Here is a 204,120-nt window from a genome sequence, read left to right on the forward strand (position 1 = left end):
GCTCTGATCCTGCTAAATAAATACCAACATAGTTATCAATACCCGAAGAGCTCCTGCTAGTTAGTATTACAGCAAACTCTGAAGTAACCCTTTTTACCACCACTTACTGTGTTGGACAATTCTCTGACCCAAGGAGTAGATTCTTACTGGACTGTAGGGCTCTTACGCAAAGAAAGGCGTGAAATTCAGATGCAACAACATAAAATTCACCTGAGGAGAGGTTGGTAAAAGAAAATACACTGTGCTAGACAATATTAAAAATATGTGTTCTTTTTTTTTTTTTAATGGCAGCACTGAGTTGAGCACTATTCAACAGCCTGGAGTAAAATCTATCTTGTGCCTTCCGTTGGGTCATCTTCCACCAGGAACGAAAAGAAAAAGTTAAGATTTCTTAATGGGCCAGACCCAATTGCCCTCGAGCAAACCCAGTTCTTGATTACACTCCTCAGTAGGAGCCATTCCCGTGAATGGTTGAAGATGTCCCGCACACACAAAAAGGAAAAAAAGAAGAAGAGAAAAAGCAGGAAGTTCTTTCACTGATCGCCCAGCCGGAAACCCTGGCCCCAGTTGTGTCTCCCTTCGCCCTGGCGGTTCTCTGCAGGCCTGCGCATGCTGGCGGGGGGCACCCCAAATCCAGAGACTCCTCCTCTCCTGTTCGGCAGCCAGTGGTACCTGGGGGCCAAGCAAAAGAGCCGTTCAAATATGCCTGGTCTTTCTGAAATCAGGACTAGTTCCAGCTTTGTGGCATTCTGCGTGTAGAATCTACACAGTAAGAGCTATAAGCTGGCCAAACAGCAAAATGATTGGATGACATATGGCTAAGATACTGTTCAATCCCACCCTGCCCCTTTGAGCGCAGTTTTAACCTAATTGGGACTGTTTTGGCAGACCCCCTAACAAGTCTGAAGTTCTTTTGTCAGTTTTCATTCTTTCACTCAGATCTCAAAAGCATTGCCCTTCCTAGCTTAGTGGGAGGGAAAGCATTGCATATTAATACATTAAAAGTAAAGAAACACCATTTACCCTCCCGCCGGAGCAGTACCTATTTATCTACTTGCACTTTGACGTGCTTTTGAACTGCTAGGTTGGCAGGAGCAAGGACCAAGCAACAGGAGCGCACCCCGTCGCAGGGATTCGAACCACCAACCTTCTGATCAGCAAGTCCTAGGCTCTGTGGTTTAACCCACAGCGCCACTTGCGTCCCTTATTGATACATTAAGAAGTGTTAAATGCCCGAGTTTAAAAATGGACGATCTGTCACATTTGGCAGCAACTGCAAATGTGTGACCTATGGGTTCCAGGAAGTGCTAGGCAGCTCTCTTAAGAGATACAGCAATTATTTCTCTCCTCGAAACAGTGTGGATGTATCCCACTCTTTGGCTTTGAACTGGGATAGAACCAATATGTTTTCTGAGAGAGAGAGAGATTGTGAGTATGTGTGCTTGCATCAAGGACTGGACAATATCTGGTTTTCAGCATTGTGATATATCAACAGCTAAATATTGGTATATGCTGATATATCGCGATGTCTGAAATGTATCTCTGCTGCTGCTTCCTCCCCACGTTAATTCAGAAAGACATTTTTGAGTAAGCATGTGTAAGCCAGTTTAAGTTGAATTGCTTGTTTTCAAACTTCATTTTACAAGTCTATTGTCATCTTCCCCCTTCCTCCTCTTCGATTCATGGCTTCTAAAAGTTTCAGTTGAAAAGCTTTCCTTATTCGTTTCGCTGTCAGAGATGCATGCTCTGATAAATGTGGAAGACCCCATCATAGATCCAGCAAACTGGAAAAGCTTGCTTGGGTCACCTAAATTCTCTAGTTATCACTGTTATAAACCCTTTTTTTCAAATAAGATAACTCAAATGTTTCCTAATAAGCAACCTGATTTTCCTTTTAAAAACAGAGAAAACCTTTTAAAACAACTTACAGGAACTGAGGCGTTGATAGGAAATTTCTTCCTCCCAAGTCTATTGGATATTTAAACATTAAGAAAAAGTAGAGGTGGCCAACCAGGTTGCCAATCAGCTCATTGATGATACTGCAGGGAGAAGAGAATGGGATCAACGTTTAACAATTCTGTAGTAAAGCATTTTCTGCTGCCGACTAAGCTGGGGCTAGAGGAAAGGGCAGCTTTGGGCTCCTATCCCTAAGAGGAGGAGGAGGAGGAGTTTGGATTTGATATCCCGCTTTATCACTACCCGAAGGAGTCTCAAAGCGGCTAACAATGTCCTTTCCCTTTCTCCCCTACAACAAACACTCTGTGAGGTGAGTTGGGCTGAAAGACTTCAGAGAAGTGTGTCTAGCCCAAGGTCACTCAGCAGCAGCATGTGGAGGAGCGGGGAAGCGAACCCGGTTCACCAGATTACGAGTCCACCGCTCTTAACCACTGAACCACGCTGACTCTCCTGTATAGCAGCAAAATACTCCTACATTGCTATACTCCTGTATAGCAGCAAAAAATGTACCATACAAAGCCACAACTCCTAGCAATTGCCATGCTCAAAGGACAGGCTAAAAAATAAGGCAGATGGAAGAGTCAATCGGGCACAGGAAGTTCTTTTCCTTCCCGCATTCACCTTTTCTTTCAGAGAGGGAAGGACACAGGAGCCTGCTGCTCATGCAGGAGCAACTGCAGCTTGAGCAGGGCTGGTACTATGGCTGGGACCTTTCGCCATGGAAATTGCTCACTGAGAAACCCGCCAGTGAAGATCTGGAGGTTAGGTCAGTGGAAGAGCTAGGCAATGCAAGGGAAAGGGTGTCTCCTTGCCACTGCAAAAAAAGGCTACTGCATTCACACACATTCCTCTTAATTATCCAGATGTTTCAGATGTCCTTAGGGGTATGGAAGTAAGCCACATGTTACTGTAAGGACTGTATTTACTGTAATACAAAACGGGTATTTGGGAATACTTACGAGCCTCCAATGATATAGTTGAATCCCAGGATAACCCACGGTAGATAGCATGCCTAGGACAACAAGAGCACATGCAAACTTGCTGTGAGCAAGGAAACTGAAGAGCGCAATTTAGTCTCCACCTCCTTCAGAATTCTCCAAATACAAGTCCCTGACAGAAATATAGCTAGCTAAATACATTATTGAGCATTTAATGTACAGGGGTTGCATCCAATGTTGATGTTCTACTTGGGCAAGACTTCCACTTGCACAACAGAGCTCATCTCTGAAGCCCACTGCAAACCCTGAAAATCTGCTCCAGAGGGTCGGGGTCCATTTTGCAGCATATTTGTACCCCGCCCATCTGGCTGGGTTTCCCCAGCCACTCTGGGTGGCTTCCAACAAAGATTAAAAATACATTAAAACATCACACATTAAAAACTTCCCTGAACAGGGCTGCCTTCAGATGTCTTCTGAATGTTAGGTAGTTGTTTATCTCTTTGACATCTGATGGGAGGGCGTTCCACAGGGTGGGTGCCACTACCAAGAAGGCCCTCTGCCTGGTTCCCTGTAACTTGGCTTCTCGCAATGAGGGAACCGCCAGAAGGCCCTCAGCGCTGGACCTCAGCGTCTGGGCAGAACAATGGGAGTGAAGACGCTCCTTCAGGTATACTGGGCCGAGGTCATTTAGGGATTTAAAGGTCAAGACCGGTGTTATGTGGTCTCGGCGGCCGCTCCCAGTCTAGCTGATATAGACGTTCCCCCCCCCAAAAAAAAATATGGAGGTTTTGCTCTACCTAGTCGGTGACATGTAATTCACATTTTAGAAGTACAGTACCTCTCCCTGGGTTGCAACATGCTATCAGGACACCCAAGTTGCAGTTAAATCCCCTTCAGCTTTTTTGCTCCATCCCTTGCCTCTGCTGGCATAAAATCTCTCTCCCGACTCTGCCTTTCCCTCCCATCCTGCACTGCCTTTGCCAATATCTTCCTTGTCTGTACACCTCCTCATTGCATACCAGACAAGGATGACAAATCCCCTTCTCCAATCCTAACATTCCATGATAGCATAGCCCCCACAACTACGTATCTGGCAGCCAAGAGAAAGCATGGTGATCTGACATGAGGTGGCTAGTAGCATCAGGGAGGTGGGTAGAGGTCAAGGAGCTCTGCTACAAGCCCCTGCCTGGCTGCAGCATCACAAGGTGTTTCTAGAGCATACAATGTGGTATAAAGACATTGCCATCTCACACATGGGTCTACGTCTCTTGTGGCCAAGGCACATGATATCAACTCCGAGGCTACCCTGCAGAAAGGCTTGGAAGTGAAACACCTTTAGCAGCAAAAGAGCTCCTCTGATGCCAGTATCCCTTTAAGAATCTGGAAGGGACAAGTAGTCACAGGGGGGAACTGTCTCCCTTCCTCAATGAGCGAGCAGTTCCTTTGATATGGGCAGAAGGCTTGAGGAAAGGGGAAAGCCCTTTGGCCTTACCTTAAACCGTGTCCCAAACCAAAATGTCACTATCATGTCTCTGTTCAGCTGGGCCCAAACGTAAAGTACAGACATGATCAAGGGAATCATCAGCAGCTACAAGGGAAGCAAGAGAATGAAGAGACAAAAAGATTGAGATTTGGTACAGGAGACCTAAGCAACTGCAGAATGCTCAGAATAAAAAGAAACGCAGAGGCCTGTTTAGTGTTCTCTCCAATTTGCACGTAACTTCAAACCTGGATTTAGTATTATGGAAACAAGACTCTGGCGCGTGTCTCCTCCCCACTCCTGACATGGTTGCACAGGGGAGATTGAAATCTCTGCCTTCTGTTTTTGATTAACTGCAGCATGTCACTTGAATTTGAGAAGTGGTTATAACCTTGAGTTGTTATCACTAACTATAGTTACAATTATCCATAGCTTAGAGTTCATCCAACACACTAAGCTGTGGTTCATATAAAACAGATGAAGAAGTTTCTGATATTCTAACAGCTGTGCCAGAGCAAGCAGGAGAGAGAGCACAGAAACCCAAAGCTTGCTGTGGCTCTTTCATGGATGCTTGCCACAGAGAGGTCTCTCCACACCTGACAGCACGTCGTCATTAAGAAAATGTTTTGGAAAGGCATTTTTCCTCTTTGCCCCAGGCTCCCTAATTTAAGATCCGCCAAGCAGAAAGCAGCCTATCACCAGACAGGACAGCATGCCGGGGCGTGAGAAATCTGGTTTTGCTGCCTGTCCCAGATAGCAAATACAAAGGCCTGTTGTCAAGATCAGTCAAACCACAATACGTGGCTTGTGGGCTGCCTTCAGCTTAGTGGGTCACAAATGATGAAGGTTTGGTGCACAAAGACTTGCTTCCTAGCCTTGTTTATTCCTAGAATTAAGTCCCACGGATTTGCCGCCATCTCACCAAGTGTATTTTCCATGGAAATATACCTCGGATCGCAGCCCTCGAGATTACAGGAGTCTGCTCAAATTATAGAAATAAAAATAGACTTTAAAATTAAGTCCAGCTATCCCCTCCTTATTCTGCACTGACAGAACTGAGCACTAACAGGAGGCTTGCAGGTTTTTAGGCCTCCTTATTCATAACATCCATATTGGTTCTTGCGTAATGAGTTCCATCGCAAGAAAAAAGATGTTGATTTACTTTCAACAAGATCTTTTTAAAAAGCTAATGTGACTGAGAGATGTGATTGTGCAATTGGCAAGGACAGTTTGACAGAGGTGTCAGCACCAGGCTTGCTTAATTACCTGAAAGTTATATTACACACACACACACACACACACACACACACACACGTCTTAGACAATGAAGGCTGACTGGCTATTTTAGATGCAAAGTTAAATACGGTTCTTCTCTGCAGTGCAAAATGATGCATGCATTTGGGAGAACTGGGCACGAGTGGCTTAGAAGGACCTGAAATGGAAACCCTCAGAGAGCGCGGGGAGAGGTTGGGCCCCATGCAGCTGGCGAGGAGTTCATGGATACGCTCCCAAGAAGTGCTCTTATGAAACTCCCAGGAAATGTTTCAGCCTCAAAGTCTCACAGTGGAAACGTAATCAAAAGCAGGAATGCACACCTCTCCCTCTTTCTGGAAATCAAAAGGTCTTATAGCTCCTAGAGCCCAAATATGGGATTCTGAGTTTGAGAAGAACAGGGTGCAGTTGGAAACTCTGCCTGAAGCTCCAGGCGCGTCTCGGAAGTTCTCCTTCCTACAAAGGGCAAAGGCTTTATGGCAGCTTCAGCTGAAAAGGAATGCACCTACGGCACACTTACTGTTGACATTGGTAAGACTGCTTATCACCTGCATAGAATGCATTCAAGGGGTATGATGTGGTTTAGCATCATTACACCAGCGATGGAAAACTGGCAGTTTCCACATATTGCTGGACTCCCCAACTCCCATCAGTCACAGTCAGCACAGGCAATGATCAGGGACAATGCGGGTTGTAGTCATCTGGGTGGTCAGAGGTTCCCAACCCTACCTTACATGAATAAGCCTTAAGCCTGTGTAATTTCTCCTTCCAAAGCATGCCTGTGAGAAGATCAGAAGCCCTGGCCCCTATTTTCAACGTCCAATGCCTAATCTGCGGTCAGCTTCCTAAACCTGCTTCTTTCGGCCACACCACAGAGAAAGCACAATACAGTGGTGCCTCGCAAGACGAAATTAATTCGTTCCGCAAGTTTTTTCTTCTTGCAAGTTTTTCGTCTTGCGAAGCATGGTTTCCCATAGGAATGCATTGAAAATCAATCAATGCGTTCCTATGGAGACCGTCCGGGGACAGAGGGGAAGCGCCGCTCTGTCCCCTCTTTTGAAGCAAGGGGCTGCGGGGAGAAGATCGCTTCTCCCCGCCGCCCCTTGCTTCAAAAGAGGTCCGGGGACAGCGGGGAAGACGCGCTGCGCTTCCCGCTGTCCCCGGAGCTTGCGGGGCAAGCTTCGTTTTGCGAAGCAAGCCCATAGGGAAATTCGTCTTGCGAGGCAACTCGAAAACGAAAAAACCTTTCGTTTTGCAAGTTTTTCGTCTCGCGAGGCGTTCGTCTTGCGGGGCACCACTGTACACCCTGTGTGGACACGATGCAAAATTGCAGTTAGATAAGAACAGAAGGGAAAGCTTCCAATCTCTCCTCCTTGCAGCTGCGTGAGAGGAGCAGGGGAGCCGAAGAGACACATCCACAAAACAGTATCGACTAATGTAAAATTTACCTTTGCACAGTAGACAAAACACCCACCCACACCCCTTTCTCTGTCCTCCAGGCAAACATGAAACATTATCCGTGTTCAAGGGCACCTTTCAATGCAAAGCAAGACCAATCGTGTGACAGACAGACAGACAGACAGACAGACAGACAGACTTGGGGAAGGTGTGGTTGGGGAATGTTCTGAGAGAGATGGAGGGTCGCAGCAAGGTATTGTTAAAACCTGAATGCAGCCATTTTCTCTTAGGGTTATTTCTCCTACAGTTTTGCACTTGGGTATCAGCAGAAAATTCACACCAAACTTGCTGAACAGGAACGATGAGTGTTTTGCTCAGTGCTCTTTCAGGTGTTCAGAAACACAAACTGACCCTTTTTCTCCCTGCCAGCACACTGGTTTAGACGGGAGAGTATTGAATACACAGTACACATAATCCACTCTGATCTGATCTGGCCCACATGAATTCTGTACAAGTAGATGAAAGACCTGGCACTTTAGAAGCCAGGTCGCTTTGAAAACAGACATGCTTACCTGCATATTCATTGCCAAACCAGTAATCTTTCATTGTTTCACTAAGGAAAACCAAACTAAAACAGAAGACAAGAAGTGCAACCTTGTGATGAGGCACATTTAACTCAAGGGACTAAAAGAGCTGGACAGAATCTGTCTGGAAACCTGCAGCATGGCTTTGAAACAGCCTGTGGAAATATTGCTGGTGAGAGAGCAAGTGAATCAGATTCAACACAGTACAGTGCAGAAGAAAAGGTTCTGTTAGCCGGACATACTAGACACTGCCATTACTGTTCTGCAGGCAAGCTTCAATGGACTCAAGTGCAACCAAGGATGTGCCCTCTCACCTCTCCTCCGGCAGGACCAGGAGGAAGACTTCTGCAAAGTTTAGTTCTGCTTTCAAAGAATCTCATCTTAGCATTAGGTACAAATGAGATATCCTGGTGTAACACAGTTGCCAAATCTGAAGCTGCCACTGTTAAACCATTAGTCATTTTAAGCCAGGAGTCCTGTTCTTTTACAGAATGCGAAGCCAAGATTCCTCGAAAGCTAAACTCAACTTGGCAGAAGTCCTTCCCCTAGCTACACAAGAAGCGGACAGGCACAGGCCCAACACTTCACTCTGAGCTCGTTAAGGCTCAGCCACTCAATCAGGGTTTAGTACAGGGCCAGTGATGCCATATTATAAAACTATTTATACGGCATCTTTCTGAGGTTTTTTTTTACTTGCAATCCTTACGACTATTCCTACACGTACAGACAAACCCAAAGCCACCAGATATCAAGGAGATAAAGAACTACACAACATTGTATCTGAAGAAGTGTGCATGCACACGAAAGCTCATACCAAGAACTAACTTAGTTGGTCTTTAAGGTGCTACTGGAAGGAATTTTTTTATTACAACATTTAGAAGACATCTGAAGGCAGCCCTGTATCAGGAGGTTTTTAATGCTTGACGTTTTACTATGCTTTTATATGTGATGGAAACTGCCCAGAGTGGCCAGGGAAACCCAGCCAGGTGGACAGGGTATAAATAATAAAATTATTAATAATAATTAACAACACATCATAGTAAAAAGGGGGCAGAAAGGAGTGAAGCAGATTAACTTGACTAAATACTGGCTTTGACCTGTAAAGCCTTAAATGGTTCAGGACCACAATAGCTCAAGAACCGCCTCTCTCCATATGAACCAACCCAGACCCTGTGATCATCACCTGAGGCCCTTCTTTGTGTGCTCCCTCCACAAGAGGACCACTACACGAGAACGGGCCTTTTCTGCGGTGACTCCCCCAGGGGAGGCTCATTTGGCGCTGCCAGGCGAAAATATTACCCTTCGGCTGATTAAACAATCTATGGCCTTTTGAATGTGTTTGTGGGAGGGTTCTGTTTTTTATTATATATTTTGTGTTCTTGTTTTGTATTTTTACGTTATGAACCGCCCTGTGATAATAATAATAATAATTTATTATTTATACCCCGCCCATCTGGCTGAGTTTCCCCAGCCACTCTGGGTGGCTCCCAATCAGTGTTAAAAACAGTACAGCGTTACATATTAAAAACTTCCCTAAACAGGGCTGCCTTAAGATGTCTTCTGAATGACAGGTAATTATTTATCTCTTTGACATCTGATGGGATGTCCCACAGGGCGGGCGCCACTACCGAGAAGGTCCTCTGTCTGGTTCCCTGTAACCTCACTTCTCACAATGAGGGAACCGCCAGAAGGCCCTCAGCGCTGGATCTCAGTGTCCAGGCTGAACGATGGGGGTGGAGACTCTCCTTCAGGTATACTGGGCTGAGGCCGTTTAGGGCTTTAAAGGTCAGCACCAACACTTTGAATCGTGCTCGGAAACGTACTGGGAGCCAATGCAGATCTCTCAGAACCGGTGTTATGTGGTCCCGGCGGCCACTCCCAGTCACCAGTCTAGCTGCCGCATTCTGGATTAATTGCAGTTTCCGGGTCACCTTCAAAGGTAGCCCCACGTAGAGCGCATTGCAGTAGTCCAAGCGGGAGATAACCAGAGCATGCACCACTCTGGCGAGACAGTTCGCGGGCAGGTGGGGTCTTAGCCTGCGTACCAGGTGGAGCTGGTAGACAGCTGCCCTGGACACAGAGTTAACCTGCGCCTCCATGGACAGCTGTGAGTCCAAAATGACTCCCAGGCTGTGCACACCAACCCGCTCCCTGTCCCCCAAAAACAGTACTTCTGTCTTGTCAGGATTCAACCTCAATCTTCAGAGGTTGATCTTCAGATGAAGGGCGTTATACAAATTTAATAAATACTACTACAACTACTAAGGCCATGCAGTGGATGTGTGACTGAACACAGGTGAGGACCACACACCAGACTCCCACCCCTCTGCAGAACTCAAACATGCCAAAATGTTGCTGTAGCAAATAAAAAAAGGATACAACTATGCAGATCCAATTAAAGAGAAGCATGAACATATAGTCGGCAGGTCTTCCATCGAAAGCGCCTGTGAACAAAAGAGTGGCGTTAGAGCGAGCTGAAACCTTGGCAGTTGTTTTTTTTAATAAAATATTTATTAAATATTTTTTTTGAAATATAACAGTAAAAATGAAAAAGAAAAAAGAAAAATACAAAATAAAAACAGTTAAAAACATACATTTTTCCTTTTACTTATTTTCTTTTAACTTATTTCCCGGACCTTCTCATACCTCCCTTTTTTGCATTCCACTTAATTTATTGGTTCAGCAAATCCTTACCATTAGATTTTAACCCATTTATAACCCTTTTTTCATATTCCCTTAAATCATTACAGCTGGAAACCCCTTAGTTGCTATCCAACATCATTCTATCATTCATTAATTTTACAATATTTCTGTAGATAGTCTTTAAATTTCTTCCAGTCTTCTTCCTTGGCAGTTGTTTTGCATTGTTCCCCCCAGAGACACTGGGTGGATCTTAAGGGCTATGATTATATTGCATGACACAATTGCGGCTTTCGTTCAGAGGAAGAAACGAGAGGCTGATCCGTTTCAGGAGCCCGCAGGAAGAGTCAGGGGAGGTTTTTCTTCCACTTAAGAAATACTTGGGGGGGAACTGGCTGTTTTAATAGACACGAAATATCTCATCTCCACATTTAGGAAGAGGAAAGCCTCTTTATTCAATATGGGTACCAGCTTTGTATCTAGCACTATTTTTCTGCAAAAAATACAGGAAACAAAGCTGCAGTGCATCCTTGAGGTACAGTCATACCTTGGAAGTCAAACGGAATCCATTCGACTTCCAAAACGTTCAAAAACCAAATCGAGGCTTCCGGTTGGCTGCAGGAAGCTCCTGCAGCCAATTGGAAGCCATGGAAGCCCCGTCATGACATTTCGCTTCCAAAAGAACGCTAAAAAGCAATCACTTCCGGGTTTGCGGCGTTCGGGAGCCAAAGCTCCAGGGCGTTCGGAATCCAAGGTATGACTGTACCAGTGAATTCAAACCACATAGGAATAGGACAGCAGCCTCAAAACAGGACCTTGATTCAAAATAACCAGCCTCCATTTTCCTCTCATTCCCAAAACCCTCACAGGACAAGTGTCTGAGCATGCCCCCAAGACTAGCATTGCGCACACACACACACACACTTGAATTTTCATTAACCTCCCATGGGTCCAGACTATCATGGGTACTCTGCCCAGGAACCTCTCCCACTAGAGGGGAGAGGCTGTTTTCACAAATTCTGCCTGCAGCCTCGTGCCCCTCAGAAAGCTGCTCCAGAAGGTGACAGCTAGGAGGCAGTGCTAAGGGCTACACAAAGAATGGGTGGAAGTTTGGATGCAACCCTGCGAGTTCTGCATCTTAGCAAGATTAGATTCTCACAGCTCCATTGACAGAGCCCCTGCCTTGTATGCATAGGGTCACAGATTCAATGTCTGGCATCTCCGGGTAGGGCTGGGAGAGTCCCTCTGTTTTAAATCCTGGACAGCCACTGCCAGTCAGTGCAGACAGCTTGATGGACCAAGGCCTTGTCTCAGTATAGGGCAGCTTCTTATGTTCTTCTATATGCATCCGAATTAGCATCTATCTCCACAAGATGGGCCCAGAAGGTTATAAAAGAAAATGGAAAGTAACTAGTGCCACTGAATGTGAAAACTAAATAGTATGTTATATATTCGATGTTACATTACCTGTTTCTAATCGTGATGAATACTGATACAAAAAATATAAGTTCACCAGGTAAAGAAACCCCGTTCCTGGGCCGACCGGAAAATAGAAGGTTGCTGTGATTGGCCTCCAGATCTGTTCAAACGTTTTAAAGAGAGAGTATGAATTCAGAGGTTTATTACAGTGAAACAACCGAGAGTCTTGTGGCACCTTAACTACTGACAAATTTATTATGGCATAAGCTTAGCAACTCCACATGATGCATGGTATGTAAGCCTCACTTGACTAGCAGATGGGAGAGAAATGTAGCGGGGTGAAGTCAGAGTAACAATCATTTAAGACAAGAGCTTTCCAAACTGTGTGCTGCAACATGTTAGTATGTCGGCTGCAGTTTGTACATGTGTTGTGCCAATGCTCCCCATGCTCCTCCTGGGGCTGGAAAGGGGTTAGTTAAACCTCCAGCTTGCTTGTAAAACTGAATTACTGTGTTGCAAAATGATGCACATCGAAAAAGTATGTCAGCGAGATGAAAAGTTTGGAAAGCTCTGATCCAAGAGCATGACAGTACACAAGTAACTTCCCCTTGGAGGAGCCAAATTTATACATGCTATAGAAATGAAGTACAGTGGTACCTCGGGTTACATACGCTTCAGGTTACAGACTCCGCTAACCCAGAAATATTACCTCGGGTTAAGAACTTTGCTTCAGGATGAGAACAGAAATCGTGCAGTGGCAGCACAGCGGCAGCAGGAGGCCCCATTAGCTAAAGTGGTGCTTCAGGTTAAGAACAGTTTCAGGTTAAGAACAGACCTCCAGAACGAATTAAGTTCTTAACCCGAGGCACCACTGTAATGTATTTCTATAAGGGTGGTTTATTTCATATATATAACAGCATTTAAATAACACTTAATATTTCAAAAATCTCCAAGCAGTAGGTGGCTACGTCCCCAGTGCTATATTGTAGGACTTGCACAAGCATCGCCTGTCTTTACACAAAAAATAGAGCACATTCCACCTGTTCTAGCAAACTCCCTGCCTATGTCATTTCCAGCCCTGCTAACTCTGAGTAGCAGCAGCCACAAAAAATAGCCTTGCCACAAGGGGCTGATCATGCTTGCATTTCTGACACAGAAAGAAGTCATCCACTTACAGTGAGGGGGGAAAGTATTTGATCTCCTGCTAAATTTGCCCGTTTGCCCTCTGACGAAGAAATGACCAGTCCATAATTTTAATGGTAGGTTTATTGTAGCTGTGGGAGACCGAATAACAACAGGAAAACCCCCAGAAACCCAGAAGACAAAAGTCAGAGATTGATGTGCATTATAATGAGTGAAAAAAGTATTTGATCCCTTTGCAAAAGATGACTTAGTACTTGGTGGCAAAGCCCTTGTTGGCAATTACAGAGGTCAGACGTTTCTTGTAGGTCGCCACCAGGTTTCCACACGTCTCAGGAGGTATTTTGTCCCACTCCTCTTTGCAGATCCTCTCCAAGTGAGTAAGATTTTGAGGCTGATGTGTAGCTACTCGAACATTCAGCTCCCTCTACAGATTTTCGATGGGATTAAGATCTGGAGACTGGCTAGGCCACTCCAGGAGCTTAATGTGCTTCTTCTTCCCATCCTCGACCCATTTTCAATGCTCTGGCTGAGGGAAGGAGGTGCTCACCCAAAATTTGACGATACATGGTCCCGTCCATTGTCCCTTCGATGCGGTGAAGGTGTCCTGTCCCCTTAGCAGAAAAACACCCCCAAAACATAATATGTGCCCCTCCATGTTTGACGGTGGGGGTGGTGTTCTTGGTGTCGTAGGTAGCATTCCTCCTCCTCCAAACACAGCGAGTTGAGTTGACGCCAAAGAGCTCGATTTTGGTCTCATCTGACCATAACACTTTCACCCAGTTCTCCTCTGGGTGATTCAGATGTGCATTGGCAAACTGCAGACGGGCCTGTACATGCGCTGTCTTGAGCAAGGGGACCTTGCGGGCTCTGCAAAATCTCAGTCCTTCACAGCTTAGAGTGTTACCAACTGTTTTCATGGTGAGTATGGTCCCAGCTGCCCTGAGATCATTGACAAGTTCCCCCTTGGACAGCTCTTGGTCATGGTGGCTACTTTGGAATCTGCTGGATTGATTGCTTCTGTCGACAGGTGTCTTTTGTACAGGTACTGTAACGAGCTGGGATTACAGGTAAGATCTCTCGCTTATAGCAGGTGCTTCTAATCTCAGCTCGTTACATACAGTGAAGATGCCAGGTAGCCTGACATCTGGCTGGTTGATAAGGGATCAAATACGTATTTCACTCATTATAATGCACATCAATCTCTGACTTTTGTCCTCTGGGTGTTTTCCTGTTGTTATCCTGTCTATGACATTCCTTCTTTTGGATGCCTCTTTGAGCTCCTTCTCTTCTCAAGATCTTCCTGAGCATTTTGATCAGGGAGATGATAGCAGGTCCCCAGTACTAAATTATTCTTGGGGTCCAATATCACCACGTAACAATTCTGTGGTGGAGTCTGCCCCTTTTGGGATTTCAATCTCACGCGACTCTGTGTCCTCTTTGACATGCAGAGGGACACCACCTCCAGAACACCCTTCTCTGTCCTTCCTATAGAGTCCAGATGCGGAGACAACGGTGTGCTACCATTGCCCACTATGCCCAATACATCTATTCTCTCTTTTAAAACCAAGCATTCCAGCGCATCCATTCTGGCTTGGAGGCTTCTATAATTAACAAATGAACGTCTATTCATGATCTTTGTTTCCAAACGTATCTGGCACATGCATTTTATCCTACTTTACTTTGGCCTCTTTGAATTCCTATAATGTCCCCCTTGCACGATACAACATGTTCATCCTCGCATATTCCAAACCAGATGTTCCTCCGGTGACCAACTTAAAAGCTGCTCTGTTACTATGCTAATTTTAAGAACCAAGTTCTTCCCTGGTTCAATGAAGCCTGTCCCTTTCATAGAAGCCTAGAGAGTTCTATAATGTTTCCTCAGTGCCTAACAAATCCAGATTCTTGTCTCACAAACACATTGAGAATGTTTAGCTGGCCATGTATGTAGGGTGGGTAACATTTCAGAGAACACCACCTTGAAGGTGTTCTGTTTATGGCTGCTTTAAGATGGCGATCCTGTAAGCCTAGCAAGGGCCAGATGGAAACCTATTCTGCCCTGGCCTCCTCACCCTATTAATGGAACTGTTACCTTGACATTTCAATACTAGGGCAAAGGGACTTTGTTAGCCCAGGCTCCCCCTCACTTGTAGAGCAAGCGCTACGCCCATGAACAAGCATCACATGCCTGCTTTACTCCTACCATCTTGGAAGCAAAAAACAATAACCTAACAAACAAACCAACAAACCAACAAACAAACAAACCAGAAAGCCTTCCGTCATAGTTCCTTATTATATCCAAACTAGAAAATGATTAAGCATAATGGTTTCTGATCAAACCAAGATGCTGACACTAAACTCTTGGCTTCATATACTGTATTGTTCACTCATCTGCACAAAAAAGGGGGTAAAGTGGCTGCACACAAAGTACAGTGGTACCTCGGGTTAAGTACTTAATTTGTTCCGGAGGTCCGTTCTTAAACTGAAACTGTTCTTAACGTGAAGCACCACTTTAGCTAATGGGCCCTCCTGCTGCCGCCGCACTGCCACTGCACAATTTCTGTTCTCATCCTGAATCAAATTCTTAACCCAAGGTACTATTTCTGAGTTAGCGGAGTCTGTAACCTGAAGCGTATGTAACCCGATGTACCACTGTAACAATGTTTGATTTTGAGTTATTGATGATGTTCAAGCTTCCAGATGCGGCGAATGAGTTTCAGGACTTACTGTGGGAATTTGAACCCATGATGGTAAAGACCTAAACATTCCCCACTAAACCGTGGTAGTGTGCTTTGCTTTCAGAAAAGAGGCAGGAACTCCTGGGCTCAAAACAATGCACCTTTTCACAGCTCCTCACCCATTCCCGTTTAAGAAGGGAGGAAGCAAACGAATGAAGAAACCCCTTACAAGTGGTGTCCCATCCCCGCAACAAGTGGCCATGACAAAGCACTGACACTTCCCGCGTGGCTCCCTCGGGTGGCACAAGGGGTCAGTGCGCCTGACTGTCAACCAGAAAGTCGCTGGTTCGAGGCCACCCAGGGACGGCGGTAGGCAGCTGTCCTGCATCGCTGGGAGGGGGCTGGGCTTGATGAGCCCTGGGGATCCCCTTCCAACTCCCTGCGATCCATTGACAACCAGCGCTGCCGAGCCCCACGCCGTCTCCCAACAACTACAACTCCCGGCATGCACAGCGCCGCGCCGCGGGTGATTCTTAAGCGCCAGGCTCGCGCCGAGCATGCCGGGAGTTGCAGTCCGCCCACTCGCTTACCTGGAAGCGGTTGATGAAGGCCTCGGGCCACAGGAAGAGGTAGAAGGGGCTGATGAGGCCTAGCTTGCCGACGAGGGGGACCGCGATGGCGCCGGCGAACCAGTAACGGGTGATGAGCGGGATGCTCCGGAACCATTCCCCGAGGTCCGACATCTCCCCTCCGCCGCCGGTCTAGCCGCTGCGAGGCCTGGGCGTCTGGGGCCTTCCGCTGCCCGACGCGCTCGCCGGAGCTGCTCCTATGACAGCCAAGCCGCGGGAGGTGGGGCGGTGGGAGGGGCCCGCCTTCCTCCGACGTGGCCGCGCCGAATTCGGCCGAGCAACGGCCGCTTCCGGTTTCCGCCTTTTCCTCTCTCTGAGGAGGGGCGGGGCGGAAGGAGCGTCGCCGGAAGTTCCGGCTCTTAAAGGGACAGCGGGCGCCGTTTCTCACCCCTGTTTACCAATACACGTGGGAGCGTGTTGGGAAATATAGAAACGCGGAAGTAAACATACAGAGGCTTGAATTTGCTTTTTTAACTGTTTATCCTGATCCCAAGTCATCCCTGTTTGCTGCAAGCCGCGGCACGAATGTTCAATAAGTGCGCTTTATTTAAATGCCAATTTCAAGCATATACTATCCCAGACTGGCTTACTAGTATCGGAGGGAACAAAATAAAATAATTAAAATAAAATAAAATAATTCCTTCCAGTAGCACCTTAGAGACCAACTAAGATAGTTATTAGTATGAACTTTCGTGTGCATGCTACTGAAAGGAATTTTTTATTTTATTATTTTATTTTTATTTTGTTTGGACTACGGCAGACCAACAGGGCTATCTACCTGTAACTATTATCAGTGTGACACTTTAGTTGTAGTGCATTAGTTTTTCTCTCTTCTCTAAACCGATCTGGGTGAATATAAATATTTAAAACATTGGCGTGTGTATATACACACACACTTTTTGAAATATGGCAACCCTAGATTTGCGGTTAAGTGTCATATATATATTTCAGAGCTTACATGACACTTAACCACAAATCTAGGGTTGCCATATTTCAAAAAGTGTAATTACTGACTCCCGCAGAGTTGAGCTTTTTTTTAAGGAAACCACCAACGTTGTTGAGCTTTTTGGGGGAAACCTCAGCTACAAATACAGTACTGTAGTTTGGAGCTGTTTCCGCTGCTTTTTCCACCACATTGTAATACATCTGGGTTTTCCCTGACATTTTTCCGATTCTGCAACATTTCCCAAACCCCATTTTTACATCCGAAAGCCATGATACCGGAAAAATCCGAGGGCTCCCTTGGACAAAAACAAAGACACCAACCAGGATAACTTGGAGCAAAACAGCAGCCTGTAGGCTTGGCCTTTATTGAACTGTTGCAACAGGGTGTTCCCCTCACTTGCAGGAGAGAGGAAAGACCCAGAAAGATGGTGTGCAAGACCTTATAAAAACTTTTGAAATTCCCATCCTCTAGGTCAAGCCCACCCCCAGAAACATCATGCATACATTACAGAAGGGGTTGACATCATGCATACATTACAGAAAGGAGGGGTTGAGGGAGGAGTTGTGGTGGTAACCTGAGTGTCCTGTCACCTGGCTTTCCCCCTCCCCATGAGTCACTTCCAGGAGACAAAGGGGAGTTTGCAGTTTCCTGCCCCCAGAGGGAAGATCTGATCATTGTCCTTTGTTTCAGTCCATGCTGAATCCACTCCCATATGCAAGTTCTTTGTGATCTTGATTGTCTTCTGTCTGGGATCATCAGGGTTGGCATAGCAGCTGGGCAGGGCTCCTGTGGATGTGCTGGGATGGTGAAGGGATTATGGCTGACTAGAACCAAGCCACCCCCCTTTGATAGTCCTTGCCATATGGAGTAAAATAAAAATGGAACAGTGCAAATCCGATGTATGGTTGATTTTTCTGGGGGTGGGCTTGACCTAGAGGATGGGAGTTTCAAAAGTTTATTATCATAGCTGTCAGCCTTCCCTTTTTTGCGGGAAATTCCCTTATTCCAGCGCCATTTCCCGCTGCGATCCCGGATTGTTAGATATCCCGTAGACTGTCCCCGGGACAGGTGAGGCTGTTGATCCCTTATTTTCAAATCTGAAAGTTGACAGCTATGTTTGTTTGTTTGTTTGTTTGTTTGTTTATGTTGCAATACATATGTGAAATCTTTACATAATGATACATATACATTATATTCGTAAATTCACATTTTCACATTTCATTATGTACTAACATTTATCCATTTCTTATTTCTTGCCCTGTGTCTTCCTTCCACCCATGCGTGACTTCCTTATTATTATTTTATAACTTTATTACTGAGATTGTATTCTTGTATCTCAATAATGAAACATTCAGCCTTATATATCTGCTTAGCTTAACTTAACTTTGTGAAATCGTTCTATACATACTAGCAAGTGATATTATTATTATTATCATTTAAAAAAATTATACACCGCCATACACCTGCAACTCTCCAGGCGGTTCACAGGATAAAATCAGAATATATAAACGAAGAATGCATACATTTAAATCGGTTTCGACCACAAAGAGGAGGAAGAATGAGAACCCAAGACAACCTTGCAGCTAAACAATAAAAGCAAACTTTAAAGCCTCCTGAATCTAACCCCACAGCCTTGGCCGTTAACACCTGAACCGGCCCACCTGCTCCCAACGCCTCCCAAGCCCAGTTTCTGCCTGTGAGGGTGGAAAAGAAACCACAACTCCCGGCATGCAACGGGGATGGATTGGCCCGTCCTGAGAAGGAAGCGGAGGGGGGTCGAGAGATAGAAGCCTCACCTGCCTTTTGGCATTCGGGAACCCTCAAAGAAGGGGAGGGAGGCCTAAACCCCCCCGCGGCGGGATTTTGGTGCCTTCCGAAGTAGGCGGGGCCACGGAAGGCGAGCGGCGGTTGGCGCGGGGCGGGGCCAGGGCGGTTGGAACCTTTTCGAGCGGGAGGCGGCGGCGGCGGCTTCGCCTCAGTTCCTCGTCAGGATGCAGAGCTCGGACCTGGGGAGCCGGGAGGACGGGAAGATTTGGCACCGCAAGCCCTCCCCGGCCACGCAGCAGGGGTAAACCGTGCGGGGAAACTGGCTTTAGGGGGGTTGGGGGGGGACTCTGTCCTTGGGTGTCATCAGTGGAGCTCCCATGTCCAAGAGCAGGCTACCCTTTCGGTTCCAATGCAGTCCCTACTGAATTGGCCTTTCCTTCTTCTTTAAAATAATTTTTAATTAATTTTCAGCATATCATTTTCCACAGTGATAAAACATATACAGTGGTACCTCGGGTTACATACGCTTCAGGTTACAGACGCTTCAGGTTACTGACTCCGCTAACCCAGAAATAGTACCTCGGGTTAAGAACTTTGCTTCAGGATGAGAACAGAAATTGGCCTCTGGTGGCGCAGCGGCAGCAGGAGGCTCCATTAGCTAAAGTGGTGCTTCAGGTTAAGAACAGTTTCAGGTTAAGAACGGACCTCCAGAACGAATTAAGTACTTAACCCGAGGTACCACTGTATTGACATCTTATACACATTTTTTTTATTTCCAAAAAACGAACATCACGGCCACTGGTCCCATCACCTCCTGGCAAATAGAAGGGGAAGAAATGGAGGCAGTGAGAGATTTTACTTTCTTGGGCTCCATGATCACTGCAGATGGTGACAGCAGTCACAAAATTAAAAGACGCCTGCTTCTTGGGAGAAAAGCGATGACAAACCTAGACAGCATCTTAAAAAGCAGGGTAGGGGAAGGTGCTCTCACCACTTCTTAACACCATTCTGTTGACATCTTCTTGTTTTCAGAGTCATCGTAAATATTATTCACAGTGCCACAGGCTATCATTCCAAGACCATTCGCTTTTTGAATGTGGCTTTTGACAGTTCCGGAGATGCACTGCTTTCTGGAGATCATCAAGGGAATATCTATGTTTTTGACTTGGTGGGCAACAGGCAAGTGCCGCTTCTTTGTCTCTGATCTTTTGATGTGCTCTGATTAAAACTATATAAACCGTGGGTCAGTAGAGGGATACATACACTAGCACAGTTTTAAGCATGAAGTAGAGAGGTGAGCTCTTTCTAGATTACCCCTCCTGGCCCTAGTAAGTTCCTATCCAGTTGTATACCCACAAAACTGGGCTGATTTCTCCGTAACTCTAAAACATAGTTTAGTATTGCAAAAACAAGCTTAATGAAGCCTTATCTCAAACACTGCCCACCCTGTTGCCAAGAACAGACGCAAATAGCAGTTTGGAAGCTTTTGCTTCTGGTTTTTGCTAACCATGGTTTATTGTGTCGTTTCAACCTCACAAACTTTGGTTGATTTTAACAACTGTTATTTTGGCTACTATATAGCCTGTGATATAATCACAAAGGCTGTATTGAGGCATGTGTCTTACCAACAATCACTCTTTGATTTATGGCTGCAATGCGTTTTCCTTGTCTTCTGAAGTAATAATTTTGATTTGTACAAATAGGTTCAAACTGGTGCAACGAACAATGCAAGCTTGTACTGCTCTGGCGTTTAATCTCCGCAGGAAAACAGAATTCCTTGTGGCTTTGGCTGATTATTCCATTAAATGCTTCGACACAGGTACTGAGCACGGTTAACAAAACCTGTGTTCCTTCTATATGACTGCTTCTCAGTGTCTATTTCATCTCGTGTGTGATGATAAAACTAGAGCTGCGGTTTTCAACTTCTTTTTCTCTCCGAAAATTCAAAACACTTGTAAATTGTTGAGGATCTTGGTGGACCACTTAATGGCTTTTCTGCCTGTTGTAGCAGTTGTAATGTGGTGATCTAGATGCTGTGTGGTTTTTAGTTGTTTTATTTTAAAAACAACAATCATACAGCAGTTAAAAAGCAATATTAATGTTTAATGCAAGAGGTGTCCCATCTCTTGTCTTCAGTCACAAATCCTCTAATACACCATGGACTACCAGAATGACCCTCGTAGACCACTGGAGGTCCATGGACTAGTTTAGAAACCTCAGAACTGGAGTATTATTATCTTTGATCAAACCAGGAGTACGGAACCCTTTTCATCCTGAGGGCAGGATCCAGAACTGACCCAACCCCCACTGCTCTCCTTTTTAAAACAACAACACATTTTTATTAATAAGCCGAAGATAAAGAACATAACAAAATATGTGCTATGATAGTATTTCCACTGGTCGTTTTTGACACCGGGGGGGGCACCCGCTTATCATCTGACAGGTGATTTAACTTTCAGGCTGGAAGTGAATCTGGGTGGAAACGCTGTCTTTGAACCATCTCTGCCAGAGTCAACTCTCATATGGCTTCCCCTGTTTGCACCGGACACCGCTGAGACTTCCCCCAGAAGCTTGAATTAGACTGTGTGCTAGAAGGTCCCACCACGGTCTTATCTCTTTGCTCTTCTTCTTTCCTTAGATACCAAAGAACTTGTTAGTTGGATGAGAGGACATGAATCTTCGGTGTCCTCCATCTCCGTTCATGGTTCCGGTAGATATGCCATCACGTCATCTACTGACACAGCCCAGCTTTGGGATCTCGACACTTTTCAGAGGAAAAGAAAGCTGCAAGTCCGGCAGTCTGTGGGCATTCAGAAGGTCAGTCCAAAGAAACATTTCCTTTGCCCAGGTTGCCAACCTTTTTGACACTTTCAGGGAGGCTTAGACAGTACCACATGGCCCGCTCCAGCCATTGTTGCGAAGTATTTGCTTTCAGTGATCACTTCCTGCATTTACTCCTTTTGCCAGAGCTTGGTTGTGCCGCACAAACTCAAGCCTGACTTCCCCCATTTCCCAGGTTCTCCTGGAGTCCTAGTGCTCTGGTACCTCAAAGCTCATGTGGTCCTATCCCATTACAGAAGTGTAAGAGATTAAACAGTTGAAATCTGGAAGCGCATATTTTAGAATTCTGTACCTTGGAGGTATTTCCTGCTCAATGCAAGGACTCTTTCCAAGTCTTCCTCCCTGTGATTTCAGGTTTTCTTTCTTCCACTAAGTAACACCATCCTCAGCTGCTTTAAAGATAACTCTATCTTTGCTTGGGAGTTTGATACCCTTCGCTGCAAGTTTCAGCTGCCTTCGCCCGTTGAAGGATCTTCGTTGAGCTACAAAGTTTTTGCTGTTGCAAGGTAATTCACACTCTGCAACCATGCAGAGGTCCTTCTAGGTAATGCTGAGTTATGGTTAGATTTTCTGGCATCCATGTGTCTTGAGAGACAATAGATTGCACCTTTGGTGGTGAAGTCAAATTGTTGGAAGGTTACAGTTCATACTATGGCTGTAGAGACTGATATGGGAAAGACCTGTTTTACTGCAGCTGGGGCAGATGAAGGCATCTAGTTTTTCTGCTACAGGTGTACCATGGGGTTTCTTCTCTCTGCACTCCTCCCAGCAGTCATTTCTCCTCTGGTCAATGTCTCATCCCTTTTGACTTATTTTTCCTTTGCTGTTGGGCAGAGGTGCTTTCCTCCAATCAGCTAGCAGAGCCAGGTTTTTTTTACTGAGTCAGACTGTTGGTCCACTTGGCTTGGTATCAGCTGCCCAGACTAGCAGTGGTTATCCAGACAGTCAAGTGGGAGACATGCACACCTTCTGGATGCAAAGCAGATGTTCTACCACTGCACTTCAGATGTTCTACCCTTCCCCTCCATTCACGTCAACTATGTCTTGTTTTGGGGTGCAGAGACGGCCGTGTCCTTGCAGCGGGGGGCAAATCAAACCACCTTCACTTGTGGTGCTTGGAGTCCAAGCAGCTGCTTCGGATCATCCAGATGCCCACCAAAGTGCGAGCCGTTCGCCACCTCGAATTCCTCCCAGACAGCTTTGACGGTGGTTCTAATCAGGTGGGTGGCAGAGTTCGAAACAGAATGGTGTTCACTAAGCTCCTGATAGCTGGCACATACTGTATTTTTCCGTGTATAAGACGCCCCCATGTATAAGACAACCCCATATTTTTTAAACCCTGCTTGCTGCTGCCATTAATTGAACGTCTCCACTCTGTATTCACTATATGTGTATAAGACGACACCCAATTTTTGACTAATTTTTTGTTTAGCAAAGGGTTACAGACGCTTCAGGTTACACGTTTTCGGGTTGCGCACCCAAGCTTCAAAGCCAGGGCACACTATATCAGCAGAGTGAACTGCACACACAGAATAGGCGTGAGGCTTGTGGAAGCATACAACAACTATGGATTTATTAATCATAAATCAGGACAAAGAAACATGTTCTCTCTCTCTTTGTCTTCTCAGAGAGATGGGGAAAAGCAAAGGCTATACACACAACTGTGCTGGAATGTAAACAAACATGAGACACGCAACAGTTCCATGTCTGCATATTTTTTTTAAAAAAAACCTGTTGCATTAGAGTCTGCATATGTAAATGAAAACCATTTTCCTGCCTGCAGAATATTACTGCATAATCTTACACATGCCTGCCCAGGTAGAAGTCCTACTTAGGATCACAGCGTTGTTATGTCTGTTTGCTTAATAAAGCAAATTAAGCTCTTTGTCCGTTCCACATTAGCTCTCTTACACCCTCTTCTTTGCCCTCTAGGTTCTTGGAGTGCTGAGTCAAGATAACATCATGAGAGTCATCAACATAAGGACATGCAAGCTACTCTTTGATGTCGGCAGCCATGAGGAGGGAATCAGCCTTGTTGCAGTGAGCCCTAATGGGAGGTACATTGCAGCAGTCATGGAGAACGGCAGCCTTAACATATATAGTGTCCAGGCACTGACAAAAGAAGTAAACAAGGTACATCAGAAGAATCCTTTTGAATCAGACCAAAGGCCCATGCAGTGCATCATTCTGTTCTGACGGATTTCTTTAGGAAGTCCCTGCCGGCTGTTGCTTTGGGCCTGCAACTGAATGTGTTTTCCTCTGGTCCGAGTTGCTTCCAGTTCCAATGCTCTGCTGTGGAAGAGCTATGGCTTCAGTGCGGGAGGAGGGGATTGCAATGGAAAATCAATGCGCAGGTGACCCTTCCTCCCAACCAGTCCCCCCCGCCCCCTGCAAGCAACACCTCATGTGTGTTACTTTAGCAAATATACATCTCAGAGTTCTGATTTCAAACCAGGTGAATTCACCCTGGAGGATAATGGCTTTGACTTGATTTATAATTTAAGGTGGGTTGGAAACTACTTGATTTAGTCTGCACATCGATATAACCTTGGGTTACATTCGCTTCAGGTTACAGACACTTCAGGTTACAGACTCCACTAACCCAGAAATGATACCTCAGGTTAAAAACTTTGCTTCAGGGTGAGAACAGAAATCGTGCTCCGGTGGTGCGGCAGCAGCAGGAGGCCCCATTAGCTAAAGTGGTGCTTCAGGTTAAGAACGGACCTCCGAAATGAATTAAGTACTTAACCCGAGTTACTACTGTATGCCATTCTAATGAATCGAGGGGGGAAATATCTACCTTAAAAGCTTAAAAATGATCAACCCAGATTTGAGTCTTTGGAAAACTGCCTTATCCACTAATGCCTCTTGTGAGTTATAGGGCAGAATTTAGACAGGCTTCTAGAATTACATTTCTTACTCTACATTTCTTACTTAGCAGCATATTGGTTTGTATTTAGGCAGTGATCAGGATTATTTAGATTTTTAGCTGGGTTTTACAGAATACATTCTATATTCTGGCATTGAAAGGTTTTTAATGGATCTCCTTCCTGAATTTTCAGCCTCCCCCACCTCTGTTTAAAGTGATTGAAGAGTCGTCCAAAAGCAAATTTGACACTGCCAAGCTGACAGTGAGAGTAACACCCGGCATCTCAGAGAGACCCTGGCAATCGAAAAGGGGAAAGATCCAAACCAAAATGTTAAAAGCACAGCCAGATGTGTCACATGAGGATAAAGAGGTAAGAACCTTTGACAGGGCCAAGATCTGATTCCTGAAGTAGAAAATCCACACACACTACCGTGAGTTTCTTAGGGTGGAATTAATAAATAAAATAATAAGAAATAGAAGGTTGCCACTACTGCGACTGACTGTATGGAACAGCCTTCCCTACCATTGATGCCCTCTAGATGTGCTGTTGTTTTCCTAAACTACGACTCACATCTTCCCTGACTATTGGCCATGCTGGTTGGGGCCAATGTGAGTTGGAGTCCAACATCTGGAGGCCACCAGGGTTGAGGAGCCTAGTATAAATCTTCCTCCTTGGAAATAGCGCACCCAGGGTTCAAATTTCTGCTACGACCACTAAGGGATGCAGGTGGCACTGTGGGTTAAACCACAGAGCCTAGGACTTGCCGATCAGAAGGTTGGTGGTTCGAATCCCCGCGACGGGGTGAGCTCCCATTGCTCAGTCCCCGCTCCTGTCAACCTAGCAGTTCGAAAGCACGTCAAAGTGCAAGTAGATAAATAGGTACCGCTCCGGCAGGAAGGTAAACGGTGTTTCCGTGTGCTGCTCTGGTTCGCCAGAAGTGGCTTAGTCATGCTGGCCACATGACCCGGAAGCTGTACGCCGGCTCCCTCAGCCAATAAAGCAAGATGAGCGTCACAACCCCAGAGTTGGCCACAACTGGACCTAATGGTCAGGGGTCCCTTTACCTTTACTTTACGACCACTAAAGCCAAGGCAGGATCTCCTCCCCAATATGTTTCTGAGCTAAAAAAAATTGGAAGATACATGTTTCATTCCACATTTTATTCCTTCCCAGTTCCCAGCTCTTTCTCCCTTACAACTTGGCCAAGATGAGTTTTGCCAGAGAGATGCAAACATCCCAGTCTGGGAATACCCCTCTTGCCAAACATCTGGTGATTTTGCACGGTTGACTCAAAAGTTGTGCCTCACAGGGTGGCCGCTCTACGGCAGCACCCAGCTGGTTTTGAAAAGCAATAGATGGCATTTCAAGGTGCAAAGGACAGAAAAGAAGGGCAGCTTGGTCATAATGAGGACCCACAGTAGAGACTGCAAGGTGCAGAATTCAAAACAGAGGAAAGAGGTTAGAGAGGAGAGACAGGAAGGACGGGAAAAGGCCATCTCGGTGCAAGAAGTAATTTGTGGCTCCTGTTCCAGAATGAGCTGCCCGATGGATTGAACAAGAAGCGGCTGCGAACCTTGCTGAAAGGATTTGGGGAGTATCCTGCAAAATACAGGTGCGTGGGGTGCAAACCTGGTGTCTTTCCTTCTACCAGAAGCAGAGCCACTACACCAGCCCCATAGCAGGGGGGTTGCTGCTGCTTACTGCAAGTGCGAGGCAGCGGGGAAGCCTGTGTGGTGCATATGTTCTGGTGGAGACACTCCTGCCATTGCATTTGCACCCTGCTGACCTCTCCGCTGCCTCATCCTTTGCAGTAAGCAACTGTGACTACACCTGTTGGGAAGCTAGCATTGTGGCTCTGCCACTTCTGCACAAACTGGCCTGTGTCTGCAAATCTCCCTTGTCGTTACAGAATGTTTGTTTGGCGGTCCTTACTTCATCTCCCAGAAAACCACTTGGCCTTTAGCAGCCTGTTGGATAAAGGGACCCATTCAGCCTTTGTGCACCTTCAGAATGAATACCCTATTAAAAGCAGGAAACTCTTGAGAGTCCTACAAAGGTAAATATGGACATGTTTTCAGGTGGGAAGGAAGGGAAGATGAGCCCCAGCTAGCTCAGCCACACTGACTAGAGCTGATGGGAGTTACACTCCAAACCATCCGAAGGGCGCCAGCTTAGTTAAGGCTGATTTTAACTCTTCACTAAATGAGATTCTTCTTGGCCAACTTTTCTCTGAGCACCTGTTTCTTCTGTCCATTCACAGGACCTTATCTGCTCTAGCTCACTGGTCCGCCATCTTTGGCGAGATGCCCTACGTCCCTCTATTGGCCTTCCCTTTTGTCAAACTCTTCCAGAACAATCAGCTCATCTGCTTTGAAGTGGTTGCTACTGTAATAGGTAAGGCAGGAGTGCTCTTGAATGATGACACACTTCCTATACTGTGGGCTGTCTTTGAATAATTATATGTTGGTTCCGTTAAGCCAGGGTTTCCCAGACTTGAGTCTCCAGCTGTTTTTAGACTACAACTCCCATCATCCATGACCAGCAGGTCTAGTGGTCAGGGATGATGGGTATTGTAGTCCAAAAACAGCCGGAGACACAAGTTTGGGAAACGCTGCAATTAAGCCAAGCTACGATTGTCCAAGCACAGGCACTCCCTTCCAAGAGACCGCTTGCAAATAGCAGAGAGCTGTGAATTGCTGGCGCAGCTATGGAGTCCAGCATCCACTCGATTTCCACAGTAAAGAATGTGAGTCCATTAAAGGGGGAAATTGTTTACCAGCTAGCAAAATGCCCCTTGTTGTGATGGCTGGTGTGCTGAGGACTTCTGTGGGATGTGCAGCATACCTCTGTGTGCCCCGAACACAGGCACATTCAACCCCCAAGAGCCCCTCTGTCAATAAGGGTTGGGCTACCGAATATTAGGAATGGGTGGGAAAGGTTTTGCACTGCTCAGAAGTGTCCCCAATCACAGCATGCAGCTTTTCCCAATAAGATTGAATGACGTCTATTCACATGCTAGCAGGAGCTGCATCAAAATGTCACAGCATGTAATGCTGTCATTGAAAAATGTCAAATGGGAGGCACATTTGGGAGAAAGATTCAATATCACTGCCCCCTTGTTGCACCCACCAACTTTTCAAACATGAGTTAGTCATTCGTGGGACCAAAACTGCAGGCGAATTTGCATTTGTGTGCTGCTGTTAGTGCAATGAGCTGTTTCTGTTTCTTTTCTTTTTAGTTAATTGGTGTCAGCACTGGTTCGAGTTTTTCCCCAACCCTCCAGTCAACATCCTCGGCATGGTGGAAAACATATTGGCACACCATGACAAAGAGCTGCTTCAGCATTTCATGAGCTACAATATAACATCACAGGTTAAAAATAAATACATATTCAACCTTCGCATGGAACAATATTAGCATGAGATTGTTCAATGTGTTGTGCTTAGGTGACCATTAATTGTCTTTGCCACCTGACACCAGGTTTACGCCTGGCCTCTTCTGGAAACCATGTTCTCGGAGGTTCTGACAAGGGAGGAATGGCTGAAAATGTTCGATAACATCTTCTCCAACCACCCTTCCTACTTTCTGATGGTGGTTGCTGCTTACATCATCTCTTCCAGAGCTCCTTTGCTTCACTGCAATCAGAAGGAAGACTTTGAGGTGAGCATCTTGCTGCTGGGCCGGCGTGTCTATTCATGGGGCCTAACTATTCGCTTGGGAGCCTAGATCTTACTGCACGACCCAGTCCACACTAGTAGATAACTAAGCTCTATATCAGGTTGACTAACCTGTGACCCTCAAGATGTTGTTGAACTACAGTTACTATAATCTCTAGCCAATGGTCATGCTGGTTGGAGTTGATTGGAGGCATAGTGGAGCAACATCTGGAGTAGGGAATGTGGGAGGAATCCACCAAATTGGTACTCAAAAGCATACTTGCCTGACTCGATCTGGGTGGATCACAACCTGTATCAGATCGTGGATCCACTTCACAATCTGCAGTCTTGCCATAGTCTTTACAAGGTAGGCTGACGGCTGCAGCACTGCCTCTGTTCTGATAAAAGGTATTTCTCACATTTTTCAAAAATGAGGTCGCCCAGCCACTCCCAGACTGTAGATAGGCAGATAAACTGTTTTTATAACCTCCTAAAAGGCAAGAAGGGACGCGGGTGGCGCTGTGGTCTAAACCACTGAGCCTAGGGCTTGCCGGTTGGAAGGTCAGTGGTTCGAATCCCCACAACGGGGTGAGCTCCCGTTGCTCTGTCCCAGCTCCTGCCCACCTAGCAGTTCGAAAGCACGTCAGAGTACAAATAGATAAATAGGTACCACTCCAGCGGGAAGATAAACGGTGTTTCCGTGCACTGCTCTGGTTTCACCAGAAGCGGCTTAGTCATGGTGGCCACATGACCTGGAAAAACTGTCTGCGGACAAATGTCGGCTCCCTTGGCCAGTAAAGCGAGATGAGCGCCGCAACCCCAGAGTCGTTTGCGACTGGACTTAACTGGCTGGGGTCCTTTACCTCTTAAAAGGCAATAAATAGCTCTGCAGCCCTCAGACCATTATATAAGCCCTATTTGTTCTTTCTTAGTTGCCTTTATGTTTCTGTGCAGATTTCTTAAGGATTTTCCTTTCAGAATCTGCTCAGCATTGGTGTGGAACAGGCTCGGTCCCCTCACCAGGCAGAACTGGGACAGACCAGATCCTAATTTGTCTACCCATCCCTTATCTGGAGAGACCCAGGTTAACCACCCTGGCTCTCAACCGGCATTCTTCAGCCTTGGGTCCCCAGATGTTGTAGGGCTAAAACTCCCATCATCCCCAGCCAGCTTAGTCCAGCGGTCAGGGATAATGGGAGTTGTAGTCTAACAATATCTGAGTACCGAGGGCTGAAGATCACTGCTCTAGGTGAAAGTCAGTGCCCCTTGGCATGAAGGGGGACCCAACTGACAGCAAATCCCGAGCAGAGGAGGTGTCACCTCTTACCCTGTTATTCGCGTCATTGACAGAAGATGGTAGCCCTGGAGGAAGGATTGAAATCTGCTAGCTAAATGTAAATGAGAAGAACAGGACCCCACGTGGTGACTCTTTTGAGAGGGAAAGATGTTGCAGTTTCCCCCTCCCCCTCTTCTGTTGATTTGCACCCTCATGCATCACTTAAAGGCATGGGACAGGGCCTTTGTGAGGGAAAACAGGAAATTTATTGGGACAGTGTGACTTTTGCAGCTGCAAAACAGTGAACCAGGGACGGAGTAATGGAGAACTTCTGAAACAACAATGGGACACAAACGCCACCCAGGGCATGCTGGAGAACAGCAACAACTGACAGAAGATAGATATATTACAAGGACAGGAAGAAACACTACGGACAAAATAATTGTCACACACAGGAAAGAGAGAGTTTGAATGCTTCATCTGTAGGCGTAGAAATCCTTTAACGTGTCAATACGAATGGAAGTCGTTGAAACGGCAGTTGCGATATAAGGGATTGGTATTTTGACTGCAGCGTAATTGAAATTTGTAAGATTTTGGAACGCAGAAACAAAATAAATCATCAAACCATCAATTCTAGCACGCACGGGGGGGGGGCAACAAAATTGTATAATTTCTTAATGCCTTTGGTGCAGGTTCTGTCAGGTTCAAGGCAGGGAGACCTTTGGCCCTCCAGATGTTGTTGGACTCCATCTCCCATCAGCCTTGTTGACAGTTGGGGATGATGGGAGTTGTAGTTCAGCAGCGCCTGGAGGACTGAGGTCCAGTTGCCATAACCTCAGGAAAGTTGAGCCAGCTCTGAATAGGATCCTCCCCATATTTATTTCTGTCCTAAACCAAAGGCCACCTTCGTTGCAGTATTTCTTCCACCATCGGAACAACCTCGACGTCGGCGCCGTGCTGAAAGAGGCCTACCACCTCATGGAATGCACCCCGGCCGACATCCACCCGCGCCGCATGCTGGAGGACTTTGTGCCGCTGACCAAGGGCCAGTACCCCGTCTTTAACAAGTACCCCAAATTCATTGTGGATTACCAGGCTCAGGAGCGAGAGCGAATCCGACAGGATGAGATTGAGTACCTGAGAGAGAGGTATGGAACGGGTGGCAGCGGGGAATTAGTTGGGCGGCCTGTTTCGCAGATCTGATGGAAGGATGACTGGCAGCTTAGGGGGAATGCGAAACTGGACTGCCCTTCAAGAGGGCAGTCTAGCCCAATCTTGTAAAGCAGGACTTGGACCATCTTGGTTGGAGATCAGTTGCATTAGAAGATGCTGCGGTCCTACAGTGGTACCTCCGGTTACGAACTTACTGTATTTTTCCGTGTATAAGACTAGGTTTCTTCCCTTTAAAATGTGGGGGCGTCTTATACACGGAGGCCATCTCCCCCCATTTTCTTAAACTGAAGTCCCCCAAAATAGGGGGCGTCTTATACCGGGGGGGGGGGAGCTCTTATAGATGGAAAAATACAGTAATTCATTCCGGAGCTCCGTTCTTAAGCCGAAACCGTTCTTAACATGAGACGCGCTTTCGCTAATGGCGCCTCCTGCCGCCAGCGTGCGACTTCCGCTCGCGTCCCAGGGCAAAGTTCGCAACTGGGAGCATCTACTTCCGGTTTAGCGGAGCTCATAATTCGAAGCGTTCGCAAGGAGGACGGTACGTTACACGAGGTTCCACTGTATTTATCTGTGGCTCCAGACTAGAAGCAGTGGGTGGAAATTGCAGGGAAAGCAGATTTTGGCTAAACATTTGGGTGACCCTTCCTACTGGCAAGAGCAGTTTGACCATGGAACAGCCTGCCCATTGGAAATAGTGAGGTCTGCTTTGCAAAGGTCTGGTGGCTTTTTGGCTGAAAGGGCAGGAGATGCAGGCACCATTAATGAGTGACACTTGCAAATCACTGTTCCTTAGCCCGTGTGGTTTGATTTCTAACTATGTGGGCAATGACATCCTTGTGTCATTTTGACAGGCAGGTGCCCCTGTGAAAGGGAAGAACTGAACATTTGAAGAGAAAAATATATTGGGTTTTTGGACTTGCCCATCTATTGCCAGTACAGTTGTACCTCAGACGTCGAACGCCTTGCGAGTCGAACATTTTGGCTCCCAAACGCTGCCAACCCGGAAGTGAGTGTTTGCAAACGTTTTTTTGGAACCCAAATGTCTGGCTCGGATTCTGATTGGCTGCAGGAGCTTCCTGCAGCCATTCGGAAGCCACACCTTGGTTTCCAAACATTTTGGAAGTCGGGTGGACTTCCGGAATGGATTCCGTTCGATTTCCAAGGTACAACTGTAGATAAAATGTATAACCTTTGGAACAATGGGGTTGTTTTTTAATGTACAACAAACTTTTTTTTCCTTTCAGCCTGCATTGCTTTATAATCTAGGCCAGTCTATAGTGATCTATACGGCCTACGTATAGTATTTGAGATTAAAAACTATTTTGTACTTGGAACTGAAAGCATGATGGACTTGCTTGAACTCTTGCTTCATTAAACTGTCAAGTTTGAAATTAATAATAATAATAATAATAATAATAATAATAATAATAATAATAATAATAATAATAATAGTTTTGTTTTATTTTTTGGATCCTGTCCACTTCACTGTGTTACCCCACGCATTGTGGGTGGCTTCCAACAAATGTAACATCAAAATAAAACATCAAACATTTGAAAACTTCCCTGTGATTGTTCTCTGCAGACAATTGGTCCAGGAGATAGAAGCCAAAGCAGCTGAGCGCAGAGTGGAAGATGAAACTTGGTATCGGAAGCAAGAACTGCTTCAGGAGGCTGAGGAGCAAAGGAGGAAGATTCTGCTTAAGGAAGAGGAGAAACTAGCAGAGCAAAGGCGGAGGTATTTTCCATTTTAGCATCCCTGGTACTGACCACAGGAATATTACTGGAAGAACTGCTCTTCCGCAGATGGACTTGCTTTGCAAAAAAAGTAATGTTTCATCTTGCAAAATATCATTTCCCTGTTTAGATTACATCTGTAAAAAGCTCTACGTTATTGGGTCACAGAGCAGGGTGGATTTGATTAAAATCAAATCAATTTAAATCACAACTCAGTAAGACTTGGTTTAAATCATTTTTTTAACAGACAGACTCACTCTTGCTGGTATAATAATATTTACAACCAGATGAAGGTTTCATTTTTGGAATAAATTTTCAGAGTAGTTTTTACAGTTACATCAAAAATTACTGCTTTGGCTATACTATTAGAAATACACAGATAATTATGAAATTATTGTGAGGTTTAATAAGTTAACTTTATATTTGGACAACTTTTCTGCCATAATTTATTGGAAGGATGAAAATAATCATTTCCTTAATAACAATTTAAACAATTTTTGTAACTAAAACAACAACATTATAGCATATGTATCCATGTTTGTTAACTGATGTGGTTAAACAATTAAAAAAAAAAACCTTAGAGTTTTAGCACACATGAAAAACTTAAAACAAATCCTTATTTACTGATGCATAGTCTTTGGACTACAGTGGTACCTTGGTTCTTGAACAGCCTAGTTCACAGACAACTTAGAACCCGAACGTCGCAAACTCAGAAGTGAGCATTCTGGTTCTCGATATATTTTTTTGGAAGTCGGACGTGTCCTGAGCTCCTGGTTTTAATGTTTCACTTCTGTTTTAGACAGATCGCACTGATTGGGCTGGTGAGGAGAAGTGTCCTGGCAGCGCTCTGAAGCCCAGCTGCTTTGACGAGAGAGAGATTGAAAGATCATGCTGATTAGGGCATTGGGGAAAAGTGTCCCGGCAGCATTCTGCAGCTCAGCTGCTTTGACAAGGGGGCTGGCTGGCTTGGGGGGCAAAGAGAACTTTTGCCTCCCTTTCCTCCCCACCCCACTGAAACTCTCCTCTCCTGCATCCAGTAAGCCACCTCCTTCCCCACACACACCCATGTGTGCACTTCGTCCCTCCAGTTTGAGTGTTTCCACACACACACACACTCCTTAAACTCCCCCTTCCCTTCTCATCCCTCCAATGGCAATGGGTAGATCACTACCAGTTTTTGATACTGGGTAGTAGATTGCAGCCTGGTTTATTGCTTTCATTTTCTGGATCAGTGGTCTCATTAGATAGTAAAATTCATGTTGAATTGCTGTTTTAGGGGTTGTTTTTAATTGTCTGGAACGGATTAAACCATTTTGCATTGCTTTCTATGGCAAAGTGCGCCTTGGTTTAAGAACGCTTTGTTTTTGTTGTTTTTTAAATCATTTTTATTGATTTTCCAATAAAAAACATCCAATTAAAATATAAAACTAAAATAAAAAAGACCAAATTATAGTCCAAATTATATTTATTAAATTTTCGGAGCTCCCCACGGTCTGGATCTCTGAAGCATATCTCCACATCTTAGTTTCTCAATCATGTCAAACATCATGTACTTTCATAACTATATTTGTTAATATATAAGAACGCTTTGGTTTTGGAACAGACTTCCAGGACGGGTTAAGTGTGAAAACCAAGGTACCACTGTGCAATGTAACTTAAATAGAAAACTATCTTTAGAAAGATTTTTCCTCCAGAAGCGTTTTATTTTTAAAATCCGATTTAAATTTTAGAAATCTGTTGTATTTTTTAAAAAATCTTTGATTTTTATCCCTGTCATAGAGTGAGAATTGCTACAATAGGCAGCTGGAAGCTGCTTCCAGAATTTCACACTGCATCAGTTTTTGGGCTACACTTCCCATTATCCCTGGCAATGGTAGCTGGGGCTGATGGCCAGCTGCTTAGAAAAGGCTACTAATGCCCAGTGTCACTTTTGTATCACAAGAGGGTCACTTGTTCCTGCCCTCCTTGATTCCTGTCTCTTTGTTTGCATTTTGAAGACTAGCAGCTGTGAAGCGAGAGCTGAAAGTGAAGGAGCTGCAGTTACTGGAAGCCGCCAGGAGGCGTTTCCTGAAGTACCAGCAAGATCAGCGGGAAATGGAGCTCAAACGGCTTGATGACGAAATTGCAAGAAAGGTAAAGCTCTGTCCAGCAGCAACACTGGGAAGGGCCAAAGGCTCCCCATCTCAGCTTTACTCTTCTGCCTTTAAATGCCTCTCCTGCATCTTTCTCCTGCTTGGGTGTGGACCAAGCCAAAAGTGGATTGCAGAAACCAGCAGGTGTCACTACTTTGAGGGTTTTTGGAGCACTCTCTCATTTCCCAGGGCCAACTAACAGCTTTCTTGAGTTGGGTGAGCTGGTCTCTCTATGGCCAAGTAGCCATCGTTTGAGTGTGTGGATCCAGCCCCAAACAACTTCACTATGGGGTTGGGTTCACCGAGACCTGAAAAGTTAGACCCTGCTGGTCTAGATCCAAGTAGGAAATCTGTAAGGCAGCGGTTCTCAACCTGTGGGTCCCCAGTTGTTGTTGGACTACAACTCCCATCATCCCTGAGCTCTGGCCTTGCTCGCTAGGGGTGATGGGAGTTGTAGTTCAACAACAACTGGGGACCCATAGGGTGAGAAAGGCTGCTGTAAGGGGAGGCTGAGAGGTGGACGATGCCTTTTTACAAGAAGTTGTATTGGTTAATGATACCACTTCCCTCCACCCTGGTGTGTGTGTGGGTGTATTGTTGTTATTTATTTATATATACAGTTGTACCTTGGTACTCGACCGTTTTGGCTCCCAAACGCCACAAATGGTCTGGTTTGCAAACATTTTTTGGAAGCCGAACGTCCGACGCAGCTTCCGATTGAGTGCAGGAAGCTCCTGCAGCCAATTGGAAGCCGCACCTTGGTTTGTGAACCGTTTTGGAAGTCGAATGGGCTCCTGGAACAGATTAAGTTTGAGGACCAAGGTACCACTGTATATGGAGATGCTGGCAACAAAAGAAGGGACATCGTTGCTCTTCTGGGCTAACAATCTCTTTCTGTCCTAGGCGTCTATGAGAGAGCAAGAAACTGCTGCTACAGTTCAGGATGTAGAAGTGCGGCAGATGGAGCTCACGGCACAAAGGCGGCTTTTTGAGCAGGTTTGTGCGCTTCGCTTGCTGGGACCCTGCAGTCGTATCTCATCTGAAGGCAGCCCTGTTTAGGGAGGTTTTTAATGTCTGAGGTTTTATTGTGCTTTTAATTCTGTTGGGAGCTGCCCAGAGTGGCTTGGAAAACCCAGCCAGATGGGCGAGGTATAAATAATAATAATAAATGATGATGGTGATGTGATGATGATGATGGACTATGCCTTGCCCTAGTTATTTCACTGTAGTTCAGTGGGTATTTGATGCATCTCTGCAATGAGTTAGACCTTTATCGTCTTCACTGTCAAAGTTGAGTTTGGATGCAGATGGAAAGCTGAGTGGCTTGGAAAGTTTACTGTGTTGGAGAGGGACTGAAGAGGTTGGATGGCCATCTGTTATGTATGATTTAGTTGAGATTCCTGGATTTCAGGGGGCCAGACTCAATGGACCCTCAGGGATCGCTTCCAACTCTGATTCTGTGCTGCCCGATCTGAGCTTCAAATTGGCAACAGGCTAGAAATCCAGCTGTTCTAACCTGCAGAATCACTCCGGCTCCTCTTGTTCGGCATGGCAGTTCAGTCCTTTCTGTACCTTTTGAAGTTGCATCCCTGTTAGTCCTTCTGATACAAAACAAACTCCAGCTGATAAAAAACACTCTTCCATGCCATCCTTGTTTCTAACCAAAGTTTCTACCTTGGCAGAAACTACTCAAAGAGCAGGAAAGTGTGGCTCAGGAAGTGAAAGGGGAGCTGGACGTGAGCCGGGCAAAAGCTGATCACGAAGACCTTTTCCTTCAGAGGCTGATTGAAATTGAGCAGGACGGAGAATCGAACGCAAAGCAAGTAAGAGCAGAAATAATTGTAGCTCCTGATTTTTAACCTTGTTTTGAAACACACAACATTTCCCATAATTCATAATCAATATTGTGACCCCCATCTTGTGCCCATCCTGCCCCACACTGTCTCAGTGAATGGTAGTGGCGCCTACTGTTGGGGAGTGTGACTCTGTGCCCCCAAACCAGGCCAGTCTCTCCTGGCTTCACATGCCTATTCATCTCTAGATGTCTTTTAAACAAAGCAAGCTACTGTACTTTCAGGGTTACACAGAAAGTTCACAAAAGGTCTCCACTTACCCAAATATATATATTTATATATACTTGAATATATATATATACCTGTATACCTGAAGGAGCGTCTCCACCCCCATCATTCAGCCCGGACACTGAGTTCCAGCGCCAAGGGCCTTCTGGCGGTTCCCTCACTGCAAGAAGTGAGGTTACAGGGAACCAGGCAGAGGGCCTTCTCAGTAGTGGCGCCCTCCCTGTGGAACACCCTACCGTCAGATGTGAATGAAATAAGCAGCTATCCTATCTTTAAAAGACATCTGAAGGCAGCCCTGTTCAGGGAAGTTTTTGATATTTAACGCTGTACTGTTTTTAACACTTGATTGGAAGCCGCCCAGAGTGGCTGGGGAAACTCAGCCAGATGGGCGGGGTATAAATAATAAATTGTTGTTGTTGTTGTTAATATACCCATTTATTAGTGATTTGTGGATAATGGGGGGGGAGATTCCTTTTTGCAAAGCCTCCTTTTTTGATCACCTGCTGAGAATTTTCACCCTTCATAGGCAAGCAATGAGGTGGTAGCTCTTCTTACAAGCCTGGCTCATTCCTCGAGGGAACAGACTCAAAGCCTGTTTTTCTCTGATGCAAATAGTATCTTTCTTTTCTTTTCTTTTCTTTTTTTTGAGGTGGTTGAAGAATGCCTGGCCAAAGCCGATCAAGAGCACATCAACACGGACTGGCGGACTCAGGTCCTGCGCAAGCAACGAAGCGGCGACCTGGATCGCGACCTGCGATATCGAGAGCTGGCCAGGCACCTCCGTAACAACAGAATGGCAGAGTCAGAGCTGTTTGGGGCAATGAAAGAGGAGGAAGCCAGAAAAGTGAGTGCTGTGAGGTTGGCCAGAGTTGTTTGCGCCTCTGCTGGTGGACGCGGTTGGGTCACAGGGCACGGAGAGGGACCACTTCTGTGGCTGATGAAGCACACATTCAGTTCACCTCTTGCGTGGCTCTGGTTGGGCGGCTTATGGTGTGTTGCTTCCTGTTCCTTCAAAATGTAGCAGCCCGTTTGCTTCCTCACCGCAGTCCCAACTGTTGCCTTCCAAAGGCTAGGAAGCATTGGACCCTGATTAATAAAATACACACGAGGCTTGGCCAGCAAGATTCTGGGAGGAAGTGTGTCCCTTTTATTAACAAAAGAACTTATAACCCAGTGCTGTAAGAACCAATCGGATGTTCTCTGAGCATTTCAAAAACATGTGGGGCAAAGTTAGATTAGAGAAATCCTTTTAACTACAAAGAAACTATTTCCTACTTGAGCATGCAGAGTAAATAAAATAGGAATCAAGGAAGAATGCTTTTAGCAGGATAGAAAAAGGAACACGACAGGGGTGCCCAATTTCCCCATTGCTTTTTATTTCAGTTCTGGAGGTGTTGCTGAATATGATTAGGAATGACCAGCAGGTTAAAGGAGTGCAGGTCGGAGATAAACATTATAAGTTAAGAGCATTTGCAGATGATCTAGTATTGACTTTGCAAGAGCCAAACACTAGTACGAAAAAGGTCCTGGAAATAATACAACAGTTTGGCCAGGTAGCTGGATTTAAGTTGAACAAACAAAAAACTAAAGTTCTAGGAAAAAATTTAACAGATACGGAAAAGGAGAAATTCCAAGAGGAGACAGGGTTGACGGTGGTTAAGAAGGTGAAATATTTAGGGGTTTATTTGACATCTAAAAATGTGAATTTGTATAAGGATAACTATGAAAAATGTTGGTCAGAAATCAAAAAAGATCTAGAAATATGGTCAAATTTGAAATTGTCAATGGTAGGCCGAATTGCAGTGATTAAAATGAATGTATTGCCTAGAATGTTATTTTTGTTTCAGACCTTGCAGATTCTCGACAAGATGGAATGTTTTAAGAGGTGGCAGAAAGATATCTCGAAATTTGTCTGGCAGGGCAAAAAGCCCAGAATTAAATTTAAAATATTGACAGATGCTAAAGAAAGAGGGGGGTTTGCCCTGCCGGACTTAAAATTGTACTATGAGGCAGCAGCTTTTTGCTGGCTGAAAGAGTGGATGCTCCTCGAGAACACAGACATTTTGGATCTGGAAGGTTTCAATAATGCATTTGGTTGGCATGCATATCTATGGTATGATAAAATTAAGCTGCATAGTGCCTTTAAAAACCATATTGTCAGAAAAGCATTGTTTAATGTTTGGATAAGATATAAAGATCTGTTGGAACCCAAAACCCCCAGATGGGTGTCTCCAGTGGAAGCTAAAGCAGTGAAGAAACTCAATATGGAGGTCGGATGGCCGAAGTATTGGGAAATTTTGGAACAGGAGGGAGATAAATTGAAATTACAAAGTCATGAGAAAATGAAACATAAAGTACAAAATTGGTTTCAATATCATCAAATAATGGAGTTTTTCAAACAGGATAGGAAAATTGGCTTTCAGGTGGAAAAATCAAAATTAGAGACTGAATTGTTAGAACCCAATACTAAGAATTTATCAAGAATGTATAACTTGCTGCTGAAATGGAATACACATGACGAAATAGTTAAATCAGCTATGATTAAGTGGGCACAGGACATTGGTCATAACATCATGTCTGCTGACTGGGAATGGTTATGGAACACCGGTATCAAATTCACGGCATGTAATGCCTTAAAGGAAAACATTATGAAAATGGATTACAGGTGGTACATGACCCCAGTCAAGCTGGCAAAAATTTACCATTTGCCTGATAATAAGTGTTGGAAATGTAAAGAGACGGAAGGTACCTTCTATCACCTTTGGTGGACATGCCCGAAGATTAAGGCTTTCTGGGAAATGATTTATAATGAAATGAAAAAGGTACTTAAATGTACTTTCCCTAAAAAACCAGAGGCCTTTCTCTTGGGCATTGTCGGCCAATTGGTGCTGAAGAAGGACAGAACTTTCTTTATGTATGCTACAACAGCAGCAAGAATACTCATCGCAAAGTACTGGAAGACACAAGACCTACCCACTCTGGAAGAATGGCAGATGAAAGTGATGGACTATATGATGAGATGACAGGCAGAATCCGTGATCAAGGAAAAGAGACGGCGGAAGAAGAATGGAGAAAATTTAAGAGATACCTTAAGGACTATTATAAACTTGATGAATATTAGAATGTTGAGGTTTGCAGGGGGGGAAAAAGGGATACAGCGACATAAGAATAGACTATAGAAAAGATTAAGATGACAGAAGTTTGAAAGGAATATTCAGAAGTTGCTAAAAAAAAAAAAATTATGGATATTGGAATGCAGAAAGGGGGGGTATGGGGGAGTCCCGGAAAAGAGGTTTATGAAAAAAGGTTATGAAATTATACGTGTTTGTATGTCTTTTTATGTGTTTGTTTGTCTTTTAAAAATTTTTGTAAAACTAATAAACAGCAGTAAACGGGAGAGGAAGGACAGGTAGTATTTACCATCTCCTTGTGAACTCTCTTCCTGGCCCTAAGATTAACAAAAGCTATATCAAAAGCTACCTTCTATATTTATGACCCAGGATGCCTGGTGAAGCAACTGGCCTGTGTAATATGCTATACATGACTGTCAGGCAGAGAGAATGGGCAGAGATGCAGAGGCTTGTGTGATTTGATCAGAAATTATTGTCAATGAATCAAGCCCAGTCAAAGCAATGCTTTCATCGCTGACACAACGGCATGTTCCATTTTTCATAATTCCTCATAGCAATCCCACCTGACCCCCCACACCAACTGGGATCCCTGCACTTATGCCTCTTTCCATCGCCTTCGTAGAAAGCTCTGGAGGAATTCGAGGCCGGGGCAAGGGACGTGGGTGGCACTGTGGGTTAAACCACAGAGCCTAGGACTTGCCGATCAGAAGGTCGGCGGTTCGAATCCCCACAACGGGGGTGAGCTCCCGTTGCTCGGTCCCTGCTCCTGCCAACCTAGCAGTTCAAAAGCACGCCAGTGCAAGTAGATAAATAGGTACCACTCCAGCGGGAAGGTAAATGGCGTTTCTGTGCGCTGCTCTGGTTCGCCAGAAGTGGCTTAGTCATGCTGGCCACATGACCCGGAAGCTGTATGCCGGCTCCCTCGGCCAATAAAGCGAGATGAGCATCGCAACCCCATAGTCGGTCACGACTGGACCTAATGGTCAGGGGTCCCTTTACCTTTAAGAGTGCTGGTCCCTGATGATGCTGCTGCCTCCTTCTTCAACTGCTCTCTCTCCCTTTTTCAATACAACATCTTCTCTGTGCCTGTTTTCTTTCAGTGGGAGGAACTTCTGGAAAAGCAAGAGCAGCTAGCAGCAGAGCAGGCTGTGACCGCTGCTTTGGATGCCAACAGGAAGCGCTTTCTTGAACGGGAAATGAATGATGCTGTAGAATTGGCTGAGAAGCTCCAAGACGAAGACAGCTATTTTGGTGAGTGCCTAAGCCTCCTGCATGCAGTCCACGTGTTTTGTTCATTTATTCAGGCATTTCTGTTAAAAAGAAAACCTTTAATACTACCTCAGTTGAAACACATGGTAACGTTTGTGGTCCATTTGAAAGCTAGTGTGCTTATATTGTGGATACGATATGTGTGAGCATCCTGTGGCCGTCCAGATCTCCTTGGGCAACAGATCGCATAATCCCTGACCTTTGACAGTGCTGGCTGAGGCTGATGGGAGCCGATCTTTAACATTTATATGGCACCTTTATCTTCCAAAGATCTCAAGGTGGCGTTTCTGGTTCCCCTCCTCCCCCTTTCATCCTCGCAAACAACCCTGCGAGGTAGATCAGACTAACAGATGGTGACCGGCCCAACGACACCCAGGGAGCTTCATGGCTGAGTGGGGGTTCGAACCCTGAACTCCCAGGTCATAGTCCAACTGTCTTAACTACAGAGGTACCTTGGTTTAAGAACAGTCCTGTTTATGAACGATTCAGTTTATGAACTCCACAAAACTGGAAGTAGTGTCCCGGTTTGTGAACTTAACCTCAGTCTAAGAACAGAATCCGAACGGTGGAAGGGCACCGGCGGCGGGAGGCCTCATGGAAAGCGCACCTCGGTTTAAGAACGGACTTCTGGAATGGATTAAGTACGTAAACCGAGGTACCACTTTATTACACAACATCAGGATAGTCACATCCCTCCAAGTTTTGACCTTGGTCCAGGCACTTGCGATCCCCCTTGTCCTAAGTTACCTTGAGCCCAGATTCAAACTTCCTAAATGATTGTGTCATTGTTAGAATGAAAATAAAATGGGATAACTCCCATTCAGACCACCTTGAGCTCCTTGGAGAAAGAAGGGGATTTGATAACAGTAGTACACTGGAATCATGCTGATAATATGTTCAATGTGTTCAGTTTGTCAATCTCTCCATCATTACTTCATTGTGACGGACTACGGGCTGGATAATCCTTGTGGACTGTCCTTCCCTGGAGGATTTTAAGCAGAGGTTGGGTGGCCATCTACCATGGATGCTTTAGTTGAGATTCCCGCATTGCAGAAGGTTGGACGAGATGACCCTTCATGTCCCTTTCAGTTCGTATGATTTGATGGTTCCTGGGTCATCCTGCTTCACAGATAACCTAGACTAGCTCTGTATTTCTGTGGGCCTTGAGGCTAGACTGACATGATGGAGTTGCTCTTGAAGATTGTTCTAAGGTCTTGGCTAGTGTAGGAATGAACCAAGGCGGCATATGAAGGACATGGGCAGGGTATAAAATTATTATTATTGTTCAGATAATATGTTCCATGAATCAATGAAGTAGTTTTGTATGACAGCTCCAAGAATGGCATCATTTTCATCATGATTCAGGGTATAACGTTGAGGTGGCTTTGGTGTAAAACTGATAAAATATATTGGCTCAAAGTGTGCCTTTAACTTAGCAAGAACTTCCTGGATCCCGCCTGTCCCCTTTCTGCAGAGAGACTGCGCGACTTGAGAGCCTCCCAGACCCGAAAGAGTTCAGAATCCCTCTTGTCACCCAGCAAGACTCAATCACAGCCTGGCAACGTCTGCTTAAACGATTCGCCGGCAGAAGAAGCATCAAAACACTGTAAGTGGCTAAGCAAAGTCTTTTGGGCTCCTTCCGAACTGACTCTTTATCTGACTCTGAATCTCAGTTGTGGGTTCGATTCCACTGTTGCAGGGAGATGGACTAGATGACTGTCATGGTCCCTTCCAACTCTAAAATTGTATGAACCCCAGCCCCAACACCATTGGCCATAGTGGTTGGGGCAGATGAGGACTACAGGTTCCCATGCCTCCGTTAAAATACAGTGGTACCTCGGGTTACAGACGCTTCAGGTTACAGACGCTTCAAGTTACAGACTCTGCTAACCCAGAAATAGTACCTCGGGTTAAGACCTTTGCTTCAGGATGAGAACAGAAATTGCGCAGTGGTGGCACTGCTGCAGCAGGAGGCCCCATTAGCTAAAGTGGTGCTTCAGGTTAAGAACAGTTTCAGGTTAAGAACGGACCTCCGGAACGAATTAAGTACTTAACCCAAGGTACCACTGTATAATCTTCCACCTCCACTGTTGCAGGAATTATGCCTCTGAATGCCAGTTACCAGGAATCACCAGTGGGGAAAGTTCTGTGGGTACTCAAATTCTGCTTGCAGGCTTCCCCAAGGCATCTGGCTGGCCACTGAGAGAGGTAGAAAGGTAAAGGACCCCTGGACGGTCCAGTCAAAGGCGACTATGGGGTTGCAGCGGTCATCTCGCTTGCAGGCTGAGGGAGCCGGCGTTTGTCCACAGGCAGCTTTCCAGGTCATGTGGCCAGCAGGACTAAACCGCTTCTGGCACAATGAAATACCATGACAGAAGCCAGAGCGCACAGAAATGCCGTTTACCCTCCCACCACAGTGGTACCTATTTATCTACAGTGGTACGTCGGGTTAAGTACTTAATTCGTTCTGGAGGTCCGTTCTTAACCTGAAACTGTGCTTAACCTGAAGCATCACTTTAGCTAATGGGGCCTCCTACTGCTGCTGCGTTATTTCTGTTCTCATCCTGAAGCAAAGTTCTTAACCCGAGGTACTATTTCTGGGTTAGCGGAGTCTATAACCTGAAGCGTCTGTAACCCAAGGTACCACTGTACTTGCACTGGTGTGCTTTCAGACTGCTAGTTTGGCAGGAGCTGGGACAGAGCAACAGCAATCTATCTCGGGGATTTGAACCGCCGACCTTCTGATTGGCAAGCCCAAGAGGCTCAGTGATTTAGACCACAGCGCCACCCGCATTCTGTCCACTGAGAGAGCACGATGCTGGACTAGGTGCCCAATCCCGCACACTCATCTTATGTTCTTTTCACATGTGCAATTACACTTTCCAAATAAAACATAACTTCGTGCCGCTTTGATCTCCAAAAAGTTGCTGTTCCACGCTTGTAATCCCCAGGGGGCTTTTAATTCTTACCTTTCCTTTTTTTGTTAGTTTCTTTAGACAGAGGACGGCAAGAGCTGGAATCCAGAGAGCAGGAGTTGCTGGTGGAAGTTAGACAGCTCAGGCGAAAGGTCATGTCGCAGGCGCGCGGAAAGCAAGCCCCACCGACAGATGCGCAGTGGAGCAGCTGAAGGGACAACATCTGCCTGCAGATGGACTTTTTCCACTTAGGAGCTGCATTTAAGAGATCAAAGGGACTGATTTTTTTAGACCATTTTTATTCTAAATGCCTTTAGAAATATTTTTGTACATAAAAATAAAATACCAAACGAAAGGTGTAGCTGTTTTCTAAAGCAAATCTCTAAAGTAAAGACACAAGTATTTTCAAATAAAACATCAGCAATACATGGTGCATAAAAGCATGCCGCTCGGTGTCCCTATCAGAAATAGGTCTGGTGACATATTTTGACCAAATCGTCAATGCTGTAGTGCTTAGATACAAGCTTATTTGGCCCCGCTGATTGTATAAAGAGGACTAAATCTGCACAAATTCCAGTAACCCACCTTAATGGAGTCTATGTGCAATCTCTTATATTACTGACAAAAATGATGTTCACTGATTCCAAACAGAAGCATGTCACATAATGAGAAAACACATTGTTTCAGCCCCATAACACGTGGGGCGGGGTGTGGGTGGGTGTGGTTTGAATGTTCTCAAGTTCTCTCTTCCTCTAGAAACTTGCATGCCATGGAAGATAAAACCAGATTGGAAAATACAATACCCACTTGCTAACAAACAATAAATATAGACTGCACCGCCCCCATACAAAGCCATTTATAAATTTATTTGCTGCCCAGCTTTTAAGGCACAGCCTACCTAAGAGGGGCAGATTTAGGGCTGCCATTTTTCAAACAGTGAAAATACGGACAGAAAAGTTGTTGAGCTGCTTTTTTTTCTTTTTAAAAAACGGAACTGCCAACATGGGCTGCCATGTATCCGGATTGTCCTGATTTCCGCCCGGACACTGCTGCCAATTGCAGTTTTCCAAATCTATGGCAACCCTAGGCAGCTTGCATCTCATAAAAGCAAACTGATTTTGAAAACTAACCATTTAAAACCCAGCAATGCTACAGGTGTATTAAAACAGAAAAGCCAGCTTAAAAATGACTAGGAACTACAAATAGATGGGTTCAAAGAACAGGTTAACAGAGGTGGCTCAAACTCAAAAAGTTCTGGGTGCTTTTTTTAACCTCACTTAAAAAATAGAAGTTTGGGCCACCCACACCTCCATTCCTTAATCTTGAAGAAGGGAGGGGACACAGCAGAAAAGGCCCTGTTTCTCCTGCCCATCAACATGCAGTGGCGGGGGGGGGGGGAGAGAAGGAAATTCCTAAATGCATGGCTTGGTTTTGTGTTTTGAGAAGGTAAGTGCAAGGACGTATGGGAGGCGAATGAAAAAAGTTTAGGAGCTGCTTGTTTGAAGGATTGAGGAGCACTGGGTGCTTAAACAGTGAGCAGTGTGGCATTTTAAATTATGCTGATTTCTCTCCAAAGCAAAAGAAGTCAGTATCCAATACACCTAGGAGGCAGCAATCTTCTTACTCATCAGATGCATGGGGCTTAAATTTTTTAAAATTTAATTTGGATTTTTAAAAATTTAAATTGGATTTTTAAAAATTAAAATTGGATTTTTAAAATAAAATGTTTTTGGAGGGAAAATCCTTCTAAAGATAGTTTTCTATTTGTTACATTATAGTCCAAAGGTATTCATCAGTAAATAAGGATTTGTTTTAAGTTTTTCATGTTTTGCTAAAACTCAGTCTAAGGGTTTTTTTAAAAAAAAATTGTTTAACTACATCAGCTAACAAACATGGATACATATGCTATAATGTACAGTGGTGCCCCGCAAGACGAAATTAATTCGTTCTGCAAGTTTTGTCGTCTAGCGAATTTTTCGTCTAGCGAATCACGAAATCCCATAGGAATGCATTGAAAATCAATTAATGCGTTCCTATGGTCAAAAAAAGTCCAAACAAAGCCAAATTTGGTACAACAACAGTTTATTAACTGCTCTTTAAAGTCACACATACTGTAAAGAGCAGTTCAAAAATTGAAGGGAAAATAAATTAACTTTATAAACAAAACATGTCTTTGTTTTTAGACAAAGGAAACAAAGTCGCGAGACGTTTTCGTCTTGCGAAGCAAGCCCATAGGGAAATTCGTCTTGCGAGGCAAATCGAAAACGGAAAGACCTTTCGTCTAGCGAGTTTTTTGTCTTGCGAGGCATTCGTCTTGCGAGGTACCACTGTAATTGTTTTAGTTAAATAAATTGTTCAAATTGTTATTAATAAAATTATTTTTATCCTTCCAATAAAGTACAGCAGAAAAGTTGTCCAAATATAAGCAGTTAACTTATTAAACCTCACCATAATTTCATAATTATCTGTATGTATTTCTAATAGTATAACCAAATCAATAATTTTTGGCATAACTGTAAAAACTACTCTGAAAATTTACTATTCCAAAAATGAACCCTTCATCTGGTTGTAAATATTAAGATCATACCAGCAAGGAGCAGTATTTCTGTAGGGGAAAAAAATGATTTAAATCAAGCCTTACTGACTAGTGATTTAAATCAATTTGATTTAAATCAAATCCACCCTGCTTTTGAGTGAGCATGCATAAAGCGGCTGACATATTGCAAGAGAGGATCCTGCACATGTCTACTCGGAAGTAAGCCGCATTGGGTGCAATGGCGCTCGCTCCCAGGCAAAAGGGGTGCAGAGATGCTGCAAACTTCAATTTTAAATGCATCCTCCCTGCATCCTACATAATGAATACTTTCTGCGGATTCCCGTTGAACTCAGTGGGATTTACTTCTTCCGTGCACGTGCCCAGGATCCGGCCTGCAGGGATCCAACCAAATGCGAGTTGATTAAATAAACGATTGGGGGAAAAGACATTCTCTCGCCTAAAACCGTCCAAGCAGTTTGCTTGAATTTCCGCTCCTGTCGTTTGCATACGGTGCAATCTAGATCAGTTTTGGTGCAGGCGAGGAGCTTCGCGGGCGACCCTAGAAAAGGAAATTTTGTGTGTGTTTTTTTTGAGGGTTCAGAAAAAAGTGCTGCCATTGCCCCGTGTGAGGCTCGAACTCACGACCTTCAGATTATGAGACTGACGCGCTGCCTACTGCGCTAACGAGGCGGTCGGAGCGGTGTTGCTGCAAAGCTCCATGTGAAACGGGGAAACCCTAGACGTCAGCTGATCTTTCCTGCCCTGTAAGCTGGGGAGGGGGCGGAGACAGTGAGGTTTGCAGCTACTGGTCTTTGCAAGCTACAAACAGTAGGGCTCTCTCCCTTCCCAGCCCAACACCCTTTCTCTCCCCCACTGGTTTCAGATAAAATAAAATGCAAAACTAAAAGGATGGCCCTGAAATAAACAAATGCATTATGTTGCAAAAGAGCTGCCAATTCCTTGCTGCTCCAAATCGTTGCTTAGCAAAAATAGTTCTAGATCAGGCAAATCTGCAAAGGAGCATGTTGTTGTTATTTAGTCGTTTAGTCGTGTCCGACTCTTCGTGACCCCATGGACCAGAGCACGCCAGGCATTCCTGTCTTCCACTGCCTCCCACAGTTTGGTCAGACTCATGCTGGTAGCTTCAAGAACACTGTCCAACCATCTCATCCTCTGCCGTCCCCTTCTCCTTGTGCCCTCCATCTTTCCCAACATCAGGGTCTTTTCCAGGGAGTCTTCTCTTCTCATGAGGTGGCCAAAGTATTGGAGTCTCAGCTTCACGATCTGTCCTTCCAGTGAGCACTCAGGACTGATTTCCTTCAGAATGGATCTGTTTGATCGTCTTGCAGTCCATGGGACTCTCAAGAGTCTCCTCCAGCACCATAATTCAAAAGCATCAATTCTTCGGCGATCAGCCTTCTTTATGGTCCAGCTCTCACTTCCATACATCACTACTGGGAAAACCATAGCTTTAACTATACGGACCTTTGTCGGCAAGGTTATGTCTCTGATTTATTAATTATTCTGTATTACACTTGATGTTGTACTGAAACTAAGTTAGCATTGTACTATTTCTGACCATTTCCACACATGGAACTTTTCATTCTTCTTCAGTACAAAATTCCCTTTTCTATGCAGCTGGGGGGGGGGGAGCATTTGCTAACAAAGCAGCTTTCTAGTCTCATGTCTTTTTTCCAATAGGTGTGCAACCTTCGAAGCATTTTTATGTATTTATCACAGACAGAGCCTCTAGGCTTTCCTTCAAGTGCTGCATTACAAGACAGCAATTGAACAGGCAAAGCATTTCCACCCCTGCCTTTCCATGCTGGGAAAATATTTAGCACTTGAATATTTGCCTTTCAGGCTCCTCTTAGGTGTAGGAAATGGGGGCAGCACACCTAGAAATTCATATCTACTTACGGCTTTTCATTGCTGATCAATGCATGATAATACAGCCTGCATAATACAAAAGCATTTTAAAAGACCAAACAAGAAAAGGCCCCAGTAATTTAGGCATATGTCATACATTTTCACATTTCAGCTGGTCTGATACAAGCTGACAGGCCGCTATTTACCCGTCCAGTTAATGATGCCAAATGACTCTCTCCCATGTAATTGCCTTTAGCAGGTTGCTGGCTAATTGCTTTTTTTGTTGTTCCTGGTGCTGCTGCTGCAAGCAGATGTTGAGGGCAAAACTGTGGTTCGTTAATGTCAAGTTAACTAACTGGACCTTAAAGGCTGGTGCATGATTGAAAATGGCAGGGAAAGGATCTTCGTATATTGCTCCTCACATACACGTCTGCTCTGGGACTTTCTGCTCAACGGTTTACAGCAGGCTGTAATAATTAGAATTCCTAAATGCCTTTCCTTTTTGAAACTGGCCTGCTCAAGTTGTGACCCAACAAGCCCAGCCCAGTCCACCCCCGTGTTGCTATTAATTACAATAACAATAAACTACTGACATATGTCAAACATAAATGCGCTTCATTAGAGAATAGACACATTTTCCTATAGTTTTACCCCTCCATGTGGTATAAAGGTAAAGGTAAAGGGATCCCTGACCATTAGGTCCAGTCGTGCCCAATTCTGGGGTTGCGGTGCTCATCTCGCTATATTGGCTGAGGGAGCCGTTTACCTTCCTACCGGAGCGGTACCTATTTATCTACTTCCACTTTGATGTGCTTTCGAACTGCTAGGTTGGCAGAAGCAGGGACCGAGCAACGGAAGCTCACACTGTCACAGGGATTCAAACCGCCGACCTTCTGATCAGCAAGTCCTAGGCTCTGTGGTGTAACGCACAGCGCCACCCATGTCCCTTCCATGTGGTATAACCTTGTTTAAAAAATAAAATCAAACCAGATCCCCTGTAACCTTAATACCAAGCTTTTATGCAGACATGGGTATGTGTGGAATAAACTTGCAACCTTCGGTGATTTAGTCTGGCCATCCCCAAACTGGTGCCCTCCAGATATTTTGGATGATGTTGCTGTTGGATCCCTGGCAATTGGCTATGCTGACAGAGCAAGCTGTTGTGGTCCAACACATCTGAAGAGCACCTGTTTGGCAAACACTGGATGAATCGAGAAGGCAGTGAGTGGTCTTCAAACTTTTTCTTTTCAGGAAACAAGTTTCCACATCCCTTGGTGATTCTCTAGCTGTGAACATCTTGCAGGGGAGCTGGACTAAACATGACCTGCACCACACCTCTTTAAATCTGTAGCCGTCTGTCAAGCCTGAGCTATCCCAATGTTATTCAGAATTGCTGCTTCTGCTTTCGCCTGAGCTCTGCCTTGCTTTGCCTGACTGAATGACAGGAGAAAAGGAAATCAGTTGATGAAATCATAATTGGATAATGAGCATCTGGTGGGTTGTTTCTTTCCCCCCTTCCTTTCTTTCTTGGTCCACCCACCACCCACTTTCTTGGGCCCCGAGGAGAAGGTGTAGCTTTCTCAGATGAGCAAACTCATCACTTGGGACACCTGGAGCATAATTGTTACTGAAGTGCCTCTGCTAAGCTTGCCCGACTTCTTCTCTTTAGAGAAACACCCGCACTGTGGAATCGAGGAGAGAGGCGGTTAGGACAATTCGCCTTAGGCGCTGAGGGTTTGTGGGTTTCTTCGCTAAGAAATTATGCTCTTGACAAAAGAGAGTTTGCAACCCGGCACCTCCAGGTGTTGGATGTGGGACCCTACGCAGCTTGCAAGCGGTGTGTTGTTGTTTGCCTAAGCCAGTGCCACGCCAGGCCAGACCGGATCCAGCCCTCTGTTCGAGCGCATGGCCCTGGTGAAGAACCATGAATCGATCAAGACACATGGGCAAGATCCGGAGGCGGCTGGAGGACGTCAAAAACTGGTCCTTCCGGCTGGCGAAACTTGATTTCAGTCACAACGAAAGTGTCCGGCTGGCCACGGACGCCCTCTTAGATGGCGGTCTCCAGTCTTATCTCAAGGCCTTGGACGAAGAAGGAGAAGTGGACTTCTTGTCCACAGTGGAAGCTCAGTACATCAAGAGGAACATGAGGGAGCCTTACTACGCCAGCGACACGCACCCTGATGGTGAAGCCGGGTCGAGGCAGAATAATGACACCAGGTCCCTCCAGTCAGGGACGTACTTCCCTCTCGTCTCAGAGAGCAGCGAACCAGCTCTTCTCCACACGTGGAGTGCGTCCGAGAAGCCCTACCTGAAGGAGAAGTCCAGCGCCACGGTGTATTTCCAGACGGATAAGAACAGCAATATCCGGGACCTCATACGCCGCTGTATCAACAAGACCAGTCAGGTATAGCGGGTGGGATTTGGGTGGGCAAATGGGCAAGCTTCAATATGCAGGCAGGCTAGGCCTGGAGAGGCAAGGATCAAGGGCTGTGGTGGGTCAGGCAAGGAGACCCGGGTTCAAAGGTGCACTCAAGCTGTGAAGCTCACTAGGTGGCCTTGGGCCAGCCACAAACTCTAAGCCCAAGCTGGTTGTTGGGAAGGTGATATGGAGAAAGGGAGAGCCATGCACGCCATCTCGGAGGAAAGGTGGGATAGGAATGCAATAATAAAACATTAAATGAGCCAAACGAAATAATAATAATAAACCAGAAGCTGTGTCAGAGTCCAGAGCTATTGTATGGTTTCTGATGTGGTGAGAAGGACAGCAGATAGCTCAGTCGGTAGAGCACGAGACTCTTAATCTCAGGGCTGTGGGTTTGAGCCCCATGTTGGGCGAAAGATTCCTGCATTGCAGGGGGTTGGACTAGATGACCCTCAGGGTCCCTTCCAACTCTTCAATTTTTATGAGCACAACATGTCAGCAGCACAGTGGACACTGTACCCTCTGCAATGCCACAGGTCATTTGGGATATTAACTTATGGTCCGTGTATGTGGTTTGGGAGCTGCATGGTCAGGGAAAAACAATGCTGTCCAGGGTTTTAAAGACTGCGGAGAGAATAATTGGGTGCACTCTTCCCACCTTGGATCAAATCTATGCTTCCAGGTGTCATAAGAAAGCTGCAGAGATAGTGCGCACCCTGGAAATGATCTCTCTCAGCTTCTGCCTTCTGGAAGAAGGTACAGGGTTATAAAGACTAGAACTAGCCACCTGAGAAACAGTTTCTATCCAAATGCAATTTTGGTTTTAAACGCAGTGTAAGGTAGTCTCTATGGCATAGCTGTCAATTTTTCCCTTTTCTTGCGAGGAATCCTATTTGGAATAAGGGAATTTCCCTTAAAAAAAGGGAAATGTTGACAGCTATGCTCTATGGGAGTACAGTGGTACCTCAAGTTACGGACTTAATTCATTCCGGAGGTCCATACTTAACCTGAAACTGTTCTTAACCTGAAGCACCACTTTAGCTAATGGGGCCTTCTGCTGCTGCTGCGCCGCCGGAGCACGATTCCTGTTCTCATCCTGAAGCAAAGTGCTTAACCTGAAGCACTATTTCTGGGTTAGCAGAGTCTGTAACCTGAAGCGTATGTAACCCGAAGCGTATGTAACCCGAGGTACCACTGTATATTGTATTTAATTATGGGGTATCAGAGTTTTTAGGGGGTTAACCAGGCTGAGATAGCAGGCGTGTTGGTTTTTGAATGTCTGGTGTAGATTTTTCAATTTCGTTGTTCTCTATGGGACAGTGACAATAAAGATTATCGTATTGTATATAGGAAGAACCTTTAAATGAATCATTGTCTTCTCTGATGGGCAGCAGCTCTCCAGGGTTTAAGGCAGGGGAAGGTCCCAGCTGCACCTAGAGATGTTGGGGGTTGAATTTGGGACCTTCAGCTGCAAGGCAGATGTCCTACCTCTGAACTACAGTGTGCTCCGTTTGCATGGAAGCAGCGAAGTCCCCATCCTTCCTTGCTTAATATGTGGCTGGAGGGGACGGATGGCGATAATCTTTGAGAAAATCTTGCTTTCAGATTTATGGTTGTCTCCTCTTACATTTTAACCTGAATGAATACAGAGCTTCCTTTTGGCAGGGAAGGACCTGGTATTTGCCTTTTCAGGAGCTAGCTAGAAAGGCGGTGGGGAGAGCATTCTGTACTACAGCATTTTGCAAGGATTCCCGGGAGATGGTTGTTTGCAGAGAATACACATGATACCTTTGAAGCACATCCAGAGCACGTTATTTCCGTCCAATAATTATGGGAGCTGTAGATCACATCACAGAGTTACAGCTCCCAGAAGACCCTACAGTGCCCAGAATGTGCTTTATGATACCCATTCAAACCATGGGTCTTGGTTTTGTGTGCTTCTTTGAGTTTACAGATGGAAAAAGAGGGGGCGATCCTTTGCCATCTCTGGCCTCTGTGGTTTAAGCGGGACGCTATCCGCAGGCGCTTGGACTTACAATATTGACCTACTTTGCAGGGCTGCTGGGAGGATGGCTGAGTTAAAGCTTGCTCAGGAAGTTCTGAATAAATACACTGGTACCTTGGTTCTCAAATGCCTTGGTACTCAAACAACTTGGAACCCAAACACTGCAAACCCGGAAATAAGTGTTCCGGTTTGCGAACTTTTTCCGAAAGCTGAGCGTGCTCTGTTTTCAGTGTTACGCTTCCGATCTGAGTGCCAAGCTTCCATTCTGTGTGCCACACTTCCATTTTGAGTGTTACCCTGAGGTCTGTCTGTTTTTGCTATTTATTTAATTTACGTTTTGGTTTTCGCGGCTCTTCTTTTGTGTGAATGTGCGGAACCCAGTTCAGCTACTGATTGATTGCTTGTGTGACTGCAGTACATTGCTTATTGCTTTCATTTTCTGTATCAATGGTCTTGTTAGATAGTAAAATTCATTTTGCATTACTTTCTATGGGAAAGCGCACCTTGGCTTTGGAACGCTTTGGTTTTGGAACGGACTTCCAGAACCAAGATACCACTGTACTGCCACCGGTCTGCTTGGCAGGTACGATGTTCCCAGGTCCTCAGAGTATATTTTGGCTTGGCCTTCATCTGCCTCCCTCCCTTCCTCCTTCTGGACCCCATCCCAGGTACTGGCTATCCTGATGGATGTGTTCACTGACGCCGAGATATTCTGCGACGTCTTGGAAGCCGCAAACAAACGGAGGGTGTTTGTCTACCTGCTGCTCGACCACAGTAACCTAAAGCTCTTCACCGAAATGTGCGACAAGCTCCATGTGGCTGAGGGTCACTTCAAGGTACTATTGCAGTCTCTTGTCCATCCTCCTCCCCAAGCCCCAACCAGCTTGAATCAAAACACAGCAATAGAAAGGCTGTTTTGGTGTACGTGTGTTATCTTGGCTTAGCTTGTTTTAAGTACAGGAGTGGGGGGGGGGACCTCGTCCTCGTTATTTTCTGACGGCCACCAGCTTAGATGTCTTTAAAAGAGGACTTTTTTTCTCCAATTCATGGAGAATCAGTGCGGATCCACATCATGCTTTTAAAAACACATGTTTCAAGCCAAATAATCCTGAAAACCACAGTTTCCCCCTCGCGGAACTACAATTCCCAGCACCCTTAACAAACTGCAGTTCCCAGGATTCTCTGGGGGTTGCCATGTGCTGGCAAACATTTCTGACAGTAAGAGCTGTTTGACAGTCGATCGGACTCCTCAGTAGGTTGTGGACTTCATTGGAGGTTTTTTGACGGAGGTTGGATGTCTACCTGTTGGGGATGCTTTGGTTGAGATTCCTGCATTGCAGGGGGCTGGACTAGATGACCCCTGAGGTTCCTTCCAATTCTACAATTCTATGTGCTTTAAAAGGGACACGGGTGGCACTGTGGTTTAAACCACAGAGCCTAGGACTTGCCGATCAGGTCGGTGGTTCGAATCCCCGCGACAGGGTGAGCTCCCGTTGCTTGGTCCCTGCTCCTGCCAACCTAGCAGTTCGAAAGCACCTCAAAGTGCAAGTAGATAAATAGGTACCACTCCGGTGGGAAGGTAAACGGCGTTTCCGTGCGCTGCTCTGGTTCGCCAGAAGCGGCTTAGTCATGCTGGCCACACGACCCAGAAGCTGTACGCCAGCTCCTTCAGCCAATAAAGTGAGATGACCGCCGCAACCCCACAGTCAGCCACAACTGGACCTAATGGTCAGGGGTCCCTTTACCTTTACCTTATATTCCAAACCCATCATATGTGTGCTGAAAGCCTGGGATGACCCAGAGTTTTGTTGCAGATCCCACTTCAAGGATAAAGCGTCAGGAGCTGGAATTTCACCTTCATACACCTGAAGGAATGTCAGATTTGTCGGGGAGATGGACTGTAGTGAGGTAGCAGAGGCAACTTGGAAAATATCTGAGGGGCTCCACATACTTTCATAATCCTCTGGCTGGAATGGGGCAGGTTTCTAGGGCAACTCAGTGCATCAGAGTACAAGTGGTATTATTTACAAGTATCTATACAAGAGCACAAATAAATAATGGAAAACAATTAATAACAGCTTCCAGAGAAAGAGACACACTAGTCCTTTCGTAGCAAAACCAACCAAGAATCTTGTGGTGCCTTAACATTTTTTTTAAAAAAATGCATAAGTTTTTGTGGACTTTAGTCTGATTTGTGAGATGCACAATAACCATCAATATTTATGTGTCGATATTTTCCTCCAAGGAGCTGGTGGCTTTGCATCATTTTAACCACACAACAACCCTGTGTAGTAGATCAGGCCAAGAGATTGTGACTAACTTGTAGCATTCTTTGATAACTTCCCAGAATATTTCTGTGCGGAGCGTCACAGGGGAGGTGTACTGTGCCAAATCGGGCCGAAAATTCTCTGGGCAAATCCAAGAAAAATTCATCATCTCAGACTGGAGATACGTTCTGTCTGGATCGTACAGGTAAGCTCACCTGCTACATCCATTCACCCCGCTGCAAGAGGGTTGTGCTCACAGCTGCCTTCTGCGCTGAAGCTTGTAGGAAAAATAACTTGACAGTTCATTTGCGCCGCTTGACTGGTGAGAGGAACAATTCAAGCAGATGAGCAACAGCAACTGCTGCCAGGCTACTACACCTCCCTTGCTGCTATATACATTAAAAAAAAAAAAAAAAATCTTCTATGTGACTATATCACAAGCATAAATATCTCTAATAAACATTAACTTACTAGGCTGCCAAATGCACAAGTTGGCCCGAGTGCTTCTGTGTATTTGGGTTGCCAACTTACTAAAATAATGTTTGAAGTTACAAGATGCATTTTAATCATGACGGGAACAACAACAGTTTTCAGTCCACTTCGTGGGCAACCTTTCGGGAGAGCCCCCACCAAAAAGCATATGCTGTATCAAACACGTAGCCCCATCATATTCCTAAATGCATACTTGAAGCAACAGCACAAAGACAGTTTAACATCATGTGTTGTTGTTTAGTCGTGTCCGACTCTTTGTGACCCCATGGACCAGAGCACGCCAGGCACTCCTGTCTTCCACTGCCTCCTGCAGTTTGGTCAGACTCATGTTGGTAGCTTCAAGAACATTGTCAAACCATCTCGTCCTCTGTCGCCCCCTTCTCCTTGTGCCCTCCATCTTTCCCAACATCAGAAGAAGAGTTTGGATTTGATAGCCCACTTTATCACTACCCTAAGGAGTCTCAAAGCGGCTTTCTTTTCTCTTCTTTTCCTTTCTCTTCTTCCCCCACAACACTCTGTGAGGTGAGTGGGGCTGAGAGACTTCAAAGAAGTGTGACTAGCCCAAGGTCACCCAGCAGCTGCATGTGGAGGAGCAGGGAATCAAACCCAGTTCACCAGATTACGAGTCTACCGCTCTTAACCACTACACCACACTGGCTCCCACTCAGGGTCTCCTCCAGAGAGTCTTCTCTTCTCATGAGGTGGCCAAAGTATTGGAGCCTCAGCTTCAGAATCTGTCCTTCCAGTGAGCACTCAGGGCTGATTTCCTTCAGAATAGATAGGTTTGATCTTCTTGCAGTCCATGGGACTCTCAAGAGTCTCCTCCAGCACCATAATTCAAAAGCATCAATTCTTCGGCGATCAGCCTTCTTTATGGTCCAGCTCTTCTTTATAGTCCATACATCACTACTGGGAAAACCATACCTTTAACTATACGGACCTTTGTCGGCAAGGTAATGTCTCTGCTTTTTAAGATGCTGTTTAACAGTATTAAATTTGAACAGTTAACCTGGTGTTCCGACAGCCTTCATACAGGTGTCATTGTTTGTGCCTGAACTTTTGCAGTCACTGCTCTTTTTGGGTAAAGTAATAATAATGCAGTGCCAGTACTCATATATTGATGAAAATGAAAGAGGTACTGGTACTCTGTACCAGTGAGCAATAATAATAATAATAATAATAATAATAATAATAATAATAATAATAATAATCACTGCTTGCAATCATAGGGGATTGAGGAGCGTGATTTAGAGGTGTACTCTCCAAAACCAAGTCCCGCCTTGTGCTGGTTCTTCTTTTCCCCAGAAACCAACTATAAACAGAACTATTCTAGCTTTGGGCTAGAAGAGATCTTCACACCCAATTAATTTTCTTACAAACACACACAAATGCATGTGCCTCGTCATGACATTGATATGCGGCATTAAGCAATATCTGGCACACCTGCCTGTGTTTTAGCTATGCAAAGCTAAATTATGCAGAAACCTAAAATCTCCCCTCAAGCCCCCAAACAATGCATGTTGAAAAACAGCTGGTGACAGTAAGAAAACAAGCTGAAATCGGGATTTTCCTTCTTTGGTTAAGAATGGGCAGAGCCGGTTAGGGGATGGGAAGCAGGCGGGGGGAAACCCCTCAAGCTCTTGGGGATATTCCAGATCCCTTACAATTCTAGCCAGTTTTACTTGCAGAGGGGGTAAAGAAAACATATTTATAAACCCATGCAAGCCATTTTCCACCCAGTTGCCTAGCAAGAAGAAAAACTGGACACTTGGAACTTCTTTAGTCTAGTAAAATTGCAAGTCAAAACACTTTTTCTTATATAGCCTGGGCTAGCTCAACCGGTAGAGCACGAGACTCTGGATCTCAGGGCTGTGGGTTTGAGCCCCGCTTCCGGCAAAAGAATCCTGCATTTCAGGGACTTGGACAAGATGAATCTCGTGGTCCCTCCCAAATCTACGAGTCTATGACTTGACTGGTTTCCTACAGCATCTGGTTGGCGACGGTGAGAGTAGAATGCTGAACTAGATGGGCTTACGTTCTTAAGTCCACATCAGTCCCTTGAGTTATGTGTAGAAGAGGCTATGTGTTGGTGCTGACCGTTAAATTAAAGTGTTGGTAAGGTAAAGGTAAAGGGACCCCTGACTATTAGGTCCAGTCGTGGCCGACTCTGGGGTTGCGGCGCTCATCTCGCTTTATTGGCTGAGGGAGCCGGCGTACAGCTTCTGGGTCATGTGGCCAGCATGACTAAGCCGCTTCTGGCGAACCAGAGCATCACACGGAAATGCCGTTTACCTTCCTGCCAGAGCCGTACCTCTTTATCTACTTGCACTGGTGTGCTTTCGAACTGCTAGGTTTGCAGGAGCAGGGACCAAGCAACGGGAGCTCACCCCGTCGTGGGGATTCGAACCGCCGACCTTCTGATTGGCAAGCCCTAGGCTCTGTGGTTTAACCCATAGCGCCACCCGCGTCCCTAAAGTGTTGGTATTGACCTGTAAAACCATAAATGGCCTTAGCCCAGTATACCTGAAGGAGCTTCTCCACCCTCACCATTCAGCCCAGACCATTCAGCTCCGAGGGCCTTCTGGCTGTTCCCTCACTGCGAGGTTACAGGGAACCAGATAGAGGGCCTTCTCGGTAGTGGCGCCCGCCCTGTGGAATGCCCTCCCATCAAATGTCAAGGAATAAACAACTACAGTGGTACCTCTGGTTGCGAACGGGACCCATTCCGGAGGCCCGTTCGCAACATGAAAAGAACGCAAGCCGCAGCAACACATATGTGCATGTGCGGGTTGCCATTCGCCACTTCTGTGCATTCGCATGATGTCATTTTGCGCTTCTGCACATGTGTGAGCGGCGAAACCCAGAAGTAACCCTTTCCGGTACTTCCGGGTCACTGCGGGACATAACCTGAAAGAACGTAACATGAAGCGGACGTAATATGAGGTATGACTGTATCTGACTTTTAGAAGACATCTGAAGGCAGCCCTGTTTAGGGAAGTTTTTAATGTTTTTAATATTCTGTTTGGAGCTCCCCAGAGTGGCTGGGGAAACCCAGCCAGATGAGCGGGGTATAAATAATAATAATTATTATTACTATTCCTTTCCAAGTTGTTAACCTGGATATTTTCCCCATCTTTCCCCCGCTTTGCACCCAACCACCCGCCTCCTCTTGCCTCCCAGCTTCACGTGGTTGTGCGGCCAAGTCCACCGCAACTTCCTCTCCAAGTTCACGGGCCAAGTGGTGGAGCTGTTCGACGAGGAGTTCCGGCACCTCTACGCCCTATCCAAGCCTGTGGCCGGGTTGAGACCTCCATCACACACGTCCCTCTTCCTGCTCAACAAGAGCACGGCGGCCACCCAAGGCAGCCTCACCAACAGCAGCAACCAGGGCAGCCTCCGCACCCCGTCTGACCCCTTCAGCTGCCCGTCGAACCACAGCGGCTCGCGAAGCAGGCAACCGCCCAAGGCTCCTGTCCGCAGCAGCCACCCAGCGTCGCCATCGCCTCTCAGCAGGGTCCATTCTTTCCACGGTTACACCACCTACATGAACCCGCAGCCAAACGGCATCCAGGTCAACTACTACCACCGGCAATACATCAGCGACTCGCCGGCGGTCCTTTACAACAAAGTCAACATCTACAGGCCTATGAGGATGAGGCAAGAGGATGTCAAAAGGGCACAGATGAACCCAGTCTGGAGGTGCCTTCACAACGCTAACCTGCTTGGATGACTTGACTGGGGCCAGGGGTTTGCTGTCTTTGTGGGAATGTTTAGGGATGCAGGGGAGGGTATATTGTCCAAGATATCCTATCCCAACTTGTCTTTACAAGTTCAGCAAAATCAGCAGAGTTAACATTCCCCCTTTTTAAAAACACAGCAGATAGCTTGCTCAGACTCGTTAGAGTCTCTGTAAATATTTCCTGGTATTTCTCCCGTTTAATCCCTCCTAAAATAAGACGCTACAGAGTCTTCGGTAAAGTATAAAACGTTTACTCAAAAGTAATCATCTGTTCACACAAAGGTTCCCAGAAGGCAGACTCAAATGTGTTTAAATGTGGTGACTATATCGTTATGGGAGAAAGCTCCCCTTCTCTTTTCTTGGACTGGAACCAAGGGTGCATCTTAGTAGTGCTGTTGTTAAGATGGCATCGAGAGAGACAAGAGAGACAAGATGGCCGCCAGCCTGTGGTTCTAGTTCTTTCTACTTCTTGAGAGGCCATGCCCATCTCAAGTTACACATAGGAAGTTTCGTGTCAGTCCTGGAAAGCAGGAAGTTCCAGCTGGAGGACTGAGACAACCTTCATGTCTACTCTAGCAATGTTGTGTTTGACTGCACCTGATTTTTACATCCCACAGTCTTTTCATTGCGAGACAGTAGCCCGAAAGTGTGACCCGGTTGCTCTTTCCGCAGGTTGAGAATCTCGGTTGTCTTTTTTTCCTTTAAGGTGAAAAGTGACAATCTCCAGGGTGGCTAAGCACCATGAGAAAACATCACAGCATTGCATTAGATGCCTTAGAAATGGAAATCCGGGGTGTGGGGGGTTGTGGATAAAAATAACCCTAAAACTATACAGTGGTACCTCGGTTCTCAAACGTCTCCGTTGACGAATGTTTCGGAACCCGAATGCTGAAAGCCCGGAAGTAAATGCTTCTGTTTTTGAACGCGCCTCAGATGTCGAACGGCTTCCGCTGTGTGTTTTTCAGTTTTCTCAATTGAATTTGTAGACAGCCCTTTGCACCTCAGTTTCCGAACATTTCAGAACTCGAATGGTCTTCCAAAATGGATTACGTTTGAGAACCGAGGTACCACTTTAGTAGAAAGCTGATCAGGAAGAGTATGCAGTTCATGATTTTGAGGAGTCTGTAAAACCAAACGCTGAGTTCAGTTAGATGTAAACAGACTCCATATTCGTCAGTGGAGAATGAAACGCACCCTAAGAAAAAACCCAGAGTAGACCTTGTTCTTGCCAAACCCCGAAGATCAGTGTACAGGTCTAATTCGTGCACGCACAAACAACTCCGTGCATGTGTGTGTGAGAAAGAAAACAAGACCTTAAGATTGCATTTGAAAATAATCTTGAAGTCTAAAGTTTGTATCCAACTAAGTTATACTCAGAGCGGAGCTATTTAAAATTAACGGATCCAAGTTTGTTGTGCCCACCACTTTCAATGGGTCTACTCTGAGTAGGACTAACACTGGATGCAAATCACGGAGAACACATGAAATCTTAGAACTGCTCACGGACTGCACCACTTCAGATCAATGATGAGAGAATCAAATGAACGAATGCTCCTCAGTTTCATTTTTTTTTTTAATCCGTCTTTATAAACCAGTTGCCAGGGAGGAGTTCTAAACCTAGTCCTCTCCTGAATGTGTTAGCTTTGTAAAGGCCCCAGACACCCCCAGAGAAACATTTCAGCACCTCTTTAGACATCTGTGTGAACCAAGCCAGATCACTGTAAATACAATCCTATGCCTTTTTATTCAGAAATCCTACACCTGGGTAAATACGCTTAGGGTTGCAGGATTAAGACTTGTTTACACAAAACCTTGGGACGCGGGTGGCGCTGTGGGTTAAACCACAGTGCCTAGGACTTGCCGATTGTATGGTCGGCGGTTCGAATCCCCGCGGTGGGGTGAGCTCCCGTCCTTCAGTCCCTGCTCCTGCCCACCTAGCAGTTCGAAAGCACCCTTAAGTGCAAGTAGATAAATAGGTACCGCTTTATAGCGGGAAGGTAAATGGCGTTCCGTGTGCTGCTCTGGTGCAGGCTCGCCAGAGCAGTGATGTCACACTGGCCATGTGACCCAGAAGTGTCTGCGGACGGCGCCGGCTCCTGGCCTCTAGAGTGAGATGAGCGCACAACCCTAGAGTCTGTCAAGACTGGCCCGTACGGGCAGGGGTACCTTTACCTTTACCTTACACAAAACCTAGGCTGAAGACGGTGCATTTTCTGCCCCTATGTATTCATCTATTCTGGGGGCTAGAGAGGAAAAAAGAATTGGGGAGGGGAAGCGGAGAGAACCTTGTTGCATTTCTAAGTGATGCTAATTTAGGCAAAACACCCACTCGCAGGATCTTTTTTTACCCACTAAAATACCTGCCACTGTGGGTTAAACCACAGAGTCTAGGACTTGCTGATCAGAAGGTCGGCGGTTCGAAGCCCCGCAACGGGGTGAGCTCCCATTGCTTGGTCCCTTCTCCTGCCAACCTAGCATTTCGAGAGCACACCAAAAGAGCAAGTAGCTAAATAGGTACCGCTCCAGCGGGAACGTAAACGGCGTTTCCGTGCGCTGCTCTGGTTCGCCAGAAGCGGCTTAGTCATGCTGGCCACATGACCCGGAAGCTGTCTGCGGACAAACGCCGGCTTCCTCAGCCAATAAAGCAAGATGAGCGCCGCAACCCCAGAGTCGGTCACGACTGGACCTAATGGTCAGGGGTCCCTTTACCTTTACAAAACCTGCAATCCCTGGTGCCGTATCCTTTTGGGTCGCTGAGGCTACGTATCCACGGCATCTTCCTCATGTATATTGCTTTCATGTATATCTGCTCTTCATTTGTACTTCGTGTTTCAGCATATGCGAAATTAAAAAACCTTGCCGGAAACATTTCCGCCCAGCAAGCTGGAATTTTTTTGCTCAGATGGAACCTTCGGCATTAAATTCCACCCTATATATGTTGTCGGCAGCTGTCTGTCTTGAGAGACAATGGAGTGCACCTCCGGGGGTGAGGTCAAACTGCTGTATTAGCAGCCCTGAAGTGACCTCCTGGAGCGCAAGTCTGGGCATGTGTGTGTATAGAGGTCCTGGGCTGCCCAGACGACAAGACCCCCCTCTCCTTCTTGCTGATGTGGTCCAAAGATGTCTGGCACCAGCTTGGCTGCAGGAGCTGGAAGGCATACACGGTGCCATCCAACCATCTTAAGCAGGGGTCAGCAACTTAAGGGCCATGGGAGGTTGTTTGACTGGCCCACAAGCCGCCCCCAAACCGAGCCGCCCGCTCGTGCGCTGTGCTAAACCGGTGCAGCGCAGCGACTTGCTTCCGCGACACCGGAAATCACGTCTCCGTAGATGCAGGTGCCAGAAATCGTGCCTGCGCATGCACAGACGCCAGAAATCGCAGGAGCACACACAATCCGGCCCATGGAGGGATCTCTGCAGGACCGATCCGGCTCAGGAAAGATAAACCTTGCTGACCCCTGATCTTAAAGAGACTCCACTCTGGATTTGTGTAGGGTTTAATTCTTAGCCGTTTCTTCTCCAAAGATATCCCACAAAGGCAGCGGAGGTTTAGGATCAGAGTTTTCTTTCTCCTAAATGGGCTCCTTTTCCAGGTTGACAAGCCCCAGCTGCCCCACACTTCCCTCTGCATTTATGTAATAACAATAGAAAATCATTAAAAGCAGTGTCCACTAGCTGATAGGGAAACATTTTGGAAGGCAGCCTATTGAGCCGCAGCCCTCAACCCGCCTGTTTTTACACTTCAGCTACACCCATGTTGGCACATGGCCCCGCACCTACCCTGAAAAAAAAGTGAGCCGCCCCTATTATTTTATTAGTATTATTTATTAAATTTGTATACCGCCCCTATACCTGTTGATCTCAGGGTGGTTACGACATAAAATCACAATATAAAAACACAAAATACATAATAAAAACAAAAACAACCCAATAATCCCCTTTTCCACAACACATTTAAAAGGGCATTAGATGTCAATCAGCCAAAAGCCTGGTTAAAGAGGAACGTTTTTGCCCGATGCCTAATATATGAAAAGTTGTGATGTAGAATGTCAAGGTAACTGGATCTCCCCGTCACCTGACTGTTTAGCTGGAAAATAGGAGGGACTGAACTATTAACTATCTGGAATGTGGACTATTTTGAGGTGGGAAGCATAATACAGTATTGGCCCAGATATAAGCTGCACCTGAATATAAGCCACACCTTTAAAATTGGGGAGAGAGAAATTAACAGAATATAAGCCACTCGCTTTCCTTGCTCTCTCCCTTCCCAGCCTTGGGGGAGAGGACAGGGGACTACGGAAGGGGGGGGCACCACTTTGCTGTGCTCTTGGCTACTTACCGTAAGGTTGCAAATATAAACCGCACCTTAATTTTTCATGATCAGAATTTGGGGAGAAAGTGAGGCTTATATTCAGGCCAATACGGTAGATGTTGTTTTTCCCCTGCTCTGATCTGGGGAATGACATGAAGCTGCTCACAAGAAGTTATACTTACAGAGAACCAACCTCTAAGAAGAGGATCGTAGCACATGCAAGAGACAAATGGGAGACATGCCCCTGTTCAAGATCCCCCAGGGTTACTTTCCCACATGGACATCCCTTTTGCAAATGGACAGGGAAGTTTGTCAAACCTTATTTGAGGCCCGTGCTGCTCTGCTATCATTTCACAAAGCAGATCCATGCACTGGGAGACACAAAAGTGAATGGGTCATGAACCAGCAGCATGGGAAATGGCTTGCTATGTTAGAATTCCTGCTCCATGATTGCAGTCATGGGATTGTTGTCTATCACATGACGGTGTATGTTTTGACTCCACAAAGTGGGAAGTGACGGAGACAGGATGTTTGTGTTACTGTGTTCCATGAAGTGGGACTATTGTCCTTTGTTCTTTTCTCTCTTTGCTGTCTGATGCTAGAGAGAGAGGGAGCCATGTTGCAGTGCTCCATGTGTGTTTATATGTAAATAAAGTAGATTAGCCAAAATGCTGAGTTGCTGAGGTCTGTCACGCAAGTTGTGCAAACTCTGCGGATCCCTAAGTGTGCTGATGTCTGTTGGCATCACTCGCTGTGGTGTTCGGGCTGAAGAAAGCTTATGAAGCTCCCGAACGAAAGACCAGGAGGGAGAGAACATGCCAGTCGGGCAAGTGTAGGCTGAACTCCTGACATGCCATTCATCAATCGCCTTGCCAAAAACAAATTCATAACCTTCCCCATGCTGGCCAAGCCACTCTCATGTAACATTGAAGAGGGCAACCATCCCAGATGGAATCAGTTTCAGAAGTGGAATTCTTCTCTGGCCAGCACAATCCTCTAGGCCAGGGGTCTGCAACCTTTAAGACAAAAAGAGCCACTTGGACCCGTTTCCGAAGAAAAAAAAACTGGGAGCCGCAAAACCATTGCAACATTTAAAACAAATATATCTCCGGAGCGGGCGGGAAGGTGACGTCAGGACGGTGTGTGACTAACGCACGCACCGCCCCCATGCGACGTCACAGCCAGTACAGCGCCCGCCACAGTGGGGAGTGTCGGGGCGCACAATGCACCTCCTCCCCTCGCTAGTATCCGCCCCGGAGCCGTGGCAAAGGTGTAAAAGAGCCACATGCGGCTCCGGAGCCGCGGGTTGCAGACCCCTGCTCTAGGCACTTACCGTATTTTTTGCTCTATAAGACTCACTTTTCCCCTCCTAAAAAGTAAGGGGAATGTGTGTGCATCTTATGGAGCGAATGCAGGCTGCGCAGCTATCCCAGAAGCCAGAACAGCAAGAGGGATTGCTGCTTTCACTGCGCAGCGATCCCTCTTGCTGTTCTGGCTTCTGAGATTCAGAATATTTTTTTTCTTGTTTTCCTCCTCCAAAAACTAGGTGCGTCTTGTAGTCTGGTGCATCTTGTAGAGCGAAATATACAGTACATACAAATCATCTTGATAACCAGGAAAAACCAAAAATGCATCCAAGAGTCTCCGTGCAGGCACGCTGCGCTATGTGTGACAGTCCAAGTGTGGCAACTGGTCTCTGAGCTTCTGAAACCACTTCCTTTCAAATTCCACGGCAGTCACAGTCATCATGGATGCCAAGGTTGAAGCACCTAAGCATTTCACCTCTCCCTGAGCATCCTCCTTGAGCTTTTCTGGGACAAGGTCCTCTCCCATGACCTGCAGGGAAGGGGGGAAAAGGCGGGCTACATTAGCATGTAAGAAGAACCTGCTAGATCAGGCCAATGGTCCATCTAGTCCAGAATCTTGTCTTCACAGTGGACAACTAGGTGTCCGTCAGAAACCTGCAAGCAGGACCTGAACCCAAGAGCGCCCTCCTGTGGTTTCCAGCAACTGGTATTCAGAAGGAAATGTGGCCCTCAGGCTGAAAAGGGGAAACCCAGCCAGATGGGTGGGTTATAAATAATAAATTATTATTATTATTATTATTCTATACATTCAGAGTGGCTTCTCTGAATTTTTAGATTGTGTGACTATTTTACTGTTTGATTATTTGATTGTTGTTAGCCGCCCTGAGCCCGGCTTCAGCTGGGGAGGGCGGGATATAAATATTATTATTATTATTATTATTATTATTATTATTATTATTATTATTATTCTGACATTTTCTGGCAGGGGTGGGGAACCTGTGGCTCTCCAGATCTTGTTAGATCTTGAAGTCCTGTCCGTTCCAGCTACCATGGCCAATGATCGGGGGTTATAGAGGCTGCAGTCTAGCCATAGCTGGAGGGCCACAGGTTGCCTAACCTGGCACAGAACTTCCACTCACCTCAGTCATCAAAAACAAGGCGTCGCCTTTCACGCCGAAGGATGTGATTTTGTCTTCAATTTCCTGCTGGGCCTTCAAGTTACGCTCTAACGCAAAGGAAGACTGATTCGACTGCATGAGCTGCAGCAAGAGCCTGGAGGAAAAAAGTAAAGCTGAGTGAACACAGCCGAGTCGTAAGAGTTTTGGCAGCCAAAATGAATACATGACAACGTTGTTGAATTTAAAGATTTCACAGGATGAGTTCCCAATATGGGAAGTTTGAGTGTTTTGCAGCGGAGCTATTTCTTTACAAATGTCCAAGTTGAAAAGAGTGTTAAAGAAAAGGTTCAAATGTAACACCCAAGCACGGTTTAACACAATATCAAAACCATAAAAGAAAGATAAAAGATTTCCAGGGTCAGGTCTCTTTCACCCCTAAGATAGCAATATGGATGATTTCTCCTGTGAACAATGTAGAAACCTGGACCAAAATTTATCAGCCAGGGTCATATGTATCCCAGTATCATAAGTTGCTCTTCCTAATACTACATGATTTTGAGCCAGTTGAGGCTTTGATTTATTTATTTTTAACTAATCACGTAAACCTTGTGTCTGTCGCAGAAGTAGTCAAGAGATGGCTTCACTCAACATCAACTGTTTTTAAAAGTAGGTAACCTTTAGAAACCTTTCAGCTGATTGCAGTGCCCCTCTTGGTTTCAAGCGTAGCTTGTTTCTAGGGTGTGCGATTTCCAGTGTGTATTTTAATAGGTTTTAGTTTCTAGTCTGACGTGTTTTCCTTTTATTGTGAGCCACCCTGAGCAATCTTCTGTTGGGAAGGTGGGATATAAATATTATTAATAAATATATGTCAAGAGGAGAACTGTATGTATTCTGCTAGAATGGGAAACAAAAGACGAGGAGGTCAAATCAGTCATGATCAAATGGGCACAAGATATAGGACATAATATACAATTTGAGGACTGGGAAAAACTGTGGAAGGTAGGTCTGAAATTTACAGAATGTTCTTTTTTGAAAGAAAATTACATGAAAATGATGTACAGATGGTATACTACACCAGTACAAATAGCAAAAATGTACAAAACCGGGTCAAACGCATGTTGGAAATGTAAAGAAAAAGAAGGTACTTTTTATCATATGTGATGGGAATGTAGAGAAGTTAACAATTTTTGGGAAATGATACATAACAAACTGGAAAAATGTTTAAAATGACTTTTGTAAAAAAAACCAGAAGTATTTCTATTAGGGATTGTAAGACAAGACCTGCCAAAAAAACCAAAGAACTTACTTATAACATGCAGATAATATGTGCAAAGAAACCAGAGAGGGGAGCTGAGGGAAGTCCTGGGTGGGGCAGAGAGGGAGGGGGGAAAGGGGGGGAAATAATGTAACTGATTATTTGGATTGATAATTTGCTATGTTGAAATTGTCTAATTTTATTTTATTTTTTTAAAAAAGAGGAGAACTGTATGGAATATTTTGTACACACACAGTGATAATTTTATAGACAGTGTTGCACATTACCTTGCTCTAATGAAGGAAGCACATGCATATATCCAAAGATCTTTAGACCCTTCTTGTCCCGAGGAATCAGGTACAGCCGCCTTGGTCGCATGCAAAGGTGCCTTCGTCCTTCCCAAGGCACCAAAATGCCCCTTTTCTGTTTGGCGTTCCTCACAAGATCCAAAGCTGTTGTTTGTCCAGGGAGAAAACTGCAAAGAGGAACCCTTCCTCGAGCTGTCTTTTTTGCAGCACTGGGATCTGCATTCCTCTGCCGAAGCTTTGAGACAGTTGCCTGCAGTCAAGCGATCGGGTTGCGAGAGATCCGCCTCCGACAGAGACAATGGGGCTGGAAACTCCAAGAGTTTCGCATAAGCTTCAGCAAGCAGCTTCCAGTTCCCTGGGTGAAAGGGGTGCAACAAAATCAGCGGCTGTAAGCACCCAATTATTTCCTCGACACGCTCCAGAGTCTGGTAAATGGCCAGCTGCAGCCCTAGTACTGTTGTTATGTGGTCAGTGTTTGTTGCTCCTAGTCTCTGGCAAGAAAGAAAAGAAATTCGAGGATTAAAAGGATGCAGTATGGACTTTTTTTATTAGAATCTGGAAAGGTGGGGGGACACATTTTCTTGAATAAAGAAGTACGCACTCAGACGGCTTAAAAATATTATCCAAATTTAACAGGGCAAGAAGAAGCAATAGAGCTAACACCATGGCCATGATAGCACATAACGAAAAGCCAAAATTACTGCCTGAACAAGCTATTAGCTCACAGTGCCTCCTATTTCACTTGTTGCCTGGCAGAAGCATGGAAAGTGGAGACCTTAGGGTTATGTCCAAACCCAGCAAAGGCAAGATTTTGGCTTTTCTTTGCCTGAACAAACCATACCTGCGAACCAGCCTGAAACAATGGTTTGTAGTTGGCTTACCAATTGTGATTTGTTAGGGAGAAACGAACCGCAACCCAAGCTTTGGGCACTGATTCTCAGCTATCCCTTTTCAGGCTTGTTTACCCATCTCCGCCAGGGGAGAGCGAAGTGGGATTGATCAAGGTAGAGATACCAGCACACAGCATACTGTTACATACAGATGTGGCCTTAAAGGTAAAGGTAAAGGGACCCCTGACCATTAGGTCCAGTCGTGACCGACTCTGGGGTTGCAGCGCTCATCTCGCTTTATTGGCCAAGGGAGCCGGCATACAGCTTCCGGATCATGTGGCCAGCATGACTAAGCCGCTTCTGGCGAACCAGAGCAGCGCACAGAAACGCCATTTACCTTCCCACCGGAGCGGTACCTATTTATCTTTTGAACTGCTAGGTTGGCAGGAGCAGGGACCGAGGAGTGGGAGCTCACCCTGTCGCGGGGATTCGAACCGCCGACCTTCTGATCGGCAAGTCCTAGGCTCTGCGGTTTAACCCACAGCGCCACCCGCGTCCCGATGTGGCCTTAGAAACCAGCTTAAAACTGTTCCAGAGGACAGATGCTATGCCCCATGTGTTAGGCACATGGAGCATGTGGTTTCCTCTACATGTCCGCAAACATATACGGCATAGCACCAGTGGAAACACTTCTGGAGAAACAATGGGTGGGGAATAATGGCATTCTTCTGCAAACTAAGTGACAGTCATGAAACTCAGTAAGGGGCCTTGGTCTACAGGAACTTAAGAGCCGGCAGGATCAGGCCAGTGACCCACCCAGTCCAGTATCCTGCTCTCACAGTGGTCAAGCAGATGCCGGTGGGAAACCAGCAAGCAGGATTCGAGCCCAAGAGAACTCATCATCATCATCACCACTTTTAATCTGTATACCGTCTTTCTATCTTACAATACCCAAGGCGGTTTACAAGCTAAAGAAACAAAGAATGTACACCTTATAACAATCTAATGCAATACAAAAATGTGATAAGACATAGCTTTAAAATAAGCAACCCGTCAGTACGCCTTTCAACCGATGTCAGCGACTGGGCTCAATAACTGGTTCTGCCCCGACTGGGCTAGGCGACTGGAGCACTTTCAGAGACCTTCCAATCCTGGAAAACAGGTCCCAGTGCACTGGACCCACAACTGTGCATTGTGAGCACCAGACTCATGCAGAAGCTAGCTGTGAAGCCTAACTCCTTTTATTTCTACAAGCTAATGAACTACTGGCTTGCATGAGTGTTGCAGCCCATTCAACAATCATTAGAATAATATAGAATAATATTAAATATCAGCATATAAAAATTAAACAGAAATCTACTCTTAACAATTACAATAAATAATTTCTAAACGACAATCAATAAAACAACAGCAAGCCACGGTGCATAAAATATTACAATACAAATTGAGAAGCAGAGACTGGAGGGTGGGGCAAGGCAGATGGAAGGAGGCCTTGCCTGCTGGAGTCTCTCCCCTCACTCTCCCCTTCCCGTGGTTTCAGCAGCAATGCTGCCTCCAACTGTGGAGGCAAGAACACAGTCATCATGGCTAATAACCACTGATAGCTTTTACCTCCATGAATGTGTCCAATCCTCTTTTTTAAAGCCACCCAGGTTAGTGGCCATAACTGTTAGAATTCCTGCTCCATGACTGCAGTCATGGGATTTTTGTCTTTCACATGACGGTGTATGTTTTGACTCTACAGAGTGGGAAGTGACGAGGGATGTTTGTGTTACTGTGTTCCGTGAAGTGGGACTATTGTCCTTTGTTCTTTTTCTCTTTGCTGTCTGATACTAGAGAGAGAGGGAGCCTTGTTGCTGTGCTCTGTGTGGGTTTATATGTAAATAAAGTAGATTAGCCAAAATGCTGAGTTGCTGGGGTCTGTTACGCATGATGTGCAAACTCTGCAGATCCCTAAGTGTGCCGGTGTCGGTTGGCATCAGTCGCTGTGATGTTCGGGCTGAAGAAAGCTTTTGAAGCTCCCGATCAACCATGAGGGAGAGAACATGCCAGTCAGGCATGTGCCTCTGCTAGGGTCCTACTCGCGTGTAGGCTGAACACCTGACAACTGCCTCTTGTGGGAGTGAGTTCCAGAGTTTAATTATGCCCTGCATGAAGAAGTACTTTCTTCAGTTTGCCCTGCACCTTCCAATATTCAGCTTCATTGGGCATCCACAAGTTGTGGTGTTATGAGAGAGGGAGAGAGGCTGTTATCTATCCACTTTTCTGCATGCTATGCATAAATGTCTATCTTCCTCACCTTTTCTCTAGACTAAAAAGTTCCAAATGTTGCAACCTTTCCTCGCAGTGGAGTCGCTCCTTTTTGAGGTAAGATGACCAGCACTGGACACAGTATTCCAAATGCTGTCACATCACAGATTTGTATAATGGCATTACAATATCAATAATAATATTTTCAGTTCCTTTCCTAATGATCCCACAACAAGGATTTTGCCTCTTTCACACACTGGGCCAATGTCTTCATTGAACTGGCACTCCCCTAATGAGTACATGCCATAAATCTGAAGCAGATTACTACCCCCAAAGAATACCAGGAAGTGTAGTTTACCCCTCAGAGAGCTACAACCTCCAAGCTACACTTCCCACAATTCTTTCAGGGAAGTCATGAGCTTTAAATATATTGTGTGTAGCCTCAGTCTCCCTCGCAGCCTAACCTACCTCACAGGGTCGCTGTGATGATGAAAGCAGGGAGAGGGATAACAAGGTAGACCGCCTTGAGCTCATTGGAGGAAAGATGGAATAGAATATATAATAATTCATACCCCGCCCATCTGGCTGGGTTTCCCCAGCCACTCTGGGTGGCTTTCAACAAAATATTAAAATACAGTAATCCATCAAACATTAAAAGCTTCCCTAAACAGGGCTGCCTTCAGATGTCTTCTAAAAGTCTAGTAGTTGTTGTTCTCTTTGACATCTGGTGGGAGGGCGTTCCACAGGGCGGGCGCCACTACCGAGAAGGCCCTCTGCCTGGTTCCCTGTAACTTGGCTTCTCGTAGTGAGGGAACCGCCAGAAGGCCCTCGGTGCTGGACCTCAGTGTCCGGGTAGAACGATGGAGGTGGAGACGCTCCTTCAGGTATACTGGACCGAGGCCGTTTAGGGCTTTAAAGGTCAGCACCAACACTTTGAATTGTGCTCGGAAACGTACTGGGAGCCAGTGTAGGTCTTTCAAGACTGGTGTTATGTGCAACAATTAAAAAAAGAGGGGGGAAATGGGGAAACTACCAACCAGCGTTTCTGCGATATCCAAGGCTTCCTTGTGTCTCCCCAGGTGAGCAAAGCAACGAGCCTGGCTCTCCTGCACATCTCTCCGCATGGCAGCGTTGCTGGGAGGCAGCAGCGCGAGGCAGCCGGAATATTCGCACAGAGCCTTCTGAAACGAGATTTTGCAAATACCGAGCTTGAACTTAGTGCGACTCAGGAAGACTGGGTGGCCTGAGATCTGTGCGCAATCATTAGGCATAAAGCAAGATCAAGGCCCAAGTTCTAGAGTAAGAAATAATATTAATGCTGAAAAGCGGGACGGGGAACCTTTTCCCTTCAGCCTGAGAGCCACATTCAATTCTAGGTAACCTTCTGGGGGCCACATGGCAGCGGTGGATATGGCCAGACGCACTCCACTTTCCCGCCTTCCATCAAGGCAAACAAGAGGTGTTGTCACAGTTCAAGGAAGAAGAAGAAGAAGAAGAGTTTGGATTTGATATCCCGCTTTATCACTACCCGAAGGAGTCTCAAAGCGGCTAACAATCTCCTTTCCCTTCCTCCCCCACAACAAACACTCTGTGAGGTGAGTGAGGCTGAGAGACTTCAGAGAAGTGTGACTGGCCCAAGGTCACCCAGCAGCTGCATGTGGAAGAGCGGAGACGTGAACCCGGCTCCCCAGATTATGAGTCTACCGCTCTTAACCACTACACCACACTGGCTCTCAGGAAGCGTTCCAGCCAGGTAGGATCACTAGGGGGCGGGGGGCAGACATTTTTTAAGGGCCATTAAGACTTGAGGGTTAGACAGAAAAGTGTGGAGTGTGGCATTTGGCCTCTGTGGTTCCTTGTTTAAATACTAAAGTGTGCAGTCCTAAACGCCCTTACCTAGGTGCAAGTCCCATTGATGTGCACAGGATGTTGCTGTTACGCCAGGCTAGCACCCAGCTGACATTCTGCCATCTCCCTGTCACCTTGCCCTCTACCAAATTCCTGGGTGCAATTGCAACACCAAAATATGAAAAGGAAAGTGGGCAAGATGCAAAATTTAAACGTACAATTAAAAAAAATTCAAAGAAAAAACAGTGAGGGGAACCCTCTGATTTGAGTCAGTATTTGTCCGTTCAAAAAATGTCATGGGGAAAGATACACATTCAAATAATAGTATCCAAAATACCTTAAATTCTTGCTGCTTATATGCCAAATCTCCTCTGAATTTTTTTATGTTGACACATTCGGCATCATCGTCCCAGTCTGTTTCTTCACAAAACCACTGAAGGGAGGAAAAGGGGAGAAAAATCAGTTGTGTGGCTTGGGTTACCAATCGATTCCATAAATATCATTTGACTCTTCATGCTGGATACACCCATCCATCAGACTGACAAAGCAGGCTCTTAGTTATGAAAACTCATGCCAAAAGAATAAACTGCCTACATTTTCAAAGTGGGGATTGGGAGACCGTGGCCTTCATTCCCATCAGCTCCAGCCAGCAATAATCTGGTGAGCCACAGGTTCCACCATTCCTGCTGCAAAGAATTACAAGACTCTGATTTTACTCCCCCGCCCCCCACAACAGGCATACAAGGCTCTTTAAACAATTAGGAAGAGTCGAACGTTTTGCAAGAACTTTCTGAAGGTAAGAGCCATTTAATGGACTGTTAGACTCTCCTTCATTGGAGTTTTTTAAACAGAGTCATCTCTTGTGGATTCTTTGGCTACGATTCCTGCATTGCAGGGGGTTGGACTAGATAACTCTTGGGGGTCCCTTTACAATTTTATGATACTGAATTCCCCTCTACCTCATAAATCAGCCTTCCCCAACCTGGTCCTCTCCAGATAGGGTTGCCACCTGTCCTGTCTAATACAGGATTGTCCCGTATTTCAATGTAAAATGCTATGTCTTGTATTGATAGTTCTGTCCTGTATTTCAGGTCTTCTTTTTCTCTCTCATTCTCTCTCTCTCTTCCTACGCCCCCCTCAAAAAAGTTAGGGATCCTCTACACACGCATATGTTTGAAAGGGTGTGTGAAAGATCCCGTACTTAAGTGTGTATTTAAGTTCTGGGTAGCCACGGGCAGGTTTATAAATTTGTGTGTTTGTGTGACAAATTTCAGAGGGGTGCATCCTGTTAGGCCTCAGTAAGTTGTAATGGATTGCTTTTAAGTCCCTGTGTTTTTAATATTTTGTTGGGAGCTGCCCAGAGTGGCTGGGGCAACCAATCAGATGGGCAGCATAATAATAATTACAATAATGATAATAATAATATAATTTCAATAATAATAATAATAATTGCAATAATGATAATAATGTAATATTAATAATAAAATAAATTTTTAAAAACACCAAATGGGGGGAGAAATCACCCCCCAACCGCCTTGCCCCACATTTTGCCAGAACAAAGGCTGCAATCTCCAGATGTTTTGGATGACAATTCCAGCCAGCTTCAGTCTGTTGGGAGTTTCAGTCCAAAGCATGTGGGGGGCACCAGGTCAGGGGAGGCAGAAGCATGGACAAAACCTGCCCTGGGAGCCGCGTGGTTGGACCAACACCCATTTAAAGCCCATTTATAGCTTCCCCCAATGAATCCTGGGAAATGTATCTCTGTGGGGGGAGGGGTTAACAACTACACTTCCCAGGAGTCTATGGGGCCTCCTCTCATCCCACCCCCAGCCTTTGCTCTCTCTCTCTCCCTCACCTCGGGCTCACAGCACCGGGGGCTGTAGCCGAGGGAAGGAGAGGCGGAGCCGCGTCCCTTCCCCTCCCGGCAGCGCCCCTCGAAGACCGACTCCTCGAAGTCGAAAGGCAGCGCCATGCCGCCTTGGGAAGAGAGACAAGCGAGCGCGCCGGAAGCTCACTCTCCTAGAGAGGGACCCATTTCCGGATCACAGAGGACGGCGCTGCGCCGCAAGCTAGACAGGCCTGGGCGGGCTTACGAAGACAACTCATAGACTTGTAAATGCAGTAGAGGCGTACGCAAGGTGCGAGCTTCCGGGTCGGCTTGGGAAGGCATTCCTCGTCGAACCTGGCGCTTGGAACGCGGCGCGGGCAAACGGAGGCGGGGCTTGCGCAGCACTGATTGCACAGCATCTGTGTCGCCCTCGCCGCGCTTACTCCATAGCCTTATACCCCACTCTCTTTTCTGCGTTTCAGCAGTTGAAACGTCAAGTATGTCTGCCAATGGAGCAAGCCGGCTTGCATGCGAAACCGAGCTCTGCATTTTAGTCCTCGCTGCCATCTGGAGGTGTTTTGCATCTCCTCCTCCATTCTCTTGGGGTAGCCTCGACTTTCCTTGACACGGCCGGGCTGTTGTGAACCGTGGTCCGCCCTAATCTGGAATATAGGGAGAAGAGCATTAGGATAGCATTGTTTACCAGTGGCCCATTTAGTCCGGCATCCTGTTTTCACAGTGGCTACCAGATGTTTGTAGGAAGCACGCAGCAAGCAGCGCATGAATGGCAAATCACTCTGCTGTGGTTTTTTTATGATGTTTCATACACTGCCCTTACCTTTTATGACACGAGGGTACAGAAATAGTTTTACAACTTATATATATTAAGTTGAAATATTGAAATTGAAATACTTTATTCTCACTTGTACAACTTGTATACAGTGAGATTACACGAGCACCCCTCACTCAGCTCTCTTAGTCTTAATTCCCCTCGTTTACTGACGCACACCCACCAAACCCGAAAGCCAGTTGCCCTGTTGTTATCTTTTCATTCAGCAGCCTAACAGCCCACGGATAGAAGCTGTTCTTTACCCTGTTGGTGCAACTAATCATGCTTCTATATCTTCGGCCTGAGGGCAGGAGATCAAGAAATTGCTGGCCAGGGTATGAATCATCCCTGAGAATTTTCCTCACTCTCCTAAGGCAACGTTCTTCTGCAATATCATCCAGTGGATTCACGGGACAGCCCATAATATCTTGTGCTGTATTCACCACCCTCTGTAGGCACTTCCTATCCGTTGATGTCAAACCAGTGTACCACACCATGATGCAGTATGAAAGGACACTTTCTATTGTGGACTGGTAGAAGGAGATCATCAGATGTTGATTGACATCGTTCTTCCGCAATACTCTGAGAAGATTATATATTAGCTGCAGTTATCATTATACCTGACTATTGGGCAAGCTGACATGTGGGGGACATCCAGTGAAGCTGAACATGGGAAGTTTCAGGGCACACAAGTCAGACTATGGAACTCACTGCCACAGGAAGCAGTGATGGTCACCAGCGCAGATGGCTTTAAGAGAGGATTCAATAAATTCCTGGAGGAGAGGGCTGTCAATGGTGGCTATGCTCTGCCTACACAGCAATGCTTCTAAATACCAGTTGCTAGAAAACCACAGGTGACAGCAGCCATGAAATTAAAAGACGCCTGCTTCTTGGGAGAAAAGCAATGACAAACCTAGACAGCATCTTTAAAAGTAGAGACATCACCTTGCCAACAAAGGTCCGTATAGTGAAAGCTATGGTTTTCCCAGTAGTGATGTATGGAAGTGAGAGCTGAACCATAAAGAAGGCTGATCGCCGAAGAATTGATGCTTTTGATTTATGGTGCTGGAGGAGACTCTTGAGAGTCCCATGGACTGCAAGAAGATCAAACCTATCCATTCTGAAGGAAATCAGCCCTGAGTGCTCACTGGAAGGACAGATCCTGAAGCTAAGGCTCCAATACTTTGGCCACCTCATGAGAAGAGAAGACTCCCTGGAAAAGACCCTGATGTTGGGAAAGACGGAGGGCACAAGGAGAAGGGGACAACAAAAGATGAGATGGTTGGATAGTGTTCTCGAAGCTACCAACGTGAGTTTGACCAAACTGCGGGAGGCAGTGGAAGACAGGAGTGCCTGGCGTGCTCTGGTCCATGGGGTCACAAAGAGTCGGACACGACAAAATGACTAAACAACAACAAGAAAACCACAGGAAGGAGACTCCTCTTCTGCTTGAATCCTGCTTTCTGCTTTCCCACAGGCAGCTGGTTGGCCACTGTGAGAACAGGATTGCTAGATGAGATGGGTCATTGGCCTCATCCAGCAGGGCTGTTCTTATCTTCTTGGTGGTGGTTCTGTGCATCGCAGCTGCGGCTCTTCAGCTTGGCGGCTACCAAGCATAGCAGTTACCAGCCACTAAGGACTTCCTGTGAACTAGTTTGCCAAGTGCTGGGGCCACTTTCTCAAGTGGCTTCAAGAGTGGCTTTGCTGTTGTGACTTTCTAACTCCCACTGGCACTCAGTAAAGGATAACAGCTGCTCAACAGCACCGCGGATATTTGAAGCATATGCACTCTTCAGTTTCCATGTGACACCCCCCCCCGTCCATTATCTTCTCTCCCTGTTCCTCTCCCAGCAGAGTACAGTGGTACCTCGGGTTGAGTACTTAACTCGTTCCTGAGGTCTGTTCTTAACCTGAAACTCTTCTTAACCTGAAGCACAATTTTAGCTAATGGGGCCTCCTGCTGCCGCCGTGCCGCCGGAGCACGATTTCTGTTCTCATCCTGAAGCAAGGTTCTTAACCTGAAGCACTATTTCTGGGTTAGCAGAGTCTGTAACCTGAAGCGTATGTAACCTGAGGTACCACTGTAGTGGAAGTCAGAATGATGATTGTAGAAATGAGGAAGTGGGGGAAGAAGAAGAGTTTGGATTTGATCTCCCGCTTTATCACTACCCAAAGGAGTCTCAAAGCGGCTAACATTCTCCTTTCCCTTCCTCCCCCACAACAAGCACTCTGTGAGGTGAGTGGGGCTGAGAGACTTCAAAGAAGTGTGACTAGCCCAAGGTCACCCAGCAGCTGCATGTGGAGGAGCAGGAAAGCAAACCTGGTTCACCAGATTACTACCGCTCTTAACCACTACACCAGGTAACAAAAACTAAGTGCCTGCTGTGAGTTCTCTTATGCCAGGCTTCCTCAACCTCGCCCCTCCAGATGTTTTTGGCCTACAACTCCCATGATCCCTAACTAGCAGGACCAGTGGTAGGGGATGATGGGAATTGTAGTCTCGAAACATCTGGAGGACCAAGGTTGAGGAAGCTTGTCTTATACAGTGAGACACACAAACGAGAAGCCTGGCCTTCAAAAAGATAATACCAACCTATCACCCATATAGCTGTCGCAGGAACATCACAGGTACTGACTCCATACTGTGATGTGCGTCAAAAGTGTAAAGGCAGTTCCTGATAGTGAAAACGCCAGCAGGGATCCATAGCTAAGGAATGTCCAAGGCAACAGATTTGGATGGTAGTGATGTTATATTCTGAGGACTGGCCCCTTTAGATTTCATTTGCATGGGAAATGAGGAGCAGATGGGGCTCGTCCACCTGAGAAGGTAGCCCATCTAGGAGAAGGTAAATTCTGATCCCCTAAATGTTATGTACTGAGTTGAATAGGATCCAGAATGCAGCAGTCTGGTCCTAGGACAATAGGCTCCAGAATGCAGCAGTCTGATTGGTCCACAGGAGCCACCCAATCCAGCTCCAGGTGGAAGTGAATCCGCAACCTGATTGGCCTACAGGAGAATCCCAGAATTAGCCAATCACGTGGGGCCCATTGTGTAAATAATGTATATAAAGCAGACATTCTGGGGAACTTCCATTCCTCCTGAACACTATGAGCTGAATAAAGAGCATGAAATCCACTCTCGACTCCCAGTATATTTCACTAAACCTCCACAGCCTTGAGGGATAACTTCGGGAGATGAAAAGGCGAAGGATTAAACCCTACACAAACCCAGAGTGGAGTCCCTTAGATGGTTGGATGGTGCCTTGTACCAGCCTCCTTCTGGCAACTCCTACAGCCCAGCTGGTGCCAAACGTATTGCTCTGCTTTCCTTTGGACCACATTAGCAAGGCCGTAAGGGAGTCTTCTCAGGTGGGCACCCCAGGACCTCCATACACACTACCCAGGCTTGCACCCCAAGGAGGTCACTTTGGGGCTAACAGGTTTTTGACTTCACCCCTGGAGGTGCACTCCATTGTCTCTGGAAACAGACAGATGCCTACAAAGTTTTGCATCAACCGAATTGCCGCCTGAAGTCTTTAGTACAATGTGTTCCCTTCTGGATAGGCAATGTGATTTTGCTGGTCTAGGAAGGCATTCGTTGCCGCAATTAAGTGTGATTTTTCACTTAGAAATCAGTGGAAAATCAGCGGAAGAGAATTGCTACGGGATTCTCACCTTCATTATGAAAAGGCGCAAATCAAATATGGACTGATTCCCCTCCCCAATTATCTCATAGCTAGCAAACGTCAGCTCAGCACCCTGTAGAAAGAAATGCAGATGCAAAACTCTTTACAATGGCAGGTGGTTATTACAGCAGTGGAAATGGGTAATAATATATAAATGTGTTAAAGGGCCTCATTTTGCAGTATATGAAAACATGTCAAACAAACTTTTGAAGCACTGAAAATGTTGAGAATTGCAGACTGATTGAAGATCACAATTGGCCAAAAGAAAATAAGAAAATCCAAACGCGTTAAGATTATAAGAGGAACCATCATAGCTCATGGTGGAGTTTTTGTTTTAATTACAAGTATTCAATAGAACCTACCTGCCGCCCTATTGTAAACCTACACAAAGAACAACTCAACCACCAAATAACAATTCAGTAGATAGCCTGATCCTTAAAACATGTTGCTGAAACATATTCCCATTGTCGGAACAATGGGGCCAGCACTAAACATATGAACAGTTTAGGGGGTGCAGCTTAACTCGGGAGGTGCTGGACTTTAGCTCCCAACAAGACTTGGTGCAATGCTGGATGAGGCTGATGGGCAGTTGAAGTCTAACAACATCTGGGCAGTTCCAGGTCTTTCCCCCCGATTTAGTGGCAGAATTTTGAGAAAACGCTGGTTAATGTTACAATGATAGAAGGTACAGTGGTACCTCGAGTTAAGTACTTAATTCCTTCTGGAGGTCTGTACTTAACCTGAAACTGTTCTTAACCTGAAGCACCACTTTAGCTAATGGGGTCTCCTGCTGCTGCCGCGCTGCCGGAGCACAATTTCTGTTCACACCCTGAAGCAAAGTTCTTAACCTGAAGCACTATTTCTGGGTTAGCGGAGTCTGTAACCTTAAGCGTATGTAACCTGAAGCGTCTGTAACCCAGGGTACCACTGTATTCAGTGTGCCTTGCTAGGAAGATCATTCAATGGGCGGTCCATTTCACCAGCCCTTAGGAAAGGGCTCCATTAAGAAACACATACCCCCAGTTAAAAATCAGTTGGCTGCAAGGCATGTACAAGTTTGTACATCCCAAGAACATGCTGGGAGGAACGTAAGGCTATCTGTTTGTATGAACATGCTTTCTGGCTCCATCCTGCTTCCATCTTGGAGGGGGACACACCAGCAGCAAGCAGATATTATTTGTTGACATATTTGGTGCAGACTTTTTATTATTCCTGCAGTGGCCTTTGAGCACTTCTTTCTGCGTTCCGAGCTGCCAGCCCTGTTGTCTTTTCTTCATCTGTGTGGATCAACAGAGGGTCCGGGTCTTTTCCGAAATAATACAAATCTCTTAAAGCGACAGACATCCGCTCTAGAAGACAAACCGCACCTACATAACTCATCATACTGCACATGCTTGTGTATGGAAGTCCACTGCAACTTCCACCATTTCTTAAAAAAAACCTGTATGTATGTACCTCTGTGCACATCCTGATAAATAAGACACAGAAAATAGCCATTAAGTTTACTTGTTTCTAAGAACTTTTACTCTGTAAAATGTTTGGTCACTCAAAGCTATAAGCTTAAATCACATTATCAAAGAACACAGGCAGTTAAAGCCCATCTTTATATACCAAGAACATAGTTATCGGTACAAGCCAGATGAAAAATGGGTCACCAATTCTCCTCTCAATTAAATGTCTTCAAAACATTAAACTTCCCCTCCGCGTAGCAGAATAAAAACGGTCTGTATTAAAACCAGATTTTCCCCACCCTCCTTTGTACAAGTTGTCATTGAACCAGTCATATTACAGTGCAGAACTTTTGCTGGCTGAAGAAGTGTTTATTTTTTAAAAACTTTGGCACATCGTGGACAATCCAATCCTTGTGGCGTATTCCAGTCCTGGGGTTAGGTCTGTCCAGTTCTTTTCTTGCTTTCACAAAAGGACCACCATCATTCACAGTAAACCATAGATGAGCAAGCCTGCCTCTCCCACCTCCCACCCCAAAAAAACTTGTTTCCCCCTTCATCACTTTGGGAAGCAAGGAAGGGTGGAAACTGTGCACCAGTCAAGTAAAAATCCCAAAACTTTTGTAACAGCAGTGGGTCACCTGCTATTACGATAAACCAGGAAAAAACAGATTTAGCAACTTGCTCAAATCTTTACTGGCAATTACCAAAGCACCATTCTCGTATCCCGAATAAATCGCAACACAGTAATTGCAAACTGCAGATCAGCATAAATAATATGCTTAAGTGTACGTACAGGAAAAGCGGCAGCAGTTTCACGGAAGGAAAATCTGGGGACCCTTGAGGGGCTCAGTGCAATTCTCTCACCCTGTATTACACCCCAAAACACTTCCTAGGAAAAATAGCAAATTGCTGAGCAGAGTTTTTCCAGAAATTAGGAAGGAAGCCACTTTGAAAAAAAAGCAACATAACAGGCAGCCCCACGCTTCATCTCGTCACAGTGCTGGTCGTCACCTCGCAACCTTGTGCTTGCAACGCTATCATTTTTCAATATTTTCCTTTTTAAGCGGAGTTGGGGAAAGCTGTGCTGTAAACAAATGCAAGCTGAAACAACATCCTACGGGTATCGTCAGGCCAAAGAAGCTTTGCAAAACAAAACAAAACAAAACGCCACCCCCATTTAAAAAACAGGAATGCAATCAGAAACATCACTACATTGGAGGGCTTATTTAATCAGTGCTAAAATGCTTTTGCTGCTGGAAAGGGAAGTTGCTTGGGTCCCACAACACACTTGAACAAAAATAGCAAACAAAAGAGATCTAGTATGAGCAGCCCCAGGCAACAGAACTCAAATATGGAGTTGATCTCTCTAGTGCAGAGTGGACAGTTCTTTGCGAGTTCCCCGTTGACTTCCAAACCCTCTCCAGTTTTGGTTGATGAAAGAAGCGAAGACATGGACCTCTCTACGTGGCAGTTTTAAATCCATGTGCCCCTCTGCTAAACTTGCTCTTAAATTGGTGGTGATGCTTGAGGGACGGACATACATTGTCTCCTAATTTTCAAAAGCACCCAAAATGTCTTAATAGGTGGCCTGTAGTCTGTCTTGCCAACCAAGAGAGAGATTTTGACTCAACCTGCTTTCTGAACCGACTGACTACATTTTAAATACATAGGCCTATTCCAAACAGCTCAACACAGGTCCCTCCCTCTCTCTCTCGAGATGGCGAAGTGTGAAACAGCCCACAATTTAACAAACAAAAATTGCCGCTCATAAAGAAATGCCACCCCCGAAAGGATTTATTTCCTATGGCATGCTGCCAGAACCAAAATAGCTTCAAAAACAAGAGCCAGTATCGATGTTCGCTTCTACTGAACTGGAATCATAGTTGGAAGGGACCCAAAGTCTCTTAAGTCCCACCCCCTTAAAAGATGGCAAAATCCTCGTGATGGTTTGGTATTAACTGCATCATTTTCACAATGCTCTTTTTGCAGATGTGTCCTAACGTGGAGACAGCAGGGTTTTTTTAACCATACTGGGGGGGGGGGGAGACCGAAGATCAAACCACCTGCTTCTGCTGTGAAGAGGGGAAATGTTTGTCACATGAAAGACTATGGGGAAAATAGTTTTGTGATTACTTTCCCACATTAAAAGCACAAAACACAGGAATCATGCCCACTTGTGCCCTCTCCACAAAAACTGCCTAAGTTAGCACCCTGAACGGTGTCAAAACCACAACCACCAGCCCCTGCGCATAAAGCATTGAGAGAAGGGATTGGATGTTGGAAACAAGTGAAAATGAAACACTGGCTCCCTGTAAACCATGGTTTACACACCAGCAGTCAGTCTTTCTGAAGCAACTCTCCATGTCCCTTCCCTGACTGGCTTTAACCATGACTTAGCATTTCATATGTGCAGATACAAAACAACAGTCCTCTCATAAACCAGTTTGAAACGATAGTTTGGAATAAGTCTGTCCTAAGGAAACCTGGTTAACTGTGTTTAACTATGGTCAGTGCACATGGAAGGTGCGGGGACACATATATTCAAGGCTGGTTTTGAAGTTGTAAACCATGGTTTGCAGGATGTTAGCACTGCCTCTGCATTGGACCATGCCCATTTGAAAGCTGGCTATTTTTGACAAATAATTCCAGCGCATGGTTTTTAAGCTGGCCTGTCAAACGTTTGGGAAAAGGCAGCTTTCTGGAGGCTAATACTGAACGCCACAAAGGATTCCCCCCCCCCCGGCAAGTTAAAGGAAATAAATAAGGTAAAGAACTGAACTGGAAAGAAGAATGCTTGGCTGCGCTGCAAAGCTGCAGAAGTAATTGGCTGCCTGAATTAGTTACCATGAAGTCTGGTTCAACTAGCTGTGCAAATTCGTCTGCTCGAGCTACAACTGCAAAGGAAGACAAATGAGGCAACGCAGAACCACACAGGAGATTTAGCCACACACCCAGTGCTGGAAAGGCAGGAAATGTCACAATTTTAAACCGTATATGAATTCAAACACTGGCAAAGCAAAAGGGGTGTAAAAATAAACCCGAAGTGTTCTTGTCTGGATCTCAGGCTGCGCTCTCTCTCCAGCTTGCAAACCTGTTTCAAAGTCCCTAAAGGTCCCGGGAAACTGTAAGCTCCCCTGTTAACTCATCTCCACAGAATTTGCAGGGCAATGTTGCTGGACCACAAGAAGGGTCAAGGAGACAGGCCGCTGGTTCCTTTGTTGTGTTCTTTTTGCTCTATGCCGCTTAAAGCACAGCACACAAGCCAAGACACCTTGTCTGCTCAGTTTGCCCGGTTGCAGGATTACAGACCCAGAGCAAGTTCCGCTAGCTGAGCTGCTTTACTTGGTCTTATATTATACTGGGTGGGGGACTTCAAATCCACGAGTTCCTTGATAGAGGGAATTTGGGAACCACTGTTCTTCTCAACCAAGAACTGGCAGTTCCCATCCAGCTCTTGTCATTATTCCCATTCAACTCCTTACACCCGTTTTGTGCCTGGCAGAAAGCAAATGGTGCCCCTTCTAAGCTGGCAAATGGCCTTCCGCCGGGGAAGTTAACCTGAAAATGGTGGCATATCTGGAATTATTGGAGTTGGAAGAAACTCGGAGGACCATCTAGTTCAGCCTTTCTCAACCTGTGGGTCCCCAGATGTTGTTGAACTACAACTCCCATCACTCCTAGCTAGCAAGGCCAGAGCTCAGGGATGATGGGAGTTGTAGTCCAACAACATCTGGGACCCACAGGTTGAGAAAGGCCAAACCCCCTGCAATGCAGGCATTCCTTACAAGGATCAGACCTGCAAACTTGGTGTTATCAGCACCATGTTCTAACCACTGAGCTACCATGACCCAGAGGATGCTTTTTGGTGTATTTCCCACGATAGACGGGATGCCAGCTGCGGCTTTCCAGTTGTTGCTGAACTACAACTCCCATCATCCCTGACCATTGGCCATGCTGCCTGGGGCTGATGGGAGCTGGAGTCCCAACAATATGTGTTCTACAGGTTGTGCAGGCAGATTCTCCCCAGTCCAAGTTACTTGATGGTGTGATGGGTGGGAAGAGTCACAATGGAGAAGAGAAGTAGAGGAGATGATGTCTAGGTTGGGAACTGTCAGGTTCCTCCAGGCTAAAGTATTTGGCCATTGCTCTTTAAAAACCAAGACGACTGTTGTGTTGTTGTTTTTTAAGCTTTGCTCTTTTCCTTAAAAAAGCCTGCTATACATATTTTTAGGGAACCTTTCTGTACGGAGGCAAGCCATTATTGTTAGCGATTTCAAAAGAACTGCACGGTCAAAGACAAGTTTTGGTATTGGCTGCATTAATCGTATCTAGTATTTAAATATGACATACACTGATTAGTTTTAATATAAAAGCATACTTCCAACCCAAGCTCCCTGAACACAGCTAGAGAGACACATTCAATAGGACTTCTGTAAACCTAGCACACAGGCTTCGGATGTAACAAAGGTACTCCTTTTCCTCTATTGTCCTAAGAAAATACACAAAAACTGCAAGCCATCCTCACACGCATTTGCTGCTATTTGCCCTTTGGTATCCTTTACCCCCAACCCATCTTGTTTTTCTCTGGAAAATAAAATAAAATTGTCCTTCTGCTCAGAGGAAGGAAAATAGACATGCAGTTTTGCAACACGAAGCACGTTTTTCAAACATCGTTTTGCAGTTAATTTTCTTACTGTGGTTAAGAGGATTCTTTATTTTATTTTATTTTTTAAAAAAATCATCTGCACCCTTAAAGGATTTTTGGAATCAAACATAAGGCCATTAAACCAACAGTCCCTTATGTGGTGCAGCCTCGCCAGCAGAGATGTGGAGGAGAGCCAAATTTGTAAATTCCAAATCCCGGAACTGCTTGTTCACTTCGGCCAACCAAGGAGCAAATATGCGATTGCTACAGGAGTCAATGACTCATTTCCCCCCTTCCAAAAGTGGAGGGAATCTATAGGGGCCACCAGGACTGGAGGGACAGCGTCAATCATTTGGCACCGCACAGCCACGTCCCACGACCAAAGAACTGGAACCTCAGTCTGATTTTGAGAGCTTACGTCGAACGTGTCGAGGAGGCTCCCAGTTGTCGCTGTCGTCTGTTTCTTCGTCCTCCTCAGCCTCACCTTCGTCTTCGTCATCCTGCTCTTCCAATGTCTCCTCCTCATCGTCTTCCTCCTCAAACAACTCAAGGCCTAAGTCGGCTCTCCTCTGCTTTTCCGCAAACCACTCCCTGACCTGCTCGTATCCCATGTGCGATTTGGCCACCAGCTCGTCAAGGTCCTGCTCGTTAAGGAATTTGTGTTTCAGGTAATAATCCTTCAGGATGGCTTTTCCAGTTTTAAATTTGATGATCGGCGTCCTGTCCCAAGGCCTGGTCCGTTTGTTGGCCCTCGGCCGCCCCCGGGGCCTTCCCCTCCCTCTGCCTTTTGGCCGTCCTCTCCCCCTCCGCCTCGAATAGCCTTGGCCATTCATACCGCTTGCATTGGCCCCTTGGTAGTAGTAGTACCATTTCAAGCCGCCATTTTTCCAGGCGTAACGCGTGTCTCCAAACCAGCTAACAATTTCTGTCCGGGGGAGCTTGGTCTCTTCTGCCAACTTGTCGTATTCTTCCGCGGATGGCCACTGCGTCCGGACGAAGGACATTTTGAGCATGTGCAGTTGTTCCGGTGACTTCTTAGACAGCTTCCCCGACTTCTGGGCTCCAGCTCCTTCCCCACCGCATGCCTCAGCAGATGCTTCCTTCAAGCTTCCTGAATTACTTTCGGCCAATTCCTCGCTTTCGTCCTGCGGAACGTTAGGTTTCTTCTGTTCCGAAAACCAAGCGTCAATCTCCCGCCTGGTCAGCTTGGTCTCCGACCGTATCCTGTTCAGTTCATCGTCTGTAAGAGCAGGGTTGTTGTGGAAACTGTCTTGGAGGACCTGCAGTTGCTCGGCAGTCTTCTCCTTAAATTTCTGGGGGTTGAGGTCAGAGGCATTCCACGACTGTTTCTGCTGCGGCTGCACCAGTGCTGAGGGCTCGTTCGTCTCGTCGCTCGAGTCAATCACGATGGTGCAGGAGTCGTTGTTGAGATGGTTATAGTGGTTGTGCTTCGAGTTCCTCTGGTTGTACCGGGTGTCGCTGAACCACTTCTTGATCTCCCCTTTAGTCAGGCCCGTCGCTTTCATGAGCCGAATGATCTCGGAATCGAGAGGGAAGTGGCTTTTCAGGTAGCTGATCTTCAGCGCCGTCAGCTGTTCCTTGGTCTTCTTCGTACGTCCCCCGACCACATCCATGTTTGCTGCCGCCACCACCTCCGATTTGGTAAGCTGAGGGGCCGGGACGGCAGCTACCTGCTTGGTTTCGGTAACGGGCTGAGTCGCTTGCACCTGCGCTTTCTGCAACTGGGCCGGGTTCGGGACTCCGGCCACCGTCAACGCGATCGGGGCAGTCACCGGAAGCGTGCCGGCGCCCGTGACTTGCGTGAGCACCAGGCCCGGCTGGCCAACTATTTGGCAGGTCTGCAGAATGGACGGCAGGCCGTTGCCGGCTGCCGAAATGTGTGCCGGGATGACCGTAATGGTCTGAGGGACAGTGTGCACGGTGCCGTTGAACTGCTTCCTCCTTGCTTCCTCCACCTCTTCCGGCGTCCAGCTGACGCCGTGCTTCAGGCGCTGGGCAGAGAACCAGATTTTGATCTGCTCCTCGGTGTATTTCGCTTGCGTGGCTAGAAGTGCGATTTCAGACACGGTTGGGTACGGGAACTTGTTGTAGGTGTTGAGCAAGAGGGGGTTGTTATCTAAAGCAGTGTTATAGGTCGGAATGCTATTGATAGGGATCAAGACTTTAGAAATCAAGTTTGAGTTCTGCGGAGACGTGATAGTAGTAATCACCTGTGCAGGCTGGATCACTGTGGTGGGGTTCACAACCGTGCTAATGGTTTCTGCTGCCAGTGAATTACTTGGGTTGGGGTCCAAAATGACAGGAGCCGGTTTCTCTACGATTTCCTCACACTCCGGGTCCGAATCGGCGTCTTTCTCCTCCGCGGCACCATCCTCCGCCGCGTTGTGAAACACGGCGATCCGCTTCGATTCGTTCTTATTCTTCATCCTTTTCATAATTGGGGTTTTGCTGATCGAGATGCCCGACAGATGGCCCTCGGAAGCTTCCGACTCCTCCGCTTTCTCCTCCTGGACGAAACTCCCATCGAAAGTGAGATCGTTCACTGTCTGCTCAAAGATGGTCTGGTTGTTACGCTTCACCATGGTGAGCTTAAAGTTCTCCTCTCCGGGGTGGTATTTCATATTGTGTTCCGAAAGGGCGTCATACCTCTTGGTGACGAATTTGCACTCAAGACAGACATAGGAGGAGCTCAGTACGATGGTCGGGTGCTCAGAATCCACGTGGAAAGTAAACATATTGAGATCTGGAGTCTGGAACGTACAGTACTTGCATTCATAACCCCCTTCGACTTTTTTTTTTTGCTGATTGTCCGAGTCCGCATATTCTTGAGAGTCTTCGTCACTCGAGACACTCCCCACTGGCGTGATCGCAGCCGGTCCTTCCTCCACGTCAGAGACCACCTCCAAGTCTGGGTCTGTCACACTCGCTAAGACCATGCAGGGTGTAGTGGATTTCCGTTTACTTGCCATTCTGCTGCGGCAGAGACTTGGCAGGTTTGAGTTGACGCGGCTCCCGCTCCGAGTCAAGCTTCCTGGAGGATTGTGTTACGATAATGGCTTTTGGTTCTCCGTCATCGCATGGCAGGTTCTCAACATTATTCAGCCCGTTAGCAGCATCTCTGTAGTGCAACAAGGCAAGACGGCGACTTGCAGTGCAAAGGATAAAAGGACAAGCAGCAGCTTCTTAACTTCGGCGTCTACCACCTGCATTCAGAAAGAAAGAAAGAAAGAAAGAAGATTTTAAAATGCATTGCTTCCGTTGTGTGAAACCAAATGCCCTTGCACCTCTGGAATTATATCTTCCTGCTGACCCTTTCAATCCATTTCGGTTCATCCCTAACATTACAATTTGTTGTATTTGTTTTATGGATTTTGCATTGGAGCCCAACGTGGCCATACTTAGAGCAGACCCACTGAAATGAATGGGGTTTCAGGGATGACTCAACGGGACTAACATAAGGTTACCAGATGTCCCTGTTTCCCAGGGACAGTCCCTGGATTTACAGATCAGCCCCCGTGCAAAATCTATTGAAGTTGAAAAGTGTCCCTGGATTCATTGAAAAAAATCTGGTAACCATAGACTAACGCCCCCTTGATTTCAACAGACCTACCTCCAAGTATGCCTAATGTATTTTTATTTAATTTTTTTATTACATTTGTACAGTCGTACCTCGGAATCCATTCCGGAAGCCCATTCAACTTCCAAAATGTTTGGAAACCAAAGTACGGCTTCTGATTGGCTGCAGGAAGCTCCTGCAGCTAATTGGAAGCCCTGTCGGATGTTCAGCTTCCAGAAAAACGTTTGGAAACCGGAACACTCACTTCTGGGCTTTGATCATTTGGGAGCTGAGGCATTCGAGATCCAAGGTACAACTGTATACCGAACTTAGTCCAAAGATCTCAGGCCGGTTTGTAGTATAAAAATACAAAACAAAAACCAACCAAACCAATAACCCCTCTTCACACAAACACATTTAAAAGGACATAGAATATGAACTCATTGAAATAAAAATCCAGGCATAGATTATGCTTCAGATACCACCCCACCCCTTTCGACCATTTGTTTAGCATAATTTTCAGCTAGATTATTTCTCTCTCATCAGTACTCATAAGTCCAGATCCAACTCTTTAGCTACTGTTTTATTACTATTAGCAGCACAGAAAGCTGCCTTATACAGAGTCAGATCAATGAGCCTTTTAGGCTAGTATTGTCTGCACTGAATGGCAGCAGCCCTGCAAGATTTCAGACACATAGTCCTTCCCGGCCCTACCTAGAGACGCTGCAGATTGAACCCAGTGCAAATGATGTGTTCTACCATTAAGCAACGGCTCTGTTATGCTCTGCATCCTCCTTGAATACTTTGTCCGGCTGGAATCTGTCCTTGACACAATGATAAGACCTCTTAGGTTGCCAGAACAGCCGATAGTGAGCAGTGTGCGAGTGGGTGTAGAAACCAGCCTTGTGCACAAGGATAAATCTTACATTAATTACTTCCCCCCACTTTTGCTCTGGCCCAAGCCCCCGCTGGCAAGTTTGCATAGAGAGTAACGCAGTCCTTGGACTAAATAAATAATTTAGGGCCATGTTTCCCAAACTTGGGTCTTCTTCTCCTTTTGGACTACAATTCCCATCATCCCTGACCACTGCTCTTGCTAGCTAGGGGTGATGGGAGTTGTAGTCCAAAAACAGCTGGAGACCCAAATTTGGGAAACACTGATTTAGGGCATTTCCCCCAAACCACACTGTTGTACCGCTCAACATCCTGCAAACGCCTTCTTCACATATGCTCCAGGCCAAGTACATATAGGAATCAGAACAGTAAAGTAAAAAAAATACCCTGTGGGTTCATAACATTTGCAGGTTTGGTTGCAAGAACCAGTCACCAATTTTTATTCTAAAGCCTTACTCCTCTACCGCCACCAAATGGTTAATACACAAGATAAAGTGACCAAACTCCTAATTGTCACAATTTCTACTTATGCAGAAAATGATGCTTAGTACTTTTCAATATGAATCTGTATCGACTAGACGCTGTTTGCAGGTCAGTTTTTGGACCGATGTATGCATGAAACCGGGGACGCGGGTGGCGCTGTGGGTTAAACCACAGAGCCTAGGACTTGCCAATCAGGTCGGCGGTTCGAATCCCCGCAATGGGATGAGCTCCCGTTGCTCGGTCCCTGCTCCTGCCAACCTAGCAGTTCGAAAGCACGTCAAAGTCCAAGTAGATAAATAGGTACTGCTCTGGCAGGAAGGTAAACGGCATTTCCATGTGCTGCTCTGGTTCACCAGAAGCGGCTTAGTCATGCTGGCCACATGACCCGGAAGCTGTACGCTGGCTCCCTCGGCCAATAAAGCGAGAAGAGCACCGCAACCCCAGAGTTGGTCACGACTGGACCTAAAGGTCAGGGGTCCCTTTACCTTTACCTATGCATGAAACCAAGGCTCTGATTTTAGAAATCTGGAATCTGTGTATCTGAAGAAGTGTGCATGCACACAAAAGCTCATACCAACAACAAACTTAGTTGGTCTCTAAGGTGCTACTGGAAGAAATTTGGAAGTTGGGGGTGGGAGGACTAGGAAGAGGGGAAACTGTTTCAAGAAACTCACTATATAAGCTAGGAGCCAAATGGCTCCTTAAACTAAGGTTACGGTCACCAAAACTGGTTGTCTAGTTGCCATTTTGGGGCTAGATGGCTCTAAAGTCTTATTTTTCAAATGGTGGACTGACTGTGATGGATTCTCAGCTAAACATCTGGCCAGTTCAGACGACAACCTTGAGCTAAGTTAAGAACTTTGAGAACTTAAGGAAGAAAAGTCACTTGATCCAGGGACAGTTCTCATAGATACCGGCCTATTCCGACCTCTTTTTCTTAATGGTGACACAGATCATTCATAACCTAAGAATATTCTTCACAACCGTGAGCAGGGCAGTAGGATGGGGTAAGTGAAGACAAGAAACAACAATTAACTATAATGTTGTTCACTGCTCCTGCTTAGGCTGCACAGAAAAAGCTTATTGGTTCCTGAAATTCATTCTGACTGTGCAGATAAAACATAACTTCTACAGGATGATGTAAGGTAAAGGTAAAAGAACCCCTGACCGTTAGGTCCAGTCGTGACAAACAGATGCAAAATGAGTGCTCTAACGCCAAGTTATTGTTCCTTCCCTAACAGGAGGAAGGGCATAAATTTGGGCAACTGGTGATGGCTCTGAACCCACCATCCATCTCTCTCTTCCAACCTTCCACCAAAAGAAGTGGTTCAGGATAATTCCACAAACAGATGAGCAAAGCATTCTCATTAGATTTCTGTTGTGGGGCAGCAGACAGATGTCACAGAACAGTGGTTCCCAATGAGTTTCGTACTGCGAACCCCGTTTTCCAAAAGCCAAGCCACAGATCCCCCCTGCTTTTGAAAATGTTGGTAGTTTTTGTTATGTGAATGGTGCCACCATTGCCGCTAACCTGTCCCAGCACAATACTGGGCTGTGCGTTTTCCAGACCACATGCCTGCATTAGTCACATAACACATGTGTTTTTTTTGGGCACCGCGATCTCGCACAAGATGCATGTCTGGCTGCGATTTTGCACGTTTGGGGGAGCTGTGCTTGCCGCCCAAAAGAGGATGTCCCAGACGGTTGACAGGTATGTGCCATGGGGATCCCCTGGGTGGGTTACACGCCGTGTTAGAAACTCAGATATATAGGCTCATCCTATAAACTCAGATATATAGGCTCATCAAATGGCAGCTGAAAAACCTAGGTTGTGGTTGCCACACACAATGGTATGACTAGGTGCCATTCCTGCCCTCCGCCCACCAAAGTGTTTCTTATTATTTTTATTAATTTCATTTCTAGACCACTTTATATTTTAAAGACTAAAATAAAAATAAAAAAATCCTTAGGGTCCGCACCATCAATTGGGAACCATTGTCATAAGTTCATCTAATCAGATAAGTTTAGATTAGATTAGATTAGATTAGATAAATTTATCTAATCAGATAATTTCACTGTACCACTTTAGAGATATCAAACTGCAAAGCTCACACTCTGTTTTATATATTAAAAAATAATAAAACAATTGTCCAGTAGCACCTTAGAGACCAACTAAGTTTGTTCTTGGTATAAGCTTTTGTGTGCGTGCACACTTCTTCAGATTCACACTTCTTCAGATGCGCACGAAAGCTTATACCAAGAACAAACTTAGTTGGTCTCTAAGGTGCTACTGGACAATTTTTTATATATATTTTGACTGCGTCAGACCAACACGGCTACCTACCTCTGTTTTATTGCACTGGATGCATCTGACAACACAATGGTTGGTTGAAATCTGAGAGACCCATTAGGGGAGGTGGGGTGAGTGGGTGCTTTTCCCATCAAGTTCCATGGCAAATGTCCAGAGTAGCCCCAGAGGTCAAGCAAAGCCCAATATTCAATCTGTGTTCCTTCCTCTATACAGGGGAAACCTGTGGCCCTTCAGATGTCATTGAACCACAACACCCAGCTGCTCCAGCAAGTATAGCCAATCGTCAGGGATGCTGGGAGAGATAGTCCACCAACACCTGCAAGGCCAAAGGTTCTCCATCCCTGATCTAGAGCCTACCCACTTATATCAAAGCAAAATAGAGCATTTCATTCAAACAGTGATTAAGGATGCCCAGTGATTTGAGGCTATTGGGTACACTGAATGCACTCATTTTTAACACCTCCCTTTAGAAGCAACCACAATTCCAAAGATTCCCTGTGGAGACTCTTGCACTCTTGGACCTGTAGCTTTGTGGTGGTGGGGGAACAGGGGTCTCCTAACAATTGTCAGCACCCATAACAAACTACAGCTCCCAGAATTCTTGGGGGGAAGCCATGACTATTTAAAATGATACCATAGTGCTTTGAATTGTATGGCGTCAATGTAGCCTTGGAGTAAACAATAGTCAGATGGACCAATGGGTCTGACTCCTATGTTGTTGTGTTTTTTTAAGGGAGTTCCTGTGTTAGGGTTAGGCAAGAGAATCTGACAGCAGAGTTCTGGGAAGAAGTGGCAAATGCACAACAAGGGAAGAGGAAAAAAATCAAGGCGAGAGATGATAAAAGGTTTTAGCTGACTGGGCAGGCAGCTAAGGAACCCCAAAAGCTAAACCAGACCTAGCAGCAAAGCGCTTATTGCTGAGTTCAGGTGTTCTTACGGAAGCCTAGGGGATTGTCTGCAATTATAAACTTATTTTAATTCTCCTTAGAGACTCCAGCGCTACATTCATCTGTTCTTGGGGGCAGAAGGAGGAGCGTCATCCAGCGCAACGACAAGGGCAGAGATATTAGGCAGCCTGAAAAATAAAAATTCTCATGTGCTCGCCGTACAAATGGTGCTGTAGCGTAGATTTAATTCAAGTCAAAAGGAAAGAGAACTCTGCAGGCTCGCACACAATTCCACAAACCTCCAAGTAGTTAACCAAAGAGGGTAACTTGTTCGCACAAATTGGGCCTCTAAATCCTACGGTTCCTGTACGCTTTCGTACAGTGGCTAGATGCTGGGAGGTCAGATTTAGAGGTTCAAATCCTTGCTTACTTACCCATAAAGCTGAATACGCTTGAGCAAGCCAGGCTTACCTCACCCTCAAGGGGGTTGTTGCAAGATCGCCCCAGATTCCACCCCGGAGGAATGGTGCAGAACAAATGTGACACATTTAATTTGGCTGGTTTAATTTCCCCCGTAGCCTGTTGGTGAACACACACATACAGCTATGCTCCCCCCTCCATGAGCCACTCCCTCCTCAATGTATGTTGTAAGGGGCAAGTAAAAAACACAAAAAGCTCCCTTACTCCCAACCTAAAATATACACACGCACACGGTTATCTGTACAATCTGTGCTAGATAAAATAATTGCACCCTGTGTTTTTTCAGGGCAAATGCAGAGAGAAATGGAACTGTCAAGGATCATTACAGGATATGGGGGTCTTGTTTTGTTTTTTTAAGTTAAGAAGCTCTCTCTTTTTCACCACAGGGCCCAAATTTTGACTACCACCTTCACCTCTCCTCTACCCAGTTTCCTAACTCCTTCACAGAAGCACCATAAAGCCAAAACACAACATGCACCCCTCAAACAATAGAGGCCAGGAGTATTGACCAGAAAGCCACAACAAATATCGAAAGATTGCCACCTTTCTTTCCCAACAATAATATTTATTTTCCATTTGCGATGAGAGCCTACACTTCAATGTGGTTTTATTATTATTTCTAGTTACATTTCCCCAAATGATTTATCCTCCTAATTAGAGCAACCTTCGTTTTCTCACAGTGCCACACACAAAAATTAAAATAACATAGAGGGCCACCAAGCAGAAAACAGGGTTTCTCATTTCCTCGCCCCACGACTCCAAGAGAGTGTTTTTTTTAAGATCTGAGGGACAATTAGAGGCCAGCTTGCATCTCCTAAATGCTAGCTCCGAAGGCGATGACTGTGGGACTGCTGCATGGAAGAAGAAAACGCTTTTGTAACTTAGCCCATCATTTATTTCTTTTTAAAGTCTGCTGGCCATTTCACGCCTGTAGGGGCAGCCACCCCCACCCTCACCCCTCTCGCCATCCCGCAACACTCACCCGGAAGATTATTAAAGAGCGAACAAATCCCTACCTTGCAATATTTTGCAAGCAGCTTTTAGAGACCTCTGCATTTCTGCTTCTTCAGTGCAAGTCCGCCATCTTGCATTTTAAAAAAAGAGAAAAACCTACTGCACTTTTAAGGGGGAGGAGGGGTAAGCGATGCTTTGTGAACTTTGAACTGGAAGCCAGCACTTTAAAGAATAAGACTTTAAAAATAAAATAAAAACAGAGAAGAGAAGCCCACCGCCCTCGTTCACTTTCCCCCCATGAAGCATGAAAATTAGAGGTTCGTTCCTCTCCCTCCCTCTACACCCGATGACATCAATGAATATTTTCTATTTAAAAAAAACAATAAAAGTGGAGGGGGGGAAGCGCCGCAGCAAATTGCGAATGTGTGCAAAAAGTCTCGCAATCGCCCATAGGCAACCCAGAGAAAGGAGCCGGAAGGAACGGCGGAGAAAGGGCGGAGCCAATGGAAACCCTGCAAGAGGGTTTTTCTCTCCCCCCACGCCTTCAACTCCGCCCCCCCGGACTGTGGGAAACGAGGGAGTGGGTGGGGTCACAGTCCCAAGTTGCAAGCAGCGGACCCAACAGAAAGCAACCCTCTGATTGGCCCCGGAGAGACTAGGCGCTGGCCATAGGGAATCGCGCCGCGAGGGCAGGGGAGGGTGAAAAGCGGAACAGCACATGACATTATTTTTTGCTTAACGCACCTGCGTTATTTGCGCCACCCTCTTACGCACATGCACGAGGACCTGCCTTTTAAGCTTCTGAAAAGGAGGAGTGCAGCGGCTCAAGCTTTTCTGGGAACTCGTGAGCTGCTGTCTAGGGTGGTTAAAAAACAACAAACTGGTGGTAGGAAAGCGCTCTGCTTCCGCTGGCTGGCGATGAGCGCCTTGCTTTTTCTATATTCCATAGAATTGCAGTTGGAAAGGATAACTGAGTCCCTTTAGTCCAGCCCCTTGCAATGCAGGACGCTGTTGGTTGTCAGCCGCCGCAAAAATCAGGTCGGTTTGCAAAAGGGTGGAGGGAGCGGCGTTTGACATAACAAACAGCCATGCTGGGTTGGATCTAAGGTTAATTAGTTCAGTTCCTTGCCGGTGTTCTCCCGCTATTCAATGGTTTAACTGCACATTGTGTGAAGCACTTTCCTTTTGTTCTAGGTTCTATTGTTACTCAAGAGGAAAACACTACTGGCTTTCCTCACACCATGCATGTTATATACCTTCATGGCTCCTTTTTTCTCTGCTAAAAAGTCCCGTGTAGCCTTTCTCCAGCTGCTTTTTTGTGTTTCATTCTGTTGAAATCCCTCCCTGCTGTGCCCCACACCCCTTCTAAATCTGCCCCCCACAGGATGGATTGCTAAAAATCACCTCTCCCCATTCCACTGATAGGATTGTTTTCCATCAGCTCATAGGCATCACATCTAAAGTTTAAAGCTTAACTGTTAGGCCTACATCTGATTTCTTTTTCAAGGAAGTGTAAGAGCTGAACTTGTAAGACAGGAAACAATGCCTTAAGATATGCCCGTCTTCCTATGCTTTCTACGCATTTTCTCAAACTAGGGCTGATTTTTCATGTGGTGCTCAGACACAGCACAAGTACAGCATATACAGAGAACGTTTTATATACGAGTGGCACAAAACTGCCATTTATCCCTTTGGCTAATGTGTTACCATAAACCAATCAGGCAAGGACATATACGCAAGTGGGATGAGTTTAAATTTCATGCCACTCCTCCAAAAAGCCTTCTTCATTCAAAAACAAACTCCAGCTTCCACCAGACTCATGGGGAAAGCTGGGGGGGGGGGATGACAAGCATCTGTCTAGCAGGGGGGGGGTTGTGTGTGTGGCTACTATTAAGCTCCATCACTGCTGCTTGAGCTGTCCCTGCCAAAACCCAAAGCTCCCTCAAACAGGTGCTCTGGAGAGAATTGTCTCATCCAGCCTGCCAAGCAGATGTTGTTGGGACAATGTCCCCCACCCAAATTCAAAGGTACTTCTGTCGTAACATAGCCATGGAGAGAAAAGAGCAAGTGACTGGGTGCTGTTTGTCACTGAGGCAACTAGCTTGCCTAGAAGCAGGAGCTTTAAAGCACGTGGGACTTGAGGTCTTTCCCAGAAGAAAAAGACTTAAACGATCCTGACTAAGGCAATTCACAACAGTAAAAGCAAGGTGGGGGAGGGAAGGGGGGAAGCTAATAAGAACTGGGATTTATGAAAAAAGAGAAACTACAAACAGGAGAAAACAAAGACGGGATTAATCCATGTCTTAAGCTGTAATAGTGACTTTAAAAAGGTATGCCAGCCAACTTTTTTTAAAGAGTACAGAAATTTATTTTGTCCATTAAGATTTAACATATTCATATATTATACAACAAAGAGATTACAGATTGTATTAACACGAGAATTAGTGCAGTGATAGAAATATAGATTGTGTTAAAAACTTGAGGAAATAAGAATACTAGAATGTCCCATCACTCGTTTAAAACCCATGTGAGATTTTAGAACACCAACTATATATTTTTTTAATAGCGGTTCAACATATATACATGATTTAATTGAAAAACATTTTGACATAAATTAGCATGTATTCATTTTACAGAGAAAAGTGGTGTAATGTGTGTATATATTTTCAAAACTTTAATGAAAACTTCCACCAAACTTCTTTCTTTAAAGAACACACATTAGCACCACAAAGTTACAAACTTATTTTCAAAGAGAAGAAAAAAACCCCAAGCATATTGTATGAAGACTGTTAGAGTGGACAAATCACTTGCATTCTTTAGTTCTTTCATCCAGCTTGTTCAATGTCTATGGCTTTTACATCCATATTGAGTTGAATCAAGAACATTTAGGCTTGTTATATGCAGGTATTTGATCCCAAATTAATAGGGGATAACATTTCAAACAAGAAGATTTCATTAGCAGATTTAAGTAAAGGCTGCAATTTCTCTTGTCATTTCCTGAAAATGAATAATAGCATCAGTGACAAAACTGAACAGAATTTTATTAGGTACTTTTCTCCAAAATTAATTTGTAACCTAATTATATTCTCCAGATGTGATGTTTGCAGATTTACATTGTAAGCTTTCAATGGAAAGAGCAGCCTCATCTATTGTATTTCAATTTAAGATGAGGAACAATAATCGTTGGGAAAGTGTATTTTGGGCTTCATACATGTATCAAAATAAAACATTGTTAATAGCTTACTGTGAATGCACAGATTTGAGTCACTTTCCCCCCACATGCTAGGGGTGGGGGGAGCAACAAATACCAGGAACCCTGTTTCATTTATCACACAAGCTAGCAGGCAGGAGCAAAGTAGGCTACATCACTGGACTTTAGTAGTTATGTTGTGCTTTACATTATGTTTGAACTAATTGCTATTTTATAATACATTAAGGCCTAACACTTTTCACCAAGAGAAGAAACGCCATGGTGCATCTGTAGCAGCACAACTGGACGCCTTCACCTGCCCCACCTATGACAAAAGATGTCTCTCTCACATTGGTCTCTATAGCCACAACAGGTGCTTCAACCTTCCAACACCTTGACCTCACCCCCAAAGGCACACTCCTTCACTGTCACAAGACACAGATGAATGCCAATGCCAATTTTATACCCCCGCATTCAAAATCTTTGGTCCATATTGTCTAGAACAGGATATTTAACAGGGGCAGAGTGGTGTGTCTGTGCATATGAAATACAAAATGCTTATTTAAAAAGCAGTCGTATCTCCAGTTCTCAGTGATGCTTTAAAACTGAGGAGAATCTGTGGTAATGGAAAAAGCATCCACAGGGAAAACCCAACTGCCATGGAATAACCCATCACATAAGGACATGATATATGCTAATCTGAAAGGTACTATAGAAGCTAACAGTTTGACATATGTAGACTGTAAGTAACACAAACATCTTAAGACAAAACTGGCATGAATGACTATAACCTCAACTGAAAATTGCAACATGGAGTCAAATGCTTCAGTATATTTGTGAAGTTTGACTTAAGTCTGCATACAAAAAGGACATTAAAACAGACTAATAGAATAGTCACAAACTTAATGTAAAACACAACAAATTGAAGTGTCTTGGTATCTATAAAGCAATGCAATTGGATCACAAGAAAACACCCGTTAACATATCATACCTGCAACAATTTGGTTTTGTCATAGTCCTTGCGATGTCGATAAATACACTGGCTGAGCAAGGCATAAAGTTTTTCCAACTGAAGTATAGTGTAGTTCCTACTTTTCTCAGTAACAGTTTTCAGCAATTCCTGGAAAAGATGAGTTTAAAACAACAATCCTTTTTCTTTATTCCCTTAACCACTGATTGTACAGCGTTGTAAAGAACACATTGAGACATGAGGTACAATGCAGAAGTCAAAGTGGCTGGTGAGTATAAGCATGATGTATCTGAATTTCTCTATTCCCATCCACACGGCTACAAGCTCTTTAAAATTTAAATTCCAATTTGGGTCCAAGAAATACTAAGCATGCATGAATTTCAGTTCACTAGACTAACAACAATGTCTTAACAAACAGCATTTATTTTCCAGCTGGGAATTGGAGCTCATTAGCAACAAAATACTACTTGAAGATAAGTTAAAATAAGTTAATTGCTCAATTCATAGAAAAGAATTTTCTGCCAGTTTTTGCCGTATTACCTGCCCCAAAGCATGCACCCACGACATCAGAAGCCACACATTAACCTAATTTTTAGATGCATTCAATCTCTTATTTAGTATTCAGTAGGAAGAGAATGTGTACATACATTAAGTTTTCCATGGTCAACAATGAGTGGTGGTGTCTGCTCTGAAAGAATCTCCATAGCTTTCTCAACACTAATGAGATGTTGCTGTTCCACTTGAGAACGCCTTGCACGAGTCATGCGAAGCATACATACATCTAGAATAACAAAAATGAAGCTAGAATAAGAACAACCAAATAATCGAAGGAAAATGAAAAACATGCAGTGGAAGCTGTTCGACAACGGAAGCAATTACTTCTGAGTTTTTGCCGTTCAAAAACTGAAATGTCCGGCTTCCGAGACACTCAAAACCGAGCCCAAGTTCTTTCTCGCTAAAGAATATCATTTCCACGGAGTAGCAGAAACAGATTCAAACCAGAAGATTTTTTTAAATACAACGGTTTCATTTTGTAATTTGATCTATCTATATAATATGTTGGCCTTGCTCTAAGTTCTCTATTGGGTCACAATAGCTAAGATTTTGCCAGGTATTTATGAAACCCATTAGTTCTATAACAGGGTCAACCCTGTGCCCATTTACTTGAATGCAATTCCCACTGAGTACAATAGGATTTACGCTCAGCCAAATGAGAAAACGTGACTTGCAAATCTAAGGCTAGGGAGTCTGTATCTGCAAAGACGCAAGAAAGGTAACTTAAAAAACACAAGAATTCAAACATAAGTTTTTGAACAAAAGTCAAATTTGATACATTTGAAATGTCTGCTCCAATTAGCCTGGCATGATCAAAATTTCACTCAAAATTTCACCTTGCTTAACTGTTTTGCAAATATTTCCAGAGTTGTTGGTGTGGTCATCTCACAGAATTGCATGTATGTGGGGATGGGAGAATAATTAAGTAAAAAAAGGAAATTATGTATTCAGATAATGCCAACAGATGACTCTCCACTTACCATTGATATCCTTATTTAAAGAATTCTCTGTTAGATCTCCATTACATCCTCTGTTTTGCTCTGAACAGTTAGTATCCTTGTTGTTCTCCTCAGACCTACACTTAGCACCATTACTGGCAGACTGGTCACTCCCATTCTCTGTATCAGATTTGTTTTCAGAGCTATTTGTGTGCTGGTCTGGAAGCACAGCTTCAGATTCTTCCACTTCAGTTTGTTCCATGCTGGAGTCATGATTTCCAATGCATTCTTCTCCTTCACTCTCTACTTCATCTTGCTCTTCTCCCGGAGCTTTGTTCTCTTTATTGAAATGAGAAGTCTTCTTCCGCTTTGCTAGGTTACCCTGGCACCATCGGCTCTTTCGTCTGAGTTTTTTCTTTGATAAGGCTACAGCAAAGGTATAAATCAAAATTTTAAAACATATTCAAGATATTAAAAATAGTTTCATGTTTCCTAAATTAACACAACAATGCTGTTTATGAGGACCAAAGTCTTCCTGTGGAGAAGTGGGAGAGAGGGACAAGAGGTGGGCAAGTATGGGGGATACCCTGTGTCCTGAATGGGGTAACTGTGCCCCTAAAGGACCAGTTGCGCAGCCTGGGAGTCATTTGGGGCTCACAGCTGTCCATGGAGGCACAGATTAATTCTGTGTCCAGGGTGGCTGTCTACCAGCTCTATCTGGTACGCTGGTTGAGACCTGCCTGTGCAGTGTCTCGCCATAGTGGTACATGCTCTGGTTATCTTCTGCTTGGACTACAGCAATGTGTTCTACATGGGGCTACCATTGAAGGTGACTTGGAAACTAAAATAATCTAGAATGCAGCAGCTAGACTCATGAATGGCAGCAGATGCCGAGACTACGTAACACCAGTCCTAAAGGATCTGGCTCCCAGTGTGTTTCTGAGCACAATTCAAAGTGTTGGCGTTGACCTCCAAAGCCACAAACAGCCTCGGCCTTGTATACCTGAAGGAGCATCTCCACGGACGGACCAGCCTGGACACTGAGGTCCAGCTTCAAGAGCCTTCTGGCAGTTCCCTCATTGTGAGACATGAAGCTACAGGGAACCAGGCAGAGGGCCTTCTCAGCAGTGACATTCACCCTGTGGAATGCCCTCCCATCAGATGTCAGATAGATAAACAACTATTTGACTTTTAGAAGGCATCTGAAAGCAGCCTTGTTCAGGGAAGTTTTTAATGGTTGATGTTTTATTGTGCATTTAATACTTTGTTGGGAGCTGCTCAGAGTGGCTGGAGCACCCCAGTCAGATGGGTGGAATAATAATAATAATAGGAGATGGCACTTGATACAGTGGCATAAAATAAAGATATTCTGAGATCAGCATTGCTTTACACAATTAAAATTCCAGATTATGTGTGTTGTCCTTGCATTGGGCTACTATCCAGTTAAATTCTACTCAGAGTAAATCCACTGAAATTTATGGATCTAAGTCATGTCTATTAATCCCAATGGGTCTACTCTGACTCATATTGGATACACTCCATTATGTCTCGTTTAAAGACAAGACTGACAACTTGAAATCAGTTCACAAATTGTTCGTTAAGTAAGAATAATGTAAGTAACACTTACCATTAGAAGGGCAAGGAGAGCTAGAATCCAGAGGCACTGGTTGGATTTTCAGTTTCTCACCAAATTCAGAATCCAGTTTCTTGTATTCCAAGGTGGTATTCTGCTTTGGCATTACATAATAGTAAGAAGGAGCATATTTTGAGGAGCTGCAACCTTTAAAAAGAAATTAATTTTTGTAGGCATCTTTTATTAAACGTTACTGAACTATAATGATCTTTTATGTTCGAAGATGAGGGGGTGTCATGGGACTTCCAGAGAATGCCGGGGAGGAGCAGGAACAGTCAGAGGGAGGTGGACAGGAAGTGACGGATGGGGAGGGGGGGAAAGAGAGCCAGGAGGCGCAAAGGCTCTCCAATGGTGAAGCAGAGCCCCAGCACCGCACAGGAAGTTCCAGCACTGATGGTGAGGTGGTGCCTGTTCCATCTGCCAAGGAGAGGAGAGAGTTAAAGAGGAGGGGGGAGAGGTGTCACATGAAACTTCCCCGCTTTTCTGTTGGAGGAAAAGCCTGCAAAGGCCACTCCCAGAATCTGAACCGGAGGATTCAGACACATGATTGTAATGTGCTGCCTGTACGTATGTAAAATAAAGAACTGTAAATATCTCTGAGTCAGCAGAGGTGCTTATTGCAAAGAGCATACACAAGCCATCACGGGGGGGGGGGGATGGAGAATGTGTAATCCAAAGGGGTGCATTTAGACTTTTTAGATCTCCCCCAGCCCTTTGTGTGTACATTGCACACACAGCACTGGCTCTTAAAGAATATGGGGTCCTGGAAAGGGGAATTTGAAACAGTCTAAGGGGCTGCAGCAGGAAATGGAAATTTGGCATATTCTTCTTAGATAAACTATAATGTAGTTGCTTTTTGAGTAAATATTGTAACACACCTCTTTTTTTGCGAGATTCTTGAATTTCTTCACAAAGTTGTTCGAAGTCTTCATCCATTTCATCCTTAATTATTGCATATGCTGTATCTCTGAGAGAACAGGCTCTGTGTCTGATAAGGCGATCTATCAACGCACACACAAGAAAAATACTTTGTAGCAGCTTCACCAGTAATTTCCATTATACTGTAACATTTATACTCCTTGCTGAACTACTGTGATTTATTGAAATAAAAGTATGTTACAACGAAAGAGTTCTGTAAAAAGAAAATACAGCTTCTAAAACATTAACTGTAATTTAACATTTCTGATTTGGATATCACAGTAAGTTTATAACATTTTTTTCTGTAACAAATACAGTAGTATTTTTGTACTCACCTCCAGGGTCTCTGTCTGGATTATACTCTAATGCATTGCTACAGATCAAATCAATATCTTTTAGATAGTCTTTGGCAGAGAGATATTGGTGAAGGTCAATTTTTGAAATAACTGTTGAAAGATCCATTGGTTGTTTGATAACAGTAACATAGTCTGGTACCTACAAATGTAACATAAAAAACTTAGAAATGTCTCACTTAAGCTAGAAAACAGAAATCTTGTTTTTAAGAATGTTTGACATCTCATTATGTTGGTCTTAATGTTACTAAATTTGCTTTAAAACTGTAACTGAAGTATCAGGATACCGGCAGGAAGCAGCAGCAAATAATTTGTCAATCAACTGGACTGCCTGTGACAGGTTAAAATTCTCTCAATAAGATCAGATGAGGTTTAGTTCCTGTTACTGCCAGCTATAGGAACCTGGGTGCCTCCTACATGCCACTCAAGGAAAATGCTTTCCCTGTGCTCCTTTCCCTTTTGAGAATTGAAAATACAGACAAACACACACACACACACACACAAACACACACAACCAGTATTATAAGCTGTGCATACAAACAACTCCTTTTCTCTCACACATACACTTTTAAAGTCAAGAGACACTTTAAACGCAATAGGAGTGAACCATGGGCTAAATGTTATTTTTACACTGGAAGTGTTAAACCAAGTCCTCAGGGGCCAGTGAGAGAGAAGTAGGCACGCGAAGGAAGGTAAATGGAGGAGCTAGATGGGACAATGAAGGGGTGGTAACAAAGGAGATTCACAATGCAGGTAAATAAGAGCTTGGACAGCATTTGTAAGTCATTTATGGCACCTTCCTGTCACTGAACATAAGAGATTTCTAAATTTGAAGTTTTTCAAACAGGCTTTGCCTTCCATTGCAATTTTATTTAATTCCTAGAAAAGGCAGTATCAGCTTTGGATAGCATTCAGGATGCCATTTTGTGTCAGTTTTTGATTGCACTTGTACAGCCTGTTAGATCCACATTAGACAAAATGATAACTACCTTACTACATCACAGAACATGTTAATTATTGCAGCATAAAACATGTATGTTCCAAATAAAGTGGCAGGAACATACACAGGGGCCACGTCATTGTTTATTTATTTGATGAGCAGAGATAAAATCCTAAGCATTACCTCATGTAAGTCAACTGGTTTTGTAAAGGCTCTGAAACGTTTGTCAACAGCAAGCCTGTGAGTAACGTTTCTTAAGAAAATTCTGAGTTCACGTAAAGTATCTTCTTCTTGCCCCTCAAGTTGTTTGACCTCCTCTTCTGTTAGTTGTCGTGGTTCAGGTGCTGCTGCTACTGGTAGCACTTCTAGAGCCTGCAAAACTGTGGGGGACGGACGACGGGGACGGGGCGGGGTGAAAGAAACCATTTTGATGAGTTAAAGCGCAGATATTTTGACTGCAGTTATTTTCAACATCCCATCACCTTTACAGGGCTTTCTAGTTTTATCTGTTGCACATACAAACCTGCTTTCTTTTTTGATGCAGGTTGTTTAGCAGCTTGGTGAAGAATTAAATTCTCAAAAAACTTTCTTCTCTCATCAGCACTAGGCAAGCAGACATCAAAAACTTCTCCATACGCTTTGTCAAACAATTCTTGTACCTTAAATAAATGAATAATATTGAAATGTACAAGTTCTTGTGAGAAGGAAATAAGAGTGTCGAAAGTGACAGAAAAGATCTGAGTTCCAGGGCTATTAAACTACTAATACTTAATTACTGAGGATCTGAACAAAAAAACTTTAGCTCAAAACTTGGCGGATATAAATAAATCTAATTTCAATTTATTTTACCTGGAAATTTACTAGAGTTGTGTTGGAATGCTTCTGTTCTGTAAGCAGTAATGGAGCACTGCAATTTTTGTGATAGACTAAGTTTTCCCTAATTGCTTTCATGTTTAGAAATATTTGGCAAACATTAAATACTCATTCATCTTTATTTATTATTTATAAAAGAAATTAAATGCTTAAGTTAGAAAAAGAAAACTCTGGATCAAAGAGATACCCTATGAATTCAATGACATAAAGTACCTCATCTGGCAAAGATGCATGATGTACATCTGATGTTGCAAGGAGCAAAATTGGAGCAAAAGATGGAATGTTCTGTAGCAGCGCAGTAAATGTAGCTTGCAGTGTTTGCCCAATTGTCTCCCACCACAAACGAATATTTGGAATGTATATTATACTTGGAGCTGTTCTCTTGGCTTCACATATTAACTAGTAAAATACAAGAAAAATGATCAGCTGACAGGTCATTAGCACATTTGTCCTTTAATCATGACTTTTTTGCCTGAAAGACACCAAAATCAAAATCATTAACCACTCCCATTCCCCAAATGTTTTAATTTTGGGACCAGCCCCCACCAGATTTTCTCAGATTCCCAAAATCAAAAAGGTACTTTTAGTTTGTGTAGTTACTGCCTGCCTATCTGCACTAAGTCCCAAAAATGGCTGATAGGACAAAAAAAGAAAAGAAAAAAAGCTAAAACAAAAATCTATAAAAACAGGAAGGAACAATCAGCATAATGCCAAATGTTAACAAATTTGCTTTAGCAATACACATTTTCTCAGGGGTATTTCTGAAAGTGAGGCATTGTCTGAAGGAATATGTAGCAACCCTGAAGTACTGTAAGTTTTTCTGGGTCTGCTGGGATGGAAATACTGCCTTGAATTCCATCATGTTAGAAGCATGATATGAATGAGCTAAAAAAAACCCCAATGAAGCATGACTGAAGAAAAGCAGCATTCATATTGTCAACCATAATTATAATTCTCAAACCTTAGCCAAACTTAAAAAAAAAAAAAATCCTCTGGGGCAAAAAGCCTCCCACCCACACGTGGAAGATGATCTGACATTCCAGTTCTCTAGAACTGTCTTCCACCAGAAAGTGGTAATGTTTTCAGCATTTGCTGAAAAATTCTGTTCTGTTAGCCTCACTTAAGTAGCACTACTACAAAGCTGAAATACCTGCGCACATGTTTCTTCAGGTGTTTTGGCACTGATTCCAAAGAGAATGGAAAGGTCTAGTGTATACACAGTGAACTTTTCCAAAGCATGTATCACTGCCGGAGCCAAGTGAGAGGCTTGTCCAAATCCTGGTTCTCCTGCTATTAAAAGTCTTGGTCGGCAAGAGGTTGGCTGGTGATAAGCATTTCTGTAAGAAGTGAGAAATTTTCCTATAATGAGATTTTCTTCCTTTGGGTTTCCTGGAAGGCACTATATTGTGCTACTATAAGTGCTACTATATTGGAACCCACAGCCAGAGCCAACAAATTTTTATTTCCCTAGATTTTGGGGCGGGGGAGCTGCTCCAAACCCCCTGAACCAACAACCCCCAACTACAATACAAAAACACACTAAGCCACAGCTTAATATAAATTAGCACAAGTAAAATAAATCAAGTGATATACAGCATGGAAGGAAATAGGCAGGGATTTAGGGAGCTACCTCCCCCACATGTATGCCACTGGCAGAAGCTACAAAGCTATGGCAAAACAGAATCACCAGAGCTGATGCCAGAAATGGCACATGGAATGACTTGTGTAACAGAAATTCATAGTAAGGAACTTCCCTTTTCTCCAGAACTTTCAGGAGGGCATTCAACATTCCCCTTGGCACCTGCCAAGCCCCCCCCCCCATGGCAGGCAGAAGGCGAGACACCCCACTTTAAGGTAGGCACTGAAGGGAGGTCATTACTGAATGACGGCCCACCTTACAAGCCTCAGTACTGCTCATCAGGGAGAATGAGGGAGCAAGCATACGACATCAACCACCTCAATGTGAAAATAATGAAGCTTCCTTTAAAGACCAACCAACCAACAACTTCAACCTTTTATCACTTACCTGCTAAAAATCAGGAACATTTCTTTTCGTTTATCATATATTTCCTGAGAAGGTCCAGTTTCAGAAATTGGTAGTTCCTCTTCATCACTGTACAGCAAGTCACTGTCAAATACCTGACCAGCAAAATCTTAAAAATAAAACAAAACTCTGCATTATTTCCTTTGGAATATTGTGCCTGATTTCTAAGGCCTGGTACTAATTTAAACATTCCTGTTCTTGATAACATTTTATGTGCACTGAAGCCAAGTGATTCAACTCTGCATAAATGCCGTAACCTAAAATGCTTAAGCAACTTTAATAATGTCAAGAAGCCAAGTGATACTAAACAAACAGAATAACTCTGTGAATGAAGAGCAAATACAAAGGAACTTCCTGACTGATAGCTCAGTCAGTAGACAATTAGACTCTTAATCATAGGGTCAAGGGTTCGAGCCCCATGTTGTGCAAATAATAATAATAATAATAATAATAATAATAATAATAATAATAATAATAATGCATTACTCTGATCCTATGAAACGCTGGCAGTGCCCAAATTCTGGAATGCCCTCCCCAACGAGGAAGTACAACACCAATACAACAACTATTTCAGCACCTTCCCATTTGCCCAGGAATTTTGGATTATATTTTAGTTGGAATTTTGGTTTACTGTGCTTAAGTTTATGGGTTTTTATCTATTTTTATTTTGCTGTATATTGTTGCACTGAATTGTTTAGTCTTATTTTGTAGTTGTATATTGTATGAACAAGTTTTTTCATACTATTGAACCTATTATTGATGAAGAAATGTTTTAAATAAAATTTGCTATCATTCATGACAAAATGAAGCTCAATCCAGATAAGACTGAGGCACTGTTAGTGGGTGGTTCCCTAGACTGGATGGATGAGAGACTGCCTGCTCCTGATGAGGTTACACTGCCTCTGAAGGCGCAGGTGGTACTCCTGGATCCTTTACTGTTGTTTGAGGTTCAATGGCCCTGCTGGAACAGAGTGCCTTCCACCAGCTTTGGTTGTTGGCCCAGCTGTGCCCCTATCTGGACAGAGATAATATATTTTCTGTCTTCTGGGGAGTGGCAGAAATTGTTCTGTACCTTCCAAAGCCACCTCTATGTGTTCTGAGGTACACAACTGCTGTTCTGGCTCTTCTGGCCCAGAATCAGAAAATTTCTTGCAGGATAGGAGTTTTGCGCCTCTAACCTGGGCATATTTCTTCCAGTCTCCACATTTGGGCCAGTTATCATGAATCTTCACTTGTTATCAGTTGGCGCTTATATGAATATTATTAGGATAGGTTACATAAGCAGGAGTCTTAGACTGCAGTTCCATTTCTAAGAGATCATTTTCTCGAAAGGTAGCATATTAGAGAAAATGTATTTGGCACAGAAAGCAAATTTATGTATGGGTGAATTTATTTGCTAAATAATCAATCTGAAGCTTCAGTTCCTCACAAGTTTTAGTAGTTTTCTGTTTTTGGCTTGCAAAATAGAGTAATTCTTAAAGGAGAGGATAATTTCAAGTTTCAGTTCTGTACTGTATACCACATCAGATTAATTAGATATGATATTCACTCATCCCCCTCCCAATGTAAATAAATGTGCACATACCTGACTTCCCTTTCTGTGCCAGTTCTGCATGTGGAAAGACATTCTGTAAGACTTCCAGGATTCTTTGAAGTGTATTTTCAAGGAGTGGTTTGGAAATGTTGGAGAGCGCTTGGCCAGGTGAGGTCACTGCCCTCTGAGAAGCAGGTATGGACTTTTGCATAGCCACCACAAAATCCTTAGCTGTTATGTTAATAGAAGAGATATCCAACTGCAACTTGACACTGCTGGTGTAAATCTGAGGATAACGTCGTCGCAAGGCACACAAAGCTGCTTCAGCACATATGGACTTAATGTCAGCTCCACAGTACCCTACAAAAGGAAAAGCACATCTGTATGAAATTATAGGGCCTGCAAATAGTCTTATAAGCCACACAAAGATCTAATCATGATTTATACAAAAGATTAAATAATCCTTCCTGTCTCAAAACTAGAGGTTATTTAGGCCAATTCCATGCAATATAAGAAACACAGATCACAAGTTGACTATTTTAAGCCGTATTTTAATTAACTGGGTTCCCCCCCCCCTATTATGTTTTATTGTAAGTTATATTCGGTGTTAGCTGCCCTGAGCCCAGCCCTGGCCGGGGAGGGCAGGGTATAAATAAAAAATTGTTTTTATTATATTATTATTAGCTATACCTTATATACGTTTCATAATAGTGCTGATGTAAAGAATGAACAGCTGATGCCTACCATGCATTTGTAACATTAGCCTAGTAGGTGTGCTACAATATAAAAGCAATCCCCAAATAATGGATGTGTTACTTTGCATGGCAGACATTGTTATATGTAGCAGTTGTATTGATTAAATAGTATTCAACAGCATTCTGTACACAACTTATTCCATGGCCACCGAGCACGCTCAGTCCTCACTGGACTGTTTCCAGGTTGTTGTTGTTCCGGCGGGGGCGTGTCCTAAAGACTGACTGTACTCTACTGAGACCTATTTGTGCAGTGGGAGTAAAACGCTGTTATACATCATCAGAAATAGAGGGAACGATGGCATAAATTGCAAATTTCAATGTGTTTTTTTTAAAAAAATGCTCAAACCAGTGTTTTGGCTAATAAGCATGTAAAGAAAAAATATTGTTAGGAGGGTTCTGCAGAGATGGCAGATGTCTATTTTCAAACTGTCAAAAGTTTTATCAACATCATCATCTTACCAACACTTTTTTCAGCTAACTCTTCAAGGAACATCTCTGATGGCTTAGGCGACCATTCTCGGGTGTGAATCTTAAGGATCTCTCTCCTTGCCTAGAAACACAAACATGTATTTCAAATACATCTAGTTTCAAAAGACTACCCATATTATTTCCCTTTCAAATACTGTATCTTCCTTTCTAGTTACAGTAACCAACATTTTCAACATTACACTATTTACAAATGTTCTGAAGTGGGGAGTTTTTAAATTTGGTTTAAAAAAGGAAAACACAGGGGGGGGAATTAAAAGTAGTAAGGAATTTGGAGATGGCAAGGAAAAAATGAACAACTATGAAGGAGTAAGGAGGAATCAGAAATGCTCAGTCGCAAGACAAAGCAAGGAGGGAACTAGAGGCAGACTGAGGAGCTGGCTGATGCAATCATTTTGCATCTTCTGACCCCAACCTGCCTGTCCTAAGCAGTGGGGTGTTATCCCACTATTTACTGCATGCTCCCACATATAATTCCAGAAAAAAAAGGTTAGTGTTCAAGCTTTTCAGGTTTGAGAAAGTTATTAAGGGGAAGTACTGACGAGAGGTTTATAAAACCATGCATGGTGTAAATAGTGGATGGAGCAGAGATAGAGAACCTGTGGCCCTCCAGATGTTGAATTCATTTTTACTATCATAAGATTCATTCATTCATTCTTGTTATGGAAAACCAAATTCCCAGTTGCTACAGCAGAACCTATATCATCTGGATGCATTTGGGATTTGTGAAGTGGCATCAGCTGTCTATGCCCAACACTTTTCACATGTTAGTGTTCTCCACTCCTCTTATGTTAGCCTACCAGAACAATTTTCAGTAGAAATCAACTTCCACCCCCTGCCATAGACTCTGGGTAGGTTAAAGCCAAATATGCATGAACAAAATTGAGTCTTACATCTTTATCTGGCAAGGTGAAAAGGAACTCTCTATCGAAACGTCCAGGCCTTCGCAAAGCAGGATCTATAGAATCCAATCTATTGGTAGCTCCAATCACCACAATCTCACCTCTGTTGTCTAAGCCATCCATCAGTGCAAGCAATGTAGACACGATTGAACTTTCAAAAAGAAAACAAAAATATTTTATCCACTGTGGCTCGGGCAAGATTCTGCTGGCACAACCAAAAGGAAGAAACCATGGCCCTTAGCTCTACCTGCAATCCCTGTTGCTCTAGAAAACTAACTCTTGCGCCAGGGGACACTCAACTTTTTCATGTCTATGGGGCAGCATACAGATGAGGACTGAGTGTTTGTGAGAAATAAGCAACCCTCATATTTAATCTGCAAGTGGAAGGCATTTTGACTTTGGGGTCCAAGCCTGTATCATTTTCTACCCACTGAAGAGATCCAATTAAAAGGAAACATAACTTTACTTTGTAATAGAAAGCTGTTCCCAACCTATAAACACTCACTGAAATTTCAAATGAAGTTTTGACTCATCAAAGATAAAATAACTTATGTGAGAGTCAATTAGTTACACGGGACAAATATTTCAAATGGGACAAAATCATGCCAGAGCTGCACTTCCTCAAGACCTGGCAACACTGTCAAAATGTTCCACATTAGGAGATCTTATATTCCTGTCATAATGCCACATAGGTAACACATAAACCAGTTCTGAGAACTGGTATGAGAAACAGGATGGTGTTGCTGAACCTCAAATTTGTGCTCTAACACAACTCACAGAGTGTGTATGTGTGTACTAAACCAATGTTGCAGTACACACGCAAAAGTTTGCCTGCATACCTGGAGGCTTAGGTATAATTTGCCAGGAAGAACTGTTACTAACTTTAGGCAATTGGTTAAATACAAAGGTGCTTTAAGCACACCACAAATTTAAAGCTTACAAATCTACAATGGAAACAGTGACTTGTCATAAGAGTATCTGTACAAGAAGTAATGTATTCTGCGAAAAGGTTCAGGAGATTTGAAGACAAACATAGAAAACAAACAAAGTTGTACCTGTGAATTTGATCTTGCCTACTGGATCGTACAGGAGCAAGACCATCTATTTCATCGAAGAATATAATTGAAGGACGCATCTGAAAGGCCTAAAACAAAAGCTCAAATGTAGAAATTCTGAAGGCGCTATACAGAATACACTATAGAGTAAGATAAAAGTATAATTACCTGATCAAATAATAAACGAAGCTGTCGCTCAGATTCTCCCACCCATTTACTGAGGCAGTCAGCACCTTTTCTCATGAAAAATGCTACTCTTCTATCACCTTTACTACACTCATTAGCAAGTGCCCTGGCAACAAGAGTTTTTCCAGTACCCGGCGGACCATAGAAGAGGCAGCCCCTATTAAAAGTATGAAATTGCAGTATTTTGGTTAGTAGAATGTTTCATAATTTTCAAAAGTATATCATACTTTACCTAATCATAATATAATTTAAGCTAACCTCATTAAATATGCTTATGAGTTTCTGCCTGCCTAAGAGAGATTTCATCCCCTCCCCTCTTCTGGGTCCCACCAACAATTCATTTCAATATTCCTCTCTCCCCATTTCAAAAAGCAACTTGCATTCTGCTGGCATTGTGTTGAAAAAAATGTATGAACATGCTGCATCTATGCAAAAGTCATTAACTATGCAAAAAGTAATCTTGTGTGGAGGGCAGGCTAAAAAACCCCCTAGCAATCATGAAGAGAAGATCAAAGTTTACAATTGGGGTAAGTTCACTGTCATCCTGCAAACAAAATGTTTGTTTCCTACCTTGGAGGCTGAATTTTGAATCTCTCAAACACTTCTGGATAAAGTAGTGGGAAAACCACCATCTCCTTTAAAGCTGAAATATGGCTAGATAGTCCACCCACACTATCAAACTGGATCTAAGGAGAAGCAGAATTAACAAATGAAGGTCAACAAAACACAGAAGTGAATAATTAAACCTTATTACTTAAGTCTTAAAAAAAATTAATGGGTACTTAAATGAACAAAACAGCTACACAGCTCTCATTCAGGTTAATCAGCAAAACTTGAAAAGCTGTGCTTATTTTAAGAGAGTGGTCAATAACAAAATGTACTTAAGAAACTAGGAAATTAAACACTCACTGAAGAATCTATTTGCATTGGATCAACATCAGCCAGGCTTGCTCCAATTTTCATTCGATCCTTGTGGATTCCCTTCAACTCATCTTTCCTAAAGTTTAGTGGAAGGCACCTAATTTGAGAATGAAGAGTTGTTTTAAGTAATAGAGAAGGAACAAGTTCATATTGAAACATGGAAATGGGGTTGCCTTTAATTTAGCAAAAGTACCACGAGATGTAATTTCAAATTAGAAATCTACTCCATACTATCTGTAAAATACTACAGTGCTCCCCAACCTTTTTATCGCCACGGACCGGTAAATGTTTGATAATTTTTCCGTGGCCAGCTTGTTTTGATTTAATAATTTTAATTTAATTGTATCTAAACATGCCTTCAAAATAAAATACAGCTACACCAAAAAATGAATATAAATGCCAAATCGGAAAAACTATCCCGGCGCTTTGCAAATGGCCATCCTGAACTGCACGCTGCAGCCCTTTCCCCACTTGCCCGGGAGCAAAAACCGGTAAGCTTCCCTTAGACTAACACGCATGCTGTGAGGATCGTGCCACCTGCGCACACGTGACACGAAAAGGAGCCTCATTCGCGAGCTTGGAATTGCCAGCGGCGGCGGGTGTGTGTGCGAACGTGAGAGACACTTGACGTAGACGAAGCAGATCTCACACCTTGCCAAAGTATCCAAACTGCGGGCATTTGGTGTTTGCCTTCTGCTTCGGTGTCTGCACTCCCTTGGCATGCATTGGCACGTTGCTTCCGCCCTCCACGTGCTCCTGCCCAGCCACGAAAGGCGTGTTCCGAGCCTTGCCAACCTTGCCAGGGCCGATTCCGCCGCGGCTGCATCCGCACGCTTTCTCTCCCCCACCCGCCCCGCCATGGCGGCTCCCTTCGCCAGCTTCAACGCGCTTCCTTATACGGCTGGCGATCTGGCGCTCGCCTCTTTCTAGACCCTTGACATCAGCGCCTGTAGCCAAAGCCCGACGCGGCTTGCGAGAAACCCCCCTGTGTTGGTCTCCTCCTCTTGACCTGTTTAATCCCAGGTGAAATACCAGTGCCTAAAAAGGCTTTCAAGGGTTTATTTGGTTTCTTTCTGCAGATACGATTATAATATATACACCCACTCCTCGAAGGGAAGCGGGTGGGGGAAGTCTGGGTATATGGCTGCCACTTTTACAGGCCAGCCCTAACCGCATTTGCTCGGAAGCATCTCCTTTTCCCCCATAGTTTTACTTCCAAGGAAGTGTGCGCAGGATAGCAGCCCCCGTGCTTTCGATGTTTCACACGCCCTAGTTGAATCGTGGGATTTACTCCCACCCATCCCATTAAAAAAAGAAAAATAATCGGATTGGGGTGAAACCCCTTCTTCCTCGCCGCACCCCTATGAGGTAGGACACCACTTCTACTCATGATTCACAGACAAGAGCCAACTGAGTGAGGCTAAGAGGCGGCGACTTCCCCAAAGCTAGGATTTCTTCGAAGCCAGCTCCCAGCCCTGAAGACTTGCTCTTCCTTGTGTTTTAAATGGTTTTTGTTTTGTTAGTTGTATGTGTTAGTGTTCTGTAGTTTTTTGTATTGTATTGTTTTTTGTTGGTTTTCTGTAGTGTTGTGTTTAAACTGTTGAAAAATTAATAAATATTATTTTTTTAAAAAGAAGACTTGCTCCGAAATGGCACTACTCCCAGCTTGGTTTTGCGGTTTTGACAGCGGATTCGGATTCCGATATTATACCTGCGTTTCGACAGGTTGAGAACGCAGGAACCGAAGTTTCGTTGCCTTTTCGCTGGTGGCAATCCAAGGTGTCCCCCCCCCCGTGCACTTAACTCACGGCAGCTTCTCTTCAGTCCCCGCGTCTCCAACCTCGAGTCCTCAGTCCTCCCGTGGCGCCTCCTCCTCGGCCAATGGCGTGAGGTTTGCCTTTTGGCCAATCAGGAAGCGGGAGTACCCGCTCCCTGATTCGCCAGGAGGAGCATCAGTGTGACAATAGCGAGTTTTCATTCGCTATTGTCACACAATGGGCGGGCTTGGGAGGGCGCAATGCTCTGCGCCTCGGCCGCCCGCCACAGTGAAATGATTTGAAGTTCCTCGGGCGGCCCGGTGCCGATTGATCCACGGACCAGCACCGGTCCGCGGCCCGGGGTTTGGGGAACACTGCTGTAGAATCTACATTAGCTAAACATAAAACAGTTCTTATGAATATTGTGGGTGAAATTCAATGCTGTACAATCATTCTGTCCGTGGAAGCATTTCTGCTTGCCAGACAAAACAATGTCTCTTCTCCTTCCCACACTTTATTCTGCCCCCCCCAACACTGATTTCAAAGGGTGCAGGGGAAGCCCAGCTGCACTAGCATGATTCATTGTCCTCACAACACATTATAACTGCCACAATAGGCAGAAAAAGTTGTCTGCCAAGACCCTCAGCAATTTTTAGGTGGTCTATTGGGAAAATGTTTGGGAACCACTGAGCTAGGTAAGAATGTATAATATGTACATTGTTATTCTGAGTCCAAAAGTTGCAGGATACCTGCTTAATGCTTTGCTCCGACTTCGTTTCCTACGCCTTTCAAAGCGTTGCTCGTCATCATCATCAGAAGAAGATGTAGAATCACTATTGTGAATTGCATGCTTTCGTCTGTTTTAATTAAAAGACAAAACCTGTTAAGTAGTCACTGTGAAAAAATGCACAATTAATTTACATGCCAGTTAAGGCATCCAAATTATTCCATGTATCAGCAAAGTGGGTAAGCTGCATGCAGATGTGTTTGGTGGTAGATCACAGGCTCCCCCCCCCCAAAGAAGCTCAACAACTTTGACCTGAACCCCCAAAAGGGGGTAGATCACTGCCAGTTTTTAACTCTGTGAGTAGATCGCAGTCTCTTGGGAGTTGGCCACCCTTGCTCTACACAATTTGCTATAGATGAAGAAGTCATAACAGCAAGTACAACTGAAGGAAAGTGCAGCTGATTTGAAACTATATAGCCTAGTTGTTGAGCAAGTCAGGAGGAGAGAAAACATTCGTGCACTGATAATACTGGAGCACTAATACACAACAAATCAACAAACCTGTTAATCTTCTTACAATAAGGACTCCTTGATCCCGCAGGGCTGAAGGAAAATCTTCGTCTCACTGGAGAAGCAGCATCAGGATAAAACAATTTGGGCTTCCTCTGGTGCCTTGGTTCTATTAACAAACATCAAAGTAAGAACAGTTACATGTTTCCCCTTACATATTAATTGATGAGAATATAAAATGTCAAAATTTTGGAATATCACACACTTTTATGTTAAGTTTAGTTCTAACATGAACTAAATTTGTGTTTTCATTTCTGGGACAAGACTTCTCAATCATTCAAACTGGAAGATTTTCTGGTAGTCACGTAGTGAAAACATGTATAATTGTGTGGCAAAACGTAAAGACAACCAAAACAAAGCAAAAACAAAACAGGGGTTGATATACCAAAATAGCGAAGCTTTCCAAATATAATATGCAAGGGTAAATAAACTCCACGGAAAGATGGTATAGTGGACACCTACTTTCTGGTGAGGCCTGATAATGCACAACTGTTTTCCGCTGTCTAAGGTCGTAACGCTTTTGATTATCTTCTCCATCTTCATGGTCTTCACCTTCTTCTGAAGATTCTAAATAACAGAATTCTCTTTAGCTTAAAGAAACTTACTTGACTTACAACAGATTCTAGGGCTGTAAGTGCAGTTAGACACTATCAATCTTGGATTAGGAATAACAGCTTCACTACAGGAAAAGCTATTACGATTTGTTATTTTAAGAGACTGTAATACAGGCATCCCCAACCTTCGGCTCTCCAGATGTTTTGGCCTACAACTCCCATGATCCCTTGCTAACAGGACCAGTGGTCAGGGATTATGGGAATTGTAGTCCAAAACATCTGGAGGGCTGAAGGCTGGGGATGCCTGCTGTAATAGCATCTCCTCAGAAATCCCAATAAATTTTGTGAGTTTAGGACTACAAATTAAATGGATTTTTGGAGTAATTAACTACCATCTCCACATGTCATTTTCTAAATGTCTAAGGTGAAGGATGTTTCTATAAACAAAAAGGTTCCCCATTGTGTATACAAGTTATGTTGATCTAATTTGTATTTTGTTTTACTGAAAAACAATAAAAACATTTGGGGGGGGGGAGATTCCAAAATGAAGAATAATTTTTTATCCTATTGGAGTATACTAATTCACCCACTCAAAACCTAAAAGTATGGTGAAATTGTACTGCATTGTATTAAAATAATAAAACTGAATATAGCTCTAAAAAGTTAAAAGTAGAACAATAACCTGCACTTCCATCTTGGTTATCAGTGGTTTCTTCATCAATCCTTTGGATTGCTCTTTTTGGTTTTCCTCTTGAGTACACATTAAGGTTTTCCTAATAATAACAAGTGAAAACATGTAATTCAAGTCATCCCATGACACGTATCATACATGCAATGAAACTATCAGCTTTAAGGCCAGCTCCAATAAAAGTAGCAAAACACTATGGAATAAATGTTTAAGCTTTCCATCTCCATCCCTCTTGCTCAGGGTATAAGCAAAGATGAAGTTAAAATTGCAAAATACATATTTAACAAGAAAAACAGCAAGAAATTATTCTTTTACACAATCTGTATATACATGTACCTCTTCTCCATCATTAAACACTCCAAGATCTTCCAAATCCAACATTCGTCGCCGACGCATCTTCTTCATATCATCCATTTTTTGTAGTACAGCTTCTGCAGTGCTTGACAAAGTGCAAGATGTAATCAAACAGAACATGAAAAATATTTTAAAACAAAAATCAGTTAAACAGAGCAAGCTGCGGTGCTGCACTAACAGGTTATGGGAATATGAAACTAGCTTAATATATGTGTGTGTGTGTGTGTGTGTGCAAGGTTTGAAATGAATGGCAGCAAGATAAAAGAATTTTACTACAGTCCCACCTGAAAGTGAAATAGCAGAACTTTCTATTATTCAAGCACAAATCACAAAGATAACACCCTATCTTACAACAAAACTAAGAAACCATTGAAGCAGTTGCTGGTTGAGTGGGAAATCAGAGCATGAATCCATAGGTGTTAATGAATGTTTATTTTTATTTAGCGTTAAGGTTGAACTAAAAGATTTACTCATATTTTGAGTGCTTCTATACTATTTTTCATCATATTTGGCATCAGGACATTTCACATCAATAAAAATATATGGTAATAATGGAAGACGACAACATCAAAATAGTAAAATTCAATAAAAATTCCCACCCAGTTTCGTCCGCCATGTTTATATTGTAAGCTTAACGATAACAATAGTAATATTGAACTTACAATATAAACCTGGTTGGTTGACAGAGGGCAGGATCTTTTAAACTGAATTTTAGCAACAAGTTCTATGACTATAGTAACAATATAAACACTCCAATAAATAACATAAACAGGCTACTATGCAGAGCCGCATGTATACTCAACATAACTATTAAGTCCCCTCTTTCCACTACAGAACATTTTAATCCCTGAAGTTACTCCTGTAGCTATAGAGCTATCCAGTATAATACAAGAAGCTGCAATCAGAAATTAAAAGTGGGGAAATACCATGTCTTTCACAAAATTTTCATTTCCACCACAGTTGTTCAAGAAAATGCTTTCTCAAGACATTTTGACACTATAAAAAGTCCTTACTTTGTAATAAGCTTGTCAAACAAAACGGACTGGTTCATAGTACTAAAGCGGCTTCGCCTAATTCTGCAACTGCGGCGGACTTCAACATCCCCATTTTCTTCTGCAACATGTTCACCAGACTTCGAATTTATTCCTGTTTTCAAAGACCTAGTGACACGAACTACAGTTCCTATGTTTTAAAACAAACAAACATTCTTTTCATTAGTCTGCTGCCTTACATAAAGAACAGATTTTTAGGCATTATTCTTTGGCGTTGAGAATTGTTTCAAAAATAAGTTTAGTATTTATGCAGTAGTCCTAGGTACTTCTTATGATGTTAATCATGTATTTCTGTGAGGTTTTTCAAAACTGATGTTTGGATGCAGTATTTCTGGGAGCAAAGTAAAATCAAATCCAGGAGCAATTGGCTCTCATTACCAAAAGAAAACATTAAAATTTAGTGTCAACCCTAAAAAAATCTGAAACTCCCCTTGTTCAAAAGTGCTATTCTGACCCATTCACCTTCTGTTACCGCTGCCCTGTCCCCTCTGTAAGCCACCAAGGGTAGAGGGGCCCTCTGAAATGGTGCCTAAAGGGACACATTCATTTACCCTATCTCTAAAAATACAAAAGGAGCAATAGGTATTGATAAGTGGCATAGTTTTAGGTCAGATCATTCTTACTACAGCAGAACATAGTGCCTATGAAAGCTATGGAATGTCCTTCCACTGCAAAGGTACACAAATGTCAACCTTCCCCAGGCTAGGAGGTTGAATGGTATCAGTGGTGCACTGGATCATTTTACAACTCTACATTTCTATAATTCACAAGATTTGTATTTTACTAGATTTACCGTATTCACAATCTTCATTCTTTTTATCTGCTTGTTGTCTAGCCAGCTGCCTGCACAGAAACAAACAGATTCAAAGTTAAGATTTCACCAATTTTTATTTGGCTCAGTACTGGAACTGAGTTGAACTCTGGGACCTGCAACTCTTCTTTAGGGTTCCAAACATGTTCTTTTTCCAGAATACTCCCATTTTCACCCATCCACTGGCCAATATGCTTTTCCCAATGAGCATGCTCAGTTCTCACTAGGCTATTTTTGTTCTCTCCCACCACCAAAAGGAAGATTTGTACTTATGCAAGGCTTGAGGGAATGCTTTAGCTTCATAAGGACTGGCGCTCTTGAGAATTTGAATAGTTTATGAAATCCTGTTTATTTGTTCAATTTTCAGTTATAAAAAGATCAATTCTAAAAGCTCAAATTAACAAAAGGTAGTGCCAAAATCATTTTAAAATGTAATGTTGCTTGGACACTAAGCCTTTCTTTCTTTAAAAGAAAGAAGTTTTTTTTTAATTGCTTATAACCATAGATCTCTACATGATTAGTAGAAAAGCAAACATTAAAAACGAAACACAGAATGTTAAAATTAATCAGATAAAATTAGCACCCCAGAAATGCTTCAAATAAAAATGTTTTTATGGTATGCCAAAACCCAGTGTCAGAATCTTCTCACCTCCACCAATGGGTCTTGCCTCTGCTAGAATGGTAGCATAATGCAGGGGCTACTATGCTAAATGCTATCTTCTGAGTAAAAATAAATCTGATATCTAGAGTGGGATCCACCACCAAAATGTCAGCCCTGAAGCCCTATGACCTAGGCAGCCTATAGGGAGTGAGGTGCTCTTTAAGATACCCTGGTCCTAAGCTGTTTAGGGCTTTGCACGCTAGTACCCAAATTATTTGTATTTCCCCAGTCTTACAACATTTCTGTGTTAACTGTGGAGATTGCCCTCCACAGGCTACAGTATAATTCTGGGGTATTTAGTACATAAATAATACATTTTAAATGTAAAATATTTTAATAGTTTTCAATGATATAATAGCTACACTGCAATTTATTTTCAATGAAGTTCTATTCTGCCACAGTGTAGGAACTATTGGTGGCTGGTTCATATGTTCAGAGAGACTGTGTTCATTCAGTTCTAGAGTGGGTTGTCCTATTCCACAAGAATCAGGTGTGTAGTTTGAGGATGATTATAAATCCATTACTGCCATCCAGTGCTCCAGGGGCATGTAAAGTACAGTATTCTGGACAGCACCAGTTACAGACTCTCCAGAGTAGATACATCTTGGCCTCAGTTATTAATTCTCCAGTAAATTCCAGATACGATTTACTGCAACATGCTCTTTTATGGGGCTGCCTTTGAAGACACCTAAAAGTTCCAGTTAGTTGAGGACACAGCTGTTAAGACTGCTAAAAGGAACCAGGAGGTGGGATAATAATCAAAGTTTGAATTTGCTCCCTATCACATACAACTTCAGTTCAAAGTGCAAGGTACTTATTTAAAAGCTCTACCCAACTAACAAAACAGTATCTACTAAGCAGTCTATTCCTGGATCTATCCGCCTGTGTGTCAAGAACTAGACCTGAGACCTTTCTCCAGATACCCTCACCACTGGAAGCAAGATGAGTGGCAAACAGGAAGTGAGTGGCAAACAGGTGATAACCTGAAGCTAAACAGTTGATAACCTGAAGCTAAACTGGAACACATTCTGTAGCAAAGAATTATTCTTGGGCTTACTGAATGTGGTTTGTTGCAGTGAAACAAACTGCAATCCTAATTCAGACTTGACCATGGATTGTGGTTACTTTTCAGTGTTAGCTGGGAGGAGCAAAAAGGGGCACAATTCACTGGTGCATCGTAAGCCAAGGCCCACTATATGTCAATGCAGTGGCTGCCTGTCCGGATATGTATGTCATATACACAATACTTAGTTAACAAGAAACCCTACAAGAGATAATCTTTTCACATGATGGTAGTAGAAACGTATGCTCATTCAAAAAGTCTAAGATGTGAATTTTTAAATCTTAAAGTATATAAGCCAGTGCCATCATCCTCAAGCAATCCAGCCAAGAACTTTAGTTGAAATCCACCTCAGAAAAGCTGTAGTTTCTACACCACAATTTTCTCTAACAATGACCAAAGGACAAATTCACTCAAGCAGACAATTTCCAAGGCATGGCATACAAATAGCAATCAGCATAACTGGGCCCACTTAAGTTCTGGCAATGTGAGGAAGGATTATTAATTGGAAGGATTATTAAGGCAACTAACAACTGACATGCAGTCAGATTTGTAAGCACTAATTTACTCTGCATGGAGCACAGCATGTGTATAAAACTCTGGTACAGTGGTACCTCGCAAGACGAATGCCTCGCAAGACGGAAAACCCGCAAGACGAAAGGGTTTTCTGTTTTGGAGGCGCTTCGCAAGACGAATTTCCCTATGGGCTTGCTTCGCAAGAAGAAAGCCCATAGGGAAATCTCCGGGGACCTCTTTTAAATGCTGGTGGTGGGGAGCAAAGCCTTCCCCCCCCTCCGGCCTTCAGAAGAGGTCCAGGAAGGCCGGTGGGGGCCGAAAGGCTTTGCTCCCCACCGCCAGCATTTTAAAAGCAGTCCGGGATAGCAGGGAAGCGCTTCCCGCTATCGCGGACGGCTTTTGAAGGCAGGCGGGGGGGAGCAAAGACTTTCGCCCCCGCCCGCCTTCAGAAGAGGTCCAGGACCTCTTCTGAAGGCGGGCGGGGGGCGAAAGTCTTTGCTCCCCCCTGCCTGCCTTCCCGGGAGAGCGGAGAAAGGCAGCGCGTTTCTCCGCTGTCCCGGACGGCTTTTGAAGGCAGGCGGGGGGGAGCAAAGACTTTTGCCCCCCGCCCGCCTTCATAAGAGGTCCAGGACCTCTTCTGAAGGCGGGCAGGGGGCGAAAGTCTTTGCTCCCCCCTGCCTGCCTTCCCGGGAGAGCGGAGAAAGGCAGCACGTTTCTCCGCTGTCCCGGACGGCTTTGGAAGGCAGGCGGTGGGGAGCAAAGACTTTTGCCCCCCGCCCGCCTTCAGAAGAGGTCCAGGACCTCTTCTGAAGGCGGGCGGGGGGCGAAAGTCTTTGCTCCCCCCTGCCTGCCTTCCCGGGAGAGCGGAGAAAGGCAGCGCGTTTCTCCGCTGTCCCGGACGGCTTTTGAAGGCAGGCGGGGGGGAGCAAAGACTTTTGCCCCCCGCCCGCCTTCATAAGAGGTCCAGGACCTCTTCTGAAGGCGGGCGGGGGGCGAAAGTCTTTGCTCCCCCCTGCCTGCCTTCCCGGGAGAGCGGAGAAAGGCAGCACGTTTCTCCGCTGTCCCGGACGGCTTTGGAAGGCAGGCGGTGGGGAGCAAAGACTTTTGCCCCCCGCCCGCCTTCAGAAGAGGTCCAGGACCTCTTCTGAAGGCGGGCGGGGGGCAAAAGTCTTTGTCCCCCCTGCCTGCCTTCCCAGGGGCTTTTACATCGCCCCGGACAGCGGAGAAGTCCTCCGCTGTCCCGGGCGATTTTAAAATGCCGCCCGCCAGCATTTTAAGATCGCCCCGGGGTTTTTTAAAATGCTGGGGGTGGGAAGAAAAGCCCTTGTCCCCCCCCCCAGCCTTCAGAAGAGGTTGGGGGACAGACTGTCCCCGGACCTGGTCTGAAGGCGGTTTCCATAGGAACGCATTAATTGATTTTCAATGCATTCCTATGGGAAACCGTGCATCGCAAGACGAAAAACTCGCAAGAAGAAAAAACTTGCGGAACGAATTAATTTCGTCTTGCGAGGCACCACTGTACTTAGAGTGTAGGACTTAATAAACTAGGCTACAAGTAATACAGGTAGAACATAAAATGATCTTACAAACTTATCTGCAAGAAGTAGAAAAAGTTATTACCTTGTAAAATGTTTCCTGTTAATACCATTCTCACTCAGCATTGTCACGCTTTTGTCAAAACTAGAGTCTGAATAATGTTGATTATTTTTCCTCATAGATCTTAAGGAACGTAAATGCTCACATTCTTTATCTGAAGAAAACTCCTGAAGAAGTAAAAACCAATTAGGAACATGCACATTGTACTATTTGCTTTTAATTTTTTGTGTTATAATATATTTTAATTAAGGATGCTTTAATATTATTGTGTATTTTAAATAATTATGGATGTTTGAATAGTTGTAAACCATTTAAAAGCCAATTTGACATGTAAGTGGTATATAAATTAACAACTGCCAAAAACCTCTCCATATTTTGTGATTAGTAGTTGCATATCACCTCCTCTATTACATTTACATTAACTGAAAAGGATGTGACTGGCACTCCAGCAAAGATCACACATTATATGTTTTAAATGTACTGCCTAAATTAAACTAGCTTGTTTACAATAGAAAAACTGAATTGAAAGGATACTTTTGGATCACCCATGGTGTATGTAAAATTGGAAGGATTATTAAGGCAACTAACAAGAGAATGAAACACCAATTGAAAATTAAGAGATGAAAGCATTAAACAAACGCTCTTCAACTGTACGCAAATAGTAAAAAGACGTATTTACAAGTAGATAGATATATGGTTAGATACACACATACACCCTGAAGTTCCAGTGAAAAATTGGGTCTGTTCTCCACTATAGTCATGGCGTGACCCACACAGTTCTATTCTGTCCCCTATGATATCTACATTAAAATACAAGTGTGTGATAGTTTGAAGGTTTAAAGTCAATAACTATTTCTCTATTACATCTGAGCCAAGACACCCAGAAAATGCAAAACCACAAGGCAGGATGAAGTCAAATAAACAGATTCAATTCAGACAAGGCAGGTTGTTGGTAGATAGGTATTCACTGGTACTCAAGACCCCTCCTGAATGCTAGGTCATGGGCTGTATTAATTTCTACTCAGAATAAGGTTACCAGATTTTTTTCAATGAATCTGGGGACACTTTTCAACTTCAGTAGGAATGATAAGATTTTGTCAGGGGACTGATTTGTAAATCCGGGAAACGGGGACATCTGGTAACCTTAACTCACAATAGACCCACTAAAAGTAATAGGCATTACCAACTTACATTCATTGATTTCAGGTAGGTCTGCTCACAGTGGAACTGACTTGGCTACACTCCCAACCAACAGCCACATTAGCATCACCAAGAAAAAAGCTATTGCCATCTCCCCCCTCCCCCCTCTGTAGTTTGATCAATGCTGGATTTGGGGGGGGGGGGGTTGCACGTTTGAAAGACTCTAAAGGAGCAATTGAGTTCCAAGGTGAGTACAGGCAATGAAAGATAGCTAGAATCTGAGAAAGGGAGGGACAGGGCCACTGCCCAACTTGCAAGAGTGCCTTTCTAAACATCTCTCCATGACATAGGAAACGAATAAGGCAATGATATACCCTCTGGGCAAGTCAAGCCCACAGCCTGCTGTTACAGAAACTGCTTCCAAGACAAGCTCGAAGGGGCGGATTGCTCAATTTGCTGGAAGGCATTGTCATGCAACGGAGCTGAATCGTAAGGGGAGTTTCGGGACACATGGTTCAAAACTCATGGCACTCGCTACCATGCAATATGGGTGACTGAGGCGGGCAAAAGGGGAATTATTAAGCTTGCCCCCCACAAACCCCGTCTAACTAATGGCTTCGCGCTTTGGGTTCCCTGTGCTTATCAACAGCAGGCTGAGTGGGGAAAAGGATGGACTTAGATGGGCAACTTCGGTTTCTAATCCAGAGCCGTTCTCCCAACTTTTAAGACTTCGTAGCTTCTGGTGTGTGGAAAAAGCAATAAATAGTATTTACAAAACAACGACTTCCCAGGTTCTGGGTCACCCTACGGGGTCCCCCCCCAACCCCCCCATACAAAATGGTTGTTTTGTTTTTTTGGCCCAAACTTTTCATGTAGCGTTTCGCCGCTTGTTATGAAACTTTTGCTGCCCAGCTGCGTTGTTTTGGAGTTGGTTTTATCGCGCGCTGCGGTTTTTCTGGGCAGCTGCTTCCAAAGCCTCTAGTGGCAAGCAGCAGCTGCCAGCAACTTTAAAAAAATAGTAATAATAATGAATTCATTACACATAAAACAGTCTCTGCCGCCTGGGGGAGGAGCCTGAATCTCCCTAAGGGACTTAATAAAAGTAAAAGGTGAGCCTTCCCCCCCCCCCCGCCGCCGGTTTTCTCCTCACCGCGACGGCTCTCCGGGCCTTGTCTCCGCCGGCCACTGCCGAGGAAGCCGACGGGAGCTCCAATGAGAGAAACTCGGAGCTCGTCTCCATCGCGTCGTAAGGCGACGCCGGCGTTGCGCCCCGTCGGCCGCCGCTTGAGTTGCTGCTGCCGGCGGGAGCGCCGCCCGGGCCTGGACGGCTAGGGCCGCCCGAGCCGCTTCGGAGCATCACCATGGCCCTCCCGTCGCGTCGCCCTGACAGCTGGACGAGGCCTTGGCCGCCACAGACGAGGCTCCTTCGCCGCCGACGAATTCTGGCGCCACACACCGGGAGGAGCCGCTTCACCCAACCGCCATTCGAAACCCTCCGCACCTCAGCGCTTGCTTCTCAACCACACGGCAGGAAAGGAAAATACAAGACCCCTGCCAAACCTCATAGGCTCTGAACTACTTTCCCTTCCTTCCCTATTTTTCCTACAGAACACTTTTTAAGAAAAAGCCTAAGGGTTAGTGAGTTCGCCGCTGGACAAGTAGTCCCAAACCGGCGGAGGGACACAGCTGTGTTTTTCCTCCGCAGTTTTGGCGCGCGCGAAGTTGTTTTGAAGGCCCGCTTGTCCTGCTGCTGCTTCTGCGCAGCGATTGGCTGGCGGGGCCCGGCGCGCGCGGCTCTGCCTCACAGGCTCCTCCCACCCCCACCCCCGCTTCAAATCCCGCGCCTTCCCGAGGCCAGTTTGCAGAGGCGGCGCAGTGTGTGGGTTTGGAGGGGCCAAACTTGAAAAAATATTAACAAAATAAACATTGTGCAATAACTAGGAGGGCGCGCAGCCCTTGTTGCAAATGCAACGCGTTGCCCGATTTTTTATTTTTATTTTTTTATATTGCATGTTATATCTGTACTCGCCACTAAACAGTTTTTGCTGGAAGGGTATCTATCCTGCAGCAACGCAAACACCGGCCCAAAGTATTGCATATCCTAATTAAGTGCATTGCGACGTAAAGCCTTAAAGCGGTCACCTCGGTGGGCAGGAACGGCACATTGGAGAGACAGAGCAGAGCAAAGACGGGTGATATTTTTTCACAGCCAGCAGGCTCCTTTTTAAAAGATCCCGTCCGTGTGGGAGCGATCCGCCGCCAACTACTACGAAGTAAGCTACTGGCAAACGAGAGAGTGCAAGAAAACAAACGCTTTTCTGTAAATAAGAGGCGGTTGCTTTTCTGCAGAGAAAACCCTGCCTAGCAGCACAACTAGCACCCTTTCCCCCCCTATTCCGCTTACCCGCGAGTAAGCTCCTTGGAGCAAAGCGGGACTTGCTTCCAAGCCAACAACATGCACGCACATAGGAAAAAAGCATGTGCAATGCATGCTCGCCGTCATAAAACATGCAGGCCTATAAGAGGGGCACCAACTTAGGTGGCTTTTAAAAGGTGAGACAAATTCTTGGAGAACAAGTTGCCCTAACGCTCATTACCAGTGGCTGGAAACCGCAGGAGAGGCTCATGGGCTCAGGCCTTGTTTTGGGTTTCTCATGGGCATCGGATTGTGATGGGCCATTGGCCTGATCCTGCAGGCTCTTCCAAACGTGGCTTTTACCAGGAATCTTGCATTTCCTTCATCCCTGTTGCCCTAGACTTTAACACGAAGGACGCTCTGCCCAAAAGCGTATTAAAAGACTTTTCTCACCGGTAAGATCCCAGGTAACTTTCGGAGCAGATCCCAAATGGAGAGGATCGCCTCTCCTGGATGAAAAACCAGCCTCTTCTCTCCAACCCCGAGTCAGGTCTCAGGTCACGTCCCCAGACAAGACCTGCAAGATTTTCGCTCCCTTAAGGAAGAGGGCGGGGTTTTCCTCACCTCTTTATCGACTAAGAATTTGACCTCTTATCTATTAAAGCACTTAAGGGTACTGACATGCTGTGCATATTCCTCCCTTCCAGAATGGGCCACATCCGCGCTGATTGGATCTTATGCATTTAACTGGATTAATTTGTGCTGTTCATTCCTGCGGTTTTTGGCCCCCGCTTCCTAAAAATACTAGCACACAACACACCTCCCTTTACTCATGATAAAAAGTTTGCTCTCCATTAATAGTCTAGTGCCTATTTGATAAAGTGGGTCTTTACCCCTCCCCCACGAAACTGGGCTCCACAATACAAATGTATGTGTTGTTATTTATTAAAATATTGCAGCACAAGTTTTCTCATAAGGCAGCGTACAAAACAGCAGTAGGAAATCATGTCCTCAGTTGAATATGTACAACTCCATCCCTCTAAAATTAGCAGTAAAAGCACCAATAAAACTCAGTGATTAATGAGAAGGTGGAAATGCAAGTGTACTGAACGCCCTTTTAGCCAGGCGTACTTAAACGAAGGATCATGCATTGTGAATAAACACTGGGTGCACATCTGAAAATGGCAAAAACGAGAACAGCCCAGTTGAATCTTAAAAGCTGGCAAATTCACGACGGAATCGGGTTTCCTGGATTGGACTACAGTACATTCAGAATCACAGCATTGTAGAGGAGGAAGGAATCCCTTGGGTCCAACCCCCTGCAATGTAGAGGCAAGAGCCACATAAGGCTTTTCTGTTGTTTCTGCAGCTGCTGACCCGCACACAGCCTTGAGTTCCCATGGTGCGTCGTTGCGCTTCTCAACAGGTCCGTGGAGGACCTTAAGGTCCACAAATGACAACATTTTGGAGGTCCCAAGTCACAAGGTGGTTAGGTTGGTCTCAACTAGGGCCAGGGCCTTTTCAGTACTGGCCCCGACTTGGTGGAACGCTCTGTCACAAGGGACTAGGGCCCTGCAGGACTTGACCATCTTTTTGCAGGGCCTGCAAGACAGAGCTGTTCCCCCTGGCCTTTGGTTTGGACTCAGTCTGACCCTGATGTTGCCCTCCCCTTATGGTTTTGACTTTTAAAATGAGGCTGCATTTTAAATTGCATATTAACCTGTATTTTAAATTGTGTGTCGTCATCCCCCCATTATGTTTTTACTGTAATTTTATTGGTGTTAGCCGCCCTGAGCAGGAGAGAGCGGGGTATAAATAAATAAATATATTTTTTTAAAAAAAAAATTGCATCGGAAGCGAGACTTGCTTTGTGCAATTGTGCAGGATTGCATCCCTGCATCCAGGGCAGGTGTTCTCACTAGACTGGCTAGGCAGCAGCCTGGGGCGCAGTACTGTATCTTTGAGAGGCAGTTTCATACAGATTACGGTAGTTTTGGTGACGAATTTATTTGGGGCGGGCCCCCAAGCAACAGCATGCAAAGCATGGCTCGGGGTTAGCAAGGCCAAGGTGGGTTTTGCTGAAACCTCCCACCAGCTTTTGCTTGAGGCTCCCCCCTTCCGTGCACAGCTTCGCTTCCCTGGGATTTCCAATCTTTGCAACGCTGCCGCGTTTCCCGGGGAAGGACTTGCTTGCAACACAAGCCGCGCGGTGCTTCCCGGGTCTAAGCAGCTGCAGCGGCGTCGAAATGCACCAAGCCTTTCTCCGGGAAATGAGCCCCGCACAACCTTCCCCCTTGCTAGCTGAGTGAGGGGCCGAATGGATCAGGCAAAGCCAGGTCTTGCAGATGCGGCAGCTGCAGCGCCGGCTGGCTATGAGCCTGCGGTGCCTCCTCGGCCCGGTTGCGTCTACACCGGCTGCTACTGGTAAGAAATCGTGCAACACAGGGGGAGAGGAGGCGATTGCTGCAATGCTCCTAATAGAATAGGACATAAGGACCACTTAATTCTAGAGCATCGCAGCTCTGGAGAGGATCGCAGCCGCTGCTGCAACCTTTTCCAGAATATCGGGAGCTCTCCAAAATATTAGAAGCCCCTCCGAAGTTGATTCCTGGAGAATTGCTTCCGCAGAAATCTTCCCCTTAACGCCACTGCAGGAAGTTGAGACAGCTAGTGGCCGGAGGTTGTGGAAATTGTAGTTGATTGATGCTGGCATCTGTCTGTCTTGAGAGACAAAGGAGCGCGCCTCTGGGGGTGAAGTCAAATTGCTGCATTAATAGCACCGAAATGACCTCCCCAGATGACAAGACCTGCCTTGCTGACATAGGTTCACTCTCCTTGACGTTACCTGATCACTGCACACACACACACACCACGCTTCATAGGGAATTTATGAACTTCCATCAGCATAAATGTAAAGGTAGAGGGACCCCTGACCATTAGGTCCAGTCGTGGCTGACTCTGGGGTTGCGGCGCTCATCTCGCTTTATTGGCCGAGGGAGCCGGCGTACAGCTTCCAGGTCATGTGGCCAGCATGACTAAGCCGCTTCTGGCGAACCAGAGCAGCGCACAGAAACGCCTTTTACCTTCCCGCCGGAGTGGTACCTATTTATCTACTTGCACTTCGACGTGCTTTCAACTGCTAGGTTGGCAGGAGCAGGGACTGAGCAATGGGAGCTCACCCTGTCGCGGGAATTCGAACCGCCGACCTTCTGATCGGCAAGCCCCCGCCTCTGTGGTTTAGACCACAGCGCCACCTGCTTCCCTATGTGGAAGCTAGCCTACTGTATAAAATAAAATCTTATATTCATTGCTTAGACCAATTTTGTCTCTGAACCCAAACACCCACTAGCAAGTGGACCTCAGAATCTTGTCCGGAAGCGAGTGTGGGTCTCTCAGGCTGGGAAAGGTTCCCTATTTAAAAAACAAGATAAAGTCCTAATCAATATCACTGAATGCATGCAATGTTGAAATTTTATTACTGGGGAGAATGTGGAATGGAAATGTAGTAGGTTGTGTTTCTGTTTTCTCTGTTACAGTGAGGAAAATGTGTGGAAGCTTTGTGAATACATCCGAAACCAGAATCTATACCCTTTAGAAGAATTTTTTGCGGTTTTCATTTCCAATGACAGGAGGATGGTGAGTTGCGGCATTTTGAACCGATTCTGAAATGCGAAATGACATTTGCCACAGCAGTATCAGAAGCTGGGTTCTATAGAATATATGTGATAGCTTAAGTGGCTTATTTGCTATTGCATACGTAATAGGATCCTGGTGGTTGTTTTAGGTTGTAATCCTATACCTACTTCTCTTGGGGGTAAGCCTAACTGAAATCAAGGGGACTTTCTTCTGAGTAAACAGGCCAAATGGAAATAGGGTTTGAAAGACAACGAAGATCAGGCCCATGACCATTACTCCTGCCTCCTGCTTTCTTAGTGGCCAACCAGATAGAATTGTAGACTTGGATGGGACTCCAAGCTCTATGCGGCCTAGGACCCACGTACCTACGGGACCGCCTCTCCTGGTATGCCCCGCGGAGGACCTTAAGGTCCACAAATGACAACATTTTGGAGGTCCCAAGTCACAAGGTGGTTAGGTTGGTGTCAACTAGGGCCAGGGCCTTTTCAGTACTGGCCCCAACTTGATGGAACGTTCTGTCACAAGAGACTAGGGCCCTGCGGGACTTGACAGGGCCTGCAAGACAGAGCTGTTCCGCCTGGCCTTTGGTTTGGACTCAGTCTGACGCTTATGTTTCCCTCCCCTTACGGTTTTGATTTTTAAAATGAGGCTGCATTTTAAATTGCATTTTAACCTGTATTTTGAATTGGTTTTTTTCTTTTTCTTTTCCCCCTCTTATTAGGTTTTTACTGAAATTTTATTGGTGTGTTAGCCGCCCTGAGCCCGGCTCTGGCCGGGGAGGGCGGGGTATAAATATTATTATTGTTGTTATTATTATTATTATTATTATTATTATTATTATTATTATTATTATTATTATTTAGTCCAACCCCCTGGAATGCATGTATCTCAGCTAAAGCACCTATGACAGATGCAAACAGGATCTGAACGGAATAGCATTCTCCAGACCTGTGGGTGTCCCAGCAATTGGTTTTCTGGAGCATTTATGCCTCCAGCCATGGAAACAGAATATATCCATCAGGATTAGTAGTCATGGATAGCCTTATCCTTCATGAATTTGTCCAGTTCTCTTTTTAAAGCCACCCAAGTTGGTGTCAATTGCTCCCATCTTGTGGGAGCAATAGTTCACCTATGTGCTGTGTGTGTTCTGTTCAAACCAATTCAGTGTTTTAGTTGATATTGACTATGATTTGTTCAGCCAGTTTCAGAGCACGGATGATGAAACCAGCTTGCTTGAGCGTACGAACCGCAGTTTAGGGTTTGGACAACATGCTAAGATGAGCTCGATCTAAGTGGGAACAGAAGCTTTCGATCGGCTCATCACAGCCACCCTGGAAGGTGGAGAGGGGAGGGCGTGAGTCTGAGGTTCGCTGCAAAATGCCAAACTAGAAATGGCTTAACTACATTAATGTTAGGAGCAAATCTTCCCTGGGTCTTCAAGAGCTTTTCAGGCACTCGACATGGGGATATTTGGGTCTCATCCTGTATTCCAATGAAAAAAAATCTTAGCTGCATCAGGTAATATTTTTTTAAAGGCTAACTCAATGGCAATCTGAACTCTTTTATGTTGGTTTACCGTACTGAAATGCACTCACCTGTTCTCTGTAACCCACAGGTGCCTCTTTGGGAGCAGCAAGCAGGCATGGTTGGTCAACCTGTGATTTGGGTGAGGAAATTCAGAGCTTCCTTTCTTTGTTTAATATTACAATTGCCCCTTCCACTGCTGCTGGAAATGGAGTTTTGAAGGCGTTTCCCCCCTGTGTAGGCCTGACCTAAGAAGGACAAATGCCTCTGTTCTTTTCTTCTCATATGCTGTTTTTGTACTGTTTACCTCGGTAAAGTATTACCTGTTTCTTCTCTCTCTCTGGACTCCGTCTGCTTTATCCTGGTCCCTCTGCTAACAACTGTTACTGCTACTTTTATTTTCTTTTTAAATGCACCCATTGCGTTAAAAAAAGGTGTCGCTCTAGAGAAAGTGAGTTCTGTGACCCCATTTCAACCTCCCTGCATAACCCACAGTTAAAAAGCTGTAGATGTGTCTAGATTTTACCCAGTATTAGGATAGAGGCCTGTTTTAAAGCACTTAATTCTAATGCAATTCACCCATTGCCTGTGCAACTATAGTAACAACCAAGATTTGGGCCTACTCAAAACTGGCATGGCGCCTCATTCAAATATGTGACAGGCACTAGGCCAGTCAATGAAATATGGCCTTGCCAGGAATTTAAATATATGTCTTGTGTGTCCATGTCCAACTCACTAGGCAATGTAGTATGATATGAATCCTAATTTGTGCTCCTTGAGCCAGAGGTGGGAAACTTGTGGACCTTCATGTTGGGATACTGCCAGGGAGATAAAGTCCATCATGGCCCCAAGCCGTCTGCCGGACAATCCATCGATCTCCCGTAGGCATGCAGTATCAGCAATTAGCGACATGAGTTTCTAGAAAAAAGCTTGCCACATTCTAGAGCTCATGCACACTCTATCAGCAGATAATTAACAGCAGAAGTTGCACGCAGGAGAGCATTATTTACAAGTTTTATTCTGTGTTGATCAGAACAAAGAAAGACATGACTGCCTGCGTCAGTGTCTCCAGACAGAGAGAGAAACGAAAGCAATAGCTAACATAAACATCCTGTGAACAGGAAATACGCAGGCTGTGACACAAACATCCTGCTCCCTTTTAAGGTGGAACGGAAATATCCTAACACTTCAGATGTTGCTAAAACTACAACTCCCATCATGCCTGGCCATAGCTGGGACTGATGGGAGCTGGAGTTCAACTGCGTCCAGTGATATTTCCAGGTAAATGTATATTCTGACACAACTGGGTGGTATTCAGTAGCTGAGATTCCTGCATTGCAGGGGCTTGGAATAGATGACCCTTGGAGTCCCTTCTGACTACTGCCTTTCATCCTAACCTACCTGTCAGGGTTGTTGTGATGATAAAATGAAGAGGGGGACAAGGTAAAGGACTCCTGGACGGTTAAGTCCAGTCAAAGGTGACTATGGGGTTGCGGCACTCATCTCGCTTTTCAGGCCAAGGGAGCCGGCGTTTGTCCACATACTGGGTCATGTGGCCAGCATGACTAAAAACTGCTGACCAGGACGGGGGCCAGAGCGCATGGAAACGCGGTTTACCTTCCTGCCGCAGTGGTACCTATTTATCTACTTGTGCTGGTATGCTTTCGAACTGCTAGGTTGGCAGAAGCTCACCCCGTCATGCGGATTCGAACCGCCGACTTTCCAATCGGCGAACCCAAGAGGCTCGGTGGTTTAGACCACAGGGCTCAAAGTGTGTACTACACCAACTCGATTTCTTGGAAGGAAAAAAATGCAAGGTTTGTTTTTTTTAAAAAAAAAAAAACTTTTAAAAATTTGATTGTATATGTTTTTGAATTGTTTTATTCCTAGATGGAGACTTCTCTCAGCCATTTGTCACAGATTCTTACAGTTAAGAAGTTGTAATACTGTCTACTTACAGGACTATCATGTTGTTCTGCTTCATGTGGCCAGCGGAGACCAGAATTTCATTTACGACCTTGATACTTTGCTGCCTTTCCCTTGCCCCATCGACACCTATATTGAAAAGGCTTTTAAATCAGACAGCGTTATTCATCCAGAATTTCAAAGGTGAGGGCAGACATTGCCTGTGCAACTCTAGTAACAACCAAGATTTGGGCCTACTCAAAACTGGCATGGCGCATTACAGGTTTAGTTGGCCTCTGCTGAACGTCTGCACTTTGCATTTCAGGCAGTATCATACCACTCTAAATCATCATGGCTTCCCCCCAAAGAACCCTGGGAACTAGTCTGTTAAGGTGCCCATGGTTGTTAGGCACCCCCTATTCTCCTCCCGATCCTACAGTTCCCAGGTTTTTAACAGCCAATCTCTCTTCCCGGGGAACTCTGGGAATTACAGCTCTGCGAAGAGAACAGGGGGTCTCCTAACAACTCTCAGCACCCTTAGCAAACTACAGTTTGCATATATGCTATACAGGTAAGTGGAATTGTCATAAAATGCTTTTGTTTTTCCTCTTTTCATATTTCTGCTCATCATTTTTGTAGATCGTGGATGTAAACGATTTGGGGGCAAAGGGAGGATGGGATACCTTCCATAATCATAAAGCAGGCATAGACAAACTCCGGCCCTCCAGATGTTTGGGACTACAGTTCCCATCATCCCTGACCACTGGTCCTGTTAGCTAGGGATACAGTGGTACCCCGCAAGACGAACGCCTCGCGAGACGAAAAACTCGCAAAACGAAAGGTTTTTTCGTTTTCGAGTTGCCTCGCAAGACGAATTTCCCTATGGGCTTGCTTCGCAAAACGAAGCTTGCCCCGGGGACAGCGGGTCTTCTCTTTTGAAGCAAGGGGCGGCCGGGAGATCGCTTCTCCCCACCGCCCCTTGCTTCAAAAGAGGTCCGGGGGCAGCGGGAAGCGCTCCCGCTGCCCCCGGACCTCTTTTGAAGCAAGGGGCGGTGGGGAGAAGCGATCTCCCCGTGCTCCGAAGCCGGGTGGGGGGGTGGGAACACCTGCCCCAGCCACCCCGCTTCGGAACGCTGCTCCGAAGCGGGGTGGGGGGGCGGGAGCACCTGCCCCAGCCGCCGGGCTTCGTAGCGCTGCTGCGAAGCCGGGCGGGGGGTGGGAACACCTGCCCCAGCCACCCCGCTTCGGAACGCTGCTCCGAAGCGGGGTGGGGGGGCGGGAGCACCTGCCCCAGCCACCGGGCTTCGTAGCGCTGCTGCGAAGCCGGGCGGGGGGGTGGGAACACCTGCCCCAGCCACCCCGCTTCGGAACGCTGCTCCGAAGCGGGGTGGGGGGGCGGGAGCACCTGCCCCAGCCGCCGGGCTTCGTAGCGCTGCTGCGAAGCCGGGCGGGGGGTGGGAACACCTGCCCCAGCCACCCCGCTTCGGAACGCTGCTCCGAAGCGGGGTGGGGGGGCGGGAGCACCTGCCCCAGCCACCGGGCTTCGTAGCGCTGCTGCGAAGCCGGGCGGGGGGGGGTGGGAACACCTGCCCCAGCCACCCCGCTTCGGAACGCTGCTCCGAAGCGGGGTGGGGGGGCGGGAGCACCTGCCCCAGCCGCCGGGCTTCGTAGCGCTGCTGCGAAGCCGGGCGGGGGGTGGGAACACCTGCCCCAGCCACCCCGCTTCGGAACGCTGCTCCGAAGCGGGGTGGGGGGGCGGGAGCACCTGCCCCAGCCACCGGGCTTCGTAGCGCTGCTGCGAAGCCGGGCGGGGGGGTGGGAACACCTGCCCCAGCCACCCCGCTTCGGAACGCTGCTCCGAAGCGGGGTGGGGGGGCGGGAGCACCTGCCCCAGCTGCTGGGCTTCGTAGCGCTGCTGCGAAGCCGGGCGGGGGGTGGGAACACCTGCCCCAGCCACCCCGCTTTGGAACGCTGCTCCAAAGCGGGGTGGGGGGGCGGGAGCACCTGCCCCAGCCACCGGGCTTCGTAGCGCTGCTGCGAAGCCGGGCGGGGGGGTGGGAACACCTGCCCCAGCCACCCCGCTTCGGAACGCTGCTCCGAAGCGGGGTGGGGGGGCGGGAGCACCTGCCCCAGCTGCTGGGCTTCGTAGCGCTGCTGCGAAGCCGGGCGGGGGGTGGGAGCACCTGCCCCAGCCACCCCGCTTCGGAACGCTGCTCCAAAGCGGGGTGGGGGGGGCGGGAGCACCTGCCCCAGCTGCTGGGCTTCGTAGCGCTGCTGCGAAGCCGGGCGGGGGGTGGGAACACCTGCCCCAGCCACCCCGCTTCGGAACACTGCTCCAAAGCGGGGTGGGGGGGGCGGGAGCACCTGCCCCAGCCGCTGGGCTTCGTAACGCTGCTGCGAAGCCGGGCGGGGTGTGGGAACACCTGCCCCAGCCACCCCGCTTCGGAACGCTGCTCCGAAGCGGGGTGGGGGGGCGGGAGCACCTGCCCCAGCCGCCGGGCTTCGTAGCACTGCTGCCAAGCCGGGTGGGGGCTGGGAACACCTTCTGAAGGCGGGCAGGGGGCGAAAGTCTTTGTCCCCCCTGCCTGCCTTCCCAGGGGCTTTTAAATCGCCCCGGACAGCGGAGAAGTCCTCCGCTGTCCGGGGCGATTTTAAAATGCCGCCCGCCAGCATTTTAAGATCGCCCGGACAGCGGAGAAGTCCTCCGCTGTCCCAGGGTTTTTTAAAATGCTGGGGGTGAGAAGAAAAGCCCTTGTCCCCCCCCCCCCAGCCTTCAGAAGAGGTCCGGGGACAGACTGTCCCCGGACCTGGTCTGAAGGCGGTTTCCCTAGGAACGCATTAATTGATTTTCAATGCATTCCTATGGGAAACCGTGCATCGCAAGACGAAAAAACCGCAAGATGAAGAGACTTGCGGAACGAATTAATTTCGTCTTGTGAGGCACCACTGTAATGGGAATTGTAGTCCCAAAAATCTGGAGGGCCGGAGTTTGCCTATGCTTGCGATAAAGCATCCTATGGCACCAACTGATTTAGATTCTCCTGTTTTGTCAGTAAATTAATAATAATAATAATAATAATAATAATAATAATAATAATAATAATAATAATAGATTTATACCCCACCCACTGTGGGCTGCTTTGAACAGGATATTAAAAGCACAATAAAACATCCAACATTAAAAACTTCCCTAAACAGGTCTGCCTTCCAATGTCTTCTAAAAGTCAGGTAGTTGTTTATTTCCTTGACATCTGGTGGGAGGGTGTTCCACAGGGTGGGCGCCACTACTGAGAAGGCCCTGTGCCTGGTTCCCTGTAACCTCACTTCTCACAGGGAGGGAACCTCCAGAAGGCCCTTGGAGCTGGACCTCAGGCTGAACAATGGGGGTGGAGATGCTCCTTCAGGAACTACACAATGATATAGCAAGTTTTTGCCTACAAAAACATTTGCAGCAGTGCACTTGTTAGTCTTTTAAAGTGTCACAGAGAGAGAGTCACATGGTTGCTTTTGCTTCCAGGTCAATTCTATGATTTCTACTTGGACGTAAGCCCAACTGTGATCAGTGGGGCTTTATTCTCATATAGGGCTCTGCGGCCCTAGAGTGCACTCCCTTAACCTGAAAGTTAAGCCCCATTGCATTGCGATTTAAACCAGACTTCAGAAATGTAATTTGCGTGTTTAAAGTGGATTTCCTTTTAAAACAGTTCACAGTTAACTACATTTGAGGAGTTTGATGCCTAATGATCCATGTTTGGTCCAGCTGTAGCTGAAAATACTAGGAGCAGAGTCAGCCCTGATGTTTCCATTGTGGACTATGCAATCCCCGTCACATAAGTGTTTGGCTTGTTTAGAAAAGTCCGGTTGGTTCGAGCCGACGTGTACCTGAAGACGTTTGCTTCTGACCGATCCCACATGAAAGATGCCAGCGGGAACTGGCAAAAGCCGCCTCCGTTATACCCGTGCATCGAGACCAGAGGTAAGAAGTTGTTTTAGATTCCCGCTACATCTGCTGTCTTAACATTCCCTCCGTAGGCTCAAAGCATTTCATATATTTGACAGCATGGACGCATCTGCATTACACATCCAAAGCAGTATCACACCAGTTTAAACAATCCTGGCTCCCCCCAAAGTATCCTGAGAACCGTAGTCTTAGACACTGTTAGGACACTCTCAGTCCCCTTTGTTGTTGTTGTTTAGTCGTGTCCAGCTCTTCGTGACCCCATGGACCAGAAAACAAACGGACAATGCTACTTAAAGCTGCTTCCAGATGGAGCCATACTTTGAGGGGGATTTTATATTGAGATAGGGGTGATTATTAAGATATGCCGTAAAGATGCACCAAATACCCCTGCAAAATCTTCAAGAGCTCTTCGGTTCCCTGCCGCACATAGAGATGATTGAGTTTTCCTGTGGCTTCAATATGTACAACCTTTTTTGGAGTCAGTTATTGCTGAAATTCCCCTCTTAAGTCTTCCTTTCTTTTTAACAGCCCACCCTCTTTGCCTCCAGATTTGCTGGTTTGAGCCTGTCCAGAACATAGACCCCATGCCTGCCGGCGCACCTGTCCATGTCTACCTGTAGACCATTGGTCATACCTAGCTCAGCATTTTCTACACTGAATGGCAGTGTCTCTCCAGGTGTGCAGACAAGGGTCTTGAGGGTGGACAGATGCTCTTGTCGGATGCCAAAACCTTCCTACCAGCAGCCAAATTGCCTAGAGGTGTTTTAGGGGTCTGTTTAGGAACCTCCACCACTCAAATATACTATTTTTTTTAATAAATCATTTTTATTGGTTTTACAAACACAAAGTACAAATAAACACAAACTAGTAAAGATAATCTGTATAAAGAAATTCTCTGAATCTCGGGACTCCCCCCCCCCATTCCCCTCCATGGGGTCTCATTTTAAGAATCTGCAACTGCATATTCATACAGAACTCCATCAAACCATAATGTCCATAGTATTTTTTACACTCCAAGTGAGTCAAAATCCTGCTCTTGTTTCCATCTGCTTTTCAGATGGTCTCCTAGATAGCTTATAAGTTTTTCCCATTCTTTTATTAAGTTTTTATCCTCTTGGTTCCTGAGTTTTCCTGTCAGCTTTGCCATCTTGGCATAGTCCATCAGCTTGGTTTGCCATTCTTCTCTGGTAGGGACTTTATCTTTTTTCCAACTCCGAGCTAATAACACCCGGGCGGCTGTTGTTCCAGACATTAAAAAGTCTTTTCTGCTCCTTTGGTAGATCGGAACCTGTAATTACTAATAAAAAAAACTTCTGGTTTCTTAACAAAAGTTATTTTCAACATTTTTTCCACATTTCATTATGTATCATCTCCCAGACAGCTTTCTGGGACACTCAAATGTACTCTTGACATCATTGGTGTTGACCTTTAAAGCCCTAAACGGCCTTGGCCCAGTATATCTGAAGGAGCGTCTCCACCCCCAACGTTCTGCCCAGACACTGAGGTTCAGCTCTGAAGGCCTTCTGGCGGTTCCCTCACTGCAAAAAGCCAAGTTACAGGGAACCAGGCAGAGGGCCTTCTTGGTAGTGGCGCCCGCCCCGTGGAAAGCCCTCCCAACAGATGTCAAAGAGACCTGACATTTAGAAGACATCTGAAGGCAGCCCTGTACAGGGAAGTTTTTAATGTGTGATGTTTTAATGTATTTTTAATCTTTGTTGGAAGCCGCCCAGATGGGCAGGGTACAAATAATAATAATAATAAATAATAATAATAATAATAATAATAATTTATTATTTCTCTCTCTTTTTTAAAAAAAGACTTCAAGATGAACCTGGATGACTTCATCAGTATGAATCCAGATGTTGGATGGGGATCTGTCCTGTCTCTCCCTGAATTTGTGCAAGGGTTCGGCAGCCAGAACTGATTTTTGACTCACGGCGAAGAAATCCTTTTGACGAGCGCCATTCCTATTTATTGCATTCAGGTGTTTAAAGTTGGACTAATCGTACTGGTTGCATTTGGGCGGGGGGAAATAAAAGAAAATGTACTCAACGGAATAAAACATTTTTTAAAAAAAAAATATTAAATAAAATATATTTATATATATTGAGAGGAGCCAAAATAACGTAGGAAGACTAGATCGTTGCTCCATTTATCTCAGTATTGTCTACCCTGACTGGCAACAACTCTCCAGGGTTTCAGACTAGGAGCTCTCAGACATGCCAGCGTTTGACACCGGGAACCTCTGCATACTCTACCGGTACGTTATGCCATTTTTCTTGTGAAATTCTTCATGTGAGCCTAAAATTGGGAGGCTCAGTCGCAATATCTCCAAAGCAAGTACAGTCATACCTCGGGTTAAATTTGCTTCAAGTTGAGCGCGTTCGAGTTGCGCTCCACAGCAACCCGGAAGTAACGGAGCGCGTTACTTCCGGGTTTTGCCACTTGCGCATGCGCAGATGCTCAAAATGACATCATGCGCAAAAGCGGCGAAAAGCAATGTGCGTGTGCGCAGACATGCCGTCGCTAGATACGTTTACCTCTAGATGCGAACGGGGCTCTGGAACGGATCCCATTCGTATCTAGAGGTACCACTGTACAGTGGTACCTCGGGTTGAGAACTTAATTCGTTCTGGAGGTCCGTTCTTAACCTGAAACTGTTCTTAACCTGAAGCACCACTTTAGTTAATGGGGCCTCCTGCTGCTGCTGCGCGATTTCTGTTCTCATCCTGAAGCAAAGTTCTTAACCTAAGGTACTATTTCTGGCTTAGCGGAGTCTGTAACCTGAAGCATCTGTAACCCGAGGTACCACTGTATGTGGAAAGCTGAGCTACGAAGCTCCTTTCTATGAAGGCAAATGCTGTGGCAAAAGAATTTAGCAAATTGCAAAAAATGGGTCAGATATCGGTAGAAAAACGATGCCAGTAATTCCCAGCTGATTGTACCAAACTGTGCACCCACTGGCTGCCTTGTTTAGTGGGATGAATGATCTCACCTAAGCCAGCACAAATTGACGATGGCCAAACGATATTCTCATTTAGAACTGAATGTTCTCAACCAGAACCCGGGAGCTCTTATTACATTTACACCCCAAGGCTGGAAAAGAGGCTGTTTATTTTCATACATACAAAAAATGTGTTGCATTTTGAGCTGCACCATGAATTGGAATGTCTATAGAGGTAATAATTGTTTTATTATTATTGAACGCAATTAACGTTTTGAATGCAACTCGGAATTTTCTCTGGGTGCAGATCTACCTATAGCCAGCAGAGTGTGCTTTTAGCATTGGACAAAGGGCAGCACAGATTATAAGATTTTCAGAGGCTTGGATGCTTAGGGCTTGCAGATTTTTGAAGTGTTTCAAAAGCTAGTAAAGTTTGTGTGACTTGAAGGGACAGCAGGGAAAAGAAATTTTGTACACCACAGGCAAGGAAACCTCTCTCATCCTTTGACGAGCTTTGAAATGGGACAAGGGGAGACAAAAAGAAGTACTTATTCACACATCACAAAACTCATTCATTCAATTAACTGAATTGCCACAAGATGATCAGTGGCTCAGACAGCTGTAAAAAGGAATAGGTGCATTTTTGGAAGGCATGTTATGTTATGAGAGCCAGTGTGGTGTAGTGGTTAAGAGCGGTAGTCTTGCAATCTGGGGAACTGGGTTTGCGTCTCCGCTCCTCCACATGCAGCTGCTGGGTGACCTTGGGCCAGTCACACTTCTCTGAAGTCTCTCAGCCCCACTCACCTCACAGAGTGTTTGTTGTGGGGGAGGAAGGGAAAAAAGGAGAATGTTAGCCGCTTTGAGACTCCTTCGGGTAGTGATAAAGCAGGATATCAAATCCAAACTCTTCTTCTTGACCAGTAGTTAGTAGCCGTGATGGCTTAAATCACGCTCAACAACTCAACAACTTTTGGGTTAAATCCCCAAAAAGGTCAACAACTTTGGGGTAAACTTGTAAACTTCATCAAATCTGGCCCTCTACAGGAATATGTAGCTGTCCCATACAGGGATCGAACCTGCAACCTTGGCATTATCCGCACTAGGCGCTAACCAAGTGAGCTATCCAGTGCTCCTCCTGCTTAAAGGCTTCCAGGAGCAATTGATTGGCATGTGGCCCCCAGAGGGTTGGTTTAGGGTGAATGCAAGCCTCGAACAAAACAAAATACAGTGGTACCTCAGGTTACATACGCTTCAGGTTACAGACTCTGCTAACCCAGAAATCGTGCTTCAGGTTAAGAACTTTGCTTCAGGATGAGAACAGAAATCGGGCTCTGGCGGCGCGGCAGCAGCAGGAGGCCCCATTAGCTAAAGTGGTGCTTCAGGTTAAGAATAGTTTCAGGTTAAGTACGGACCTCCGGAACGAATTAAGTACTTAACCTGAGGTACCACTGTAAAAAGACTCCCAGCCATAGATAATTCTGGGAAGTGGCTGTTTTTGAAGGTCTCCTGTAGTTTCTTGATGGGAAGACTAATACTGTGTTCTGTCACTAGGTGTCACTGTTTGCAGTTTGTCTCCTATTGAAAGAACAAAGGTCTAATCCAGGCATGTCCAAAGTCCGTTTCAGGGGCTTAATTGGTCCGCCGGTTGGTTTAATCCGGCCCCTGTGGCAGTTTATTTCCCTTTGGTTGGCCCCCATGGCCCTTCACTTCATCAAATCTGGCCCTCTTTGAAAAACGTTTGGACACCAGTGGGACTCTAAGCATAAAGCTGTCCATTCCTCACGTACATGATTTGAGCACTGTCATGGCAGTGGATAAAACCCATGAATTATTACATGCAGAAAAATAAATGAGTGGTGTATGTTCCATCTACAAAGAAAATTGTATGCAAATTAAACAGAATATTCCATTCGTTTATTAATAATAAGTAATACCAGAAATGAGCCATCATCTTCCCTTTTTTATTGTTTTACTGGAATCTGCTTAGTGGGTGCCTGGAACTCCCATGTGACAATACCATTTCATGCGTTTGGACGTTTCGGTTACCAAAAACTGAATAAAATTAAGTGAAGTGGAGCTTTCCCACGGGGACTAGAGTACAGGAATTAGCATGTGGGAGCAGCAGTAGAAAACAGAAATGTGTGTTCGTATGTGAAATCCCTCTGTGCACTGCAGAAATGTCATTATTTTGGCAGCAGCAACCCACTTACTCTTCCCTTTAGTGAGGCCTTTCTTAAGTAAACATGTTGCAGACTGCATTCCTTTGGTGTGTGTGTTTGATATTTCCTGCAACTTCCAAATACGACTCAAAAACAAAACACTGCTCAAGTAGGCTGTGGACTCAGCAGAAAGAGAAGGTTTATATCTCCACTCATTCTACAATGCTGTAGAATTCCCTCGAATCTCCCCCACTCCATCACAACTGTCTAGACGCATCTCCAAACTACCATTAACCCTGAGTCCCGCCGTCATGTTAAAAATAGCGGCTGTATAAGCATGAAGCTTGCGGTGACGGGAAAATGGTAGGTTGCGCTTCGGTACCCCACAAGCCAGCTATTTTGAGGAAAGAAACATTTAATTTGCAAAAAAAAAAGGGGGGACTTGAGGAAATTCTGAAATGAGTGCAGCAAAGCATGCCTCGTTGACACTGAGGTTGCAAAATGAGATATTTCAGCAGGAGAGCGATTAGAATTGTGGAATAAAGTTGCTGTTGTTTAGTCGTGTCCGACTTAGCGTGACCCCAGGGACCAGATCATGCCAGGCACTCCTGTCTTCCACTGCCTCCCGCAGTTTGGTCAGACCCATGCTGGTAGCTTCAAGAACACTGTCCAACCATCTCGTCCTCTGTCGTCCCCTTCTCCTTGTGCCCTCCATCTTTCCCAACATTAGGGTCTTTTCCAGGGAGTCTTCTCTTCTCATGAGGTGGCCAAAGTATTGGAGCCTCAGCTTCAGGATCTGTCCTTCCAGTGAGCACTCAGGGCTGATATCCTTAAGAATGGATGGGTTTGATCTTCTTGCAGTCCATGGGACTCTCAAGAATCTCCTCCAGCACCATAATTCAAAAGCATCAATTCTTTGGCTATCAGCCTTCTTTATGGTCCAATATAGTTACTCTGGATTAAATCACATCTGCACCAAAAGTCTTGATTCAGTTGACACTTTTCATGGTTGGGCAATGCATCTTAGGCATTGGTTTGGACAACGATTAAAACACACACACACACACACACACACACACACACACACACACACACACACTCTAACTCCCGAGAGTGCACTTCACATCTGACACAATGCATATGCGTTTTGTACAAGTGCAGAAATATCGCATATAACACAGCCCAAACTCTGACTTAAGGGTTGCAGAATGTGAAATGCAGTTGGCAAATACCGATAGGTTACCTTTGAAGCTACAGAGCTTCTATCCTAATTTCTCTTCTGTGAACAGGACAGGAATTAGGGCTTCCAATCTCTACTTTTCACTCTGTAGCCCCCACAAATTCATAGGAGTTGCGGACTGCTGAAGGATGGGGAAATTGACAGAAATCCCTCCCCTCTTGCATGAATAAAAGAGCTGGTAAAACTTGTATTGAAAACAAGTTATTTTAGGGAGTAAATCCCAGAGAGAATTGTTAGATGTTTAAAAATACAGTGGTACCTCAGGTTAAGAACTTAATTCGTTCTGGAGGTCCGTTCTTAACCTGAAACTGTTCTTAACCTGAGGTACCACTACAGCTAATGGGGCCTCCCGCTGCCGCCACTCGATTTCTGTTCTCATCCTGAAGCAAAGTTCTTAACCTGAGGTACTATTTCTGGGTTAGCAGAATCTGTAACCTGAAGCGTCTGTAGCCCGAGGCACCACTGTAACCAATTAAATAAATAATAATAATAATAAATGCATGTTTTTAGTGTTTCACACATTTGGGGACAGATCTAGCTCTTCAAACGTTTCTTTATAAGCATGAAAGCAAGCAGCTTAACAGCAAAAAGGGTTTTGTTTTTTCTAAAAAAAATGCAGAAGAGCAACATTAAGAGATTTTCATCTTATCTAAAACTGTAAAATGTTTGGACTGTTACGTAAGAACATGAGAAGACCCTTGGCGGATCATGTCAAAGACCCATCTCGTCCAGCATTCTGTTTTCACAGTGGCCAAGCAGATTCCTATGGATATTGTGATTGGGGAGGAATGACTTAAATAAAATTCGGAAGAATGGAGAGACACAACACATTTAAGTTGTCCCCATAGCTGGGTGAGCATGGCAGGGGGGAGAACAGAGAGAGATAAAAGGGACTGAAGCAAAAGGGCAAGTTTGAGTCAAACAAAGATAGGGGGGAAAATACAACATTCATAATTTCTGAACATTTTATTTATAATTCAGTGTCAAAAAAGTTTACAAAAAAATCTTTTTACATCGCTGCTTGTTCCAAACAGTTGTAAAAATCAAAAACGGCTGAACATGCAAGAAAAGAATGTGCGACATTTATATGAAAAGATTTTCAAGCACCCCATTATACACAAAAAAGGGTTTCAATTACACAACAAGGTATGCTTTCCAACCTCTGAACCACCTTATTGAGCTACATCAAAGTAAACCTCCTTTAAACAAGTAAAGTTTCCACTTTTAGACAAATATAGGCAGCTATATATTATTAATGGCAATGGAGTTCTTAAAAAAACCCCTCGATTTTCTTTAAAAAAAAAAAAAAGAAAATAATTCATTCTTGAGCTGGCCTATTGGCATGATGTAGAGTGAAATATAACTTTTTTCTGTCAAGACAGTACGTGAGAGGGAAAAGGGCAGAAGGAGCCGGAGGGCCAAACGGATGCCTCTCCCTTTTCCCCAGTTTCCAAACAATGCACGATTCTGAATGAATGGAACGATTCTCATTTCTATAAGGCAATGACGGAGAGCTTTTACCAGCCCTGCTTTACAGAGGCTGCAGCTGAGCTCCGCTTGATGCCAACATGCTTTGTCGTGGCATCTTTGGTGCAGCGCAAGGATGGGCAAGCTGTGGTCCTTCAGGAGATTTTGGATCATCCTTGACATGCTGAAAGACAACAGGTTCCTCATCTCTGGTGTACGGCCACAAGTCCCAGCCAAAGTACTCTGGAGAAGATCTGATGGTAACCAACAGGGTCATTCTGGAGTAAAGGGTTCTGAGGGCTTTCCTCAAACTGGTACATGCTACTCATCCCAAACACCCAAAAGCAGAGATCCATTGAACATGAGGATGGAGGCCCTTGGATGTAGGAATGCTACAAGGGTCTTATGGCTGTATCTTCAGGTTACTGTCCTCCATCCATTCAGGGATGGAGAAATCTATCCATTTTGGTTCTCCCAAGTTTTCTTTCTTTTTTTTAAAAAAAAACCCCTCAAATTCAGTTCTCCGCCCTTCCACAACATTTTGCAATTCTTTTTTTTAAAGAAACCTCATGAAAACTCACCAGCATTTCCATGCTAATTTCTCCTAATAGATGCATACACCCCAACCCCCGAAAATCAATTTCCTCTTAGAGAATGTATTTTCGCACACCTCGCTTGACTGGAGAATCGAGCTGCAAAATTTCAGAAAAGTGCAAATTTCCAAAGATGGCTTTTTTCCGGTTCACGTATTGCTTCAAGATATGGGGCAAATTTGCCTTTAAATGCTAACTGGATCGAATTGCTCCCCAATTCCTGGCTGCAATTAATTGGGGAGGGGGGCGGAAATGCCTGGAAAATATGTCTGGAACAGGGAGAGAATTCTTTTGGGAGCGATTTGTGGAAGTGTACTGAGATTGTCATTCTATTCGCTGGATGTTCTACAGAAGGGAAACCTATGGTTTTATCCTCTCAAAGATAACAAACCCTATCCATTGATTCCAATAAGAAGAAAAGCCAGTTAAGGGCCAGTGAAAACTCCTCACTGTCCCAAGGTCATGTCAGGAAAATGACCCATGGCACCCCTCCTCTAATTCGCCTCTGCCTTTTCGTCCTCTTCACCATCGGAGCTCCAATTTGGGGGGAGGGGAAGCAATAGCACAGGCATAGGCAAACTCGGCCCTCCAGATGTTTTGAGACTACAACTCCCATCATCCCTGACCACTGGTCCCGTTAGCTAGGGATGATGGGAGTTGTAGTCCCAAAACATCTGGAGGGCCGAGTTTGCCTATGCCTGTAATAGCACCAGTTCTTTCCACGGTGTCTGGGAGGACCCCCGCCCCCTATCGAGAGCAGATTTCCCTCTCTGCCCACAGAATACAAGATCGGCCATATTGTATGGCCCTTGGGACACTCTGAGGAACCATAGGATTGTGCACCCAAGTTTGTTAACCCTGAAATCAGGATCAAGCCCATCGCCTTCAATAGGTTTTCCCGACACTACATCACATTTTGCAGCAGTACTCCTCTACATTCCCAGAGTTAAGACACTACAGATAGAGATTGTTCAATGGGTGAAAATCCAGCAATTTTATGTTCGTTGGACGTAAAACCTGTATGAAAGACATAAGACTGGGTTCTGACGATGGAATGAGAAGGGGGCATTTTCCAGACACATCCACATCTGAAAGCTAAATTAGCTCTTTGTCACTTCCAGTTGGAAAATGTCTTTATGACTGCAGTTATGTTTAAAAAAAGGGTTCAAAAAACAACCTTGTCAGTATTTTGCCTCACGTATGTCATAGGCAGAACTCCAGAATGCTTAACAATTTTTCTAAAATAGGGGTGGAGGGGGAAAGAGCTAATCTCATCTAAAAAAAAAAAGGGGGGGGGAGTGTGACTTTAAGTCATAAAGGCATCACATTGACAGCAACTCATTGTTTTCGCCAACGAGTCAGCTAGCGAGAGGAGGGGTTTCAATTAAATATATGGGTTTATGGCAAGATGCAAGAAGGGTCGTTAAAATGAGCCTTGCGACAGGTTGCACAGAAATCTGTGCCAACATCTCCCCCTTCACCCGCCCGTACAACAAGTGGATGGTTTCAAGCCCAGGAACATCTCGTCAGTTTTACGAGAGACTTAACTGCACTTGGAAGGATCCTGGTTTGTTTCAGCTTAAGCCATCCAGGGTCAGATAAATCTGGTAAGGAGGCAAAGTTAGTTAACTGTTGGGATGCCCTCAAGGAGGAGTTTGGTGTCTGAAGTTGTACAGTACTACATATCCACAGGTGCCCCAGCATCTGATTTTATGTTATACAAAGAGTCCATACTTGCCAACCAAACTGCTCCCAAAATGACCTGAGGTGCCATTGAGGGTTTTTGGTCATCTGCATGCATGTTTTTCGACACATGAAAGAGATTCTGATTCATCCAATAGCTAAACAATAATATATACAAGGTGCGTACAAAACTCCCCCAAACAACGGGTGGAATAAGTGCTTCTCTAGTATAAAACTCACACATTTTGTAAAAATCAAAAAAAGTCCTATCCTAATATAAACCAGGGGAATTTGTTTGCCAGAGGCTAGTTTGGAAATGCTTGATAGGTCCAGAAATGTTACCCTACCATTTTTATTTTTATTTTAATGGGCTTCATAATAAAAACGAATCAGCATATATATGTAAGCAATCCCTTTAGTGGTTGCTGGCGCCCATTGGTACTGGTAGGGCAGAAGGCAGGGAGGCCAACAATAGGTGGCGCCAGAGCCCATGACAGGTACAGCCAATTCATTCTAGGTTTGCCCCCATCCTCCCCGCTACCAAGTTCTATCGTGGCAATGCTGAGACCATGGAGGAGGAAGTCAATAGCCAGTGGATGCAAGTAAGAAAGGAGTTGGAATTGGCTGAGGGAAGACAGGATGTTGGTGGGACAACATCCCATTCAATCTAAGGGACCACTGAATCTCCTCCCTCTTTCATTCACGCATTGTGTAAACACCAAAAGCCAATTTCTGCTTACACTCAGACCCATCATCTACCCTCCTATACTATATAGGATGCTAAATTCATTTCCTGAAAGACCCAACCACATGGCAAATGTATCAGTACCATAACAACTTATACCAACTCCTCGCGTCAACCACCACCAACGCCTCTGCTCTCAGTTCCCTGTTCCAACCTCACTTCATTTCCGCAACTTACTGGCTCCAGCAATGCCCTTCAACAACCCTTAGCATCGTTAAAAACCTGTGCTTCTATATTAAACCTTAGTCAAAAAAAAGGTATTTTATGCACGTACCCTGCTGTCAGACTGTACCTTTGTTTTGGTTTACTGCTTTGAATAATACCAATAAAAGGATTGTGATTATTTGAAATCTTTTACATCCCTGTGCGAGGAATTTCTCCTGTATTTCAGCACCAAGTATATAGGAGCAGCAGCTCCAAAGGAGAAACGTTTTCACACGACACGGGGCAACTTTTGTCATGTTGGTTCTTTGGATAATGTAGCTCGTTTGAGCGCAGCTGTACCCTTTAGACCATGTGTGGTACCAACATAGGCTAAGCACAGATACATGTGCCTCATGGGGGTTTAGACATTCTTAATGCACACACCTGCCTGTGGTCTTATTCAAGCAAAAGGTAATAGCTCATCTACAGTTCTCTAGGCCACACACTTCTCAGAACCCAACATCAACACTTATTAGGGGGACAGAGGCGGGTCCTCCACCTTTGGTGGAGTTTTAGTGTTTTGCCTGCAATTAATTTAATACTGGGCCGGTTCTGCAAGGAAGGAGAAGGGCAGTGATAGGGGCATCCACTTTGGAAGCAGAAAGCCTCAGGTTTAATCCCATCCCAGCGAGATCTACAGTTTGAGAGCAGGTGATGTGGAAGTTGCACAATTATTCTGGGGGTGTGTGGGAAGGACGAGGTGGGTTCACAGGCACCGGCCAAAGAGTGGATCTTCCACATTCAAGCTCTTAAAGCCTACATAGCAGAATGTATTGCACATTAGAGCTTGCCCGAGAACAGACAAGCGATGTCTCTTTGCAAAAAGCAAGGCTGGCTACACCACTTTCACAGCACAATGTATTTGTACGTACGCAAAGTCAACCAGCGCTGAAGGCGACATTGCAGCTCCTTCGCTCCTCCCTGGTCATTCTGCTGCTCCATCACGCTGAGAGCTAAGCCATGGTTTGCTTGCGCATGTTGCCTGAACCTGAGCTTGTGGTATAGTTCTTCCACACAACCCGTAAGATGTAAACCACAGGACAGACCTTAGGGTACAGCTTGTGGTTAGTCTGGACCAACCATAGGCAAACTCAGCGCTCCAGATGTTTTGGGACTACAAGTCCCATCATCCCTGACCACTGGGTCCTGTTAGCTAGGGATGATGGGAGTTGTAGTCCCAAAACATCTGGAGGGCGAATTTGCCTATGCCTGGTCTGGACAGAGCTTAGCCATAAGACTAGGTTTGGAAGACATGTTAATCCAAACTATGGTTTAGTTCAGCACAGCAGCTGATCGACTCCAGAGGAGCAATGCACCTGCGATCTCCGCTCCCACACCCAAGCATTCATGCTAAGCCAGTTTGGGCTCAGTGTGACATGTGAAGTTGGGCAATGTATTGGAGAGAGATTGAGAGCAACAGCAACAGCAGGCCTCTAGAAAATACGCAGGGCCGATGTGATGTGGCACACCAACCATCGTTAGCTCTTCTTCGTGTTTGTTGTTTTACCAGCAATCACAACAGGCCCACTGTTCTGCTGGAGCCTTTCTGAATTTCTGAGAACCAGGCTTTTCGAACAAAAAAGCAAGCAGACTCTTAAGCAGTAACAAAAAAGGAGTTAAGTCTACTTTTGCCATCAACTTCCCCCCTTTAAATCTCTACAAAGTACAAACACTTCACATTGCATATCGGGTTGGCTGCAAAGCTTTTCAGAGGTAGAAAATGGTGTGGTGTGTACATTTTACATTGATTTTCATTTCATCTTGAAGGATAAAGGGCTATGCCCTTGTAAGCTACCGATTCTAAAAATGTCTTCGGTATAAATATCTATTGTAAACAAAACCCAGAGTGGGAAGTAGTTGAACAGCTTTAGCCTAATCATGGTGTTTTAATTTCTCTAGGCTTTGAAACCAAAGAGACATTTCAAACGGATGCAAAAAAAACAGAACAAAACAAATTTGAATTTTCTAAGCAGAATAAGGATTCTCCCCAGTTGCTTGAAATCAGATTCTTACAAAGCATCATATATTTACAGTGTTTACACATTTATCAGTTCAGTTGGAAGGCCATATTCTCAAAAAGAGTTCAATGCCACTGAATAATGACTCCCTTCGCCTCCTAAAATCCTCTTGTCCTCTTGACTCAGGAACTCCAAAGCCGTAATATTTACACACAATATACAGGTTGAGCGAGCCTGTTCGGCAGTATAAAGTGTCCCATCAGTATAGCAAAATATTTACACAGTGAAAATTACTTGGGGATTCAAAATCTGAACAAGTTGATGAAGTCCTGGGGTGAAAGAGAAGTCAAGCAGCCCTCTGGATTGTTAGCTGTGCATGGATGATCGGTGCCCTGAAAAGGAAGAAAATCTGGATGTATAGAGATAGTAGCAAAGTAGATGGCATATCTGTAGGTACCGTATGTTTCGCACCATAGGACGCACTTTTTCCCTCCTAAAAAGCAAGGGAAAATGTGTGTGCGTCCTACGGAGCGAATGCAGGGGGGAGGCAGGCGGGAAAAGCCCCCAAGAGCCGCACACAAGCTCCGCGCGGCTCTTGCGGGCTTTTCCCCAGGAGGGAGAAGGGACTGACTGGACGCATCAGTCCCTTCCCCCACCTCCCAGAAAAGCCAGGAGAAGCCGTGATCTCTTTAAAGGGGTTGCGCGGCTTCTGCGGGCTTTTGGGAGAGGTGAGGGAATCCCCCCACCTCCCAGGAATGCCAGGAAAGCCCTGCGCAGCGTCTCCCGGCAAGGAGAGGCTGCACGGGGCTAAAGGGGAAGCCAAAACAGCGAGCGGGATCCATCCTGCTCGCTGCCTTGGCTTGTGCCATAGCCGCGCGCAACCCCTCCGGGCAGGGAGAGGTTGTGCACAGCCTGTACGCTGCTCTTTGGGGCTGGGGGGGGAAGATTTTTTTCTTGATTCCCCCCCCTAAAAATTGGGTGCGCCCTATGGTCCGGTGCGCCCAATGGTGCGAAAAATACGGTAGCTTAGCGACAATGAAACAGCTCAGTGGCGTAGCGTGGGGGGTGCCAGGGGTGCCGACCGCACCGGGCGCAACATCTGGGGGGGGCGCGAGTCCAGAGGGAAGGGACAAGTTCCTTCCTCCGCCGGGCTCCCCGCCGCCACCACCAGCCTTGCGCCCTAGCGCGCGCGCCCCCCGCCGTCGCTGTGGCTGCGCTCCGCTCACTGCTCGCAGGAGGAGCAGCCGCTGCAGCAGCGCCGACGCCGCCACCGACGCCTGGCCGGGCACGGGCAGCCTCTGCACCCTGCCGCCGCCGCCATCCCCTCGGCCCAGCCACAGGCGGCGGCTGCTTCTGCCTCCATCCTCCTCCGGGCAAGCAGCGTTGTTTGCGCGGCAGCGCCAGCGGCAACTCGCAGGTTAGGGGTTGGGGGGGCGCAAATTACTTGCCTTGCCCCGGGTTAGGGGGCGCAAATTACTTGCGTTGCCCCGGGTGCTGACAACTCACGCTACGCCGCTGAAACAGCTTACTTGCAGCAAGGGGAGTTTTGCTGCTGCTGCTGCTGGAGGCACAAGCTGCAAGCTCAGCGAAGTCACTCATGCCGTCAACGTAGTACAAGTGGCTGTTGGTCCACATGCATCAGATATGGGGAACTTGGAACCTCGGGGCTACAATTAGGACCCTCGTACCTATGGGACCACCTCTCCTGGTATGCCCTGTGGAGGACCTTAAGGTCCATAAACACCACCACTTTGGAGGTCCCGAGCCTCAAGGAGGTTAGATTGGTTTCAACTAGGGCCAGGGCCTTTTCAGCCCTGGCCCCAACTTGGTGGAACGCTCTGTCACAAGAGACTAGGGCCCTGCAGGATTTGACATCTTTCTGCAGGGCCTGCAAGGTGGAGCTGTTCCGCCTGGCCTTCGGCTTAGACTCAGTCTGACCCCTTATATGGGATTTGGTATATAAATTTTCCCTTGGCTTTTTTGCTGGCCCATGTAGGACCAGCATGGATAGCTGGCTCGGGTGAATATCTGATGTTTCTTCCCTTTATTTTCCTGATTTATGGGCTACTACTAAAATGAGGCTGCATTTTAATTAACTGGTGGTTGTTGTTGTTTTTCTATTACGTTTTATTGTAATTTATATTTGGTGTTAGCCGCCCTGGCCAGGGAGGGTGGGGTATAAATAAAAATTAATTAATTATTATCATCATCATCCCAGACCATTGGCCATGTTGGCCGGGGCCGATGGGACTTGGAGTCCAACAATAGCTGCATGCCCACAGCTTCCCCTTTCCCCACCATGGTCTTTAAGTTTTAGGAAGTGCACCAAAACTTGTCATTGTGGGCTATTCCGCCCACATCACAGCAACAAACGTAGGTTTAAGGATGCTGAGAGGAGTCAGGAAACCCCTCGCAGAGCTACAATTCCCAGCACCCCTAATAAACTACAGTTCTCAGGATTCTTTGGAGGATGCCATGACTGTTAAAGTGGTATAAGACTGCTTAAATGTATGGTGGGGGACTGTCAGTTTGCATTTCCTAGTGCAGAAAGTCTTGATTTGATGTGTAGCAATCTTTCCTATTCTACTTCACTCAAGAGGGTTCTGGAAGCTTCTCTGTGTGAGAGAAACCAGCAGAAGGTTCATGATGCTTGGATTATTCCTTCAGAGAAGCTCAGCACAGCTGCCTTAAACTACAGTCATACCTCATGTTACGTCCGCTTCAGGTTGCGTGTTTTTGTCCTGCATCCTGCGGCAACCCGGAAGTACTGAAACAGGTTACTTCTGGGTTTGCTGCTAGCGCATGCACAGAAGCGCTAAATCGCGCTTTGCCGCCTGTGCAGAAGCAGCACTTTGAGTTGCAGGCTTTTCACGTTGCGGGCGGGCCTCTGGAACGGATCCTGTCCGTAACATGAGGTACCACTGTAGTTCTCTTATCTCTTTCTGTCAAGGTCATGGTGACTATCTAAGTCCAGAAGGGCCTGGCTTTCACTTTCTATCTCTTTTCCTTCTAGTGTGGTGTTCTGTACATAGAATGCTTAGTGTTAAGGTATAGACATACTATAAGTTATTGTAAGTTTAACTTAAGTCTGCTGCAAGTGGATTTCTTATGGACAGTGGCAATCCTGAATGTATTGGATTTGTGACCATGATGTTCATTTGCCTTCAGTTGCAATAAAGCTCTGCTGGATGATAATTGTCTATTTTTGGGGAATCCTGCAACGTGTTTAAGTTTTTGCTCTGCTAAGTATACATTGGAATCTACAATACTGAGTCGAATTTCAAGGCAGGGATTGCCACTGATCTGTCTAGCTTTCAGTTTATCGCGTGGCTGAGATCTCCACCCAACAGAAATGCTTCCACCGCTGTAACACCAAGGAATGGTTCGTGAAAGCGACTGACATCTTGCGGACTAGGCAAAGAAACCAGAGGGCAGGAGTCACCTAACCAGCCCCTGTGCAAGGACTTATTGCTCATGCAATGGGGCTCTTGCACCTCCATGAAACTGGCTCTGGTGGAAGTCAGGAGAACCTTCAAAACAATGCATGAAGAGGGGAGATTGTGTCATCTAGCAAGCAGAACGGCTGGGAGAGTGTAGCACTGAATTCCACCCAGAGTCCAAGAGCTCAAGCTTTAAGACCCTTCAAGCGAGATGCTGCAATTGTAGTCCATGCAATATATCCTCTGCCCCAAGCTTAAACCTCCAGCCATCAAGAGGATTTGGCACTGGCCACCTACCTTCCAAGACAAGATATGGCAGTGTCTACAGAGCTGCAAAGAATCGCCGTACTGCTCCTTCCTTGGGTAGCACCTCACAAGCTTGAAATACATCTTCTTCCAATCCAAATGCCCCTTCTCTGACATGATTAGCCGTTTACGAATCTGAAATGTAAGAGAGTCCCACAATGGAATCACAGGCCTGGGAAATTTGTCCAAGGACTGGCTAGTTTAAGGCAGCTGCCACAGCTCAGTGAGAGAGCCCCTGTTCTGCATGCGGAAAGTCCTAGGTTCAAATCCTTGGCATCTCCAGATTTGGCTAGGGGGAGACCCTGAATGAAGCCCCACGAAGAGCTGTTGGCAATCCTCATAGGCAATACGGAACTGGGTGGATCCCAATGATCTGACTCTGTATATGGCAGCTTCCTATTCTTCTATGAGCCACACAACAGTGAAACGAGGATCAGGCAAATCCAAGACCACCCCAGAGAGAACAAACGCCACAACCAAGCAAATTAAACACCCAAAGTGTGGCATAAGTAGGAGACAGGAATAGTAGTAAAATTTACATAAATTCAGATTGATAAAGCTAGGACTGCTGCCTGCTAAATACTGAGAATTGTTCAGCATAAGATATAAGAAATTCAGGCGTTTTTCATGGTGAGTTCTGCAGCAAGCCGCTTTTACATATGAGTGGGGTCTTGTCTCTTTGGGGGCAGAAAATGCAGATATCTTGTTTCTTTGGATCCCCACCGTAGGACTTAAGAATGGTACAGGCATGCTCTCAGGAATTTTGCAGAAAGCTGGCAAGTACCTTCAAGACCCAAGACTGGTCTGGGCAGTATGGATGGACTAATCTGTCAAGTTAGGTTGCTCATATTTCCAGTCTTAAATTTAGTTATTCACATTAAAGTTTACGTGTGTGTGTGTGTGTGTGTGTGTGTGTTTTAAAGTCCTCCTGAAAATCCATCAGCATGTAAGTGCTAATTTCGCCTAACACACACACTTTTATCTGCAATTTTGACTCATGGACACTTTTTTTTGCAAAGCAGTTTTTTACTAATGCAATGCAACTCTGCATGTTACCATCACTAACACATTCATTTCTAAGAACATTTCTGCGAACAGCAAACTTCAGAACAGTGTGATTTTTGAAAGATGGTTCATGTATTGTTTCAGAGTTACACAGGTTCGCCTTTAAACGCCTAATTTATCCTGCTTCACGACTGGGCAACAAAACTAAACAAAACTGTGGTCTTATTTTCAGTATTTCTGCTGCTTCTGTGATCATCACTCTCCCCATAGTTTCAAGATTACAACAGCCTATTATTATTACCTGTCTGTCTGTGAAATGGTAGTGACAAAGCTTTTTCCACAGCAGCCGGTCCTCACTGAGCACCTGAAGACTTGGAGCTACTTGCCCAAGGCTCACCAGGTCTCTTCCATCTGTCAGGCGTTGCATGATGTTCAGTTGCAAACACAAGGGCAGGTCTGTGAAAGTCAAGCCCTTAAAGGCAGGCTGGGAGGGAAAAGACAGAGCATGCAAAAAAATAAGGTGTGAAAAGAGCTTTGTGGAAGAGCAAAGAAGCAACGTTTTCAACAAGAAAACAAACAAGGCAGGATACTCCACTCACCCTGGTGATTTGGATATTGTTCAGTTGCTGTTGCCAGTGAAGAATCGTCTCCATCCTATGGACCCACATGTTGATGTTGCCAACCAGGACAGACTTGCCAACGCTTTGGACCAAAGTGCACAGAGACAGATACAGAGTCTGCAGCAATTCCCTGATTAGACGGATATTCTGCTGATCCTCCAAGACTTTTTGAATAGGAAAAGAGAAGGAATGAAATAAGACACAAAGAAGACGAAAAATGCTAAAGAAGCATGCATTATATTCTTAGCAGTGAGACCATGTTTGCTTATTGCAGGGGTCAGCAACCTAAGGCCCATGGGGCTGGAAGCTGCCCCCGAAGGCCGTTTAACCAGCCCCTGAACTGAGACGCCCGCTTGGCAAGTCCCCGCGCGGTGCGCTAAACCGGTGCAGCACGGTACGGGGACTCTCTTCCACGGCTCTGGAAGTTGTTTCTGTGCATGCCAAGACGCCGGAAATCATGTGCAGGCGCGATTTTCGGCATCTGAGCATGCGCAGAAGCAATTTCAGGCACTGCGGACATGCGCAGACGTGATTTCCGGCGTCGCGCTGCGCTGGTTCGGCCCACAGAGGATCTCTGTGGGAGTGATCCGGCCCATGCTCAGTAAGCCTTGCCGACCCTTGGCTTATTGTCCTTTGACTCCAGCAAGATGTGGCTCCACCTCAGACAGCAGGGGATGGCTATTCCAAAGCCATTCCTCCTAAACTCCCTTGTCCATGAAAAACACAAGTTGTGCATCCCACACTTATGGCCTTGAACATCCTAAGCGAGCCTGTAGTGTAGGCACCAGCACTAAGTAAGGACCCCATCTGAAGTGGACAAAAGTGTTCCGTTGCCCTAGCTCAACAAATACAGTCATACCTCGGGTTACGGACACTTCAGGTTGTGCACCGCACCGAACCCGGAAATACCAGAACGGGTTACTTCCAGGTTTTGGCGCTTTGTGCATGCGCAGAAGCGCTGAATCGTGACCCGCGCATGCACAGATGTGGCGCTGCAGGTTGCGAATGTGCCTCCCGCACGAATCACGTTACAACCCGAGTGTCCACTGCACTGGACTTTTCCAGAGTTAGGAAATCTATTTTATTTTTATTTATTATAATCATATGCCATCTTTTCTTCGAAGGAGCTCAATGTGGTGAACATGGCTCTCCTCCCCCTCCCCAGTTCACCCTCACAACAACCCTGTGAAGTAGGTTAGGCTACGAGATGGCAAATGGCCCAATGACACCCAATGAGCTTCATGGCTGAATGGCAGCATTTGAAACTCAGATATATAATCTAATTGCCAAATGGCATTTTAAACCTAGGTTGAGTCACCACCATGATGATGATGATGATGACCATTATCCATCTAATTTCTACCCCGTTTTATCTCAAAGCAGTTTACAACACATTGAAACGTCAAACAAAACCATCCAGACAAAACAAACTCAAGCTTCAAGGGAAATATTTCAGATCCCTCTCTGACATTTTGCTTTCCCCAGTCGCCAACCAGGCACCCCGAGATCTCCACATGGTCGCAAACTGGACCTGCGCCAGGTGCAAAAAATGACTGGCTCCCGGCTAATTTCTAACACTGCCAATGGGGATTCGAACCGTGGTCTGTCAGGTCATCATCCAACACTCTGGCTCTGCGGAAATGCACTGAGAAGTGTGGGATGAATAAGGGAAGACATAGCCATCGCACGAAGAAACCAGGACGAATGTTCATCATTGAATGACCTCTATTTGAACAAATCAAATGTTCAACAAACAGCTTATCTGGAGGAACCCACAGCCTATTGCTTGCGAAGTTGGTAACCTTAGGTTTGCACCTCCCCGCCTGTTGCCTTTACCTTTCTGCACAACTTTTTCCAAGATGTTCATAAAGTTTTTCTGGGCAATTCCGCTCAGTGACGTTAGCTGAGACTTTGCTATCAGCTCCAACAGCTGTGGATAAAAATAAAGACATTCAGCCTTAAAGAGCACAAAGGCAGTTTTCTAATCTTAGCTTCCTGGTCATGTGATGCACAGTAAAACAGTTCAGAAGCTTGTTTGTTGCTTGACACACACACTCTCTCTCTCTTTTTGGAGGAGGGAGGGTGGGAATGGATAGACAAGAGAGCCAGAAAGGAAAGACAGATGCAGCAGCTTAAGCGATAGCAATCTTTCTGCCTCTTCTCGTTGGCTTAATTACTAAGCCAAGTCATTAAAACTGACAGCAGGAGAAGAATAGATTATGGTCATCTAAGCTGCTTTGCTGAACATGGGAGCATCTTAACCACAAAAAGCGATGTGGGCAATTCGGTGCTTTTGCTACAGCAAGCAACTATATTTTGAGGTTCAGCTGCAGCCACCAAGGGCGGCTACATTAAAAAAAAATTGGGGGACACACTCGTTTCCGAAACATCCTTTCATATTTGCTATAGCCCTAAGCATAACTTCATGCAGACCAGGGTCCCTGCCCCCTGGGAGCTTGCAATCTGAATTTCACAGCAGGAAATGCAACAGGATGGGGAGGGAGTGACAAGTGTAGCAATGGATTGTTATGAGCAAATGCGGTGAGATAATATGTAAACTCAGTTGGAGGACCAAGGGGGTAGTCAGGCTTCCAAGGCAATGGAAGATACTGGTCCCGATTCAGAAGGGCATGCACACATTGCCAGGACGGATCAGATGCAGATATGCTGCTGGTGTCTGCCGTCCCCATTCAGGTCTGCACAAGAGAGATGGTGATAGGTCCTCTCATTTGTCTTGTGACACCTGGAATGTGCAATAATGTGTGTATTGGCCCAAACTGCATTAAAAAGTGTGCCCACTGGGAAAAATCCAGATCATTAACAACAACTATACAGTGGTGCCTCGCAAGACGAAAAGAATCCGTTCCGTGATTCTCTTCGTCTAGCGGTTTTTTCTTCTTGCGAAGCAAGCCCATTGACGGATTAGAGGATTAGCGCTATTAGCGGCTTTTAGCGGCTTATCAGCTTATCGGATCAGCTGATAAGCGGCTTAGCGGCTTAGAAAAAGGGGGGGGGAGGAAAAAACCCCCGCAGGAACTCGCAAGATATTTTCGTCTTGCGAAGCAAGCCCATAGGAGATTCGTTTTGCGAAGCACCTCCAAAACGGAAAACTCTTTCGTCTAGCGAGTTTTCCGTCTTGTGAGGCATTCGTCTTGTGGGGCACCACTGTACACCACTTTTTAATAAAATATCTCAGGGTGGTGTGAAACATGAAAAACATATTTTATGGAACATAACAACAAAAACAAAAATTTATTATTTATACCTCGCCACTCTGGGCGGTTTCCAACAGAACACTAAAATACAATAACCTATTAATCATTAAAAGCTTCCCTAAACAGGGCTGCCTTCAGATGTCTTCTAAAAGTTTGGTAGTTATTTTTCTCTTTGACATCTGGTGGGAGGGCGTTCCCCAAGGCGGGTGCCACTACCGAGAAGGCCCTCTGCCTGGTTCCCTGTAACTTGGCTTCTCGTAGTGAGGGAACCACCAGAAGGCCCTCGGCGCTGGACCTCAGTGTCCGGGCAGAACAATGGAGGTGGAAATGCTCCTTCAGGTATCCTGGGCTGAGGCCGTTTAGGGCTTTAAAGGTCAGCACCAACACTTTGAATAATCAAAATAACAGCCCCTCCCAACACCTTCAACCTGACCATAGGTTATTCAATGGCTAAAGGCCTAGGCAGAGAGAAATGTTTTTGCCTGGCACCTAAATACATGTAACGATGGCACCAGGCGAGCCTCTCTGGGGAGAGCATTCCACTGATGGGGAGCCACCACAGAAAAGGCCCATTCTCATGTTGCCACCCTCTGAACCCCTCAGGGAGGGGCCGTGGATGGGAAGAGCAGGGTCTGGGTCAGTTTGTATAGAGAGGGGCAGTCCTTAAGGTATTGAGATCCTGAGCTGTGTAAGGCACTAAAAAATTTGGTAAATTTCCACAAGGACCTTTTAAAGGAAAAACAAAACAAAACTCGCAAACTGGCTTGGAAGTGTGGAGATACGAACCTACGATTAGAAAAATGAGAAAATGTACTTGCCCAATTCACTTATCCCTAGTGAGAAGGGATTTCCCCTCTCTTCTAACCCTCTAGAGATGCTATTGCAGGCACAGGTAGTTGCAGTGGAAAACAGAACAGATAAGTTTCCTTCACCTCAGATATGCAATGACACAACCTTAATGGCAGAAAGTGAGGAGGAATTAAAGAACCTCTTAATGAGGGTGAAAGAGGAGAGCGCAAAATATGGTCTGAAGCTCAACATCAAAAAAACTAAGATCATGGCCACTGGTCCCATCACCTCCTGGCAAATAGAAGGGGAAGAAATGGAGGCAGTGAGAGATTTTACTTTCTTGGGCTCCATGATCACTACAGATGGGGACAGCTGTCATGAAATTAAAAGATGCCTGCTTCTTGGGAGAAAAGCAATGACAAACCTAGACAGCATCTTAAAAAGCAGAGACATCACCTTGCCGACAAAGGTCCATATGGTTAAAGCTATGGTTTTCCCAGTAGTGATGTATGGAAATGAGAGCTGGACCATAAAGAAGGCTGATCTCCGAAGAATTGATGCTTTTGAATTATGGTGCTGGAGGAGACTCTTGAGAGTCCCATGGACTGCAAGAAGATCAAACCTATCCATTCTGAAGGAAATCAGCCCTGAGTGCTCACTGGAAGGACAGATCATGAAGCTGAGGCTCCAATATTTTGGCCACCTCATGAGAAGAGAAGACTCTCTGGAAAAGACCCTGATGTTGGGAAAGATGGAGGGCACAAGGAGAAGGGGACGACAGAGAACGAGTGCCTGGCGTGTTCTGGTCCATAGGGTCACAAAGAGTCGGACATGACTAAACAACTAAACAACAAGTTTCCTTCCTTGAACCTCCCCATGTTAATGTATCTCAGGATCTGAGCCAGTGTCAAAAAGGCAAGATCTCTGCTACAAGAGCTAAAAGGAACCTGCATGTACCAGATACCATATACCTTCACATACCCCAAACCCCATGTCCTGTTCATGAATTGCCACCTTGCTGTCCGTCGTTAGAACAACACCACCACCACCAGGCAGTTTGGACTTGTCATGAACCCGGCCAGGAAATTCTGACCATGTTAAAACGATAAAACACATCAAGTCATGGGTTGAAAAGTGCTTTGCCCAGTGGGAAGAATGATAAGAATTTGTTTGCACCTATCAACGCCTTTCTATAAAGCCAGAACACATGGGACAAGGAGGAAAAGGGGGGTGAGGGGAAGAACAGGAGAAAGAGATCGCTTCAGCTGCTCTCTCCTCTTACACAGCCCTGTCACCACCGTGTGACTATCAGCTCAAGGCGGGGAAGTGGCCGAGGGTGACTGATCCACCCGTCTGTTTATCTCCCCGGCCAACTCTGAACGCCAACAGATGGCTCTCCTACGTGAGCGTTCTATTAATACCTTGCGTGTGGCCACATGACTGGTAGAAAAAGCAAGGGAGACCGGGGTGGTTGGGGAAGGAGCCCTGGCTAATTTGCTAAGCCGTCTAACCCCGGCTAATCGCCTTCATTTCTATGACTCACCATTTCAGGGGAAGTTTAAAAAAAACAAAACATGAATACGCACACAGGTGTGCATTTTTCAAATAGCTCCTGATGTGCTAACTAATCGTGCGCACAGTGACACGACAAGCGGAGTGATACACAGGTGCATGACTTTGAGATGCTTTCAAACACGAAATCACATTTCTGTGTGGTACAGCCCTTCACAACTTGGGGCCTGTTTACCTGCGAGACTGCCTTACCCCCTGCATGCCCAATCAACTTCTTTGATCAGAGGAATCAGCACTATTACACAACGCCTGTTCTGCATCTGTAAGGACCTGATGCGGCAGCTACACTTTGGAACTCCCTGCCGATTGATATAAGGCAGGTGCCTTCATTTGTATGAACCGCCTAAAAACATTTTTGCACAGTGGTACCTCTGGTTACAGACGCTTCAGGTTACAGACAATTCAGGTTACAGACTCTGCTAACCCAGAAATAGTACCTCGGGTTAAGAACTTTGCCTCAGGATGAGAACAGAAATCATGCTCCAGCGGTGCAGCAGCAGCAGGAGGCCCCATTAGCTAAAGTGGTACCTTAGGTTAAGAACAGTTTCAGGTTAAGAACGGACCTCCAGAACGAATTAAGTACTTAACCCGAGGTACCACTGTATACACAAGACTACCTGATGTTTAGAAAGCTGATGAGAGTCTTAATCTGCTTCTTAAGTCTATTGCCATTTTTACTTTTCAAACGTTTTAAATTGTTGTTAATTTTGCTTAGCCGTTAATTTTGTTGCTTGGCCTTTTTTTTTGTAAACTGAGGATTTTTGACAATCTGGCAGTGTATACATTTTATGAAATAAACAAAAGTCCTGGGGAACTGTGCTACATGACCTGCTTGGCATCTGAAGCTGCTCCAAGCATGGTGGTGTTGTGGTGGTGTTTTTTAATTCAGCTTTTAGACATTAAGATTGTGGGGTGGGGAAATGTCCTATATGGCTTGGTACCAGGATAGCCTGACCCCACACAATCATGCCTGGGTTTCTAAGAGCTTATTCACACTTACATTTTCTCCGCTCTTTCCAGGCCTAGTCCACGCTCCTTGTCCCAAGTGCCCACTCTTTTTTTTGTTTTTGCTCCAGAGCTTCCCCTGTGAAAATCCCCCCTTTACAGCTGAATCGGGAGGAAATGGCAAGTTGTAGAAAAACCTAATTGCTGTTTGCTCCGATTCAGCTTTAAAGAGCAGTTTTTTTGTGGGGAAAGCTCCGGAGCAAAAAGGGGGAAGAAGGGGGGGGTGCTCAGACAAGGAGATTTAAAGCACAGACCTGTGCCTAGAAACATTAGTACAAAAGGTAGGTGTAGATAAGGCCCAAGAGCATCACCTGAGGTCCTTCTCCAGGTACCCAGCTATCAGAAGTTAGGTGAGCAGTAAAACAAGAAAGAGCTTTTTTAACCATGGCAGCCTGCCTTTGAAGGGGAGCCTCCCCAATTACTTTTGCATATCACACAAAGATCTCTAAATCTGCTCAGACCTTTTCATGTACTTTCTGCTGCTACTCGCTGATATTTTATTAGTAAATTTTATAGGTTTATTTTTTAAAAAAAAATTGTTTACTTTCTTAAGACACTAAGACTTCCAAGTTCACTGAATCCCAAGAGAGGATAAAGGGGTACCTTAAACAAAAGTCAGTAGAGCATGAATCTCTTAATCACAGGGTTGTGAGTTCGAGTTCCACACTGGGCAAATGATTCCTGCATTGCAGGGGGGGTTGTACTAGATGGCCTTCGCGGTCCCTCCCAACTATAATTCTTTGATTCTATGAAAACAACATTTTTATTCCATCTTATATCCTGTATGGGGACGCAGGTTGTGCTGTGGGTTAAACCACAGAGCCTAGGACTTGCCGATCAGAAGGTGGGCGGTTCGAATCCCCGCGACAGGTGAGCTCCCGTTGCTCGGTCCCTGCTCCTGCCAACCTAGCAGTTCGAAAGCATGTCAAAGTGCAAGTAGATAAATAGGTACCGCTCTGGCGGGAAGGTAAACGGCGTTTCCGTGCGCTGCTCTGGTTCGCCAGAAGCGGCTTAGTCATGCTGGCCACATGACCCGGAAGCTGTATGCCGGCTCCCTCAGCCAATAAAGCGAGATGAGCGCCGCAACCCCAGAGTCGGTCAGGGGTCCCTTTACCATTTTATATCCTGTATGATCATTGCAGCAAATATTGTGTTCTGCTAGATAAAGATCCCATACATTGTCTTCTTTTGCCTCTGGCCCCACCCATGCCTCTGGCCCCACTGGTACATGGTGCCCAGAAAATTGTCCAAATGAGAATGTGAGCCTTGTTATGGAAAAGGCTCTCTGCCCCTGTTGTCCTAAAACTGTAGAAGCCAGTTTGGCCCACAGGATCCTGGGATATGTGGCTGGAGCCTCCAGCGAATGGTGTTAGCCTGCGTGTAAACAAAAAGTGAGCCAGGACTTTCTCCCCGTAACACAACTCCTCTGGAATAAGTTCCGTTGGATTTCCCCTTGTAAATTAAGACACACATTCTTTCTCCTGCTTCTGCGGTGCGGGCGAGTGAGCGCTTGCAGAACATTGCTTAAGAGCGCATCACATGGCAAATTCTTCTGGAGTAAGGAATCTGCCACTGTCATCTGCCTTTACATAACACCCCAGACAGCGAGCAAAGCTGTCTGAAATGGGACAGTTTTGCAGGGCAGGGGGTGGGGGGGAGGAAAGAAAAGAAAAGGATACACTCGGGCTCAGGTTCAAATAAAGTGACCTCCATTCTAACTAACTGGCTTTATTTCTAGGACTCAAAACAGGAGAGGTGCCTATGCGTGCACACGCATGGAGGTGTGATTACCTTGCCAAACAGGGTTTCATCTTTTAGTGCGGCCTGTTAAGTATAATTGCTCAATTCATACTGAAATGGAGAATGACTGTGTGTATTACTGAAGGCTTCAACATGTGGATTTTCCATTAAGCTCTCTGAGCTCCTAGATAGTTTGATAATTAACTACTGTTGTTCTCTGCTAGCTAACACGTGAGTGTTTAACCTTAGATCACATGAGAGGTATTGAATTGCAAATCACCATCTTGGGGAGCTGGTCTTTGTCTTTTGTTCCCGGGCTCCATGGGAGAAGGAGGTGCAAATGAATCACTCCAGGAGCTCAACAGCCTTGGGGCTGGAATGCAGGCTAATGGCACCTGTGTGAAAGAGAGCTATGTTTCTCAGCTCTGATTATACGTTATTTTATTCCTAGGAAGATTCTGAACCTGTGCCTTGGAAGGCATGTGTCCGATGGAATTATTTGCAAATATCTTTGATTGCTTTTGTTCTCTTTTGAAGAAAGTTCTGCGAGTAAAGCTTTGAGTAATATCTAATGGGTCTGGACAAAGTTTTATTCCAAAAGGAGTCAGTTTTCATACATCCAGCTGCTTCAAGCTGCACAATATTAACACCTGTAATATAGCCTTTTAAGCTATACGTTTGCTATTAATGCACAGGGAAATTGTGTAAGAATGCTTTTAAGCATGCAACTTGACGGACACATGTTTGAAGTGGTAAAATCTTGCATGGACTGTTCTCTATTGCCCTGTTCAACAAACATGAACTCTTAAGTATGCAGATATAGCTATAGATACAGATATAGATATATAGAAGCAGCTTCTAGTTGTGGGGTGGGTTTTTATTTCATTTCATAAAATTTATACATTACTTGATTGTTTAAAAAGAGAGAGAGAGACTTCAAAGTAGTTTGCAAAAAGATAAAACCATCAACCATTTGCATTCCTCCAAATCATACTCCTTATCCAAATTGCACCAGAAGCACTGGAAAAGTGCCAGAACTTTGCTCTTTTTTAAACTTTGCCTCCCCCCCCCCCTGGCAAAAAAAAACCCTCTGGCCCAACAGCTAAAGCCAGCCTGCCAGTCCCATATACACGGCTTGAGCCATAGGAGGGTTAGTCACAAAACAGCAGTCATTTGCTTCTTCTTCTGCATTGCAAGTGAATGACTCCAGGCATAGCAGAGGTTTTCCAGACACACACACACACACACACACACACACACACACACCCTGCTCAGCCATTTATGTGGTATCTGTGACGTGAGCTATTATTCACCAGGGACTTGGCTGATAGGATCAATTCATTTTTAACACAGTGTTCTTGTTTGAGTTGCGGTGCTTGGATGGAAGGTTTCGTTTTCTCTCTGCCAAACTGACAGCCAGTTTGAATTAAAGAGTTTTCAACTTCTAGGTACCACTCAGTATCCAAGGCTCCAGGAAGTTAGAGGATTGGCTGGAGAAACACAGGCTTTTGTGAATTCTTAAATGATGCAATTTCTACATGTATTAATCTTAGTGCGGAGAAAAATAAAGGACTTCAGAAATGGCCTAAACGAAGATCCATTCTACACATTACAAACCACTAATATTGTCCTCAATTTCATTTTTTAATGTTGTTTGAACTTCCCTGCAGCTTGATTTATATCTATTGCTGTAGTCTTCTGTTTTTTATGACTGCTGATTTAATATTTTTTTAAAAATGTTTTCTAAGCCATTCTGAGGGCTCTTTGGGGCAGCCTATACATTTGAATACAGTGGCACCTTGGTACTCGAACGGCTTGGCTCTTGAACTAATCAGCTCCCGAATGCTGCAAACCCGGAAGTAAGTGTTCCAGTTTGCGAACGTTTTTCGGAAGCCGAACTTCAGGCGCGGCTTCCGCTTGTGTGCAGGAAGCTCCTGCAGCCAATCGGAAGCCGTGCCTTGGTTTTCGAATGGTTTCAGGAGTCAAATGGACTCCCAGAACAGATTAAGTTCAAGAACTAAGGTACCATTGAACAGAGAAATTAATTTTCTGGAGAATTAAGAAACTGGATTTCTGGACGGTACCTTTTCAAACCACAGTGGAAGTAGTGTTTTAGTGTTTTAGTGTGTGTGTGTGTGTGTGTGTGTGTGTGTGTGTGTCTGTGAGAAAGAGAGACAGACAGACAGACAGTGTTGGTGTTGACCTTTAAACCCCTAAACGACCTTGGTCCTGTATACCTGAAGGAGCGTCTCGACCCCCATCATCCAGCCCGGATACTGAGGTCCAGCACCGAGGGCCTTCTGGTGGTTCCTTTGCTGTGAGAAGCGAGGTTACAGGGAACCAGGCAGAGGGCCTTCTCGGTCGTGGCACACTCCCTGTGGAACGCCCTCCCAGCAGATGTCAAGGAAATAAACAACTATTTTACTTTTAAAAGACAACTGAAGGCAGCCCTGTTTAGGGAAGTTTTTAATGTCTGACGCTGTATTGTTTTTAATATTCGGTTGGAAGCCACCCAGAGTGGCTGGGGAAATCCAGCCAGATGGGTGGGGTATAAATAATTATTAATTATTATTATTGCAGAGACAGAGACAGACAGACATGTAAGGCAGGATTATTGCTTTGCTGGCTGATAGGAGTTGCAGTCCAACACATCCAGAGGGCACCAGGTTGGGAAAGGCTGGTGTGTTCCCTTATTACAACAAAGCCAATCTTCTCTGCTCAATTCTGATCTGAAAAGCAGGTGGCGGGCAAGCTGTTTCCTAAAACGCCATGCCCTTCCTGTTGTCTGCCAACTCAATTTTTAAAAAGATCACGTCAGTGAAAAAGGGCAGTAGTTGAACTGAAGAGTTAGGAGTCAGAGTGACACCAAGATCTATCATGGCAAGTTTCCAGGCGGTGAGTCAGACAAGGGGGGAGCAAATTGCCTTCTTGGTATATATTGTGCAACTGAAGTCTCCACTGTAAGCAACTTTGTTGTGTTCACGAAACACACAAAAAGAAAGGAATGTTTTTTTTTTAAATTCCAGGAGGTAGCCATGTTAAGTTTGTTGCAGCAAAAGGCAAGAGAGAGTCTTTTGGACCTTAAGGACTAACACAGTTTCTTACGGGCAAAAGCTTTTGTTAACTAGAACCCACTTCATGAGATGGATGGAGTTTGACCCTCAGCTACTAGGTACATACTAAAGGTAAAGGTAAAGGGACCCCTGACAGTTAGGTCCTGTCGCGGACGACTCTGGGTACATACTACAAATGGGTAAAAAAGCAGTGGAGGGGTTATAAAGGATGGAGTTAAGTGGCAATGGGTTTTTTTTTTAATTGTAAGGTAAAGGTAAAGGGACCCCTGACCATTAGGTCCAGTCATGACCGACTCTGGGGTTGTGGCGCTCATCTCGCTTTATTGACCGAGGGAGCCGGCGTACAGCTTCTGGGTCATGTGGCCAGCATGACTAAACCGCTTCTGGCGAACCAGAGCAGCGCATGGAAACCGTTTACCTTCCCACTGGAGCGGTACCTATTTATCTACTTGCACTTTGAGGTGCTTTCAAACTGATAGGTTAGCAGGAGCAGGGACCGAGCAACGGGAGCTCACCCCGTCACGGGGATTCAAACCGCCGACCTTCTGATCGGCAAGTCCTAGGCTCTGTGGTTTAACCCAGAGGGTAAAAAAGCAGTGGCTCTGGGGTTTAACCCACAGGGTAAAAAAGGATGGAGTTAAGTGGCAATGGATTTTTTTTTTTAATTGTAGCCTGTGGCAATTCAGTTAAGACTCAACACGTGGGAAGTTTGTCTGAAGCGCACACTGGTGATCTTAAATCAAGGATGATGTCCACAAAAATCAAAGAGACTACTCTTAAATGGAAAAACACAATTTAAAAGGCTATGCTATGCAGACACAGGTTGTTTTCTGTCTCGCCCCTGGATTACCTGAAAGCCGCAGCTAGATTTAACAATTCAGCGGTGCAAGCCGTTGGTGAACACTCACCCGTACGACGTAGTTGAATCTCCTCGAGTCCAAGATGGCACTTGAGAAATCCAGCCTATTGAATGCTTCTCCAAGAGTGCAATAGCCATGTCGCTGAGAGGAGGGTGGGTGGGGAAAGAGAGGAATACCACAAGTGATTCATTTGTACTCAGGATTTGGAACAGAGGCAGTAGCGGCATGCTCTTAAAAATAACACTACAGGCTGAGCTTGGATTCCAAAGGAACTGGATTCCTTGCTTGGGCTCACCAGAGATTGACCAAGCGCTTGCAATTCCCTTTCCTGCCTCCCAACACCTTAAAATGGTCCAAGAATTCCTAGGGTAGAATTATTCTTTCAAGCTCCACATCTGGAGCAATTGGATATAAACCAGCGGGCTTATCTTCTCTGAGTCAAACCACAAATAGAAGCTACCTTATAACGGGTGACATTATTTGTCCTCTTAGCCCAGTATCTTTCATTCTGACTGGAAACGGCCCTCCAGGATCTCAGATACTGAATGATCTTTTGCGTAACCTTCTACACATTCATTTAATTGGAGACTGCAGGATTTGAACCCATGGCCTTCTGCAAGCAGATCACGCTGCTCTTCAACTGAGCTATGGTGCCATCGCATCAGCCTCTAGTGTCCATGAACTTAAGGCATATCCACACTTCCTCTTGTTCCTCTGCTCCCTTCCTGGGGAAAGCCACTCTTTAGTGCTCAATTGGAGCAAACAGCAGTTTGGGGTTTCTCTGGATTGACGATTGCTCCGATATAGAGCTCAAGAGCAGGTTTTCACTGGGAAAGGAGCAGGACAAGGAGGAAACCCCTTGCACGGGTCAAGCAGGAGTGCAGATGAACCCTTAAAACAGATTATCTATAATTTCAGCAAATAGGATAAAAAAGGCAATTCAGAGGCACTGGGCAGTTGCAATCTCCTTGCACTGGGCAGCTCTCTAGATATGCCAAGTCAAAAGTCGAAATTCGATGCAACATGCCACATTCACTTCTACCTTTAACTCATACTTAGGTTTGTTGAGAAATGACCCAGAACATGCCAAGAATGATTGTTGACTCAGCCCTAAGCCATTTTGGTTATGGTAAATGGGCTATTTTAGGCAGTTTTAAATAACACTTTTGAGCAAAGCTACTATGTTTCACGTAATAAGGGATACTCACCTCTTTCGTGCTTCCTTTGTGCACGTAAATCCACTTTTCTTGGTGAAAATCTGTTGAAATGAAACCACATTTTCTTGATTTAAAGCCATGCAAATTATGACCCTCGCCCCAATTTGCTTCAGTCTGTCATTGGTTGCCAACAGCCACCACCATCCTGGTTTGCATCAGGCCTCATGGACGAATGAGTTGAATACACCACCACATACTTCCACACAGACCCTCTCGGGTGTTTAGATTGGCAGAGAGGGCCTTCTTGATAGTTCCCCTGCCCTCAAAATTTGGAGAGGAGCAGTGGCCTGGAATTCCCTGTGGCAACACCTTAGCTGCAGAATTTCCATCGGTGCTTACATTTTAACAAGAACAAAATAATAATAATAACAGGAGAGGTGGCGGGGCTTTGGGATTCCTCAAGGGCAGACCATGAGCCTTTGGAAGCACTTTTCTTTGGGCATGGTGTAGGCGCAAAAGCTTTGACCTCCATGGTGAGTCAACCCTCCCTAAGCCAAGCTCAAAGCCGGAAGATATTTAGCTCTCTCAGGAATTGCAGAGACACTGGCGCATATCCAACACAGCACTAAATAATCATACTGCCAGCACAAGGATTCCCGCTTCCACGAGAGGCCATCTCGTCTCTTCTCCTCAAATACATCCCCCATCATATTTTCTGGAATTCCCCCAAACCCTGGGAGATTTGGGGAGGATGTGGGGGCAAGGAGAGTGGGAGGAAAGTCCCATTGCGCAAGTGGGGATCCTTGCACAGCACTGCAACTGGATACGAGCCATTAAATAAGACTCTAGGACAGCGGTTCGCAACCTGTGGGTCCCCAGATGTTGTTGGACTATAACTCCCATCATCCCTGAGCTCTGGCATTGCTAGCTAGGGGTGATGGGAGTTGTAGTTCAACAACATCTGGGGACCCACAGGTTGAGAAAGGCTGCTCTAGGCAGTCTGATTAGACAGGGAGTCCCCCACTTTGAAAGGGTTCAAGTGAATGGTTTTATTCCCTCTCCCCCATCTGGTCTTAGACACCATCTTGTGGTTTCGGGGGTGCATGTTTAAAGAACATTGGGGAAGGGGACTGGTTCAAACTGTGGGGTTATGTACCTGCCAAGTGGGCTGGGGGGAGGGAGAAGTTGGAAACAGATCGCTTCCCCCTCTGCCAAATACAAGTGATAAACACAGAGCAAAGATCCCAGGCATAAGATTCTACATTGCAACGGATCCAAGTTCTCCGGCTAAGGGTCAAAGCATAAGTGCAAAGCCTCTCCAGGGTCAGAGGTCAATTCACGGAGCGAGAAGTTTGGGTTTTCTCCCGCCCCCTCTCCAAACACAGCTGTTTATTGTTATTAAAATAAAAGTATCTACCCAGCCTTACACTGAATCTTTGTCTTGTTGTTCAGCTGGTCCTTCTTTCTCTTCTTCACAGCAACATCACAGTTCATGCTATTCAAAATATTCTCCTTATTGTAGTCCTCTTTTCGGCAGTAACTGGGGATGACACCAGAAAATGAAGGAGAAAGGTTTAATCTCTTCTGCAATCGGACTAATCTCTTCCCCAGCTCCATTAAGAGGAGTCTGGAATACAAACACCAACAGTTAAGTCAATATATGAGACAAGATTGCCTCAGCAGCCTATTAACTTTTGGGTCCGTTTCAAAGAGATCTAGTTTCTAAAAGCAGGGATGGGGAACCTGCAGGAGGGATGGAGGAGAAATTCGATCCAGTTCACATTGAAAGCTGGCTCTACCTAATTCACATTTTCTGAAACAATACGAGAAGCACAACAGAACCAGTTTCCAAGATTCACAGTTCTCTGAATTTTGCAGCGTGGTTTTCCAGCAAAGTAATGTGTGCAATAATGCATATGCTGGGGGGGGGGGAGTGTACATCAAAATGCACACATAAGTGCAATTTAACATACAAAAATGTATTACGTTCGGGGAAATGGCTTTTGCCAAAATGTGTCTAGTAGGCAAAATTGCACACAAACCTGCCTATGTGAAGGAGAGAGTCACTCTAAAACGCTGGTGAATTTTCAAACAGGTTTCTTTTTTTAAAAAAAGTGCAAGTTGATGCAGAAATGTGAAGAACCGAATTTAAGACTGGGAAAAATGAGGAAACCCAGAGAAACCAAAATGGACAAATTCGACCATTTCTCCAGGTAGCCGTCCAGAAATTTCTGGACCACTGCTCCTATATTGCTGGCGGGAGTTGCAGTCCAGCAACACCAGGAAGAACAGATCCTTTCCCTAAAACTTGGGTTTTGAATACTCAAGGAAACAGCTCCTCCTTCATGAACACTCCCACACCTTAAGAATATCATGTGAGGCTCTGGTTTGTGGTCTAGTCACTTATGTGGGTGAGATCATCAAAGACAGCGAGCAGCAGCCTTGTAATGACCGACGTCAACTGCTCTCTGGGAATTCCCCACCTAGAGCACCCAGAGAGGCTACCTTCCCCTATGCTTCCCTCTGCCAGTTTGATATTATTATTATTATTAATATTAATTGAGTTTATATACCACCCTATACCCAGAGGTCTCAGGGCGGCTCACAGAAAAGATCACAATATATATAAACAGAATAACAACAACAACAACCCAATAACACACACACACACACACACCCCAGAAAAGAGACACATTTTAAAAGGGTATAGGATTCCAAACAGATCAACCAAAGGCCTGGTTAAAAAGGAATGTTTTTGCCTGGCGCCTAAATGGGTATAATGAAGGCACCAGGCGGACTTCCCTGGAGAGAGCATTCCACAGGTGGGGAGCCACTGCAGAGAAGGCCCATTCTCGTGTTGCCACCCTCCGCACCTCTCAAGGAGGAGGCACACGAAGGAGGGCGTCAGAAGACGATCTCAAGGTCCGGGAAGGTTCATATGGAAAGAGGTGGTCCTTGAGGTATTGCGGTCCTGAGCCTTTATTCTGAGATAATGGATTGGACCCCGTCCAAGTTAACTGAACTTCTGTCCTTCTGAAATCAGTAGGTTGAGCTAACCACAAATTAGGCCACTAACCTCTTAAGGAGTTCTACTCCTGTGTTAAAGCAACATGCAAATAGGGAGAAGGGCAAGAAGGACCCTCTGCGCTGTTCTCCGCTCCCTCCCTCCAAAAGGTTCAGTCTCTCTGCGTGACTTAGGACTAGGTCCTTCCAGGGTTCACACCAACAGGACCTCCATTGAGTGCAAGAGGCTTCCCACTTCAGAAGATCACCCCCCAATTCAAGGAGGCTTCCCACCAAATGTTTAGAAGTTGTTGTTGCTGTTGTTGATATTTATCCATCTCTCACCCTACGCTCATAGCATTAAAACACAGTACTAAAAGCAGTTTAAAACAACTTACAATCATAGAAATAAGGTGGGTCGTCCTAATATATACACATTGAGGGTCAGGGGAAAAAAGAGGGTCTGGGTAAATTACTGGGGAAAGAACTGAAGATACTGGCTGAATCTGTTGGAAGAGCTTTCCACAAGACTGGGCCACAAGGCAGAAGGCTCAGTTTTGTATTGCCATTAGGCAAGTCTCACCAATCCAGGAAGACACCCAAAGATGTTCCTAGAGATTATCTCAGAAACTTATTGTTAGAATTCCTGTTCCGTGATTGCAGTCATGGGATTGTTGTCTATCACATGATGGTGTATGTTTTGATTCCACAGAGTGGGAAGTGATGGAGACAGGATGGTTGTGTTACTGTGTTCTGTGAAGTGGGACTATTGTCCTTTGTTCTCGTTCTTTGCTGTCTGATGCTAGAGAGAGAGGGAGCCATGTTGCAGTGCTCCATGTGTGTTTATATGTAAATAAAGTAGATTAGCCAAAATGCTGAGTTGCTGAGTTCTGTTACATGAACTGCGGATCCCTGAGTGTGCCGATGTCTGTTGGCATTGGTTGCTGTGATGTTCGGGCAGAAGAAAGCTTGTGAAGCTCCTGAACAATTGATCAGGAGGGAGAGAACATGCCAGGCATGTGTCTCTGCCAGGGTCCTACTCGAGTGTAGGATGAGCTCCTGACACTTAGTTGGTAAGTAAATGTTATTGGGGCCGAATTGGAAGAAGAGAAATAGCTTCTGGGAAGCTACTGCAACATACAGTAGAACCTCATGTTATGGACGGGATCCGTTCCAGAGGCCCGTCCATAACAAGGAACTGACGTAAGCTGAATAGCTGCATCTGCGCACACGCGCGACATGATTTATCGCTTCTCACATGCGTGAGCAGTGAAACCCAGAAGTAAGCCATTCCGGTACTTGCCATGGGACACAACACGAAAACACATAACCTGAAGCGGACGCAACATGAGGTATGACTGTACAGTTTTTAAGTTGGTACATTGGACCTCAAGGGACCAAATAGATTTCTATAGGAAATTAAGTCTGCTCCAAATCTGATTCAGTCTACTAGGTGTTGGCACCAACCGTGTCCTACACATCTGAAAGAATTTTATTTAAATGCTCTTTTATATAAACAAGATGAACCGTAGAGCAAACTTCCTTTCCTATACACACCCTTGCACGTTCAGGAAATGTACCAGGAATTGTCACTTTCAGGACAAGCTCCAGTGACACTTTTATAGACTGTCCTGATGAAAAATGGAACGAGGAGGCAATTACACCCATAATTAAGTAGCAGTTGCATAACGAACCTTGTGACCTGGGTGCAACATCAGTGCCCTTTCTTTAACCTCCTCCTGCTCACCTGATGTCATCGCTTCCTGCTTGTGCCATGAGATGTCCTCAGGCAGGGAAACACGCAGGTTACAGGCATCTGTCTATTGTCAGACATATTTTGCAAGGCCTGCTAATAATACTGTGTTGGGAGAGGAGCTTCAGCAGGTCAAGGATGGCTAAGGAGAGCAATGTGGGAATATGAAAAGTTCTATACACTGAAGATAAAAAATGTTCAACGCCCAAACGGAACTTGGATGCAAGGAAGAAATGTTCTGGTGTAGTCTTCTACCCGCTGTGCTACTTTTTTCTAATCGCAGGGCGTTTACTCCCTATGGGAAACACTAAAAACATACTATTTCCATTTTCAGCCTAAAATGATTCTGACAGAGATCTCTGTACTACAAGCTGAACTGCCCTTGTAGAACGGCTTTAAGGCTGCAGTTTCCAAACCATTTTTTCTGTAGAGGTCTGTTTCACTTGGCCACCAGGCAATTTAAGAATGGTCCTCACCATTCACAAGTCTGTTGTGGGGTTGAATTGCCTCTCTGAATCTAGCCTAGCATGGTTGTCTTAAACATCCTGCCAAGCTCACACCCTGAGGGTCAATGCGAGTCAGGAGCAAAAGCAAGGTTGTAGACAGGTGAGCCAAATACAAAATGGAGGTTCACAGTACAAATCTACATCTTGGAGACTACAGATAAGGATTTCCAGAGGTTGTTTCCCAGAGGGTAGTGGGGCAGGAAGATTTTGTTCGTTGCTGCTAAACGTTGAACTGAAATCTGGGAGTCTGGGAGACTGGGAGAACTGAAACGTTGGGAGTCTGAAATCTTTCCCAATCTGTGGCTGATCATCTATCGGGGGGGGGGGAATTATTGATTAGTAGATCTCAATCTAATGTCCTTTTCTTAGACCTCCACACCCTTCGGAGTCCCCGTAGATCAGGCATAGGCAAACTCAGCCCTCCAGATGTTTTAGCACTACAGCTCCCAGCATCAGCTTCCGGGTCATGTGGCCAGCATGACTAAGCCGTTTCTGGCGAACCAGAGCAGCGCACGTAAACGCCGTTTACCGCCGGAGCGGTACCTATTTATCTACTTGCACTTTGATGTGCTTTCGAACTGCTAGGTTGGCAGGAGCAGGGACCTAGCAATGGGAGCTCACCCTGTTGTGGGGATTCGAACTGCTGACCTTCTGATCGGCAAGTCCTAGGCTCTGTGGTTTAACCCACAGCGCCACCCGCATCCCTGAAATGGAAGTTGGGTTCAGCCAATAAAGTGACAGAACTGAAAGTTTCAACATAGCCTTGACTGCAGCATTGCTCCAAAGGATTTCAGCAAAACCACCTGCAAAATGTGTGTCCATGTACACATACACAGCACCCCCACAATGGTTTTTCTTTCCAACGGAGTGGAATAATTGCATCAGGGTAACCACATTGCAGTTCTATCTACAATTTTACAGCTTCATGCACAAGTTGTACTTATTTACATAGCGATCTGTTTCATTACCCCATGCTTAATGCTTGGGTCGTAAACTATTTTAAAAACTTGTCTAAACGGAGAGGGGGGCGGGCGGGCAGTACAACAAAATAATGCTCTGCTACAGAAAGATATCACATTCCTTCTTGTATTTGTAACAAGATCCTGTTCAGAGTCATCTTTAGACAGCTGCCTCTATTGCAGAATCTCCCGGCCAGAGCTGGAGTTTTATATTAAATTTCATTCTTGAGTGCCTCAAAGTAATACAAACAAATACCCAAAGAAAACGACTTGGTCCTTTACTAACGTACGTCATAGCAGAGATCAGTCACCTAATACTTAAGATCTTGCTTGTTTGGGCAACAACTGAATAATCTTAACTTCACATATGCGCTCATGGGGTCTGAAGTGTCCAGCGACTGACCAGGAAAAGACCTCAGGGTCGTAGTAGTGAATATATTGACCCAGTGTGTGGCAGCTGTGAAAAAGGCAAATGCTCTGCTAGGGATCAATAGGAAGGGAACTGTAAATAAAGCTACCAATTTCATAATGCCGTTATACAAATCTATGGCGCAACTAGATTTTCGGCCACGCTCTTTAAGGCAGAGGTGCGCAACCTGTGGCTGTGCAGATTTTGTGGACTTCAACTCCCATCATTCCGGAGTACTGGCCATTCTGGCTGGGGCTGACCGGAGTTGGGGTCCAACAATATCAAGAGGGCCACAGGTTGTCCACTTCTGCATTAAACTAGTGAAGCTCTGAACTTCATGGGATCAGCACTTTTGGTACTGGCTTCCAGTGAAGCATGGGATTGATGCAGCCATGTGCATATTAAAATGACACTGTGGGACACAATGTGGTCAGCAGCGTGCCTTGAAGCTCTGTAACTGCAAGGTGTAAATTCAGAAGCAGGTATACTCTGTAAAATCCAGCTCCTCACCCCCACCCTGCCCAGTTGCTTCTAGTCCCTTAAGGCTGAATAAGAAGAAAAAAAGCATGGAATGTAAATCTCAGAAGACATTCCTGGTTGGGAAGGAGGGCTGAGCTGGATTTCTAGTGGTCAGGAAAAATGTTTTGGCTCCCAAACGCTGCAAACCCAGAAGTGACCGTTCTGGTTTGTGAACTATTTTTGGAAGCCGAACGTGCGATGGGGCTTCCGTGGCTTCCGATTGGCTGCAGGAGCTTCCTGCAGACAATCAGAAGCCGCACTTTGGTTTTCAGACATTTTGGAAGTTGAAGGGATTCCGTTCGACTTCCAAGGTACGACTTTATATAATTTGGTTGTAGCTCAACTGTTCCGCTGGAAGGCGGAACTGTGGGTTTATAGCAGAGATCCCTGACCCTTGGACCCAACTAGATGTGCACCTCTGTTCTTAGGTGCCAGAGTCCAATATATTTTCATGGGCTCTAATTCCACAAAAGTTTATGTCACAATAAACCCACTGGTCTTTCAAACCAAGACTCTGTTATTCTTGTAGTAACAGACTTAAGATGGCTTCCTTACTAGAAAGAACCTGATCTGCAAATCACAGTACAGTGGTACCTTGGTTTAAGAACAGCTTAGTTTATGAACAACTTGGATTAAGAACGCTGCAAACCCGGAAGTAGGTGTTTTGGTTTGTGAAATTTGCCTTGGAAGCAGAACATGTTTCGCTTCCTGTTGAGTATGTTCCATTTGTAAATTGAGTCCCCTGCTGCTATGGGAAAGCAAGCCTTGGTTTAAGAACGGACTTCCGGAATGGATTAAGTTCGTAAACCAAGGTACCACTGTATAAAGTGTTTAGGGTTATTTCCAGCCCTTCATTTATGCAATCGCAGGAGGAATCAAATTATCGGATCAAATACAGAACAGAAAATACCTAACGCCACAGGTGTGGGGAACTGACCAGGTCTATGCGTATGCACAGGGAAATTCCTAACACCACAGGTGTGAAGAATTGATTCTGGCTAATCCAGAAAGGCACTGTTTTCAGACAGCTCCTCAGAAAATGCCCAGAAAGCAGAGGTATTTATGGAAGTGTCCAGTAATATACTGTTTGGTTTGGCTTATAAACTGATGGTGCAGCAATAGAGAACAATTGAAGAGAACAGGTGCTATTTGAAACCAGAAGGAGCTAAAGTTCTGCTGCGTTGTCCAAGGAACCCTCACCCTTCCCCCATCCCCTTCTCATCTCTTTGTGTTTTCCCCAAAGCAAACGTCACCCACTCCTTATCTTCAGTAGAAACTGTATCTCTGTTTACTGGGCTACGTTACTAGGACATAGAAATGTCACCGGATCAGATGATTCAACAGCGCTTTATTGCCCAATGTCATGTGATGTGACCTGGAACTTGTTAACAGTCCCATCTTGAGGTGCCAGGGGCAAATTTATGCCGCAGAGGTTATGGAGAAGGTTTCTACAGAGATTTCAACGCGCAGGGAAGAAACTTGAATCACGAGAAGCAGACTGAGCAGTGTCTATCAATTACCCCAGGGTTGCATACTTGGGTTTGCAGCAACTCTGGAGAGCTCTTTCCCAATAAAGGTCACCTGATTCCTTGAGCTACAGATGCCAGGCTTTGAAACTGTGGTTTTCTGCATGCAGTATGTGCTCTACCCACCCCACAAGCTACAGTTCCTTCTCCTATATTTCCAAAGAGGAAATCCTGCCTCTCAGGGAAGGGCGGGCGGGCGAGGAAGACCCCCCCTCCAGGGGCACAGACAAGGAGGGGGCGCAATATCTGCTGAAAATATTTCCCTAAATATGTCTATAAATAAAAATATCAATCATTGCCTCATAAGAAAAAGGTTTTAAACAGAGGGTCTTCACAGTATATGTTGGGACGCGGGTGGCGCTGTGGGTTAAACCACCGAGCCTAGGACTCGCCAATCAGAAGTTCAGCGGTTCGAATCCCCGCAACGGGGTGAGCTCCCATTGCTCAGTCCCTGCTCCTGCCAACCTAGCAGTTCGAAAGCACGTCACAGTGCAAGTAGATAAATAGGTATCACTCTGGCGGGAAGCTAAACGGCGTTTCCGTGCGCTGCTCTGGTTCGCCAGAAGCGGCTTAGTCATGCTGGCCACATGACCCGGAAGCTGTACACCGGCTCCCTCAGCCAGTAAACCGAGATGAGCGCCGCAACCCCAGAGTTGTCCACGACTGGACCTAACCGTCAGGGGTCCCTTTACCTTACAGTATATGTTATGCAGGGGCCCTGTTTTTCCCTATTTTTTTTCCGGGGCGCAATCTGGACGGTTCTGCCAGGGGCGCAAGATCACCTAGCTACGGTTCTGCTGCCTCTTCCTACAGGAGGGTTAGAACCAGGGCCAAGCAGTGGTCTCTCCAAACAGCCAGCCATAATTCCTTCCTCATCCCTAGCAATGCCACTGCAATGTACTCTAACTTTGATATAGAGATTTAATACTTTGGCAGCTGTGCACCTAACTTCTCTTGTTGTGCAAGAGCCCACATCTAGCCAGTTTTCTTTTTCAAACTGTGAAAATCAGCACAGCCCCAAGGCAAGGCTTTTCCTTCCAGTCTATTTCATATGGATGAGCTACTGTTGCACAAGGAGTCGGTGGAGCATCACACAAGGGCTCAAAGACTGGTGTGTCAAGGCATGCTTTGACAGATGGCATGTTTAAGCAGTGAGAGATGCCAAGCGAATGACAAAGAAATGATCAGGGCACCGTTCCCATGGGCTATGTCATACTGTTGCCACTCACGTCTAATCCAAAAGTGGTTGCTTTTAGTTTTGCCTTTGCAGTTTCAAAAGCCAGGAATTAAAAACAAAAAACCTGGGTTCACTTTCTCAGTAGAGGTAGTAATATTTAGCAATGCAAACTTTTAGCAAAATGAGCAGCCTAGACAAAAAAGTTTGGGCTACAGCTTACTAACAGTAGAATTGTTTTTAATTTGGTTGTGAAATCCCCTGCATGCTGCACAAGCAAACTGAAAGATACTGAAACCAATAGTTGGTCCAACCAAATCTATCATGAATCTTGTTCACAGTTGCCACTAGTTTCGTGGGAGAATGTAAACAGCCTGCTCTGTGGCATTTCAGTATCGGTCCCTGCTGAAGACAGGATACCGGAACTCGATGGCCCATTGCTTAACAACATTTCATTTTTTCGGGCAGAAGCCTTTAATATGCAATGAATACAGGCCTCTGCTTAAGTGGCCAACATTCTGTTAGATGCCAAACAAAATAAACCAGAATGCCCTGCCATAGCCAAGGCTTTTGTTAACTAAACACAGTAAACCAAGAGAGCTCCGAGTTTAAAAATAGACTCAACCCATTTTGTTAAGTTCCACATCTTAACTACTGCATGCTCTGAAGCCACTTGAACTGTCAGTATTGATTTCTTGTAATTAAACAGATACCCGTCTGAGCGAAAGTTTTGAAGCACAACTCCACTAATGGGGACGCAGTGTTCCCGCTGTCACAAATTTATGTTTCAACAAAAGAACCACCCACCGAGGATTTTGCAAAACTAACCCATACATTACTCAAACTGATGTTTTCCTGGAAAGCATAAACAGAAGTTAGAGGAAACAAGCCTTCCAAAATTATCAGGCAGGAGTCTCAATCTATATTGCCTAGTTAGATCTGACATACTTCCTTCCCAGATAACGTAATGCTAATTTGAAAGTCCGACTAAATTCAGGGCTTGCATTTAGTTTTGCAACTCCATTTCCAAAAAGCAGGTATTCCAAAATAAATTCAGCAAGCCTAGCTAACCAAGTGAGCAGCTTTGGCAGTCCAATGCTATACCTTACTCAGAAGTAAACTCCACTGTGTTCGCTGGGATCTACAGGCAGGTTGGCGTGCAAAGGATTGCAGCCCCATTAAATGGAAGGGGATTTGTGTCAGTTTAAATCCAAACATTGTGGCCTAACTAGTCTGCAGACTGGGTTGTATCTGTTTTCTCTTCATTTTCTTGCTTGCTCAGCAAATCCATCCAAGAAGCTCCAAAACCCTAATAACAAAAAATCTGGCTCTCATACAGAAACCATCCATCTAAAATCCTGGTTTGCTGCGCATTTTAGGCAGAAGCAGGGGGGAAATATCTGTGTGCCAAGCAAAATTCTCACCGTGAACTGCATAATGTAACATGCACAAGCTTCCATCAAAAGAATCCTCACTAAGGGGACTGGTGGGTGTTTTAATTCATGAATAAACTTCATACAAATCGTAGAATTTTAGAGTTTGAAGGGACCACGAGGGTCATCTAGTCCAACCCCCTACATTGCAGGAATCTTCTGCCCAGCGTGGGGCTCAAACCCGGGAACTTGAGATTCCTGAGAGTCTAATGCTTTACCAACTGAGCTATCCAGCATTCATGCTTAGCAGATAACCTGCTTCCTCAGTAACTGACATACTATCTGCTGCTGTTCCAACTCCTCTGCTCTTTGGTGTGCCAATTTATTATTTAAGTTTCTCATTAAGTTCTAGGAGGAGTTGGTTTTCGAGGAAAGCAATTTGCAGGATTGTTCGCTTCCCTGAACCAAAGCAACAACATTTTGAGAATATTAGATTTTCAAGCACTTTTGCCCAGCTGTACGCTGTGACTGAGGGAACCTGGGTAGGGATGGAGGCAGAGCAGCACAAACTCTCTCTCTCTCTCTCTCTCTCTCTCTCTCTCTCTCTCTCTGTGTGTGTGTGTGTGTGTGTGTGTTGCATCAGACCAAACAGTCTCCAGGGACATGGAGAGACGTAGCAGCATCCTGGTCAAAACCTGGGGGAGAAGACAAAGGTTGGATAGAGTATGAGAGGTGGGGAAATGGGTGAAGGTGGGACAGAACTGGTACTTATTTTAAAAAGGTACTTTATGGCCGAGTGTCTCTGAACATGCACAGAATTATTTTCCCAAAGGGAATGCTTCCTTGCCTGTTCAGAAACAGTCTGTCCTGCTGTGCTTTGGAATCTGGTGTTGCACCATCTGCTCGTAGTGGTCCCATGAGATCCCTGTTGCAAAGCAGCCTGGAAACCTCCAGGTATCATTGGACACCAACTCCCATCAGCCCCAGCCAGCCTTGCCAATGGTCAGGCATGATGTGAGTTGTAGTCCAGCAACATCCAGAGACCAGAAGATTGGGGATGCCTGCTCTAGGTCATCCAGATGGGCGGGGTATAAATAATAAAATTATTATTATTATTATTATTATTATTATTATTATTATTATTATTTCAAACTCGGCCCTCCAGATGTTTCGGGACTACAACTCCCATCATCCCTAGCTAACAGGACCAGTGGTCAGGGATGATGGGAATTGTAGTCCCAAAACATCTGGAGGGCCGAGTTTGGGGGTGCCTGACCTAGAGCATAAGGGCAAGCAAGTGTTGTCTGATGCCCACTGCGACTGATAGGGTGGAGGGCAAGGAGACCAACATTAGGTGGCGCCAGAGCCAATGAGCGGCAGATGTACAGTAGTTCACTCCAGTTCTTCTGTCCCCATCCCCCTCTGTCCCCATCCCTGCTGAGTTCTGCAAGGACAACCTGAGGCTGAGGAGGAGGAAACTGAAAAGCCGTAGAGTAAGAAGGTAGGCAGATGAGGGCTGGCAGAAGGCCATGGGGGAGAGAGGCCAAGGTTCTGGGGTGGCTGGTGTGCTTGCACAGCAGCTAGGAGAAAAACACACACACAATGACAGAGCCACAGCATGCAAACCAACTGCAGTCAACCACCTCCATCATCCTCTTATCAAGGGGCAGAGTTCGAAACAGCAACAGAGGGCATATGCATGCATTTATGTTCACAACACACCTGCTTTGGAAGGCACAAAGGTTGTGACATGGTGGCAAAGATACAACCAGAACAGGTGACACCTAAGATGACTAACAACAATAACTGTCCGGCAAGGGCTTATTGTCCAGCTTTGAGTCTCACATTTCCGATGACCAAATTCAAACTGGCCCAATAAAAATTCTGGGTGGGTGGCAACCTCATGGAAAGAATGGGAGAAGATGAGAGAAGGGCGCCCAAACAGCGCCTGCTTTTTAAAGAGCCGTTGTTGCTTTTGCCAGAATATGCCTCTAGGACAACTGAAGATTTCCGGTGACTTTTTTTTTAAGGGCTTGGGATTTCTGGAAACACCCAGTCCTACTCCTGATCACTTAATATCAAATTGTTCTTGGGGACATATATGAACCCACCCACCCACAGAGTTCCATCCAACTATACTCAGAGAAGCCCAATGAAGTTAATGGACCCAAGTTAGTAATGCTCATTATTTTTAATAGGTCTGCTCCGAGTAGGACCAACCTTAAGATACAGCCCTCCACTCCCTCCATATCGCGATAATAAAATGGTGGTTCTCCGACCCACAATCCCACAGATTTGCTTCCACTCTCCAACCAACCCCAAATATAATAGACGGGTGGGCAAGACGGACATTTCACTTTTAAGAAATCCGGAGCAAATGCGCGAACGCATTTAACGGGCCGAGAGTCACATCTGGAGAGCCGGAAGCGGCACGTTCCTGGTAGCGCCGCAGGAGGTGGGCGCTGCGCTCTCGCTCCTGCCTCCGCCTCCGGGTTCCTGGAGAGGGTTTAGCTCGCCAGATGATCCTCCTTCCCGCAATGACGCCACAACCCCAAGAACAACACAAACCGAGGCGCTGCAGCCTCGCACGGGCAGAGATGCACTCGGCGAAACAACGGCCTCGTTAAGAAAACAACCGCCATGTCTGCGCGTTCTTTGCAAAAAGCAAGGCTTGCCATTTATTTAATTTTTTATTTTTGCAAAGATGCAAACCGGTGTGTGTGTGTGATACGCCACGTATCTCTCTGCCTGCTACCACTCGGCAGCCCCAACAGCAACAGCGGCAGCATTTGCTAGCAACTATGTCCGGGGTTGGGGGGACGACACCCCACCAGCAAGTGGGGCAAACCTCTCCAAAGGCGCACGCAGCGCGCAAGGCACCCGGCTCTCTCCGCTCCGGTCTCACCTGTTTCGCTCGCTGGCGAAGCTGCCGCTGCTGTTCTCCCTCTCGGCCAGAAACCTCGTCCAACCATCCGCCGTCTTCACCCAGTTCTGCCCCGGGGAGCGCCAGTCCTGGCCCAGAAAAGGCATCCTCGCCAGCCAAAGAAATCCAGCAACCAAAATTGTCCTTGCGCTCCCTTTCGCCGCCTTCTCCCAAGCGAAGATACCTAGGAAGCGCAATGTCCCTAGCCAAAGGGCTACACAGAAATTATTACTATTATTCTTTGCTCTCCCCCTCCTCTACTATGATCTCCTTCGCCCTCGCTCCGCCACTCCGATCCTTGTCTCTGCCCTGGCTCCGGCCGCCTCCGTATTTATCTGCGGGCTGCAGGGGCTCTTTGTTGCCGGAAGAGCGCCTGCAAGCTCCGCCTCTCGCCCGGGGAGGGAGGAGAGACACGTGGCTTTGTTTATTGCTGCGCTCTTTCCTCGGGAGGAGCGGCGGTTGTTGCTGGGGCTGCTCCTTGCCTGTTGCGCAATCCCTGGAAATGGAAACTTGTGCTCTGGCGTCGGGGTCCCCTCTCTCAGCTGCCCGGCTTCGGTTTATTTATAGGGTCCCCGAGCCAAGTAAAAAACACCGCACAGAACAACAGCAAAGGCCCCCAGCAGAAGTAAAGGGTGGGAATATGCATTAATTGTGCTTGTTGTGTGCGACCTTTTTCCTCCAAGGAGGGCAAGGCTCTGTTCCACCTCGTTTTTGGTCCCCCACAACAACCCTGTGAGGTAGGGTAGGCTGAGAGGCTGGCCCAAGGCCACCCAGTGAGCTTCGTGGCTCAGGGGGGCTTTGAACCTAGAGCTCCCAGGTATCCAGTAAGACAGTGTTCCCCAACCTTGGGCCTCCAGCTGTTTTTGGACTACAACTCCCATCATCCCTCGCTAGCAAGACCAGTGGTCAAGGATGATGGGAATTGTAGTCCAAAAACAGCTGGAGGCCCAAGGTTGGGGAACACTGCAGTAAGACACTCCGGCACAGGCTGAGTTGTTGGTGCAGCTGTTACTCAGCTGTAACTAAGGGATGAGTAACCTGAGGCCTGGGAGCCAAATGTGGCCCTCAAAGCCTTTCTGTCTGGCCCTTGTAAGTCTTCCCAGGCCACACCTGCTACTGACCTTGCTTTTCTCTCGCCTGGAGTGTTTTTGACTGCCTGGAGTGTGTCCTTCAGCTCTGATAAATGCCTCTTGCTTCCCTGGAAGGAGATTTAGGTGGGTGCATGGGAGGGGGTGCATGCAGAGCAGCAAATTTAAAATTTGCTTTTGTGGGATAATTTCTGCATGTGCTCATAAACTCCTCTCTACTCTCCATTGTAGCAAGCATAGCCAGGAACACACTCCAGACAGGCAAAGGCATGTTGAGGCTTCTGAGGAAACATTGAAATACCTGCGGGGTGGACACCTTTTGCTCCCAATGCCTGAGGTTCCCCGTCCCTGATTCTCCATGGAACTGTGGACTCCCTCCACCAACAATAGCTTCCTGTACTCAAGAACGGTTATCTACATAGAATCATAGAATTGTAAGGGACCGCAAGGGCCATCTAGTCCAACCCTCTGCAGTTCAGGGATCTTCTGCCCAGTATGGGGTGCGAACCCTTAAACCTGAGATTAAGAGTCTCATGCCCTATCGCAGGCATAGGCAAACTCTGCTCCCAAGACGTTTAGGGACTACAACTCCCATCATCCCTGACCACTGGTCCTGTTAACTAGGGATGATGGGAGTTGTAGCCCCAAAACATCTGGAGGGCCAAGTTTGCCTATGCCTGTCCTAAACATACTAAGAGAAAACCCTGCCTAGGAAATACAGGTGTTCCAATCATAAACTTGTAGATTTGGGACCATGAGGGTCATCTAGTCCAGGGATTTTTTGCCCAACATGGGTCTCGAACCCACAACCCTGAGTTTCATGCTCTGCGCATGAATTTTGCACTTAAGCACCTGCACATTACCCTCGTAAACTAAAAGGACAAATTAGCCCCTGTTCCTTTAATTTGCTTTCCATTGGTTATTTACCAAGGATGGTATGAAACTAAGTTATACTCAGAGTAGACCTGCTGAGCCTAGTTTAGTCAAGTTCATTCATTTCACTGGGTCTGTTCTGAGTAAAGCTTAGTTGAATGCCACCCTTCTCTCTCCCCCTCCAAATAATTAAAATGTATACCCGTGTTCTTCTCTTCCACAAAGGGCTTGCTCAAAGCAACTTACAAATAGAAAGCAAACATAAAAACAGTTCTACACGCAGGCCATGGGGTGTCTGCATGGCACAACAGGACACCCCCTCAACATGCGCGAGTGATGTTGGCATGCCCTGGGCACCCTCTGTTGCAGGGGCAAGGCAGCGCTCCAGCACACAGTCGTTCTAGAGTCTAGAACATCCCTCAGGATCCCCTGCTATGCATAGGGAATATGCAGCAGGCGCTCAAATTCTTTGGCAGGCAACCAACGTGGAAAGAATTTCCTGAAGGTAGAAAGTCTGCAAATCACTGTCTTAGGGCGAGTGATCGTGTAACAACAGACTGTCTCCTCCTCTCCCAACTTGCTTCACAGGGCTGCTGAGAAGGTTAGCTGAGGTAAGGTTAATCAGTCACACTGCACCCTGAAAAACATCTAACAATAACACTACCATAACTTTTGAAATACCTAACAATGTAAGTGCTTCTAATGTTTATAACTTCCCTTTGTCCTTTCTGTTTCTTAATGCTTTAGGTATGCAAGAAGGAACCCAGTCTGTATTTCTCAAAACTTTCAAAGATCACACACTTTTGGGTTCTCTCCCCTAAGCCGTCACCAACCGCTTATATTTATTTCTGTCAATCAAGCGTCTTGCTTTTTGTTTGAGCTAGCTGTCAAAATGAGAGCTTGGTTTTGTACACGCTGTGCAGCAAAGCATAAATCAGTTACAAAGTCCTCAAGTGCCTGCTCAGAGCATTCCTGGAGCAAATCTTTACTTGCCGCAGAGTTGAACTATGCGTTATAGGCATATGTGTGCAACAAAATCCCATCGGGCATTTGGAATCCACTGGTGGAAAAGTGGCTGGGCATAAGAACATAGGAAGAGGCCTGCTGGATCAGTCCAAAGGTCCATCTAAGGTAAAGAACCCCTGGACAATTAAGTCCAGTCAAAGACAACTATGGGGTTGCGGCGCTCATCTCACTTTCAGGCCAAGGGAGCTGGTGTTTGTCCACAGACAGCTTTCTGGGTCATGTGGCCAGCATGACTAAACCGCTTCTGGCACAACAGGACACTGTGACGAGTGCAGCAGTGCACAGAAACACCGTTTACCTTCCTGCCGCAATGGTACCTATTTATCTACTTGCACTGGCGTGCTTTCAAACTGCTAGATTGGCAGAAGCTGGGACAGAGCAACGGGAGCTCACTCATTTGCGGGGATTCGAACCTCCGACCTTCTGATCAGCAAGCCCAAGAAGCTCAGTGGTTTAGACCATAGTGCCACTCCTCTGAAAGGTCCATCTACTCTCATGGTGGCCAGTCAATATGCCCATGGGAAGCTTGCAAGCAGGAACTGGGCACAACACCACTCTCTCCAGCTGTGATTCTCAGTGATTGACATTCAGAGGCACGCTGCCTGTGACAGGGTTAGTAGCCATGGGTAGCCTTCCATGAATTTGTCTAATCCTCTTCTTAAGCCATCCAAGCTGGTGGCCATCACTGCCTCCTGTGGGAGCCCGTTCCATAATTTAGTTATGCCTTGTCCTGGCCATCCTGAATCTTCCAACATTCAGGTTCATCAGATGTCCTTAAGTTCCAGTGTTAAGAGAGGGAGAAAAACTTTCCTCTTTCCACTTTCTCCAACCCATGCATAGTTTTATTCTACCGTGTCTTCTCTTGCTCGCCCATCCTCTAAATCAGGCATAGGCAAACTCGGCCCACCAGATGTTTTGGGACTACAACTCCCATCACCCCTAGCTATCAGGGCCAGTGGTCAGGGATGATGGGAGTTGTAGTCCCAAAGCATCTGGGGGGCCGGGTTTGCCTATGCCTGCTCTAAATGAAAAAGCCCCAAATGTATTCCTCATAGGGAAGTTGCTCTATTCAAGCGGTTTTCAACCTTCAACCTTTTTGAGTCCATTGCTCCCTTGACTAAGCACATTCTTTCGGTGGCCCCCCTGTTCTGCCCCTGTCCCATTCCACCCTGCCCCTTTTTTGAGTGGGCTCAAGGAAGGAAGGCTGCCAGGGAGAGAGAAAGAGAGAGATGCAGGATGATATTGGACTGTAGGTTAAAGCCACAGGCTCCCCTTAATGAGGAGAGAAAGAGAGAGAGAGATAATGTAGAAAGATTTGGGCCACAAGTTATTGAAAGATGGCTCCCTGGGGTTCTCATGAACATTCCTCAAGTCTTCCCAAGGTGCCACAGCATCCTGGTTGACAACCAAGGCTCTATTCCCTTGAGTAATTGGGCAGTGGAAAGGGTTAAGCAACCCCTAACAACAACACGATGGACGCGCGGGTGGCGCTGTGGTCTAAACCACAGAGCCTAGGGCTTGCTGATCAGAAGGTCGGCGGTTCGAATCCCCACAATGGGGTGAACTCTCGTTCGGGCAGCTCCTGCCCACATAGCAGTTCAAAAGCACGTCAAAGTGCAAGTAGATAAATAGGTACCGCTCCGGCGGGAAGGTAAACGGCGTTTCCATGCGCCGCTCTGGTTTCGCCAGAAGCGGCTTAGTCATGCTGGCCATATGACTCGGAAGCTGTATGCGCCCTCGGCCAATTAAGCGAGATGAGCGCTGCAACCCCAGAGTCGTCTGTGACTGGACCTAACGGTCAGGGGTACCTTTACCTTTAACAACAACACACCCACATGGATTTCAGCTGCATTTTGTCTCCTCCCAAACCTGCCTTTCCCCTAGAAGAAGCAGGTGCTGGGCTATTGCAACCTGAATATTCATGTATAGTTAGCTCTTTAGCATCATTCACAAGCCCTGTGGGCGGGTTTGGGAAGATTGCCTGCATGAGAATCTAAGCAAATGTAATTTTGATTATGTGATTAGCAGCTACACCTGCTTTTTAAAAGAAGTCAACACTAGAGACATAGTAGATGGAGGGGAGCAAGCGGGATGGTTAACCCTTCCTTCTCCAGCCATGATCCCAGCACAAATGTGCCTCCTGCTTATTGGCAAAGAGAGACCAATGGGAGCTTCCCCCCTTAAGTTTAACTGCAATGTGAGGGACAGGATCCCAGGGGAGGAGGGAAGGGGTTACAGCTTCCCACATGCAGAGGTCCTGATGATGGGAGGTGGAGGGGAAAACCTATTATTAAACGGTTCCTTTTAAACCCAAGCATGGTTGCCAATCATGTGATTAAAATACTAATCATGCAATTAAAGAATCCCAAGAACAAAAGGCAAAGCGCAGTTTGGTAAGGAGGAGTTTGGATTTGATATCCCACTTTATCACTACCCTAAGGAGTCTCAAAGCGGCTAACAATCTCCTTTTCCTTCCTCCTCCACAACAAACACTCTGTGAGGTGAGTGCGGCTGAGAGACTTCAGAAAAGTGTGACTAGCCCAAGGTCACCCAGCAGCTGCATGTGGAGGAGCGGGGAAGCGAACCCTGTTCACCAGATTACAAGTCTACCACTCTTAACCACTACACCACGCTGGCTCTCTGGTAAGCCTGAAGTTGGCTGCGCACAGTGTTGGTTGGCCTTAGAGGAATGTAAGGCTCTTCTGCGGCAGACCACAGACACCTCATGCCCAGCTATCTATTCTCATAGTGGCCAATCAGATGCCTATGGGAAGCTCTATTGGCTCTTACCAGCAACAGAGGCATTTTGCCTTCAACAGCAGAGGCAAGACATAGCATGGGCAGTTGCACCGGGTGCAAAATTTCAACACCTGGTCTTGCCTCAATATAACTGCATGCTTCTGTTGCTGGGCTCTGTGGGAAATGACTTCTCTGTGTGAAATAGGACGTGATCTCTCCAGACAATGGAATGACTCTTCTTTTCTTATTTCTGTGGTTGCAAATCTCCTGGGTGACGCAGATGCCATTAGGCAGTTGAATGCACATACGTACTCTGTCGGTTTCCTTTATTCTGTGCAGCCCTGGCTGCTTGCAACCCACGCTATGCCACTGGCCATTGATACTCTTTATCCTTCATGAAACCTCCCTCTTTCAATTGCGAGAACAATTTCGCTCTTCTCCTTTTTTAAAAAAAAAAAAGTCCCATGGTTACCCTTTTAAAAACAGCAAGGCAGCAAAGAAACAGGTATGTGTCTTTTTAAAATTAAAAAAATGAAGAGAAGACAGCTTACATGAAGCGTAGGACTTTCGTTTTCCAATATTCTGGTGTGTTTGTGTGTGTTTTGGAATGTTCATGTTGTCAGCTGCCTTGGGTGCTTAACTGTAGAAAAGCAAGGTTTAAAATGAACGGAACAAGGCTAATTCACAGGCATCGATTTGCTGTTATTTATGTCCGTCCTTTTTAGTTGCAATGCTAGGCCCATCCCACAGTTAGAGAACCTGCTGAGAGGCATCTGCAATTCTTGTTGTCATCTTTGCCTTCACCTGAGGATGCTGGTTTTACACAACTGGTCCAAATAGACCAGCCCTCCCTTTGCTACTAATGGAGGAAGAGGAGGGAAGGTGGCCCGAGTTTGCTTATATAAGAGTGCTTGAGAGATAAACACCCCCACAGAAGTCTTGCTGCCCTAATCCCAGTCACGCTGTCACCTCTTCTCCTGGGGGTTGATAGATCTGCTGACTCGCAGAGTTACAACAACAGCTGGCATTTGATGTACAAGGTGATATGTGCTCTTTCAAAACAACGTCTCGAAAGCCAAGAGCTCAAGGTTGTAAACATAAATCTCTCAAGTTTTATCTCTCCCTCGGGGTGGGGATGGGCAATGGCCTCGTGGGCACCAGCGCCAAGTAATTGAGAATAGGAGAGCAACATCTTGGAGTTGACTAGAACGGACTGTTTAAGTCCTTCAGGCCTGTTGGAATAGACTGGGAACAGAATTGTGACTTTTCAGAGAGCTGAAGATGATTTGAAAGAAGGATCGTTGCTTTTGTTGCATTGTGTTCAGACATCTGAAGCCAGCCCTGTATCAGGAGGTTCTGAATGGCAGGTGTTTTATTACCGTATTGGCCTGAATATAAGCCGCATCCCCCCCCCCAAATTCTGACTCTGAAAAGTTAAAGTACGGCTTAAATTTGTGACCTTACAAAAATTTGCTTTTTTTACAATATCACTGCTGAAACAGACATATGGTGAAACAGAATAGGTGTGAGTGCTTGCAGAATTTTAAGGGAGCAGCTTATATTTGAGTATTCGGGTACGGCTCATATTCAGGACAATACGGTATGTTTTTTATAGGTGTTGGAAGCTGCCCAGAGTGGCTGGGGAAACGCTACCAGATAGGTGGGGTGGTAATAATAATAATAATAATAATAATAATAATAATAATAATAATAATAATAATTAATAATAGTAAATATGTTCAAATTATGTTCAGATTTCTGTAGTGTTTCAAATACTGTTTTGACCAGAAGAACTATGTGTATACTTGATGGGAAACAAACTACTTTCAAGACTTTTTAAAAAACGGCATTCTTTGTGGGACGTCCCAAAGACACAGTAAGTGAGGTTGATTTGCAACTCGTAGTTGCTGTGATCACTGTAGCAAGGTCAGTCAGAGGAAGAAATCAGATTAAACAGTTGACACTTTGTAATGGTACAAAAATGTATGGGATATAGTATTCTCGACAAACATTACTTATTATAGATAGGTAGCCGTGTTGGTCTGCCATAGTCAAAATAAAAAAATTCCTTCCAGTAGCACCTTAAAGACCAACTAAGTTAGTTCTTGGTATGAGCTTTCGTGTGCATGCACACTTCTTCAGATGCATGCACACGAAAGCTCATACCAAGAACTAACTTAGTTGGTCTTTAAGGTGCTACTGGAAGGAATTTTTTATTATTACTTATTATGAAAGAGGGTCTGAGGAATCATTCCCATTAATGTGGAGGAGACCTGCACTCATACACCTGCTATTTACGTATAAGTCACTTTTCAGACTAAAGTAAAATATGCAGCTAATCTGGAATGGAAACTGGACCAACAGGTGTGTCAACATCAAGGGGCAAGTTTAGAAGTGCATTCATGCTTCCAGCAAACATAGAATCATAGAACTGTAGAATTGGAAGGGACCTTGAGGGTCATTTAGTCCAGCCCCCTGAAATGCAGGAATCTCAGCTAAAGCATCCATGACAGATGGCCGTCCAACCTCTGCTTAAAAACCTCCAAGGAAGGAGAGTCTACACAAGGGTGAAGCTCTGAACTGGCCTATACAGTGGTACCTCTGGTTAAGAACTTAATTCGTTCTGGAGGTCTGTTCTTAACCTGAAACTGTTCTTAACCTGAGGTACCACTTCAGCTAATGGGGCCTCCTGCTGCCGCCACGCGATTTCTGTTCTCATCCTGAGGTAAAGTTCTTAACCTGAGGTACTATTTCTGGTTTAGCGGAGTCTGTAACCTGAAGCGTCTGTAACCTGAAGCATCTGTAACCCGAGGTATCATTGTAGTATACTTGAAAATTTCCTAGTCCTCTGGAATCATCATCATCATCATCATGAGATGTCCTTATAGATACCACAGCCATCATTCGATGAACTACCTGCCATTTAAACACACACATATGTGTAGAGAGTTGGGCCATGTTAAGAAGGCACATGACAGGCCTGATTTCTGCAACCCACTCATTCTCTCCCATTCTCTGATTCACGAAGTAGTGGTTTGTGGCAACACAGGAGAGGCAGACCAATTTTCATTCAGAAGGCAACCCTAACCCTGCTATATATAAACACAGTAAGCATGTGTTTGGATCATGCTATTGCCCACACCTGTTAGCTGCTGAGTCACTGTCTGGCTTGCCACCTCTTCTGCCATGTGGTTCGTTGACACATAAACCACTTGGTTCTTTCCAAAAGGTTGCTGACTAAATCCACATCAGAGCTATTCCCCTGCAGTCAAAGTCAATCTTCATCAAAGCTATTCCCCTGTACGATAGGTACATACCATGGGAAATACAGGAAGTCTTGAAATATCTGCACCTGAAACAATCTAAGGTTGAAACAGAGACAGCAGAATCTGTCAGATTTGGTTTCTTTCTGTTTCCCTGTTTGGGGAAGTTTTTAATGTTTGATGTTTTAATGTGTTTTTAATATTCTGTTGGGAGCTGCCCAGAGTGTCTAGGGCAACCCAGTCAGATGGACGGCTTACAAATAGAATACAGTGGTACCTCGGGTTAAGTACTTAATTCGTTCCAGAGGTCCGTTGCTAACCTGAAACTGTTCTTAACCTGAAGCACCACTTTAGCTAACGGGGCCTCACGCTGCTACGGCGCGATTTCTGTTCTCATCCTGAAGCAAAGTTCTTAACCCGAGGTACTATTTCTGGGTTAGCGGAGTCTGTAACCTGAAGCGCATGTAACCTGAAGCGTATGTAACCCGAGGTACCACTGTAATAACAATAACAATAACAACAATATCCCCATTTTTCCAATCTCCACATTTCTGCATCAAGTTTGTGATTTAAAAATAAAATAAAAAAGCCTTCATGAAAATTCACCAGCATTTCAGTGTGAATTTCTTCTGAGGCACTCATTTGTCTGTACAATTTCCCCTGACACTCACATTTCTGCAAGCAATTTCCCTCACATAGTGCATTTTTACCATGTTATTTTTGCTGTGTTAGGGACCTGTGGCTTTTTGTCCGATATATGGGCACACCACAATAAATGTCAGTCACGGCAGTGGGTGTGCTGTAACCCAGCAATGAGCATCAATGTTGGACAGCATTGCTTCTGTTTCCACCATGAGTACAGCAGGAAAAAACTATGTGCCAGAAGAGCACCTCACAGGCATCTGGTTGGTGACCAGAAGAATGGACTAGGTGGGCCGTTGACCTGATCCAGCAGGCCCTTCTTGTGTTCCTGCCAGTGGGTTTGCACCACACATAATTTATTATTTATACCCCACCCATCTGGCTGGGCTTCCCCAGCCACTCTGGGTGGCTTCCAAAAAAATATTAAAATACTGTAATACATCAAACATTAAAAGCTTCCCTAAAGAGAGCTGCCTTCAGATGTCTTCTAAAAGTCTGGTAGTTGTTGTTCTCTTTGACATCTGGTGGGAGGGCGTTCCACAGGGAGGGCGCCACTACCGAGAAGGCCCTCTGCCTGGTTCCCTGTAACTTGGCTTCTCACAGGGAGGGAATCGCCAGAAGGCCCTCGGCACTGGACCTCAGTGTCCGGGCTGAACGATGGTGGTGGAGAAGCTCCTTCAGATATACTGGACCAAGGCCATTTAGGGCTTTAAAGGTCAGCACCAACACTTTGAATTGTGCTTGGAAACGTACTGGGAGCCAATGTAGGTCTTTCAAGGTGTGGTCTCGGTGGCCGCTCCCAGTCACCAGTCTAGCTGCCGCATTCTGGATTAGTTGTAGTTTCCGGGTCACCTTCAAAGGTAGCCCCATGTAGAGCGCATTGCAGTAGTCCAAGCGGGAGATAATCAGAGCATGCACCACTCTGGTGAGGCAGTCCAGAGGCAGATAGGGTCTCAGCCTGCATACCAGATGGAGCTGGTAAACAGCTGCCCTGGACACAGATTTTACCTGCGCCTCTATGGGCAGCTGTGAGTCCAAAATGACTCCCAGGCTGCGTACCTGGTCCTTCAGGGGCACAGTTACCCCATTCAGGACCAGGGAATCCTCCACACCTGCCCGCCTCCTGTCCCCCCCAAAAAACAGTACTTCTGTCTTGTCAGGATTCAACCTCAATCTGTTAGCCGCCATCCATCCTCCAACTGCCTCCAGACACTCACACAGGACCTTCACTGGTTTTGATTTGAAAGAGAGGAAGAGCTGGGTATCATCAGCATACCTTCCCTGCTGCCTTGCCCCCTCCTTCTGGTAAGATGCAGCAATGCCAGTCAGGTGAGCGTTGCTGCCTGATTCCTGCCTTATCTTTCCAGGTAATCAAAGCTGGGTAAACCATATCACAGGTACACACCCTGGATACTTCCCAGTAACCATAATTCACATCACTTGAATCATAAATCTGCCCGGCTGTGATGGAAACAGAAGACATAATTGAATCTGGGGACAATCCATCCTCGGTTGAGCATTTGATCTCCCCAGAGGTAAGCCCATTCCCAATGCTCTCTCTCTCCAGCTGAAATCAGCAGGTCTTTAAAATGGCCCATGGGTCTTAAGCATGACCAATAGTCAAGTGGCGATGGATCTTTCAGTCCAACAATGTCTAGAAGGCACCATGTAGACATAGGATGTTCTAGAGCAGTGTTTCCCAGACTTAGGTCTGTTTTTGGACTACAACTCCCATCATCCCTACCTAGCAAGACCAGTGGTCAGGGATGATGGGAACTGTAGCCTGAAAAACAGTGGAGGCCCAAGTTTGGGAAACACAGTTCTAGAGCTATATGTGCACGGTGATGTGAGTTATCTGTGACATAAAGAGCTCCCAGCCAAGAATAGGCACGTCCCAACAATGTGCCTCACTCAGAACGTCTTTCTTCCTCAACAGTACGGTGAGCTTACCGTCGGCTTCACTTCCAGGTGCTTGCAAGGTGATGTCATTATAGTCACAGTTCTTGGAAGTGTGCAGGTGAACCTGTCCGTACAGGTTATACACATGGGCTGTTGAAACACTGCAGCCCGGAGGGTAGATGAAGTCATCTCATATCATCCTTCCATCAGTCTGTGACCTTTGTGGTGCAGTGGAATACACACATGCAGATTATTGCAAGCCAAGAAAAGTGAGGATATGGCTTGACCTTTCATTGTTTTCACTCCAGGAAGGCAGCCCCTGTGTATTATTGGGGTGGAATCCCATTCCTGTTGTCTGTCTCTCCTCTGTCAACTTTGGAGCTGGAGTCTTGAGGTCAGTATTGCTTAGGCACCTGCCAAGTCCCACACACCAACAGGGGTTCTGTTGCTGATCCCTGGGCCAGTTTCTCCTTCCTGTTGCTGCCTGTTCTTCTATCACCTTCAAGTGTTTGAGTGGTGAGAAGTATTGTCCACTTACCTTGCTCATTCCTCCTTGGCAGTGGTGAGATTGGGCATAGAGGGTAATGGACAGACAGTGGTGACAGTAGCAAGGAGGTGGGCCGCTTAGATCTGGGAGCTAATACTGGTCAGTTTATAAATTATAAAACCTTTGTGGGCAGGTGCCATCAAGCCACAATCCAGGCACAGATTGGGAAGCTGCACAGGAACCAGCTAAGAACCCAGATCAAGTTTAGGGCTCGGAACTGATTGCTGGAGACCAGGAAGTAAGTGTTCCCGAGGCTGGAAGACTGGAACCCTCCCAAAATCATGCCAGGCCACCAGGACCTCATGGACCCCCACAGACACCTTCCCCTGAGGAACCAGGTGCTTTCAATCACACATCACCTATCCAGCAGCATAGAGAGTACACCAGGAAGGAGTCTATGGAATGGAGGAAGGTTGGGGGGGTTGGCCCTTTAAGACTCTGAAGTTCATCACAAGAGGGTGGAGCCTGGAGGGGGACGTCTGGAGACAGCAGCTTAAAAGGCTGTAGGCTGCTCTTGGCCTCTGCTGGAGCAAGTGGCTCACTTGGAGCTGTCCGTGGTCCTGCAACTTCAAGCCAGCCTTGCTTCCATGGGATCCAGCATTGGACCAGAACATGAGGTCAGGTTACTGTCCACATGTTCACTTTGATGCACCATGTTCACGGGTGGCGCTATCACACCCTCTAATAGTGAACATGGTGCCTGCTGTGCCAACATGGCTGGAGCCAGACTGGGGCCACCAACAAGTAGGAAAGAGGGTATCATTATCAATCCCTACTTTGTAGCAGAAGTACAAAACTGCCCGCCCTTCAAATCGAACAAACCTAAAAGAGGGCACTCTCCCCAAAATGGAAAAGAATAGGTATACTACACATGCACGAGCATTTTCAGTTTTGTATTTTGTTATATGTCCTTGACATCGCTGTAATTGATGTTTTTGAGGTCTGCATGGCATAAATCAGGGTATAAGACTTCTAAAGAAGCAATCAACAAGAATGCATGGCCGACAAGCTGGAACCTGTATAGGTGCTGTTGGGAGGGGAAATACGCTGCAACATTTTGCTGCAGGTTCCACTTGTAATAGAAGCAGTAACTCTGCTGCTGACAACACAGTCACTCAGCTCTTCTAGACAAGGCCTTCTTTTCTGGAACCTTATCAAAAAGAGGCTGCTGTCCCTTTAAAAGGAATCCATCCATTTCCATCTTTGTTGAAGAGCCTAGAATCAATATTTCAGGAGCCAGAGCTTGTCAGGGTTACCTGTACTTTGCCCAGCTTCAGGTAATCGACTTCCTCCAGACCCTGTGAAGTCCAGCCAACATCAGAGCATCCTTTTGATGCTATACAAGCGAAAAATACTCCAGTAACAACTGTGAGTGTAACTCTCTGTGTTAGCTGTGCCTATTCACAGGTGAACACAGACTGCTTAATCACAGAGGTCCCTGCACCATTGTGTAACTCTTTGAGGCTTACAAGTAAATTGGGCACGCATTAATCAGCTCCAGACTTACTTTAGGAAGGTGAGGGAGAGTCACCCTCTTCATTCCACAGAGAGAGAATGAATGAGAATGAATACCTGCCCAAACTATGATTCAGTGTCCTCAAAATAAATGGAATGCAGGACATACACGCATTGACTCACCATGTGGCTTAGCTCATGAACCAATGAAAAATTACAGGAGGACATTATGGGAAGCACCATAACTCTGTGGTAGAGCATCTGCCAGTTTCAAGCTTGCAAACAGTCCTGGTTTTCCAACCAAGACACCCTGGGAAATGTAGTTCTGAAGGGACCTCAAAGGCAAGACAGAACTATCAAAACTACAACTCACAAAGTCCACCAAGAGTGGTGAATGGAGTCCCCGTGTTTTGAAACTGGTTTAACTTTGCAATATCCAGTATTAGGTATATACCCAGTTTGAAAAGTTTTCAGAGCGTGTTTGACACTGCTGAATCTAAAACATTCCACAATTATCAGCTAATTAGTATTAGCGGGTTCCGATTCTCGATGCGGTCAGAATGTTTTGGCTTTTGCAAATATTTTCCAGCCAGTCTGCATTCCCAAAATATACATTCTTTGCTTGCATAGCTGACAAAAAGCTGGGCCAGGAATGTGGCATCAAAGTGGAGTTTATGAGGCTTTTTGCTAACCAACCACAGCGCAGCTTGCAAAGTTTGCCTTCAAGTAAAAGAAAGGGAAACTCTAGTCAGGGGTTGACAGTGGTGACATTTTTAAGATTTTATCCATTCTTGATTTTGCCCCCAGCCCCAATCTGTCGCTTTAAATATTACTCATCTGCTGCCAGTTTCACAATTCGTATGCTTTAAATTCCAAAGCACAATGCACACATGCATAAATATATATGTAGAGGAACTGCAAAACAATGCAGTGGGTTATTACTGCATAACTTTGTAATATGCATATTATGGAGACAAACAAGCACGTATATAAATGCCGGGTGGGGAGGTTTCAATTTTGCAAGCAAGGAAATCCATCCTTCTTCATTCAGAGATCATTAAAGGAGGACGTTCCACAGCCCCTTATTATGTTCTTGCCATGAGCTTGTTTTGTGTTGGAATGCTTGTGGTTGTTTCGAAGCAATCTTCATGTTCCTCTGCTAAGCCCTTCTAAGTCTCCCTTTTGTAAAGCAAAGTGAGGAATCTTCCCTGAGGATTCTAGAAGGCTTCTTTCGCCATCCTCTCCTCTGGCTGGAACAGGGCAGCCGAACTTTTCATACCGAGTGGACCGCAAGAATACTTCGATGTGGAAGCCGTGAGCCGCACACCACCTTGTCTCACGGGGGCGGGGGGAGCCCAAAATTTGACACCCCTCCAGGTTGCATGAAGCCTTCCCAAAGCTGGCTAAGCAAAGCATTGGGCTTTGGAAAGGAGGTGTAATAATAATAAAAAAATAATAATACAATTTTATTTATATCCCGCCCTCCCCAGCCGAAGCCGGGCTCAGAGCGGCTAACAACAATAAAATGACACACATTCTAAAATCATTTCATTATAAAATTAATTCAAATCAGATTAATGGCAACCAATTGGGCTAGGGTTCTCTGAGGATTGCCAAAGGAGGGAGTCAGGCTGTGCCCTGGCCAAAGGCCTGGTGGAACAGCTCTGTCTTGCAGGCCCTGCGGAAAGATGTCAAATCCCGCAGGGCCCTAGTCTCTTGTGACAGAGCGTTCCACCAGATCGGAGCCACAGCCGAAAAAGCCCTGGCTCTGGTTGAGGCCAGCCTAACCTCTCTGTGGCCCGGGACCTTCAGGATGTTTTTGGTTGAAGACCGTAAGTTCCACTGTGGGGCATACCAGGAGAGGCGGTCCCGTAGGTACGAGGGTCCTAGGCCGTATAGGGCTTTAAAGGTTAAAACCAGCACCTTAAACCTGATCCTGTACTCCACCGGAAGCCAGTGCAGCTGGTATAGCACCGGGTGAATGTGATCTCGCAGCGAGGACCCCATAAGGAGCCTTGCCGCGGCATTCTGCACCCGCTGGAGTTTCTGGGTCAGTCTCAAGGGCAGCCCCACATAGAGCGAGTTACAATAATCCAGTCTGGAGGTGACCGTCGCGTGAATCACAGTGTAAGGCTCTGGCCAGGCCCTAGATCCATCCTACCTCCTTCCCAAAGCTGGGAAAGTGCTAACTAGGCTTTAGGAAGAAGGGAGGAAGACTCTAGGACCCTGCCAGAGCCCTCCTGCCTCCTTTCCAAAGCCCAGTGCCTCGCTTACCCATCTTTGGGAAGGCAGCACGAGGGCTGGTGGGGTGGTGGCTTGAAATGTTGCTGAGGGCCACCAAAAAGGTATTGAGGGCCGCATTCATGTGTGTTGGACCACCTGCTCTGGAACATGGGAAAGTGGCTTATGATTAGCCAGAGCATCACTTCATCTAGCTGAGTGCTGTCGACATTGGCCGGCTTAATATCTTGAGGGTTTCAGGCAGGAGAAGGTTTCCAACCTTACATGGAGATGCCAGGGATTGAACTTGCGACCTTCTGCATGCAAGGCAGGTGTTCTGCCACTGAGCTATGGCCCTGACCTTAAGCTACGGTGCTTTCCCATCTCTCTCCACTTGGCTCCATATCTGAAAATTAGCCATAGAAGTAGGTTGGAGCATGGATTCGTTCTGCTTTACAGGGCCCACAAGTTGCCTCTGATCATTTCCTATCTCATTTAGGGGAAACTTTTAGAAATTTTAAATGTTGTCAGTGTTTGTGCAATGTCTATTAGATGTACTAACCCATTGCCTATCCCGAGAGTAAACACTGATTAATGCATTTGTGTGTCGAGGTCCCCAAGCCACCCAATAAATCACAATTCACACAGATACAGATAGGTAGCCGTGTTGGTCTGCCATAGTCAAAATAAAAAAAATCCCTTCCAGTAGCACCTTAAAAACCAACTAAGTTAGTTCTTGGTATGAGCTTTCGTGTGCATGCACACTTCTTCAGATACACTCACTTCAGTGTATCTGAAGAAGTGTGCATGAACACGAAAGCTCATACCAAGAACTAACTTAATTCACACAGAATTTTTGTTTAAGGTTTTTGGCATAATTTTGGCCACAACTCTATTAAAATACAAAAAATGTGAGTGGTTGCTTAGGCATTGGTTGCGACTATCTGTCCCCGCCCGGGAAAAGACTGACATTCTCACGCCCGTGAAAGTCAGAAAGGGAAAACATTTTGGGGAGAAAGATGGAGCTGGGTACCATGCCCTCACCTCTCCCCAAATGCTCCCAGGGGCTCTTGCGTGGCCCTAGCCCCTTGACAGGGGTTCGGACAAAAGCATGGTGAGCCCCTGGATTCCTTTAATGGAATACCCTTGCAGCAGCAGCATTGGAGGGGCAGGCACAGCCAATCCATGCCCCTCCACCAACCAATTCATAAAAACCAATGCCTAACCGCAACCTTACAAGTTGTGACGATTTGCTACGCAGTAGGCAAAAACCAAATGGCACTAGCCAATCAGCCAAAAGGACAAAATTCCTACCAGGCCCCTGCCCCAAAAGCAGATGACCCCATGACAGGCATAGCAAGGTCAAAGCGAACAACCCTAAATATAGGGAGGGTGGGCTGGTAATCCGATGCGTGCAGCGAAAAGAGGAAGCTCAACGCTGTGCGCAGGGAATATAAAACTTCTTGGCTGTCAATCAAAAAATGGCAACATCAAATTCTCCCCAACGACAAGGGGAGCCCAATTGCAATGGTGGCCAACTACTTTTACCTGCCTAGCAACAGTGGGATGTCTTGTAAGACCCCACCACAACACGTGCTCTCCATGAAGGAGAACACGCTTTCATAGAATCAAAGAATCGTTGAGTTGGAAGGGACCCTAAGGGTCATTTAGTCCTACCCCCTGCAATGCAGGAATCTCAACTAAAGCCTCCATGGCAGCTATTTTATAGTGCAGCCAGATCCATTGTGAGATGGGCAAAGTATGTGGGACCTCACATACACTGACTTCATATCTGCTGCTAGTCTATGCCGCCCCCTAACACTGATCAGATGGCATAATGGCAGAATAAAATTGTGTCCTACACATCTACTAAACCTTATTTGTTTTTTGTTTTTAATGAAGTACACTGTGACGTTGGTTTATTAACATACCTGCTTTGAAAGCCAATACAAGACAGGCTGCTGTTTAGAAAAAAACTGAATTCGGGGTGAATTAGGCACAGTGAATCTCTAGCAAATGTTTTATCAGGTGATATAAGTATCCGAAGTTCAATTTTCCACATTTCCACACAAGTTTGCTAATCTTTTCAAAGTAATGAACATTCACCAGGATTTTGTGCAATTTTCTTCTAATACAAACATTTTTTTTAAAAATGCAATGCTCCCTAATACAGTGGTACCTCAGGTTAAGAACTTAATTTGTTCTGGAGGTCCATTCTTAACCTGAAACTGTTCTTAACCTGAAGCACCACTTTAGCTAATGGGGCCTCCTGCTGCCGCCGCGCGATTTCTGTTCTCATCCTGAAGCAAAGTTAACCCAAGGTACTATTTCTGGGTTAGTGGAGTCTGTAACCTGAAGCGTCTGTAACCTGAAGTGTCTGTAACCCGAGGTACCACTGTACAAAACATTTTTGTATGTTCTTTTCACAAATATATTCATTTAATGCACACTTCATCTGTATATGCATTGGGGGGGTACACATTACTTAGAGAACTGCACTGCAAAATTCAGAAGTGCACATTTTGAAGGATGGCTGTGTGTTGCTCCTCATTTTTGCAAAGCACAAATTAGGGAGCTTTGCCTTTAAATGCAAACTGAATTGAATTTGACTCCTCCATCCCCATGCTAAATGCAAACCCTCCCCTTACTTAAGGGCATCTGCAAATTTTGTGAATTGCTGCACAAGATAATTAGTCCCAGATAAACAGAGCCCATCTTTTGTGCACTGGAAAGTTGGGAGGGGTGGGTGGGATCCTGTTCCAGGAAATTCAACCCAAAGCTTTGGTAGGGTGGGGGATGAATGGTGTCAATCAGAGGAGGCTTAAATGAAGCTCTGGCACATATGTTTGCGGAAAATAACTCTCAACCAAGGTAACACTTGAGAATTACGAAACCACAAATAGATTGCAGCTGAGCGAACAGCTGAATTGTTAAGCTCCCGAGTTCATGGTAACAGCAGATAGGTGTCACAACACAGCAGTGTGGCTTACAACTGTGGAAGCCATGTGTATTTTGTCTCTGAGCTTGTGTAACAGCTTGTTGCCCGTTTAGTTCATACGGTTCCATTTCAGTCCTGGTTCGAGAAACTCCAAGCTCTGATTCCCAGAGGTGTTGGCTCCTAAAAGTCTGTTTTGATAGCTGCCCTTCCACGGGATGGTTGAGAACATTTGTAGAATGAATGCTCCTTAATATCAAGGGAAGAGGCTTAGTGGGTAGAGCCCACCCTTTGCATGTAAAAGGTTCCAGGTTCAGTCTTCTCCATCATCCTCCAGGAGAACTGGGAAATGCTTCTACCTGAAACCTTGGACAGCTGGCAACAGTCAGTTTGGCTCTTGGAGTCCAAATCCCATGAGCCTCAGCTAGCATACTAGATGGTCAGGGATGATGGGAGTTGCATGAAACATCTGTCGGGTCACAGATGCCCTATTCTGCACCAACGAGAACTAAGCACTGTGCACAAACCCAACGCAAAGCATGGACCAAATATGACCGGGTACACAAGGGAAGGGAACGGGTGGGGGAAAGTAATAATAATGGTCCGAGGGCACATTCTGCAGCCACCTTGCTGAAGCTAAATCCTCCTGGAGGCTGTCATCCATCTCAGGTTCCTCATCCCCAGTGTAGACAGTACTGAGCTAGAGGGATTGGTATTTCTGACTCTCTGCAAGGGAGCTTTGGGAAAGATTGAGGGCACAAGGAGAAGGGGACGACAGAGGACGAGTTGGTTGGACAGTGTTCTCGAAGCTACCAGCATGAGTTTGACCAAGCTGCGGGAGGCAATGGAAGACAGGAGTGCCTGGCGTGCTCTGGTCCATGGGGTCACGAAGAGTCGGACACAACTAAATGACTAAACAACAACAACAAGGGAGCTTCCTGTGTCCATTTGCTTGGAATATAGTCTCTCTCTCTCTCTCTCTCTCTCTCTCTCTCTCTCTCTCTCTCTCTCTCACACACACACACACACACACACACACACACACACGGCTGATTTGTAAAGTTAATCTCCACAGTGCAGAATCATATCTCAAGGGCTGTCACATGGAAGAGGGAACATGATCAGGGACGCGGACTTATAAAAAATATTGGGGAGGCCCGGGAAAGCTCATGAATAATAAATAAGCTCATGAATATGCAGATAAAGTGGTGCCGCCTCCTCGTGAGCGAATAGGGGAGAGCGTGCTGCGCCTATGAATCAGCTCCGAAGGAAATTGGGTGGAGCTTTTGCTCGGGAGGGAGGGCAGGAGGCATGCAGCCCGACCCTGTGCATTTTGGGCTGGGGGAGGGGCGGCGGTGGCGCTCTGCTGGAGGGGCGCCCGAGATTATTGGGGGGGCCGAGCCCCCCCAAACGAATTTTTGAGGGGGCTCGGGCCCCCTCAGGCCCTATGGAGTCGGCGCCTATGAACATGATTGTTTTCTCCTGCTCTGGAGGGTAAGACTCAAACCAATGGCTTCAAGTTACAAGAAAGGAAATGCCAACTAAACATCAGGAATAAATTCCTGAGAGTAAGAGCTGTTCAGCAGTGGAACTGTCTCCCTCAGGAGGTTGTGGACTCCCCTTCCTTGGAGGTTTTTAAGCAGAGGTTGGATGGCCATCTGTCATGGATGCTTTAGCTCAGGCTTCCTCAAACCTGGTCCTCCAGATGTTTTTGGCCTACAACTCCCATGATCCCTAGCTAGCTGGACCAGTGGTCAGGGATGATGGGAACTGTAGTCTCAAAACATCTGGAGGGCCAAGTTTGAGAAAGCCTGCTTTAACTGCACATTCACCGCATTAATCGCTGCCACCGCAGCAGTGGCAGCAGCAACGGATAATGC

General features: G+C 45.5%; 8 protein-coding genes across 11 annotated transcripts; 3 read left to right on the forward strand and 5 right to left on the reverse strand.

The window, feature by feature from the left end:
- Positions 1-263: 263 nt before the first annotated feature.
- Positions 264-16,381, reverse strand: DERL1 (derlin 1). Its single transcript, XM_081205180.1, has 8 exons — positions 16,096-16,381; positions 11,736-11,847; positions 10,008-10,072; positions 7,617-7,643; positions 4,387-4,482; positions 2,916-2,968; positions 1,929-2,039; positions 264-672 (listed from the first exon to the last, which is right to left on the reverse strand). Exons 1-8 carry the CDS (start codon positions 16,246-16,248, stop codon positions 534-536), a joined length of 756 nt encoding a protein of 251 aa, XP_081061306.1. The 5' UTR covers positions 16,249-16,381; the 3' UTR covers positions 264-533.
- A 2,618-nt stretch (positions 16,382-18,999) lies between these two features.
- On the forward strand, positions 19,000-44,284 carry TBC1D31 (TBC1 domain family member 31). Its single transcript, XM_081204445.1, has 22 exons — positions 19,000-19,148; positions 19,880-20,026; positions 20,551-20,666; positions 21,486-21,664; positions 22,043-22,194; positions 22,749-22,908; positions 23,621-23,821; positions 24,751-24,927; positions 26,091-26,170; positions 26,468-26,614; positions 26,819-26,952; positions 27,797-27,930; positions 28,039-28,218; positions 30,406-30,638; positions 32,246-32,398; positions 34,395-34,530; positions 35,433-35,525; positions 36,212-36,352; positions 37,260-37,454; positions 40,842-40,992; positions 42,485-42,616; positions 43,998-44,284. The coding sequence occupies exons 1-22, from the start codon at positions 19,072-19,074 to the stop codon at positions 44,135-44,137; spliced, it is 3,258 nt and encodes a 1,085-aa protein (XP_081060571.1). The 5' UTR covers positions 19,000-19,071; the 3' UTR covers positions 44,138-44,284.
- Positions 44,285-50,254: 5,970 nt separating this feature from the next.
- FAM83A (family with sequence similarity 83 member A) lies at positions 50,255-55,236 on the forward strand (the record flags this gene model as incomplete). Its single annotated transcript, XM_081205170.1, has 3 exons — positions 50,255-50,737; positions 53,429-53,596; positions 55,108-55,236. 3 exons carry the CDS (start codon positions 50,255-50,257, stop codon positions 55,234-55,236), a joined length of 780 nt encoding a protein of 259 aa, XP_081061296.1.
- Positions 55,237-64,690: 9,454 nt separating this feature from the next.
- Positions 64,691-74,517, reverse strand: LOC308592890 (uncharacterized protein C8orf76-like). Of its 2 annotated transcripts, XM_081204907.1 has the most exons (7): positions 74,342-74,512; positions 72,824-72,919; positions 71,676-71,819; positions 67,538-68,049; positions 66,017-66,149; positions 65,159-65,406; positions 64,695-64,898 (listed from the first exon to the last, which is right to left on the reverse strand). In XM_081204907.1, exons 1-6 carry the CDS (start codon positions 74,456-74,458, stop codon positions 65,233-65,235), a joined length of 1,176 nt encoding a protein of 391 aa, XP_081061033.1. In that variant the 5' UTR covers positions 74,459-74,512; the 3' UTR covers positions 64,695-64,898; positions 65,159-65,232. The 2 variants fall into 2 exon arrangements, with proteins under 2 accessions (XP_081061034.1, XP_081061033.1); XM_081204908.1 differs by lacking the exon at positions 71,676-71,819 and having other exon boundaries at positions 64,691-64,898; positions 74,342-74,517.
- A 10,064-nt stretch (positions 74,518-84,581) lies between these two features.
- ZHX1 (zinc fingers and homeoboxes 1) lies at positions 84,582-95,005 on the reverse strand. Its single transcript, XM_081204497.1, has 2 exons — positions 94,574-95,005; positions 84,582-88,149 (listed from the first exon to the last, which is right to left on the reverse strand). The coding sequence occupies exon 2, from the start codon at positions 87,913-87,915 to the stop codon at positions 85,321-85,323; it is 2,595 nt and encodes an 864-aa protein (XP_081060623.1). The 5' UTR covers positions 87,916-88,149; positions 94,574-95,005; the 3' UTR covers positions 84,582-85,320.
- Positions 95,006-96,855: 1,850 nt separating this feature from the next.
- On the reverse strand, positions 96,856-127,192 carry ATAD2 (ATPase family AAA domain containing 2). 2 transcript variants are annotated; one of them, XM_081205504.1, is made up of 28 exons: positions 127,060-127,192; positions 123,135-123,277; positions 119,260-119,309; positions 118,428-118,596; positions 117,397-117,499; positions 117,055-117,145; positions 116,281-116,385; positions 115,810-115,927; positions 115,271-115,378; positions 112,753-112,861; positions 112,414-112,529; positions 111,826-112,000; positions 111,658-111,746; positions 110,594-110,753; positions 109,674-109,764; positions 108,511-108,819; positions 106,908-107,034; positions 106,032-106,218; positions 105,095-105,280; positions 104,532-104,667; positions 104,192-104,388; positions 103,051-103,210; positions 102,676-102,798; positions 101,792-101,944; positions 100,207-100,590; positions 99,319-99,452; positions 98,693-98,821; positions 96,856-97,508 (listed from the first exon to the last, which is right to left on the reverse strand). In XM_081205504.1, exons 2-28 carry the CDS (start codon positions 123,227-123,229, stop codon positions 97,476-97,478), a joined length of 3,837 nt encoding a protein of 1,278 aa, XP_081061630.1. In that variant the 5' UTR covers positions 123,230-123,277; positions 127,060-127,192; the 3' UTR covers positions 96,856-97,475. The 2 variants fall into 2 exon arrangements, with proteins under 2 accessions (XP_081061630.1, XP_081061629.1); XM_081205503.1 differs by lacking the exon at positions 127,060-127,192 and adding an exon at positions 125,401-125,945.
- A 1,400-nt stretch (positions 127,193-128,592) lies between these two features.
- NTAQ1 (N-terminal glutamine amidase 1) lies at positions 128,593-139,726 on the forward strand. 2 transcript variants are annotated; one of them, XM_081205221.1, is made up of 6 exons: positions 128,599-129,030; positions 130,143-130,242; positions 131,858-131,908; positions 133,727-133,875; positions 137,523-137,647; positions 139,450-139,722. In XM_081205221.1, the coding sequence occupies exons 1-6, from the start codon at positions 128,924-128,926 to the stop codon at positions 139,554-139,556; spliced, it is 639 nt and encodes a 212-aa protein (XP_081061347.1). In that variant the 5' UTR covers positions 128,599-128,923; the 3' UTR covers positions 139,557-139,722. The 2 variants fall into 2 exon arrangements, with proteins under 2 accessions (XP_081061348.1, XP_081061347.1); XM_081205222.1 differs by lacking the exon at positions 131,858-131,908 and having other exon boundaries at positions 128,593-129,030; positions 139,450-139,726.
- Positions 139,727-145,277: 5,551 nt separating this feature from the next.
- FBXO32 (F-box protein 32) lies at positions 145,278-183,870 on the reverse strand. Its single transcript, XM_081204964.1, has 9 exons — positions 183,536-183,870; positions 170,836-170,948; positions 169,460-169,509; positions 168,300-168,392; positions 157,833-157,926; positions 155,976-156,160; positions 155,678-155,860; positions 154,363-154,506; positions 145,278-151,017 (listed from the first exon to the last, which is right to left on the reverse strand). The coding sequence occupies exons 1-9, from the start codon at positions 183,658-183,660 to the stop codon at positions 150,928-150,930; spliced, it is 1,077 nt and encodes a 358-aa protein (XP_081061090.1). The 5' UTR covers positions 183,661-183,870; the 3' UTR covers positions 145,278-150,927.
- Between the last annotated feature and the right edge of the window lie 20,250 nt (positions 183,871-204,120).

Source organism: Podarcis bocagei, assembly GCF_964188305.1.
Source record: "Podarcis bocagei genome assembly, chromosome: 8".
Taxonomy (NCBI): Eukaryota; Metazoa; Chordata; class Lepidosauria; order Squamata; family Lacertidae; genus Podarcis; species Podarcis bocagei.

Coding starts and splice junctions, on each gene's coding strand:
- DERL1 (XM_081205180.1), bottom strand. CDS start 16,248: ATGTCGGACCTCGGGGAATGGTTCCGGAGCATCCCGCTCATCACCCGT. Junction 10,073..11,735: donor TTCATCACGATTAGAAACAG/GTAATGTAACAT, acceptor TTTTGTTCACAG/GCGCTTTCGATGGAAGACCT. Junction 2,040..2,915: donor AACTATATCATTGGAGGCTC/GTAAGTATTCCC, acceptor TTCTCCCTGCAG/TATCATCAATGAGCTGATTG.
- TBC1D31 (XM_081204445.1), top strand. CDS start 19,072: ATGCAGAGCTCGGACCTGGGGAGCCGGGAGGACGGGAAGATTTGGCAC. Junction 24,928..26,090: donor TGTCACATGAGGATAAAGAG/GTAAGAACCTTT, acceptor CTCCTGTTCCAG/AATGAGCTGCCCGATGGATT. Junction 32,399..34,394: donor CTAGCAGAGCAAAGGCGGAG/GTATTTTCCATT, acceptor TGCATTTTGAAG/ACTAGCAGCTGTGAAGCGAG.
- LOC308592890 (XM_081204907.1), bottom strand. CDS start 74,458: ATGGCGCTGCCTTTCGACTTCGAGGAGTCGGTCTTCGAGGGGCGCTGC. Junction 72,920..74,341: donor CCCGGTGCTGTGAGCCCGAG/GTGAGGGAGAGA, acceptor TCCTCCCTTCAG/TGGTTTTGTGAAGAAACAGA. Junction 66,150..67,537: donor GCTTCCTTCATTAGAGCAAG/GTAATGTGCAAC, acceptor TTTTTCCTCCAG/GCTCTTGCTGCAGCTCATGC.
- ZHX1 (XM_081204497.1), bottom strand. CDS start 87,915: ATGGCAAGTAAACGGAAATCCACTACACCCTGCATGGTCTTAGCGAGT.
- ATAD2 (XM_081205503.1), bottom strand. CDS start 125,613: ATGGTGATGCTCCGAAGCGGCTCGGGCGGCCCTAGCCGTCCAGGCCCG. Junction 112,001..112,413: donor TTCAAAATTCAGCCTCCAAG/GTAGGAAACAAA, acceptor TACTTTTAATAG/GGGCTGCCTCTTCTATGGTC. Junction 102,799..103,050: donor TCCAGACAGAGACCCTGGAG/GTGAGTACAAAA, acceptor GTGCGTTGATAG/ATCGCCTTATCAGACACAGA.
- NTAQ1 (XM_081205221.1), top strand. CDS start 128,924: ATGGATCAGGCAAAGCCAGGTCTTGCAGATGCGGCAGCTGCAGCGCCG. Junction 130,243..131,857: donor TTTCCAATGACAGGAGGATG/GTGAGTTGCGGC, acceptor TGTAACCCACAG/GTGCCTCTTTGGGAGCAGCA. Junction 133,876..137,522: donor ATTCATCCAGAATTTCAAAG/GTGAGGGCAGAC, acceptor TGGCTTGTTTAG/AAAAGTCCGGTTGGTTCGAG.
- FBXO32 (XM_081204964.1), bottom strand. CDS start 183,660: ATGCCTTTTCTGGGCCAGGACTGGCGCTCCCCGGGGCAGAACTGGGTG. Junction 169,510..170,835: donor CAACAAGACAAAGATTCAGT/GTAAGGCTGGGT, acceptor TCATTTCAACAG/ATTTTCACCAAGAAAAGTGG. Junction 168,393..169,459: donor ACAAAGGAAGCACGAAAGAG/GTGAGTATCCCT, acceptor CCCTCCTCTCAG/CGACATGGCTATTGCACTCT.